The sequence below is a fragment of the Temnothorax longispinosus genome, chromosome 2 (assembly GCF_030848805.1).
Source record: "Temnothorax longispinosus isolate EJ_2023e chromosome 2, Tlon_JGU_v1, whole genome shotgun sequence".
NCBI lineage: Eukaryota > Metazoa > Arthropoda > Insecta > Hymenoptera > Formicidae > Temnothorax > Temnothorax longispinosus.
The window spans coordinates 5587409-5810274 of record NC_092359.1 but is presented as its reverse complement, the minus strand read 5'-3'; the positions used below and the strand labels follow the sequence as shown (position 1 = coordinate 5810274).

At 38.5% G+C, this 222866-nt stretch overlaps 10 protein-coding genes and 1 pseudogene across 21 annotated transcripts; 5 read left to right on the top strand and 6 right to left on the bottom strand.

Moving 5' to 3' along the window:
* Positions 1-11917: 11917 nt before the first annotated feature.
* Positions 11918-58016, bottom strand: Vg (transcription factor vestigial). Of its 5 annotated transcripts, none has more exons than XM_071770171.1 (6): positions 56880-58016; positions 55437-55831; positions 26329-26776; positions 22214-22337; positions 20788-21018; positions 11918-12954 (listed from the first exon to the last, which is right to left on the bottom strand). In XM_071770171.1, the coding sequence occupies exons 2-6, from the start codon at positions 55635-55637 to the stop codon at positions 12819-12821; spliced, it is 1140 nt and encodes a 379-aa protein (XP_071626272.1). In that variant the 5' UTR covers positions 55638-55831; positions 56880-58016; the 3' UTR covers positions 11918-12818. The 5 variants fall into 5 exon arrangements, with proteins under 5 accessions (XP_071626272.1, XP_071626273.1, XP_071626275.1 ...); XM_071770172.1 differs by having other exon boundaries at positions 26329-26484; positions 26566-26776; positions 55437-57614; XM_071770174.1 differs by having other exon boundaries at positions 20792-21018; positions 26329-26484; positions 26566-26776; positions 55437-57574.
* Positions 39339-40709, top strand: LOC139809011 (uncharacterized; annotated as a pseudogene).
* A 642-nt stretch (positions 58017-58658) lies between the features above and the next one.
* On the bottom strand, positions 58659-60034 carry LOC139808327 (uncharacterized). The gene is made up of 2 exons (XM_071770176.1): positions 59841-60034; positions 58659-59532 (listed from the first exon to the last, which is right to left on the bottom strand). Exons 1-2 carry the CDS (start codon positions 59937-59939, stop codon positions 58924-58926), a joined length of 708 nt encoding a protein of 235 aa, XP_071626277.1. The 5' UTR covers positions 59940-60034; the 3' UTR covers positions 58659-58923.
* Positions 60035-61234: 1200 nt separating this feature from the next.
* LOC139808381 (uncharacterized) lies at positions 61235-63584 on the top strand. The gene is made up of 2 exons (XM_071770285.1): positions 61235-61420; positions 61954-63584. The coding sequence occupies exons 1-2, from the start codon at positions 61307-61309 to the stop codon at positions 63577-63579; spliced, it is 1740 nt and encodes a 579-aa protein (XP_071626386.1). The 5' UTR covers positions 61235-61306; the 3' UTR covers positions 63580-63584.
* A 1869-nt stretch (positions 63585-65453) lies between these two features.
* Positions 65454-87888, bottom strand: Barc (RRM1_TatSF1_like and RRM2_TatSF1_like domain-containing protein barc). 3 transcript variants are annotated; one of them, XM_071771775.1, is made up of 6 exons: positions 87704-87888; positions 86665-87416; positions 69920-70086; positions 67979-68165; positions 66281-66417; positions 65454-65855 (listed from the first exon to the last, which is right to left on the bottom strand). In XM_071771775.1, the coding sequence occupies exons 2-6, from the start codon at positions 87379-87381 to the stop codon at positions 65720-65722; spliced, it is 1344 nt and encodes a 447-aa protein (XP_071627876.1). In that variant the 5' UTR covers positions 87382-87416; positions 87704-87888; the 3' UTR covers positions 65454-65719. The 3 variants fall into 3 exon arrangements, with proteins under 3 accessions (XP_071627876.1, XP_071627874.1, XP_071627875.1); XM_071771773.1 differs by having other exon boundaries at positions 87708-87888; XM_071771774.1 differs by lacking the exon at positions 87704-87888 and adding an exon at positions 87553-87691.
* LOC139809113 (uncharacterized) lies at positions 78497-86562 on the top strand. Its single transcript, XM_071771776.1, has 5 exons — positions 78497-78850; positions 84227-84499; positions 84579-84812; positions 84907-85111; positions 85253-86562. Exons 1-5 carry the CDS (start codon positions 78814-78816, stop codon positions 85479-85481), a joined length of 978 nt encoding a protein of 325 aa, XP_071627877.1. The 5' UTR covers positions 78497-78813; the 3' UTR covers positions 85482-86562.
* An 807-nt stretch (positions 87889-88695) lies between the features above and the next one.
* On the top strand, positions 88696-98079 carry LOC139809110 (uncharacterized). The gene is made up of 12 exons (XM_071771771.1): positions 88696-88975; positions 91893-92018; positions 93506-93598; positions 94188-94250; positions 94884-95207; positions 95564-95716; positions 95891-96055; positions 96138-96259; positions 96349-96432; positions 96543-97338; positions 97442-97530; positions 97632-98079. The coding sequence occupies exons 1-12, from the start codon at positions 88711-88713 to the stop codon at positions 97653-97655; spliced, it is 2304 nt and encodes a 767-aa protein (XP_071627872.1). The 5' UTR covers positions 88696-88710; the 3' UTR covers positions 97656-98079.
* On the bottom strand, positions 97566-134329 carry Dsb (debris buster). Its single transcript, XM_071771772.1, has 10 exons — positions 133332-134329; positions 122743-123650; positions 103722-103813; positions 102144-102304; positions 101742-101880; positions 101464-101667; positions 101185-101329; positions 100798-101055; positions 100597-100715; positions 97566-100405 (listed from the first exon to the last, which is right to left on the bottom strand). Exons 2-10 carry the CDS (start codon positions 122921-122923, stop codon positions 99971-99973), a joined length of 1734 nt encoding a protein of 577 aa, XP_071627873.1. The 5' UTR covers positions 122924-123650; positions 133332-134329; the 3' UTR covers positions 97566-99970.
* A 7004-nt stretch (positions 134330-141333) lies between these two features.
* Eloa (elongin A) lies at positions 141334-148547 on the top strand. Of its 3 annotated transcripts, XM_071797820.1 has the most exons (9): positions 141334-141635; positions 142230-142979; positions 143058-143376; positions 144211-144389; positions 144468-144637; positions 144731-144822; positions 144900-145099; positions 145220-145502; positions 145593-148547. In XM_071797820.1, exons 1-9 carry the CDS (start codon positions 141567-141569, stop codon positions 145670-145672), a joined length of 2142 nt encoding a protein of 713 aa, XP_071653921.1. In that variant the 5' UTR covers positions 141334-141566; the 3' UTR covers positions 145673-148547. The 3 variants fall into 3 exon arrangements, with proteins under 3 accessions (XP_071653921.1, XP_071653920.1, XP_071653922.1); XM_071797819.1 differs by having other exon boundaries at positions 141335-141635; positions 142230-143376; XM_071797821.1 differs by lacking the exon at positions 141334-141635 and adding an exon at positions 141683-141924 and having other exon boundaries at positions 142230-143376.
* Positions 147956-153765, bottom strand: LOC139825248 (transmembrane protein 19). Its single transcript, XM_071797827.1, has 6 exons — positions 153435-153765; positions 150004-150114; positions 149431-149718; positions 149235-149339; positions 148867-149082; positions 147956-148734 (listed from the first exon to the last, which is right to left on the bottom strand). Exons 1-6 carry the CDS (start codon positions 153592-153594, stop codon positions 148580-148582), a joined length of 1035 nt encoding a protein of 344 aa, XP_071653928.1. The 5' UTR covers positions 153595-153765; the 3' UTR covers positions 147956-148579.
* A 740-nt stretch (positions 153766-154505) lies between these two features.
* Spoon (A-kinase anchor protein spoonbill) lies at positions 154506-164307 on the bottom strand. 4 transcript variants are annotated; one of them, XM_071797823.1, is made up of 7 exons: positions 164093-164307; positions 158855-158969; positions 157828-158622; positions 157152-157667; positions 156859-157074; positions 156617-156750; positions 154506-156543 (listed from the first exon to the last, which is right to left on the bottom strand). In XM_071797823.1, the coding sequence occupies exons 3-7, from the start codon at positions 158576-158578 to the stop codon at positions 156445-156447; spliced, it is 1716 nt and encodes a 571-aa protein (XP_071653924.1). In that variant the 5' UTR covers positions 158579-158622; positions 158855-158969; positions 164093-164307; the 3' UTR covers positions 154506-156444. The 4 variants fall into 4 exon arrangements, with proteins under 4 accessions (XP_071653924.1, XP_071653923.1, XP_071653926.1 ...); XM_071797822.1 differs by lacking the exon at positions 158855-158969; XM_071797825.1 differs by lacking the exons at positions 158855-158969; positions 164093-164307 and adding an exon at positions 163861-164072.
* Positions 164308-222866: the final 58559 nt, after the last annotated feature.

The following is a 222866-nucleotide window of genomic DNA, read 5'->3' as shown; positions in this document are numbered from 1 at the left end:
CCTCCACCTTTTCTAGTTGCGATTAATCTTTGCTGATTTTTCTCGTTTTGTTAACAAAAGCGGAAACGTTTACCGCGTATACCAATATGATAACAGTTGCTTTCCATTTACACTCAAGTGATCTGAGTCACTCAGTTATGTGAGTATTTTATACTCAGATAAGATATGTCATTTTGTATTTACCTGCTCATTTTGGTGACAAAGCTATCACATAATAATACAGTATAGCCTCACTTTTAATGTGAGTTTATTAGGTTCATTAAAACACATGGTCTCGATTGTGGATAAAAACTCAGTTGAGTCTCACTTGCCAGCATGCAAAAAGAACGTGCATTTAACTAAGTTACAAGTGAGAATTATCTGAGTTTTGATGTAAATGGAAAGCAACTAATAATCATTCTATGTTGAAATTGGAAGAAAAACGGGCGGCATACTAAATGAAGAATATCAAAATAAAAAGTTAGAATAAGATCACAGAATCTACGAATCTAAACAATGTTGGCCTCAGAGTATTTAGATTCCTCTCGAGTTAGAATTCAATATAATAATATGGATTTGTGAATTAAATGATACGCAGGGAATACGTGGACATAAAAATATTCAGTCGTATCTACTCGTTAGCATGAACGGTCGGAAACAGTGTTGTGAAAATATCGCGCGTGTTCCTCGGGCGGGAGGAGAGGAGGAGCGATAACGACCGACAGCGTGAGCCACGCCGGAGCCACTGTTGACAACGTAAAGGCGAACCATGTGGTCAATGCGCGTTAAACGTCTGCCGCGTAAACGTTTAACGTTCCGCCGGAATATATGGACATTCCGCGGTTATTTCGAATACGTTCCGCCGGCCGTTTTTACGTCGGCGTAAATCACGCCCGCGTTCGACTTCGCGCGCTCTCGCAAGCGCGCGAACGCTCTTTCTCTTCTCTTGGGATCGATCTTGGGCTACAGTCCCAAGAATATCTTAGAATAACCAGTCACTTTTGGTTATTTCACTTATTAGAAAAAAGTTAGCTAACCGATAGCTATACGACAATTTAAAGACTCTTAACCCTCAGTTACCTCACCTGGGTCTGAGAGACCCTGCACATTGTTAAAACGTGCAGGGTCTTTAAAACGCTCATAAAACCCTTGTATCTTTTTTTAGTCAGTACTACGTCAACTTGAAAAAAAAGCAATCTTTTTCGCTTTTTCAGAAAAACACGTCTTCCTTTATTTTAAATAACATTTACATTTTTTAACTTGGAATAATCTATCTTGCACAGTCTTGTAGATCTTTAAAAGACGCATCGATTAAAAAAAAAGACTTCAAATTTATGCATTTGTCTTAAAGCATCAATACAAGCTAGAGAAAACGGCAGGGGTCTCTCAGACTCTGGTGAGGTAATATCGGGGTGTAAAAACGTAAGGTAACTGAGGGTTAATATTGTTCTCTATTAACGGAAAAATGGATTAGCTACTATAGCAAATCTAGTCGTAAAATAATGGATAACTTTTCTTGCAGCAAGAGCTATAACTTAGCAATAGTCTTATAATTGCAAAAATCTTTGGCAATTATTACTAATTGTAAGTAGCAAAACGTTCAGAAAAACTTTAACAAAAGATTTTGCTATTATTGCAAAATTATAGCTCTCACTGCAAAAAATGTTAGTTATCGATATTTTACGAGATTTACTATAGTAGCTAATTCCTTTTTTTCCTCGTGTTTTAATTGAAATAAATTTTTAAAAATCATTGGATCAGAAATCTTAATAGATGCTTAAAAAATAGATGGTCTTATAGTATTGTTCTTTATTTTAATTAAAATAAATTTTAACAAGATATTGAATCTGAAATCTTAATAGATGTCGGAATAAATTTACTTTCGAGGGTATTTAATTTAAATTTGACAATTATACGCGAAGATACGTACACGGTATTATATTACAACCTCGAATACCGAAGATAGAAGCCTCGACGCTTTTTGCCCGACGAGTAGAGCTCTGAAATGGCGTAGAGCTAAAAAGTTAATTTATGCATTCTGCGACGTGTCGCAGAAGGAAACAGACTGTCCACGTGTCATTCGTCGCGTGGAAACCACTGGAAACGATATTTAGCCGACTCCTTCGACGTCCGGTGATCACCTGCTCGATCGGAGCAGGGCGTCGCATGTTTGGTGACTGCGGAACTGGAACTGTCAGCAAGTGTAAAGTCGACCCGAAACGACGAGTGACGGTAATCTATGCGTACGAATGGCCACGTCGTCGTCACGAGACACCTGCGACATTCAGCTTGCGATGAGTACAAAGTGAACATTCAAGAAACTGATTATGCACACGTACACCATCGTATATATCTGATTACAATCGCACACTTTTTTTATTTTTTTTTTACATATCGAACTTGTATCAGCAGTACTAATCATTTCAATATTTGTCTTTCGTGAGCAATCAAACACGAAAATCGTTAACATAAAATGCCGTTGCATAAAATGATAAGTAGAGATAAAAGTAGAAAATGATTTTTCTTTATCTTATATATGTATTTTAGTAGCTGTTACACATCATTTATTTAGTACAAAGGAAACTCCTCTGTTCTTGGAAGTAAACGTTAAAACTTGACACCAAATTAACGAAATATCTAGTTTATCCAGAAAACATTCAGAAAGCTATTTATTACTTTGTAGAATAAAGATTCTTCTATTGGCTCTCTTATGACAAATAATCCAAAATGTTTAAAAGAAAAGAAACATATCTCCAGAGATATTCACCTGAAGATTCATCTCATTACTGTGAGGGAAAGGGAAGGAGAGGTGCGGGACGGAAACGTCTCTCGGAAGGGGATGAAAATTTTTATTTGGCGTTTACGAGCCGATTCAGAGCTGCGGGAAGGACCCTGCCCCAAGGAAGGACGCTTTAATATCCGCTTATGACGGCTATGTTTCACAGTCTGAGACACCCACTCGGCCCCATTCCGCCCCATCAACCCCCATAGTGCGTTTAATTTACGTGTTTTCGCGAGTTATTCGCCCTCCCATCCCTACGCGGCCCTCGTCGAAGAGGGTCGGTCGCCATGACGACGCCGGGCGTCCCGGCGCCCAATCGTAGGGCGCCTACGACCGCGTCGACGTCGGCCCTACGAGGACGAGAAGGACGATAATAATTGATGGGGAAGGAAGGGTGCCCCCGGGTGCGCGGGGGTGGCCAGCGGTTTCGAGGGATGTAGCGGGGATTAAATCGACAATCGAAAAGCGCCGTGCTTCACCCGTCGCCGCCGCCGCCGCCGTCGCCTCTCGGAAGTTCATTGCGGGATAAAAATAAGAGGAAGGATTCGCGCCGGGTGTACCCCCGTTTTCGGTAATACGAGGTTGCGAACTCGGGCACGCAAGAATGCAAACGCGTGAGAAGGTCGAAGCATTCGAATAAATTTCAAGAATCCGCAATTTTAAAAAGAAATATAAGAATTTAAAAATTGGTGTCTTAAAAAATTTAGAAGTATGAAAATTCAGAAATTTTGAAACACGTATACAAGCACGCGATGCTTCTCTCCAGTAGTTCTAGATTTAAAATGTTTATTGCATCTACATGGATTCTTCAACGACGTTGCCGGCGTGTCGATTTTCGAGTATGCGGATCTAAGAGTCCACGGGAAGTCCGAGGATTCACGGCCGTCAGAATTCAGCTCGGAAAGAGACTCGCGGCTCGTGCTGTGCCCCCGCTATGCGACGCTCAAATTCCGGTGACTTGTGGTGTCACTCGTTGAATTCCGCCGAGCCTAACGACGATTTCCTCAATTTCCTGTCCGCCGTGTGCCGGGGACGAAGAGTATTTCAGATACGTACGTATGTACCGGGCGTACGTATCAACACAACCGCCTCCTGGACCATCGTGCGGTTCGACATTCGCGAGAGATGAACGTTCGAACGAGGTTCGTCTTCTCCGCCTCGCTTCTTGGTGGTTAATCCCGTAAGGTTCGCCTCGCATAACAGGCATGGCTCCGTTCATGTTTCAGTTTACGGTCACCACGAAGTAATCCGTCTTACAATAGCAATAGCACCAGAAACGATATAAGAAAGATATAAGATTTATGGATTTTTTCAGCAACTCTCCGATACAATTCACTGACGTTGATGCATGACCGATTAACGCGGAGTAAAAAGATGTAATTAATCGCGATCCGTCGTGCAGCGTGAAGATGTAAACGCGATCATGTATTGAGATCGTGGTCCGGCGCGGAGACAGCACGGTACAAGCGAAGATTTTATCTCGGGCAGCTGATCACGACGCGGACGCCGAGGAAAGAGGCCTCCGAGAGGCCCTCCCCTCCCTTCTCCTTTTTTCTCTCTCCGAATTCTCGAGGTGCTACCGCGGATTTGCATAAGATCAGTTACCGATTAAGGCCGATAGGATCGCCGTTGACTTCGGCTCGAATCGGGATCGCTGGCTTCCTGGGGATCTCTTTTTTTCTCAATCACTTAACTTGCGAAAAAGTATGCTGCGAATTCGCCGATAGTTTTCAAAGTTCTTGTTTGTCTTCTTAATTTGTCCGTCGCTCGGTATTCTATTAGCCGCGTAAAAATAGAGAGGAGAAAGTACGTAAGAAAGTACGTAAACTTCGTGGATTACTTATCGCAAATTAGAGGAAAGATGGGCGTGAATTTCATTGATTGTGGATCGCAACTGCGAGTCTGTTTGCATAGTTGTTATCGTCGGTATAAAATATAAATACATCGAAATCCGTAGTAGCATCAGTGTAAGATTGTTAATCGTGGACTATAAGGCTATTTGAGAGAAAATCGCAGTGATCATGTTGATTGTAAATGGTCATCATTACTCTGAATAACTACAGTGTCCGTCTTATTGTGCGTCTAACAATTATCGGAAGAGAAAAAATTTTGTGTGCAAGTTATAAAGAAAAAGTTTTTAAATCATAAAGAACATAAAGTTTTAAAATCCAAAAATTCTAAAATTCAGAAAAATTAATTTAGATGATTTAAGGTAGACGTAACCATAAAGATTAAGAAATCTGATATTTTCTAATAAAAAGTTTCGGGATTTGTAAATTCTGGATCTTGAAATATAAAATATTTAAACATTTTAATGTATTGAGATCTTTACAATTATAATGACAGAAAGAATAAAGAGCTTGCATATTAAACATAGTAGAATAATAATTTAAAAGATTTGTTTTTCTGTTAATGTTACAGAAATCTTGGTTTCTTGTGATAATTATTGCTGCCATTGCTACTATAAATGGCACGAGCCAGATGGTCTCATGGAAATCAAATTAAGATATAAACACAAGGAAGCCACGAATGGAATCCCATCCAAGTTTAATTAAATGTTTATCTGCTTTTGTTACCTCAATAATGCTGCAAGAAAACAAAGTTACGAATTAGAAAAATATCTAAGTGATTTACAAAATGTATATAATATTTTCGAAACAAATACAATTTTCAACACAAGTATCACATAATTATGTTGTAAAGTAAACATTTTATTTTATTTTAAATGTTTCCGTGCAATTTATTTTTATATTAAGTTACATAAATATTTGTATCAATGTGTATTATAAATATTCCTAGTACGCTTTCGAAAAGTATCTTCTCAACCTTGGGTCGATATTGGTAGTTTAACATTTTTTGTAAAACTTGCGTGGTTGGTTATCGGCTATCAAAGGGCGCAAATCAACGTCAACGCGAACTTGTCCAGTACGCCGAAATTTCGCAAAGGGACGAACATACGGCGATCGTGACATTGTATGCATATTAGACAGCTGGGCAATGTACTGAAACTTGTATCCAAATGATTTATACAAACTTCCGATGCATTTGTTAGACGAATTCCTCGCTTGTCGACTTCCCCAGTATATTAATAAATACGATATACATATTAGATTATGTTTACACATTTCTTCTTGCATATCTTTGTTTTGTTCTGTTCTAATATGTTTAAAAAAAAAAATTATTTAAAAAAAATAATGATAATAAAAGTTTCTAAGCTGTAAGTAATAAACTACCACATTATCATATAAATATATAAAACAAATATATTTATATCTTGATTAGTTTGTAGATTTACGTGTATCATACTTACATTTGTACGTAAATCCTTTTCGCACGGCTGCAAGAGCGCATAGCGCGAATGAAGTCTCTCGAGGGATCCGGAAGTTGCTCAAAGGCCGCCGACGACGACCTCGAGCTACCGGTTTCCCGTGAGATCCCAAAATAAGGTGCAGGAAGGATAGGGAAGAGGGAGAAAGGGCGAGTAGGCGAACGGAACCAGTGAAATGCGTGAAAGGAAGGAGAAAGAGAGAGAGAGAGAGAGAGAAAAGAAAAAAAATCGATGATATCGATGAGAAGGAGGACGCCTTGTAGTCGCGCATTCGGGACATCGTACGTCAGAGGGGCCCGAGTCCGTGGGAACACGAGATGCCTATGTGCCCGACGACGGGGCCCTACCCGGAGCCCCCTCTGGGCCCGTGCTGCAGGTAGATAACGAGGAGCTGCCTAGACGAGTCGCGCGGGCAACGAAAAGAACACGGAGTTACGGAGGGAGACAAAACGAACGTACGAGAGCGCACACACGGAGACGTGTGAGGAAAGAGAGGGCAGGAAGGGTGGAAGAGAGGGAGCACATCGAGCCTTCTCTGAGGTGACACCGCCGAAAAATGCCCGTCGGCATTCCTAGAGATTTTTTCGGGGCTTTGTCGAGCGCGCGACTGTACGACGTCGCTTCATCGATCGGATCGAGGATTTTGATCTTGGATCATAACTCAATACCGAATGTATCTCGAACTCATAGAGCATATTTGACCTGGGAGCCACTTTTTGCCGTAGGAATTTATATAGAAATTATAATTATTAATTTTATATCAAACATTAGGCTCAATAATGCAGTTGATTTCGCGTGATTTTTCGCGAAACAACGTGCACCTGCTTTCTCGCGGGAGCGTTTTAGTGAACGACGAACCCCAACGTGATACGCTGAATGTGCCAAATGAGACGTGACTGGAAAACGAGTAGGGATCTTGGTGCTTGCCCATAGTAGGACTCTTAAATGAAACCCACGTGCACCCTGACGATGCACCCGCGTAACTATTGTTATGCCAATGCGCTTTGGACAATGCGTGAGAAGATAAATCACGTTGCTCAAAATTCTTTTTTTAGATCAATAAAAGCACTTGATGACATTTATCCTCGAACGATTTTCCATTCTCACTTCTGTCATGTAATAATACAGAATTGATGCATGAATAAATTCATTCTTCAGAAATTATTAGATGTCACTGTAAAATGTAGAATTTAATTTAATTAATATTGGATTAAATGTAATGTGAAATTAAATAAATGTAAAATTATCTAGAGCTGAAATTAGAATTTGACACTTGCAAAGAATAAAAATGCAAAAGAATGGAACTTAATCAAAGTAGATTTGACGAATTAAATTAAGATACTCCTAAAAATTTTAACATAAGAAAAACATTATGAAATCTACTACTTTTGTGTAGTAAATTAAGACAAGTGACTTTTTCTCGTATCTGTCATCAGAACGATGGAAAGTGAAATTGAAGAAACTACGCTGTGCGAATCTCGTTGATGTTGGATTCGTCCGGCGCTCACCTCGTTGCGTTTTTGCTCTGCATAAATGATGAGCCCGAGTATTTTAATGAAGACATTCCGCAGCTGCTTGCCGGCTCCTTGGCGCACGACGACGAGATGAGAAAGAGGAAGGACAGCCTCCTTGACTTAGATTTTATTCCTCATCGCTTCAATGTCGTATCTCAATGACGCAGTGAACAATAGGATCATGAGAGCCGTTTTCACGAACTGTCGATTAAGTTCGATGTTTTCATAACTAGAAAAAAAGAAATAAACTATTGTTAAAATTTAATAATATAGACAAAGTCATAAAATAAATTAAAAGTAAATCTCTTTTGACGACTATATAAGTTCTCTTATAAAATGAAATAATTGCAGATTTTATTAATAGAAAATATATTCTTTTTATTTACGTCTAATTTATTAATTGGCTCATAATCTGGATGTTTATATTTCGAGATACATACTCTTTCGCGTAAAATCCGTTGAAAGATAACTCTATCGATTTGGTGTGTAACAAGCTTAACGGTATACCAGTGGTTTCCGGACTTCCGTCTTTGGAAAAGATGTCCCGCCGATCGTAGTTGACCGGTTCCATTCCTGCGAAGGCCCGCCGAGGATCGCGACGCCGTGGAATGCTCGAATCATGCCCCCTAATTCCCCGATGATCCAGGCCGACTACACGAAGATCTAGCGCGATCGTCTCCGATCTATCCTGAAGGGGTCTCCCGCGGGGCAGGTAGCCTCTTGTGCGAGAGGGAGAGGAGGAGAAGCGGAGAGACTTCTGTCAGCGTGACCACGATTATATCTATGCGTTTATCTGCGCCTATGTCAGCCACGAGAGATAGCCGAATGTCTCTGTTCTATGTACGAGAGAACATACGGCTCGTTTATGTAATAGGGGATTCCTACCGTGGACACAGCGCGTTAGCGGTAGGAGGACGAGAGGGGACAGCTAAGGACGAGGAAAGATCCTACCTTCCTTGATTTTCCTGATCATAAATCTACCTCGTGGGAGAAGACACTGATATCACGTGGGGTCCAGAGTGAAGACGAAGGTATATCGCGGCCGATGGTAATTTTGGGTAAATCAGGAATTTCGATAAATCGAGAAGAGAAGCTTCCGATACTTTTATTTCTTCATTTTCGTTCTGGTCGCGTGTGAATTCTTATTTACATTCGATACACGTATATACCTAGCCAGAAACATTCATTAGAAAGATTCAAATAATGTGCAACGAGCTGTTAAAAGAAAGGAAATTAATTATAAGACAAAACTAGTTTAATAATTAATTAAATATATAGAATTAAAAATATTTTAATTCCATTTACCCTCAAGATTTACGATTTATGCAGCTGCAAGTCCGAAAATTTAGATATTGACGTGTCAAGATTGACAAATGGTCGAGAAATTCAAAAAGTAAAATTAATATTCATATTCACGGTCGGGCCATTTATTGCGCTGGTGCAATATCAACTCGACCCTCCCCCCATATCATCCCAGTAGGTTACAAAAGGGGAGCTCGTGTATCCGGTATTTAATTACCGCGAACTGAAGGGTGATCCGCGCAAGTGTTTCATTATTTATTGCGCAAATATCTAGTGCTTTCAATATTTCCATCACACAAAAATGCAATATAAATTATTTCTACACTATAGTGTTCTCTTTCAAATGTAGATTCTTTAACAAATATATACATACATATATACAGTATAGTCAAACGTTTACAAGTAAAGAAACTAATGGAGAAAGTCAGTATATTTTACCTTTCCCGTTTCAATATTCTGATTTCTAACGCTAATTGCGCTAATAAATTTGCAAATGCGATTTCATCGCGGGCATAATAGGAACAGTGAATAAACTATCGACCAAACAAAAGCCAGTTCGGTAATTACAACAGCATAATATATTCTAGAGAGTGGCAATAAATTTCGCTCCTCTCTCCCTCTCTTTCTCTATCTTTCTCTCTCCATATACACGGTGTTTCTATATTATCGTCTATATTTATACTAAACTTGTGGAAGAATATGGCATCGGTGCTCGTTCATATTATCAAATTTTGTGTCGTAAACAATTTATATATGCAATTTAATCTTTGTAATCAATTTTTGTTCAATTTTTGCTAACAGAAAATTAATTTTCATTTGGTAAAGTGAATGCGGTCACCCTGTATGTTAGTTTTCTTTTTATCTGAGAATCGAGAATCTAGGCCCTCGATTGCCATACGAGGATTTATTTTATTATATACTGAATTTACTGGCGGCTTCCGTTTATTGAAATCGGAACCCGATCGGAGATTACGAGGCAACAACGGGGTAACCGTCATTACCAAGGCACTTAATTACCGCTTATAAAGCAAGACAAGCCCGACAAGACCGACACGTTACAAAGGATACTTCTTCGACTGGCGCAAAGTTATCTCACGCGCGAAAGCCTCGACGAAACTTAAATGTATTCCGAAAATCACGTTTCGGTATTTAAACGCCACATAAATCCTGCACATGAGAAGATAATGGAACCATTATTAATCACAGTAAATTAAATTTTCTCTTAGATAGTATAGATTATTATCAATTTTTATTAATTTTGAATTTATTTTCACCGATGTAATGAATTAAATGAGAATTAAAAGTATAATATTGTTATCAACAGAAAATTAAATTATTTTGTACAAAGTTGATTTTGTACCTTTTATAGAATATAGGTAAAGATTATCTTACTTTTATTCAAATAGACTTTTGTTGTAATAAACTTTAATTTTAATGTTATTCCACCGTTATATGAGAAATGGAATTATTTCGACTGATATCTGAAAAAGATAACGAAAATCAGGAAGCTCGGCATTTCGCTCTTCACGTGGGACTCACGTGGTGGCTTCCTGCCGATAGTTTTTCCGCGTCTAGCTGAGGCATATGCACGATTGCGTAAGAAAACACGGGGATCATACGAAACGGTAGAAGAAACGGAACAGACTGATTTATGTATGCTGCCGGGGCGATGTCCCGGCCAAAGTCGACGATGTTAAATTGCCGGATAAAACGCGATCCCTTACAGAATATTTATAACGCATTAGTCAACATCACTCTGCCATATATACCAACAAAAAATCTCGAGTTATCGTCTATAAAATATTATAAACTGTATTTTGATGTTTAATACATCGCATAAAAGTTATGAGATTCTGGATTATTAATTTATTGCTTCTCTTGGAATATAGTCTTACTTGTAGTGTATAGATAGAGAGAAAAAAATCGAATTTTTCGTCTTAAAAGCTGAATCATTCCTCATATTTTTTTAAGTTGAAAGAAAAAGGATTGACATATTTTTTGGAAACGTTACGGTTGACTGGCTCTTTGTAGCAAAATTTGACGCTTGGCTTGACGCAATCTCACATTGCTAAGTCAAGTTATGCGTGATAAAAAGTCGCGAGAGTAATAATAACTTACTAAACGCCATTTATCTTGGAGCAAGCGCGGCGGACTACGGACAACATATGCTTTACACATGATAACGCGCGCGTCGATCATCTGCACGTTTCCTCCTCCGGCCGAAGTGACGAAGTTAATTGCTCGTTTTCTCATCTCGTTAGCGTTACTTCCGCCTGCGACGGGAAAACAAATGCGCAAGCCCACGTGTTACGAGCTTAAATTAATGCCCTCGAGTTATTACGCTACATGCAGAACATCAAGTTTTCTTGTACAACTTTTTGGCAGACAAAGTGTCTCTTTGCATTTTCTCTGTTAATCAAAAAATGTAACTTCTTCATAGGAGGTACAATGTAGGTAATAAAAAATTACAATATAGATCTAGTGCCAAAATTTTGGCAGTATGTTTCATGTTTATAACTTACAATACTTCGCTTACCTTCATTTTTTCAAAAGGAGAGATGGAAACTTGTGGTTAGACAGAAAGTAGTTTAAACTTCCTGTTCTAATTACGTGCTTGATTAGTTTCCCGTCTGAAGCACACCACTAAATTTAATAGTGTGCAATTAACCCGTGTAACGAACCGCAGAAATATAAAATTTTTTAAAAATTGCTTTTAGGAACTGATAGGTTCAAACTAATAAACATTATAAAGATAAAGTTAATAAAAATATATATATATATATAGATTAAAAAATATACATATATTGTCAATTAAAATAAATTATTGACCAGAAAAATGACAAATATCTCGCTTCCGTATATGCGACATAAATTCGTAGAAATAATAATTACGAAAATCAAGAAAATAAAAAACAAAAAATCTGAAAATTGTGAAAAATTCAAAACACTGGAACGTTGATTTTTAATCGAAGAAAAAATAATATTGACGGTAAATAGAAGAAGCAAATGATGTGATATGCGAATTATTTATTTAACAATTAGACAGGCGATAACATGAGATGGATACGATGTGCTTAATGTAGGTAATACGACGGTGATTATACCGGACAGTTACTAAACGATGGAGTAGCGGGTGGAAAAGATTTGAGAGATGAAGAGGTAAGATGTGCGAGAGGTGCAGCCAGGGAGGTGCAAAGAATAATAGAGTTGACTCGTCGGATAATAACTATTTTAATTCGCTAACTCGGGGAAGATTTTAGAATATTTGCGGCGCCTATTGTTTATGATACATTAATAATAATAATATATTTATATATATGGCAAGATCATTGGTCAATAAATACTTCACTTAAATCGGCAGCTAAATTTGTCAAATAATTATTTCCTAGTTCTAATCAGCGATCTCGACACTAAAAAATTAAAAAAAAATCTCGCTCTTTAAATTTAAAATTGCTTCTAGCAAATTTTCGAATGTGGATCGTTTTTATTTAACCATTGCATTCGAATGGATCGTTATTATTTAACCATTGCATTTTTAATAAAATATCAAATTTACGGACTCAATATTTTAGAAAAGAAAATCAAAGATATATATTAATTATTTGGGAAATTTAGATGCCTTGACGGTTTAAATCGCACTACGTTATTGTACCAGCTGAAGACGATTCTCGGTCGCATTCTTACGGCCAATCTCTCTCCACGACGCCAGACACTGCAGTCACTATAAAGGTAATAGTGCGCGCAAGTATTCGTCTAATACTATCTGTTTTATGCTAATAGTAGATCCTTAAAAGATGTAGGTAACACTATGTACATGACAACGACGAACGTCTCAGTCGTCATTTTCGCTTAACAAAGTCCTCGTTCCCGCTACATTCGCGCCTCTACGATCCATATCGTTTAGATCGCATTATTAAATTTTCTTATTAATCGAAACACAGTCCTTCAGTCGTCTTCTGAATTTAAGGAAATCGCATGCCTCCTGCCGATCAACGCTCGATCCTAGAACCAATAGAGGTCCTTGGAATCCTGAACTTGAGACTCGAGTCCTGTAACAAGCAAGAGAGAGATATTGTTGAATATACGATTCAATGAATCTAACAATATATTTGATTTTTTAAATACATATTTGAAGTGTAAATTCTGTTATATATACATACATATACTAAAGACTTTATTATTTTTAATTCTACATTTCTTAGATTTTGAAGCAGCTGGTTTCGTAGTTGCCTGAAAGCGCAATGTTACCAAGTAAAACATCAATCTTATAGAAAGGCTTCTGGCACTGCAGTGAGAGATCCATAAACGTTATACAAGTGATCAGCTGTTTTAAACTGCTTTCCGATCTGAAAGACGTTTCTTGTCGTTGCTCGAAATTATTTATCGGTAAGGAGAGACAACGTTATGACGGATGCGAGGGTGCAGAACTGGTGATGGCACCCGCTGAGCAACACGGACAAACCGACGGACAGACGGACGAGTGGACAGATGGGGGTCTGATGTCACGACGTCGCCGGCCAGTTAAGATCTCATGTCCCTTGTGGTCGAATTTATCTCTTATCTCGATATACACCGAAGAATGAATCGACAGATCATCGTCGCCGATATAGCATTCTTAAGTGATTTAGGGAGGCGCGAGGTTGCTGTATAATCATCGAATAATTTTAGTAATTTAGTACAAATGTTATTTCGTATATATAGGATACTCCGTAAAATATTATTCATCAAAAGCGATATCTTCGCTTAAAATTGAACAAAAACTCTCGTGTATTGTAAAATTTGATAATTATTTCGGCAGATTAAATAAAAGAGAGCGAATAATAAAAATGTTGTCGTTGAAACGCGTGATTCAATTAAACCATTACAACGATCAAAGGGTACCTAAAGCTATATAGATATATCTCTTTTCAATTTCTTCTTTAATATTTCTTGATCCGATCAAGCGAGCCGCGCGTTCGATTATCGTGCAACAGATCGACGTTTCGACATCGTGAATTGCCAGCACGTGATACGGGAGATTGAGTTTGTATCCATCGATACGCACGTGTCGGCACGTGGACGTATCTACCTGCTTCAAAGTCAGCAACGTGCGACATAATACATCGCCATATTGGCGCACGAATGCACTCACATACGTAAGCGCGGGGTGCGAACACAAAGAGCTCGGTCGTGTGAGTGAATAACGTCGGCGTCGCATGGAACGCAAAGTATTATTTGATCGAGAGAGTCACTGAGCCAGAAAATGATCAAGGAAGGGATCGGCTGGTAGAAAGGAAAACAGTCTTGGAAAATTATCGCGATGGATTGACTATTACGAAGAAATGATGAATTACTTGAAGTGGAATCTTGTCTTCTACGAGTTTGTATGTACCAATCTATTGTTAGAAATATTTATTTAAATTATTTCGACATTGTTGGAAGTTATTATAAATTAACTATTTGATTAATGTACTCGTGGCGAAAATGTCCATTTTTAATTCAATGTATATAACGAATGTTATATCTAGAAAGAATGTGATGACTAAAACGGTATTGGAAATACGTAATGTTATCAGCATAAAGGCATAAAACATAGTGAAGTAAACTTGTCTGTTTATTTAAAGTAAAACCAAGGACTATTCTATATACAATTATTATATTCTGTAATAATTTAGCTACTGAAAAGAATGTAGTTAAGAATAAGAATATAATGGTGTCGCGCGACTGATCATATGAATTAAAAACGCAGCTAACTTTATCTAAAAACATATGAAAAGCAAAAATATGTGCTTTTTTCCGTTTAAAATACTGATTATCGTGGCCTTGACTCCATTAATTTATTTAGAATGTTATTTTGCGCGATTGAAATTTTAGTAAGCGTCGAACGTATAGCGAAGAAATTCTTGGCAATTTCCGACAGAACGTTTCGTTTCCTTGGAGTTTGTACGCCTCACTTCTTTGTCGGTAGGACTAAAGGGAATTCCTTCGTGCGGGATCTCGCAGTGCTCTTTGATATCGCGATATTGAATGTTGGAACATTCATAACAGGTGCGTCCGTCCGTAACTTCGTATTCGCTGATCTGTGTGCGCCTGAGGTTTCAAACGGAAACATCTTGTTCTGCATTTCTTAAGAATACGATAAACGCGGCACGCGACTCCTTCACGAAATGCTTGTCTTTGTACCGAAATCTATACAAAGGTCGATTGAGCTAAATAGTATAAATTAACGTATTATTTTAGCATTTATTGTCTTATCGCGATTTTCAAATATATATAATTTACGTAAAGATTATTATTATGATTTATTAGTAAATATTGTTATGTATTAGTAAATTACATATATTTACTGGTAAATAAATAATAATAACAATTCATTAGTAAATCATTATTAATAAAATAATTTAATAGACCCAAGAATAATTATGTTAGTATCATGATGGTTGTGAATAAAATTTCTCTCTCAAAATTATAGTTCTCACAATTATTTTATTAATAACAGAAACTTATTGAGAAACGCGATAATCTAGCGTGGTCATCATGATAATCCTTGTGACGTCGTTAATCCTTCACATATAGAAATCCTAAACAGAACCGCCGGCGTATAATCTTCGTGGGAGGACATCCTAATTCAATACATCCTGCGACACCACGAATGCCGAGTAATGCGCCATAAGTGTCACCGGCTGGGACGATTTATGCGAGTGGTGTACATATGCGTTTTCGCCGTACATGCGAAACCGATATAGTCCAGGATGCCAGGAAAATGGCGAGGCAAAGGGCGGTGTTTGGTGAATGGTGTGTCGAATAACCCGAACAATATTGCCCGATGTTTGCCATATTATCACGGTGTCACCCTCGTGTTTGCGGCAAGACGCGGCACAAGGGATGTGGCACGCGTGTCTAATTCCCAGGGTAAAATTTCAACGACCGAATACGTCCGAAATATTAATTTGAGTCATTAAATATAATTAATTATCGAATCTCTGTCTCTTTCTTTTTTATCTCTCATGAAATATGTATAGCATCGTTTTTAAAATTTGATAATTAATTTGATAATTAATATTCTTATACGTGTGTTTATTCACGTGATAATATAATAATCTCTTTTGACTTTGTCAGAATAAGATATATGAAATTTTTATCGAGCTAAAGATCAGATCTTTTGTTTTTACTACACAAGCGTCCATATAGACTTCTATTCTCATCTAGGGCTGATCTAGGGAGAGAGGAGGCAGTGTGCAATATTACGCCCGACACACGTCGGTGATCCTGGAGATTTGGGAAGTTTAATTTGTAATTAATAGTCGCTCATCGGTGCATACGAGTTCGAGAGGGGCGCCAGTCGACCAGGCTTACAACGAGTTCAAGTATATTGGATTCCAGACGGCGAGGGGTCTGACCCTTCCCTCCATTGATAAGGGTCATCACAATGCTCGTCCCTTGCGCGCATCCCTCGCCGATGAAGGGATAGCAAGGGTCGAATCCTCACTTTTTGCAGAGCGAGGGTGTTCGATTTAATTTAATCTCGATGCCCTTGTTTCTGAACGCCGAGCGCGTTTTTCGAGCGGTCACAGGCGGAAAGGTGATCGTCTTCGTTTTACATTCGATGCAAGTCGAGAGACGCAAGAAGATCAAAGAACAAGAAAAGCGCGAGCGAGAAAACGATAATGCAGGATTATACCTATAGACTTGACGATTTATAAAGCATAAGAATTTTACATTTTTTTTTTATCTCAAAGCGCGAAATTTTAACATCTATTGCACGTATAAAATAATTGCTTCAATAATATCTAGAAATCTGTCGCTTATATCTTCAATATCTCTTCATACATTCTTCATATAAAAATATACAAAAAATATATACAATAAAAAAAAATATAATGCAAGAATATCGAGAATTTCAAGATTTTGAACCGGAAGATTAAAAAAAGAATAAAGAACGACTAAAAGGACGAAGAGGACACAATGAATCTCGCGTGTTCGCCAATGCGGCGACCTGTCTGGTTCGTAGAGAAGCAAGCAGAGTTCGAGAGATCGATATAACCAGCAACCGCTCGACCACTCCCTCCGTTCGCAAGCTGACCAATCGAGGATGACTGGCCATCCCCGGCTGGCCCGAGTCTCTCTTTCCCTTCTTCTCGTGCAACGGTGAATTACGTGACGTCATTGTACGACGCCATTTTCGAGGCGCGTGCCAGAAAGCGTACGGGAGTACCGATGGATTACGCCGCGCTAGAATGTTTTATGAAGAATGTCCTAGCTCCGAAAAGAAATTTATATATACATATATTGTACATAAATATAATCCTTTTATCCTAAGTTGGATTTTAAAAGTTTCCTGGATTTTAAATTAAATATATTTGGATTTCCTAGTGAGATCCTAGATTTCTTAATCTTCAATTCTAAGTCCCTTAAATCTTACGATAATTGGTGTTTATTTACTTTAAATCCTATGTCAAATTTCTTTTAGGCAGATACGCGATAATCCGAATTATATAGTCTCTGGTTTTGATAAATCCATGATATTGTATTTTTTTGAACTTTGCGTACCTTAGAATCTGGTATCTTAGTTGCTAAATGGTTTAAACCATAGCATCTTTAGATCCTGCCTCGGGTTCGCTGCATTCCGAACACAGTTCATTTATCAGAAGGGTAAGAACGTTGAGCTTGTTTATCTAAAACCAGACCACAGATTAAAATCGTATGCGTGTCTGTACCGCGAATAAATAATTCATCACTTTATCGCATGTTCTGAAGCTAATCGGTATCAACGCATGTTCAACACTTCTTATCCGAGGGACGATTAATCTTGAGAGAAATTGAGCTAATTTATTTAAAATAAACCTCTAAAGATCTCAGGTTGCGCATGTAGGAGAATAAATAATTGTCCACGACATAATTTGTCGATTTATTTTCTGAAAGTAAATTAATGTCTTCCTAAAAGTTCTCATAGTTAGCTTGATACGTTATTATTTCATACCTCAAGTGTGTTCTAAACTCTGTAAATGCAATGTAGTTTAAATCTTTTCCTTAGATATTCTAGTATATTTTCTTTCAATTTTATTTACAATCAATGCAATAGACGATATTTATTATAATCAATTATTTAATCTGTAACGATGGATATATTAAGTAATTATGAATAAAGTTGAGAAAATGAACAATGAAGTTTGAATCGGTTTAACTTTTTGTCTTTCTCTAGTTCTAAGAATTCGAAAAGGATAAGAAGTAAATTAAATCGAGATTAAAGTTAATCTGCATTGATAGAAATGGACATCCAACGATCCAAGTAGTTCGTTTCACGATATCGACAACGTCGAGCCGTTCTCTAATGATGAAAAGCTAACGTGATAGCTTCCCACGGGAAACGGCATGGCGGCAAGCCGCAAAATAAAGGCGGGACGATGCACGTGTGCGAAGACATCGCCATGTTAAGACGCGGACGCGTCATCCGGTAATTGCGATTTATTTCTCTTAATCACTGCGTAAACGGCAGCCAATTTATGCGGTTCGAGTTAATTTCGCGCAATTATATAATTACCGAGAGCGGCGGCCATCGCGCAGGCAGCGAACCTAATCGGTTTGCCGAGACGAGCGCCGTAATGGCGGCACTTAAATTTAAAGATACCTCGAAGACTCTGCGCACACCAATTCACCCCTGCTGTGAACAAACCGGCGCTCATTTCACCCTCTATTACTCTTTCCCAAAAGTCCCTTGATCAGAACAGGAGTTCCTGTTAAGTTCTTAATATTTTGTGTGTTTGCTTCAGCAAATTAATAATAATTACAGTTCACCCTTTTCAAAATAAAATTTTATATTTTATATAAATCTTATATATTCATAAATTAATTGTAAAAAACTAAAGTTGAAATTTAACTTGTAAATATCAATACGTGAATAATGATAGAGAGAGAGAACTTGGCAAAAAAATTTTATTCTCGTGATTTGCAAAGTATACAAGTTACTGTTCCTGCTCTAAATTTCTTTTGACTCTTACGTATGTAACAGAACGTTAGATTCATGGTGTTTGTTTTTATCTCAGAGGTTCCGCTGTTCGAATGAAAGGGAACTGTAAGAGGGATGGTATAGAGGGTTGGGATTCATTTTGCGGCACGATGCTTGGTCTCGGCGTGTAGCAAAGTGAGGGTACAAAATCGATACTAGACCTCCTCTCCCTTCTTGGGATGGATGTCACTGTTTCCGTGGCTTGGCAGCCATGTCTTTCGTCTGAGGGAAACGGAATTCAGGCAGCCTAAGATCTTAGCAGCCGTGGAAGTTAGATAGGATCCGGACGATCTAAGAATTAGTGCGCGAAAGTGCATAGATAGCGTGCACTTTCGGATTTCATTATAAGTTCGAGGAATGTAAAATTGGATCAAGAAGTTGGGAAGTTTGAAATTCGATTTAACCGTGAAATGCGAAAACTGGTAGAATGTAAATTCAATGGAGCAGCGAGAGTAGAAGGTGTATTTAGAGGCGATATACGTTCTAATTGGAAGCACAAAGCCGAAGAGAGTGGAGGTAGAAACGAAGTTGTAAAAATAAAAAATAACGAGAATTCCAACACGTCGTTCGCCGAATAGCGTATATCTCAGAAAATTCCGAAGACCATATGCGAAATTGTGCGACTGCATGAAAGTGAGGGGAAGGCGTGTAAGCTGCATCAGGGTGCAGACAGATGGGAGTGGTCTCTGTAATCACGATAGGCGTGGTTTTTCACGGCTTACTGCAGCTGTATCACATGGGGTGCACAACTGTGCGCGGTCGGATTCTGTCACTTTCCCCGGGAAATAAATTATTCGATTCAATTCGACAAAAATAAGAAATCGGAACAGAATACTTGCCTCCCCCTTTTTAGATATGTAGACAATAAAATATAAACGTTTGAATAACTACTTATTCAATTATATTTAATGCATTTTAAATAAATCACCTAAATTTTAATTATTGTAATTTAAATTTATTTTCAAATTATCTGTGCTTCAGTATTATCAATCCATTTTCAGAGAAAGTTGATAATTGCGAAAATAAATTATCTTAATACTGTACCTATATTAAATCTGTATTCTGCACGCGGAGGACAAATTCTTCAGCGACTTTTCCTCGCAAACAAAATAAAAAAAGCTAGATCGGAGATGGACAGAAATACCATTTTTCTATACCGCATAATTTAACGCTATTTTTCTGCCTCGCATAATTCACCGGCAGAATAAGCGGCGCGTTTAAGGAATACGAGGACACGAGCGACGAGATCCTGGCGGCGGTAAAGAGCGAGATATGTTTTGCGGATTCGTCCGCGGCTTTTTGTCCTGCGGACGATTTTGGTGGGTGAACGCCGAGCCGAAGGAGGACGCCGTATGGATCGCGGCTCCCATTAAGCCCTTATTAATTGCGAGCATCTGAGGGACCGACCGATCTTTCTTGCGCTACCTGCGCGCCATTCCGCTGGCCGAGCGAAGCTCCATCCTGTTGTCGCTCGACACAGTCAGGACACGGCAGGATCTTTGATACACCGTCGATATGCCGACGATTCGTATACGCGAGTATATCAGATGGAGCAATCGGGATCGCGGCGGCGTGATAAATCAGGAACAAATATCAGGAATCCGAGAATAAGTGCTTAATTCCAAAAGTCTTTCTCTTAAATAATTTTATTAAAAACCCGAAGGATTCTTATTCTCATGAAATTAAAAGAAAATGCGATAATCTCGCGATAATCGGCTTCGCCAACGACGAACACGACCGCTATTTATTAAACGGACAATTTCTTCCCTGGGCGAATCTCACAGAAGTGAATATCGCGAATATCTCGGATGTTCTACGCGCGTTCTCTTCGAACGGAGAGTTTATCCGCGATGTCCATTCGCCGTTGGTGAAACCAAACATGGAAAAGTCTACTTACTTACCGGAGAGGGGTGCGTAGTGGCCGTGAGGATAGGGCGGCGCCGAGGAAGCGTCGACGAGGGATTGCGACGGCGTCGCCGACGTCCACTCCTTGTAGGTCGCCGCGGCGTGCGCGTGATGCGCCGCGTGGTGAGACGTGTGGTGGCCGAGGCCGCGTGCACCACCCAGCAGAAGGCCACTATAACTCGCCGCCGCTGCCATATTGTGGTGGTGATACTCGTGCACGGCCCTGGAAAAAGAAAAAGGACACGGGAAAATTTACGACGTGAGAATTGTGAAGGAAATGGATATACGCGGAGTGAATAAAAAAAACCTGGCCACACAAAATGCAGTATAATTTTCGGAGCACATAAGATTAACTGACTGACATACGTAACTTTTTGACATACGGAAAGATCACGGAGCTGCATTGCGCCAAATCGACAAATAAAAATAGCACCACGGTTCTTATAGCGTGTCAACATAATCGCCTTGAGTGTGTCGTGATTAATGAGATATAAAATTAATACGTGCCATCAGTACCTGATGCCAATTTGAAAGGGGCAAAGTAAAAGGAGAAACCAAAGAGAGAAACGGAATAGGGGTAGCGAGCGGGTGATTTTAAAAGCGAAAACAAAGAGAAAAGGAACATGTGAAAAATATTGAAAACCGTCGGGAGCAGGTAACGCCGAGATCTTTAGCACTGATTCGGTCACTCCTATAAATTACAAGTCTGTCACCGCTGCCGTAGAAAAAGAATGGAAGGTATCGGCGATACTTCTTCTTTTTCTCTCTCGGTTTAATTTTCCTTCTTTCACTCCGTTCTCATATGCATTTAACTCTTTTGTTTTTTCTTTCACATCTGTCGCTTCAAAATCTTAGCAAAAAAATCTGTTCATCCGATAACATCGAATTTCATTCATACGGCGACCATACCGTCACAGTGATGACAATCAACATTATCACGCGTTAAGAATGTAGGACAGGAATACAAGTCAACGTGCAGTTATGAGAAAGAAAGAAAAAAGAAATAATGAAAGTTATCGAATAGTTAATTCAACATGACTGAAGATCGTGTTTAGAAAATTCTCGTCTCACTAATTAACGAGCTATGTTAGCATTTGATGGCGCGCTCACGGGAAAAATTCCCAGCATGTGGTCCCGGTTTTACGTCTCTACGGTGTGATGAGATGCTGGAGTTACACGCAATTACTCGATGCGCGCGATCAAGAATCAATGGGACACGGCGCCGATATTCCGTCGCACAACATTGTAAAGAATGTCTATTAAGGCACGGGGAGAGGAAAAGAAGCTATGCCATTTATGTAAAACGGAGAAAAGATAGATAGATAGAGAGATAGAGAGATAGAGAGATATATAGAGAAAGAGAGAGAGAGAGAGAGAGAGAAAAATAGAAAACGACAACAGCGATCGGTAGCACTGACCTGTGATGGTACTGCGGGTAATGCGGATGCCACGGATCCGTCGGGTACTCGTAGACATCACTGGGATGCTGACTATTCCAAAAGGAAGGGGGAAAGTTCCTCATGGACATAGGGGAGATATTTTCTGCAATAAAAAAGAAAACAGTTTTACAGCGGCGGCGCTTTTAATGGCTCGCGCGAGAAAACGTGCATTTATAAATTCTCAGAGAAAAAACGAGAGAAAGAGAGAGTGAAAAGTCGCGTTTTTTAATTTTCCAATGAGATTCTTATCTTGACTCTAGAAAATATCGGAGAGCGATCGGAAGGTTCCTACCGATGTTGTTTATGTAACCCTTTCCGAGCGCGCCCGTACGTCTCGGCGCCTCTCCGTCGGAATCTGATCGTAGAACATTTTATTCTTTGCTGCTAAATATCACGCCATTCTTATTTCTCCCGTTCAGAAGCGTGAGTCGTACGTTGTTGAAAAAGAAAAAGAAAAACGATTTTCAGGGCAGGCAGCGCCATAAATACTGGTACCAAGCCGATGATCCCTAAGTGATGAATACCACCGATAACTCGTTGTTTCTTTCTCCGCGGGGGGAAGATGTTCTCTCTCCCCCCCGGAAAACGAGTTCCAAGCGGTCGCGCTTCCACCAGAAACCACTCCTAACTATATAGAGGGAATAAATAACGCCGCTGGCCGGCTAAATCATCGTAGTTTGTAACGGCGGAGTAAATTAGCAGCCGGTATGCCTCTCCTAGCAGATAATCGAAGCGACTTAGCCGGAGATGAAATCGTGCGCTCGCGCGCGCGCGCGGGGAGGGAATTAGAGGGCATAAATCGTGGACCGGCGCGGTCGACCTCGCGCGTTGGTCCACAACCTTCGGGCGCGCGTTCCGATTGGCCGGAGGACGGATTAAAAAAAAAAAAGAGAAGGAAAAAGAAAAGAAGAGAGGAATCCAACGTGAGAGAGGACCGCGAGAGGATTGCGGGAGGATACACGACAAGCTTCTGGCTTCGGAGTGGCCGCTTGTAAAACAACCGAGCGGTACCCTTCTGCCTTCCGCCGATTTGATCCCGTGGGAGTCTGCCTGCCGGTTTAGCGAAGCCCTTCGAAATCCGTGGGAACGACACCGAAATATATTTTAATAAAGCTTCGTCAAAAGGAATCCAAATTATTATTGTCACATTTACGTTAATTAATCGCGTAAAGTGATGGTAATATGGAATTAATAATATGTCACGTAATATATCGTATATAATAATTATAATGGTAAAAATAGATATCGTAATAATATAATTTATAAGTTTTATAGTATATAATTAAGCGATATATATTATATTATTAACTTAATGTGCAATACAAATTTATATGTTATTTATCGTTAAATCACCGTTAGGAGAAAGCTGCTAATCGTGTATATTCGTGGAATAATTTTTCATTAAAGAAATTCTCCGACCCGATGTCGCGATACCTTGCATTTTTATGGGATTACGGTTGCCATATAGACAAACAGACGAACGGACATCTTTTATTATATAGATTTTGACACGAGAACGACGTTTTACGACGACGGTAGCCTAACCGGTAAATCGACGTCGAAATACCGGGTCTTACATAAACGGGCGAGTCATAACGCGTGGAGTTACGACCCTCGATAGTGTGGTAATAACACCGCGCAATTAATTAATCGCGCGAGTCCGAAGTATCTACAAATTAGCTATAAATTAAATTGATTCCTGCCTGTCGGTCGATGAATTTCCGTTAAGTATGTACAAATAGCGGCAATCAGGACTGTATCTCGATCAACAGGTATACTTTTTCTCCTTAATAATACGATATTCGTTAAAATCAAACATGAAAATTGGACGAAAAATGTCATGCTATCAAAAATTCTACCAAGCTTCTCTCAGAATTAATAAAAAAAAATTATTAGAACTTTGAGAAAACATTTTTAGTTGGAATCACAGAAATGCATCAACAAAATTAAATATAAAATCTTTAAAAATTACCCGTCATCAGTTTAACATATACACAAAATGTTACATATATGCATTTTTGAAAAGTATAAAGAGCTAATTGAAAAGTATTGTATTGTCATGTATTGTCAGTACATGATCCTTTAATCCTCGAGATAGACAAGGATACGGTTGAGGACTTCGTGGGACCGTTCGCGGCCCCTCTCTTCTTTCCCGTCTAGTATCTGCCTCGGTCCCGGTTCGCCGACTGTCCTTTATTTATTAACGCAATTAAAGAAACAGAGTGTCGACCGTCTGCAGCCGGCTTTATTCTTTGCCGATGCCGCGACCGAGGAGAGAAAGGGTATCGCTCTATGTGGAGGAGAACAGGGGGGAGAGAGGAACGAGTAGAAAGGGTTGTCGAAGCCTGGTTCGCCAATAAGTACCCGCGTGTTCCTCAGAACTTCAGAAAACGCCGACATTTTAATCGACGACTTGCGAATCTCGATACTGCTTTCGCAATCGCGTCCACCCTTCGTCCTTAAATAGCAAAATGGACAGCGAAATATTTTCAAGATAACAGGACATATATAATTGAGATAGTATTAGTTTCTTATTATCAATCTGTTAACTATAATCTAATAATTATATATATATATATATATATATATATATATATATAATTACACTATTTAATAAAATTTAATTTCTTTCTATAAAAATAATACATTTATAATTAAAAATTATTTTGAACCAAATAAGATGTTTCTTATAGATTTTTGAGTGCTGGAAACGATGTTGCGAGCCAAATTTCACCAGTATGTCAAGTTTCCGAGATAATTAAGGTTTAATGCGTTAAAAATGGTTTTTTCACGATATAAAATTTTTTTCTAAGAAAAGTTAAGGCATTCTTAAAATGATTAGAAGTCATGCATTTTTTTTCTTATCTTATTTTTTAACCACATTACATTTGTATATATCGAATTTATTTAATTACAAGATAAGTATAGTTAGGTATGTAAGTATACTTCTTTCATTTTGCACACAATTCCAAAAATAACTCTATCTTTCTACGCAACAAAACAATTTCTGTTTGCTTGAAAGCGGAACCCGGCGTATTTTTCCACGCCAATTACTCGAATTCCTTTTTAATTCCGAAAGTAACCCTTTTCTCTTTCTACCCTCTCCTTCTCCATTGAGCCATCCCTTTCTCCTCTTTCCCTCTTTGTTTTCGCAGCGTGCGCGTTTAGGCTCAAAGTCGTTCGGTCCTTGTACGTACGTTACCCGGCATTCCGCGGCTAAAACTGTCTCCCGCGATGTCGCCTCTCCACTCCTCGCCCTCCTTTCCCTCACAATGTCTTTCCTCAGCGCTCCTCCACCATCCCTCTTTTCCCGGAGCAGCGAAGCTCTTAATTTACCATTCGTACGAGCACGGTCGCGGGAAGTTAGCGCACAAGCAGAAGGAGGAGGGCACGACGAGAGTGAGCAAAGAGGGCGGGAGGGAAGGTGGTGAGGCGTAACAATTAGGTCGTGTTGTCTTGAATTCTAAGCAGGCTACTGAACTGATCCTCGGCGTACCGTAGCCGGGATAAATGCGGCCTTAAACGACACCGATATAGACGAGCTTGCCGATCGCTTGCCAAACCCGCTCGCGTGCTGACAATCTTCCCTCCTATCCCTTCGTCCCTGCGGCTCTTCTCTCTTTGCGGCCGGGACGCGTTCCCTCCGCTCTTTTCTCCCCACTGGCCCTGCCCTGCGCCCTGCCCTGCCCGCGTTTTAAGTTGGCGCGAGTGCACGAGCGAGCTACAATTGTCACGAGGCTTGTTAGCCTTGTCGCCGCCTAATGGCGTACTTTATTACCCGCCTCGGAAACGTTTCGACGTCGAAACCTTTCGACTTCATTGAGATCGGAAAGAGGGTGGACTCTCAAAAATTCGAACACCACGATCGAAACGATGAATAAAACGAATTTCAATCCAATTGGAGTTCACAAGATTACCATATTCATAATTTTTTAAAACAATTACATGTACTTTTTAAATTAATTGTTTTTTTCCTAAATATATACATATATATATATATATATATATATATATATATATATATATATATATATAGAGAGAGAGAGAGAGAGAGAGAGAAAGAGAGAGAGATAATTTTATTTATCAAGTCTTACCCTTTAACTTGTCGTGTGCGAGGGCTCTTTGAAAGTGTTCCTCCACTTCCGACGCCGCGTCGCCTCGATAATGCGTGAACACGACGCAATTCGCGTTAACATACTGCGCTCTGCTCTCACCGTCGTCGGAGTCCTCGGTGGTGCCGGCACCCACGCCTGCGAGCCGGTGTATTAATACGCAGGTGTTCACGTGACGAGACACACGTTGCTGCAAACCGAGACAATTAATCATCTCACCGTCTGTCGATCTGTCGTCGTCCAACGTTCGCGAGGGTTGCGAGGTGGTGGTTGCGAGGGGTGGTCGCGGTTGCGGCGTTGGCCTTGGGGACGCAGGACTCGGCGCGGACCCTACGGAACCCGCGCTGCTCGGCTGACCTTGAGGGACGCTTCCGCCGGCGCCGCAAAGCTCGATACCGGCTGCTTCCAGGGATCTTTGGTGAACATTCAGCTGCAATGGGAAGCAATTAGTCTCGCATGCAAGATCGTCGATTCTGAGAATCTTAACTTTGTAAAGAATCTTACTTCGAAAGTCGTGATCTATGATTTTTATGAGTCTAAGATTTCTCGATTATACATATACTTATTATACGAAAATTATTATATATCTAATAAAGATTTTGCTGACTTTAGGCGACGTGATTTTTAACAAATTACTTTAACTATTTTTATTTTAAAAAACAAGAGAACTTCAGATCGCGATGACTTTTAGTTATGACATTTTTTAATTTCTACAAGCTTACTTTTTAAATTTCAATCTTCTTATGGAGATCGATTGTTATAAAATTCTGTCTCTATATTTTTATAATCTTGAGTTTACACTATAAAATAGTAGCGACAGCTGTCTCTTTGAATGCAGCAGTGAAATGCAGCGGTTAAATAAAAGTGACAGGTTAAGGTGGATGAACCCAGTGGATGAACCCTCTGCGAGAGATTTTTCGTTAGGAAGAATCATAATTGCTTCTATGCGAACGTCACACGCGATCGCGCTGTTTATCGGTTAACAAGTTAACGATGCCGGTTAACCGGTTATTCGCTCAGCACTTGGTCAATCGTTAATAATTACCAGTTAACTGGTTTAATTGGTCGGTTGATGTACAGTTTGCATGGAGCATGATAAATTAACCATACAAACGATAATTAAAAAGCAAAAACGGAGAAAAGCGCTAGTAAAATAGAAAATCCCCACAAATTCTGAATCTTAAATTCCAAGAAATTAAATACTGCAGTAGAATAATCTTTTTTAATCATTTCAAACGCTTCTTTAATTCTAACTTTCGATTTCTCTTATAAACGCTTTTGGGATTTTGAATGTTTATGCCCACGAAAATATCGATCAAATTCCAACAAGTATATAGTTATACGATAAGTATTTTACATACGTAACGTACAATCGCTGTTCTAGATTTTCGTCGTACCTATATCGATTTCTCGACCATTTTCTATTCTTTGGCCCGTCCAGCATCCAATTGTCGTCGATCGACGAAATTCTCGAGCGGCAAATCGTGCGAGCCAAGGAGCGTGGCCGACGATCGCATTGCTCGCATGGCGCAGTGATCGTGTTGATGGGAGGACAAGAGAAATACGAGCGCGTAAATACCGGCGCGTTTTAACGGCGATAGCCGGGATTTTCCGCGTGACATCAGGGCCATGCGTTTTCTCGCGCGCTATAAAGAGAATGTCGACGACGGGAACGGTGGCGAACGGCCCATTGATTTCCACGTTGTCCGCGCGCCAGAATTCGACACCGTAGTGGCCCATTAATTCAACCCTTTCGGTCTCTTCGCGCTCTTCCGCAACGAACATCATCCGTGATATAGTTATTAGATAATGGCGTTAAAAAATTGTCCGATTTTTCAGACAACTTTCCTTAACAAAAATTTGATGAGAATTTTAATTGTAAAGATATTTATAAATATTTATGTATACTATTGGAAGAGCGAATTAAGTTCAAATGGTTAAATAGATCATCGAAACCTTGTCTATTACTTATAATTATTTAATCATTGGATAACTAAATAAAAATAAATTTATATACTTGTTTCGAGCTACCCAACAGTGATTTTATATTAAAATACGTTTCCTAGTTAGTTCCTTGATTCTGCGGGAGCAAAAATGCGTGTCGATGTCCAACAAATCACTGCGAATCGTGCTTCTCCTGCCTACCGGTCGGTGGAGAACGACCGAACGACGAGCCGAGCGTTTCGTTCGCTACCCCGCCTAACCAATTACGTGCATGCATCAGCGGTGCACGGAAATAAGCTGACGGTGATGTATGCGCCGGTCGGCGGAAGGGTGCGCGGGTACGAGAGCGGTGCTGGAGACGATGAAGAGGAGAAAAAAGACGAACGACTACGCCCGCGAGAGAGATGCTATCGTTATCTACGCCAATAAACTCGGGCCCCCGGCCCTGCCGGCCGTTTCATGGTGAAATGCAGTACATCACCGCCATGATGCACAAAGTGATGACGAGCGATGACCCGGGGGTAGGCGTCCGCGTCGTCGAATGAAGGTATATCCGCTTGTCATCGTGGCCTTTGCGACTGCTGATTGGTAGGCGGTTCGCGATGAAAGCTAGAGGAGAGCTTTAAGCTCTCGGCGCAACACATCTACATGCACAACCGTCTTGTGGCGATTTGCTTTGCGCGATTACGTCAGAAGTACCAGCTTGAGAACTATGCGCTTGTGTAATTATTGAAATAGCACACGCAAATAGCATCGCTCCGTTTGGATTGACAATGTGGATCGACTAAAAATCTATTAATTGAGATCTATCAATTAATGCAAAAATAGAATCAATTCCTAGGGTCAGTTTCTATATTTTCATATTCAGAACTTCGCTTGGTTTTGGGGAATATGGGAGGAAAAAGCAGAAGAAAAAATTGCCAAGAATATAAGAATATCAACGAGAAGAATACGTATAGAAAAATCGGCGGATTATTATCTCGTGATAAATTTATCGGAGTCTCTCTCTAACAACTTTTTATTTAACGTCGATGCCCGTTCGATTGCGCCGCGCGAAATTCGCCGCTCGCGAGGTCGAGAGCGCGTAGGAGATTAAATCAAGGAGCAGCGGGTCTTCCATAGATTACCACGGTGGAACATCCAGCGCCGGTTGGCCGCACGACAATGTGGTAATTAATTGAAGCAAGACCGTCCCCGACAGCCTCTCTTCCTCTTTTGCTTTTTCTCTCCTCGCTCTCTAGCCAAGAGAGCTGCTCCGCGGCCTTTCAAAGCATTCCAAAGCGCGAGTCCGCCCGTTCCTCTCCACGGCCACCGCTCGCTGCTTCTTCTTCTTCTTGCCCCCCCTCTCGCCCGTCCACCCTCCCCGACCGTCCGTCTCGCCCTTCCTGCCGGTGTCGAGTCATTTCACGAAAGACCCGAGGCCGCATCTTTATTTCTTTCCCTTTTGTCTTATAGATCTCTACAAGGACTACGATATATCGTATGGATCCTAGCTACCACAGATCGTAACTTCTGAGAGATCCTAGGCTTATTAGTTTCGAGAGTCTCTATATTTGAGGTTCGTTGAACTGAGTTTCGTAATGCGGTAGCAAAAGAGAGTCCCTAAGCTTATTAAGTAAAGAAAATTAATTAACAATTGTACTAAAATATGACACATAACAGTTTCTTCCCTCGGAAATCCATCAGATTGAAAGAAAGAAGAAAAGAAGAAGACAATATAAAATATTATAAAAGTATCCCAATTTAAATTAAGGAAAACTTTTTGTGTCTTGCTAAAATTTTTAGTTTTATAGAATCCTAAATTCTAACAGTTGTTTAAACCATTCTTTCTCGAGATTCTTCCAAATTTGATTCCTTTATATTTTAATTCTCTTAATTATCGGTTTGATAGTTTATAAGCTTGACAGGCGTTTGATTCCCACGGAATCTCTTCGCGTTCAGTTCTCAAGTCCGACGTCACATTGGCGCAAGCTGACACTATTTATCGCCTCGTGTACGAACAGCCAGCAGCCCGCCGAAGCCGGTAACGAGCGGGGTAATCTTTTAGTCAAACCTGGACCGCGCGTACGCGTTTGCATTTATATCGCGAGCCGGCGATATTATTCACGGTGTATCTTCGCGCGTTTACGGCGGAGCGCATTAAACGGATACCGACGCGCGATTCCTCCTTGCGGCGGAATACCCTTATCAGCGGGTGGTGCACCGTTTACTCATTTGTGGACGTCTGGTAGCACTTAGCTGTTATTATGAAGCAGAGTCCAGCGGGAGATAAAGCGGGTGGTACACGCTAAAGCAGACGATTAGCTGGAATTGCGAGGCAGGAATAGCATACTGACGAACGAGGAAAGGAAGGAAAGAAGAAGAAGAAAGGAAGATTCCCCCGTGGGATCTGGGAAATCAAAACCAAAGATATTGGAAATCTGAAACGACTGGCGTTCAATGAACATGACTCTAATTGTAAGTCGCCCAGCATCCAAGAAGCGTTCAAGAAACCTAAGAGTATAAAAAATGTAAAAGTCGAAAAATATAAAAAGGTCGTAAAAGCTTTTTAATATCCGAAGAAATTTATATATCGTGTGCAGAATATGCTGTACATCCCCAAGATAGTTACAAGTAGAATCATAAAGGAAAAATTGCTGGTAACGATAACGTAATAAACTTCTTCTCGTTACTTTCGCACAGCGTATCAATGCGTCTGTAGGATCCACCGCGGTGACGATCGATCAAATCAGGAATCTCAGGCATCTAGCGACATGGCGTTTATCGCGAGATGCATTTGCAACCGTGGAGACACGGAGGACACCTCGGTGACACCGAAAAGAAGGTCGCCCAAAGTATCGCAGCGAGGAGGCGTTACACGCGTTTCTGCGTTATCTCCGTGAATGATCGGCCGGCATTTTTCGCATTCGCGTAAAGTGCTAATTGAGACGAGCGATGGCTGAACCTCGAAGGGATCCCCCTCCCCCTCTCCCCGGTTGACGCGTGTGCATCTTCACCGACGCAACATTAGCTGATAATGACTGTCCGTGAGAGTCGGTATAAATTGTTCAATTAATTAGTACGAGGCGTAAGTATGATTGAAATGAAGCGTTAGGCCCCGCTTGGAATCCGGCTCTATTTATCGGCTTTACGATTATATGCCATCGAGTGAAATTCACATAGTGTGGGGTTTATTCGGAGGGTGTCGGAATTCCCGTACGATATTTTTCACGTGAATCCGAGACTCTGTCTCTTATCACAATGTTTTCTGCGATTCGATATAAGCTCTTTCCCATCAAATATACAGTTTAATTAGAATGGATAGTAAACATTTAAAAAATTAAAAAGACAAATGAAATCTATAGAATCTGAGATAAGTATTTAATCTAGACTAGAGAAACGAGATTTCTTGCTAGAAACTCAAATTTTAATTAAATGTCTAAAAAAATGTATTTTTTTTAAGGGATTTAACGGAAATTGCACAGTAGGATCGACATATAGTGATGTCTGGCACGATCTCATTGTAATTTGTCGGCAAGATCGCGGCGTCGTCCACCTGGAAAGATCGCTAATGAACTAAGCTTAAAAGCGAAGGCAGCCCGTTCGCTCGGCGGCGTGGCTTATCGATAGACGCGATCCCCGCAGTCGGACTCCTCTCATCGTCGCGAAGATAGGAGAATCGCCTCGATGAATGGCCGTGTCTGGCAAACAAATTGCAAGATACGCCACGGCCGCATGGCAGCTTGTTACCGGCTCCCTACTCCGCACCCCTCATTTCGTCCTTCATCCCCTTTCGCCTGGAATAATCTCTTTCAAACCTTTTGGATACCCTTTTTTCCGATCAATCGGCAATATAAAATATAAGAAATTAAAATTCTAAATCGCGTATGTATATACGAAAGAATAGAAATCTAAAAATTCAAAAGAATTTAACAATATAAAAGAATTAAAATGTAACATCGTAGAGATCATAGTAAACATTGAAAAAATTCAATACAAAAATTTAAGATCTTAGAAATGGACATTCGATTTTTGGCTTCGAGTTTGCAAACAATTTAGAGAGATGCTGGGTGGTTTTAGCGAAACGACGCTGAAGAGCACAGCAAGAGTTTCGCGGCAACAGCGGGTCGCAGCTGGACGTAAATATCGCGTTTTTATTGGACAACGTGCTCGACCGCGAACTTTCAATAAGCTGGCGAGGTACATAATAATAAGCTGGTAATGGTCCTGTTCGGCGAGAGTATAACCCAAGGACGCTGCGGTAGGTAGCCGTCGTTACTGAACACCGTATCGGATCAGGTCTGATAAGAGAGCGCTAAAAGCGCCTCGCGTTGCCGCCGCATCTCGGAGCCTTCTCACCGTTTCTGGTATCTTCTTTTTTCTTAACGGAGGTCGACCTTCGACTCGGTGTTACTCACGTTTTTATCTATCCCGGAATCGCGACGCAGCAGCTAAGAGCAGTTCTTAAACGAGAGCTTTTAAAGCGAGGTCGTACGAAACGGAAACAAATCCATTAATCTTCATTGTCCTAAAAAGTTTAGATAACGCTTAACTTCAATTCAATTACAACGAAGGATAATAAATCTTGACTCAACATGTGCCACGAAAGATGAGCGCGACGTGACTTCTTTCTCCGCATTGTTCGACAAACGATGTGTATTTTTTAAATTACTTAATCGACGATAGCTTTTGACCACTGGCGTTTTTGGAAGAGATGCAAGTAATTTTCGCTCAGACGCGTGGCCACGGTGTGGCAAGGTTCTGAAAAAATTACGCCGAGGAATTACGACTATCCGCGGATAATAAACTTGCGGGATACTAAGATGTAACCGTTCAGATTTCACGAATAATTCTCGTCGATCGTGTCGGCACTCGCGTTTTTCTGATTCATTATAGCGGCGAGCGAGCCGGCACCGGAGATCTCGAGGAACGCGATCCACGGCTGCGCGGCTCGATTAATATTGAACGCTCGACGGCGACGACGACGGCGCGAGGCTACTACCAATCGACCGATCCTATAACTTTTCTCGCATAACTCGGAAACTTCTTCACTGCAATGCTGCGGATCAATCATTTTTTTCCGTGCATCCCATTGCCCCCGATGCAAAGATATTGGGAACGCTCGTTCGACTCCGTCTTGATGTATCGAGGTCTCTTATTGCCGCGAAATGTAGAGAATTCTCTAATAGCTAGACTATACGTGTCTTTACAAATCTCGTCATTGTCGGAGCAGCGTTTTTCTCAAAGAGAAACATTTCAGAAGAATCTAATAGCATATAATGTGCACATTGAAATCTCTGGGAAACTGATCTTTTTTTTTCATTGTAATTCTACTTTCAATGATTTCTTTCAATGATACTACTTTCCCTGATATCGAAGGTAAACTATGGTTACCAAGAGTACCAGGACAAAGTTTATCATTAGTACTTTTAGATGTCCATGTCTCAATGCGGAATGCGTGTCGCTGAAAGCGGGCGCGTGCGCGCGGAATAGCGGACACGGGGCGTAGAAATGCGCGTGTCGCAAAGAATGGCGATCCTAGACTAAAAACAGAACAGCGCCAAGGAATGTAACGCATTGCGGCACACCTTGCCGCCGGCAGCTGACGGCGAAGTGCCCCGGCACGGCTCCTCGCACGGCGATGGACTTACGACTCGATCGTCATGTGACGCGCGCGTGAGATATGGCAAAGTCGCGCCGATAATTGTCGCATATCCCGACAATTCCGACGACTACCTTGTCGGCCGTTGTAACGTGTTACTTTCCACAAAATTCCTCACGGCGGACTTGCAGCGACGAGTTGAAGCGTTGAAGGATTCAAGTCATTAGATTCATCACTTAAGTTCGACCGACTAGCTTCGTAGACTGTCATGTTTATTTCCATGTTAAATTTGCAAAGTATATTGAAAAAATGCGTTTTTGCTTAAATATAATTAATTTTATAATTAAATAAATATTTAAAAATTTTGTTAATTTTACATACGTGTAATTTACCTACTAAAGTTTACCGTTACGTTCTGCACATATAGTAGGTACGCCAATGTGTGACAATGTAAAGGCAACTAGAGAGCTTGAGAAACCTGCGCCAAGTAATGGCGTCCAGTTGCCAATCATAAATAACAGCAGGTCGCGTGGCTTCCGCGATTCTACGAAGCGTCGCCGCCGATTTCGCTGCATAAAGGCGTGCGAGGAGCGGTGATTAATTTTCGCGGACACAAATCACGCTCACCAAGATCACGCACACACCGATCAGTCGAACGATCGATCGACTGATTACTGGTGAGGTAGAACGAAGGTAGCTGGCCATTGGTGCCGACAACCCGAAGCTGATGTTTGCGCAAATATAAGTGACGTATTTGATATTTTTAACTTTTAGTTTAATTTGTCATCGTTACGTTTTAATACTCAAAATGTTTAACAAAATTATTGTTGCAGTAGAAATTATATTTTGAGCTTTAATAATAAGTTATAATAAATTATTTATATAATTGTTACATACAAATGAAATATTATTATTATATATTTTCTATATTTATATGGCTTATAATTTCATTAAAGAAATACATCGTTTATTGCTAAATGTGCTGATATTAAATATCCATAGATGTTACAAACCGTGTCCATTTCGACGTCAAAAATTTTATCTAAAAAATTCCGTTATTCATCTCGCAAAAATTTTTATTCGTCGACGCCTATGCTTCAGAAGGGAAAGAAAAAAGGCAAAAGGCGTCTCAATGGCGACACGAGCCCGCTCCGTGGAAACTGGCTCTCGAGGAAAACCTCATTCAATTCAATTCTAATGCCGCTGCCACCGCGACAGAGCCGAGCACTCGATCTCGAGATCGCGGTCGGGAAGCTATTGCCCGGCATTTACGACCGTTCCGAATGATGAGAGTATTCTCACTACATGAAGATTGACGACGAATTGTGACTTTCCCAAAGAAATTAGATTCTGAGAAACCGGGAAACGTTTATAGATAAAATCCGCAGAACACGTACGAGGTATGTATAATATAATTTAAATGTAAAATCCAATTCAAGGAATCTTGAATTTTGGAAGAAATAATTCCCGGAGAAATAGTTTCTAATAAAACATTTATGAAGTTTGGTGCATCATTCCGGATAGCTCTCATCAAATTTGTCATTTTCAAAGTGAACCCCATCGAGTGTGTTCGTGTGTTGGCGGCGCGTCTCTCTCATGTCGTTTCTATTGAAATTAACGTACATTCATTACACCCACCGCGCCGCCGGCCAACAACATTGAGGCTCGTCGACGTATTAGCGGATTTTGCGGAATGCTTATGATTTTACGAGCCTCTTTAATATGCGTTTAGCTTCCGCCGGTAGCTCGGGCTCGCGATGCCTCCGGCTCCTTCTCTCTCATCTCGACTATCTTCACCGACCGCTGCCGCCTCCTCGGCATGCCTACGTACGACATTTTCTGCTTAACCTTTGAACTCTCGCAACCGTCTCGAGCCCGAAGCGGCAAGTGCATTCCAGCCAGAAGCGGCGATGGTTGAAAAATTCGATCCACGGGCCCGGAAACATCTATATCGATCCGGGACGGAAAAGAGAGACGCAATCGTAGCAGCAGCCATTGGAGGCGTAGATGCGGAAAGAGATATTAGAGAAGAATATATCTGAGATTTGTTTTTGAAATTTTTAGATTCGTAAATTCTCGAATCGTCTTAGATTATTATAATTATATAAAATTATATCACATGCAAGTTTTTAATTTTTTAAATATATTCATAATCTGATTCGTTTCTCTGAAATGACTTGTTTTCTTAAAATTCAAAGTATAGATAGTGTTTAAAGCTGAAAGCACATTAATTTCTCGTTTATAGTAATATGTAGGCGATCATGGTCCACCAAAAGGAATTGTGGACGAAATGCCGAGACTTTTCGCGGATCATTTTTCACTCTCATAATCGCTCGTCTCATCTCGGCACTCGTGACATTGCACTAGCTGACAGTGACGAATCGACAGTCCCCGAGTCAATCCTTGAGTCATCGGGCAGTGCCAGTGTCTCTCTGCCCGGCGCGTCTCGTGACTAATGAAAATGTCCCGCCGGATCGGAAATGAAATAAGAGAACCATTCGCGAATTATCTTTCGCGCGATTGCACATCGATTAACGATTAGCGATGCATCCAGATAAATTTACTGGATAACAACCGGTTTACAAAAAAAAAAAAAATTTGAATATAATGAATATTATGCTCGATTCTCAAACAGAAGAAATTCTTTCTTATAACGATAAGAGCATTTACTTAATTAACAACAAAATAACTTTTTCTTTGTGAACTTTTCGGTATCTAAAATTGTTTTACATATTGCATTTTACAAAGAAAAAATCAGTATTCGAAAATAATGTTAAAATAAAGCATATTAATGCTTATATATCTTTAAATTGTCTCTCAGAAGATTAAACTTTCGTTATTTTTTGGATAAACAAACAATTGCGGAAACTATTGTTTCAAGTCAAAAGAAATGGACATTTCCGAGTATGCTTCAGTTCGACAAGCGCATCCTACATTGTTACCAGAGAGATTTATGTTCCGTGCACAAATGATTCCGTCAAAAACGCGTGTAGACGTCCGGCGGCATCGCGGCGCGGCCGCCATGCTTCTTGAAGCGCGCAGACGCGACGCGGTAATTGCGAGGCATAATTGCACGGCCCCCTTTGTTTCTTCAATTGCTCGTCTAGACTGACGGTCGGCGTGTGTGGGTGAAGGGAACAAAATGTCTCGACGGGAAAGGAAAAAAAAACGTGATATACGGCCGGTAGAAATTTATGATAGAGGGATTTTTTAAATAAAATTAATTCTTTCTCTCTTCCCTTTTTCAACTGAACGATATTATTTTAAATCAGAAAATTGCCGGGAATGTTATCTATAATTTATCTATACGAAAAGTTTATGAATTTCAAACCCGTTCTCTTAATCTCATTCGAATACCGCAATTTAGCAACTTCACATTGTTATCGATTATCCATTTTGAAACATTAATAAAAGACTGTTTGAAATATCAGAGAGAAATTTCAATCGGCATTCAACGCGGTGTTCATTTTTATCCGGCGTACAATTTGCTGGAAACAATTTATTTAACCGATAACTATCGCCATTCGTTAATAACTTTTCAGGTTTCCGTGAAGCCCCAGCTCTTCTTGGATTCTTGGAATCCTAGCTCTTTAGAACCTTAGATCCACGACTTGTTGAGTCCTTGAATTCTCTCGGATCATCGTATCCTAACGTGCGCAGTAACTCAATGAGTTAATTTCCGATCAATTAACAGTGAATTCTGTGTTTGCGCAGGTACTTAGGTAAGAATTTCAATTAGTGGACGAGGGAGGCGGAAAGGAAGAGGCGGGAAGGGCACGATCGAAGACTAAGACAATTAACGGAGAGTTCGCCGAACAGGGTCGCGCTTCCGGGTTTTAACGAATCAACTACGGATTAATCGGGCTCGCGATTTTCTTTGCACGTGCGGTTTCTTTCTTTCGATCCGGGAGCGTCACACGAGCTCGTTCGCATTAACGATAATTGAACCATCGCTGGCCTCTCTAATTGCATTCGTTACGAGATATGTCGAGGTACTTTCATACAGTGCGAGAGATATGCACTTTTCGTCTTTTTGTATCCGCTCGATTTTTTATCCACGGACATAAATATTTCCTAAAACAGATGAAAATTCTCTTTTCTCATTTCTTGCTGCTTTAATTATCATTAGAGTGAAAGAAGATTATAAAAATTAACATATTTTTAAATACGAATAATTTTGATTTATCCGTTTATTTTCTTGCATTAGCGAGAGACGGCTAAAATTAACAGAGTCTGCAGCAGTGTATTTTCTTACACGCTTCTCGCCGAACAGTAAGCCACTTCTATACGCGCGGCAAGGGTAAAGAAGACGCGGAGGAAAGGGTGCTTTGTGGTAAGTTTTTCGGCTCTACGGCGAAAATGGGGAAATTGGCTGGTTGATGAAGCGCGAGCGGAGGAAAGTTTATGAGAACCCGGCAAGAAGAGAACGGGTGGCTAATTTTTAAACAAAGCCTAATTTCCGTAACTTCATAGCATAGTCTCGCGGTGGTTATTACTTGCCGGGATAATAAATGATTATTACGCCGTCGGGGGAGGAAAGGGCAAGATGGGGGGAGCCGTGGGGGATTTCTACGAAGGTGGGTGAATCGCTTTGATGTTTTCTCGCTCGAGTGGAAGCAAGCCAAGCGACAAACTCTTCGATATTCGGACGATGAAGAGCACTTTCCCCCATCCCGGGGAAAGTCGAGAGACGAGATACCGCGGCGAGAGAATGGTTGTTGGACTCCATCCCCATCCACCCTTTAACAGTTAGTTATCTCTTCCGTAATTTCTTCGCGGTGGAACTTTCGTAATACGCACCGGCATGGCACATCGCTGCTCGTCGTATATACACACACTCTCTCTCTCTCGCTGTTTTTATAATACCTACCGTTCTCCCGCTTACGGGATTTCGTTCCCAAAATACACGGATCCCTGCGTATCCCGGTCTTTCTCTTTTTCTCGCCCTCCTCCGCGCCGACAGGTCGTCAATGAAATAACTGCGAGCGGTGCCGCGAGACACGCGAAATTGATGAAAGTATGCGCGCCGCGCGCATTCCGCTCGCGTTTGCCGTCGAGCGGAGCGGAGCGGACTATACGCGCGCGAGCGCCTACGACGAACGACGATCCTCCTGCTCTCTTTCTATCTCTTCCTCTGTTCTTTATTAATGAGGGAACATTCCCGGCGAGATTCGCGTCCCCGGCTCGCGGCCGGACGGCGCGGGTTCGCGCGCGAACGAAGACGCGAGGAATCTCGCGCGCGGAAATCAACACGCTCGCGCCGAATGAATGAAAAACAGATGCGCGCGAGAACTCAAAATCCGTCCCTCGTCCTTTGATCCTGAATGGGGAGGAAGAGAAGGCAGGGGGCGAGACCGGCAGTAGGTCCCCCGGCGTATTTTAATGTCGACGGCTTTCGGATACATCTAATTACGAAGCGCGTTGCGGTTTCGCGAGCTATTCGCGTCAGCCAGAATCTGCATCGATCATGTCCGGCAAGCCGCTAATAAAGCCGAATGCCGGCCAAGTATTTTGTCAAGAGCTTGACATGCACGTCGCGCGCATTCGTGTTAATTCACACTCTCATTGCATAAAGACTTTCGAATCAAATCCTATGATTTTAACCGCGTTGGCACGCGAATCTCTTCTCGATCAAGAATATTTCAAGAATCAAGAATCAAGAGCACTCCCAGATTAATTCAATTAAAGAACATCGGGATTTTAGATAAGTTAGAGTCTACATAATTTATATCATTTAAAATTTCGCGTTCTAAAAAGTCCAAGCGAAAGTCGATGCCATTCGCTTCTCTCACTTAACTTCAGAAGTAAAGGGTCAAAGTTCCACGGCAAGAGACTCGACACTTCATCTTCCCGAAAGACAAACTGGAAGGTGGAAAGCGAGGACGTTGAAGAGCTACAGAGAGAAAGAGAGAGCAAGCGCAGTTTGGGCCTTCGAGCCCTGCTGCGCGAAGATGTAGGGATAAGGGGATATAAAGGGTCCTGGTCGCGGTCTGAGGGCAAATATAGACCGGCGTAGGACATCGGGAAAGGATTCCCGACGGGCCGAACGGGACCGAATAGCACCGGTATGGAAATGCGATCGGCCTTTAAACGTCGAACCGCGCACAGCTATGTTAATTCCCGCGCGTGTTAGCCGAGGTGTAACTTCTGTTTATCTTCGTATCGGCCCCCAGCCAGATTTAACGAATACGAACGGACCACCTGCGAGACACGAGAAAGCGAACAGCACTATTCCCGCTAAAATCGCGTAATTCTCCGTTCATCTACAGTTTGACCACGCGTTTTATTTGAGAAAGAATTAGGAAATCTATTAATGGCCCGCAAAGAAGACAGAAAATGATCCGTTAAAACAAAGATAAATAGATTTCAATAGATATCAATAAATATCAAGAGATTGACACTTAGTTCTCCAATGAAAAAAAAAAAAAGATTTTAAATCGACTTTCGCAAGGAAATGTATAAAATAAACGATAGAAATTCAAATATTTATTAATTGTTTTCTTAGATCTCCTTACTTTTGTTCGACATACCAAAATTATATCTAAAATATTTAATAAAATTATATTATGTCTCGAACACGTAAGTGAATATGTATCTGTGATATATGAAAAATGCGAGTTTATTTGATTCTTCGCACACGTGCTCATTCATGCTGCGTGCGTGATGGCAAATCTCGCCTACCGATCTGATCCGATGTGATGGATTCACTTCGCTTCGCGTGTGCAATGGAAAGGCGAGTGATGGCTACGAGCGTCAGCTAAGAACGGAAAACGAATACACGACTATCCTCTTTTTTCTCGCGCGCGCCTCCCCGGTACATGGCCCGGATGAAGTATAACTTATGGCGAAACGAGCGGGCTCTTCTTGTAAAGCAGATACAGCTAAGAGCCGACATTAATGATCCCATTTGTATGCCGCGTGGCGAGTGTACTTTGCGATAATACGAGGTCGCCGAAACGCGTGAGATCTCGCAGAGTCGAAATTTCGCGTGGAGCTTCTTGTAATTAACCAATGTAATTATTTATGCGTTGTCATTCAAAGCGAGACCGTCTTGTCTTTATCACTTAATTTCACTGTCTCAAGTTTTGAGGATTCGCGTCTGAGAACGTAAGTTTCACGAGCGTGGATTTCGAGGAGTATGGGACCCCTAATGGAGTCAAGAACACAAAAATGGAATTTTCGAAGGCGAGAATCTGAAAGATTCAATCGGAAGTGAAAAGAATCCCGGTACTTGAAATGCTGATAATCTAAAGAATCCAGCCTCTAAAGAATTCATATATTTCGCGGAGGCTTATATCTTTTACGGAAGTATTGACAAATTGCAAAGTTTCCCGTAAGACTTAATATTATAAAACGGCATTCCTCCGCATAAAATAGTCAAAAGTGATGCATGTTACAATGTACGCCGAGGCCCGTAACGGATTTATTAAGAGAACGTAAAAAATGAAAATGCCTCGCGGAGTAGGCAGCTGCTGCGACTATTTGAAAGGAATTTCGAGATTAGAGGAGATGCCGTCGTGGCCGATGAATCATTCCGGGCACGCGATTTCTGGCATTCAAAGGAGGCGTTAAGTGATTAAACGACCAGTTGTCATCGGTGACATTAACATATTACGTGCACCGTAGCTAGAGTTAATGTCTTGTATCCATCCAAACCGTTTGCGCGTCGCGCGGAAAAAAATTATATATGACAGAGGCGACGGTTCTTCAAGAAAGCGTTGAAATGACCGTCAGCGAAGAGAAAAGGAGGTCTTGGCGTGATAAAAAGCGTTGTTGAACCAGTAGACATGTTTAGGCGACTGGATACGTCTGGATAAATAACTTTCTAGCTAAATGAGAAGTACTTGACGCAATTGTTATACGGTAAATTGTTACAAAATTCTGACGACAAACAAGAATGTACAAGAAAACGTTCTTTTTTTTCATACAACAAAGTCAACAAGAACTATATGTAGCATATAAATGTAAAAAAATTATATAAATGTCAAAAAGACGTAATCTAAATTCACGAATATACATATGGTCGAGAAAAAAAAGTTTCAAATTAATACACAGTATGTTGGGATCAAGAGAGAGAGAGTAAGTTTGTAACAAGGTCCGGACTTAATTTGATGAGAAGCACGGTATGTGTAGCGTAAAGTGAGTTAATATAGAGGTTCTCCTTCTATGAGGTGCGAACGCTTCTCTAGTTTCTCAGGATAACACAGACGCCGCGATGCGTGCAATTAAGGGCATATGCGAGAGGATCTTGGGAACTTGTGATCACAGGACGCGCCTCACAAAGCTATCTACTGAAAGCTCACTCAAACTCATAGATACATTAAGAAAATTTTAGGTGAGAAAAAATTCAGAGACTCTATTGAGAATCTAATGAGAAATTGCTAATAAAGCTGCTGCGATATAAATTTTTTGTAATACGGTGAATGTCTCTGTACAAATGCCATTAAGAGGAAATGTTTGAAGCAATATTTTATGAAAAAAATTTCAAGTTGAAACAAATAATGTCTTATCAAATTCAGAATTAACAAGTGTATTACGAATGAAGCATACTTGAGTAAATTCATAAAATTAAGTTAATTTATTGGACACTTGGAACATTGCATTTATAGAAGAGATATCCAAATTAATTATTACATACTCGAGATAAAAATATCGAGATCCGTGCGTGGTCAAAGCCAAATAATGAACGAGCGATGGAGAAATACTGGCGACGTCAAATGCAAACACATTGAGTAACGCAAAATAGAAATTCGGTAAGATAATTATGATAATCGTAGTAACTCTTGAATTTTATATTTGACGAGATAGCACTCTTGATGTCCCGAGAGTCATTAACAAATGAACAAACACGCGAAAAGAGCCATCGGTTTCGCTTTCCATTAGATGATAGAATTAAATCAATCCATATTTTTACAATTGTCAAATTAAGACAATGCAAAGTAAAATAAAATCACAATTTCTTTGCAAGAAATAATAAATGATAAAAAAAGTTTTAAGTCCTTTGAACTACGGCTAAAAAGATTGTTTCGATAAGTCTGTTTGCATATTAACTCGGATGTCACTGTTAAAAAATTATTTTTATCAATAAATATTTATAAATATAATAAAATGATGTTTATAATTATGACATCCAAAAACGAAAACCTGAAGATACGGTTATAACTATTAATCACAAATTCGTACAATCTTTAGTTGAAAATTCAGCGTAAGCTTTGCCTCATCGATCTTACCCATTTATGAGTATAAAGGAAACGAGGTGACAGCCCATCTCCCAAAAGTGATTTATGTCGACATGACTACTTACCGGCTAACTTATGGTGTTTACCGATTCAATTAGGGAATACAACCGGCGGCCCCGTAAAACGAGATACATTTGCTTCAGCATTAATTTACGGAAACGGCCCGCTGTCATAACAAAACTATAATAGACCTTCGGTCGGGTGGCACGACGCCAGGTTTTAGTGGCCGTATAAAATGCGCCGGAATGTTTACCCACCACATTGTCCTCGACCACATCGTAAATTAAATTCTCGAATCATTTTAATCGTAATCTCGCGTGTCTTAATCGCGTATCGCGAAAGGTTGCATACGAAATCATCCCTTCTCGAAGTAAGTACACATTATTATGCGCAACTTGTAAATGCCCGATAACCATATCGATAAAATTATTATGTAACATGTCGTAATAACATCTGCATGCTGTCTTAATAAATCGGCGTCAAGTATTCCTGAATATTGATAAGCCACTAATAAAGTATTAATGGAAGCATGTAATATATCCTTTAATGTGAAAATTAACATTCGTAATTATTTCAACGATGTTCTGTAATATCGCCCTCAATCTATCATCACGACTACAGGTGCTCCATTGTTATCTGCAAACTTCGTAGCTCTCATTTGTAGCTTGAAACAAAATGTTGTTTGTTAGCTTAAGCTGACAGAGCTTTAGAGAACGTCGCGAAAAACGAACTAAATGTCGGCAAGCACGCGGCGTTTTTGTAGCTAAGACAATGTCTGGGTATTCTTCCTTCAGACGACGAGACCGAGACGTCGAACAACGCGTCGCCTCTATATTTACATGCCCCAAAGTCAGTGGCCCGCTCAAGTGATTCATCACGGAAACAGATGCTGAGAGAGATCCTAGATTCCAATGTTAAATTTTTTGATCGATCCTGGCTTGCGTGAGCTCGAAGAAAACTATAAGTTTTCTGAATCTTCCCTGAATCTCTCTTGCATCCTAAGCTTTTAGGGTGATATAGAATCAAATTTTAACTTGCTTGCACGTACCCTTTCATTAGATTATAGATGCTTTGCTAGTCTGGGAAATTTCTTGAACTGAAGTGATCGATAGTTCTCACTACACGATGAGGACGAAAAGTAAGCGGCAATCAGGCAAAAATATTTTTGCTGGGCTAAATGTTCATCGGATGAAAAGTCTGTGGCACACACGAGGACAGCAGCTGGTCGACGATGCGACAAATCATACCCTATTGGACAGCCTGCATGTCGACGTCCCGCGCAAAACCAAGCGAGCACGTGCAAGCCGAACCCTGCAATGTGACCGGTGATGAATCCCTAAACACACTCTCTCTCTTTCTTACTTTCTCCCAAATCCTTTGAACGAATCGCCCGCAAATTTATGAGGCGCCGTTCTAATCTTACGCTCATCTACTTAAACAGCCGGAATATCTCGGTATTACACATCGTCGAAAATTCTCTAAACATACAAAAAGTATGTATGGAGTGTTCTCCACACTACTTGGAAATTGTACAATGACAAAATTCGGCGAATTTGAAGACCGTTTAAATTAACGAATACTTGTCGAGCAGCTAAAATCGCGAGCCTCTAGTGAATAAACGGACACTGCATTTCGATCGTTGAATTCGAATCCTGCGCAGAGAATGAAGGGCGATTAATTAGAAATTGTTCGGTATCAGATATCTAAACGAGTGATCGAGTTGCCGACGAGCGACACAATCGTCGGTATCTCTTTGATATATCAGCTGGTTCCGACCGGACCAGTTCTGCTTGCCGTCCAGTCCAAATAATATCTGACCCAACGCGTGTCACATGATGGCCAGCAGTCGGGAAGAACCGGCAAAATGCCTGTCGATACACTGGACGATCGAGGAACCAGTTCGATCACTCTTTTTTACCGTTTCGCATATAAGATATTTTGACGAAGAATTAGATCTAGAATCCTTGTCATTATTCTTATTAAAGATACATGGCCAAAATATTTAAGAATGCAAAACTTTGTAATAAAAGTTACTGCTTTAAGAAGTATAAATCTACAAAACCAGTTATTCAGTGTTTCCATCCAGATTTTCAACTTAAACCTTGAGTGGTCGTGTTGTTAAATGGAACGTTAGCGCGCTCGTATATGGATGACATCTGTCACTCATTTTTCAAGACAAATTAAAATATAGACATATGTTGTGAATATATATTTAAAATTAACATTAAAATAAATTTAAAAATTGCAGGATTTGTGCACGTGGATGACTAACATCATCCGCGCGATTATTCTTGGGTTAACACAAAAATCAGTTCCAAGCTCTTGAAAAGAGAACCCTTCTATACAGATTCTCACCTTTCCCAGGGGACGCGCGGTATATTAGTTTTCCCAAATGCGGCAAGTTAATACAATCACATTAGCATCCTGTTAAATGAAATTGCCCACCTAGAAAGAGAAGAGGAGAAGTGCCGTGAAACAGAGTTTGCGTCGGCGAGCGAAAATAGACAACTCGCCGACACAGGCAGGCGGCATCGAGAGAAGTAAAAGGGAGAAATCCTCGAGAGGGGCGAGAGGGTTCCGCGGGGTTAAACAGCTGGTATTTCAGTAATGGAGCCTTATCGCCGGAGCTACTGCAGAAGTCCGAGTTCTCGTACGCCGACGACGGCGACAAAGTCGGCGGCTCGGATCGGCGACTCGGATATTCGAAGTCCGGTCTCCTGGGAGTCAAGTCGAGTCGGGTCGAGTCGCGTCGAGTCGACGGCGTTTATTAATTCGCCACTTACCGCGCATACCCGTGGCTCGTTTCTTCCGATAGAGATGAGGAATTGTTCGCGTTTATTCCCTTAACTTACGGTCGCGCAATCACCGACTGGGAGAATCAACAAAACCGCCGATATCGTAAATACACATCCCGGCCATACCGTCGCAACGCGATTAACTGGGGACCCGACATGCCGCTAACAACAATAATAACGATTTGAATTTTTATGCGTCATGTTTTACCTCTCGATGGCCGTCGGATGCGCTTAATGTTCGACTACTACTCGCGAGTCCTAAAGAAACGATAACATTTTTATACGATTGTGTTTTTTGCAGCGTAATAAATATTTTCCATGATTTCTGATCCTAATAGATACTATTGCACAATCGCAAAGATAGATCTCAGATCTCACGCGGGTCCTTAGATCTTCAGAGTTAACAGGAACCCAGACGATGATGTCATCCCAAACACGCGGGATGAAATCAAGAATCGCGCTTTAAGTTATAACAACGTACTCAGAGAGATACCCAGCGTCTGGATTCCACACTTCTGGCTTGCCTGGCAGTTAATCTCGCGGCGATGCGTGTTTCGGCGGGATTACCGGGCGGTCGCTTGTCGTAATTGCGTTTAAATATACTCGAGGGGTAGTCGCGAAAGTCGCGCGCGCGCGCGCGAGGTAGAGTTCGCGGGTACGAGGACATGCGGAGGTGCAGCGGCGTGATTTGTGGCTTCGGCTTCGTAACAAATAGACGCGCGGGCATTTTCTCGGACACCGGGTGCGCAAAGTGAACAAAGACAAATGGCCACGCCGCGCGACGCACGTGACTAACGACGAGCGGGCTGATAGCTGACGCGGGATTTTTTTCTGCAAAAGATTCGATCGCCACCGATCCTTCACCCTGATGAACTGATATCTCGCGGGATAAGGGTTTTAAGTTCTTCGCCGTTTCGCACAAATACGACTAGGTCGAACGAGCAGAATCCGGTCGCGATTCCAGGATCGCAATTTGAAAAGTCGAGACACGATGTGATCTTTCCGTTCCTCGGTATTTATTTATTCTTCATTTTTTTCCCTTCAAGGCATCTAGAGATTCTAGAATCCAAGGATGCGAACAACCGTGGAATCGAGGTTACGAGGATACGATACGAGATCGGCAAGATCGGAAGATTTCCAGGGTCTCTGGATGTTTTTTTTTTTGCTGTCGCAACCAGCGGCCGCGAGTTCGTCCACGGACGAATGTCCATCTGTCCGCGCGCGATCTGCAATTCAATGCAACCGCCTCGAGCAGAAACGCATCCGCGCTTTCTGACGAGGAAGGCACCACTCCGACGGCACAAAAGAAACGGCTGCCGCTTCCACGCGCGACACTTCCTTCTGCCTGCTCGTCTCTTCCGCCTCCCTGTTCGCTCTTAAATATTATTCCCGTTCGCTAACGAGAAGCAGAAGTTTTAATTGATAACTTTGGCTATCCTCGGACAAAAAAAAATCTTACATCCACTAATCGCTAATATCGCTACGATATATTGCACTATTAATGCCTATTATTGCATTCTATGTTTTTATAACGATAAAAAAAATTTTTTTTATGTTGGATACAAGTGTTGCGTGAACACAAAATTCTATGATACGATTTAAGAATCATTCTGTCCGAATATGTTACATATCAGAGTGAGGAATGTCTGTATCCCAGGAAACAGACAGTATTCGCGAGCGATTACGACAGAATCATCACCATTCCGGGTCTTTGGGCAGTCGTTTCAGGCCTTATACCAGGAGCGACCGATCGCTTTTTGCCCGATGATTGTCCACCGGCGTGTTGTCTTTACCTGGCACTCGTGGCACCCGATTCCCGATACCCGGGATGCCGTTTTATCTCAGCCACGCGGTCGCCGATCTCCGCTCTGCCGCTGCCGCCGCCGGGTCACGTATTAATTTTTTCGTTTAAACCGGTAAGGCGAGTTCACCTCGATTTCGCGACGATTCGGTGAAAGTTTTGCGCGTCCCTTTTTAGCAGTGGCTGTGCCACTGCGACACTGACCACCGTCGCCGCGAAGGATAATGTTCTACATCGTAAAACTAGAGTAATTCATTCAACACTTTCGCGCACATTCAACTACAGATATCGCCGCAGTTTATTCAGCGAAAATAGATACTAGGCGGAAAATAATATCTTTACAAAATTAAAAATTATTTTTTCTTCATACACAAGAGGGAATTAAAGATCGCCAGTAATTGATAAACTTGAAAGCTTGTTATCTCTGATAGATAAAAATATTTCTTCTTATGCATCACTATATGTTTCGTCCGTTAAGGACCAGCTATACGAGAAACTCGTTTATTCCTGCGACGTCAATAAGAAAGGGAATTCGCAGGAAAGCGAAATCCTCTGGAAATAGATAAGCGATAAAATAATATTTATTACGTAACGTGTGCGCACACGGGGTCAGACTCGTTCGCCGCGAGACTGGCAGAAACACCATTTTCCCGTTTAAGTGGTGATAAAAAAGTCAGCGACTCGGACTTCCAGATCCTGAATTTATCGAGACCTCGCAACACCCCTACTTACGGCTCTCTTTCTATCCGTACCGCACCGTTTGATCCTACCGCGGTCGAGGATGCCGTTGCTGTACCGGTCTGAAGTATCATCGTCGTCATGGCGAACGTCTCTCGATATTACCGTCGTGCGTCTTTTATTTCTAATTTTTCTTTCCTTTTACCTTTCATACATTGGCGCGCCACGAAGGAAAAGCCCGTGCACGGACTACCGTTCTACCAACTTGAGCTATACTAAGATTCATTTAAAGAAGAGTGCGTATAAAGAACGTATAGATATATCGAAATGTCCATCGTCGCCACAGATTATTAGTCGTTTAATGAACTTAGGATCTGTATACCTTAGAATATACACAAAATGGACATAAGATTTCTGGAATTAAAGATATCTAAAGTCACAGATGTTGAAGCGCATCATATATACTCTTATAATTCAAACAGTCCAAAACGTGATTAACATAAAATCGAAGTCATCGATCAAACGAAACATCACGCGTTTCACATTCAGAATCCTAAATATACAAGATGCAGAAGAACTTTGAAATCTAAAGTCGTGTTTAAGTTAGCGTCGTATATAAGTGCTTATAGGATCCACCCTACTTCATTAGCCAACAATCTAAACATCCAAAGACTCGGTAATGCAATTCATAATCCTTTGTTATCTCCAAATCGACCAATGACCAATGATGGCATTGGTTTTTGTGACTGATGCAGTGAGAAGAATCGCGAGGATAGAGAAGAGGCAGGAGGGAAGGTTTCATCGACGATGTCGATGTTCCCTGCTCGGCCGAGCACGACCGACGGAGACGGCGATCGTAGCTCATAGCCGGTGCAGTAACAGCTCCTCTTCGACTTCGACAGGGTCAGCCAAGCCGGCCGGCCGGCCGGGCTGGCTGGCCTCGCGCTGGCTTTTACGACGCGCGCTTCCATCGACACGCGGATTGATCGTAATTAATTCGTTTTTCCTTCTCCAACCACGCTGCAAGCACCGTGCACCGTAGCGTAGATATCGAAACGCCGCGTCGGCACTCGGCACCGGGTACTCGCGTGACCGCGCCGGCGAATGTCGGAAGCGATTCATACGAGGAGAACGAGGCGGCAGGGGGAGAAACTCCCTACGGTCGGCCGCGTCGGAAAAATGTTGTTCATCGCATGGTCAAGGGGTTAAGTAAAGACGTAAGGTCTTGCGTGCCTCTCTGGGAACTCCCGATATACCGTGAGCCACGCGGGGAGCGTTTAAATGTACCGCTCGCCTCGCTTCTTCTTTCTTTTACGGGCCGCACGATCGTTCCACGCCGCTTTATGAGCGAATTTTCTGCGTGGTTCGCACAGTGGCGTAGAGCCCCAAATCTCAGGATCCAGGAAATACTTGTGAAGGGAACCAATGGTAGGAAACCAAGAATAGTAGGATGGCGATCAAAATTTGAACTTTCCCTCGGAATAAAAGGGCTAAAAATACATGGGAAGAAGACATTAGGAATATTAACGGACTATTATAAAATTGTAATATTATAAAATTGTCTATGTTACATCAATATAACATAGACTTGCAATAATACGTACATTGTCCTAGACCTATCCAATATCTCGAGATCTCAATGCAATTCGATTTTTACATTCATCAATAATTCGATATACATCCTACAAAATCGGTTCATAAAAAATATAAATTCCAACCGGAATCTTCGAGCGATGCTAATGCATCAAATTGTATAATCACTCTACCACTTTCTTTCCTCATTAATACGCGCGATCTTTATTCATGGCTGATTTGAAATACACGATTGTAAATCCACTTCTTCGATTCATTACGATTTCATGGAATTTCATGGAGCCAACACCGGCTTCCCGTTTCGCGATCAACAGGTCGAGTTCCACTCGGCTGCCGGGCTTGTTGTTCCGCGATTTTAGAAATCGACGTCGCATTCTCGCAGCGATTTTCCGTGACAGGTTGTATAAGCGTTTGCGACAGTGATCTCATAGGTGGAATGCAAAGACGGCGGGCGAAAGGTCTCGCGCGCTTAAGAGCGCAGGGGGATGGCGCTGGCCGAGAAACTAGTCCCCGGTGGAAATTTATTCCGGCGAAGCGAGAACAACAAATTACCGGCCGGTAGTAGTCGATCTCTCCTAATACGATGCGACGGGAATGCCAGAGCTTGAAACGCGGCACGGTATCAACATTACGGAAGATTGACGACATACTGACAGTCCGCTGGAAAGTAGATCGATTGTTCCGATGGTGACCTCGTAATTAATTGATTTATGGAAGAAAAAGCGTCAAGTGAATCACATCAGCCGGAATGCAACGCATAAAAATGTGACATTTAGCCTGAGAAGATTTTAAGAAAAATCCTAGAGAGACTCGAAATGTCGAGATTGCTGAGGTATAAAGACTAAGCGTTCGATCCGCGTATACGATTGGCGAAATTGATCTTATTTAATTATACAGTGCACTTCTAATCGCTTTTATCGCTTATTCTAATCGTTTCTTCACACAAATGAAAAATGAGTAAAAATAGATGCTTCTTATCATTATTGTTACAATATTTCCTCTCTTGAATTTGATTCAGTACAATGAGTCAAATTGATGAACGCGCTGATTGCAGATCGCAAAGTAGTTGTGTCCTTCGTTCGTTAATCGCGAGGAGAGGCACAGTGCCAGCGCGGAGAAGAACACGCAAGAAAAGGAGGGGGGAAAGAGAGAGGGAGGAAAGAGAAATATAATAAAAGAAGTCATGGCAGAGGAGCCTGCTTTAGCCAGGACAGATCCCGCCGGGACGATAACACGAGGACACATCGCCACCTCGGCGCGACGATCGTAAAACTTGGTCAGGTAAAGGTGCGGTCCGTTTGAGACCTGCTGCTAGGAGGACGGACAGGAGCTGGTTATAGGCTAGGTATTATAGTCCTGGACTGCTGTCGGTCTATCTCGCGAGGGATGCGCGTCCCGTACGCGTATCCTTCGGGGTGGTCCTGGCGACGACATCGGTTCATTAATCGGCCAAGATACCCGAGAAAAATGCGCTTTTACGACTACTCTCCCTTCCTCACTCTATCTCGCCTTCGCTCTCCCTTTCTCTCTCGCCTTCTCTCTCTCTCTCTCTCTCTCTCTCTCTCTCTCTCTCTCTCTCTCTCTTTCTCTCTCTCTCTCGATCGCTGCCGGCTACGGGGTCTCTCTGCCAGTTTCGTGAGGGAGGCGCCCGGATGGGCTTATTAACGTTGCCGAGGAAGTCTCGAGAAAGGGAACTGGGTAATTATACGTAGGATTCGATTAACGCGACACTTCACAACGTTGTTTCGGGGTTTCGCTCCGGCCGACGGCCGGAAGTCTACGAATGCGACTATACGAATTACACGAGTTCGAGGTACTGTGTATCTAAATGCCCTAGATTCTAGACGCTTTGAATTCTAATCGCTCGTAATCTATGCCTTGAATTCTGGATAGCTTGAATCCTCGTCTCCTTGGGGCCCCCCCGAGTTCCTCGGATACCAAATTCCTCCGACTCTGAAGCCTTCGAGACCACATCTTTAAATCCCAAATTTTTTATATTGCGAATTTTGCAAAATAGCGCCGATGAGAATGTTACCTAAAAGCTTTTAAATAAACGTGCTATGCTGCGTTGGATTATCGCATTTGTTAGCCCTATTTTCGTTAATCGACTCCGATCGAGTACAAATTGCGTGACATAACTTGCAGCGATGGTGCAAGACTGCGCGTATACGACGGTATAGTCACCGCATATGTGCGTACGCTGCGCGCAGAAGAAACATCGGTCGGGTAACGAGAGTGCTAATGAAGGATAGCCAAGTTCTTACGAGCCTCTCCTGAGACCAGCACCTGTCCCTCCCTTGGCACACGTGTTTTTCCGATGAATCGCGCTCCAGTCCCTGGACTTCTTTCTGTCGCCTAATTTTTTACAAACCTCATATTATGCGAAATGACATCAGTCGACATCAATCAGCGGATTCCATAGTTATTTCTAATAAGAGATTTCGTTTTATTTCAGAGAATAAAACTGTCTGCCAAAAAAAAAGAGACCAAGTACTTACTAATCAGCGAACCTTTTTCACTCTCGATTAACGATAAATCTAAAGCTACTACTATCACGTTATTTAAGTCCCGGAAATTTTTCTCAGTCCGGCTTTTAATGCCTGCGGTTCGAAAGGAATCGTGCAGTTTTTGCGATGCCTCGTGTATCATTCTTCGCGAGCGCGGGGTCCATGCCACGAGACGCTCGTTCTCTTACTCGGCCAGGCGAGCGGGAACGATAAAGCACGGCGGTTTCGGAGCGTCTCGTGAGAAAACGACGCGCATTTTTAACGCGCGTCACGTCGGTACGCGCTTTCGTACGCGCGTGCACGCGCACGCATATACACGCGCGCGGGACGATGCGGCCGACACACTGCGAAAAACACTAGCGCGGCTATTAATTCAGAGACCGAGGGACAGAGAGCGGAGGCCGGCAAAGAAACAAAATGAGCAAGGCTCCTCCCGGTTTCTCGGGGGGCCCTAAATAAAAGGAAGGAGAGAGAGATTTAAATAAAAGTAAATTCATGTTGCCGCGGTCGCGTGAACTACCCGGGCTCCGAGGATATGAGCCAGGGAATCCGCGGGATCCTTTCGCTTCCCTCGGGGGAACCCCCTCGCGGAGAACCTGTCCGGCTGTCGGGATCGGCTTTCCTTCCTTTGCTCCTCTTTGCTCGTATCGCGCGCGCGCGCGCTTAACGCTTTTGCCGGATGTTATCTCGCGATCGCTACCACGGAGAACGGAAGAGAAAGACAAAAGAAAAGAGAACGTTGGAACGTTCACATTTCTACAATGTCTCCGGAAGATTGATAGATAAATGGACCAACGATACTTTACAACTATACGTCTTGCAAAGAGAGAGAGAGAGAGAGAGAGAGAGAGAGAGAGCCGGATTTGTTTAATCGCATAAATAATTCTTGTTAATTAAAAATTAACTTTTAAATAACCGGTTGAAATATATGTGCGTTTATATGAATATATAGAATGCCAGAATTAAGAAAACTTTTAATTAAAGGACGTTTTAAACTTGTAAGATCCAAAAATTGCATCAATTTAAAATTATTTCTAAATAGAATTTATTCTTACACTTATTATTCCGTGATACACAAAAATTTTCAACTTTGCGAGATCCTGGGAAACTTTTACTTTCTAGAAGACATTTCTTTCTTTTCTTTCCTCTTCTCGTATTCCAGTCGATAAATTTTAGTGGCCCTCATTTGCATATTGAGATTAAACGAGATACCAGAATGTAACTACCCAATTTATATATTATTCTTAAATTTACTTTTCGATCATATTTTTTTAAGTAATCAGTGTATAAATGACACAATGAAGTTGTAAAAATGTTGAATATTTAATCGCGATAGTTCTAAATCTTCAACCTCTCTTCGAAACCTCTCTTTCCTTCTCTACCCTTTTAACCCTTTTAACCCTTATGATTCAAGTTTCATGAATCGCAATAATTTGTAACCTGATGTAAAATGAATTTTCCCAAAAATGTATTCTTCTTATTCTTTAACAATACTTGAAAAATATATTGGCTCTCGGATAATATCTCAAAGATATTACCGTTTCAGAATTCTCTCACAGTATTCTCGTTCTCAGAACGTCTTCGTTTTCCGAGAATGTGCTCTCAAGAATATTCTCGGTGCGCGCACCACTAGTTACAAGCGGTTTAATATTACCTAGGCGAGGTTGGTGCTGGAAAAAAGGAACATTACTTTCCCACCGGCGCGGCCCGGGAAAGATAGCAAAACGGCGCTCGACACCCCACGGTGCACGGATGGGTGCTCGCCGAGGGCAGGAGCACGCCTGACCTCCCAGCAGACAAATTAAAATGATGCACAGACGAATCCACGCGTTACTCGCGAAAACTTCTTCCTTCTTGCTCGTCTCGAAACTATTTCAGGATACGCGAGGCTGAGCGAAATAGCGGTGTTTTTCGAGTTCTAGGAAAGGCTACTAGGCGACATCCGTGAAGGACCGACAAATCGAGAATCGAGTGATTCGAAGGGACTACTTGTTATTCGACAACTCGGAGGATTCGCTATACGAAGATCCGAGAATCTAGAGTCGGCAAGCTTAAACACGAAGCAAACTCAAGGACTAAGGAGCAGAGATCCAAAAATTTAATCTAACCATCTAAATTTAAAAAAAAATTTGTTAGTAAAGTTTAAACGTTTATATAAACTAAGTGTGAAATACCAAGTTGAAATAATGTTTCTCTTTTTTCATAATGTGTTTAACTTGCTCCAAAGTTCGATTATTGTAGTGTTCCTTTGATAGTAAGCTAAATAAATATATTTTGCTCAATAAAGTCATCTTCTTGACTTAATTTATATGGCAGTAAAGAGTAGGTATTCATTCGCAGTAAAAGCGAAGAGAGTCGATGTAAAATACAGGCAAAACTTGTTATAAATAGCTACATTTTTTTTTTACCAAACGTGCTTAACTTAATGACTAACGTGGGTCTGTTTTTAATTGCTTCGGACGATTTAAGTACCGGGGACAGGCGACCAGAGAATGGGGTTATAAAAATGTGTGAATGGACCACCTTCGAAATGTTGGGTGTCGTAACGCATTTTATTAGCATTTTCGCACAATCTGTTACTTTATCTATTATAGCGACAGATTCTATATCGCAGTATCATTAGGTCAATTAATTAATCAGCGAGTGTAGCCGAATATAATCAACTCGTTTTACTTATTTACCTTTTGACGTATTCAAGCAATTTTACCATCTTAAGAGATTATATATATATTACTGTTATATTATAAACTGACTGTGAATTAATTTCATAAATTTTCGTATCACTTATGATTATTATTCTTACTCTTATTGCTATTCATTAGAGATTTTATTGCTCATTAAATATATCTGTCGAGTTTAAATTTACTATCTTGCAATTCTAAAAATCAACAGACTTTCCTTTAACAGAATTAACTCCCATCATTTCAAGATAAAAAAAGAAGCTCGACTTACCCTGTCATACTGATGCGTCGCCGTCGCCGCCGGGAAGGGTTGAAAGGGCGCCGGTCTGGCTGGGCTGTGGTGGGCCGCGTGCGGATTAGCGTGGGGGTGGTTGTGCGGGGCCGCATGGGGGTGGCTCGGATGCGGCGGCGGTGGCCGATGGGTCTGGTAGATGTAAGGATAATATTGATACATCACATCGGAGCAGCTCATCACCCCGCCCGGGCCCGGCACCCCAGAGCTGGCCTGCAGACTTGCGTACCCGAACGTCGCACCACCCTTTCGAACCACACCACTCCTGAACTCGTTCTCCAACTCCGCCGTTGGCTCACGCCGCGGTCGGATCAAACGTCCGAGATCATCCAAGGTCACTAAAGTTAGATCATCACTAAGGATAACGGTTCATGCTGCAGCAGACAGCGATAACGAGATAATTCAATGATAATTATTGCCAAACAGCTTTCTTTTCGGATACCTTTACTCTAGCGTTTCTTCAATAGCTTATAATACGATCTCAATTTAAATATTCTAAAGATCTAAAGATATCACTTAGATATATTAGATTAACGATGTTTATAAAAAAAATTGGATAGTTTGTATTATTGGCACCAACAGTCTTATACTCTTTTAATTTTTACGTCGCTTGCAATCGTTCAAGATTCAGGATTCATCAAATAATACAGCATTAACCCACAAAGATGACGATGTCTCGATATTTATCATCATTTATGATTTCTCATTCATCCAAGTGCAGTTTATATTATATAAATATATTATCATTAAAAAATGTTTAATCTTTCATTGTTTAGATACTCTCGTTTAGATACAATAATGATCATTTTTATTAAAATGCACCGAAATATATCATAGTAAGCAATAAACAGTTTAGCAAAGAATGAATAGTTTTATTTGTTCTTTCACGTAAATCACTAAATCACAGCAAATCACGAAACTACGTTGATAATTCTTCGAGATAGCTGAGACAATGGAAAAGACTGTACAAATCGATCGTTCTTCTTTTTTCCTCGATTAGCGCGTCTATTGAAGGCAAAAAGATTCGGATAGTTATCGTCAGCTAGATTTGTCAAATTGTCGAACATATCTCCGATTCAAGATTCCACGAAAAATGGACAAGACACATGAAGGTATCTAATAGCAATCCTTTTGTGTGACACTTCCTCTTCTTTATTGTTATATATTATCTTACTTTCCAAGATAGTCTTCTTCAATCTTTCTCCCAATAATTAATCTTCGTACCATTTTCTTTTTTCCCAAAACTTTTCTCTCCGATATCCTTCCTTCTAAAAACTTTCTAATTTGGATCAATTGTCACTGATTTCAATATTGTGTCAACCACTTGCTATGACGCGCACAATTTGACTCCATCACTTAGTTTAACAAATTCCAATTGTTCACAATTTACAGTTGTGCTCACAATTTACGTATGAAGCTTACCGTCTCGATGAAACATGTATAATTTCTCTCCTTTATTAACACTTCATTGACATTTCACTTAACTAGTAACTACTGTCACCGTTCTCGTCACTTCATCTCATGCGTGTCAGACGCGAGATCAACTGAGGTTCAAAATGACACGCGCTACTTGTGTTACAATATGTTTCATCCGAATTATACTATTTTTTTTTCTAACAATTAGGTCTATTCTCGATGATGTCCTCTTCAATGGTAAAATCACGATTGTCCAATCGCGACACGTTCAGATTCAACGCAAACGACAGGCGATCCTCTTGAAGAACGAGAGAATGTGACCGGTTGGCGAACGAGGAGCGAGCCTTCACCCTCGCAACGTGAGCGGAGCGTGTCGCCGATAGTGGTGTGTCTCTCATGGGTGAACACAGACTGAAACCCCCCGTACGCGACACCGTGTGTCACCCTCTCTCCATAGAACCTCTCGCTGTCTTTTTCTAGAGCCGTCCCCGTCGTCGCGTCGTTTTCGAGCGCGGAACGGCTGACGCCTGGTATTCTCTTTCCCCTTTACCATCACCCCAACACGTTGAGACCGCGACGGTAGGATCCGCCTCCTGGCAGTGCCAACATCGGCCAATCGCCGTGCCCGATTGTCAGGGCCAATCGCACTTGGCCTGCCACTACCACGAGCTCTCCCCGTATTGATCCCACAATGAACCCGACTGCAGCTGTGGTATTAAGAAGTTCGTACTCGGGTTAAACCACCCCCGCCTAAACCTCCTCCGCTCTCTGCCCTCCCCCCTTCCTCGCTCCGGCTTCTTCGTGGTCTTCATCCTCCGCTACGGCCTTCCTTCTATCCCGGGCAACCATCCCCCGCAGCGCGCATAATGAGTCTTAATTAACAGTTTCGCGGTGTTTTGGGAAGCTTAATTTGCCGTGGTGAAAAGGGAAGAGAGAGAGAGAGAGAGAGAGAGAGAGAGAGAGAGAGAGAGAGGAAAAGAAAGAGAAGAAAGAGGGAGAAGAAGATGGCGTCTTCAAGACAGAATTCTTACGAAAATGTTACTGTCGTAGAAATTGCATCTTTACGCAGCACCGACCGCTCGACTTCAGTCTGATCTTACATTATGTTTGACACAATTTTCAAGGCGAATAAAACTTTAAACTTTATAGGATAATTGAGGAAAAAGAGAGAGATATATTTCATTTATTTTTAATGCTAAAAAAGTTAATCCGAGAACGGTCATTTTTATACCCCAGTGTCGAAAAAATAAAACTTACACGTAACAGTAATTTTAAAATATATGTGTTTCTTTCGTTTTTTAAATATTTTTTTGGTTTCTCTTTACTTTTTTCAGAAAATATTGAGTAAATCTATATACATACTGTCTTAAAATACTAATAAATTATAGAACAATGAAAAAATGTAACATGTAATTAATAACAATGATTTTTAATTGGTGTAAAAAACGCCAGATGGCCGTTCCGTTAAAAGTAATGCTAAAAAAGATGGAAGACAGAGTATGGTCGTCGCACAAAAATTAATACGTAAAATCGTTTCGAAAATGCACATAACAGGATGCTGGGTTTCGAATATTGTTTATTACTCATTATCATTATTTAATGATCATACATACACTTGCTAAAACAAATACTGTAATTAAAGATATTAAAAGTATATATACATTCTACTTATTCAGTCGCTTTGATCACATTTGCAATTATATTACGTAAATATGTATATGTTTACATTCATATGTAAATATTTCCCAGAAAATGCTATTACTCCACCTCCCCCTCCCCCCCCCCCCCCCACCCCCCACCCCCACACACACATGTACTTATTCACACATACCTCGCTCGCCTCTCCAGCTCTCGCGATCTCGGAAGCGATCGACGTTTTCGGTCGAAGCCAACAGTTTTCGTGTATCTATTATATGAAATAAAGCTCAGAAAATTAACTCAGTTTCGCGCTCTTACGTCATCTTAATTATTTCTTCCGATCTCGATAATTCCGAACATAATTCACCCGATAATTCACCAGTGACCAAATCGGTTTACCGCGTATTAACAGCTATTCGTTAAACAGTTTCTTTTTCGCAAGTTTTTCCAGTCTTGTATAATTTTTTTTGTTTACAAGTTTTTTAACTTTTTTTGAGAGCCACGACCTCTTTTCTCGCCTAACAGCCAAGGGGTTAATTTGATCGGCTTCCCGCCTGAAACGGATGCCAGCGGTCGCGCCTACCGCCGTGGGCTCTATTCCACGACCGTTTGCACGTCGCTGAAGATCCGCGAAATCAGTGAAGAAACTATTCCCCCTTTGTGTTTCAGCATCAAAACGGAGGCGCGGCTCCACGTGTCCGCCCGCTTCCCTTCTGCCGCCGGTTCCGTAGTTCCGGGGGAAACTACGGTACGTTCCCGGCTGGAAAGTGTAGGAGCTGAAGTAATCGTCTAAGTAATCGTTCTCGTCTATCAGGTGCAAATTGTTCAATAGGGTATTAGGTTGCGATTGAGGCCCGGGAATCTCCTTGCCATCTTCACCGAGATCGACGGTGGGGTCGTTGTCGAAAAGAACAAGTCGAAGATTTTCGTTGTCGTCGAAGGGCAATTGCGGAGTATTCTTTAAGTTTGCAACGATCGAGCCCTGAGGATCGGCCTCGCGACGAAACCGATATGGTGTCGTCTAAATAATATTTATAATAAAATGTTTATAAAAATATAATTATAAAACTATATTTATATAAAACTAAATGTGTGTTTCCTATGGTGCTTCTAAACTTGTCATAAAATATTTTTAAATATGTCAAACAATTATCTTTCTATAAATTTTGAACAATGACAGAATTTATATAGAATATAAATTAGGAAAAATATATAATTATAAATATTGTGAAATCCACATATAATACGATCAATTAGCAAGAAATTACAACCGAGAAAAAGACGGAGAGAAAATTATTAATTAAATTATGTAATTTAAAAAATATTTACGAATATTTTGGTATTGGTGGGCCAGTGTTGTCCTTTTTTTCTGGCGGTTGTGTACGCAACGACGCAAGATAAGACCAAAACGAGAGCGAGTAGCTTCATCTTGACTATCAATTGAAGAAGGAAGAAAAGAGATTATAAGCGAGAGCAACGTAGTCGCTCCCACTAAGCGCAGATGTGACTGTGTCGAAAGGAGGCTGAGCGCTTTAAATAAGGCTTCATATCTTTAAATCTACGTCACTGCCGCGGGATCTCCGCGTCTCTTCATTTTTACAATTTTTACCTCGCAGAAGCAACAACTGCTGCATTCAATGCCTTCGCGAGACAAAATGAGGGATTCCCGGTTCTCGGTAGTCGTGATACTTTTATGACCTCTCCGCTTCGATTATCGCTATATTACTTTTCTCATCGTTATCTCACTTACGATAATATGCGTACATAAGCGTGTATTTACATGGTTTTGCATTTATGATATTATTTGCCTTGTGTATGTCGAACTGTTCCAGGTATTTGAAAGCATGTATGCAATTTACATCTTTGTATCAAAAGTGATCCAAGACATAAAATGTGGAAAATAACTCTTGCTTTTAGATTTTAGCATTTTAGGGTAAGCGAATTCCTATTTCGAAACAGCACCTATTTCGGAACACTTTAATTTTTTCTCATGTTAACCGTTACGTAATGTCAAATTTTGATGTTGGTGACACAGACAATGCTCTTTGCCACCAACATCAAAATTTGACATTACGTAACAGCTAACATGAGAAAAACTAAAGTGTTCCGACATAGGTTCTGTTCCCTATTCTAAAGATTTTGATAGTAATGTTATAAAGAGTATAACTCACAATCAGTGAAAGTATAAACATCTCATCAAATAAAAAATGGGATAGATCGATATTTTAGAAATATTTTTCAGGATATAAGTGCGAAAGCATATAAATACATTTTGCTCATCTTAATAAATATTTTCAGTAATAATATCTAAATTATCTAAATTTGTTACTACTCTGTTATATTCATTATCTAAATAAAAAAATTAATTAAATAATTTGTATGACTACACGTTGCATTTAATCTGCTCGTATATGGTCGAAATAAATTAAACAAAAAGATCATTAGTCATATCATTAGAAACGCAAGTGCGATTTAAGTATGTATGACCACTGTAGTTCAAAACATTAAGGAAAATACGTCTAGATAGCGAAAGGCGTTATTTACTGCGCGAGGGTTCCCCGGAGCGAGAGAATGTCGCGTGAGCTCAACTCACAGGCGCGCTCACTAAATGTGCTACTGGGTATTACCCAGAACGATAAGTGATGCAACGGGACTATTGATGAAAAATTGAGTACATCCCCGGGATTCTGAAATTCGTATATAAGCAACCGATGCAAGGCGAACAGGCATCAGAAGTAGTTTCACGCTTCAAGCGAAAACATTTCTTTACTTTCACAAAGGAATAGTTAGTCATCATGAAGCTGCTAGTTTTTGTGTTGGCCTTGTCGTGCGCTATCCTCTACACGAGCGCTAGCTTGTCAAAGGAAACATTGCCACCGCGATCAACCGATCCAGTTCTTCCATCACATGTAAGTAGTTGTTATTATTTAAATAAGTAATTTACTATTCAAGTAAACCGAAAATAAGTTTACTTTAAACACGAGTTGATAGTTAAAGAAACTCTATTTTCTTAATTTATATTGAGCTACTTAAATATTTGAAGACAACATCATATTCAGAATAAGTTTTAAATAACTATATATATGAATAAATAGTCTTCCTCTAAGCATTAAATATTGGCTCGCCTGACACTTAGCGTGACAAATTGATGATACGTGACTGTGCATTCATTATAGCATGTGTTGCACCGTAATTACTTTACATTTCGCGTGACTCACAAAGACACTTGTCGCACTTGGAAATTGTCATTAAATCGAAATTTCTTGCTTTGAAAAGTATCTTTGTGAGACACTCTTGAATAATTTTCGTCACCTGTATATATACTTCTGTATAACTTATCCAGATAAATAAATCGGATTTTATATATGCACACACATATACACACATACCTATACATACAAAAGAATTATATTTTCAAGAATATTGATTTTTTTTCTTCTAGGAACTTCATCGTCGTCAAGCCAACTTCCAGCTTCAGGAGCCAAAAAGAGGTTCGATAACGTTTCAAGGGACGCAGCCTCTGAGTGGTCCGCAGCGTCAACCAAGTTGGGATCTCAACGCCAATGCCAATGTTTTTAACAACGGCCACACAACTGCAGACGTTTATGGAGGACTAGGTAAAGTGCCTGGACAACGAGTGCAGCCGCACTTCGGCATCCAGGCTGAGAGAAACTTTGGCAAAAACGGTTTCCTCAGAGGCCAGACCGAATTTCAACAAGGCCCGCGAGGTCGACTCTCTCCTTCAGTTGGCGTAACCGGTGGCTTCCGATTCAGAAGAGAGGCCGAACCTCAAGGAACATCTCTAAGCTTCCATGGAACGCAACCTCTGAGTGGTCCGCAGCGTCAACCTACCTGGGATCTCAACGCTAATCGTAACATCTTGAATAACGGCCACTCAACCGCGGACGTCTACGGGGGATTGGGTAAAGTACCTGGACAACGAGTGCAACCGCACGTCGGCATTCAGGCCGAGAGAAACTTTGGCAACGGTTTCGTCAGAGGTCATGGTCAACTTCAGCCGGGTCGAGGAGGCCACGGTGTTTCTCCTTCGATTGGTATTAATGGTGGCTTCCGATTCAGGAGAGAGGCCGAACCTCAAGGAACATCTCTAAGCTTCCAGGGAACGCAACCTCTGAGTGGTCCGCAGCGTCAACCTACCTGGGATCTCAACGCTAATCGTAACATCTTGAATAATGGCCACTCAACCGCGGATATCTACGGGGGATTGGGTAAAGTACCTGGACAACGAGTGCAACCGCACGTCGGCATTCAGGCCGAGAGAAACTTTGGCAACGGTTTCGTCAGAGGTCATGGTCAACTTCAGCCGGGTCGAGGAGGCCACGGTGTTTCTCCTTCGATTGGTATTAATGGTGGCTTCCGATTCAGGAGAGAGGCCGAACCTCAAGGAACATCTCTAAGCTTCCAGGGAACGCAATCTCTGAGCGGTCCAATGCGTCAGCCCAGCTGGGATCTCAACGTTAATCGTAACATCTTAGATAACGGCCGTACAAGCGCCGGTGTTTACGGAGGATTAAATAAAGTTCCTGGACAACGAGTGCAGCCGCACTTCGGCATCCAGGCTGAGAGAAACTTCAACAACGGTTTCATCAGGGGTCATACTCAATTTCAACCAGGCCCGGGAGGTAGACTTTCTCCCTCAGTCGGTGTAACTGGTGGCTTTCGATTCAGAAGAGAGGCCGAACCACAAGGAACTTCACTAAGCTTCCAGGGAACGCAACCTCTGAGCGGTCCGCAGCGTCAACCTACTTGGGATCTCAACGCTAATCGTAACATCTTGAATAATGGCCACTCAACCGCGGACGTCTACGGGGGATTGGGTAAAGTACCTGGACAACGAGTGCAACCGCACGTCGGTATCCAGGCTGAGAGGAACTTTGGCAACGGTTTCATCAGAGGTCACGGTCAGCTTCAGCCGGGTCGAGGAGGTCACGGTGTCTCCCCTTCGATTGGTATTAATGGTGGTTTTCGATTCAGGAGAGATACCGAAGATGTTGATGAAGTAGAGCCCGAAGATGCTGATGAAGTAGAGCCCATCGAAGAATATTAAAGAAATTTCAGGCTATCACTTAAATGGCCTGATATTTTATAGGAGATTTATAAAAAACTGCCGTTTTTAAGTTAATTTTCTTCAAACTGTAAAGTTTCATATACTATATACTACTTATTTATATACTACATATGTATTATTCCGCATATTATTTTGAGATTAGTATTTTTTGAGGCTATTTTATAAAATATACATATAAGTATTTGGTGTCGGTTATTTAAAAATAAATAAATAAATAAAATTTTATCAGAATGTTTTTCTACATTTATATATCTATTATGTACGCCTTTCGAAAATGTCAAAAGTAATTTCTTATTTGAAAAATAAGCAAGATTTAATTCCAAACGAAATAAAATTTCGTCATCTTTCTTAAATTCTGCTATTTCTCTTAATTCATACTATTTGCAAAGTAAATTAGTAATTATCGCGGTCGTAGGGTAGCACCCGGCAAACACTTGACCGTGTCAAATCGCGTCCAATGTCACCAAACGATATCGAATTTCGCGTGTTAGCAGGTCCGAACGACGGGTCAAAATCCAATAAGTCTCGACAAGCGTGACAAGAGCGTCGGGTTTTTTTGCAAGGGGGTCTCAAAACATGACGATTAAACATTTTCGCCTGAGCACCAGGAACGTGCAGTCATTCTGCACGTGGCCACTGCCACAATAGATAGATACGGGGCGAAAGCGGACGAGGTGCACCCCCTGCTATCTAATAGCTGGGCATTAAATTTGTCAGTGATATTGCCGGAGGGAGTCGCTCTTGCCCTTGCCCTTTCCGGATCATGAATGGAGCGGGACAACTGAAATATGCCGCCGCTCGTGCTTTCATCCCCTCGTGATATCGCGAGGGGTACGGTCTCGAATAAATGTCGCAAACAATAGAAAGCGAGATGTAAAGACACTGCGCGAATAAACCCCCCGCGCTTCGAGATGCTGTACTTTTTCACCACGTGCGCGTCGGCCGAAAAATTGATTATCTAACTACTTTACGACGATAGAAAAACGATTATAGAAAAATATAAGGATTTTCTGGCGACAGAAAAGCATACAAGAATTTAGGAATGTGGAGAGAACTTTGATTATCACATTTAAAAAATAAACATCTGAGAATTTCTAAAATCTAAACATTAAAGAATTTAGAATATTAAAATCTAAAGATGAAAAACTACAAGTCTTTTCTTGCAAAATTTGTTTCAGAATAATTTTGTAGTATCCTGTAAGGAATCTTCGAAGAAAAACTTGCAAGTTTTTTGAATCTCAACAGAAAACAACGAAGAAGAGCGATCATTAACTTAAGTCGACCCAGTTCAAAGTATTCCCGGTAAGTAGCGTTTATATTGTGGATCAGGCGATTACTTCGACGAGAGATTCGTCCAGGCGAATCGCCGAAGAAAAAACGCCGCGGTCCAGGGATGCTGCGAACCACGTTTTTTGATAGATGGACTGGATGGACAGCGACGGTCTCTCGCCCGTGGAGTCCCACGAAAGAGGATTGCCAGGAACGTCGAAATAGCAAATTAGGAAATTCCAAGGGAATCCATTTCTCTTTCTCTTTCTCGTTCCCACGGTTTATTCTTCATACTCTTACCTTTCCTTCATCATGATTTTTCCAAGACCGAATATTAAGAGATAATAAATAATAAAAGCTATATATTGAGTTCTTAGCACTATCATAATTTAAATTTAATTTTAATAAGTTCATAAAGTATTTTTAAATTATCTTTAACACATTATTTCCTTTTTGTCACGCATACGTAATCTCGTATATGATTGTCTTTGTTATACCGGTTCAGGTTTAAAGATTGATAAGACAATAAATATAGATCGATGTGGCGATGATATCAGGAAGTGGATGGAATGAGAGAAAACAAGTCGGAGAGACAGCTTTATTGTTGCAACAACTAATAATATATCACTAGTACAACAGTAGCGCTGATTCAACCATGAAAATTGCGAGCCACTTATAATCTCAACCACGGTGTGACAGAATCGATTAATCATCCAGGTTCTCATTAAAACGTCCAAAAGAAAAGGTTCGAGCTTAACATTCAAATGCAATATGACGGTGAGGGAGAAATGAAGAAAATAGAATCTTCACAAAATATAATTACAATTCTATCGATCGTAAGATCGCATTCTCATTGCGATGTTTTTTGTTCCTTGTTGCTGCTTTCCGTCTCTTGCTTCTTCTTTTCTTTCTCCTCGTCCTCCTGGTCCAAGAATTTATCCCATTTTTGTATTCGCGCTTCGATCTCCGCGTCAGTCTCTGTAATTCTGAAGGGCACATTTCGATATATTAACAGCTGGATCTTTCACTTTAAATAATGTGAATCAATTATACATTAACCGCAAGTAATATCTGCAATTATAGTGTAATGTTTATTGCTAATTGAATAAGTGCAGATTTTACCAGCAACGAATAAGTAGTTGGAATACCACAAGAGACACTCAATTTCATTTTAACAGTGAATAAACATTGTGAATAAAACAAGAACAGATACCGAGCAAAATATTTTTTGAGAATATCAATATATTATAGCATCGATAAGTTATATTTTTTAATAACAAGTGTTTCATATACGACATATATAAGGTGATAGGAACGTTCGGGTTCCTGATTCCGGATGCCTGCATCAGCAACTACCGGTAGTATTGACCCTGGAGCCGGTATAGTAGGGATCAGCAATGAAATAACTTACTTGTACTTGGTCTTGCCGTCCCAGATCTCCGCCGAGATCTTCCTCTGGCTGAACCAGCGGCCGTTCAGAAGCTGAACGCAAGCTTGCGCCTCTGCCGGCTCTCGGAATGTGACTTGCGCTACTCCTTCGGGATGTCTCTGAAAGAAGAAAAGAAATTCAGGATGATCCACAAAGAGTGATTTCGATTCTACTGAATCACGTTTCGACAACAAATCGTTTCAAGAATCGATATATTAACGTTGGACATAAAATAAAATGTAAAAAGTAATTTAATAAAAAATGTAATTAAAATTTATTGCTTCAATTAAAACTTACTGCTTCGATTCCATTTTGTTGAATAATTGGTAGATTTTTATAATCCAATTAATTCGTGGATTTTCTGAGTCTGTGTAAATTTCTTTCTTCTGTAACTACTCCTCACATTTAGGTGCGGTTGAATATTTCGTTTAATAAAGCAAAACTTATACATATATGATCAAATTAATTAAGTTAATTTTTAGTATTAAGAAAATTCAATGAAATTTCGAAAAATTTTAAAACAACATCCAAGTTATGTATTTTAAAATTCCATAAAACTATCAGCGAACATCCTTTGAGCTACCGCTCTAACAAACCATACTTTACGACAAGCATGACAGCAAAGGGTCATGATTCACCGAAAACACATTGGCGGTAACACGTGCTCTCTCCAAGGGTAAGAAAAAATGACAACGAGATACTTATGGTAAATTAGGTGGCAGAACATGAAATTCCAAGCGTGGCTTTTGGAGCCAATGTTATTTCTCACTTCACGCCCAAGAGGAGAAAGAGATGTATAGTTGGAATGAGATTACATTAAATTTCACAGATTTTTGCTTTACAAAAATTAATCAGGGAAAACTCAGTTACGGAAAACCGTAATGTATTTTTATATCATATACATTTATTTATTTTTATATCATATATATTTCTTTGGAATATTTTGCTTCGATTTTTCACATTACGATAAAAACCGAATATTTTATTTAATAAAACAAAATCTAATAAGTATCAAATTAATTATTTTGTTTTTGATGAATAATTCCATTTTGGAAACATTTCAACGCGATATCTAAGCTTATACTCTTTTTCTCTCATCTATGCGCGGAAGAATTTTACGGGTTAGGTTTAAAAATGAAAATTTCATTCTTGGAGTGATATGAGGTAAATATTGCTAAAGGAAATATTAAGAAATTAGGATATATAGCGTGACAATAACCATAAGCGCCTAAATAAAAAGAGACATAGAAATCAGCAAAAAGAGGGGGAAACACACGTCGTTCGGATGGAATGCGCTTGACATTGAATAGTTTCACGGCTGAGGCTCAAAGACTGGGAGTGTCTTGCCTCTCGCCAATTTATGGGGGTTAGGGGCATCCCCTTTCGAAGGCGTATCCGCACTCGCTTATTCCGTGAAATTTCAGTCACTAAAAATACGACTCTTGGAAAGGAGTCGATCGCTTTCAGTTCGAAAGAGAAACAGTGATTTCGACATGAAGATTTCAAATATGAGTCTATCTACAATGAAATTCGCAATATGTGGCTTTCCCCGTTTTTTAACATAAAATATCACAGTTGAGAAATATTGAATTATTATTGATAATCGCGACGTGTAAATCTAGTGGCATTTTATAAAATAGCGCGTGCAAAGACATAAAGAGGAGATAAGGAAGAACTCACGTCACAGATGACAACTTTCCTGACATCGCCGCACTTCAGGCACTCGGATCGAATATCCTGCTGGTATTCCAACAGCAGCTGGACTTCCCTGTCGAAATCCTCCGGTGCGAAAAGGTTCTTTATGATGACGACCCTTTCGCATTTCAGCGGTTCGCCCCGCATGCGCTCCGGTCGCCAATCGAACAATCTGAAAACAAACAAGTAACAACACAGGATTGATGAGGAGATACGACAACAAGAATAGCGTTTAGATCGTATAAATGCTTCCTCTGAGGATTCAAATCTGTACACATAAATTCTCAGTGATAACTATATATGACTCGAACTAAACTATTAACGATTTATCTTTAACTATCATTCTTATTGACAAAGATAGCACAGCGAACTGATAGAATTCTACATCTCCCGATTCTTCGCGCGATATCATGTCCGCACGCTGCTATCGTTATACTGGGTAATGACGTTTCTCAAAGATTAAAGATGCCGACAAACGTCGCTGATACAGCACAAATTGGTACCGGAGTCGCATGATCGAGAACAACTCGTCAAAGCTGTGACAGAACAGTCGCAATGATCGATAGATCGTGGCTCACGATTCTCCTTCTCGGAATTGCTCGGAAAAATGATGCCGATGGGGAACGTTGCCACAGTGGAATCGCGACGAGTGTCGAAAGAGCGTGTTGCAAAGACTACTTCCGGCAAACGTGGGCCCGTGTACGTTCACCAATAACTGGTTTTCGCAAAGTTCAGGGCGTTGACCCTACGCACGCGACCTACGCCGGATAACGAGAGGATACCGGCTAACGATGGAGAGGCGACAGAGATGCGTCGCGATTGAGCAATACAATGAAATATGACGACGCGAGAACGTTAAAATCGATGGTAAAGATGAATCACACGAGAAACGACGTATAAGTACCGTCGAAAGCATTTTATTTCGAGCTCCAACCTATCTCATTATAACTGCTCTTAAATTTAATTACAATCGTACCGTTAAATCTATGCAAAATCGTCGTGGATGCGTTTTGGATCAAACATTTAGATCGAGCAGTTTCTTCCTGAATCGTACAAGAAATGTTCGATTTCGTCGATTCATATACGAAACAGTTACTACATTGAAACACGCACGGGACAAAGTCAATGTCATTCACAGCGCAATCACACGCTTCGATTAACGGGTTAAGCCGCTGCAATCTGCCTGGAAGTGCGCCGTGCCCGTATAATTTTGGGTTGGTCTGTATATGCAAGAGAGACCGGTGGAGACTAAATGCGGGTAATCGACGTGCACAGCTGCCTTTGCCGGAACCGCCAACGCCAAGCAGTCTGGCGGCTGGCGAACCCGGAGCCGATGGCAGCGTAATTATAAGAGCCTTTTACACACACTGCAACACGTGTTATACACGAGGCATGCATCAAGAAGAGATATACACGAAGGGTTTTTCTAAATTATACGGTATCGCGGTATAAAATCCCGCGTACAACGCGCTTCGTGATTCGAAGGCATATCCTCTCTTCGTGCCGTCTTAAACGAGCTTGCGCTTGCGACACCGCGCGTGCATCTCGCGGCGCGTAGAAAACCTTAATAAGATGCACGCGCGTGGCGGCGGATGCACCGTGGATGAAACGTATCTTGATCCCCCGAGGATACGCCGTCTCGCATGGACGCGAGCGAAAAGAGAGATGAATGGACCGGGGAAACCGAGGAGAAACGTGATCATCTCGATTTTGCAACGCGAATCGTCTCGCGCGCGCGTGTTATACGGGGCGGCCCCGAGAGGAAGTGACATCACGCTTTAAAGTCAATGAGCCACGGGGGCTGGCAGATTTTCAGGAATAAATATTTGTCTCGGCACGATTATATATGTATCCAAGTGCTGATCAGCATTAACCGTTTTAACGCGCGTTTGAGATGGTTTATAAGTGAAATTTGTAGAAACTCACTTTTCATGAATCTTCTTCTGTCGTTCCTTGTCCTTCTTTTTCCGCTTCGGTTTCAGCGCGGGATCATACGCGCCCTTCATTTGGAACTTCGCTCTTTGCACCGACAGTGTTTTTCCCCGGATTTGTGAGCCGTCTAAAATCTTCAGCGCCAGATCCACTGACTCGACCTAGAACAGATATCAAATAATCGATGATAAGATTGATAAGTAGCAAGTTGGTTAAAGAGATCATCCGTGAATTAACGAAAAGGCAAATCTCCTGTTGTTCAGAAAATTTTTGCGCGTCTTGTACCGAAAGTAATTAACGCAGGACGTAAAAGAGGCGGCGTTAATAGGCTGCAGTTCCTAGTTATTGTGCCAAAGTAATGAAGTGCCATTGTTACCTGACAATGTGTTCGCGATAAAGTTGATGATAAGTCTGTGGCAAAAAGATTCGTGATCAATTTGAATACATTTTATTAACCGGCTACGCCCACGACACAATCGCTGTGTTCACGCCGAAATAAATCCCGACTTACATGCGAAAGGTTTGGCCGTGAATTTATGAAATGGGTGTATTCTCGATTCAGTAGCCATTTAATTAAGTCGATCAGTCCTTTTATTGCGTAACCCAATTTTCCGAATAAAACTTGCTAATTCAAATTTTCTCGATTATCGATTATCGCAGGTATAACAGTTATATTAAGTGGAAGGATATAGTTGTTAACGTTGTTTGCTTTCTATAATAATTTAATTTAATTGTTTTAAAGGCTCTTTTAAAAACTTTCTCTTAAGCTTTATTGCGCTTTATTCCACTAAAAAAAATTTTTAGTGAAATTTTAGCAGCTTGTACAAAGGAGATAATAAAAATTATGACTCTCCCAAAAGATCAGAAGACCTGAGATTGAAAGAAGGCTGAAATTAAACATGCGTTCCAAACTTAAGCCGGCAATTAGGGATTATATCGTCAAAACTACGTTATATTTCTGACCATTCTTAATGGCTTCAAAGAAATCCCAAGGAGCTCTTGTATATGGACAAGCCGTAAAAACCTAAATAACTTATCGTTTCGATACATACATATACGTGAACGCTATATCTATGTATATACAGACGGTCACAACCGTATTCGCAAACATTCTGGAAATTATTTTGAGCTGTTGCACCATCGTTCGCGCTCTGGGCATTAGATGTGTCAAAAAGCGTATAATATATGTATCAGAAATAGCGAAACCGTTCCAGCGGTAATGGTGTCACGCTTATTTACAAAACCCGTAAAACACGAGCGACTTAGCGCCATTTTAACCGTGACTTCATGCCATTCATAGATGGGATACTATAAATAGGACAGGAAATAAGTATTTGCCAACTGTCTCCCGTTTCCCTCGAACGAAGAAAGGAGGCACGACAAATAAGAATACCTTTTATAGCAACGGAAATTCTCGGGGAAGAGAGACGCTGTGACGATATATTCGACGAGATAAAATTCTGCCATTCTTGAATTCGGCGGTTGAATACCTCGCGACATTCTGCATAATGCAACGGCCGGTCCTTGTTTCATATGCATTTGGCGTGATAATACACGATGAAGCAAGCGTGACTAGAATGACGACTATCTAAATATGTACACGGAGCGATGTCGCGACAAAACGAGTGACGTAACGATCTCCCCGAGACAAGTCTCCCTTGTAACGATGACCTGAAAAATATATAGCTTCCCTACCGCGCTCGATATCTCGAGATCGAGAAACCGAGCGTAGAATATTCCGGGAAATATTCAAAGGCACTCGCAGTGATTTACCGTCGACCCACTTAAGCGAAATTCTTAGGTTTGAAATGATCCCCCCGCCCCTCTCCGCCGATCCTATTGTCAACCGAACCGCTGAAAGTAGAGAATATCATTTCAAGTTCGATTCGATTCGATCACTCGTCGAATTGTTACAGCACGAGAATTTGCTATTTCATAACAATACGATCTTCGTGGGGAGAGAGAGAGTTACGTATAGAGAGAAAATCGTAATCGGCTTTCGATGCTACGAATTTCGATACTTGTATTCATCACTCACGTAAGAGGTTCTAGAGACTCAAGGATATCCACACGAGAAACAAGAGTCGCGTAAACACACCTTAAGAACCTGCGGACATAAAGGGCCTCGCCGTTTCTTTCATGCATCATCCTGTAACACCCACGCGCCAGACAGCTTCAAGGCTCCACACTCTTTTTCTTTTAACACGTCTCGCTTTCGCTTAGCCCTTTAGCTGGTGGGACGCGAGCGGAAAGCGACGTGGACTGTTGACGTCATCATCTCCACACAGCGAGACTTGCAAAAGTGATTTAAATAGGAGATCCCCCTTTCTCAATTCCTGTGGCATGAGATCTGTCTCACGTCACGAAACCAGTATTATTTCCCGACCGCAGCCGTCCCGGCGGTTCTGACACATGTCAAAGCATTTACGTGATGTCAAGGAAATAATTACGCGATTCGTAATAATTGTTTTCCTCTGCTAAGGTAAACTTCTCGGAAACGCTTAACTTAAACAAGCATTCTGCTGAACGAGATTAAGGAGGAGAGAGCACATTACAGTTATACATCCGTATACATCGATTAGATAACGCGCGAAATGGTTAATCTTCACGGTCGACGCACAGACATATAGATCATCGTTGTTCGCGCGTAAACGCCCAGCCGTGATTAAAATGCTTAGTTTTATGGGTACGATCTCTTAAAGACTGGCCTTTCCAGACCCCGTGACTCGGTCGTAGCTACCAATGAGATTCGACTTATTGGTCAGGTCCCTCGACCACCCAGACGCAGCTCCCGGCGCGGTCATCTCGCAACACGGCCTATGTTAGATCACCGCAATTACGGTATACCCTCGCATCCAGTTCACGTTAAATTACACGCGTTCTCCTCCAGTCTCGGTGTACACGTAACACACGACGCGATACAATCGTCAGTGGCGCAGTCACGCGTCTTGGGAAAATATTCTCAGACATCCTGCGGCGGACAAGAGCATTCAAATTCCCTGTTGATCTTCCATTTGTTAACACATTTACAGACAGCGCACATAAATGTCGCGGTGTGATACGCTGGTTAACGATTTTCGCGTTTCACGACTGTCCATCTACGTGCTAATTAGCTCTCGAGTTTCCCCTCGGTGTAGTCGCACAGCTAACGTACTAAGAATACATAAATTAGACAATTACGTGACCGCTTGCGAATGTGCTTCCCGATAAGATAAAGCTTCTCCGAATGTAAACATCGTGATGCGATCTCTTGAATGACTAATGACCGTAACTGATGTAATTGCATTGTATGTAACATATCGATTTAAAAATTCATTAAATAAATTAATGAAGGAACATCTCAGGCTGCATTATCGTAGTACGAGATGCTCAATGGATGCAAAACGCTACGTGCGTATACAAGATAGCATCTGAAACATCCATTTATCTGCGTGTAACGTTGATTAATGACAGACGACAAGATTTCGAGGCGCCATGGATCATCATTATTGTGAGATGTCGTGTTTCTAACATGCTTCGGGATGAATACTGACGTTCCCCCTAAGCAACTATAGTTAGCCGGCGTCTATTATCATTACCGTGCTGCTGGCGCTCGGCCAAATTTCACGCCGAGATGCATTAAATGCCGCGGCTGCAAACGCGACGTGACAATTCATTAAAACGTTCAAGAGCAGATCTAGGGAAAAAATGTTTTCTTTCCAGAAACCCCTTTTATCTAATCAACTGTATGAATAAGAAAACGATCGTCTTCGATGCTTACAGCTTAGCACCGTCAACGACACTGTTTCATAGTTCTGCATATTTCGCATTCCAATAACCGCAAGTTCCATAAGTGATGAGACAGGTTGAAGTGCAAGGCTAAGGAACACACTAAAGAAGACTCGAGACTTGTACTCGAGAGAGAGAGGTTGTGGCGAGAGAAGTTAGTGACGACGGAAGATCATTTTAAATTCTGTTTTGACTAGAGGGTAAAAATCTCCCTTAATGCATACACAGCGATATCTCATTGCCTTCCTAACTCATTCTGTTATTTTTAGACGCGAGCAGGAACGAGGGCTAAATGATAAGGCGTGCTGACGCCGCGTTGATTTAAAGACGGTACAAGTGACGAGGTGTACATTGTGCATACATTGCGCGGAACGCTGACTCAACTGAAGCATCATACGGAATTATCATCAGAATGATTGGCGCTACGCCTACGCTATTGACATTTAAGATCATGGTTGTCCCACTAATTTGCATGGCATGGCACGAAATTCCAGGGATGAGTCAGCCAATTACACTCGACGATCGCGCATGTAAGTTACATTACATCGTGGCCAATTTACAGTTTACGGTTTTAACCGAACGTGTCCTCGCGGGAGATGCGCACGCCGAATTTTTATAGCCTAATTTGCCTCGCGAAATTACGGTGCCAGTCAAGAGATCCTTAACTTAAAAAGAGTTGTAACAAGAAGTTGTTATATAAAACACTGTAGTTTTTTTATAGAGAGAATTTAAATCGAAATACGATCCAAGAAATAGATGCAATTTAAAATCGATAAAGCGTTTTTCAATAGACACGCACAACGTTTCATTATAATTTTCTACTCTTGCTAGATAATAATATATCGCTGTATCTTGCAGCCCGATATCTTGAGTGGTACCAGCCAGCACCAGCTCACTTCCCTTGAGATGCGTATTTCGGGATACATTTCACTTTGCAGATAAACGCCGCGGGAAGCTGCTGAATATCTCTCGAATTAACTAAGAGTTATAGAATTTTGATCGACAAGTTGCGCTCAAATTAGAATAATTTGCTGTCCTAGCAACGCGGCGCGGCGCACGAGGAGCGTAATACAGTATAATATATATATATATATATATATATATATATATATATATATATATATATATATATATACGAAGGACATGTATTTAATTAAAAAATAGAAATCTGTCTATATCTCTTCCGTAGGTACTGAATTGACATCAATCTTGCAAAGAGTATAATTCGTATAAATCTTTTAACGCAATAAAGTATACGAATTGATCCTGATCTGACCTTACAGGTTCTAGCAAGTCATTCATTTAATATCTTCTGTTTCTTCTAACTGCTGCCTGCCGACGAGACAAGTATGCCTTCGCCATTTCATTTCATTGTTTCCAATCGAAACCACAGAAACTCCGGCGATAAAACCCTTCCCATATTAGGCGCAGCGTCTCTCTTTTCCTACGAGACGACACTACGCGCGTCGCGAGCGCATATATACGCGCAGCACATTTTGCAAAACCGGTTTCCGGAATTCCATACGATCTAAAGTGCGCACGAGCGCGTACGGGAGCGCTCGTAAAAATCGTCGTTTTGTCTTTACTGTCGTATGTGCGCCGCGGGCGAGCTCGCCCCGGCGGCACAATTAAGAACTGTTAACACTTCGGTATTTAAATAACGACAGACGTCGCGGAAATTACGGCTTTGCAAATTGCGAATTTATGCCGGTGAAATTTCCTCGCGACAAAAAAAAAACAAACGTCTCATGAATGGATATGAGCGTCGCCGACAGCGAGACGTCTCGATCTTTCCTTTTGACGACTAAGCGATTGCGAGGATGCTGAATGAAATGTTACTCAACTCTTTCAACAACCAATAAAAACTGACTTCTTCGAATATCCCCTACGGCACATTGCATACCCACCCTTACAGCATGCAGTTTTAATGATGTATAACGTAGCTGACCTTCCCGCTCCTGCGAAAGCGTCGATCGCTTCCTTTCGCGGTAAATGTATGTACTACGTGAAAGAAGAACGCACCCGCTTGTGTAAATCTAGTCGAGACAGCTTCAGATCGGAGCTCCCGACGGTTCAATTACATTGGCAAATGGCAATGATTTGTTATTCGCACACGTATGATTAACTTTTGGGGAGCACTGCCCCAAGCTTTCTTAAATATCGTACATTTTATTTGCAATTTCATAACTTATATATCTACAATTTTATAACTTACTCCTCTGACCTTGAGAGAGAAATTTAGAAATGCTTGTAACGTACAATCGGAGCACACGTGATCTTGCCCGATACGGAAACTTGGTCAAGAATTACTGTTATCTTCTCATTTATGCTACTGAGATCTGTGTGTAGTATATAAACGTGAAATATTGCAAATAAGACCTATATAACTTGTTGAAGAATAAAGAATAAAGAATACATTTGTCTTAAATATTTGTTTTAGATATTGATAGAAAAACTCGCTGTAAGAAGGATTAATTCGCGTAAGCTTCAGAGCGTGAAAATTCAGGAAATTTACTGATAAGATCATTTAAGTGCGAAAAAAATGAGCTAACGCTTTTAAGTGGCTATAACTCAACATAACATTATACTGACGTAACCGTATGGCGACGGCGATTCTCAAGCCATAAACATGACCGCCGCATCTACATCTCCATAATGCCTGACGCAATATCTAGAATTACTTGAATCTGTCAATCGTACCGTTGTGATTTCAGGCACGCAGTCGTCTCAGCCCACCCCAAATTGCAATTCCGCGAATTGCAGCATTCCCGGTGTGCCTTTCAAAGGCATCAGGAATGCGCAAATGAATCGCCGTCATAGTAGTTTGAATGTAACATCGCCCCCGTCATCACCCGCGAAAACACGATCTGCATTTACATGTGTAAAAAAGCAGAAGAAAAACTCGCGCTTTGATGTCGCAATCCAACATTGAACGCGCAGTATTTAAGTAGATTGTTTAAACACGATTAAATATTCAATATTCAAAAGTTGGAATATATTATTTAACGATTTCGTCACCGTCATCTATTATAAGAAAGCTGTCACTATTTATAGTTACTGCGATGATATGAAAGCGTATGCAAAAATAGCTGTCTCTCGTACGAGAGAAGGAGAAACGAGTGGATTTATCTAAATTATGCAACCGCGATAGTGACTAAGGGCGTCGTATGAAGTGCATAATAGCTATATCACGAATATGCAGTCGGTGCATTTTTCAGAGATAAAATTAGAACAGACGCGGCGTTTCTGACACACGCAACGCGATAGTAGGATTTTTAGAATCCATTATATATTTTTCGAGCGCACCGTGTATTCAACATACTTCCTGCACTGCGCTAAATCTTCCCGAGCGCGATAAACCGGTAGGAATAATTAAAGCTCAAGATTCGCAAAATCTGATTCGACGGTGGCAAATTGCGTTCTTAGAGCCTCGCAATATCTCAGACTTATTTGCTGACATTTCCTGCTATTCCTGGCTTACTATCGTTACTACATTCTAATCAACTCCATTTGGACGTTAACTCTCCAAAAGATACTATCGGACAGATAGACGTTAATGCACCCAATTGGCAGTCTGCCATTAAACGGAAACGCTCGTCTGGTAGATCTCGTCTCAATGATATTTTAGAAGTGGGTATACGCCCAATTTGAGATCGTCACGCTTTCATCCCTAGTCTTACGTATATCGTTAATTAATTATATAGAGTTGTATTATATGTAAGAATTTATCAATGACGGAACAATCTCGTGTTCTTTCATTACTCAATTAATTACAAGTTATGATTATTGCAAGTAACAACCTGCCATCCAAATATAATTCAATAATTAATCAATAGACAAAAGTGTCGAAAGTATTATTGGTAAATAATTTTTCTATACAACTTGATTAATTTTACATTAATTATAAGTTATGAGCGTGATAAATAACAAATGACCGCTTTTGAGTGTAATTACTTTATGCTTTATATTCCTTTTTGCATAACTCTGCGTTATTTAATGGAACCAGGAAAGTATAATAATAATTCGTTAGTTCCGGTTCTGTATTCACCAAATCCTCGTTGCTGATAAAATACTCTCGGCATTGAGTGGTGCTGAAACCTTCTCTGTTGCAAAGTTACTAATGCTTATATATTCTACGCTTCGTTTTACGATATTGAGCGTAGTGTGTTGAGGCACTCCAGCTTTGTTGAAGCGCAGTTTCTCAAACATTTTGCGAGTTGTCGACGCAGCTACGTTGAGTTTGTTCAACAATTCCTATATCGTTGACGCGCAATTATCGCACGCTCTACGCTTACTAAGTTCATGCATCCTTGAGTCTTAAGGCGTTTGGTAGTATTCAAAACGTGAACGGAAATTATATTAAATTGCGTTCGTACGCCATGTACAGTGACAGATTCCGCTATTTCGAAATCACCTTAATCAAGGCAAATGGCAGATGTTAAAGGAATGCAAACTTAAAAGTGCTCTAATGAACATTTTGTTAATGAAACGTAAAATCTCTAACATATGAAGTAACTATTATACATGCAAATCGCTAAATATATTTTACGAGAAATTTTTGTCACGAAAAACGTCCCAGATGATTATGAAAATAAGCGGAATATGCGAAAGCGTAAATGCAGTTATCTCCTTAACTGCGCAAAGCGCACTCGCGTTGAACGAAATCAGGGTAAGCCAGACAGATCTGTAGCTCCTTGGGATCGGGAAAAGGATCACGGTAGCGTCTGGGCGATAGGGGAGGCGCGCGAGAGAATTCCGCTCGTAAGCTCGGAGCGCGCGAAGGTACGCGCCGAGCGGAATGGAAGCGGCGGCTTCAGTCGGCCGCGAACCTCCGCCGAAGAACGGTCCCCCATCGTCCGGATCGACGACAGTCTGGTTAGACCCTAACGACACGATATCTTAATTGATCTTAAAAAGAAAAAGAGACGAAGGGTGTGAAATCGGACCAGCCGATTTTTTTTCTCCCGCGCGACTTCGCGGATCTGACGAAACCGGCGACTACCAATGTGTGATATCGGAAGAGAGGCGAGGTTCAAGGAACGAGAATGAGGACGATCCTGCATGCATATTGCAAATTCTGTATCGAGCACCTCGGCGAATAAACGACGTGCGGAGTAGACATGTGGAAGTGTTGGGCCCTGTTTCTGTGCGTCGCAGGTAATTAATTTAAAGTGTGCAAAGTGGATTAAGCAGATTGCGGACGATCCCGATGAGAGGGACGATCCGGCGTACGGGTGAGTGGGTAAACACGGAGAGATTTCAGCGCGCGATTAATCCGAAGAGATAGGTAATAAGAAAGATGGCTATATATACCTTTTTCAGATGTGAATAATTCTAATTAAAAATTTGCGGAATAAAGTATTGTATTTAAAAAAAAAATGTAAACGTAGAGTATAACAATTTATAATGGATATACCATCAGCATGTTCGGAGATCAATTGTATTGAAACAACGAAATTACAGTAATGAAGGATCATTTAAAGGGAGAGAATCAGTGCTTCCCTCCTACAATTACGATTCCCATCGTAATAACACAATTCGGGTATTATTATATAATTAACCCGTATTTAACCTTGCGGTTAATCTATCTGGTGCCCTGTGCAATTTTGCTTGTTGCCGAAATGTGGGCAATATCAATTAAACAATCATAGTACCTGAATTAATGTCTATTATAATTTTATAAAACATTTTCCGGCAAATTTGATCATTATTAGTTAATATAAATTAACAGAAAACCGAAATACTGTTTTGTAAACTGAAAAAAATATTAAATATAAATTAACATCTTGATTATGTATAGAATAATTCACCAAGCATAGACGTAATCGTGAACAAATATCTCTCAATGCTGAGACACTATTGAGTTGTTTGTACCTATTAGCAGTTACGCGCTTTGCTAATTGGCAGCCTAATGACAGTTCCAATATAGATCGGTAGTTACGAAGATACAACGTATAATTGTTATTTGCATGAATTTGAAAATTGTGTGATAATATCGCTAATAAATATGATCAATTTTCATCGTTAAACAAAAAATTCTAAATGTGGCACAGATATAAAATAAACAAAAGTAACTGCAGTCTGTTATAATAGAATTAAGTCAACACACTATGTTCTTACGAAAAGATTTCCTATTCTGAGAAAAGTGCTTTGATTATTAATCCTGTTTAACCTGACGTTGTTTTATTCACTGCATTTTTCTCGAGAAAGCTGTATTTAACTGCCGCCGTGCGCTAAAGTTCAATAAAAGCTCGAATGTGAAATTTCTGCATGTAAGATTAAACGGCTTGCAGGTGAAACGTTGCGCAGACAGTTTCGGGACGCGCATATTTTACCGTGCATTTTCTGATGGAAACCGCGAATAAATTAACGATCGGAACACGTGTCCTAGTCTAACAAACATATATAGTTTCTGAACAGACGTAGCGATCTATTTTCGCGAGATCGAATCTAGGCAGGAACGATACCAACAGAACGATACCATCAAATCAGATTTGTGAGCAAGAATACAAATTTAGAAACTCAAAATTAGTCAATGATATAATTCTTATATTAAGAAATTGTATATCATTGATATATATGATTCGACGAAACTTTATTTCATATAGAAATTTATGAATTTTATTTGAATAAAAATGATTTAATTATTCAACAATTAATTACAGTCGAACGACTGCAGCCTTTACGATTTATGACGAATAAAAGTTTATATAATTCACCTGAATCGATCAACTCTCTTTGACAACGTGACGAATAAAAATCAAAGGTTAATTGACCAATTACCGATAATACCAGTTCGTTCGCGAAAGCAGCGATATAAATTCTGGAAATATGAGAAGAATGTCCACCCAAGCCACCCGAAGGTTTAGCCTTGTGCCATAAACGTATGTATGAATGAAAGCGCAAGTTGTGGGTAGACATACAGTACATACACCATAAATATAAATTTCCTGTCGTCGACTATCGATATCAGCCGATTAGACGAGCTTGAAAATATATCGGATAACTCGCGAGACCTTTCTTCGAAGGTTATAACACGATCGTGCAACGCTATCGATAATGGGTGCTGCAAACGAGAATTATCAACTTCAACTACAATTTTAACTTTAAGTAATTCGAGCTAGCTCTTGAGCGCACGTTAGATGTTTATGCGAGTTTATCGACTGTGACCCGTGATATTTGCAATTCCTATAAACTACGTGACAATTTATACGTTCGTACAAAATCGCTAACAAAATATAAGTTACTTCATATATTTTTTTTCGTATGTTCTACATTTTCTTCTTGAATGAAAATATTAATTATTCAAGAATTTAATGTCAGTTCTAAAAAACAATTATCTATTATTGCACATTTACGCGTCCATAAATAGAAAAAATAGTATTACGTGACTTCCTATATGGTTGAATATTTATGTATGAATAAGCTGCCGCTACTTGCACAGTATTTTTTGTCACTAACGCAACAGTTATTTCGGTATCAGACACCAGTTTGCGCACCTGTGATAAGAGGACGCATATGTTATACTAAGGATGTGCGAATTTGACAAGAGAAAAATGAATTATTTCCGACTGATAAATGCGATGTTTCTAAGAAAAAAAATTCCGGCCAAACAACTTTTTACAAAATTTAATTTTTAAAAAAACATTGAAACAGAAAATCTAATTCTAACATTTGTACCAAATCATATTTTGTAAAAACTAGGAAATCAGGATAAATTTTCACATTAGAGATTTAAATACGGTCTCTCGGAACCTGAATTTTCCGCCGAAATGAAATATGCAACATACGCGCTGACCATCTCGTTTGTTATGTCTCGCATTTTAAAACAAGTCGTATATCGCAGCGTCCAAAGCCGGAGCAAATTTTAGCATAGTTTGCAAATTCACATGCAGTTGGACGCATAGAAAATTCCGGCAAAGGATATTTCGTGAATTTTATAACCATTTTACAACATTTCAAGGATATTTTTAATTCTTAAAAATTTTAATTATATTTAACCAGCTTTCTCTCTCTCTCCATAGAGCTCATTCAAATCGGTACATGCGCAACGCTAGTTTCAGTCGGTGACTAACTAAAATCGATCATACAGTAATTATGAGAGGCGTAAAATTGTAGACAGTGCTACTGGTTTTTATTGTTCGTAGAAACCAGTTCTAGCAGAATTCTGACGTGTGTAAATGTGCGTTTGAACGCTTCGAACGGGCTTTCAGTGCAATCGCTATGCTTTAACATGCGCTCCGGGCATTAGCTAGCCGATTAACTGTTTGATACTGACCCATTTAAATCTACGGTCTATACTATATCATACTTGTACATATGTATCATCGCTTAAAATCAAGACTCTACCATCAGCAATTAAATGACCATTTAAAAGATTACATAAGAGGAACCTAAATTTAGAATAAAATTTATTTAGAATAATTTAGCTATATTTAGAACAAAACAGCGGGTGTTATTTGCGCTACCTACTTAACAATTTGAATGATAATCTTGTCCAAGAGAAGTATGTACGTAAAATGGCAATTTAACGAAACGAAAAAAAAACCTTACTGAACGCCATGCGTTCAATCTCGACTGAAAAGTACTTTTAACACGTTATTTTTCTATTTCGTAATCTGACTTTTCTTGCTCATTACGAAGATAATAAAAAGGAAAAAAAAGAACGGCTAAAGTTGCTTTCCAATTCATTAACCTCGCGTCATTTATTATCGAGGTCAAAACTGATACCGTGATATATTAATACGTTATTCCGATTTAAATAGATTTACCGAGGCCTAATACGCTTTTTCCACTTACTTCAATTTGTTTACCTCATCGATTTGCCCGCGCTACGAATTGCTGGATTGCGTGGATACGAGCTTCGATAAAAGCGCTCGGTCCTTTCATACGCGTAATTGTCGTGCGAACGAGAATGTGTTTTCCATATCGGAGCCCTGCGGGCGGAAAGGTTAAATCCCTGGTATTTATTAATAGGCATACGATACTGGTTGTGTATCATAAATGGAATTTATAGTGACATGCGCGCCATGAGGTTCATCTACGCGACGATGACTCACGGAGATGGATCTCTGAATAATTAATTGGATATGTACGACAAATAATCATTGCTAACATATCGCTGCTGCGCTGCTTATATATATGTTACTTTCGTAATAGCTATATCTGCAATAAACGTTGGCACACACCCGACAAATCCTCTTCCGCTAGTCTTTCATAGAATCATTATAAGTCGCGAATTGCATGTCTTTCTCGAAATTGTTAAACCTTCTCAGGAACATAGATTACACGAGATCCTTAAAATCTCTTGAATCGTTTGCAATTTGAGATCTTAATTAACCGGCACTTTAACTTGACATCAAATGTCGATTATAGATAACGGTATACCTATTGTATGCGCGCATCAGATATCGCGTATCGTTATCATAGAAAGCTGTTCTATTTAATACGGTCTGTTTCATTCAAAGGACCTGTCACGCCCTAAAAATTGCAATCGATCGAAACAATCGAATGTCCCGCAGGTACTTAGATCACGGTAAGATTATAACGAACAGAAATTCGTTTTTTTTTTCCTTCAATAACGAGGCATCGATGTAACACCGTGCTTCTTTCCATTGTTTCTTGTCAGATAAGCAAAGTCTACAAAATCGCGTAAACATATAACATACACCCGAGATGAATACACATGAATACAAAGATAAAAGATATGATTTATAAGTTTACCCCGGTAGATTACAGAAGTCGCACGACGAAATGCGGGCGTGTCCTCGAAATAGAACATTTACATTTAAATGATAACCTGAGAGCGTTGCAAATCTGTTGTCATACGAGAGGCGGAGGATAGATTAAATAATCTATTTTACGAGACAATGCTCAATAATTTATAATGCTCGATATTATATCTCGACTATGCAATGGTGGCGCCTAGTCACGCATAAACCGCAGACGGCATTACATAATGCTTAAAATTCCGCTCAAGGCCACGGAACAAAAATGTATTCACTCGGAACGCGATAAATTTTCAATTATGCGCATAAATTATACAAGTAAGAGATAAAAATGTGCATTTTTAAAATACCGAGATTTATCAGAACATGAAACACACGTCAAAATAGAACTGTTGAAAGTTGCTGATCTCAGAAGAGTGTAACGCACCTTTGTGAAGTCAGCATCCCATTTTTAGCATTTCTGCAATATATTATGAAGTTACAAAGTTCTGACTCTCTCTTCCTCAAAGAGTCCTCGAGTATCTAGTACGTTTAAAAAGATTCTTTTTTCGCCGAATATTGTAAAAATAAAAATCGTAAATATGGTGGACGCCAACTTGACATTTTATAATAGGAAAATTAGTCATAATTTTTTTCAATTAGAAATGGCGTCACATTGAGTAAAAAATCTCAAAATTGTTGAGGTTTTTCTATTCTCTAGATTCCTAAGATATGTTTCCAAATATCTAAAAATATGAAACTTTCACAATTTAGCGAGATATAATGAGATTATCATATCTGATTTCTTTCTTTCTTTTTTTTATAGGTTTATCCTCGGCCGTTCTGAAGCCGTCGAACTCTGATATTAGTCCTTTGACTAATCAATCCATAACACTGCGACAGTATGAACCCGTGAGACGATTCGCCTGTCCCGTGGGATTCTTTCGACTGAAGCGATTTTGTTATTATCTGAGCGCCGGCACGGCACCATGGAGAGACGCGTACTTTCACTGCAAGGACAGAAATGCTACTCTGGCGATATTGGACAGAAATGGAAAGGACAAGATGCTGAGGAAGTACCTGATGGGGGATCAGTTCAGTAAGTATTTAGGCTATTATCGTTTCGTCTGATTGTTATATCCCGTTCAATTTTTAACTGCATCTATAAATATCGACAGCGAAACTGGAGCGGTGGATCGGTGGAATTTTCAACTGGCAACAGATGGCCTGGGAGTGGGGTGTAACAGGTGAAAAGATGGTTTTCCAGAGTTTCGGGAAAATGGAGCCCGGGAGATCTAAGAAGTACGCGTGGCATTGTATAATAATGGATCCCGCGTTGAAATATAAGTGGAGTGCAAGGAGTTGTGTGGAACGGAAGCATTATATATGCGAAGTGCCCGCCGGTCGTTTAGGTGAGAAATGCATTCGCAACATTCAGCAGAAAAAGCTTTTATAACGTAACTTTACTGATATAAATGTAACTGAATTTGTCCGCGACATTTTTAGCCAGAAGACGCAAGAAGTCGGACCCCTTCGCGCCGCAAAACCAAAGATTAAAGCCCAGAAAGAAGGGCAAGAAGTATTTAGACGAACAGAGGAAACAGGGTGAAAGGAAGAAGAATCGCGGTAATTCGAGAAGAAATTGGTTAGATCAGGGAGAGAATCAACAATGGGCCCATGGTGTTAAACTGGGATCGCGACCACCTTCTAAGTACTAATACCATCATATTAAACTAAGTTTAATATATAAAATATATGTTTAAAAATTTTTTTCAAAATTTTCAAGCATACAAATACTTAGCAATTAAAGTGTTCTACAATTAATAATCTTTTCAAAATAATTGTTTGACAGCGTGAAGATGATGCAGCCTAAAGAGCGCACGCGGCATCGCTCGAATAGAACCCGTGTGCAATCAGCTGCGCCAAGGGTTGCCCAAGTATTGCCCCAAGGTCGAGAATACGGCGCTTTTCTAGCCAACGGGCATCAATCCCAGAATTTAGCGGATATGAACAACGTTCTCACGCAGTTTCATAATAAAATAAACGACTTCGCGCGGGAAGAGGTTTTGTTGAAGCCGTGAAAGAAAAACTTGAATCATTATATCGATATAATTAGTTATAATTGCAGCCTCGACTTATTACTGCTCTGTTATATAATATACACCAGCTAAGAGAAAAAACACCATTTAAAGGATAAACTTTTACTACAACGACACTGTTAAACTGCCAACGTTATTTTACTATAATACATATTATTTATGACTGTTGTTGTAAAAATTAATTTTGCAAGATCGTAAGAAAATTATTTTACTAAAATTAATCTCAAAATAAATTCTTCAAGAGATTCATCTGTCTGCACTGGCGCTGTTAGCTATAAATTTTTGGGGAAGACTTTGGAAACAAAAAAAAAAACAAAAAATAAAAAATAAAAAAATACAGTTTAAAATTTAACTTGTTAGGATTTTAAGGTTACACATGTAAGCATAAATTATTATCATGTACTTGCGGATATATTTAGGGGAACGCATCCTCCTCCCTTCCTCCCCGACTAACGGCGCCCGTGGTCTGAATATTCAAAGTTTCTGAATAGATCTATTGATGTTAATGATGAGATCTAATTAATGATCCGAATATTATAGCCACCGCATTTACTGACGTCTAAATAGTCTCCGTGTACTTATCTATATCGCGTAATATCATTAAGGAAAATTAATCATCTCTCTAGAACTATCTTCTTCTAGTTCAATAATTATTTTGCTAAGCAATATCTTGCACGATTAATTAACTGTAACGCGTGAAGAGTTCATGTATCGATAAAAATATTTCACGTTGTTGACACTTGTCACAATTTCGCGCGGGTGATCACGACACGCGAATTAAATAAGCAATAAATTATAATCATACAATAATTAATCAAAATGTATCAGCGATATTAGTTTATATCGCTAATCATATAGTGCATAGTTTTTATAAATGAATTGCAGTCAGATCGCAGTTAGTTAGTCAAAAAGCAGGACGAAACTCTTTGTGTGGTATCTTTATTTTTTTATCCATTCGTGTGTTCGTTAATTTTTCATCTCTCGCTTCGTCTGTACATATATCAACATAAGATCGATATACTCTCTGTATTTAACGATGTATAATAAAATACTGATATATCAATTTTTGCAGTGCGATATTGTCGGCAATATTAAAAACAAATTGAGGATAGATTATATATTATAGCAATATATATAAATTAAATTATAAGACATACATTCCTACCTTGATGTAGGTGCAGAGAGCGTCCCCCTTTGGTTCTCCATTGCCATCTCTGTACAGCTTGATCTTGTCCTTTCCCCTTTCGTCCCTTGCTATGAGGCCACATTTGGCGAAGAGTTGCGTGAGCTCGTCTATAGCGATGTCCAAAGGTAGGCCAGATACGTAAATAGCGGTGTTGTGCGCCTCGTCAACCTCGAACCAGGTCGGCGGTTCCTGAGCTTTTCGTTTGGCCTCCATTTTCCTCTGCTCCTTGTCTTCCTTGGCTTTCTGTGAGAGCGGAGGCTCTTTCGGCTCCGGCGGTTTTGCCTGCGGTGTACTCGTATCCGTAAAACCGTAGCTCATCTGATACTTGGCCATGAAGTCCTCGTCAACTTTCGGAAACCAGGCGTTCTTTTCCTTGTCCCAGAAGTATACGCTGCCATCGTTCGGATCTGTATAAGTGTGCGTGTCGTTCTCAAAGCCAAAAGTATCGGCCGCGCCAGCTTCGAGGCTCGAGTCTTCCTTCTTTTCCGTCCCGTCGGAGCTGTTCTTACTATCGGAGCTTTTATTGTCTTCCTTCACAATCCATTTATTATTCTCTTGGTCAAACTTATAGCTAATGTTCGTTGCCTTGTCGGTATAGATGTACGTTTCCCCGTCGAATTCATAATTCTTCGTAGGATCATCTGGTTTCCCTGATTCTTCTGCGTCTTTAGTGACTGACGGCGTGTCAGCCATCATCAATGGCTCATTAGATCAGCTTGCCAACGACGGACCTTGAATGCAAAAAGAACAAAAGCTTATTGATAATGTTATAACGCCAAGTCATACATAAACACAAACATACAACGCAGAAAATATAAATTTAGAGGTTATACAAGTGTACGGTTTTTACGAGAGAATATCTCGCACTTTTGTTCGCATTCACGTAGCTCATCAGATTTTGTTAATCATACGCTCGGCGAATCAACTACGGATTCGAAATACGGAGCAGCGGAGCAGAAACTTGGAGGAATGAGGTTAGAAAGGTGACAGGAATTGATAGCGAAGAATCCTCTCGTACCTACCGATATTCCTCGCACCAGCGAATTCCGCACGGCGATCGTTGCACTAATTGACGAGTGATCCGCGAGCTTACGGCAATCAACACTGACAATAATTACAATCTTATCAAGAAAATGATAGGAAACCAGCCTACGTGACCAACGCGCGATATACATCGGAGTCACCGGACTGATCGGACGCGACTGCGGCAGGTGTCACGCGACACTAGCGCTACCTATCCGACAGACGCGGCATTAACTTGTAAAAATTTAACGAAGCTTTATGACTGCAGGTTTTTAATTGCAGTTACCAGCCTAAGATCACGCATTTGACGCATTTCAGAAATATATTATTGAAATACGTCACTAAAGTGACTAAAGTATTATCAATAAAACTCTAGAACAGTCAGTCTACTTACATCATGAGAATAATTATCAATTTTTGTACATATAATTTGTTGCTTATAAATAACATATATTATAGAAAATGTAATTATAAGCTTGCCAGGCCCATCAAATGTACAAAACAGTATCTATTATTTTTTAACTTCATTGGTTTAGTTAAATTAACATTGTTTCATTTATTAACAATATTGAGAAGCAGTAACGCTCGACCTAGAGGAATGGTTAACAATTACTTAAATTGAGTATAATTTGATACTATATAAATTTGATACTATAAACAACAGTGCGCAAGCTTATAATTCTGTTTAGAGATAAATCCCAGCTAGCAGAAGCTTTTGAAATACATCTGAAAAACGTTTAAAAAATTATGTCGTCTTTTATAAATGTCTTTGTGATGTATTTAAGACTTTTTTTAGAACTTTCTGCTAGCTACGATATTTTTAGAGTATAATTACGTGGGAACTAATAATGCTACACGCTAAATCTGATAAACGCATTAATAGAGCATAAACTGTCTGAATTTCTGAAATATAGTTATGTATCGCGCGCTGTCTTCTATTTTGGCGATAGTGAAGAAACGTAAAAAGAAGCGAAACTTAAAAAGACTTTAACTTTAAGGCATATGGCGATACCGGCCAGTGTCGACGAGAACCGTCGAAGAACCGTGGTCGAGAACGCTCCCGTTCCTCGGCTTTCGAGTTTCGAGGAAAGGCAGCGGCGCGTGTTGCCATTAGAAATTGATTTCCAGTTGCTAGGATACGTGGCCGGCTTGAAAGCGCCCAGCACCGGCGAGGCGAGCATGCCTGCTTACCTGGCGGTCAGTCGGCTGCAAGTTTGCGCGGCGCAAGGTGCAAGCATGGGCCTGCCGGACATAGAGACCATACCCGGTAAAACGATTTAAAAGAAAAAAAAAGACAAAAAAGATAGCACTCACACACATGAGAAAGAGAAAGGGAAAGAGGAATTTTTTTCCACACGCACGCACGCACAAATTCGTCACGCACTTGCAAATTTTATGTCATATATTCTGGATCACCGTAACGCGCCGGCCGCGCGGCGATCGATCCCTCGAACGACGGGCACAGAGCACCCCCGGCATTATTAAAACCCCCGCCGACGTGTGCCCCTTTGTTTCGCCGTGCCGTGTCCGCGTGAACGGCGTGAACAAACTAAAATCGATACGTCTCGTTGCTATCGAGCGATCGCGAGTGTGTATAGTCGCGCGGGATTCACCGTCAGTCACTCGATGACAAATGATAATTGGGTGGGTCGCGAAAATTGCAATTACGCGATTTAAGTTAAGTTTAAGTTTCACGAGCACTGTATATACACAGCTTGTAGAACGAAGAGACGTCTGTAATAATCGAGTTTTTTCCCTTGCGAACATAGTCAACGGCACGCAATTTATTCGTCAAATAAGCTCGCAAAGCCTCTATAATTGTTTAGTCGGCGCTTTAATCCGCGTGGCGTTGAATGTCCTCAATAGCGGACAGTAGCTAGTCGCTTAGAAGCGTGCCGCTACCAGCACAATCCGGTCGTTAATCGGCTAATGCCACCATCGTGCTTCATGCGAGTCATACGCGTGCATTCGTACTCATGCATTAACTTACTGGCCGGCGTTATCGCGCGCTATTATTGCAAGTTCGATAAATTAGCTGGGACAAAAAACTCCCGTTCGCGAGGATGCCACTTAACTCGTCTGATAAACTCGTACGTTTTGTAATAACGGCGCGTCTCAAGTTGCTCGTTCGATACGTAGTAAAGCGGCATGAGAATGAATTAAACATGAAGCGAGACTTGTTACTTCTTCCCTAATATATCCCGTAATAAAATATTTCTTATATAATGTAACGCACGTTGTTATCTACAGATATTCACATTTTCTTGTAGAAAGAATAAAATTCTATCTTTTAAATTGTTTGTATTTTTGGATAGAATATAGTTTCTTAACGCACACATATGGTATCCACCGGTGCTTTCGATATGACCTAGTTTGCTTGCATTTTGAATGTGTTACATATGAATGAATTGCTATTCGCGTATGATCGCTATCGACTACCGTAGATTATATGTATGTATACATACATTGCTTTGCCGAGCAATTTGGCGGCTATTAACCGACCTGTGCATGGGTCAATAACCTAGGAAAATATGCGAACCTCTCGAGGACTATTAATCTTTCATGAAAGTAGAATACGTTTGCTTTTGTCTTTCCATAATTTTATGATTCTTCTTTTACAAGTCAAAAAATTATGACAATTAGTATAAATAATGTAGTTTAATGTCCATTTCTATCATATACAGATTAACTTTAATTTCGATTTAACTTGTCTTTTATCTTTTTCTAATTTTTAGAACTAGAAAAAGATAAAATTCAACCGCGATTAAAATTAATTTACATCGATAGAAAAGGACATAAAAGATGCGAAAGGATCTAAATACGATATAAGATAAAAAAAATTACAAAATTTAAAGGTAATATATTTAAAAAACTATGCAAGCTAAAATTTGGATGAGATTTGAGAATTAAATAATCTGCAACGTTGAGAAAATATGAAAGTTTTCAAGTTTAAAGATTTAAGAGAAGATTTCTAAAGGTCTCTGAAGAAATACTTTCAAGGTAAGATTTGAGTACTATAATTGAGTATTACAACTTACAACTCCTCATTATAATTTTGCAATATATTGAAAGAGTCTTTAGCAGGATGATGAGATGGTTCGTGTTGTTCAATGAAGGACAGATGCGTAATGAATTATGCAAAAGGCCGCCGTTTGAACTTTTGATAAGCAAGACGTAAGCGTAAATCTCGAAGGATTTATCGCCGGTTTTACGTTATTGACCTTTGTAAAGGGAGACCGAAATACCCTACCGTTAATCTCGTGTTGAGACGGCATTCGGTGTCTTAACGCCTTTCCGGTCCTTTTTACTCCACGTTGGCTTTTAAACCTAATTTATGCCAAGGTTATGCAGCGATAAAACTTAACACTCAACCGTAGCTCGTTACCGTACTCAACATATTCATAACACTCCACTGACTCCGCCCATTGTACGCAGAAATAGAAAAATCTATAGACGATTCCGGCAATTAGCTCGTCGAGAGATTATTTCTGTACTGTATTAATGCCGTTACCGTGAACATATATTAACATACATAAATAAACGTAACGATTCGACAATGTCCTTTCCTGAAAACAATGGTAAAGTGTAGATCGATTTTCTAAAGGAAACTTTAAAGATTACGTTTCCTATATATATATATATATATATATATATATATATATATATATATATATATATATTATATGTTAGCATATACTTGATGAATCTGGAAACATTAAATATACTTCTGTTCAAGTCGGAGATTAAAGATTGCTACAATGCTATAGCTTCACATGCAAATACATCAAATACAGATATACTTATAATGCATTTATAAACTTCGCGAAAGACTAATCTGCAACGATTGCAATCGAGCATGTTGCAAACGTTGCAATAAATTTTCAAAGATGATAATAATAATAACAATAATGATGATAGCGACGATAATATAATAATAATAATAATAATAAAATAAAGATGTGGCCTCAAGTACAGATTTATATTAATAATAGAGAACTTTAAGCATAAATTTTTACTCAAAACAGAGTTCTAAAAAGAGGTTCGCGTAATTATTATTTCAGAGCAAAATTTAAGGGCAAGATCAATCAAATATCAATCCAAAAAATCACGAGTTTCAAAGATAGAAAGATTGATCCATTCCTGCCTTCAATATTTAACGATGTATCGATCTTTGCACGTTGTAGAGACTGGGGCGGTGTTCACGATCGGCCGTAGCAGATTCGCGGACAACATTGCGTCGCATTTCTTCATACGCAAGGATCCGGTTGTCGTCATTGAATGTGGAGATGAGCACTCTGCCGTTGTTTGTCGTAAGTATTTAAATCTGTTCCTTTACAGAGCAATTTATAATCGATCAGCCTGAAAAGCAGTCAACGGTCTAATTGCAAGTTTAATCCGGTAATCAAATATAATCTAGCAGTAGGTTCAGATACCATATTGGCTCCAAATAATTCAAACTCAACTTGAAATCGATCTAACTTGGATTATCGGAAAGAAATAATAACTCTAATAAAAAAGAGAGTGACAATACAGTTGGTTATACCTTCTATCGAATATCGTTAATCAATGTTGCGAGGTGTAACGTTGACTGTAAACCATGTATTCATAATGAGCAATGTTGGCAGACAAAGTTAGATACTTACTAATAAACAAAGACAAAAATGCTATCTTTTTTCTTGTTTTTTTTTCTAAATTTAGTCGCAAAATATTATCTTGTTCTTATATTTTGCATTATACAGCCCGATTTTTATCGACAATAAGACGCGTTAAAAATCTCGAATTTTAATAATATAACATTCTGAAATTTATGGGCTTTATAATGCAAGACCGTATGATGATTCTGCGTGATTTACAGCTTCTGTAACATGCTATGTAAAGAGTATATACAGTTCAGCTATGCTTACATAGAAATATCCACTGCCCGGTAAATCGATATTGAACACGCAGTGGTCGGCGTATCCGACATTGTTGGTGTTATTAGCTTAACGCGTTCCGATGAAATATGTTGTATTTTTGTTTGCCTTGCACATAAAAAAAGTCTTGCTAGTAAAAATAAAAGAAAGGCTATAATTAATAGTAAGAATGATGTAATATTGTCATAAAATATTTCATAAATCCCTCAATTATTCACTAAATATATCGGTTAATATTTTATTTATCTTATTTGCGATGCAAATTTTATTTTGCTCGTTTTTTTTATTGCAACCCAAGCGACAAAGAACGTATTTATGTATTTCTTGCCATTTCTCCACATAATTTCTCTGATTCTTTTTTGGATCTTGAAATTTACTTGCATGCATTGAGAAAAAAATGTTGTAAATTTGACTAAACTCGTTTAGTTGTAGTGATTTGTTTAATGCAAATATTAATATATTTAAATCAAATATACGTGAGTAATATCAAGAAATTCTGAATCTATTTAAATATAATATTTTTTGAATTAACAAATGTTAGTTTGACAGCCCGTGACCGCTGCATTTAGTTGAATCAAATAATATTTCTTTGAATCTACGATTTTTTTTTCTCAGTGTGCGAGCAATTGCAACATGCTGTCTGTTTAGTACCGTAATTAAAATTATGTAACTATATGTGTTTACTGCTCGTGGATTTATACCTCTAGGTACTTTTAGATCCTATAGATTCCTCGAATACTTATGTTACGTAAATGCAATTTATCTTAATGTTATCTTAATCTAAAGATTATCCTAATGTTAAGGATAGTCTCTGTGAGATTATAATCTAACTAAATGTATTCTTCAATTTTGCTTGGACTGCCTTGGCTTTTTTCTTATTTCAGAAACCGGCAGACTCTTTGTTTTTGGCAGTAACGATTGGGGTCAACTGGGTCTGGGTCACAAAAACCATATTAGCAAACCATCGTGTGTAAAAAGTTTGTAGCCACCTTATCGTAGCAGCAAAAAATTTAACACATTGGCTATCGAAATGTATTATTTATTCCGCGTATCAACAATATGCCAGTATATTAAACAATATAGCATAGTTTTTCGTAAACTTTTATTTTTATGATCAAATATTATACTACTGGGTTATATATATAATATTATACTACTACGCCTCTTACGTTGGTAAAAAAAAAACAGGCATTCCTGATGAGCCATGTAACTGTCAAAATAACTTACAGTATTTTTCCGATGGAAAGATTATAATATAAAATAAGACGTAGTGACACGCGCGCGCGCCGGGTGTTTACACGGCATCTTATTGCAAATGGGGTGTGACACGATATAGCTAACGTGTTAAATATTAATAAGATGACGTTCTCTACGTTTAAATGCTGCCATCTTTTTCTTGTTAATATATCTTGTTAAAAATAGTTTTTATGAGTTTTTTAAAGCCACTTCGTATGTGTCGAAAATCAATTTATAATCATTTATAAATGTCGAGGTTAATTTTTTTAAAAATATTCCGTTTCAACGAATTGCTACTCGTGATTTTAACGAGAGTCCAATGTGTTTTAGTTCTGAAACCGGAAAAAGTCACGCATGTGGCATGTGGGAGAGCGCACACCTTGATATGTACAGGTGAGAAACGAGTGATGCGTAGCCGAATAGATATACGAAATATATTTTAATCGCACTTTCTCTCGATAATAAACAAATCTATATCTGTCAATTTTTCTCAATGCAACAGATATAAGGATTTAAATCGTGAGAAATAAAAAGTCAGTCTTCGATTAAATAATTGGCTCTCTATTTGCCAAAGCAATAGATCGTAAAAACACGATCGATGTCTGGAACAGAATACCCCTCATACGTATGTACATATAGCTGTCATTAGCAGATGCGAGGTATTAAGTGAGCATGCCGTTTCTATATATGTGGCTTTGCGTGTCACGAACTTCGGCGAATATTTGCCGAGTCATTCAACCTCAATCTTGTTCTCGTTTGAAGGGATCAACTGGATAAGCACTCTCTTAAATGGCACGCCACTTCGCTGGCTTTCTAAGTAGGAATTCGAAATGTTAATTTATCAATCGATTAAAGTTGCTTCAGGCAAATAGCGAACATATTCCTACAGCCAATTTTATCAGTCTATCTTAATTAACTCTTTGTGAACGAAGGCTATAAATTATTTCTCACGGTTTGCTGCAAAATGTGCAAACGGTTTTTTAGTTAATGAACAAATTAAACAGTTGTGTCGAAATAATTTTTTAGGAGCTCAGAAAATTTTCGCGTGCGGCAGCAATCAAGAAAGTCAACTGGGTCGGGAAAATTCCGCGATAGGTGACAGCTCCAGTTCTCCAATCTTGGTCTACGATTGTGGTCTCGCTGGGCCCCGGATCGTCCAACTTGCAGCAGGATCGCATCATTCGATGGTTCTGACGAGCGACGGCGGAGTTGTCGCCTGGGGAAGCAATCTGGAAGGACAGTTAGGATTGCCAGGGATTTCAGGTCTGGTTAACAAGCCTACGAAGGTCCCCATTTCCGAACCGGTAAAGGAAATCAGCGCGGGATATTATCATTCAGTTTTCTTGACTGGTAATGCGATGCTCGATGACAATACTTAGTTCTGATATAACAGATTATATAATAGTTTGAAGTACATATGTAATACACACACAAATGAACAGAAACATATTTATATTTTTCTTCTACGTAATATCTTTTTTCATACTCGCTTAGAAGAAAAAAGATAAAATAATTATAAGATGTTGAGCCGGGAAAAATAAAATAGAGTTCCAAGAATCCGTCCAGGTATTCTGAGACGTCACAGCACACTTTCCGCAAGATAAAATCGCTTCCGTTACAGCCACGCTTATAACGACTCGCACGAGCACGAGAGGTTGTAAAATACATTAGCGTGTATATAATTCGGCGACATGACTCGTTTCCAGAAAGCGGACTCATTTATGTCTGCGGCGAGTCGGAAAGTGGTAAACTCGGAATCAACATCAACTTTTCTACGCAAGTCGCACCGAAGCAGATGCAATTACCGGCGACGGCACTTCACGTCGCATGCGGGGGTCATCACACACTCATACTAGCAGGTTGAGATCGATAGAGTTTGAAATCGATATACTTTGAACGCTACTTGTGTTTGAACGGCGTGTATATTTGCGGATCTCTCAGCGGCTAGAAATTTCAATTTCATATTTTAATTTTTTTTTAATAAAACACAGCCAAGTGCGAGATTTATAAAAATTGACTGTATACATTTTTAGAAAATGGCAATATTTACTGCTCCGGCAGTAACGCCAGCGGGCAACTCGGTATGGGCACAAATGTTAACGAGACACACACGCCAAAACTTCTTTCACGCGGGGCTCTTCAAGACGAGAAGATCGTCAAGATTGCTTGCGGTGAAAGTCACAGCGCTATACTTACTGGTAATTAAAATTCTGCTGCAATCATCGTGTTCTTGAAATCCTTAAACCCCTCGTCGGTAATTACATTATTTATTAATAACAGAGTCCGGCAAGCTCTTCACCTGTGGCGACGGCCGACACGGAAAGTTGGGTCTCGAAGAGAACGAAAATAACGTTCACGAAGTAACATTCGCTGCCAAATATCAGGAGCTCTTCGTTTCGGATGTAACTCTACTTATCAATTTGTATAAATATGTATGTCACACTTTTTATCGCGTTCTAATTGTGTGCTTATTTTATTTCTTAACTAATAGGTTGCCTGCGGGGGATGTCATACGATATTAATTGGTCGAAGACATGAGATAGATTATCAATCACGACGGCAATCGGACTCGATGGTAAACGCAACTTAAGTTATGCACATATTCGCGCGTGGAAAATAAATTATTAGTTTTTTTTAATTATTTAAATTAATGAGACATGTTTATGAGTCTCTTATCGATTTCAGGAGCAGAAAAATAGTTCTCTACCTCCTTTAAAGCTTCCTATAAATATGCAAAATGAACATCGAGTGGGCAACACGGAGAAATCGACAGATGAAAAGGATGATTTACACCATCCAGATCAAAATAGTGAAACATCTGATATTAATGATACTCAAATAAATGCTTCGAAAGATTTATCAAAAGAAAATATTGTAAATAACGAAGAAATGTTATCTTCAGCGAATGACGAAAAAGTCGCGAATGTATCTTCAGAAATTACTCCAGAAAGCTCGCAAGAAAAAGATCATCTTGATGATGAAGGCCATGAGAATAAAAATATTGAAAGCAACGAAAGTAAAGATATTAGTGAAAATGATGAAAAACAAGAAAATAATAAAAATATGGAAATGGCAGCGACAGTAACGCAAGACGTAGAGGAATTATGTACAAAAACAGAAATCTCGAGAATACAGGAGGAAGAGGGACAGAAAACGACGACGAACCCTACACCACCGCCGAAACCACCGAGATTAAAATCTGGAAGTGTTGAAGATACGAACGGAAAAGAATCTTCAAAGGAGAACGAAGAAGATGAAAAAGAAAAAGATGACAAAGAGATGAAGACCAGCAACGAACAAAATTCAAGTGCAAAATCAGCTAGAAAATCGACATCAGCAATTTCGAGGGAAACCATAGAAGCTATCGAGAATTCCATAGAAAAAGTCGAAGAAGATGAACACGCTGACGAACCGGAGAAAGCGGAAACAGACGGCATGCAGGACGATGCTGACGTAGTGCAATCTCCGCCGCCGCGAACAGGTAAAACAAGCGTCTTTTATTTTTCAAGAATTAAATAAAAATTTACTATGAAATAGAATTAAATTCAGAAATAAAAATTGCGCAATGGATTATTGTTTTCTAGCTAAGATGGCAAAGCTGTTTAAAGGAAAACGGCAAGAAGTGCAGAATGGAACTAAGAATACAAGCAGCGCAGCGAATCCGAAAGCTAAGGTACAGCTGAAATGAAACATATTTTACAAAGGATATATTAATTAATATAAATTTTTTATTTTACAATAAGATTATTATTAAATAACTTTTTTGCTTTCCAGTCGAAAACGTGCACAATCCTGTGATCGAAGAAACTTCGAAGAGACATTACAATTCATGATATTTTTATAAAAAAAAACTTACGATAGGTTCGTCGCTGGGACCAAAACATAATGGAACCGGAAATTTCCGATAATCTATATCAAGACGCAAACAAGTCTTTATCGACCGATGGATTTACATAGAATTAGCATAGATCGTATAGGTATTGCGTCAATTTCTTTTATTTATGTCGACGAAAAACTTGAATAAAAAACACCGATTACATTAATAACGTTCTTGGGCAATGTAAATATATAATTCACGCATAAGAATTAATTGATTCCATTATAATAAGAAAGACGCATAAATTTACATGCAGTATAATAGCATATAAAGTAACGTAGATAACTGATGCTGTACATTGATATCTGGATAAACATATTTTATTAAAGTCCAATTACAAAATTCCGTTCTGGCAATAACAAGTTTACCTTACACTGTTTTTATCTTCGGAATAGATTACAAGTACTAAAAATGTGATACGCAGTCGCATTACGTCCACGATGTATCACTCATTTGATTCGAAACATGTTTAACTTATAACGCACCGACGTCGATTAACATTAACCGCAATTATCTAAATTTGCCTTTTCAACATTTTTTTTTAAAGCTAGAGCTGCGCTCCTCTCCGATCGTTTAACCGAAATTAGCTTTACGCAGATACATGTAGCGCTATAAAGTTGTCGGTGCAACTGACCTTACTTCTAATCGACGTTGTTTCATCATACGTTGGCGGCGAATGGTATACTTAACATACGATTACTAATATTGCACTAGATTTTATGGCCGAGTACGAGTGAGACACGTTGAGAGGAAGCATCGTCTTACGCCGCAATCATGCCGCGATCGCTACTATAGTGAAAGTTTCATCCATTCACATAATTGCCTGTTGAAGCTTCTCCCCTCGTTGCTCTCTATATTCAAGTGCATATTGCATATTATATATAAATAAGGACGGAATCACAGACACAATAACATATTTAACATGATCTTGGGATCTTTCGCGATACTGAAAATTATATCATCAGGTAATTCCTGATTATAGTGTATCCATAAGCGCCCGTCAAACCCCAAAAGTTTTGTCTTTTCTTCCATAATTAATAATGGATAATGCTACTGTATTACACTTCATTATTGCTATAAAGTATTATAATGGTTGTATGTTACTTTCACATATTGTGAAAGATCATGGATACACGTACATATATATATTATATATATATTATATATGTATATATTATATATATTATATATATATTCTTTGGCGAATTTGAATTCCATTAAACAACGAAACTTTCCGCGGGTTTCAACTGAATAAATCCGTGTAAAATGAACAAGACTTTTTACATATACGAAATACAAACCAATTTCGGCTGCGCGTATTTCGCAATTGGTTAATTAGTCCATCTAAACCGTCGAAAGCGAAACTTTGGTGTACGCAGTCAAACAAAACGCATTTTATATTTCATCATGCCATACCAATTAATGACGCCTAGCTTAAATTTTTAATGCCTATTTTTAAACAAGATAAATCAGCCATCTCATATTAAATGACAATTTTATCATACGTACGTTAATTCTTGTAATTTTTTAATTCCAAAATATTAAGAATTTAAATACTCGGAATGCTTAAATCCAATTTGAATGATATGTGGCTCCGAACATTTTAAATAACTAACGCCAAAGTTTTCTGAATCTTAACTACAGTCTAGACATACACCACGTATAGTTTCTGCTTCTGTTTGGTGAAATTGTAAAACCGCGCGAATACACCCTAAATAAAAGGCTCGTAATCTTTCAGTAAGTTGCGTAAAGAAAAGTTGTATAAGAGTTCTTAAGATATACTTTATTAATGATTAAAGTCTTGATAAAAAGTTCTTGTATTCTTCGCGCAAGTCCTGTATATCCCGCTAAATACCTTAAATTACATATTAATTAAAATCCAAGTTAATTACATTCTACATTACTTAGATTCTAGATGTCCCGGATTTTAAGTGCCTTGAGTGTCATGCGTTTTAAATCCTAAACATCTCAGATCTTAATTGCCTTAGTTCCTGAGATTCTTGAATTCTGTTTAACCCTGCAATCCTAAGTTCCTTCGATAATCATCAGATTCCGATCCTCGAGAGAGCAATAAAAAAAAAAAAATTTGTTTTGTCCCTCCAACGAATTTTTATTAATATCGAGATTAATTTACTTCACGAGAAATCGAGACTAGGCGTCATTAATTATGCGCTCGCTCTATAATTAGCATGAGCGTTTCTATAATATACTAGAATTCACGCACAAACAATGTCCATCACATCTCTATAATGTCCTGCTTCTCGTCGATATCGTTGTTGCTTAGCAAAATGTAGGAGTCCCGACCCGCCAACAGTCGATGCTGGCCATTTATCAAGAAGGACGAGCCTCTCCTGATGGTCCTCTTGCCGAGCTCGATCGCCTCGTGCGCCAATACCGGACTATTGTACGCCTTCACGAACACCGTAATGATAATTATTAGTCCGACTAGAATCATGCCGTACGTCAAGCAGGGCACAGCGATGTCGGCGAACGTGGTCGCCAGGTAAATCCACCGCCTGATGGACGGCGTGAGCTCCTCCATGCCTTCCTCGACCCACATGATCGGGAAGACTATGTCGGGAAAATTCGCGACCACCGCGATATTAGGCTGTCGTTCTACTTTCAGATTCAACTGGACGCGAACCTTCGCTTCGATCGGTACTCCTAGTTTCTATAAGGAAATAAAAAAAAGAATCATGATTATCTTAGATCTTAGACATGGTATTTTTACTATTTATATATTCATATTTTAATTTATTAATGTCAATCTTAATAGACAATTAAATTGATTGTGTTAATAAAATAATAAAGAAAGCTTGACATATCTAGGATTTGTAGGATTTTTTTCTATGCTTTACTTACTGGCTGGATTTTGAAATATGATCTGTGCAGTTTTTCGACCGGCTTGAGTCCATCAATAGCATCTAACAATTTAGGATCCGTTTTGTAAAAATGTGGAAACGAGAGATACACTGGTGCACCTGAAATAAAAAGCATGGATGTTAATAAAATTCGAAGAATGTTCAAGAATTCTATTAATTTTGTAAAACCTGGAACACTTACTGTATTGACACGGACTAATATCCTGCAAGCCTTGCGGAGGGCAATTGGCAATGCCGTCCGAGCAGAAGCATTCATCTTCGGTAGGCGCTGTTTCGTTCGGTCGACCGAAAAGTACATCCGGCGGAGTGTACAAATCCGCTTTGATGCCCGCCTTCTCTACCGGGCCGCGATATTGTAACGGCAATGTCCTACAGAGATCCTTGTCCCAGACGTGAATGATGTCCGCACCAGTCCGGTCCCGCGGCGGAAAAAAAGATCCTGCAAAAAGAACATTCCAAACTCGACAGTTCAATTATATTTTACTGCGATAAAAATTTAAAGCGATTGAATATTTCATTAAAATTTTTTAGCACGTCGTTCTGTCTTATAAAATAAAGAACGGCTTACCTTCCGAAGCCGTAATGGAATTGCACGGTGCGTTTGGCCAGTACGGCAAATGATCGAGCCCGTTCAATCGATTTATCAAACCGAACTCTTTCATATCCGTGTGTCCAGTAAATATCGTAGATATCTCGCTCAAGGTACCGTTTCTCTACAATCAGGGTTTCGGTTATAAATTGCTAGACAAGTATGTTGACGCATACCAAATATTTCACAACGACCCAATTATTTGCATAAAAAGAATATAGAAAGCAAATATGTGAATGATTACTGCGTAACACTTACTCCGAGAAAAAGGCCCATTCTGCTCATGGGCCGTCTTGTTTTGGGAAGAAATTTGTGACCAAGGCTAACTAATGGGTCGTCGTACCCGAAGACTAATTCCTGCGCAGTTACAGGAACGAAGGGTTTCATGTGCATTCCGCTCAAGAAAATCGACAATCCCATTGTGATGAAACGAGGGAGACTCTTGCTTTGCGTCGAAAGTGTCTACAAAGAAAAGAAGTGTTTACGTATACCTTTAAATTCTTGATAAGTGCTCTTAATTATAATTGTAAACTCACCAGCAAAGGTATATTCGGCACCATCAATTTGATATCTCCATCTAAAGACATTTCAGGCACAAAATTTAAAATTTTCTTATGCTGATAACTAACCGTTCCGTTATTATGGAACACGATGTTAACTTTTTCCATATCCTCTCTGCAAAAAGTATTCAGTTTTCTCATTGATTAGTGTTGTCTAACAAAGCTGCGCCTATAAATACACAATCCGGATTGTGCAGACAGTTTGCAGACTTACATGAGAATGTTAATGGAAGATGTTAAAAAAATTGAGAACCAAAGTGAAGTTAAAAATTAAACTGAAACTAAAGGTGCGTAACCATTCAAAGAAAAAATATATTTGAATGCGATTTTTAGGGACCCTTTGATTGTCTCAGCACTAAATATTGTAAATAGACTTACCGATATACGAACGGGCCAACTTCCTGGAGTTTCGGCTTCTCGTTATACTGCAGGAAACCCTCCGTGTTGGTTACGTTAAATATATAGACTTTGGTCAATCGAATTACGCCTGGCTTCTGCCAATATTGAAAGGAGAGCGAGCCGTTCCATAGACGTAGTTGCTGGAAAAGCAGCAGGTGAATTGCCGATATTATTACCAGCATATATACACGGCTTCTCTCACATTAAAACTGCAATTTGTACACGTGCACGTTTGCGTTACCTTTAGAGTAATTTGTCGTGATATTTTTATGCAAAATAGTCGTTAGTCGACTCGAAGAGAAATGTGATCAGAGTTTTTATAATATTGAGAAAATTGGATTATTAGCGAGCAACGTTATTTCGCACCGATCATTCCGTGAAGCACCTGGTATTCTTACATGGATAAGTTTTTGCATTCATATAATTTCCGGAGAAATTAAAAATAGAAGAATAAATACAAATTTAATAAGAGCTCCACTGTTTTCTTAAGATGTGGGAAGTCACTTTCATTCTTTTTATAAATACAGATTGCTGTTTTTCTCAATCAACAAGGAAATGTACGGAAAGGGAAAGTTTAAGAACGGAAATAAATTTCCATTTATGTTGCAAAACTTGTAGCAATTAAACAACAAAACACGGATTAATCCAATCGCTTTTCCGGAGATTGATCTAATCTCGCGGATAGTTGAAACGTTAGAACTTGTGAAATAACGTTAGAAGAAATCGTGTAGAGAGTCTGCGTATTAATTTTTGCTAACAGTTCGAACAATAAGTCATACATTTGACTCCAATAATTCGTTAATTGTGATAATTTATAATAATACTAATAATATAATAAGTTAGTTTTAATATATTAAAAGAGAGTTATTTATCACAATCTCTGAATTAAAGTTGTGCAAATAGCACTATTCAAACAAAAATTGTAAGAATATATTTGATTCATAATTGCTGTACTGACAGTCATTTGCATATGCAGGCATAAATTATCTGCAGACGACATATATGGATGCGTAATATGGCTTTGGACAATGAAAGACATTCGCGAAGGTATTTACTGCGAATGCTAATGCACTTCGCACATGCATGCTGTAAAAAATATTAAGTATTCATTGCGCGAGACTTACTTTGTCTAAATATACTAGTTTTATCTCAATATAATCTCACATCATTAAATTTAAAAGTAAAAACAGAAAGCAAACTAGAATACAAAAACAGTTTTACGATTAAACACGATTAAATTAATAGATAATCGCCAGCAAAATTGCAAATTTCAAAAATTCAATATAAGTTAATCTGTATCTCTTTTAGCTCTTCTCTTTCTTATTCTTTTCAAAGATGATAAATATATGCTCGTTGCACTTTGTAAAATATCCTGACAATACAAATAAAAGATTTTATTACATGCTCATGTAATATACATGATTTTTTAAATCTTCTTAATACCGATAAATAAGTAAGTACACAGTTTTTTAAAACGTCGAGCGATGACTGTATTACATATTTATAAGCTATCGAATCATTTTACGATTGTATGTACTCAAAGTTTCATATACTTACTTTCAAGATGAGGTAATCGACCCACGGTATGCTACTGAGCACTATACCGATCACAAGTGCAAGAAGACCTAGGCAGATCGCTGCTATCCTGCCTGCAAAAAAAAGTGATAGTAGCGTTAACGGTGCAGGTGTCAAAACGCACCGATGTTAAATGTACGCATATGCTCAATGCATGTTTGCGCAAACGATTTTTTTTTAATGGATGTCGACACTATAGGTACCCAGTATTTCTCATAGAACAAGCATTGACCTACATTGAAAATTAGTGCCGAGTATCAAGTATTGCCGACATTGTGTGTGAATAAAATCTATACATATGTTCATTGATATAATTTGTTTTTCAGAGAAACTTATATGTCATTTTGAATTTCGAAGAATTATTAAAATAAGAAACGATGTGTAACTCTTATTTGGCATACTATTACTAATTATTCTTTTGTGCTGTAAATAAAATCTATACATATGGTCTTTCATTGATAATGCTTTTCAGAGAAATTTATATATATTATTTTGAATTTTCGAAGAATTATTAAAATAAGAAACGACGTGTAACTCTTATTTAGTATATTACTTATTCTTTTGTGCTGTAAATGAAATCCATACATATGTTCTTTCATTGATAATGCTTTTCAGAGATACTTATATATATCATTTTGAATTTCGAAGAATTATTAAAATAAGAAACGATGTGTAATTCTTATTTGGTATGTTATTACTTATTCTTTTGTGCTGTAAATATGACAATTTTTCATTAACAAAAATTGCCATTCAACTATTAAAAACTTGCTTATTTGAGATGATTGTATAAGATAAACCAAAATTACTTTTTGCCAAGTTTTTAACAATCCAATTTCGTCCATATATGCATGAGGAAATTATATTAACAAAAACCAAACGAAGCACGTAGATAACTTGGAGAATATATTATGAAACACGTTTCTCGTGGCAACAGTTTAAGATTAGTATCAAAAGATCTTAACATCAAGGTTTGGTTAATCTATATTATCTTTGACACTACTGCATAAAGATAGATTTATGTATATATAATTAGATGTCAAATATATCTATATATTAATCGGAAAGTTGATGGTATCTTTATTATAATTAGTTTTCAATTATATTTATATTGTATTATAATTTATAATGTATATATATAAAAATACTATATATATAAATCTATATATAAGAATGTATAATGTCCAGAGACCTTTGTTATTCTTATGCTAGGACGCTTCGCAGAAATTTCTATAATAATAATTAGATGATTATTAATATAGTCTTTTTAATGTTGAAATGATATCGTGAAGTGCGTATTGTTAGTAGATGACGTCAACATTTCTTGCGACAAATTATGTCTTCTTAATGTATAATAAAAACCTTTATCTTATTGTTCTCAAGTCAGCGCGTGCAGCGTTTCGACACTTGCTGCATCGATAATTAATATTATTATTAACTTTAGATTCATTAGAGCAGACAAACAAGATGTCAAATATATTGAAATGTTAAAAGAATTGGTAATTGCTGACACGTGGAATAGCTGGATATTAAATATAAATAAGATGCTATATAAATAGGTTATTCCGAAACTCAATCGGACAACCTTTCTGCCGGAGAGCGTATACATATATAAGAACATATTAGTATGTATGTAAAACTAGTATGTAAAACTAGTTAATTGACATTGACCGACTTACATTTGCATATTTTATTCATTAGCAAACAGACCATTAATATCGATATGATATTTTCAAATTTTCAAATTGATTCCTTTGTCGGAAACCAAATGTATTGTATCAGCTATGCGTTAACTCGAGCGGTTCATTATATAATTCTTACGAGGTTCAGCATCATTGGGAATTCTTCATTGCGTATAAATCGGTCAGCATGCTTTCACTCCCGAATTAAATGTAGGACGCTAATGATGCAATTTTGAAATTGCCATCTAAAGCATCGGACGCAACACATACTGCACATTAAAGTGCAATATCGTGGAAAATATTCTAATGTTAAACGTAAATATCATGCATTTACGGCTGAAAAAAAAATGATAGAAATACTTATACATTGTTCGGTTCTTTCCCAATCGACCGGTGCTGGTAAATAATTTTATATTACATTTCTTTCTCTTTCATTCTGTCTCTTTCTCTTTTTCTCTCTTGTTACAAATAAAAAGTACAAAAAAAAAAGAATTTTAACAATCTTGCCTCTTACTCTCAACTTTGTTAATGAATACGAGCCTTCAAGAATTTTGTTGGTCAAGAATTTGATGCCGGTGGCATTCAATGACGATCCTCAATGACCTTGAATTACTCAATATTCGAACAGAAGACCTGTTTACACGTGTCGATTGCGAATTATTTATTCTGAAGAATTATATTAGAGGAAACATTGTAATAAATAGACAGGCTAAATCAAAACCGCTTTTTAATGCTTCTTTTAATCTTCATTTAACGGTTTATTATACTTTTAAAACATTTTATGTTGTCAATCGTCCCGTTATAATGTTAAATCGTCCTTATTCCTTCTTTGAACATCAGTTTGTCTTCATCTTCAGTTTATTCGGAATCTCTTATTTGACGCAAATATTTCCTTTGCTCTCACTTGCACACAGCTTTCGATCCATTTATTCATGGACGCGTGTGTTATAACTCTGTTGATTCAATGCTCCGGCCCCCATCAATTTGCAGATCTATTTTCTCTTAATTTACGATCAAGTACTAAAAGTGCAATTAAATAAACAGCAACCTATCTCTCCATTTCCATCCCTGTTATTTCCTACAGCGGAAAACATACACTGTTCAAATACCCGTAATATCCGCATTCTCTCTTTCACGATTTCTCACCAATTAGTTCAACATGGTATTGATGAATATTGCTCGACAACGATCATAATTTCTCCACGATTACAGTTTCTACTTCGCATAGCTTTTGCAACCGTTTCTCTCTGCAAGCAATGAACGGAGTTACGGAGGCCCATAACTTAACACAAATTAAGATTTATTTACGCTTTTGCAACCTTTGTTAAGAAAGCAAAAAGCCCATAACGCGTAATAACAACAAATATTTAATTTACGTCATACAGATAATCGTATCAAACGTGAACGTTCTTTAAATCATTTAACTTTTAGCTACCTTGAAACAATTTTGTAAAATCATACGGCTCAATTATCAATTCAACCATTAGTATCGATTATAGGAGCGGATTGTACGCGCGTGTATTATTGTGAGATATCATCTTTGGATCGCGTATTGTAAATAAATCTTAGCACGAAGGCAATGAGCACCGCGATTGGAAGGGTCAACATCGCAAACGCAACGTTTGTTCGGCAATTTATAGTTCGCATACCAAGGAGAGAGTGCAAAATAACTCGCGCTGCTCACACAAAGCTACGGTACGTGGTATTTGTTAACCATGAGTGGTATAAATTACCTCGGAATGTTACGCAACACCTGCGATCTCTCCTTTCTCAGATGCCGGCTACTGACCAGACGTGCTGGCCTGAAGTTCGATTTCTTAATCTGACCTCGAGAAGATGCGTGCTTTAAAAGCGCGCGGATTGATCTCGCTTCGATCGAGAGATACCCACGTTTTCGATATTCTGTAAACGACCGATTCTGGTATTCCACTTGCCAACTAATATCATATTCGATCATTTCAATTCTACTTATTGGCATGTTTATATAAAAATAGTTATCAAAATTATTAAGAACCAAGAAAAACTATGACCATTATTAATAATATTTTTATACACAAATTCGAAGTAATTTTCTGTTTTAATAAAAAATGAATAATTTTTTCCCCGAAAGACTAACGATTGCTTTAAAAAATTTGCTATTGAGTTGCCAAAAGTTATTTTAATTTTATTGTATACAGTATAAAAAAAAATAGATTATCAGTCATCGTCTGTGATCGTGAAGCTGATGCGGACAATATTTGAATAACTTGTTACGTGAAATTAATTTGCAGTTTCTTAAGAACCATAAAATCATGCAGTGCGAACATTATACTTGACCACCTTTAATTATGGTAGTACGATGAAAGCCATTGAATATCACTTATCACGCTCTAACTACCGGTAATTGTACGAGCAATGCTTAACAGCTTATTGTTTCCCTCTTTACTGAGTAAGGAGCCGTTTAGTTATACGCTTGTTACATAACTCGCGGTTAACTTACATCGTAATCCTCATGGACTCTTGGCTCTACCGCAAGCTATTACTTTGTATGGCAGTTCCGTGCGCCGGAAATAAATATTGTTGATAAACGCGGCTTTTTACTATACGTTTTTATACGGTAAATTTTTAGAGGAATTGTAAAGAAAACTTGGGAATCTTTTAAGGATTGAGAACCTGATGATTTAAAAATCAGAAAATAAATCTGCGTAACATCTGAAAATCAGATTTTTCGAAATACGAATATCTGATAGTCTACAGAAATCTGAGAAAGTTGAGAGTCGTTCAACTTTGTTACGCCTTTATATCTCCTTATTTTCTCGATAGAGTAAATATATTTCTTCAATAATCCGAAGCGTCCGGCACAAACAATAAAAAGATTTTCCCTCGTTGAATTTCATTCCACAGTTTTGTTTTGTCAGCGATATATATCATAAGAGTACAAAATAAACTAATATTCCGATTCCTTGTAACAAATTTAAAAATCTTCGAGAAGTAGATACAGCTAGAATGTATCATTTGCGCGAATCATCTGTTCACCGCTGTGGTACCGACCATTCATCTCGCGGGCATAACCATCTTAATGAAAATTACATGATCGCTTCCTTTGGTACGGAAACTGAAGATAACCCGTGGTTATCTAAAACTCGAGATCTCTCGAGCAATTCCCCTACATCGTGTTCTGCGAATTATCTGCCGAGATGAAGGATAAAAGCGCGCACGATGTAAGAAAAAAATGATTTGTTAAAACTCCACATCGATTAAAACTAACTTTTCAACTGTTATTTAATTGGTATCTTTTAACTATATTATTTCCTATTGACCCGCTGTACATACATTCGAAAAATTCGCGTAACTTAAAGCAGTCACGTTCCCACGTGACATTTACGAGATAGGGATAAAGAACAGATATCCGAAACGCGCCTGGAAGGTACATAATGGATAGCGTGTGTCTAACGATGCACCAGACATCGGTGTATTTTAATCAGCTGCAGATCGACGTCCGCGTTCTTATGCGTTACGAGCAAGCAGCCGGCACGTGTTACGTCGCGGATGCGGTAACGTCGCCATCGTGATTTCGGAGCCGCAGCATCCGCGCGGTGCAGCAGCGCGTACACACATATGCGTGAGTACGTGCGTACGCACGCCGCGCCGTGAAGTTTCTCTGAATGTTGCCGGCGTCCACCGTCCACCAGCCTTGCGAGTCTTCCCCCCCCCTTCCTCTCCCCCCGGTAAGAGCGCAAGAAAATTCACCTCCCGACGAAATGCAATCGCGATTTTGCAATGACTCGCGCGCGAGTGCGAGCACCGTACAGATGCAGCTGCATTGCTTGCGCGAGAAACTGTCCGTCGCCGCTAGAAAGTTCGCAGTTTGCGGAAAAAGCGGATACCGCGCCGCCCGATGCGCGAAAGCTTACTACAATGTGCGAGATATCTCTAATAAGTATCTCCTTAACCCACTGCATGTGGTGATTCCACGTTGAAATTTCTATTGACTGTCCATGCGTGGCGCAAAGGTATTATGAAAATGCTCGTGCATCATTACGGATCTTATTTGAAATACTTTTTTTTTCCTACATGTTACTTGAAATTTCTGATTTACAGGCAAGGATTACCGAATAAGGATTCCTTGGCGGCATACAGCAGATTGCATATACCTACTATTAGATACTATTAGAGCATAACGTGTGATTCTCGTAAACATAAAACCAGTAGCCGCAACGTAGCCTACTTATCTATCATTTATACCTACACCATGGCCTTTCTTTAAGTAGTATTGTATATAATACAGATTCTCTCTTAAAATGGATAACGTTAATTATTGCAACAGAATTTGAATCGAATAATCGTCGCGTAAGGATTCTATCAAGAGATACTTATAAGCATATAAAGCAATTTACATACGTTACTTTCCAATTGCGCGTTGCTAAATGCCGGGAATACTTAAACTGAAACGGAACATTACGTTACATTTTGTTCAGATTTCAGTCGATAAATTGTCGTCAACATTAAAATTCATTCGGCGAAATGAGATTAAATTATAGAAATTATATAACTAATAAATAATAGTAATTATAGTAAGCAGCAATAATAGTTGTTCAAAACAAGACTAATATAAGTTGCATAAATAAAAATAAAATTTTGCTCCGAAAATCACAATCAATGTCTCGAAAATAACACTTAATTCGTATAATTGTCTACTTGCACTTTCCTTCCTAGCAATATTCGCTTTGCTTTATTTGCTTATTAAAGTTTATTTTCATTAGATATGAAACGATACGGATTTACACGTCCAATAAGACCGCGCAAGGCTTTCCGGCATATTTTTGCAATTATACCGTAATAAAAAAAAAAGAAATGGAGTCATTGCATGCTACATGCATTTCACATGCACACTTGACATCGAACTCTCCCCGTAATTCTTAAGTGCGCTCGGAAATAATTCCTTTTGCTTGCCTATCATGCATGACGCGATAGAATATCATATCATTCGTGTCCCAACATTTTGCGTATAAAAGAGAGAGAGTATAGAATTGTAAAAACAGCACTACGAAGGATTGTTTTCTTCGACGCACCTTTTATGATTCACATGTTATTGATGAAAATGCGGTTTGGCTCCTTTTCTTCTTAGCTAATTTCTTAAAATAAAGGTATCTCTTAAAATAAATTTTTATTTGCAAGAAAAATGTTTATACTATTTTTTTTGTATTTTTAATATACTATAAGCTACATAAAATTTTAGTGCTAATTGAGAATTAGCTGTAATATTAAATATATATATATATATATATATATATATATATTTAATATTAGATTCTAATAAATATTAGAAATGTGTGAAAAAAGAAATATCTCACAATAATTTGACAGTACATGCAATATTTTTAATTCATGAAAAATATATATATTTTACTGGAATATATTAATAAATAACTCCTTTATAAATAATATATTGTTTTCCCTATTCTCATGATTTTTTTCTAAGTCTGAACAGGTAATTTAAAATATGTAATACATCTTGAACTATCACAACACACACAAAAGGATCTCCGCAGTCGATATGCAAAAAATCTGAAAAATGTTCGCTATGCATTATTGTATACATCCATAGACACTTGACATGTATAAATGGAATTTATGACATATATAAATGAAAGTTGCATATAAATTTATACTTCATTAATTTAATCAAGCAGTAATTGTTTCGATCGATAAAACTCTCATAATCTAGTACGTATTAACATGGCAGGAGTTTATCAATAGTTAATTACGGTGCTATTGAGTGGAAATATTGTTTTCGACCGAATCTTTTTTGACCGATTACAGTCTGATGACTTTGGATTCTTCGCTGGTTTATGAGTTTAGCCAGCTCAAAGAATGAATAAAAATTAATGGATGTTATTCTCAGTGTATATAAGATAGACTAAAATATGAGGATACACCCACCCAAAGATCACATAATCCACAAATTTATGGATTCACTGATACCGGATACATGTTCAGTTAATTAAATGAATGCTTCGATTGTGAAAGGCGGATCCGTCAGATTTTATAATGAACACGCCACTTAGTATGATAGCGTTTGAAATGTATTAATTAATAAAGTTTGAAATGTAAATAAACTCGATTTTGTGTCCTATCGTACATATATAACGTAAAAAATCTATTTATTTATTGGCAAGTAAAGAAATTTGGACAAACAGAATGGAAATTGACAATTAAATATTTATGATATAACTAGCTTGATACTCATGCTTCGCTATGATATGTAACTACTTTAAATAAAAAATCAAGTCGATATCTCATCAAAGATGTTGAGAAATGTTAAGAGATATTAAAGAATTCGTGAAACATATTTTACCTCTTTTCACCCCCTTGGGGTCGAACTTCTAAAAATCCCTTCTTATCGTTAGTGAGTGCTTACGTCATGGAAGAAATGTACTTCCCGAATTTCATGTTTTTAAGTTTAGGGGTTTGGACTGAGCATTGATGAGTCAGTCAGTCAGTCAGTCACGACATTTGTTTTTATACAATATAGATTTATCAATATTGCATGTATAATAATACACATGATCTAAAACCAAAACGCTCTTCCGAATCTTTCAATCATAGATGGTGTATATCAAGATGAATTGATACATATGATTTAAAAAATCCAGATTACAAATCATCTGACATCAAAAAATAAGATATAAATTATTCAATATTCAGAACCTTGACATGGCAATTACGCAGTGTATAAGATCATCTAGGATATATCAAACATACTCACGTAGGAATGGCTACAGAAAAATAAAGCCGCAATAAAAAATAAAGCAGTATAATACCAGAGATATAAAAGCAATTTTTCACATTATCACGGTTTTAACTGCTTGACCTTTACGATTCTCTTTAGAAGTCAATATTTTAACCGTAAGATGACCGATTCGTCCCAATATGAAGAGAAGAAAAGGGGGAAACAGACACAAATATTTCGTTTCGCTCAATTGGGTGATAAAACAGAGTCGCGTATTCTGCGCGAAACGCAATCTCATTCGTACAATCGTACCTTTCACATTTTTCTCTAATGATACCCCAATCCGGATTATCTCGACCTTCGGCTTTGATCCCGTTCAAGAATATCACGGAATGATCGTGTGTACTTCTTTTTTTAAATCTCCCCAATCATTAGAATGGCCAATATATCGGACATTATGCTCTTTACGACATCCGGTCCAGCTGTATCTGTTATGTGCCGACTACGCGGTCACGCAAGTGATATATCTAGATGCATTTGCAAGGTCTTTTTAAGGTCCGTGTAGGGGATGCACAATTTTCAAATTTATTTAAGTGAACAAATAGATAAGACGCTTAGCAAAAAATGTATTTCGTTCTGAATTAATTTGCTCTCGGTATTGAGAAGATGGAATATATAAAATACATGTGTACATTATGACGTTTTTGTTAAAATGTTTTTATGATATTCTCGCGTTCAGTTAAACGATTATACACATTGTCGACGATGATTGCCGGAAGAGAGTCCTTCCAGCGATATCATTTTCTACGTGCGTCGTTGTCTCGAGAAGACACTTAATCGTCAACAATAACAAAAGAAATAAAATAAAAAAAAACAACTTGACAAGCATCATGAGACAGCAATCAGAGTTTTAATTACTTGATTACTTGCGTCTTATCACAAACTATCGCTCTCTTCTCAGAAACGCTCCTGTTTTTATCCGTTGTTATTCGCCAGTGACTTTATGCTAACGAACTTTTTGCCGATATGAGGAAGCAACCGTGGCAGTAGTTCTAGGATCAAGTATGCGATTTGTGGTTTTTGTCGCGTGCAGGCCAAGGAAACTAATCCCATTTAAATTGATTTACTATAAATTATAATCGCCTTCCTCATTAACATTCGTCGCATGACGTCTCGATTCGCTGTAATCGTAGTATTACAGTCACACATGCCTCAGGATATTTTTTCTCTTCATTCTTTTTTTTTTACAAATATTAGAATAATTAGTCAATTAATTTTAGATGCTCAGCAAGAATTACAAAGGCAAAAGTTTTTCATTTCTGTAACGCTCCTGGAAATTTCATGTTTCGAATTACACACTATGTAAAAATAATTACAAGCTTGTAGTATGTGCATGTCGGCACAATATCGTGTTTATTCAATGTTTACGTAAAATGCACAAAACTTTTTTAAATTTCTTACGGAATGAGAGAAAAAAAAGGTTTATAGAATCTAAATAAGCAGCAAATCCAAATAAATGAGTTTTCTTTAAAATATAACGCAAATAAAATTAGATTAAATATATAGTTATTGAAATATTATTTACTGCACACATAAAAACTTTGAGGACATATGGAGCTCAGAAGAAATCCAACAGCGGCTTATTACGCAAGAGGTATAACTGGAACTTTTGTAAGGCAAAGTCAATAGAAGACATTTTGTGTATACACAAATTATAATTTTATTAATCTAAATAAAAAATTTTCAAAGAAATTAAATATTTGTATATTTGTTTATTCCATTTCTTTTATCTCTGCAGTAAAATATTAAAAGAATTATTTTTTGCGAATAAATATTAATATTATGTAAAGACCAGAAATTACTACCTTTTTACGTAACAATTATTTGGTTTTTAACTCTCTAAGATAATAAATTTCTTTATCTCGTAATTATATTATCATTCGTAATTACATCATTCTTTGTAATACATCATTCAAACAGCCATATATCTTAATTTCAAGATTTTAGACTTCAAGTTTTTTAGAGAATCTTAGATTTGACATCTCTATAAATCTCTATAGCCAGATTTAAAGGTCTAAATTCTGTATTGCTCAAATATGAGAATATCGATTGCGGGGATTTCCGTTACGTGCCGGCGTCGTCCTTACGATGTCACTGTTGTTAATGATTGCGCACCAAAAAAGTATGACGTAATGGCCGCTTATTTTCAGAGTAGCTCTTCACTTTATTATCTCATGATTCTGATTGCCTCACGATTACGTTGTACATAACACGTCATAAGGATGACGCGAGGACAGTCATGGTGTCGATTTGAGAAGTATGCGTTTACGTGTCGAGAGAGTGGGCCAGTATCTACTGGTAATGGACCACGAGCAGGGTCGGTTTCATTATATTTATATCCTTGGACTTTAAACCTAATCATCAATCATTATATGTACATATTGTAGGTAATATTATTTTAGAGTGTATCCGAATTTCTCTCCAGTCTTTTATGTAAGGTATGCCTTACATGAGTGCTCAATCATATTATTAGTGTAGAATCGAGCAATTTTCTTACAACATAAAAATCTCAGAAAGGACGAGATTATAAGGTATGTTTTAAGAATAAATATTGCGTCGATCGTGTCTGTGTTATATTATTCTATTATATGCAATTTCTTTTTTCTTTTCTTACACATTGACGTTCTCATTCTTCAGTTTCCTACACACATTCCGGCAATCTGATAGTCTTAACTGGTTTCTGCTGTTTCAACGAAAACAAGGTGTCATGCACGAACAAAAAGCAAACGTGTTGGTCTACCACTCACGGGCCCGATCAAGATTAAAATCGAACAATTTATAATCATTTTATTCCGTCTGGCGAGGAAATCGCCTTTTTCGATCGGCAGAGTCTGAAGCCGGCCCTGGCCGTGGGTGAAAGTGATCTCAAAATCGTCGAAGTGACCAGAGCCGGACCAGCCCCTTCGCGTCGTGTCCGGCAATGTGTGTTCGCACCGGTTATGCCTCCATGAATAATATTTGCCCCATCGTTTTGCAATGGCCGCGTACGAGACACACGATGATACGGTGTATGTACGTACACCGGGCGACTGCGGTTTTGTAACCCTGACTGCATTCCGAGGAAAGGAATTGTCTCAATCAAATTGAACGTAAAGCCACACAAATTGCAAACCTTTTCGCAATGGAAATACACACGTAACTGAAAATATACACGCGTTCCTTTCTCACCGCGTGAACGCACAATCTCGTAAATCTGCTATTAATTCAGTAGTAGAAACCATGAGCCGGAAGATCCAAAGCTTTTAAGGTCAAAGTAATCTACAATCTATAGGTGCTAAAAAGTAAACTACGAAGATGCTAAGTAAGTATGATATCCTCGTTGGCGTAATGTGTTAATCCGTTATTTTGACTGCCATATATGAACTCGGCGGGACACGGGATATTGTTCTGCAGAATTTTTGAATACAAAAACGACAGCTTGTGCAATCGCACGATATTGCGCAAAACGATTGGCTCTGTTTGCAGTTTCCGGCTGGTTTCTTATAGCATGTGGATTTCTTAATCCTAAACAACATTTTTCACAAGATATAAGTCATTCAACGTCACGGTCAACTATCACCCATCCAGCGCCATATAAACGCCTACTTCGTTTGCGTAAAAACCTTGCCGATCAAATCGTCCTTGCCTTGTTTGACTACAATTGACACCAATTTCTTCATGTTCGGCAAAAATTGAAATGTTACTATTTTCTGTAAATATTTGTTATTTTTAAATAATAATCGATTTAATAACATTTTAATTTGTACGTAATGTTTAATAAATATTTTATATAACTTAAGATATGTCGAACTTCTTTCAAGTTGCATGATTATTCACTATATTTAGCATCAACAGACGACAATGACTTGCTATCTTCTAACAAGATTGCATCGAGAGATTGTCTCGCTATGGCAATGATTCGAGAAGTTTTCGACGCACTCTTCCTTTTAGATCGTTCAACCTTGAAATGAAAAACCAACGCTAAACAAACATGCATCACGGAGCTCACTTCGATCGTCGGGGTGTTGTCGACGTTGTCGTCACAACTTCGTCAAACTTCGTCAAGCAAAAGTGACGGAACGCGCCTATTTGCTCGCGCGGGAATTTCCCTCATATCGTTATGCGAAATCACAGTAAGGACGTGAGATTATTTCCTAGTCGTTCATGATAAACAGATCTTGCGAATTAGCATGAAATTGAGTATTAATAGAAAAAAAATTCCCAGTTATCTCAGATTCTATAGAGTTTGAATTATATGTTTATAACTTAATTTATTTAGCCTCGAAAGATTTGTATCTCGGTGTATATAATCTCGCAATTAGTTATATTCTTTAAATCGTACATACGTCGATTGTTAATTTCATTTTTTTAAACATTATATTTGAAAATTTATTAATACAATCCGAGCCGAAACTCATTTGCATTATACAAGGTACAAGAATCGATGAGTCGGACTTGGCTTAGGACACTAGTAGACAAATAAAAAAACCAACCGATCTTGACCGTGTGAGTAAAGGCACGTCTCTTATTCTGCGACCTTCGATCTTTCGTCGTTGGATTCAGTCCGAGCCTTCGTGACTTTTCGAGTGAGTACAATGCCCTGACAAAATTGCCGACCTTGAGACTGCCGTATAATCAACGGAGCAGAAATATCGTATTTCATATGGAAAGCCTATCAATATGAGAAAGCATAATTATGTGAAAGGAATTAGAAAGCTAAAATGGGATTTTTGTTCAGTAACAAAATTTTATAATTATTGGACCGCGTTTCGCTAAGGAAGAGAAGACTGTACAGGAATGTACAAAAAAATTGGCACGTATTGAAAGACATTCTCTTAATGTTTTTAGGTCAACGTTGATGCGCGCTCACTACATTAATGACTGCAAAGCTACAAAATTAATCTAACTCTGTAGTTCTATGGCAGTGGTAGATGGCTGGATGTTTTGCTGAATGTAGTTAAATGACTCGGTTACCTCATTTCATAGGAAACGTCTATAGTAGTGATCGTACGATATCATCGTGGTCATACGGGAAGGAAATACTGGTAAAGCATGCTCCTTTAAGTGGTTCACTTGTAGAAAACAGTGTAGAAAGCATCCGATATCACAATCTCAGAGACTTGCTACTCGCTTTCTTGTGTTAAATTTAAAAAAGCTTATTCAGTACAATGCAATACAGCATAATACAATACTATTATATATTGCATGTTTTAATTAAATTTGAATATCTATTAAACCTATTAAATTTTAAAGTTTCAACAAACAAATATTTAGAGGAACATAAATTTCAAGTATTTTCATAAAACGCAAAATAGAGAGAGAGAGAATATAAAATGACTGCAAAATAAATATGTTAATTTACAATTGCCTTCTGTTTCAAATCTTATAATAACGCATTTCCGACGCATAAGGAATAAACCAGTTACTATATAATTAAAAGTTTATATCCTTGATCTTATTTCTATCTGAATGGCCGTCACACAAATAATTCTATTATTAACATAGAATAGATTGTTGTTCACACATTCTGTATTATTCTCATTTTATATAATCTTACATATGCAATGGCTTAATTCGACTTGCGACCTTCTTGCTTATACCAACTTTCGTTACGAAGATTGATGTAATTTAGCTGATGTAAGTGTGTTAATAACTTCCGCCATACGAGAAAATAGCGTGATTTTCTATAATAATAGAGCCATGACCCATCATAATCTAAGTTTGAACTTGATATTCACATTATTTTTTCACTTTCTCATACCAAGTATAGATATACTGGGGCAAATCGCTAATGCACACAAACGTTTTTCTGAAATAATCAGAAAATAATCTTAATGTTTTTTTCTTTTTTTAAGGAATGAACTCGCCGTCGATTATTTCTTATCTACGAGGTACTATTTCATACCGCGATTAATTGCTAGCGTTGAGTGACTAGTTCACCGATTTACTCGTCTAGAATTTACTTCACGAAATCAATTTTCCCTCGCTCATAATGCATTCTTTTTTAATCAGCTTTAATGATTAAAAACAAAATATCTCGGAGATCTTGTGCGCGGAATGCTGTTTATCATACGAAACGGCACCGGTTATTCCGACTTTCGTCGAAGCGGAAGCAGATAGAATGAATTGAACGGAATATGATGTCAAGTGCTACATATTCGTGTGACCTATAAAAAGAAATGAAGAGACGGATGACACCACGCGGTTTCTTCACGCGACGCAACGCGGGCAAGCACGCGATGCGGTAATGGGATATGCGCTGCCTTGCCTGCAATCACCAATCTGTATATCATAGCTCCATTTAATGACATGGCCCCGGCGCGCATTGCAGGACGAGAGTATTAGAAAGTTGATAGCCGCAACGGCCACGCGGATCTATGAATGTGGCATAGTAATGTCAATGCGCCCCGTTACGGTGCATGACGATAATAGATAAATGATTTGCGAAGTGCTCACGACGGTGCATTGAACGATTTATCATAGTTCTTCAATCAGAAACTTATTCACCTTTCGTCTTCGTATAGTACAGTACGCTCGAAAGGCCCGTGCAATCCCGGCACTTTACCCCGCGCGGCGTTTCGGCGATGAGTATTATATTTATGCCTCTTTGATCACACGGTATAATGAGCAAATGGATAGCTGTACAAAGATTTCGCAGCCGATATTGCCCATTTGATCTATTAAAAAACCATTAATGGCACGCAACCGGTTATTCTTCTCTTTCTATTTCTTTTTTTACTTATTTTTTCCTCGATTAATCTAACTATCGCTTGAGCGAAATGATTGCATAATTTACAATATCCGAATAGAGACCTGGGTAGGTTAATTCAGACTGGCTTTATTCAGGTTTAGTAGATATCACGCGACCTCATTATTAACTCCGACCAAATAAGATTTTAAACGAGAATAAATAATCTATCCTGGTGGCAGAGAAAATCGCCTATTTAAAAAAAAAATCAAAATAAGATTTTGGAAATAGTAATAAATTTTGAGTTACGTAAGAGCGTGCATATCTCGTGATGCAAAGCGCGAGTGAAAATTATGCTACACATGTTCGTTCATGCTACGCACAGCGAAAATAAGACGAGCAAGAAACTCGTCTCTCTTGCGGAACCTAACGGGATCGCGGAATGAAGGATGTACCAGACACAGGATGAGAACGTTCGGAAGAGGCGTTATAAAAGGAACAGCATGGAAAGAGCATAGAACGCAATTTTCTTCCTCTCCTTTCACTTCAAGATTTTTAAAAAATGTTTTAACAACTTTAAAATTATATTTACAAAGTTCAAAATACATTCAAAATATGTCCAAAGATAAGCAATTAAAATTGTACACAAAAATGTACAGAGATCTTGATTGTAAGAAAGCCTTTTCTACTTGTTAGCTTTAGAAATTTCAACGCCGGATAGAATATTGCTGGAGAGTTTAATGCTGGATAACGCTGCGTTTTATGCTTATCCTTTATTTTTCTCCCATATTTTAAATAAAATTGAAAGAGGACTTTTAGTAACAGATATTCCTGCATGTTAATAATGTAATATGTATATGTGTGCTTTATATGTGCTATTATATATATATATATATATATATATATATATATATATATATATATATATATGTGTGTGTGTGTGTGTGTATAAATTATTATTATATAGTGTTATATACACTTTCTTAAGAAATTTCCTAAATTACAATATACATAGAAAATTCCGTTTCTATGATTTCTTAAAATAACAAGTTTTTACAAAAGCATGTTAAGATAAACTAATGGGCGACAGTAAAGCTAATCGAAGTGATGCGTATATAACTGTGCTGTGCAACCTGTCCTCTATCACTCGTTCCTCGTTCCACTGACCCACTGCACTTCGGCCTCTGTTATGTTGTACATGGTATTTAACTTAGTGCACAAGTATATACAGGATATTTCACTGCTATCAGCTTTCTTATAGAATTATTTGACGATAATGTACATTGATTTTTTTCGTAAAAGAAAGAATTAATAAGAATTTTACCAAAGATTTTATATGACAAAAGATTGTCAATATCTTGGTCATTACAACTTTCGTCATCAGTTAAAGGCAATTTTTAATAGATCTTAATTGATTTGTTATTAATTATACTGTATTATTAATCTTTTGACTCACATAAATTCAGTATGGATATTATCGTTACAGAACTCATGTTTGTTAAAGGGCAAATATTGATGTTGATTTGTTGCCTTAAAATACCCGTGTACCCATTACCCAGGGCATCATTTTCTGGTGTTTAAAGCATTAAAATATTTAAAGTTATTTTTAAAAGTTTAACATTTATATTCATAAGATACACGCAGGATGTATGCGGAATAACGAACATGTATTCTGATGTCCAACGTTTAGTCGATCTAATAACGGTGTTTTATTAATTTATAATCGTGTAATTACTATTCTTGACGAAATACTGAAATTTAATTAGCAATACTATGGACACGCCTTGACAAACTACGAAGTTAAAATTGTAAATTGCAATGATTAGAATCATGCTTCTAGGAGTTCAATCTTGCTGTTATTTGATATTATTTGGCATTAAGATTTCTGAAAAAATGTGAAAGGTATTCATTATCTATAGTAATAGAGATATATATCATCACACTTCATGTTTTACGAAAATAAAAGTAATATAGTTAAATTAAAATGTGTTAAATATATTCAAAGTTCCAAGAAATGTTGTCACATATATTATCTACACATCTCTTTTTATCAATCTACAAGAGGAGAAATTGTCTAATTAAATTTTTATGAAGAAAAAGTAAAAGTGAATTACAGGATCTAAATATTTTCATTGAAATAAGCAGCAATAATTGAAAGACATTGCGTACCCTTTCAGTACTATTTTGAAATTTCCAGTGATTGCATATAGCCTACAATGTTGAGCAATCGTAAGTCAGAATAAGATCTAATATGATAAGAGATGTTTCAAACTTTCTCCGAACTATCAATTTTTTAGAAAATTTAAGGCGCATTTGTTAAAAAAAATATATATAATTTACAAAATCTTTTATATTGCGTTACTCATTTTATAATTAAAGACATGTTAACAAAGACATTCTAACAACTTTTTTGAGTTGAAAGAAAAAACATAGACTCTGAAATAAACATCGTTATAAGATTCATCGTAAACGTTCGAACGTCAGAAACAGATTAATCAATATCTAGAATATGACGTGATAATAATAAAAAGTTTAATGAGATTACGTGCAAAAAAACGAGGCACTTAATCAGACACTTTTTATTGGCGCGGCTTCACAAGGATTGAACGTGGAACATGGCAAGAGCTATCGCGACCCTAATCGCCTGCGCGCTATACAGCACGAATCACCGCGAATCTAACGATCAGCAAACTAACTCTCTCTCTGGTTTAGTTTGTCAAGATAACAAGAATATTTCGACTATGTAACGAGAATTGGCTGGTCGACCTTGTACGCAACTTTAATTATGCATGCTCTTTAAATGGTGAGAGTTGCGGTTTGATACGCGGCGACTCTCACTTTGATACCTGTTATTCGTGAACGATAAATCGTTGATATAAGGTGATCGCATTGCTTTTCATCAGAAGGAAGAAAACATATTGTTTCAACATGGAAGCGCGCATTAATAACTTGACATTAAAACTTATTGTCTTTCGTGCTAAAATATTCAATATCAAAAAATTAAATAAAAACAAGAAATTATATAAATTAATGTTTTTTTTAACTTTTTAAAAATTCTATTATTAGAAAGTTTATAGTTAAATGCAATTAACATATAATTTTTATAACAATTTGTGTTCTCATTTTATATACATGTATAATATTAAAAGTAACTTAGATTTAACTTATATTCAAAATATCAGTGGACAAGAAAATAGCTGCACAATCGATTTTCAACAAAAATTTGTGAATAAATTATTTGTTGTTATAGTAAATCAACTGTTAGCGGTATATAATTTTAATATATTGTACTTTATGAAAATGAGAAGTAACAAATGAATTTAAATAAATTCAAATATCTTCAAAGCACCCGGTATATACTTCAATGATTCTCACCGTGAAGAAACTGTTTGTCACATATCTACACCGTATTCCTCTGACGATCAACGTGACTTGCGCATTCAAGCGATAACATTATTAGCAGAATACCTCATAAAGATCAATTAACGCTAAATCGACTACCTTTTCAGATAATAACTAATTAAGGAAAGTGTCGAGTGAACAATGGCAATTTACTACTCATGCTGTAATATTGTTCCGGTCTGGTTGCCAGCACGAGTCCGCAAGCATCTAATAACGTATTATCATTAGACGCGGTAGAAAATTGCAGCCAAGAATCGCGGTTTAGAACGGATTAATCGGATTACGCAAGAATAAACCTTGTCGTTGCTCAACATTTACGTTTCAAGATTAAGTTCAAATAATTAATACTTCAGATGCATTAAATGAGCATTATATAAAGATAGAAATAGAAAAGATGTAGAAATTCTCGAGCGCAACAAGGTTCCGCTTTAAATGTAAAACTTATTACAGCAGTTTTTTTTTTGTTGAATAAAAGTTACTCACCATGCCTAAGCTTTCCCTTCCTGGAGATTAGCAGGGACAGCGGCTTCGGCACCTTTTCGGTACAAATATTGTCACTGTCGTCATTTCTCACACCGAAAAGGGCGTTTCTGCCGACTTTCATGTACTGCCTGCCGATCGCCTTCGGGGACCTCGTCCCGAACAGAGATGCAATGAACTTCATCTTCGTTGTACGATTTGACTCACGTTGTAAAGGAAAATAATCTCCTTTCGTTGGTCGATAAAACAATCGATTTCACTCAATTGTAACGCTAATAAGACACCAACTGATCCGAATCAATCACATTACTTTAGCCGTGAACTATACGTTTCTTATAAATAATGTTTGTCGAGCAAGTTCTTTGTTTCGATCGCACTTTTATTCGCACTGGAGTGCTCGATAGTCTTCGAACGGTCAATTACCGACGAACTGATGGACGAGACCGTCCGATCATCAGCCGAATGAAAGTTGAATAAAAGAAGATTATTAGATAATCCGCTAGACACCGACTAACCAACTATATGTTTTAATTGGCGGCTGTAAGCACGTTGACCCAGAATGAGTGTTGCGTATGCAGGAGATCATCATCAGCATCGTTATCATCATCATCATCATAATCATTATCATCTACCGTCACTGCACTGGGCATTGTTCTCGCGGTGAGCGCGCATCTGCGTCATCATTATCGTCGTCGTTATCATCAGGCTACTGCCTCGTCCTCCTGTCCTCCGCCGCCGTCGTCGTCGTCGTGTCGATAGCGGTTTCGACAGGTACCACCACACCACGTGTTCCTTACGTTCGTATTACGCACTGCACTTTCACACCTGGTCCAGGTAAGAGACGCACGTTCCCCCAGCTTCACTTTCACTCCTCGCAGTCCCGCCGTTGGACACTCATTCTTGGGTTTTGCCTGAAATGCAAAACGAAATCGAAATTAAAAAGGGAAAGGAAAAGGCGAAAAAGAAGACTGGTCGGACCGATCGCGAAGGAAAAGTACGACGAGGAGCAAGTCAGCGTTGCGTCTTTCGATGACTCGTCGGACACGCATTACGCAAATGTGAAATATGCATATTTATGCAAAAATTATTTTCGGCGCAACGCATGCGTGTCAATATTATAGTTACTCGGTCAAAGCTACAGGAAAATTAATATTTTTGCTCAAACAATATTATTATTATAACTTTTAACTATATATAGCCTTTTTTGCGAATAGTGACGTAAAGATCAATACTCCATATAGTTATGCGACAAGATTGGAATTATTTCTTTGAACTATGTGTAAAACCATTATTTATATATTTTAAACTTTGTCCTAAATGTGTGTTGTGTTTTATATTCTATCCAGCATACTATTTTATATTTTATATTTATTATATTATATCTTATATTTTATGTTTTAAAAATATTATTTTTTAACATATATTTTCCGATAAATTTTATAAATTTGATCAATGTCAACGTGCAAACTATAATTTCAAGCATTCATTACACGACAATGAGATACAATGGTGTCAATATGAGGTAAATATTGTGTAAATGAATATTAATTGACAAAAAAAAGAATTTATTCTGCTTGCATTCTATATGTATATTGCAAAAAAGTCGACCGACAATAACAAAGATTGTAGAATGAGACAAACACCGCGGAAATACATACAAATAAATGGAATCCTACAGAAGAGAAAGGAGCAGAATGATTATTTTCATAACAATTTAAAACGTATATTTAATGTACAGACGGCGTTATTAATGCCTTCATAACTGAAAATAGTCGCGTCCGAATCAAATAATAGGTGGGCACATCGCGTCTAACTATTTGTGCATATCATTGTTGGTTCTTGAAGAAATTGTTATCTTTCGGTTTCTCGGGAGCAGTCAGTTTGGCAACTAAGGAGTATGCGGAAGGAAGGTTAAACTATGAAGGATCGTTCTAAGATATAAGGAGAGAAAAGAAATACAAGGACATATTAATTATTTCAATTTAAATAATTATTACGCGATAAATCCATAAATATATAATTACATATGAGAAGGCATTAATAACGCCGTCTGTACATTTGATATACCTACAATCAATCTGAACGCAACTGTTTAACTATTCGCATTTGAACTACATTAACTATCCTAAAAAATTATCCTTTCCGCTCCAAGCTAATATTAATAATCTACATACATGATAATTCTCTGACGATATTACGATACAGTTGTAAATGTTGTACTTAGGAAATACTATTTAAATTGGAAATATATGAAACAATCGTACATAATTATTGTATCATAATACATCTACATTTGCCAAATCATTAAATTTTATTAAAGCTTTCTACAAAAGAGCCATTATTTAATCCATTTATGTAAGATCTTTCATATATTCTCTAATATATCTCTTAATATGTCCTATAAGAAAAGAAATAAATAACGAATTTTTTGCGAGAGATTAATTTTGGATAGATATATAGAATTTGAAATTTAATTAAAAAGTTACATAAAATCTATATAATAAAATTTAACAAAAGTAGTTCTTAAATTCACCGCATAGGCTGCGTGAATATTATTGATAAATTTATTGAAACACTATGAGACACTATAGATAGAAAACAATTTATTTCTTAAAACGACAATATCGGACAGTAAACGATATACTTCAGTTTAAGATTATAACGGTTAATTATTCTGCGACACATAAATGCCACGTTACATCGAATCATATCTGCTGAAACCGTCAATTAAACAATTATATTGCTGACGCACGCAATTGTCGTAAATGCCATCGTTTTATTCATTATGATTGTTTTATTTAGAAAACACACATCCATAATCGACCGATTGCCGCAGTAATAGTAATCAGAACAGATTAAAAGAACTACGTCAATATTGCAAAAAAATTTTTGCAATAACAAGTTAATCGTAATATTTAAATACATATTTTTGCAAATACGTAATATCTCGGGAATATCTAGAAATATGCATTATATACGTCGTATAGAATAACTTCTTTTCGTTATTTTGCTCATTAATATGTTGCATAACTTAACTTTTTTAAAAGATTCAAGTCAATAATTAAATTATTAATCGCTCCAAGGATTCGTCTGATGTTTCGTCAAAACCAGATTTGTTGCACGGTTGCATCGAAAAAAATATCTTTTTGCAAATTGATGTGACCTAGGATCATTAATATGTAATTTAAATAGGCGAATCGTTAATGAGAACATAAATGTAAAATATTCCACCGTGTTCGTTTTTGTACGATTTCAGACAAACCAGCGAGAATAGATATAAAAAAAAAACGCTGGAAAGAAACGTTGAATATAAATTTATCTTTTAACAGCATATGTTGCAAATACAAAAAGTTTGTCTTAATCTAAATTCTTAAACAAAAAGTTTAAGAATTTTTCGTAAGAATAAACGGAAACGAAAGTACATTCAGTACATCACGATGCTCATCGATAATTTAATATCTAAAAATATTTATATTACACTTTTAGATTTCAATATTTTATACTTTTTTTATTGGTTTTCGCTTGTTTTATCATTTATGTTTGCTATATTTTTTTTTTCAAGCAGGGAAACGAGCTAGTATAACGATTATTTTAAAAGAGAAAGCTAGAATAATATCTGAAAATCCGGCTATATCGCCTATTCATTCTTTTTTTCTCTCTATTGGACGAAAAAAAGACAGATAATTTTTTAATTCATTTATTTTATAATTTCGATATTTTAAATAAAATTAATATTAACGTTTTTTCTATCAACTTTGCAAGTTAGAATGTTGAAAAAAATCACAGGCGTGACTATATTGTGAAATAAAGTTATGTTCCTTGGGGGTATAATTAAAACGTCATTAGCTTTAAAAATCGACAACCTGATTTCGCGCACTACTTTCTCTGTACAGATTCTTAAGCTAATATTAAATTTGTTTTTTTTTCTCAGGAAAAAAAACGAATTTAATATTTGCTTAAGAAAAATTTGATTGAATGTTCTTCCTTATACTACAGGCTTCTAATTTTTATTTATATAGATTATTTTGACTACGAAAATGTAAAAGTAAGACGTGAAGAGAGAATTCTCAGAGAAACAAAGGCATTCGTTTAAAACTGTCGAAACGACAGACGTATACGTAAAAATTCATTAGCGCATACGTCTTAAATTTCTTCGACAAGTGATTCTTACAGTAAATATGATGACGCAGGTGTAACCGTCATCGTAAATAAGAAGAACTAAAGAAGCTTCCAAGAATGGGCAGTGATTTCTCAAAATGCACCGCGCGAGACAGCAGATGTTGACATTAGCAAATATTTCTTTATTAACATGACATTGAAACAGTTTATTTCTTTCTCGCAGTTATCTTTCACAAAATGAGCCATATGTTATAATGATGTTATCAGATGACATTTTTGATATAAAACGAGCGAACGTTACAAAGACGCCTAAATTACAACGTCGTTTGCTAAACTCGATAAATTAAGGGAGAGTTGCGTTAAAGTGCTTCAAGGCCTCCAAAGGTGGTTAATGGTCACGTCTGCTGTAGACGCGAATTGCGCTGGAGCGTTTCGGCGGCGGCGTTCGCATAAATCTGCCGTTCTTTCTCTCTTTCTCTTTAGGATCGTATATACGCGCGCGCACCTTACGCGCGGAAAATGATATACGCGCGAGCGCAACTTAACCGCGGGGACTTTCTGTCTCGGTGTCTACAAGGGCGATCGAGAACGGGATTTTCGCGCCACTGTCTCTTATTGCTTAATGCGCTCTTACAAAAACCTGCGCATTATTCAGCTGGTATTGCCGCTTTCGCAGTTCAGCGAAAACATTGCCAGTAATGGTCCGGTAAGTTTCGATTGTATCTATGTTGCTTTACCTCCTATATTATACCGTAATTTTTATTTCTACTACAATCGGCATTGTGTCGCGAGTAAAGATGAACATGGAAAATATAGGACAATGTAACTTTCATTTGAAGAACTCGCTGTTATAAATAAATATACTGAGCAGAAAGAGACGCGCTCCAACAATTTTACACGAATCATACAAGAAAGAGGCGGGATTCGTTCCGTTAAATTCAAACACGATGCGCTTCTTTTTTTCATTACTGCTTAACATACCGTCACGTCTGTCACGTGTAACCGACACAATTGCACGGCAAAACAGCGATACTCTGCGGCGACAGGCGTTTTGCGGTTTGTAAGTAGCTGATTAAGCCTTACGTTTCCGCCTAGGACGTAATTACGTGCCGGCGTATGTGCTAGTGTTAATTGTCGATCTCGTTATCAATCCTACCTGATATTCAACATTGAACTCTACCATCGATGTGACTTTCGATCAAGGAGCAAGGAACAAGATAGTATCTCATTAAGTGTTACACAGGAGAATGTTTAGCATCTATTTCTAGAAAGTGAAACGAGCGGAATTTCTAGTGTTAGCAAAAGGTTCATTGAACGTTTGGGGAACGCCCATGGCGTGCGAACTCCCAATCTTCCGTAAGCTTTCCACCGGGTTAAGGTTCCAACCTTCGTATAGATTAGATTTATCGAACGTGTAATAGCGGTATGTGAACGGTTCTCGCTCGGGGACGTGTTATTACGAAAGGTTCGTTTTCACGCAGATTTTCTATACGTATCGAACGTGCACTCAATATATCTGCGACTAAGCGACTATTATAATTTTCTTACTTCCGTTACACACCGCTTCTGCCACATTGATCTTTCGCAACCGGGATAAAAATTTCTTCTTCCTTTTGTGCCTACCGGTAGTGCAGTGTGTCGTTCTCCTTTCCCACCTTTCTTTTCCTTTCTCTTTGTCGGACTTATTTCCAATCTTTTCATTATCAGTAAATAATGGTAATGACCTCAAACACGACGACAATGATCGTTCCGACTGTGTGATAGCGAGAAGGAAGTCTGATAGCTGCCTTTCCACTCGCGAATGCAGGCAGGGATATTATAGAAACATGCATGACACACGCTTCCGTCTGTTATTGCGCGCGGACGTTAAAACTAGATCAAGCTTTCACGATCTCCTGGAGGCATTACCGAAAGAAGTGAAACCACCCGTGGGGTGATGCGTATAGATGCCACGATCACCGCTCTGTTACGCCAAACTTGCTCGACCGAGCATGTAACGAAACAATCGATGGCAGTTCGACATATCGTAAGACTTTCGCCAGAAGATCGAGGAAACGCAATCTGACATCCGTAAATTATTATTGTTGCGCTTTACAGCAAACGTCCTTGCCCGGTTTAAAACAGTTACGTAACAACGCTTGTCGTTACGCGCTGCCTTCGTATATATCTTCGACCTCTTGGCATTTCAAGAACTCTCATCCTTATTGTACAAAATTTCACTCTTATAATACTTTATCTTTTATAAATAGTTTTATCTATATATTTAATATTTTTCTTTGATTTATTCTCGATTTTCCAGCTTAATCCATAAATTTATGTAAAATTTATTTGCGGCATGCAGTTAACAGCGATAATTCATCTTTATCATTAATTACTTACCTCAGAAGAGCAATAGATTAATTAACGATACATCCTCGTGACATTAAATATTTTCCACACATTATTACATATGTTATTTTTTTACGAATATTATTGGACGAGACTACGCGGACTAAATTATAGCATAAATAAGCAATTAAAATATATTTTTACATATTTTGTATCGTTTTTACATATGTTTTTACATATCTTGTATCGCTCTGCGTTTTTTGTGTTCTTCTTTCATAAGAAAAAATGTCATTTGCATCATAAATTGCTCATTTGTATATATTTATAGAAACATTAATATAAGTTTATAAATATTAATAATGCAAAGATTATGCTTCGATATCACACGGTTAGCCTGCGAGATCTTGCCCCTTTTAATATCTTTACATTTTGTATCCATAAAACTATGAGATAAAATATATCAGAAAAATCTTAGTTTTATACTAGGCAAAAAATTGTAATTAAAAAAAACTTTGCAAAGAAATAGCTTTACAATATATAAAATCAAAATGCGTTAAAATTAAATTCGTGATATTTTAATTCACGTTATCTATTGCTTCGATTTTTCAGACAATATAATATAAACCTTTGTCTTTTAGTAATTTAATCGTAATTGAAGTATTTCCTGGTTATATATAATTAAGGTTCGATTTAATTAGATCATTATTTTATGAATAATATTACCGAGCATTAATTGCGGTCGATAATGCCGCTTTAGAAGAACGAACAAATGTTCTTTGTCTTATCAATTATCAACGTATCAGTTAGGAGCTTAATGAGAATTACTATTCAAATTGCTATTCAGCATAATGCATAATGCCTTTTTAGAAGTTTAATAAACAGAGATTCCATAAATTGGTGTTTTTATTAAATTTTTAATGTGCTAATGTTTGTTTGAAATATATAACTGTTTTAAATATACTTATTTGCTTTAGAGATATATATTAATATATTTCGTCAACAACAATCTTTTTGTTGCGTATTATCCGAAATTTTTAACGAACATGTAAAAGTTCTATCAAAGCCATATCTTTGTCCAATGCTGATAAGATTTACTTATGTCACTTACTCTTTTCGGCATATTTAACGCTAATCACACGGTAAAAACACCAGCATGAGTATATATCTATTGACGTTACGTACTTTGTAAAGACGTCACTTCGAAGAAGTTAAAAGAACATAGCGTCTCGTTTTCTCAGAAAATATATTTCTTTGTTCGTAAAAATTTTTAAACATTAAAACACTTCATGTATTAACGTATCCATTTTACGCATCTTTTACCGCATATTCTTATTAAGGTATTGATAATCGCCCGACACGTTTTTTTAATTTACGCCGTATATTACGCGTAATGAAAATTGGCGTAGGCGGGAATGGATTTGTTGCGAAAAATTGAGTAAAAATTACACAGTAATCCGACACGTGTGCGCGTAAGCTTTGCCTTGCCGACGTTGAATTACTTTCTCGAGGTTTCTTCGAATTTCGAAATGATCCATACCGACTGTATTATCTTAAGCAATATTCTTGAAAAGAGTGACGGCCACTGCGAAGAGGGACTTTCCAATTCTTGTATTACGGCGTGAAAAACACCTGCGATAATTAAATGTCAGTAATCCCTGCTCGCGCCGCGTCGGCCGAAACGTCGCGTGTCGAATTGCGAATGCAGCAAGTCACTGAAACTGCAGATACCCTTTTATCGGATGGACTTTTGCTATTTTAAACGTGTTAATCAATGAATTGCTCGACTATATGATAACAATTATATCAACAAACAAGATTCGCGGCCGAATAACTTGCCGGGAGATTCACCGGATTCCTAAGTTACGCTCGTTCGCCGCGCAGATAATGACATAGCGAAACGACACGTATGAGCAATGCAAGGTAAAGAGGAAAATAACGATTACTCGTTCCGCATTGCCGAACAGTCCGACGAAGAAGAGTACTTTAACCGTTTTTGCGTTACCGCAAAATATAGCGATATCGGATTCAACGGACTCGAATGTTTCAAAATGTCTAACAAATTCAAATTCAAAAATAATACGCGCGTCCGAATTACTCGCGCGCGATCGTGATATGAATTGGAAATACCGTGCTAGATTAAAAAAAAAGTTTTCTCTGATCAGCGGAGGACGTTTAGGAATTTACAGTCAATTTTTGGTGAATAATTATAATTCTCGAAACTTTTGATACTAAATTTTCACAACTCAATCAATATACCATGTTTCTTAACATTTCTGAGGGAGAGAGACTCAACAGCAACAATACATGATAAAAATTTTATCTATACTCATAATTTTGGCAGTATCTCCTCGATAATATGTTTTCTTATGATAGTATGATATCATTAAACTGCAAATAAATGCAAATTCTAACAAGAAAATGAAATGAGAATATCTTTAATATATTAAGGCGCGCATGCAGGCGACAGAAATATCATTAAAAAGATAGTTTAGTGAAAAACTGTCTTGCATAAATATTGATATATCGTTAAAAGAATCATTACACAACAACTTTAATTAATAAATGGTAAAGGTAAAAAATTCCATTCTCCACGTTAAAATATGCACCATCAATGATTCGGGTGCGTAGATTAGATTGTACTTAAAAAGAGATACAATTTATTCTCGCAAAAAATCTTGCATATATTCGGAATTCCTCAGTTAATATCAAGTTTTTAACTAATAAAAAGTAACGACTTGCAAATTTACAAATTATATCCATGAACGAGCATAATATATTCTCTAGAAGAGCTCGATGCTGTAGGTAAGAAATAAATCGAAAGATCATATATTTTAGAATTTAGATTTTAAAGAAAATTCCTAAAAGATCTTCTTCTGTCTAAATGACGTGATATATATTGATGTAGATGAAACACTGATAACCCGATAACCTGAAAACTATCAATAACCTGAAAACTGTCGACGAAGTTTCTATTCTCCAAGGACTTGTTTCCGCGACGCTTCTATAAGTGGTACACGAGAAATCGGTCAGTGTCTAAGCCGCAGGAGCTGTTAACGTTTAAGTAATACGCTTAATTTAAATATCATGTTAATAATTAATCTTCTTAACGGACGATAAATCATACATCGCGAGGAAGATTTCTCGATACATTATGCGTAATTGTTATGGCTAATTTGTCCGCTGCGGGCGTAAGTATGTCGAGTTATATGTATCCAGGTCACATCATTGAGATTTTATTGCGTTACATAAAATTACACATATTTTACGTATCTCCAATTATAATCCGAGGATTAGATAACCTTGTTTAAAGAAGGCAATAAATGCATAATGACTTTGTGCGTATATAAAACTTTATTTTCTTATGTGTTTTTTAAATAAATTCTTTATCATCTTACTTTCTCTACAGAGAAAGAGAGAGAGAGATTTTACTTTCAAAACTTTTTTACGGATGCTAGATTTTTATCTTAAATTTTTTTTATTGATACACACGTTTCTTAATATCTATTGAATTAAATTAATTCCTCTTTAAGACTGATAAAATTGATAAATTTTGCAATTTCAATAAATGCTCAAAAAAAAGCCTCATTAATTGTGAGGTTTTGTGAAATTCGTTAAAACGCAAGATACAAATCAATATAAGTTAACCGATATTGCAATATATAATTGTATATAAATGTAGATATATAATTACTCAGATTGGCACAGACGGATAACACTCATCGGAAAGGAGATAACCCCGCGAAAGAAGATACTCTCAGCAAATAAACTCATTACGCGATAATTACTGCTTTATCGCAATCTTTAGAGTTTTTAAGATATTATTTAACAAAATTAGTTAAAAAATGAAGATTTATTAATTTCTAACTTCTGTTTCCCTCTTTTATTTTTTTCCCAGTAATTTGAAAAAATTATTAGCAGTTTTATTTTCCAATCCTTTCAGTAGCACATCCAAAAGATCGATTTCAACTTCTCCTTTGTTGCAAACGCAATATATTAACCTTTTATTTCCTTTGTTGCACTTATTTCCTAGGTCACTTCGATCTCGCTGTGGATTTTCCAATGCGTGCAATACGGCATTACCCGACCGTGTTCTTGGGCCACATTCTTCGTCGCTTTCAGATGACAAATTATTCATATTTACTTACATAATACCAGCCCGATCGTCGTTCTCGCTGTTTTCGTCCTCGATGTCGTCGTCGTTGTTGGATGTTCCTCGAGTGCACGCACAACCGGGTTCATTAACTGACCAGTAAAATCCTTCTTTATGTAACTCACGGGGCTCTCCGAGAAGGGGAGTAGGAAGAACGGCGAAAGAAATAGCCAGACAGATTTCTCTATTTTGCTATCAGATTTGACTTATTCGTCTTGACCTCCATGCAAAATTCCGTTATATGTTCTGTCGATCTTTCCAAAAGCCTGACGTTCAACTAAGGATAACTGAAATCCGCCGAATATCGAAATCGACGTAGGATTTCGTAACTCCCTCCGTCTTTCTCGACACGGCGACTTTGCCAGATCGGAGGATGTCAAAAAGTCCAAGATCGATTGATCAGAGCATTTGGCGATTTATCCGAAGGTGATAAACAGTCGAAAATTCGCGGTAATCATAATGATTCGTTAAGTTCACTTTCCGTAGACAGTCACAAGATTCGTGGCAGTTATTTTTTCTTTCTCATTGATGAAAATGAGGCGTATCTGCGGTGGCCAGCATCAATCACAGTATAGATCGCAATTGCACTCGGCGCGCGAAGATCACTCGTTGGGTCTTCGCGAATAAATCCTGGCGGGCGGTCGCAAGTCCCCTTTTTAATTCGCTACTCGTCAATATAGACAAGAGAGAGAGAAGAGGAAGAAGAAGAAGAGGAGACAGAGAAAGAGAGAATAGCGGATTATCTGACCGAGGGAGAGAATGGGGAGGATAGAAAGAAAGAGAGAGAGAGAGAGAGAGAGAGAGAGAGAGAACGAAGAAAAAGATGAGAAATAGATGAAGAGAGGAGAGGAAGGCGAGAAATCGAGAATAAAGACAAAACCCGACGTGACGTTTGGTTGTACGCGCGCGGTCCACGATCTGTCGAATAGCGAGCGAGGAGATAGTGCGATGTAGTGCCGCCGCTAGGAGAGACCACCAGGTGCCCACCAGGTACCCACCGAGTGCCCATCGAGAGTCGGTGGTAGGGAAACGCGTCGGAACTCGAATAGCAAACGTGTGTGCGAATAGCCGCCGCCGCCGGTTCCGCCGATTTCGCGAAGAAACGTCGATGCATTTAAAAAAAAATAACGCGTTTCGAGATTTTTTTGTGCTGAGATACCTAGCTCAAAACAATTCGTAATAACACCGTGATATTGGATTACGACAATTTTCCGCATATTGCTCCGATAACATTGAAGCTTAAATTGAATTTCTGAATTATTATAATCAATGTAATGGTTCACTGGTTCGTGAAATTAAGATTAATTTTAATTGAAAGATAATTGTCTCGTTGTGATATAAACGTGTCATTCCTATAATCATCTTCACTTGATTATATTGGCGAACAAACATGGCTGGGAGATAACATTGAAAAGTGCACATCGAAGCACATTTTTAAAATTATTCGAAGCATGGTCCACTAGTTTATACAGGTTTCTATCATTCAGGATTAATTTAAACTAGAAAATAACCGTCTTATTAATTAGGGCAATATTATTCCTATATAATCATTTTTATGAGACTAGATTGGTGAACGCTTTTTCACAACATAATTAATTTATATGCCACTTGTTATTAATGTAAAATAAAATAAAAATTGATCAACATCTTTTTTTAATTTGACATATTTTTATTTGATAAATATTTGTGTCTGTAAATATTTCACGTGAAATGATTTCCGATTGCCGTGCTCAGAGCTGAGCCTACAATGCTAAAAGCGCGCCGATTTCCTCTGCACCGTGCGTGCTGCTATGCATATACCCCACTCATCGCTGCTTCTCTTACTATTTCGTCTCTTAGCGATAGATCCCGCGCTATTTCCTACTTACGTGAGTATCACGCTGCATGCGATACTTCCACAGTGAATCGCAGGTATCATCTCTATTTCAACTCCTCGCCTCTTGCTGCTCCATCAGCCCTACACGAAATCGGTCATTAAAATCAATTCCTTGTCGCAATGTGATCGTACAGATATGATCGTGATGCTGCAAGCGCCCGCAAGAAAAGCGGAAATAATACACGCTTCGTATGTACCGCGAGTCTTGCGATTATAGTTTTCAAGGGGACTGAAACGACCGCCGCGTGATTCTAGGATTAAGGGCCGCCGAGTGAAAACCGCAAGAATGCAAATGAAGGCAGACAAGCTGTTCCAGAAAAAAAAAACCCGTGATGTAATCTCGTAATCTTGCATTAAACGTTACGTTAAGATATTAAAAATTATCTACGCGTCGCGCTCAATGTCAAAACGAGCTGAGAATACAGAGACAAGTATCCCGTCCGAGTTAAATGTGGAGTTGGAACGTCTGAAAGAAGTCATCCCAAGTATATACCATGAGAAAAGGTCAGAGGTGCACTTCCGCAAACACATGATGTATATATCGTGTTGCGCGCAACGAGAAGCGATGACGAAATAATAGTTTTGTAAAACATGTTGTTCGTTTCTAGGAAACGCATACTAAGAATAAAATCTACCTTAGAGCACATGGATCGATGATAGCTTCCCAAAAACGCTTTCGACAAGACAATTTTTATTTAAAAAAATTTTCTTGTTAATTAAAAACATCTTAAAACGATTGAAAGTTATTTGAATGTTTATGTTAAACATCACTGAATGTTTAACAAAATGTTATATAAATATTTAGTTTATATATATTAGGGTATTTAATAAAATAAAAGCGATTAGCAAAAAAATTCGTCATCAGCTACGATCGTTGAGGATTAAAAGCAAATTTTTTAAATCATTTGCAAACGACGAGTAAATTATTTGATTATTGAGAGAGACAATACGGTCGGTCGTAACAATGAATTATTCTCTGTCATATCGCTCTAATGATAAATTAGCAATTCAAAATCTTGACGATATTATATTTGAACGACTCCAAGGATCATAGCATCATTTTCCTTGACGTAGATCAACAAGAAGTTGATATCCGCTTGAAATTTAAATTATAATGACGATGGCGTCGCGCATCAAATAGTTCATAAATCTATCTTACATGCATCAAATACGAAACGCATAAAGTATTTTATTATGTACGGAGTGATCTCGCATAAACGAGATAAATTGATCTGTGTAATTGGAGAGGTCGCAAATAAAATTTTTTGTTAACAATATTTTACATAAACAGATTAAAATTATTATTATGTTAATAATTTCTAAACAATTAAATCAGACTTTGTAGCGTGTAAGATTTTATTTAAAAAAGTTGTGTCTTAGATATGTTAATAAATTCTAAATTAATTAATGCATAAAACCAGTTTTTAACATTTGCAATAATAAAATTAAGTCTGTTTTGATTGTAATTCCGTTGGTGTAATCAAATTTCGATTAAATCGATGCTATGTACTTTCAATATTAAAAATTAGATTATATTTAAGGAAGTTGTGTACACAGAAAAAAAAGAATATTCTTGATTTGAAAATATCTTTAGTTTCAAGATATAGATTGTTTCGTATATAAGCAAGATCACTGTAATCTCTTCTAAGAATTTCAACTTTTTTATTTCAACATATTTTTCTTGGTTGAACTATATAATAAACTTTATTCAAACAAGTTTTCTTCGTTTAACGCAATATAGTCTCATTTCAAGATTTCCATGTTGAAACTAGAGATATATTTTCAAATTAAGAATATTCTTTTTTTCTGTGTATACGAGTAAGAAATAGTTAATGGAAAAAATTACCTAATGCAATTATTAAAATAGTAGTAATATTTTATACATCACTTTAATTTTTTTTTTATTTACACATATCATATACGATATATGTATACATTACAATTATCTAATTTAAAAAGGAAAAGCTATATAAAGTAAGTTTGAAATTATTAATTCATTTATTCATTTATTTACCGCAATGTTTATTTACAATGGATTCGCATGCATGCTTTTTGTATATTATTAATTGTTAATTAAGATAGGAATAGCCGTCTAGCGTATTTCCGCAAGAATTTCACTTATCTGACATTAATAAATATTAAAAAATATTAAATATTAAAATATTACAAAAAATCTACAGCTTAATTTCTCTGATTGTGAGAAAGATATTATATTAAATACTTATAGATTTATAGATACTATATTAAATTTTTAGATTTATAGATAGATTTATAGATACTATATTAAATATATAAGTATTATATAGATAATTGAAGAAAGCTAATATAACCGATTGTTGATAACGTCACAGTAACTCGAAGAGCATAAAATTGCGATATTACCGATATCTGATTAAAGGCTAGATAAATTTTCGTGATCATCAATGGGACTCCGCAGACCCAGAAATAGTAAAAAAATGTTGCTATTATCAAATATTGATGCTCTTGTCAATGACAATATAGTTGCCTAAGGACAAAACTCTCGTCAGCTTCTGAGAGAGGCCATCCCGGCTTTTTTCGTGAAACCGTCGAAAGTCGAAGGCCCCTGTATACTACCGCCAGTACATCCATTTTCGAAATTGGTAGCCACTATATAATAACGTATATAGCCACGTTCATTTTCCAACACTGCCGATAAACCATGCATTTGCAGATGTAGCACGGACGCGCACCAAAATGATGTTTTATCGGCAGTGTCGGAAAGAGAAAAAGTGAGAGAGGGAGAGAGAGAGGGCTATTAGATATTTAACATATAATATAAATATATAAAATAAATTAATTGTTATCGATACATATAAGATTTATAAATATTAAACTGATCCTCAACCAATTACAATCGAGAATATTAATTATATCTTACTACATGTATCGATAAATATTAACTTATTTTAAATATTTATACATATTATTATATGTTAAATATCTAATAGCCCTCTCTCCCTCTTTCACTTTTTCTCTTCTTTCACTTTTACACTTCCCAGACAGCACAATGTAAAAAATGGGGACATAAGACGTCTTTTAGACCGGGTCCAGACATAAGTACATGTATCGTATCATGATATTTTCTTATTAAAATACGGATGTTGGTTATAATTATATGATAACTCACCCTTACAGAAATTTAATACTGTAAGTGATTATTTGGCTAGTGATTAATTACTTATTTAAGTATTAAAAGTACTGTTTTTAATGATTTTAATACTCAAAATAAGTAATTAATTACTAGCCAAATAATCACTTACAGTATTAAATTTCTATAAGGGCAAGGCCTTATATTCGTATCACGTAATTTATAGATTGAAAACAATGAAAACAAGGCCTTGGGTTATCATTATAACCAACATATTCGTATTTTAATAAGAAAATATTATGATACGATACATATATGTCTGGACCCGGCCTAAAAGACGTTTTATGTTCCGATTTTGGACATTTGCTGTCGGAGTTATTTCAAATAAAAGATATATGTATCTCCTATCAATTTAAAAATCCAAATACGAGACAATAGGCCTTTATGGAAAATTTTGTAAGCAAAACGAATATAATATTTGGGGAACAAGCAACAGAGAATGTTTTATAATTTTTAAGTATCTTGACGACGACGCGACGGTTTATCGTCTTTTATGGTATGCGCGCGATCACCGCGCTGTAAAAACGATCGCGAAGAAATTTTTACAAACAGTACAATTTAAATGTTAATTTTCAACAAAGTAGAGATTAGGAGGAACAAAAAAGCACATACAAATAAATTTGAAACATTTGTAAACGTAACGAATTACGTGTCTGTTTTTGTATGAAAAACGGAATTGTATTCGCAAACGCACTTTTGAGCTCATTAATTCGCACTCATCTCGACGTTCATATACGCATTTTGGAGCAATTAGCTCGCTCCCTCTCGTTCACGATCGCGACAAGCAAAGTGAGAACGCCACACGCGCGATTATTCTCTTTAATTACTCAACAGATTATTAATTCCCGTGCTTAATGAGAGGTTCGAGCTATTCACCGAAGCGTCTTTCCACGCGATTCACTCATTCGAAATAGAAATCGAAACGGAGGCAAGAGACGCGAATTCCGCGAGATTATCGCGTCTCGCTGCGACACGCGCGGGACAACGGTTCTGCTAAGATTCGGATGTATCGCACTTCGAATCATTTATTTCTCATGCACAATGATAACTCACCGATCACGCTACATTGCAAGGAGACCCGTCAAATCACAACCGAGAAAGGCGGAATACGTATCGGCGTCCAGGACGGCATTCGTTCATTTCGGCCATCCCACTCAGTGCAATCGACACGAGAAGAAACAGAATAATTCGGCGTACATTCAACTTGCAACACACACATTCTGTAACCGGAGGATTTCTTTTCGTTCGCGAGAAAGAAATTACTTACACGAGCGACAACGTTTTGCCGCGCCGCGACTCGTACCGACGTTCAACGAGTAACGTATTATGGCGTTTTCGATTTACTACTCGACCCGACTCGGGTCGCATCAATGGACGTGGAATAGGGTCGCATCAATGGACATAGATATGTATGTATTCCACGTCAATGATTCTAGAATCCTGTATACATGATGCGACCCGAATCGGTTTGAGTCGCAAATCGAAAACGCTATTACTTGCGCCGCGCGGCGAGTCGAGCCGGGAGCCCCCGAATCCGGCCGATCGGAATCGGCGGGGGCGGCGGAGGGCCTCTATAGGTCGACCCGTTTCTACCGAACAAACTTTTAGTTAAAACCTAAGATAAGAGCTAATATTTAATTTATAATTAACTAAGAAAATGCAAAGTCCATAAAATGCATTTTTAATTGCAATAACATTCGGTACAAAGCAGGACGGCCTTTAAAAATATTGCTGCTCATACCTTTTCTTTGATATACTATAGTACCAGATTACCGTTAAATAAAATTAAATTATGCATTATCAGATGAGACCGCGCAATTTGCAGATGTAGCACGGACGCGCACCAAAATAATGTTTTATCGGCAGTGTCGGAAAATGAACGTGGCTACGTAGTACCTAACAGAGAGAAAGATGAGAGTGGTCATGCCTGCGTTTTTGCTGTTACTGAATCCTGTAAGTAGTGTGCACGATTTTGTGGTTCTCTTCCGTTAAGTTTACGATTTATTTTTTCCAAAGAGAATCAAAAAATCGTGAACGTAGCCCAGGAAGAGAACCACAAAATCGTACACATTTATCTACAGGATTCGGTAACAGAGTTAAAACTTAAAACGCGGGCATATATATAACCACTCTCATCCTTACATTATATTAATTCCTTCTCTCTGGTCCCATGAAAAAGACCAGCCTCTCTTAGGCTTCTCTCTGCTCTCGTTTAACCGAATATGCTGTATCATAATTTTAAACATTTTTAAAAATATTTATTTTAACAAAAAATCTTTATTTCCAAGTTAAATCTTTTCACATAATAACGTATTTTTCAGAAATAATTAAAATTCTAAAACCAAAAGAATTAATTTATTATATTGAGATGTTTAATCTATTAAAAATTTCTTGTATAATATATGCACAATGCTACATGCTGGACCAATCACAGAACGCATAATGATCAACTCATCTTTTTCAATTTTTTTTAGAAATAAGAAAAATGTAACGGAAGACGATTGGCTACTGTTTCTTATGTCTTGTATACAAACGTCGCGGCGTCGTTAGGATTTCATGTTCAAGTGTGCACTCAGCTATAGCAAAAGCGTCTAAAAGACGTCTTAAAAATTAAAAACGTCTAAAAAGACGTCTAAAGGACTTCGGACGTCTTTTACACGTCTTTACGACATCTTTTAGACGCTTTTACTAGTTGGATAGTACAAAGCTCTTCGGTGATTGGTGACTGGGTTAAATTCACCTTCCGCTGATAGGCTATCCGGAGAAGAAGTTTCGGGATTCAAAGGATTCGCCATCTGAGGAACTTTGTCCAAAAAAAGGATATTGTACAACGACACGTAAATATCAGGCAGAATTTGAAGGTATGTATTTATATTCAGCTGCATAGCGTAAATATCATTTTTCTATCGATAGAGAAATGATCCAATCACGCGTACGAGGAATGCGGTGTTATGGCGCCCTTTGCATTAGATGATCGATCGATTTTTCTGTGAATAGCATTATGCAAATCCGTCTTTACGTGTGGTGTGCAGTAACCAAATCATCACACGTCCGCTTAGCGTGTCTTTCGTCCTCGGAAAGTCTGTATTTGCGCTCACGTTAAGTCACGTTTGCTTGTCGGGCTATTTCGCGAGCGATATTAAGCAGTGAGCAGCTGGTAGTCGTCAACCCTCGTCACTCGCAGTATGTCCATTGTCGATAAAATTTCTTACTACCAACGCAACTTAGAGAACTGCGGTGACAACGAGGATCGGGTATGTAATAACGTTCCTCGTATGTAAACGAGTCACTCCGAGTTCAATAATCCATGTAAATACTAACCAGCTGTACGCATAACCCTTTGTGATCGTGCATCAACTATATTATGTTAATGCCACTTTTGCAAAAGTCACTTTCTCGGTCTCATAATTTTGTTGTGTCATTTTTAGAGACTTTCTGTAAACAGTATCTTTTCTTAACTTTTTTAACCTCTACTAATGATAATGTGACAATAAAATACAAATTAAGTAATGCAGTAACGCTACAAATAAATATCAATATGATGTATGTCTTTTAGATAGATTATATCATATTCTTTTGGTGTTGAGGATAATTATAATTGCATAAATAATTACAAACCCCTCTCAATTATAGAAAATACCTTCAAGTAAAGATTGATCAAAATTCTATTATATATGTATATATGCATAATGAAGTGTCTTTTGATTATTTTATATCTTTGTATAATATTACTATTATTATAGACATTTTCTTAAATTTCTGTTGAAAGAAAATTAAATTCCATACTTTATAATCCATATCGAGAGAACATAAATTTGTTATAATTTGGTATAATTGTGTTCCCACAGATATTACATTACATTTCAAAGCTATATAAGCTACCAGTGACAGTGCAACATCTTCAGCAGACAGGAGTAGGAAGGACTGTGAATGGCTTGAGAAAATACGACGGTACTGTGGGTGATGCCGCTAAGTCTTTGGTTTACAAGTGGAAGAATATGGTGGCAGATGATAAAGATGATTCCAGTGATAGAGAAGATGACGATGAAGCTTGTGTAATGGACGATCATGAAAATACTGATAACCAGGATTCTCCATTGTCTCCAAAACCAGAAGATATAGAAGAAAGTGATTCTTCGTCCGATCAATTGTCAGAATCAAAATATACGCATAGACATAAGGAAAACATGAGCAAACTATCTACGGAACATAGTGTAGTGCATGTGTCCACGTCTAAGTCAGAGGAAAAGCAAGAAATGCATGAAAAAAGTAGACATTCATCGAAATATCATTCACATAGCGAAAAAAAGTCATACGAATCAAAAAGCAGTAAAAGTAGCCTGACTAAAGAAGCTCACAGCTCGACAAAGCACAGTCATAGCAAGAGTGACAATTCGAAGAAGGCTAGTGATAAAACTACCCAGATTAATGAGGACAATAATAAGAAGAGAAAAGCGAACGACTCCAGTTCCCTAATGAAGGAAAATAATAAGAAGAGGAAGGAAACAGATAGTAAAAAAGATGATGAGAAATCTCAGCTGACATCTGTTTCGGAACATAATCGTTCCCATTTGAAATCTTCTGGAATTCAGATAGAGGTGAAGATTAAAGTAGAAGATGAACATTTTTTAACAACTGATAACAAACAAGATGTTAAACAGGAGAAGTATTTGCAGGGGAAATCCAGGAGCAGTTCCAGTAAGCTTAAGTCCCAAGAATCAGGTAGTAAAACAAAGGACAGCAGTGAAAAACAAAAGCATAAGAAAGAAGAGCATACTAGTCATAAAAAACATGAGACGAAAAAAGATTCCAGTCATCGTTCTAGCAAGGAGACTTCCAAATTGAAAGTCAGTTCCTCTAGTAGTAAAGATTATATTAAGAACAAAGACAAGAATACGGGAAAGGAACTCAAGGAGGACAAGAGTAAACATGAGAAGAAAAAAGCGACAAAAATAAAGTTAATAAATGGTGATGAAGGAATAGATTGCAATTCTGGTGTGTTGGAGAAAATTATTTATATCATGTTACATATTCATTTAGGAAGGCCAAAAGCCCATCCTGGGCTGTAGCGCCGAGGAAAGAAAGAAAGAATATATTTATTTAAGCCCTGTTTCACAAACGTCAATTAACTTTTAATCTTAGGTTAACTCATTCTTCGTCTCTTTCTAAGAAGAACGTTAGAAAGTGACAAAGAGTGAGTTAACCTAAGGTTAAAAGTTAACCGACGTCTATGAAATTCAGCCGTAATGATTTTATTATGTAAAAAAATTTAACTTGTGGATTTTTTTCTCATTGATGATTTTAGTAGTTTATTTTACAAAAATATAATCTTCAAATACATTTAAAAAATAAATTTTTAAGACAATAATATATTAAATAAAATGAAACCATTTGAGACTTTTATTTCTCTTAGATTATTTCTTTATATTTATTTTGTTCTTTATTTATCATTACAAAATAAATTATATATGTAAATTAAGCTATTTTTTTTTAAGGACTGGATATTATAGAGAATATATCTGAAAATTAAAGATTATTAGAATGGAATCCCAAACAGCATCATGTTCAAAATCGGGATATATGACGTCTTTGAGACGTCTTAAATATATCTTTAAGACGTCTCAAAGATATATTTCTTATGTCCCGATTTTGGACATCATGCTGCCTGGGATAGATTTGGTCTTATGTAATATTTAATACTATGCTAAATATTTTGAGAAATTATAGAACAATTAAAATTTTTAATAATTTTATTTTAAAAAATTCATTTATTTTGAAATCAAATAGATGTGAAGCACAATTGTGGCATCATATTTTCATTCTTTCTAGGTGCAAGCTTTGCAGAGGCACTTGGTATGTGCTCCATACCTAAGTCGAAAAAGCGTCAGAGTAATTCGTCCAACACACATTCTAGTAAACCAATTAAAACAGAACCGATGTCGCCACCCGTTAATAATAGAAAAATACCAACTGTAAAACCTGAGCCAGAATGTAGCGACAATTCAAATGTAATTTTTATATTCTATTATTTAATATCTTTAATGTCAGAAAAGACTAACTTTAACGATTAAAAACTTAATTTGCAGCCACTATCCCTTTTAGCACCAAACGTAAAATTGGAACCGTTGAATGTAGATTTGGCATCTACGTTACCTGAAATTAGTCCCAATTATAAGCCACTGCCATATATTAATCCTATGCAACGTAGAGAGGAAGTAAAGCCTGTTGATGATATCATTTATGTCAAGAATCAAAGGTAGTCATGCATTCTTTGCAATATAAATAGTGAAATATATTTTCTTAATATTATTGTACTGTTTACTCTATGTATTATTTATTCTTGTTCCAGGACAAAAGTGTATTCTGGTAACAAGGTTGGTTACACAAGTGTGCCGACATTGTATGAAATGTGTATCAGAGTGCTGATAGAAAATATCGATGGTGAGCATTTTTCTTTATTGCAGTCAGATTACGCATTAATGTTCTAATAGTCTAACGATGAACGTTTTTATTACTAGCACTCGAGTTTACTGGCGGCGTACCATATGATATATTAAAACCGATCCTAGAACGTGCCACGCCTGATCAATTATTTATGTTAGAGCATCACAACCCATATCTCATAGAAGACACAGATATATTATGGCAATATCATTGTAATCGAGAGTTCAGGAATAATGAGAGACAGGAAATGGAGTCATGGCGAGAGATGTACATGGTAGGTATTAACAATTATAGAGCTAAAACAGTAAAAATGTGCAAAAATGTGTTTAAAGTTTTATGTATGATAGACTCATATAACTTGCCTTATTTATATTAACATTATGACGTCACATAGCGTTGCTTGGATGAAAGAGAAGCGAAATTGAAAACGCTCACCGCCAATATCAAGCAATCTATAGACAAATCCGTCCCAGTGAGATCCACTAAACTTGCTTATGTGGATAATGTAGTGAAACCACCGCGCAATGTATTGAAGAAACAGGCGAAGTATGGCACAGCAAATGCCACTCCTGCTACTGTCTCCAGCGTAAAGAAAAAGCTAGTTGGCGGTGGTACAACCAACAATGCGACGAATATTGCTGTACCACCACCGCCGATGTCCCGATTTAAAGCATCAAGTATGTATTTATTTTTATTTATTTTTATTATAATTATCATGGGAATTTGATGTGTTATATCTATTTTAACCAATAATTATTTTTTATTAGCATCAAGTACCATGAAGAAGACAAAAGCACCACTTATGGCAAAGGCGTTGCAGTTAATAAAAGGTCGTTACAAACGGTAGTGGTAGTAGTAATTTCACGAATATTACAAATCGTTAATCATTCAGTTCCAATAAATTATACATTTGTTATCATCTCTTATACTTTCTATCTTTATCTAATTATCTGATTGCAATCTTAACACCTTTCCTGCTGAGAAGGTATGCGTCGCATGCTAAACTTTCCATTTAGGCCATTTGATATTTTTGTTACCACATGTAACATTAGAAAATATTTTATAAAATCATGTATTAAATACTGTGTATAATACAGTTATCAACTTGTAGAGAACATTGTTATCTTTTTTTTATAATAATAATGAACTGTAGTCTTTGTTATAAATATTATACGATATATTATAAGTAAAACTATTAATCTTACCAATATGCATTGGTAACTCACACGGTCTAAATGGAAAGTTATTGATTGCTTTTTGATCCGGCAGGGAACGTGTTAATATGACAATGGATTTTAAGCATAATAACGGGCATAATATTTTTGCATAATATTTTTTTCTTTCAATATTAATATTCAATAGATCATAAAGCGATTATTCGTTATCTTATATTCACAGATAATTGTGATAGATAATTCACAGATAGATAACATAGTAAAAATAATTACATGTAATTATGCCGTTGTACAGATAAACTTTTCATTTCATTCATTCCAATTAAATGTAATAAAACATAAATAAGCCATGATAGAACTTATATATAAGAAATTTTTTTAATAGCTCAGCTATAGAAGCTGACAATAAATTTTTCCTTTTGGAGGAAAATGCATTCTTAAATCTAGCTATAAATAAATAAAATTTTAGATTATTTCTATTTTTAGATCAAATTTGAGCTTGTATATTTTTAATGTTTAGATTTTTGAATTGTAAGAGAATTTACAGTTTCCTTCCTAATCGTGAACTATTTTTGGAAAAGTAATTTTGCTTTAATTTGCTTTAGCAATTCATTATGAATCCAATTTCGATGTGAGAGACACACGATGACGTGTTTCATGTTTTAAATGTTGCTGTGATTTTTTCGATTTTATTAGGTAAATTTTTATTGCAAATATCCTGTAAGTATTACATTATGGAAAGGTATAAGTAACAGTTGGTTGATTAAATCTACACGATCTACTGTCACTTAAATCGTACAGTTGTAATATAAAAAATTCTTATTTCGCTCTGATGCTATGATATTATAAATTTAATAAAAGTACAAACGTACAGAATATCTCATTGATTTTACATGAGGTTTTATTTTTCATTAAGTACAAAATATGTTAAAAATGATTCTCTCATAGTAATATTAATACGCGCGTATGCGCAACGTCATCTTTTTCGCAAGTTATAACATTTTTTTAATTAATATTGAAGCAAAAAAATGTTTTATCTAATTCTAAGTCATTAAATATGAGATATCCTGTAGTTTTATTATGACGTATGTATATAGATTATTTTAAAGTTTGACTTATATATTTTTAACCGTGTTCCGAAATTCTGTAATATATATGCATTATATATATATATATATATATATATATATATATATATATATATATATACATATATATATAATATATATGCATATCTGTATGCTCATCGCATCAAATAATATTTAATAATACTTATACAAAAGACGAAAATTCAACTCACATTTAATTGCAAATATGCGATAAGAATACACATTTGGTATAGTATTTACAGCTTTTAAAAATTGTCACGAATTGGTATATTTTATTGGAATGTAAGATTAAATGATAATTAATTAAATTACTTCTTATAATTCTTAATAATTTTTTATTTTTAATAAAATAAATTATTGAATTGAAAAAAAAAATATCGAGTTTATATATACATAGATATGTATTGTATCTTTTTTTGATAATGTAACTCATTTATTTCATTTGCTTCAATATTATGTAAACATAAAAGATGTTACAACATATTATAATAGAGAATATCGCATTTTCTTCCAAATATAACTAAATATAAAAAATATTTTGACTATTAATTTTCAATAATATAAATAAATTAGAATATCTAACTTTAAGTTTTCTAATTTATTTAACTTTTAGGCTTATTTTATTTAAAGATAAATTATATTAAAGCGTTAATACTTTATATAATTTTCTTTGTGAATGCAAACTTTTTTCTTTTAGTTCAAAATTAAACTTGATTTCATTTAAAATTAAAATATGGAAGAGATTGTCCAATAAGTTTTTTTTTGCAATTTTGTCAAAAGTTTTTAATTAAAGGAGTGCGATAATTCTATATATCTTAAAATATTGTATGTATATTCTATATTTAAAAATGCATATTATGCAAGATTATTCAAACTTTTATTAGAATAACATCAAAGTAATAAAATGCTTATATTATAAATGTAGGAAACAGCAGAAACATTAATCTAGATTTATAGAAACTTGCTCCAATATTTTCAATGTAAGAAATACTTTTAGCCTTAACGAGTAATAATGTGAACTGCATATAAATTATAAAAAATATGATTTTATATTTTTATACAATCCATATTTTAATTATATTAAATGATAGCGCACAGTAGTAGAATAGCATAAAGAGACGTGTTGATAACATAATCAATATTGTTAAACAAATAATTCTTAATTAAAAATTGAACATTATAGATAACTTGTGAAAAAGTACGTTACTAGAAATTATCAATATTTAAATTACTGCTATTTTAGAATATTTATTATATTAAAAATTAGTATGATAATTTATAATAAATTACACATACCAAAATAATTTTAAACAAGATCCTTTGTTTGAATCCTAATGTACTATTTTTATTCCTAGGTAAATAGCGCAGAGAAATATACAAGATGTACAATTCAATTTGTTTGAATCTAGATAAGAATAATAAATGCAATATTAGAACATTCTGTTTTTAAATAGATTTGAGAGAGACTTTTTATGGCCAGAAAATATTTGCTATTCTTGGAAGAATGAGCGTGATACCGATAGTAGAAAGAAGATTTACACTGTGATTATCTAGGATCTGTTTACCACAAATGTGTCTTACACCTTTCCCTGGCCGCTCCACTATGGTACCCTTTTCGTCCACTCCTAAAAATACGCATTATTATATATAATAAGAAGATTTATCTGTTTAATTTGATGCTAAAAACCATCGAAAAACTCTTCTGGATCTAAAATGATAAAAAGAACATACGAAATCGGAAGGTACAATTGTATTACCTGAATACTGTAAAGTTGCGCCAAGAATAGAATCTAAGATGCTGCCAAAAAGACCTCCGAATGCCGCGACGACTATGATCGGCCATTGTGGTGCTGCTAATTGCAGTACGGCTGTATCAACGGTATTTAAAATCACAATATAATAGAAAAGTCCAACCACTAAACCGCCAACGATAGAAGATATCAGACCCATCCACGATACACCACCATTTGTTCCTTGAACAACGAAGTGCAAAGAATTCAACCGTTTTATTTACTAACATCTTATTGTATAATCAGTCAATCTTTCTGGCAATTCGCAAATCAGATATATATGGCTTGTTTTAGTGAGATAAAAAAAGTTTATCCCAAAAGGCTATCGTTCTTACCTCTCGGGACGCTTCTCCTCGTCGTGATGAGGAATGGGTCACCCATGCCGACCACCGTACCAATCTCAGAAGCCCACGTGTCACCATTACAACACGCAACTGCTCCTGTAAAATGCAAAATTATAAATTGTTAAAAATTCAGCTCGCAATAACATTTTTATTTTTATGAAGAAAATATTTAGATATTGATCGTTACCTATTATCCCAATAGATAACCACGAGCTTCGGTATTCCTTGTCGAAATCGATTGGCCGTTCTCCGCTTCCGACGTCTAATAGATATAATAAAGCTAACTGCGTAGCCATGCCACCATTACACAGAACCTGGATCCAATTCCGTTGGCCACCCTCCTTGAAATCTGCTTCGATCTTCTTCTTTTGTACAGACCGAAATTTTGTTACCTTTGATCCAGTGACGAAGAACGTTACGAGAGCCATCAAATGAGCAAAACTCGAGAGTGTCAGGATAAAGCCCATAAAGAAGCCTACAAAAATTAATTAATTATTAATACGGCGATATTACAAGATCTTATCGGAAGTCTACAATTTCACGAAATGTAATTCGATGAGAAGAAAGATATTTTTGTTGACAAAAGTTTATTTCAACTAATTATTATGAATGCGAGTGTGGCTTTAATTTTTTTCTGATTTAACATATATGAAGACATGCACGACTAAATATTTTAATTTTGTATATCATTTAGTGTCTTAATATATTCCATATTTTTTTATATCAATAAATTATACAAATTATATGAAGGTTTCACTACCGAGAATTGCACCGCTGATGTCTAAACTTTTCTTGCGTAAACCCCAAGACGTAAACATAAGTGGAATTATAACTGCGGCCAGCCATCTCCATGGTGAGATCACCGAGTGCTCTAAAATGAAAATAAAATTGATTCAATATTGAGATGTTACTGTATTTTTAGATTCAATTGCAGTTACACGGAGAAAATGTGTAACGTAATTTCAATAAAATTATAATTTTACAGAATAAACAAGGTTTTACATTTCACACAATAAATATTTTCGTCGATAAAGACTTTTCTTCTTGACTTTCAACGCGTCAATCGTTTGAAGAAATTTAAAGTAAGTGAACCATAGACCTAGGTCTATGAAGTGAACGAATTATCAAAATCATTCATAGTATAATAAAAAAGATTTCAACCATCGTTTAGTCTGCAGATTGACTTTGTGATTAGCGTGATCTATATTATAAATAGATTGAGTATAACAGATAACAATTATGCAATAGCTTTTTCGTAAAAAAAAAAGACATGTTACATTATTGATTAGATGACACAACAATATATATAACAGCCTATTCATTTGCTTTATTTGTGCTCTGCTTATTAATTTTTTTTTTCGTTGTTGCGCATTTAACTCTTGTCTGCAATAGCGCCGCAAATAGAAGATAAGTAGAAGGCTTTATAAAAAGTAACCAAGATATACGAGCGAAAATTAAAAATTTAAATCTTATTTTAATTTTAATCTGCGCGCGACAAACTAAAAAAGGAGGAACAAAGGCCGATTGAGCAATAAATGTTATCGAGCGGTTTTAATATAGTTCGTGCGCATATTCTCTCAAAGTTTAAATCCACAAAAAATATAATATCTATGTGTTGCGTGTAACATTCTTTAACCCTCCATCTGTATACGTTTTTTTACACCGTTAGAGTGTATACGTGGGTCTGTCATTTAACGCTATTCTTCCTTGCTTTAAAGTATTTAGAAAAATCTGAAAAAAATTCACAAAACATCTGTCTACATCGTAGTTGATGATTTTATGGTCAATTTGATAATCATCATTTATTTAATATTTTTTGACAGGCTTGCAAACTTTTTAAGGCCCTTGCCCAACGCCAGGCAACAGCAATAGGAACAGGAAGTAACCGAAAATTCGTTAATTACAACCTAAAAAATTCGAATGCTATTGTTGGTTGGCAACAGGCATAGAATTTTCAACGTGACAGAAACTCTGTGTCTATTGCCTGTGCCACTGTTATTCTGCGTTTATAATACATGATTTCTGATTTCTATTCTCTGTTCTTATTGCCTGTTGCCTGACGGCATTGTGCAAGGGCCTTTACAATTACGAGCAGACATCATTTTGGCTCGAACGCCGTAGATCCACGTATACAGATAGAGAGTTAAAAAGACAAAGTTAAACTAATATTAGTATTTCAATGTTGCGTATTTTTCACGATGTCGGTTATCTCAAGTTTCGCAAGTCTTTCGTGTCGCGTTATCGTCACGCGAGATCGTCTGTTTTAATAGGTAGACAGTTAAAAACATCGATAACTTAGTATACGAGTAATTTAGAATATTTATTAAGAATAAATATTCCATGTTGATTGACTTTTGATGACATAAAAAAAAATACACGCCATTTGTATTCACTTCTGTATATGCATATATATTCCGTTCATGCTTGCGTTTCTTATCTATAACGGCGTCCACAAGAAGACGATGTTGAAATCGTCTTTTTACAAAAACAATCAAGACGCACAAACAGGAACTGAAAATTTAAATTATTTCAATTTATGACATTTTGTAATTTACATAGTATCTGTGCAAGTTAAGAAGACAAAAATCAATCAAATAGTAAATGTTAATTTCAGCTAAACTGTGAAATAACAGCGGAATTTGTTCAAATAATTAATAAACAAATAACAAATAATAAATTGATCAATGATAAATAAATGATATTCACAGATGACGAACAATAAAAATATTACTTGAAAAAACCAACATCCTCGACGCGCGAGCATTCAGACAGGAAACACGTGACATGTGCTTCGAATACGCTCCGATACACGTGCCAGATCCACGCACTTACGATACCGTGCGTATAAATTCTTGCGAAATATACTAAATGACAAAGTCGTCGTCATCAAGCACGCTGGTCGAATAGCTCGACTAGGAGCCTTGTTTTATCCGCTTTATCGCATCAACACTTTCACCAATTCTGTCTCATGCGTATCGAAAGCTCCGTTTGTGCAAAAGAGAAAGTTTTCGCGCATACGCTGTAATTGATACATATCCCTGGTGAAATTTCTCAGAATAGCTTTACATAATCTTTCAGAATTTTTATATAAATTTTCAAACTTTTTAGAAAAATCTTCAGATTTTTTTTATAGACGAATTGGAACACTTTTCAGAAATGTTAAGAAAGGCCACATCTTCTTTACAATTGGCAGTATGGACTTTGATCGACCCTATGGTTTGTTATTATAATCGTCATGACAATTCGGTACCATTGATTTTGGTCAGCTTAATCGTCAAGGACGTCAAGACCACAAGATGACCATGGTCAAGACGTTTTGACCATGGGTTTTTGTCCTTCTGAATTAATGTAATTTTGCTTACGTAAAAGCATCCTATATTTAAATAATTTAATTTATGCGAAAAATATTACCTCAGCCAGGGTGAGGTAATATCTTTCGCAATAAATTAAATTATGTAAATATATAGGATGCTTACACATAAGCATCAAAATTTCATTACATCAGTTCCCAATTAAGTAACACATCGTGTTACGACAGAACGTTTAGAAGGACCAAAATCCATGGTTAAAGCGTCTTGACGATTCTAATAATAGCCAGTAGAGTCGATTGAAGTCTTTCTACTCCTAATTAGGTTAATTATTAACTGGCAAAGTAAAAAGTTACTTATTCGGTTCTCTACAATTCTTTATATATATGAATTCTGAAATATTCTAAATATTCTAAGATATCTTTCATTCTATGATTTCCGAGGAAATATATAATTATAAAAAAAATCCTGAAGAAAAATTTAATATATATTTTTTTAATCTTCATAAATTTAAAATAGGAAAAATTCTTAAAAATATGAGATGTTATAAGAATTTTTTTTTTTTTCAGAATTTAATTCAGGAATTAACGCAATTTGTCTCGTTGCACCTGTCATCACATCCCTCGCGCGACCTGTCATCGTATCCCTCCATGACAGTTCTTTTTTTTTCTAACCTAAAACCCGTGTTTGTCAATCGTTCTCAATCGTATTAAAATACACCGCGACGACTACGTCGCGTGCTAATGGAATCACTCACGCGGTGTCACGTGTCCCAATGCGTATATACATATATATTTACTTATATATATACGTATATTCGCCGACCTAACCCCTAACCGCGATGACTCGCGAGCGCAATTAAAATCGTTCGGGTATACGAGACCTTCCGTCGAGTTGGCGGTGTCTGGCCACAGTATCGAGTAAGCCACGTTCACTATCCAGAAGAGCATCGAGATCGGGATAGCGCAGGCACTCAGGAGTACCGGCATCAGCACGCGGGAGTGCCCGGAGTGCCGGGTCTCCTTGCGACTTCCGAGGGACATCGTGTCAGCGCGTACGCGTCGAACGCATTCGAACTATTCGGAGTGGACCGCGACGGGTCGGTTCAGCCACTACGAGGCCGCGTTTTCCACCGTACGGCCGAAAGTCGTCTCGAAACTCGAAACCCGCGATACATCAACACAATTGCGGGGGGGGGGGGGGGGGGGGGAAACGCGCGAGTATGAGTATCTCTCCTTTTACGGACGGCCGAGCCGGCTGTTGACCCCGCGGCCCGCGGCAGTTGCGGCACGTCTCCATCGTCTCGTCCGCAACACGTGCCGCGAGACGGAACAAGATGGAGGAACGATATCTTTTTCCGTCCGTCAAAGGCGTCAAAATAACCGAGAGCCACGAGGAGCCGGAATTTCGAAAGACGCGAACAGCGCGCAATTTACGCCATGCGCGAGCTCCGTTCTTTTCAGCTGCGCCGCACGCCGCTTGCCGTATAATTACAATTCGGATTTCGGTCTTTCCTCTTCTTCTGTCTGACGCTTAATTGTATATCTGTTTCATTCCGAATACAAAAAGTGTGTACAAATGACACTTCTGTTATGTTCAAGATCTGTACATATAGAAATAAATAAAGGAGATTATACATAGAACGCATTTTATACATGTTAATTTCTTTCCAGATTTCTGTACGTAAGCATCACTGTCTCTCGTTACTGGATCAAACGCATCGTGCGTTTTGGGCCGAAATTTATTTAGAAAAAAATTGATTACGTTGTATTAAATTGAAAAAAATATAGCTCTTTAAATTTCTTAATCAACAGTAATGATACACACGGATATCCAAATACAGTACCCTCGCAAATTTCTTAACGAGATCCGGAAGATTTACATACAATATCGAAAAACACCCGTTTCATAAATTAGCAATTAAAATGTGGATGAGAAAATTTTTATGCGATAATTAGGCTATTTACAAACATCTTTATTCCTGTATTACAATACAAAACAATGGTTTAAATCTTAGCACAACACTGTTCTTTTTGCTGTACTGAATATGCTACATTTTACAGAAGGCGTATAAAAGATGTAAGAGGACTTGCGGTAAAAATTGATGCAAGTCTTAATAACTTCAAGGATTAAACTGATGAATATACAAAAGCTACTAAATGTACTCAAAGCTACTTAATGATTAATACAATGCTAAATGAAGTGTTGTACAAAATTTGAATAGAGTCAAAGATTGCGGTCAGCTACGTATTATATACACGAAAAAGTATTACGAATGATCATTACGTAACGATGTTCATTGCGCCATATCGTCGCTATATTTTCGCTTTGTTAAAAAATTATAATAAATTATAATAAATCGAGTTGATCGCAGCGCGCGACAAAATTATGTACGTGAGCACTGTGAGCGATTTAATGATATTGTAACCTTACTTGTATACATTTCCTAGAAAAATATTTCTATATTATGTTTAACCAACAATATTAAATATTAACATTTCATAACTGTCAAACGTTTTCAGTTGAGCGCAATTGCACGAGTTACAAATCATTTATAGACTCTTTTTTTTCTCAGTTAACTAGTTTCTACTGCATTGAAATCTTGCATAGAAAAAAATGTGTTAGCATATCGCGCAAGAATCATCGATATCTAAGTAAACAATTAATCAAATTTATATACAGTATACATGCGTACGTCTGGATTAATCCGAAAGCTTAGTCTCCATCTTTTGAAATGGCAAAAATCTCGGAAATCATTTCAAGAAAATGATTAGCAAGCATAAAATAATTTTATGCCACGACAGTGAAGTTGTGCGAAATACAAGTTACTGAAAAATAATGTTCAAAAGACGAATCTTTAAATGAATTAGCAACCTTTAAATCATTTGAAAAGATAACGCGGGACGTTAAATGAAATGCGACATTTAACAATAACTTCTACGGTAACAAGTTTAATCTACGGTGACTTAAATTTAAACGTGAAATGAAATTAAATTATTTCTATGAGTTCTCGAATCGTCCCCAATCAGAAATAGATATGAGTCACGTAGAAACGAATTTCCTAATTCGTCTGAGTTATTCGATATACAATGTTCTAGTTTAAATGTGACACTACTTTGTAAAATTTTAAGTTATTGTTTTCTCTACTCTACGATCAATATAGCAATCTTTATAAATTTCTCTTTTTCTAAATATAAATATTCTACGCAAGCGGTAAACTATTTTACAATATATACAAAATTATAATAAAGATGTAGAGAAGGATTAAACGCGGTTGCATTTTCTTTACGACAGTCTCAAGGCGCTTAGACGATGAAAGCGATTTTCTGAATGTATTATATGAAATTATCTGAAAGACTTGTCTCGCACATTATCGGTAAGAATTCAGTTTCTCAGATAAAAGAGAAAATATCACGGCCGATAGAATTCGGAGAATAATGTTGTAAAAAGTTCTTACGTTCGGACTAAATCAAATCTTTTGTACTTGTCAGAACTCGTTTGAGACGAGTTTTGTGCTCACAGAAGTGCGTTCTTTCTGAGCAATGTTTAAGGGAGTACTTTAAATGCTACTTAAACGCGATCAAAATATCATGTCTTCTGTACAGCTAAATATAGTCTTATTGATCATTGTTAGAATGATATATATACTGCGTTATTTACTATATCTCTATGTAAATAATCAACCATTAGGAAATATGTGTGTCAGAGTATTCACAGCAATTTCAATAAAGTATTACGAAGAAGTACATGAGTAAAGAACGAAGTCAAAAAGCGAAATAATCAATTTTGACACGATTAAAGGGGATTTTATCAATGGCGATTGTACTAAACTCTAGTCCATACTGACTAAGAATCGCGGATTATGCGTGAAAATTGTAGTTTCTTGACAACTCTTATGTACAGATAGATTCAAGTGTTTCTGGTTTCATCTGGTCCCATGCTACTTGTTCAGCATGTCCGTTCATTACTAGTTCTTCAGTAAGGGAAATTAACTAAAAAAAAAATCAATTAATTTCAATTAATTTGCGCAAAGAGATTTTCGAAGAGTGGATAATAACTACTTACCCCGTAATTTTGTATCATGAAATAAATATTTGCATAAATATTGGTTTGTATGCGTCCTTCAATCTGAGCTTGAGCAGCAACTCCCTTTGAGGAACAATTTTGCACCACATTGTAAGCTTCTGTCGACCATTTACCTGCAAAGGAGTAACATCAAAGTATAATTACATATCCAAAGATAAATAATTTTGAGTAGAGATGTATAATCTGGAAGAATAGTATACATAACGTCGATATATAGTTACCGTTCTTTGGCTGAATATTTGCTAAAAAGATTTCGATGGCTTGGAAGGGTAGGCTCAAATAATTATATATCAATGGCCTACATTGCGAATTACTAAACTGCCAGTAACCACCGTGATCGAGTAATCGTACTACGCTTCTCTCTCCCGATGGATCTGGACGTTCAATGCATCCTCTAACCCATTTGTCGCTCCAATATACAGCCACGTAATCACCCCCTACAAAGTAAAAATGTATTGTGTAATCCGAATATCTTGATTTCTTTTTTATTCAACGTGTTAAGATCATCACTTACTGTTCAATACATCTGGAACTGGCAACAATTCATTGTTATACCAATACATCATGCTGTCTTCCAAATTTTGCAAAAGGAGAAATGATGGATGAGTCGGAAGCTGAACGAAGAGCCAATTTGGCTTGACAATGTGAGAGATATTAATGTCATTATTAACACCTTCAACCAGGGACAGAGGCCGTTGAATCGGGACATTATACACAACTTCTTCGATCACCTCGGCTATTGTCGCAATCTCCGCTAATGTTACTTGCGGAAACCTTTTCTCCGGAAACTTCTGCCTTACCATTTTAAGCGCGATATTAATTCCCTCAACACTGCCTCGTATCGAGCAAATCTTATGATCGCCATCGCAAGGATGATCGTTGACGTATATACCGACATTTGCCTTCGTTCGAATACTGTGTAAGAAGCTGCCGTGACGGCCAATCAATCTGCCCACTAGATGTTGAGGTATAGCAAAGTTATACGTGGTTGGTGCGGTACTATCCTTCCGGCATCCGTTAATACTTCCACCTGTATGAGGAAATAAAAATTTAGAGAGTTTGTAACTCTCTAAATCTGGACGAAACAATAGTTCGTTTAACTGTGTTCTCTTAGAACCAATACTTTACGACTCTACTAATAAATAGATTGATGAAATACTTCATCAGCAGCACAAATTATCGATATTCACCTTTTCCGCTATCCGTGTTGCTTCCTTCGCTCTCGGCTCCGTCTGTGACGCTGCCGTCCAGAACTACGGAAACCGGGCTGTGATTGGCAGAGTCTCTTTCATCGGCCTCTTGTCCCTGAGCGTTGATGTGTCCCTCGGATTGCTGCCCATCCTCCTTGTAATTATATTCGTCCGTGGCATAATTTTTCTCCGTCTCACAACGCAGAGACTTCTCTTCCTCGCCGGTGACGTTTTGAAATATTCTCGTTACGTTATCTACGTTCTTCTTAGACGTGCAGGAATTTGGGCTTTTGGAACTTGCGCTCGTGGCGATCATTTCGAAGTAGCTCGCATTTGGATTATTGTCCAACTCTACATCTGAACTGCGTATCGTCTCGGTGTCCGGGTGCCTAATCTGGCTGCTACTACAGATGGCGGATTGCGATGTTGAATTCTTATACGGAATATCCATGCTCTCGCTGACCTTCCTTGGGACGCGAGTCGGCTCTTCTTGTCGCGTGTAACAGCAGCTATCTGAGGATCCCTGGTTCGTCTCCTTCTGAACGCCGGACTCATTGAGGCTGGTGTCAACCTCCTTCTTATCATTTGAAATCGCCTTTTCTATGCAATTTAATTTCGCAGTCCCACCCGAGTCATTCCATTGTAGTTCACCTCTTTCTACCCGACGGCGTTTGTACCAATAGAGAGCGACGCCGACAAGAGTCACCACCGGCACTGCCCACTTGGTTAGCTGTACACGAGCCGAATTCATAGTGCGAGTCCACGGTAGCTGCCGTTACTGGAAATTCGCTGATACTGAAATCGAGTTAGACACAAAACAGCTTTAAAATCCTTATTATTTCAACGAATACTTAAGCAACTATTATTTCAAGCAGTTAGCTATTTTTAATATTTATATATGATATGCTAAACATCATATATGTATATAATACTTTTTAAAATCTTCTGTATAAAAACTAATAAAGAGATATAATTCCATGTTTAATTATCAAGATTATTCTGCTACGAACGATGAAGGAATTAAAACCTATTTTGTTTAATGCTAAGTAAACATCTGCTGATCAGCGATTAGCACGCAAAACAACCCATGTAAAACGAGACGGCATGCCGACGTCGAATTCCATCAACTTTCCTTCGCGTACCTACGGCAATTAAATTCTCTATTCACACATCACATGACATGAAAATTTTAACACTAATAAAATATAAATCTTATTTTAATGAGATATAATAATTCCATTAGAATTAGAGAATATAAGTTCTGAATTTAATAAAATTAAATCACGTAACCGGCGAAGAATTAATCACATTAAAATAAGATTTATATAAGGTCATATAAATTCCATACAATCTTCTAATCTTTTTCTACAGTATTCTATTCTGTACGAACATCTCTGTTAAACTCTGAATCAATATATAAACGATTAGTTCTTAAGCGTCGTCTACAATGGCAGAAGGAGTAGTGGATTAAGATTATAAAACTTCAGAATAAGTTGGTTTTCCGATATAATATAGGGCGTAGAGTAAGGCCGTAAGCGAAATGGTTGAATTCCATTTCCTACGGTCTCAACCAACTCTCTTTAAACACTCGCAAAAAAAAAACGAAGTAACACTCATGCTTAGAGAGACCTTCAGTAGGCACGATGATGTATACAACAAGCGCCACATCTGTTAAGAAAATATTATTTGAAGTATTAAATGTGTGGATAACGTTTTTAATTTATCGATATCGTACACACATTTAAAAAAGATATATAAACAAAGAGTTAAATGTATACTCTCGGGTTATTACATATTTAACAATAAAAAAAAAACGATCAAATACTTCGTGATGTCAAATTTTTGATAGCGAAGTAATCAATGAAGCCTCGGATTATATCATCAAAGCAATGAAGCACAGCATTCTTATGTCATCGTTAGGATATGATCTCACAGATGTATACAAAAATATATAGATATAAGAATTTAGAAATTCGAAGATCTGAACTGTGATATTTAAAAATCTGATATCGAAGCACACACACACACACGCGCCCACACATTTCAGTGCTGTTTACTTTATATTAACTTACATAAACATATGATCGACCGACAAGCAAACGTCTCCAGCTGGTCGCGATAATAACCGAGTTGCCTCTCGTGTATTCGAGATATTTCGTCATAATCGCCAAGGGATATCTAGACGGTAAGACTGCGCAACATCTTAAAGTAAGCCCGAAGCAACACGCACCGAAATTAATCGGAAGATTGATTACGTGGACACATCGATGCCAGCACGGCTGGAGTCTCTACGTCCTACTACTGCTCGCGGATTTTCAACACGTGGTTCACGCCAAGGACCAGTTTGGACTGGAACTGTTCGCCGGTACGCAGGCGTGATCATGTAAGATGGCATTCACACCGCGATCAAGATCTTCCTACTTGTGTGGTATAGGGCCACACAAAAGTAATGAGCGAGTATAATACTTAGAAATAATCTAAAATTTCTTTCATCTCTCGGTCAAGATAAAATAGACCCCCCCCTCTAGAGTATGAAGTCATTTTTTTGTATATGTTAGGTCTGATTTGCCGTTAATGATTTTACTGTTATCTCAACAGCGATATGCAGTTAGCGATATGATTTCTGGGTCAACAGAAACACAAATGAACAAAAAATTATCAAACCGGCGCGACACGATATATTTTCATACACATGTTCAACGGAATGTGTACATAAGCGCATAAGACGTGAAAATATTTGGTCAAATTTTATCGACGTATTCTACTAATGGATGAAATTGATGAAAAAATATATCAACAAGAAAAGTCTGCAAACACAGAAACATTCTGTAGAACTGCGACTTATAATACCATCGCAATATCCGAAATAAAATGATTAAATTGAACCTGATAAGAAATTACTAATCATTTTTCTTTTTCTTTCTTTTTTTTTGTCAAAAGTATCATATGCTAATCAATGCGTGATATAAGTTAAAAATTCATCTAAATTTCAATATAATTCGATTACAAAATATAAGCCACGATCAAATTGGCGGATGGAAGTAGGCTTTCGAGATTTGGAGCAATTTTACATAAATATGTAAACATGGATGATTTGGAAATTGAGTGAAAAATTTCTTGAGTGCTAAATAGAAAGCAAATATATTGCACAACAGTGACAACATGTTTGAAATGCTTGGAACTGATTTAAATTCCAAAGAGGATTCAAGTTTTAATTATTTATTAAAGTAAAAAATATTAACAAAGACGAAATAGCGCTGCTACAGCATATTCTAGCGCAGAAAAGAAAGACATTGTAAAAGGAAGAGAATAAAAAATAAAAGTTATACATGCGGAATCGTTCAGTATAAAGTACATTGAGACTATTGCGTAGGAAAACTACATTACATGATCAAATAGAATAGAATATATTCTTTTCATGTATTCAGTATGTTCTTTTTAACTTTATCGCTACGAAAAGCCAGTCATCGAAAATTTTTGCTATGCATATAAAGAGAGTAACAATTTTGTTAGCAAAGTCATTAAAGAAACATTACGAATAGTTTCATTGAGCAAATATTAATAATTTTTTAGCTGACAGTTTGCACAAATACGTTACCGCTGAAAAAGAATCTTTTGTCGTGTTCGTCGATAATATATTATTTAAGATTTACTCATCATTTCTTTAGGCACTGATGATCTATGCAAATTTCGAATAAAAATAATTGGGCAACATCTCAAGAGAAAAACATGCTATAGCGTTATAGGTCAAAGCATACTGGTTCAACGTGCTCTCGGAATGTTGAATCTGCATCGCGTGAGACTAATGAGGTAACCGGTGCGAGTAAAGCTTAATAAAAGCATCAAGAGGAAAGGCGGAAATCGCGGTGACTTGGTAAGTTAAAGCAAATCTCGTCGATTCAACCTGTAACCTTCAACTACCCATTTAGATAAAGTTTTATTAAAGTTCTCGATGTCTTGACGAGACCGCAATCATATCATATTCATCAAAAACTAAAAAATGAAAACTAAAAAATCGTGTAATATTTTGCACTACAATTCAAAATAAATTAGTTTTGTAAATTTAAATAAAAGATCAACAAACAAAGTAGGTAGTCACAAAGAATTATCCGGAATCAATCTTTTCCTTTTTTTTTTATTTTTTAATAAGGATATAATTAGCTGTTGCATTTTCTACCTCAATTATAGTCAGTCAGTGTTCGTGGAGTAAGACTGTGCAATATATTGACTAAAATTTTGATTTGTGTAAATGGAAGATATCAAAATGTTAACTTATGCACAGTATGTCGCAGAATCGTACATGGAACGCACAGTAAAACGTAACGCGCGTAAAAAAAAGGCAACTTTTTTTTCTCTGGCAAAATCGAGAGTCCAAACAGTTTTTAAATGACAACAACTCAACTAACGAATAAGAGTTTTAAATTATGCATGAATTAGGAACGGTGTGTGCGCTGGTATATACATGTAATTTTTAATTCTCTATGCCGTGTCAATAAATTTAAAGTGAAAAAGGATGTCACAGTTTTCATGCACAAGTATATTATGTTCAAGTAGGTCTCAGCATAGTTTCAAGGAAAGTAATACGATGTAAACAAACATAGATTAGGTCAAAGTACACAATAGCTTATATTAGTTTCATATTAATAAAGAGACGAAAAATAAAGTCTGAAATAATTTTGATAAATAAAATGTCAATTTCAATTAGTGATTATGAAATTAAAGGAAACAATCATTAAAAACAAATGTAAGAAAAATAAATAAATTTTATTCTACAGTTGTAATATGCTGTGGTGAATAAATTCAATAACACAAATTGAAAATTTTAAACGTCATTTTTTACACAAAAATTGTATAAATTATTCACAATAATTAAAATTGCATTACGTGCGTGCAATTTTAATGCTTCAAAACTCGCGCATTTAATTGATTACAACATTAAAATTATATCTGAAACAATTCGTACTGTTAAAAAAGTAGAATCTAATAACCGTGTAAGTAGGAAAATACATAGTAATAGATAATTTAAATCATAAAACGCCAGAAAATAAGATTTTAAAGAACTATTTATTTCCCACTGATTGTGAGATTATCTCTACTAACATAAGTCACGAAAATGTACATGGTTAGCAATGGAAATTATGTATCCCTAAAATCATTAGATATACACCCAATTGAACATTTACAAAAATAAAATTATAAAATAAAAAACTTTTACGAAATTAAACATATAAGATACAAAAGAAAAATAAATAATATTAATTCAACGAAATATTAAATTAAATTTATTAGAAAATAATAGAAATTCTATTCTTTTTTCAAACGCGTAAATATTTCTTTCTTGTAATAATTTTTATTACTTTTCTATGTATGTTTAATTAACTTGTTAATTAATTATAATGTTTTTGTCAACAGAATAACAATAATGAATGATATCTATATTTAGAATCAGAAAATAATCAACAGAAAGTTTATTAAAAATTGAAATAATTTAATTAAAAATATTACAATTGCTAGCGTAAACTGTATAGAAGTTTCTTTTATTAAATATATGTAAAAAGGCATTGAATAAATCTATACGTAGAAATAAAATATTGTTACTTGCACATAGTTCAACATGTAGCCTATCTTTGTCTATATATAGAATATCTGAACTGCCACATATTGAACGTTATCTTATCTAAATAAACAATTTTTTGTATACCTCTATCAAAATTATATATAAAATAAATGAACACATTAAGACTACACAAAATGTTTCATTAGCTATTCTACATACAAAAAGAACATGGATAAAAATTTTGGCTTTGAGACAAAATGGAATATAAAAACAAGATAATAAATATATAATAGCACACACAGTACCATGTACAACAATCCACAACCATAAGATACAACCAGGAAACGGTAATTCAAGAACAGACACGTGAATAGCTTCGTGTTGCACGTATCGCTAGATAGAGGAGAAGAAGAGGAAAAGGGAGAGGAAGAATTCGCTAGTATATACAACTGGTTACAAATAAAGTTGAAACATACGGGTAGATCTGTTCTCAGAATTCACGCCGCTCATCGATCCCTGTTCACCGCCGGCCGTACGGCTATACCTGCCTCCGTTGCTCGTAGCTCATTTATGCGGCGATGCGGCCTCTCGGCCGCCCGTACCCGTACGAGCAACCGGAAGGGAGATAACGAAAGACGGCCAAGCAGCCGCATAAAGGCGAGCCGTAGGGGAGGCACGCACGAGGTCCGCCGGGATTAACTTACTTACCGTTGTTATTAACGTTTCGCGAGGCTGCGACGGACTTGCGATCGGTCGTGCACCTCGTTCGAAGCCCCCTGAAAATACTTTCGGCGCGCCGTACGACCAACTTGCGGCGATATTTCCGCGAGCGCACGACGCCACGTGCTAGCAGTGTTTCTCTGAGTAACGGAATACGGACATGGCGACGAGCGACGAGCGACGACTCCGCTAGCTTCGGTGGCCCACTGCTGGTGATTTTCCACGCTCTCTCGCCGCGTCGCGCGCACCCTACCGGCCGCTGCCGCGAGACGCGCGCGAAATGGGACGACCAATTGCCTGTCGTATTTTCGAAGAGGCGAGAAGCTGATTGGCGCGGCTGTGTGGAACGCGCGTCACTTCCCTAGCGTTCACCCGCGTCGCCCGCGTCCTAGGGCTGTGTTCGGAAATTTCATTCGGGACATTCGGGTGCACACCATGCGTCGTTCTGTTCTTGTTCAATTTGTAGTAAATAACGAGGATAGAACGACGCGGTGTGCACCCGAGTAAAGTTTCCCGAACGCAGCCCTACGTGTAAACGGAATGGAAAAAAAAACCGGAAGTGAATAAATGAGCCAACATCCAAGTGGGAAACCAGGTAAACTAGTTGATTCGAACTAATCAACATTTAATTAGCATTAAATCTACTCATCATCAACCAATTATACTACGTGAGCATTAAAAGATAGATGAAAGATAAAACACACACGTATAAATTGAAAAAATAGGTAATTAGTGGGAACTGGGAGCTTTCCAGCAAGCGACACAAGTCGACACAAGTGTCGTTTTGTTTTTGTTATTCATTGCCAAAGAAGAAAGATAGAACGACGTTTGCGTCGCTTGCTGGAAAGCTCCCTGTATATATGATAGTAAAAAAAAATTAAGCGATATAAGATATTGGTTGGGGATTTTTAAACTAATAGTCACGAAATACGAAATACGCACACTACATTTCATATTCGTCCTAATGAGATTATAGATATCTAGAGATTGTCATCTGATAACTTTTCGTTAGTGCGACTATAAAACTTTTATCTCGTTTCAAGATAATACATAACCGATCCCCTGATATACCTACTGCGAAATTGAAATCTTTCAGTTGGTAAATATGTATCACTTTGTTTCTGTATCTGACGCGAGATGGCGCGCTAAGAATTTCATTTGAATTTCTATTCGAGTCCCATGTCCCATGTACATACGCGCGCGTGGCGTTTGTCGATTTGCTCCCGCTCGTATAGTGCGCAGATTATCAAACCTTTCGTGCTTGAATAGAAGATACAAATTAGAACAAGTAAGGAGAGAGGTATACAAGAACGATATAATCATATTGAGAAAAACAATCATTAGATTGGTATTAAAGTTTTGAAACTTGGATCTTAAGAATTTAAGAATTCCATTTATGCAATGCATTTGTGCTCTCTCTCTCTCTCTCTCTCTCTCTCTCTCTCTCTCTCTCTCTCTCTCTCTCTCTCTCTCTCTCTCTCTCTCTCTCTCTCTCTCTCTTCCTCTCTCTCTCTCTCTCTCTCTCTCTCTCCCCCTCTCTCCCTCTCCCTCTCCCTCTCCCTCCCCCTCCGCTCGTTCTCTCTCTCAAATCATAATTATTTCATAAAAAATACAGAAATACCTCAGTTCGATAGATTTGATAAAAAGAAATGTGTGATTCGTTATTATATATGTATATAAAATATAATAAAGAGAACAATTATACACATTTACGATTATTATAACAATTACAGCGTATAAAAGGAACATTTTGTGCGTCCGTTTACGAAAAGGGACTGAACTTAGCTCAGATTTTACGGGCGTGATATTGGACTAGGGAAGCGGAATGTACGGAAATATCTATTGGTCTAGGACTCGAAGACCTTCGAGTGGTGCATGCGGGGTCGTTTGATCTGGATGCGGGGCGTCGGGACGCAAGGTTACAGCGGTCGTCGGGTCAGCAACACCACGGCCGTCCCTCCCGCTTTTCCCTTTCCACCCTGACCGCCATCCCTCGTCCTCCCACCGCCATCGCCACGCTCGATGTACGTCTGCCCTTCCTTTCTAACCCTCCTCCTCACCGAGAATGAGAGAAACATAGAAAGAGAGAGAGAGAGAGAGAGAGAGAGAGAGAGAAAGAGCTGCCGCCCTTTCCACCCGTCTCCCTCCCTCGTTGTCCTCTATTTGTCCTCACTCACTAGTACCAGGGCGTGCCATCTTTGCGAATCTACCGAGATTCTTATTAATAGTTATTGCGACAAGGGATCACCCTTATTTTTCCATGTACAGTATTTCTTCCCGATATTTAACAAAAAAAAAGCGTTACGACGGACGGCTTAGAGGCATAAGCATTTGCAGTTTGATAAATAAACGCTCCAGTATTACAATAAATCGTCTTCGTCTCTAAGCTATATATCTATATCTATATATATCTATATATCTTTTCAAAGCTATCCTTGATAATTCGTCAAAAGAATTTACTCTGCAAGAAAATACCAACTTTCCACTAATGAATGTTAAAATTAATGATTAGTGATAAAATATTTTTTATTGTACTTTTCATTTATTTTTAGATATTAATTGTACTTGAGAGCGAGAGAGAGAGAGAGAGAGAAAGAGAGAGAGAAACGAAGGAGAAAAAAGAGAGACAGACTTCTAACTGAGAAATTATACTAATAACTAATTGTAGAAATTATGAAACGATTGTTACTATCGACGTCATGATAAAACGCAACAGTCAGCGTCATCCCTTCGATGTCGCATTATTTTTTTATAACGCTGCCCTTCCATCGCGATATTTTACCACCGCTTGCACAGACCAATGCGGTAGTCGAGTCGCTTGCAAACAGCCTGGTGGAGGGGGTGTCTGGGTCACCCCCTTTCATGTTAGTCTGTCTGTCTGGCTGGCTACTTTCCTGGGGTTCGCAACCCCTGCTTGCCAAACGTTATACGAACCATGACACTGAAATGCACCGATTGTTTATGCGCACAAAGTCTCATCCATAATAAATGTTTTGCATTCCCCGTTAAATAATTCGCTCTTGCAAACCAATTAAATTCTCCGGCGCTCTCTTAATTAAAAAAAGAAAAACATTATTTTGATCCTGCCACGATCATTGTTGAATAACAAATGCTTCTTTCTAGTAATTTTCAGGGTGTTGACGTGATTCTTCTACGTATTATGATAAATATATATCTGCTTTGTTAACAACCATTAATTTCAATGAGAATGAAAGGGAAATCCGATGTAGAACTGATCGAACTGACTTTCCGATGCAGAACTAACTTTCATGCTAATGCGGGCGATCACCTTGCGCTCTCTCTAACAACCTATTAATTCTAATTTGTTCTATAATTACGAGAAAGTGTAAAGAGTAATTTTAAAATGTTATGCTGCAGATTATCGCGATGACTTTGTTCTGATTACTTTTAATATTTCGCGTAACATTATGATATCGATATCGTTAATATGTAAATATTGATATAACTTATAATTATATCGATGGAAAAGTAGTATCTGTTTTCTCAGTGAAGTAAACAATATAATAAAAATTTTTGAATCTTTTATTAAATAGATTCATCTTTTTTTGCAGAGTGTCTCTAATGAGTCCGGATGATTCTTGATGACTTCCACCTGGTTGATGACATGACCACCTACAACTGTGACCGCCGGAATATCGAGTACGCTGATCTTAACGTGAGTCACTGCTTCATTTTTTCTAATATTATTGCGTTCGCATCAAGCAGTCAGCTGTGTGGGGTCAGCTCAGCTGATTTGAAAAATCAATAGTAGGTTTTTGACATTTAAAAATCGATCTCCGTGACGGCGAGGCGTTAAGTTTAAAAAGCTCTGATCGAAGTCGGCGAGCCACGATGATATGCGATGCGTTTTGACCATCCAATAGATAGTCTCTGCGATTTTTTGATTATGATATTGTGTTTTGTTATGTTAACATTGAAGTGTTGTTTCTCCCTTCTGTAATAATCACAATGTATTTATATGTGTGCCACGGTAACAAATGATTCTCGGGTGTGAAAATATTTGTAATTGTATATAATAAAATGTAGTACATATATACCAGTTTAATTCAAACAAGAATAAAGAAATAAATTCGACGATAGTAAAATTTAAGGCATTGATGGCCGATATTTAAATCAACCATAGATAAAAATCTTAAAATCAGAATAGCTGACATACATGAAATAAATAATAAACAATTGTATGTTAACTTTAAAATAGAAAAAAATCTAAAGATATTTTACAGTAAAAATCGAATTTTTTAAATTATAATTTTAATTTCGTAATTTAATTGCTAATCACATGAAATATGAAAATAAGTGGGACTTTATATGCGGGGGGCAATACGTGAATGCACAGTGAAATTTTTTTACGAATGGATAAACGATATATCGCGTTTATCGTGCTTGGGTGGTGCAACGGTTTATCAAGCAGACGGGGTTTTGCACCCTCGTTTCATCGACTATATAGTATAGGGTTCTAGAAGCAGCTACAGCTACCCGGTGGAGGGAGAATCGTCTACTGGAGGGGGTGTCTGGGTCAATCCCCTCCCGTCTGGGGGTTCGCAAAACCAAACGCATTTCCCGGGGTTCGCAAATCCGTGCGCGCGCGGCATTACGAATGGAAGTCCCATGACACATTTTCGATCGCCGGCAATGTTCCATCGAAAATGTGGGCTTGACGCCAGTAAAAGATACTTTTAGATTAAACTGCGTATCATTGCATCTCTGCATAACGCACTTGCTTGCAGGATCTAGCAGGTTCTAGGTTCTCTTAATAAAAATTTTTTCTCCATCAAAATATGATTACACGGTGTTCTTAGATAAGGGAATAACATATATCTGATCTCATAGAATAGATTATATGAGTGTAAAATTATTAGAAAACTATATCAGAAATACATAACACCTATAGAGAAATCGATAACGAGAAAACTATGTCGAACCTTCGAGGTCCCGTGAATTAACTGTAATTAACGTTAATCAGCACAACATATTTCAACGTCGATCATGCCTTTTTCGGGTTGTTTCGTACGGGTTATCTTTCGCCGCACACTTCTCGTCGCGGTTATCGCGCGTTTTTTTTTTTCAGGAAAATGCATAACACGCGGCGGACACCCCGCTAAGTAGTGGGCCGGGCATCTACATACGCGCATAATGCACGTGCTCGGGGAAGAAGGCACACGCATTGCAAGTAATAAAACTCGACGAAAATGAGTCGACGAGCATAAAAGTGGCACAATTGGTTCAGTGGGGCGGTGCCCCTGCGGCCTTGGCTCGGGACAGTGAACCCCGTGGCCATGCGAAACGCGTGCAGCCACGCGCGCGCGAGTGTTGCACACGGTGTCCCATGCACTCCACCTCCCTCCGCCCCCGATACCACGCCGTGTGTGTTGTGTGCCCTCCTCTACCCCTCCCTCTTTTCTCTCTCTCGCGTGAGTGCCGCGGACTTTTTCCCTTCCTTCGTCCCCCGCGCTGCACCCATTTTGCACATATGCAACGTCCACTCTCGGACGTTTCACTCGTCGTAATGCTTTCAGGGCCGGGTAAAATAACACAGTTCGGCTAAATATTGGCCCGTATTCGCGGTAAACGTTAGCCCGTCCGATCAACTTTTAGCCCATCACTTTGTCATTCTTAGTTAATTTTTACCACTTTAATCCTCTTGAAGTAGCTCTAGATCCCACACGTGCTACTCACATGTCTTTTAATATTATTAGTTTTGTGGATGGATTCATCTTTTCTTCTCGTTAGGCAACTATCTTTATTTCATGCAGGATGAGAATATCCTGTTGAATATATAAACGCAAATACTCCCAGACTCTTAATCTTGACGTGATATAATTCCATCTTCTTATTCCTAAATAGGAATCGGAAAATGCGATTAGCATAAATAATAAATTTCATTAAACAATAATCCTTGAAATTCTCGGATTTTATGCCCTGTTAAAATAGAATAAAGAATCCCCTCGCGCGAAAAATCAGCTCGAGTGGATTGCTGAAGATGGGAAAGTAGTAGCAGATACGTCTCGATCAGAGGAACATTAGCCATCCCTGGAAGCTGGCAGGCACGTACGCACGACGCGCCTGGATGCGTGTATGCGCGAACGTTGCCACGCTCTACAAAGCCGACGAGCGAGCTAGCGCGCGGAGAACGTTCACCCTGACTGGTGCATCGGCCCTTCGCAGCGTCTCTCAAATGTAAGCAAAACCGTCAATTGGCGTCCGAGGTCTCTAGGTAAGGTCGCCGCTGACTGTGCACCTAGCGATACATCGGCTACCACTTGACGCGATCGAGTATCCAAAGTTCTCAGAAGTGTCTGGGATATGTGTATAGGATGAGAAATGGGACTATTATTATAAAAAGATCGTATTTAAAGGTAGTCGTTGATTCTTCATACCGTTCTTCATAGTTCTTTATTTCTTAAAATCTAGCGTAACATCGAAATAACTGAAGACTTATAGAACAGAGAACTCGATGGACCTCAGCTAGTCGCGTAGAAGTAAAATTCATGAAAGCTAAGATTTGTGGGAATCGGGGATCTGTGGCGTCCAAGATCTAAAAGATACTCATTTAAGAATACCCAAGCGAACGATATAGGGCGATGCAAATAGAGATTTCCTGAATATATCTGATGGGACGTATTAGCACCCATTTGGCGGGCGCTGCTCCAGTCGCCGTCGATGAGCGGCATCCCTTGGAGAGATAATCGGCGACCGTCTCTCGCTTCTCTTGGCCCCATGCATTTCTTCTCTCCGCCCGTTCTCCTCGCTTTTTCGCCCGTCCCAGCCCAGCCTCGCGTCTCCGATCTTTCTCCGCGGCTTTCTCCGTCTCTCGCCCTTGCGCAGCTGTTCGCGCGCGCGGCGCGCGTCTTCGCGCGTTGCATTGGGCATTGCACTCGGCGGCGCTTCTCGAGGGCGGTCTCGCGGGTTGATGCACGCGGAATGCAGCCGAAGGCGACCGACGTGCACCGGGGACGGCCGAGGTGGGCTACCAGCGTCGCGCTTGCAGCTGCAACGGTCATCTCGGGTTCGATGCACTCGCACGCCCAGGCTCTCTCTCTCTGTGCATGCACGATTCTGCACGAATGACTCAGCCGGCCCGGCGCACGAGGAATACGACCTTGACCCGGCTGCACGTAGGTGCATCGCACCTTCGCGCTGATACCGTGAACAAAATATGTCGCCGCTCGCGAATCTCATGCGTTGGGAATTTTGCAAATTCTGCTCTTACTGTCTTCTAATACCGTTCGTTACTCTATCTCTCGAACGTTTAGAACTTTCACTGTTTAAATTGCACATCGCGCGACACAATTGGATATTTAACTCACAATATAGTGATCGGTACAATCGCGAGAATATCCTTCGTTGCGCGCTAGATTTATTTAGTCGTCGCGTAAATAGAGATATAAATGCCTTATTCTCCGCGTTATCACGAGAGAAGTTAATGCAGCTCGCGTGACCTTCGCAGAAGGTGGATTGGCGAAGAACAACGACATACACAGTAAACATTGCAAAAGAGTAGTACATCGCGAAACAGTCAATGTGCGATATATGACACATAAATACGAGTGGGTCAACGGTTAAAGTATCGTAAATAGCGTAATTTTTGCTGTTTTTTCATATTGGAAAGAGATCTTGCATGCTGGCGATACCGTATCCTTCCGCGGCTAAAGGACTCGCATTAATGCAGTTAATTTACGTTTGTGCATAGTTGAAAGTGTGTTGTCCCCAACGGTCGAGTTCAACGACTGCTGGACGAGAGTGAGACAAAGACTGAAAGGCCCTTATATATATATATATATATATATATACAATATATATATATACACCTTCTCAGGGTATCTTTATAGAACACAGTGTCATCGACATGCCACAGGGTGTATCCATTGTAAAGGTCAACGCATCTATTGTGGATAACCTCATTGACCATCGCGCCCGTCGATCACGGAATGTTTAATTCGTTTTCACAGGCACGCAACACGTTCATGCATTTCAATTGAGCTTATATATCGCTCGGCGCACAGCATAATGCTCGTATTTTGATTATTCTACCGCAGGCAGTTAAAATATCTTTTAAAAATTTCGCAGGTACTACATCACTCAGAAATGTTATTTGATGTGTAACGTTTAGTATTCAAATTCAATCTAAATAGATATCAAATTTCATGAATTTCGAGCGAGCTTCCTAAGTCTCTGCTTTTATAAATTTTTACATCGTTAACACGTTTTGAGAACGTGATACAATTTATTTACGAGGTTCCTAAGTCTTTTGAGGATACGTCTGAACACATTTCTAAATTGTCGCATAGACGTTACGAGGAAAATTTAACTCGCGATGATATATAGGCATCGCGTGCAAGGTCTTCTCTTCGAGCTTCTGTTTCGAGCTTCTATTTCGTTTCCTGTATATGTCGCCATCACCACGTTGTCGCATCTGAAAGAAGGTTATCAGCACACATCGTCTTTTCTTTTGGTTTTTTTCTCCGTAAGTGTATTTATATATATATCAGCGAGGGGGGATGTATTTTGGTCCATGGAAGTTGTAGCCACCACGCGATGGCGACGCGCTTTTAACCTTGAACTGATGAACGAAAACAGCCACGATTGGACTGCGATGTCCTGAGTTATTTCTGGAACGTCACCCTGGAGGACGATGCATCTCGCGTCGTTGATGCGTTTCGTGTGTTTTCGTCTAGCTATTAAGTCGTACGTTTTCTTTTATCGAGCACGATGCCTCATTTAGTTTTCGAAACATGCGAAGAATTCAATAATTATTGATAAACAATACAAATAATAAAGATTTATCGATTCTCTTGTGGAAAAAAATGGAATTTTTATTTTGTATACATAACAGAAAGTAAATAAAGACTGGATAAATAAAGATGAATAATATTTCGTCGATTTATATTATCGGCTTATATACGATTATATATTGTATAACTATCATAGTTTTATTTATTTATTCCGTATTAAATCGACTTTTTTCATTATGATCATTTAATTACAATTTCATAAAATTGTATCCTTGATTTGCTGATTGATGATAAAAAGTCATGAGAGAGAAAACGTTTTTTTACGTTTGGTTATACAATTATATATGTAGAATGTTATATCGAGGAGTCGGCCGTCTTATCGTTCAAACATTTTTGTGGTCGCGCATTCTACTGTCCGAGTATCTACGCCGGAGACGCAAACAGCGAGATTCCTCCAAGGGTGCACGACCTGGCTGGCTAGATACCGCAGTTTAACTTTGCTCACGCTGTCTTTGTTCATGAGGACGACACCCTTTGCGTGTTTGCCTTCTTAGTCAATCTCCCTTTCTTTGCGCCTGATTTTTTTTTTACAAAGACAAATTATAGTATAATCTATAAAATCGACCGAGAAATTGACCACTCGAAACATGCAAACTTTAATAAATTCGCGAAATCTTGAACAATTACTGTAAAATTTGTGGGCCATAAAACATTTTGTAAAAATGCGCTGATCAATCCAATATCATGTTTATTCTCAATATGCAAGAAACTTTTCTATTACGGTTTCCAAGTTTAATCCTAATCTCGACTATACTGAGATAAAAAAACTTTGAGTTGCAGAAATTTACAGTTTCAAGGCACAGCGAATTTATAAATATTCAACAGTAAGCTTAAGAACGCGAGATTCAAAAGTTCGATCTTGCTATTGCAACATACGTATAGTTTCTCGCCGTATTCGTGTGTTATTAATGAGTTTTGGTTTATATGGCGCCAATGCGGAAAAACATTCGTCGACAACGTTTACGATGGGGCTGATTTCATTTTGGAACAAGGGCATTGGTGCCATCGCGGCTGCCGCAGCGTAGTGCCGCAGCATCCACTGTCGCAAGAAGAGCCGTCGCGGTTCTTGGCACGGGTACAGGAGAGTTGAACGCACCGTCTAATTTTACGTTCATCCGTGCGACAGTGTTTTTCTCTAGGTCTAGAGCAAATACCGCGTCTCTCCATCACCAGATGTTCTCGATCAGGCACATAAAAATCGTCATTTACGTCGACTATCTATCGACATCAACGGAAATTATTCACAATTAAATGCGAATTTCTAAAAATAAAAGCATGCACTTTTCTGATAGGCAAGTGCCTATCCAATTGTTGAAAATCAAAGGAAATGCGGGATTAAATGTGGTGCTTGTGCGCAATTGCAATGGCATACCTACGTAGTATCATCGCATCTTTTGGCTTCAGCTACACGTCTCCCCACTGGAGAAACGAAGGCGGGGTTTGTCGAGTATGAAGACGAATACGAAAGCAAGCTTTTGAATATCATTATCTTTGTTTTAGTCCCGCGCGTCATTGCATTCTAGAGAATAATTTCCATTTGTACAGCTTGTGCATCGTACGTTCTCCATCTCTGTTTCTTCCGCATAAAGAAATCGCTCTAAATTATAATGCAGTAATTAATGAATCACGATTACATTTATTCGTAAGATAGATAAATAATTGCATAGTTTAAGAGAATGAAAGAATTCTGTTCAATATTTGCATGGTCGCAAATTGTGTAATAAGCATTTCTCTCGTTTAAATTTAAAAAGTCTAATCGTTTGGAAGGGCTAACAGAAGATTTAGTAATGCACTCGATATTTGTCATCGCGCCGGCCGTGGTCTCGTCGCGTCGTCTCGCTCGGTCTCGCTTGTACAATCGGGACCGACAGAGGCCTCGCCAGAGGTGGAAGTCGCCTCCCCACGCGGCCGAGAGCCCTCGTCTGGCTTCTGGAAGGAGGTTGTGGGGTAGGGAAGGTAGGAGGTTGAGGTCGTCGGCGCTCACGGGAACGAGGCATTGACCTCGAGTGAGTTAGGATGTCTGCCGGTATTGATTCGTCGGCGATGCAGCGCGGACTCGGGGGCGGCGAAACGGGAATACGAGAATACCGGGACGCCGCGCCGGGTAGGACGGGGCGGGAGGTAGGGCGAGAGGAAGCTGACGCCTCGGAGGGACGACATTCGGTGGCGGAAGGGAACCTGGGGATTTAGAGGACTAAGGGGATGGCGTCGTCGAGGGGTGGCAAGGCTCCCCGGACCAAGAGGGCTCGCGGTGAAGAGACGGAGAGAGAGAAGGAAGGTGCAACGTACTGGGGCAAACTTTCCTCTCGCTCTTCCGTAGCCATAACTCCCTCGTTGCCCGACTAGCATGAGCAAAAAGGGCCGCCGGCTCGCAGACAGGGCGGTTGCCAACCTGGAAGACCCATTAACCCTTTGAGCTAAGCTCCCTTCATCAACATTCTTTTTTAAAGGATCTTTAGACTAAACGTTTAAAAGCTTGTGCCGTGATAAAGTAGCTCTATCGTGACATTTTTCTGAAGATCTTGAATTATCTGCTTATGGAAAGAAATAGTATGCACTATAGATAGTGCTTGTTATCGTCAATTAACCAGACGAATATGTTTATATAGGATATTATGTTTTTCTTAAAATTTTATCCACTCTAATCTACAGTAATAAATAGTATCAAATATTTGGTTTTTCAAAGTACACGTTGGCATTGGATAGCATGCACAAATGCAACGCGACGCTTATTCGGTGTACGCGACGAGGTAGAGGCAGCTTGCGAGGAAGTTGTGCAACGGGAGGGAATATCGGTGGGGTATCCGGGCACGGAGGACGAAATTCTGTAGACAGGATGGCGGCACTAGGGCGAACTTTCGCTCTCTCGTACTGCAGTGCCACTATGCCATTGCCACGTCCTACGTTAGACTATTTTGACTGTTTAATATAATTAAGGACTAGTAAAATTACATATTTCACAAAAAATTAAAATTTTGTAAAAACTTTAACTCACATTGTCATAATATTAAGAGAGATTTCTCATTATTTAAAAGTCATGAAACGTGAAAAAATATAGTATTACTTCCAAGTCTGTATGCGAAGTTAGTTCTTTGCTTATATTCATTAAACACACACTAAATATTCATTGAAATAGAAATGTAATTAATAATAAAATAAATAATAATTAAAGTAATTAATAAAAAAATAAAATACGCCACATACAAGTACTAAGTAAATGTAATATTGACATTTTATGAGAATATTAGATCTCTTTGCGCAATTTTATGATTTTAAATGAGTATCTTTTGAAAATAAAAAATATTATTTAAATTGTAATATTATTGACACATTTTCTAAGACTATTGAATCGTAATCTATAATATAGTTGATTTTCTCTATTATTTTAAAGTTTAAAAGTTTAATCGAGATTCGCGGATCAGATACCTATCTCGACGATAACGTTATGCGTGCAATGTTCGTTTGGCGTGCACGCGATGTTCAGGCTTTGGCCAGCTGCTGGTGTACACAGTCACGAGGTCATTAAGCTTCAGGGGCATTGGCCAGCAGTAACCATTTCGAATGCATCCTATTAACTGTTTAACGAAAAATTTTTATCGCAGAGCGAAATAAATGTATTATTTATTCCAAAAAATTCAATTGAATTAATAATTTGCTACAAGAAAAGTTTCGGTAAGATAATCATTTCTTTTCATTCGCAGATTCTTCTTTTACAAATTTCCTTTTAATTCCTCTTGCGGTAAGTACAAAAGGCTGCTTCAAATTTTACAGAGTTCTCGTTTACTTTCGCACACGGGAAGTAATTCATTTTCGGAAAGAATATAAAGATTAAAATAATGCAAACAATATGTTGGAGAATTTTATAGAACTTGGCGGACAATGATTAAGGGCTATATGTAATGTATTCTTTCGAAGCCTGAAGACAATGGTATATCTCCCACGCGTTGCTCACATAATCCTACGCTTCTTCCTACCACGGTAACAAGGCGTCGATTCGCGGTCATGGCTTATTCCAGACAATCCGTCTAGACAGACACCCTCCAAAAACCTACCATCTTTTCCCTTTGGCCTCGGGCTTCGTCAGCTACATCTTCATGAATGCATTCGCATACGTATTCATCGACCCTTCGTCGTCGGATGTAACTCCCTGTCCTATTGTCGCTACATTATTATTCGATTTGCGGAAAATTCTCGATCGAGATAAAATCGAAAACATACAAATGTTTTTTGCTGTCGAATGTTTCTCTATCTATGAGAGAGCTGCCAAAGAGGTCTAAGATATTTTATTACAGAAATAGTAACTTTTGATAGAATTTTGTAATGAACGTCGTAACAATATAAAATATAAGCTACTAACATTGATACTGTATAATCAAATATATTTTTGAATATTTCTTCTTTATACATTATTTCAAAAAGTAAATAAGAGATAAAATAGTTTTACTACTAACACTGAAAAACAGCTACATTACTGTAGATTAGATATCATCAAGTTAAATATTATTAATGTGCAATAGCTGGAAAAGAGATAAGGGTAATTGTACGGCTTTATGGAATCCAATCTTGTTTCCCTTTGAACCTCTTATTCCTCTTACAGTCTACATTTTTCCAATATAAAACGTCTAAAAGAGAAACAAAACTTTTTCTTTTCGCCTAATTATTTATTCTCATTTTATTTCTTTAATAATAGAGATTATCCTGATAGTTCAAATAATATATGTATAATTTTAAAGCTGTGAAAATTTACACTAAGCCCTTTAATTCCCTGAGTAATGCGAAATCAACCGGAGGGAAAAAAGATAGAAACATCGAAGATATGGCGCAGAAGAGAGAGAAAGAGAGTATAGGGTCGAATACTCGAATGGTACTATTCGTGCAAAAGCCTCGGTTGCGCTTCCATGTGAGGGTGCAGACAGGAAGGGGTGAGCAACCCCTCGGCGTCTGGCGCATAGGCGTAGTGCACCGCGTATACAATCGGGTAGTGACCGGGTCAATGATACCCAACGAGACTAAACTTTTTTCTACACCTGTCGATTCGTACTAGGGACGCAGGTGCACTAGCACTACCCTGAAGAAAAGTCTGAATAATCTAACTATCGCAAAACATTTTTTTTTATTTTCCAAGAGAGATTAAATACGAACGATTTATTTTTAATAATCTGCATGCGAAATATTGATAATTCTGAATTAAGTATTTGGAAATAGCAACGTTTGCTATGTATATACAATTTTAAAAATAAAACAGATTAATTTTTTTTATAAACTTCGGTCTTTTAGACTGAACCTATTAACCATAATACATAAAACTTTATGTATTTTACATCAGAACTTTTTACAATATGTGTGTGTGTTAAGGCCAATTTACAAAATTTAATTTTCTAAAATTCTTATAAATCTTTCTATTAAATATAACCCGTTTAGTTTTAATTATAAATATGTGTTACATGCAATGCTTGATCAATTTGATGGATTGATCTATCGTGCCTCTCTCTTTCTCTTTCTTTTTTTCCTCTCTCCTTCTCTCTCTTTCTCTCTCTCTTCCTCTAAATATAACGTGCTCTAGCTCGATTGATTAAAAGCATCGGTATTCAATCAAAATTTGAACATGCCTACAAGCGGATCATCTCGACCCTGTTCTCGAGCGAAGTCCGCACCAAAGGGTGTCTCCGGGAATAGAGGGGGTGGTTCACGTCTAGATGAGGTCCGCCGTTGCGCGCGCATCCGCGATGCAGCGGAGGTCATCCACCTGAAAGGTCGGGGTCACACTCTTGGTCGTCGCCGCTCGCGAGAGAGGGAGTCGACAGGAGGGCAGACCGGGGAAGTTATATCCGCGCGGGGGTGGCTGTTGCGCGCGATCGGCGGGCATGTGTATGTGTGGGCCTGGTTATCGCCATAGCAACCCCCGCGTGCAGTCAAGGCTATATTGCGAGCTCTTTTTGCGGGGGTGTGTGGCACATTGTGCGCCGTCGTCTCGTGAGTTCGATGGGAGGCGAGGGGGAGGTAGAGGCGACAATAGCGATTCGTAAAACGTCGGATCACCCTTGGCAAGACTTCCACCCGCGACAAGAATCCGGTCACGTCATCGTCAAGGCGTACTTACACGCTAAACTCATGGATGCATTTGCTTTCTGGCAAAATTCCCCGTCGCAAACGTCAAAACGTCCTCGATCAATTACATTTTGACACTTATTACCGCTTACATTCGTATCTTACGATAATCATCGAGAACCATAATTATATTGCCTTTCTCAAGGCAACTATCCTCTATGACGTATAGATAATTAATCAAATGAATGATCGCAATCTTGATACCAGATTTCAAGCCATCATTATCAACCGGCCATTACCACGATGGAGTCAACGATATGACAATTTACGTGTATAATTTCCGACGAATTAGTTACTGCACTATCAACCGTGATATCTGCAAAAGACATCGGAACCGACAGCGTGAGGGTAAAATTACATCGACTTTCTGTCACAAAGGGTCGATTTATCGTCGTGGTAATGCATTCGCCGGGGTGGACTTGCTATCCGTATGCAAGATGTTCTCCGGGAAATAACGAAAAGAACGCGATAGTCTAAAATGCAATAATAATAATAATAACATCATCTTTAGAAAATGTATATATACACATACAATTTCTATACAAAAGCAAATTCTTTTCTTTATAAAAATTTTTATCGTATCGTTATCGAAATTTTATCATCTCTTTTTCGTAAAAATAAAAATTAATATAAAAAACTTCAGTCATACTTTTAAATAATTTCAAAACTTTAACATCTACATTTCCGTTAGCAGATTATTATTTTCCGATTTCAAAGAAAATTCTCGTTATTTTCGCAGACTATTCCAAGCAGCTTGGCGATAAGAAGTTCAATGCCAAAGTTGGAATACGATATCATGGTATCATACGATGATTTGGAAAAGTAAATTTCTGTTAACATTGTATCACGTCACTTTGTGGTAGGTCAGGACTTTATACAAGCCCCGCCTTCGCAGTCCTCGTAACACTCTGACAAGACTATGTAGAAATGTACAGTTAAAACTTCCATCAACGAAAATCGCATTTAGACATTAATTAAGACGTACAATTTAATGTCTTAGCATTCAATATATTTACGTGTCTCTTAGCTCATGATAATACTTTTTAACATTCTTCATTAAACAAATAAAAGTTAATTCAATGTTAACATTTAATATACAGAAGTGTAGAACGATACTGAAGTATAAAATTCATTTCAAGTTTTGAGATCAGATACATATAGAAAAAAAATTAATGGGACACCGGTTTATCCGATAGAGATAAATTCCTACGCGCTCATGCAACTTCCTCGTAGCGCATGGGTCTATCGCTACGGTAAAAATAAACTCACACGAATTTATCGGTTCGGCTAAAATTATGTGGAAAGACTGTACTCTCTGTGTACCGTGAATATCTTTTAAGCTTGAACCGTGTAGCAAATAAGTCGCACTTGCATCGTACTTGTCACCATCCGCGAGAGATACTTGCTGCTTAAAACAGATGAAGGCCACGAGGTTAAGGAAATAAAAACATTGATACCAAATGCATCCATGTCTGTAGATACGATATCAGTCGAACCGTCCTCTAACCGTCCGCATGCTCCGTCTCAATGTTAACGCAAATTATCGCAGGTGATACGACACAGCTTACGCCGACGTCTACACGGCGCGGCGCGGCGGTTTCGTAATCCCGCCGCGCTGCTATTTTATTTTTTTTCCCGTTAACGTCTCTTCACCGTCTCGTGTTTCGGAGTCGATTAATCCTTAGATTATCTTAATCGTCGTTCAATCCGTTATGAATTCGCATTTCGATCGATAACGCGCAAGTGCTGCGAGAAGTCATTATCTGCGCAGAAATGTGAAAAGATGGGAATCCGATTAAAATAATTCCTAAAATCACTTTAAAAACAAAAGTATTCTTTGCACTTCGTAAATAGTTGTATTTGATATTTAATATGTAAGTAAAAAATACGTATTGATGTTACTAAACTTCATTAAAACCGGGCAAGACAGATTGCGTCAGGTCATGGTTTGCTACCTGTCAGTCAAAGCCTTATCAATCTTTCAACGACACACTTTCCTTATATTAATCATATTTTATCATTGCACGAATTAAATTCGACATGTCTTATCTTTATTGAAAATATATCTTATCTAATTAATTTATATAATCACTTACAATTAATTCGATTTAATACTGGGTCAAATAAAATTTTTAACTAAATATTAAAATTTATTCTAGAAAAGCTTGATTACGCAAATAAACATATCTATCAATTTAAGAAAAAAATTGCTTTTGATAACAAATTTATTTCTTGTACGTAAACCGATTTATCAATACCGTTTAATCGTCAAAACAAACATGCTTTTATAATATAATTGCTTTATGTGCTAATCTCGATTTAAAGATAAATCTTTCGTGCTTTCTCGAATTATGATATTCGTGTGGATAAAGATACTTTCTATTGCAATTTACTCTGATACCGAGAATAGATCAGATATGTATCATAAACAGGTAATCATAGCGAAAGCAGTGGTTACTTTTTTTCTTATAAAGCTATCTGCAATAATGCATATACCGGGATATTTATTGCAATCGAGAGACTACTTGAATTTGTATCGCGATCGACATCATATTTGAAAAAAATCGGATGAGTTTTGAACACGTTATTAATGATATAAATCGCCAAAAATACTGAAATCCTAGATAACCTTCCAGACACCAACCCTGACTTTATTGACGTTTTATCGCAAAAGAATTTATCTCGCTCGCTTTTTTATCACTTTTAAAATTTTATTTTGAAAGTAAAAAAACTGCTTTTGGTAAAATTCGTAAAACTGCCGCATAAATATGTGCTGTCAAATAATTTCCATCTTTACCGTCGATTCCAAAGAAGATTCAAACGTCATGGATCTGACTTTCAAATCGAACTGAGGAACGACCGATCAGTCGAAGGGATAAAGGATAATCTTATCCAAATTGGCCACATGTAAATGATTCGTTGTCTATAGAAAGAGCCGGCCTAGGCAGTAGGGCCCACGGCGAGCTAGGTCGCTAACTCTAAGGGCCCTGAACAAAGACCGGTTCTCATATGAAGGTCACTAGTTCAATGGCGTCCATATGCACGCGGCGAGCTCCTTCCCGAAGGCCGTTTCGCTTTCGTCGAAGGCGACCAAAAACCGTTTCAGTGGGCAGGAACTGTACACATGTCTCTCTCTCTCAATCTCTCCTACCTTCTTCCTCTGCCCGACGTCTTGCCACGGTTTGCCACGATGCCGATCCACTTGCACTTTCGACCAGGTTCAAGGCTGTGTGCGTGTATGTGTGCGTGTGTATGTGTGTGTGTGTGTGCGTGTGTGTGTGTGGGTGTGTGTGTGTGTGTGTGAGAGAGAGAGAGAGAGAAAGAGAGAGAGAAAGACGGATAATTCACTCGTTTTGAACCGAACCGAACTGACCCGTGCAAAGGAGAAAGCGCAGTGTGCGTGTGCGTAGAAGTAGGTCATAGTATCACATACGTCAACGCGTTCGCAGCTGCGAGCTACGTGTCATCTTTTCAAGACTAAATAAGCTATTTGGCTAGGTGGAATCAAGTCAAACTAAAAATTAAAGTTTACTAATCAGAGTAATTAACAAGTTATGTTTCTAGTACAATTGTTTTTCTTTATCTTTCCCAAATGATTGGACTTTTAAATTGTTAAACTCTGGTATCAAACATAAGCTGGATTCTTGGATTTTGTCATTGACCGAGTCTTAGAATCGTCTTTACGCATGCTTCTTGCATCTGTTTGGATTTAAGACGCAATGAATGGCACAGATCGAAGATCTTGTTTAGTACAGAACGTGCTGGTTTCTCCTCCGGTTTGGTCTTGGCGAGTGATAGCGATGAAAGTCAAAGCTGGTTTGTCATGATTCGCGCAAGGAGAAACAAAGTTTCACTTTCTTGAACGGCTCTCACATTCGCTCTCGACGTTCGCTGGCCTCGTGACGACTTTTCATGGACCCCCGTCGATCGCGATCCGGTTTCTAAAACTCTCGCCGATGCGATTCGCTTTCGTTGGGTGATCGCCATCGGCGTTTTTTAACGGAGAACGAAAGTGGAGAACGACCTGGACGAGTGTTTTGGTCGAAGTGCAGATTCTTTGGTACCAAAGCAATGAAAACCCAAGTTTGAACATCTCACCTAATGGTTTAACACCATTTATACGTTTTTAAACTTGAATTTTATTAAGATCTGAATCAAAATGCTCGATAATTTTAAAAATAAAATATTTATTGAAATAAGAAAAAATGGCTTACACTCTTGAATTTGTCTTCGGAAATCAAAATAATGGTATATTATTGTAAACTGGATTTTAATTGCTTGATAAATACTGCTACCGTTTACTGAATATCGTGAATACTGTCCAGAATGTAGTTATAAGGACAGAGCGAAAGACTGGTTCAAGTTCATATAGCTGCGGGGCTTCAACAGAGGTTCAAGGCTACCGGAGAAAGCCTTCCTTGTTCATAGCATCAATATACGTCCATGATAGTAGATCCATTTGTTGCATTCTATGTAAAATATTTGAACATAAGATAAGAAAGGGTAGAGGTTGATATTACATATCAATAAAGATTGTAACTAAGTTATCTTATTTTTGTGGTCTATAATCTCTGTATAATGTGACTGTTCAACATCCAACAAGAAGAAAAACTATTTTTATAGTCCACAAAACTGCTTACGTTAGTTTATAAGCTCGTAGCGCAGGATTATGAGAGAGAGAGAGAGAGAGAGAGAGAACACGCAGGGAAATTTCAAAAATAGTTCGAAAACGTGATTCTAAACCTAATCCTCCTCTTTCTCTGTTATTCCACATTCCCCATATATCTCTCTTTCCCCTCTCCTTTCCTTCCTCACTTCTTTTATATTTTACTATTTCTCTCTTCTTTGTTCAATCTCTGGTTCATTATCGTCTCTTTTCATCTGTCACAATCTATGTATCTATCTGTCTACCCACGTGCATATACATATACATATCATACACATACATACATACACACATATATTTTTATGTATACATATATGTGTATGTGTATGTACAGTCCATAGGTGTGGGACACACATATACGTACAGAGTTATCCACCTACGACTATCTTTCTCTGACGTACAGTAACCATATCCCTTTTCCTCATTGAACCCCTCGACTCTCCAGCCGTCGTTCTTTCTCTATTTTAACTCATGCGTGCTATAATGCGCGTCTTGTCCCTAACCTAATACAACAGAATCGCGCTGAGCCACACCACGACGGCGACCGCGCGTTTCAGACCGGTTTGATGATTCAGGTTCATCTAGATCTAAACAACAACGAGCCCGGTCACGTAATACGCTACCCGCGATTCTCTCTCCTCACATACCTACGACAATGACATGGTACTTATGTACTTCCTCGTGAGAATAGTTTTGAAATGTCGCACGAGGAGAGTCACGGCTGGCGGATTTGGGCTCGCCTTGAACTTGATATTTGCATCAAAAAGAACTCCCCTTTTGTTGACCGGAATTTACAGCTAGCTATATACAACGACGATTGATTTAAAGGCAAGTGTTTGGCCAATCGTCTGGGACGATTTTTAATTGTCCATTGTTTTAATTCTATATTTTATTTATACATTTTACTTAATTTATATCTCAATTATATCTAATCTCAGATTAGAATCTGAGTTATCATATTAAATCGGCCTGGGACGTTCTTAGACTTATTAATCGTGTATAATCGTATAGATAAACATCCGTCATGTTCTATCGATAAAATTAAAGAGTTCTTTTCTTCCTCAGAGCATGCACATTCATATTATCGTATTCATATCCGTTCGGGATTCATATCCTTGCGGGAATCCGAGTTGGCTGATTCACTGGACGTGTCACTGGACGAGACGCAAAGGATATAGTAAAACTTTCGCAAGATCTTCTCTGCTCAGGAAGGCCTTAACCTTCGTTGGGCCAATCTAGAACGCTCGGTGAATTTACCATCTAAAGAGATTCTCGGCCGAAAAGAAGGGTTTAATGCTCACACCATTCTACTTATTATGTCCCATTCTTCTGCGGCGCGACTCGAGGGGGGGACCCGTCTTAGAAATTACGGCTCGTCCTAAGAATACAGAGACACGACGGATGTCGCTACACGATGCATGTCCGGTTTAGCTCACAGTGACGAAAAGTGGAATCGGACATTACGTTTAACCCTTTAGTGGCTCCTTCGAAGCATGCTCAGTTTCAGCGTGAATCCTTTATGCTGAGTTATACGCGGTGGTTAAAAAGCGGATCTCGTTTTAACCCTAAAATATACGATACGCGACCGCGTACACGAGTGCATGCAAATCTCATCATTTCAACTTACATTTGACTTGTTGTTTCTATTTAAGTATTCTGTATTGTTGCCAGGATTCTCTATTCATTATTCTTTTCATCATTTTTTTAGCATCAACCCTCCCTGTTAAGTCTTCGAGTCCAAGTTTTACTTACACGCAAATTATACCTATATACATGTAATTATAAAAATATTTTCATAAACTAAGAATTATATATTTTTTAATAATGGAATGCGTAACATAAGTACAAACATATGGATCCTCGAAATTCATAGATATAAGATAAAAAAAAACACACAGTCGGGAATAATCTTGGGAACGTTCTTCGCTAGATACGCCATTGCACCGAGATAGATGGATGGTTATAGCGAGTGCGTCGAAGCGGGATGCGGGGGCTGATCGATAAAAGCGGCGTCGGGTTCACAAGCCTCATTCAAGGACAAGGCCATGTGATAGCAGACGCGCAACCGCGGCGCGCACTGAACCACCCCTGCCTATCGCTGACCCAGGGGCGGATTAACGCGCAGCACGGCCCTCCGCGTTGATGCCACAAAGAATTTACTCTCGTCAATGAAAATAATATCCACCTGACGATCGACATTTAAAGACCTTTCTAAGCATATTTCCGAAAAAGGGTTAACAAGAAGGGAAACAAGTCATCCATTTCTTACTTTATACATATTAACATAATTATCTAATCAGGATATCTATCTCCGTTCGGAAAAAAAGCCACCTGATACTAATTTCATAATTTAATTTCGTTAATAACTGTACGTTAACTGCATCACGTACGAGCGATCGTTTCGCGGACGAGGAAAGCGGGCCGGTAATGCGGCAAAGGGTTGTATCCGGGGGTCGCGTCTTTCGCGCGTACGGAAGGAAGAGAGGCTCGAGTGGCGCGGATAGCGCGAGAAGCGGCGGCGAGCGAGAAGAAGGAGGCGGACGAAGGGCGAAGTCTCTCTCTCCCGGAGGGAGAGACCCGTGCTCTGCGTGGTCTGGACGGTCTGGTGTGTGGGGTCGTATCGCGGGCAAGCCAGCCGCTTTTATATACACGCGCGCACCGGATAGCACGCCGGCACATCGGACGCTATAGGTCGAGGAGCGTGCACGCTTTTGCTTGCCGGCGGCTATAGGCTGCCCCGTAGGAACGGGAAAGAGAGGGCGAGGAAGAACCGAGAGAGAGGAGACCGGATCGGAGGAGAGGGAGAAGCGGCGAGCGTGCGAGGGAAAGAGATGACGGCGCCCGCCGCGCTTATGCACCACTGAATCCGCCGCGACCGGCACACTCTCACTTTCGCCGGCACCGATGACGGTTCTCGGCATCGTCCGGCCTAGTCGCTGTCAGAGCGTCGTGCACCAGCGATCGCGCATACGTAATCCCACCCGTGCGTACACGTATGTACACGCGCACGCCAGCCGCGCGCGCTCGCACGCGCAGCGTATCACGCGGATTCACCGCGTTTCCGTCTGTACCGTCTGACCGGCCGACTGGACTGAGCTGTCGCGCGACCACGTGATAACATCATCATCATCATCGCGACATCATCGTCCGTTGTCACTGTCGTCGTCCGGGAGACGACGTGCCGCGTCGATTTGCAGACGTTAGGCGCTTTGTTTTGACAGCGTGATAACCGTGACTCGGTGAGACCGGGGTTCGGGAGGGGGGGGAAGGAGTTGACGCTCGCCTTTGTACCGGCGATAGAGCATTAGACGGCGGAGGCGCCGACGTCTCTCTCGCTCTAGCGCGCACAAGGGTGAGCGACACGGGGAAAGACTGTGAGTGGGGTAGAGTGACGCGCCGGGAGGGAAGCGAGAAAGTGGTGGGTGCGTGGGTGGTAGTAGAGAGGGGAAGGTTGTGCCGCTGACTCTCGCGAGAGGCGACGCGCGTGCCGAGGACTGTTGTTTTCGGCGTACCGCTAAGAAACGTTCATTCATACGATCGACAGCTCCGAAACGCGCGTTTTCGCTCCGCTCCGCGCCGAACCCGACAGCTCGCACGCTTCCTTCGCGCGAGTTGCGAAAGCGCGAACGAGAGTTTCCGCGGACACCTGCCACGCGCCACTATGAGACATTGACCGTGACACTCGGCGGGAGTGCGCGTGAGAGAGAGAGAGAGAGAGAGAGAGACAGAGCGAGTACGTGACTCTATCGGTTCAGGTGAAGTTCTAATCAGCGACGAGAGAAGACGATGACAAGCTGCGTTTGTGAGAGAAAGTGTCTGGCTTGCAGTGTTCCATAAATCTAATTTATAGTCGGTGGATCTAGAGATACATAGAGTGAAGTTGACATACTGAAAAGTATGATTAACGGTGTTCCCGAAATTGGAGTATCACTCGACAAAACTAACAAGGAAGATTCGTTCGAAAAGTGATTGGTACAGAGTGTTTCCCAAATTAAGATCGACTAGTGGATGTAAGAGACATAAAGTGCGTCGCTGGTGGCAACAAGTCCGAAGTATTTTTTGTCGGTAAAAAAAAAAACGTCGGTGGAGAATCGGTCCGAACAATCGGTAGACAGAGATTAGAGAGGAATGCCTTTGTAAGACTGGGTGACTAATCCAAGTCCACGTAACGTGACTTCGGTGCATCGTGTCAACGTGTTACGTGAGTGAAGTGGACCGATACGACCTCAGTCCTTCGAGAGCTGTGCTGTCTTTCACGTGATCCTCGTGCAACCCGCGACAGCGCGGGTTTCCCGTAACGAAGGTGGCTCACACGGCTAGAGACAGGGCCGCCGAACTGCAGGCGGAAGTGCGCAGCGCCATAAGGGTGCTGTCACATGGCTGGTGCCCCCGGCCACCGCAGGGGCACGCGCGGGGCGAAACGGTGCTGATGTCACCGCAGTCTCAGATACGTGGTAATCACGGAAGAAACAGTGGTCCGCCTCCGCAGCCGCCCGCGACCGTCGTAGTCAGCTCGACCTCCAGCATGAGACCGCCGCCGCCACCGCCGCCTCCCAGAGCGAGAACCTCCAACGAGAGCAAAGGCCATCACGAGGAGCCCACCAGTTCTATTCCCGATCTCGGTGAGGAACCTGTTCAGTTTTATTTTTCTTACTCTGACAATGAGATGCGTATCTAGATGTAGGTGCCTAGAATTTCCGTAAGATCTAAAAATCGTTTGTCAATCATCTCTTTATCCGAATTTCTCTTCGAAAATAATTCTTGGTGAATTATTTAACTTTGCATTAAATATATGTGCATTCGTTATCAACTTGTTTCTTACGACTTGGAAATCTTTGGATTTTTGGAATTTTTGGAATTTGTTAAATACTTATAATTACCGTTTTAAATCTGACGCGCGAGAAAATACGAATACCGTTCTACATCTGACGCGAGATAATTACGAAATATCTTTTCACGTCTTATCATTTTAATACATTGACGAGAAAAACATCGCGCCTTCCCATATTGTGTGCATAATCTTTTTACTGATCGTCGAGACATTATATTGATACATACTTCGTGAGTACATCCACACTTGATTTACGAGTAACGGCTTACGCAAGCGGGACTTATGCACTGTTTCGTGGTACAAAACGAGATCATCGGCCCATAAAAAATGGTTTAAAAAAAAGATAAACTTCTGGGAAATCCGAATGAAATTTGCATACTGCGATGCAACGATGGCTATAAATTTCGAGGCGTCGACTGGTCGGATGTAGACGAGAAATTCTTTGGCTGGATCGCCGTTCTCTTTCTCTCGTCAGACTTCGCAGAACTGCTTTATATTCCAGATGATACGACTGTATTTACGTTGGTAAGGTTCATTAACGATAAGTCTCGCTAAGCACTGTTGTCCGTTTGTCGCAGTCGGATGTAGTAATGAGTGAAGGAATTGAAAAGAACGAAAGAAATTGAACAGTAAGATTACATCGAGTCGATCGGTCCAAAAATATTTATAGGTTGAATAATAATTAAGCCGCAGGGAAGCAAACAGATACTTTTCCTCTATGGTAATTTAATCCCGGAACATGTTGATCTGTCCTCGTAAGCGAGGTGGTAAATGATCAAGGCTGTCTGCAGCGAAAGGATTATGACGCGAGCGATATTTCTTTTATATTCCGCGTCTCCGTTGGCTATAAGTGACTTTATTCGCGAAAGAAATCGAAATCCGCATCTACATAGAACCAAAATTCGGCAAAGTTCGAGGACGCCGACGTCTACGATCTATGTTAATACGATGGCGAAAGAAAAGGAGCCGGGCTCTTTAAACCATTCTTCTAAATATAAGTTCGACGGTGACGCAGAGAGCGGCCTTGACCGTGAGAAATATTGAAAAGTATTCCGAAAGATCCGCCGCAACGCATTGTGCAACATATCAACATTCTTATCTATACATGAAGATGCGTAATCAAACCAACCGCGCGAAAATTATCCAAGCGTGCTAGAGCGATCGAGAAGTTGAATATTCTGATGCAAGGATGAGGTGATTTATTTTAAAGAAATATATATTATTTGTTATTAAAACTAAAAACCGCGCGACTCACAAAGAAAGTTCAGGTGAAATTAAAATAGTTCGTTAAAATTAGTAAAATTGAAAAATTCACTTCCTTAATCGCTCACGTTTATCAGGTGCTGACGTAATGGCACAATCCGTGCATAAATACATGAGTTAGTTTTACAAACTTGTTGTCGATATACACAATATACTGCAGCCTTTATTATGGCTTACCATCGATAACTCGATGGATGACAGATAAACAGCACCGATGTCGCACAATTTGTAAAAATACATCGGGCGATCTTGAACGGGGCCACACGTTATCGCGATGATAACGTGCGTGATAGCAAGAAATGATTTCGTGATGTACAATCGTGTGAACGAAGAGATGCTTTGAAAGGTGTCATCTTACGTCGTTCAAACTTCGTAACCATAATTCATAGCATATTCCATATGTTTGTACATACATATATTTGATCCATGAAAAGTTAGGCCAACAAGTCCGTATAGTTTATCAATTGTATGAGCTCGAAATAAAAAGTCAGACTTTTACTATTTAAATATCTAAATATTTAAATAATTAAATATTTTGTAAAGGAAAAGAGACAATATCGCTGACTCGAGCGGTTATTCGGGCAAGGAATTTCAGGTAGAGGGATGCAGTTGCCGTTGTTGATCCCGAGTGGGTCAAATCATTATGCTTTAAAATAGTCTGCTTCTTATCAAGCTCCATATTATCTCCTAACTTGAGGCCAAGGCTCAATGACGTGACGATTCGATGTGTCATCATATATATTTCAACAGAGCTATTGATGAGGGCAAGGGAATTTTTCCATTGAACAGGAAATATTTTTCTTTTGGACAAAACAAAAAGTTTCCTTTTCGAGTTTATCTGTTTTATTTAAGTTTTAACGTCTTTTAATTATTCTCTGCTCTCTCTCTATCTTCTTCTTTCTCACTCTTATTTATTATTCGTGAAGGTTAAGAAAATGATCATTTCTTATTCCGTAATAAGATTGTTTTCGAGGCTAAATCCTAGTCGGCCGCAACTCGCCATTACTTGAATCGCCTTTAACAATTTCTTATTTTGTCTTAATAAAATTTTGGCCCAATAATTTATGATAGAAAAATGTTACATAAAAACTAAGATCTAGATCTCTTGGTTAAAAAAAAAAACTAAGAAAGAACTACTCGAGCTCTTAGACATTAATACGAAAGGGTGTGCACCTCGCTGCATCTCGCAACGTGTACCATGGACGCAGACACCCTTCAGCTAAGACTTGTCTGTGTGTCATGTGTAGATGTGACCCGAGCACGCGCGCGCATTGCAGGCATGTGCGCGTCAAGTGTCCGCTATGGTATGCGCTATGATAAGAAGGGCAAATACAGTTGGGACCTAAAGTCTCTATCTTTCGGTCCTCGTAGGATGAAAACGCGCGTGTAGGTACTTCCTCGGAAACAAGTTGATATATATGCTGATAAACTTTCTCCCAACCGGACGTGTCACAATGAACTTGAAAAAAAAAAACATAATCTAGTACGATGCATTTACACGAATTATTTTACACAAATTTTGTTTCGTATGATTTGTTTATATGATATAAATTTGACGTAGTCATCAGTTTCATAAAATATGTGTTCTTCGATAGATATCGAAACATTAAAAAGCACAGAAATTTTTGTTGAATTAAGTTTACATTTTGCAAAGTGTTTATTAAAAAAATGCCATCGTCCAAAAAACCTTTTCCATCCCCACGATTCTTGAATTATTTTGCTGGCTGTTTTCAGATGTCTTTTTTCGAGTCAGTTTTCCTGTTGACGATAAAAACTCGAGAGTTTAAACAGATTTAAGCGATTACATTTTTCGGTTGATTACGATTATGTGCTATATAGCGTTTTTACCTTTTATCGTATCTTATCATCCTATAATGATGAAACCAGACAGGATAAGGCAATTGTTCCAGTTTCTTTAGTTTATAGTTCGTAGTTATTTTTGAATAAGAATGTTAATATCTGCATGTGTAACATGCATTTGACTATAATTTTTATCTAGGAATATAATAAAATATTTTAACATAAAATGTTAATATTATGCAACGTTTCATTCATTTTGATCCGTGCAGTAATTTGACATTTGCGGTATTCAACTTTTACGTGCATGCGTGCGCGCGTAAGTGTGTGTACATATACATATACATATTTCAGCAACGATAATGGATAGAAAAATTTCTAAATTTATCTATGAAAATCTCGTTATCAATCAAGATTAATTGATAATAAAGTTTGTGTTTATTTAGTTTTTATATACTTAATAAATTATATCTCAAAAATTCGAGCACATATTCTATCGTTTCAGATTTCAAGGTTTCAGAGTTTATCTTTTGAAATTACATTTGGACACATAAGATAAAATTCACGCAGCGCATTCAAAAAGTCAACGAACATCTGCGATAGTTATTCAATCCCGTTTAATCGAATAAGATAAAAATAGGAATACGATATACATTTCTAAAAGAACAGATGTTATTCCTGTACCGATCCAATGTGTCACGCGAATTACTCTTCAATTGTTCCTTTCCGATGGCTATTACCACTGCGCTATCATCCTGATGCTCCCGTCGTTAAAGTGGATCGAAAGTGGTAGAACAAGAGTGGCCATTCGAAAGGTTCGCCGTCTCGCAATGACCCTCGTTCGCTAGGTAATGTAAAACAGGGTGGAATGACCCAGTCAGTCTGTATTCCCCCTATCCCTACGATCGCTATTGCATGCAATGTCGCACCAACGGTCCTCATCCCTCCCTCCATTCGTCTTTGCGCGGGGGCGCGTTTCTACGAAAAGTAGAACTGCAGTCGAGGGGAGAGTTCGCGTGAGCTGCAACTCTCAGGTAATCGAGACTTTCTGGCGCGGTGGCGAACTTCCGGTGGAACTCCGCCAGGGGTGAATGCATACGTGCGTCACTTTAGTAATTGCCGCCCCACGATAATTGCCTTCACCGTTTTCTTGCCTACCGCAAAGAAGATACCGAAGGGCGCGAAATTTTGTTTAATCTATTTCGAGTTTGAATCCTTTGTCGTACGATTATTACTTCAAGATACGAACGCCAGCAAACAAAGTGCAGCACTAACTCTTTGTATTTCAAGTTTATTATAGATGTCTTAAAGAATATTTGGAATTGAAGATTTTCCCTTACAATTATTTTGAAGAATCTGTTTAATAATTTGAAGCTCAATTTCTCTCCTTTCCTCTCTTAAAAATATTCAGTTGTATATTTAGTAAATGGAAAATTTTTCAAGGAATCTAGATCTAATAGATTAGAATCTTCAATCGTCTATTTGAAAATGAGACGATTTTATCTGAATTTTTTTTATTTTTTCGCGAGATAAACGGAAATCTGTCGCGATCGCGGTCACTGCGAAGGTTGAGTTCGATGATCGACCTCTCCCCCAAGTTTAAGGTCCCCGGTCTCCAGCGATCCTGCGCGAGGGTTTATCAACATCAGCGACGGCGTAGAAAGGAGGGAGGGAGGGAGGAGTATAGAGCGGGGGTGGAAGTACCACCTCTGCGCGTTTTGCAGTGGCGATGGGACCGCGCGATAGCGTTTTTACCCCTTCCTCGCTGCGTCGCCGCATTCGAGACGGCGATCGCATAGCGCCGATGAGGCACCCCTCTACGACGACCCACCCCCGCGATTTTCTAGGAAAGGTGCCATTTGCCGATGCCATTGCTTTGCACTGGGTGAGGGTCATTACTCCGAGCAAGGCGAGCCGGTGACCTCGGCGCCAACGCCCGCGATCGATCCAACCCCCGTCGGACGGACGTGGGGGTGCAATGCACCCGACGAGCGCTGCCGCGTTTTGCGTTAACTCGTCTTGTAAGTACGCTCACGAGGTAACTAGGAGCCCCTAGCGTTCACCTTGGGCAACTACAAGAAAAGTGGCTCTAGGGGTTAACGTTCGATATTTTTTAATCATAATTTAGTAATAATAAATAATAAAAATAGTTAATTATCACGCATCACTTAATCTCTCTCGGTATCGAAAGTAATGCAAATATACAATTTCGCTTATACACAGATATCAAGATTTATTGCTCATTGTTTTTTATTCGCGTATTTAAAATTTTTTTGGCTTCGATCTTTTTCGCAAAAATTAGAAAAAATGTTAAAAATTGGAAAGAAACGGATGAGAAAATATTACTTCTTCGTAAATATAGTGCAACGTACAATACAATTACGTTATGAAACGTTTTGTAATAAGTCTCGGTCTCCTTCCGGTGCTTTCAAACGAAAGTGAAAGATCCTCACGTGGCCACATCGTTACATCTGTTACGTAAAATCGCTCGTGTAAAAAGTTTCGCGTTACGCTGCGTGTGTCGCGTTCTCGTCTTACCGACCCCGGCAGATGCATCCTGACAGAGTTCCGTAAACGCGTCTACACACGGTTGGGCCGGTGCATGAGTTGCATAAATCTGTTTGTGAGCCGTGCCAACAGAAAGCGCCGGCAGGGTTATAGAAATTTCGTTGAATACCCACATTCTTGTGAAACACTAAATTCCTGTGAAAAGATTGTGCCTGTAGGGAGCGTCAAAAAATGAAAAATCAACCGCACGGATCGAACCCATTGTTAAAAAATGAATTAACTCTTAACTTTATTATTTTGACTTAAAGTTGATAAACTTTAGGGATAAAAATCGTGTATATTTCTCTGTACCACTACGTGTATATAAAAATACAGATCGCACAGGTCTCACGGTTTCTGGAATTTCAGGATAATGTCAAATTCTTGTGGAAATAAACAAGCAGCGTGGGAACGAGGAGTTATTTGTTTCGTAGCAACATACCTAAAAAGCTCAGATAGGGAGAAAAAGGGTTAATCCGTAACTCTCTCGTTTTTATGACTTCGCCCTTGATACCTACAAAGTATAATTAAGATTTTTAAGTTGAAAGCTATGAGAATTAAACTAATTACATTTTTTGTGTTATTCATATATATTAACTGAACAATAATACTTTTTTGCGCATTCGGGATACATTCGATTTATAGATATATTGTTCACAGATCCAGAAGTTACAATAGTTTTTATGTAATAGCAAAAAAAAGGGAAAGGGACACGTACTTAACAATAAGCTGTTCTTCGGAGCTCACACGAAGAAATGTTACTGCATTTCATCGTGTCCACCTCCGGAAGAGATACCGTAGAAAGATGATAAAAAAACACAGGAGAATAGCTTCTGTACGTGAAAAAAGAAACGAATTTTCTGTTCGTTTGCTATGCTCTTTTTGTCACTTCATTTATTGCCACGCGTACATCCTTTCGTGCCACCCAACACGCACATGTGCGCATGATTCTCTTATCGATATCCGGTGTAATCAATCTCGTCGACGATGCTCGCCGTGATTTTGTGACCGGCATATCTCAACTGTTACAGGAAAAGATATGGTAAATAACGTATTTATCAAGACTTACTAACAAGTGTTCCGTCATCGCATTAAAAGTTTAGCATCGAAAGTCGTCCATTCTCGATTTACGATCGTCACGTTAATCATACATTACTAACTCGTAAACTTTATACGACTGAATTTAAAGTTGGACAATCACATTTTGGTACATGTGAGACGTAACTTTATCCTCGCTTTTGGGGCAGCTGATCTTTAGGCATCGGACCTTATTTGCGAAACGTTTGGCAGTTTGAAGTTTGTCAATCTTACCCTGATTCACAAAATCCAGGAAAAGGGTTCGAACAGATGCAAATGTCTCAATAGAGATTCAATCCTATGCATACTTGTATCGGATCTCAAGTCCAGCTGCCAAGCTCATGCATGAAGGTTCCGTCATCCTGACGAGAATTTACGTAAATATCCATTGCATGGGACTGCGGAATACCGGGAATTAGTCATCGATTTTGAAAAGGGTTAACCTGGCCTGACAGAATGCAGCTGCCCTGATGTAACTTCCTAGTTCCTACCGCGCATACATAATACATATTGTATATTTCCAAAAATGGGATTGTAGTACCGGAAGTGGCAGAATTATACTTTGGCAGAAACATCTGTCTTATAGATTTTCAGTTGTTCTGTAAACATACGAATTGTAGGTACTAGAGCTATCAGTTAACTGCACTAATTAGAGAGAGAGAGAGAGAGAGAGAGAAAAAAAAAGGGAGAAAAGAAAACATTCTCCCAATGGCACGATGAAATATGAAGGAAGTCGGTCTCAAGCAGCGGTTTCAGTAATTAATTGGACATGAAATCATACGAGAAGCTCGTACTACACCAGTTAAGGGTTAATAATGCAATTTTTAGAGCCTCGGCAGATCTCAAAGAGCATTGGCCGTAGTAAGGGGCCATGGCGGTGCATCGGCCTGCATATCAGCAGCCGACGGCGGTGTGCTAGTGCGGTTATGCGTTGTCGGTGTGGCTGACAGAGCGGTGCTGTGCACGATGCAATCTGCGTCTCTCCTCTCAGGCCTGCCTGTCTCTCCCTCTCTGCGCCCGTCCTCCAGGCCCGTCTCGTCCTCCTCTCGCCCTCGTCGTCGTCGTCGTCGTCGTCGTCGTCGTCGTCGTCGTCGTCGTCATCGTCGTCGTCGCCGCCGTCGCCGCCGCCGCCTGTGCAAGGGCTGCGAACGACACGCGAGGAGGGCGGCGGGATCGTCGCTGGGTGAGAGTTAGACGGGGGGTGGGAGGGGAGGGTGGGCGAAGGGTGGAGGGACTCTCAAGGTCCGCGTCGTGCATTGATCCTGCTCGGTCACGGACCCGACTTCTCTCTCTTCTCCCTGTCTCTCGACGACTATTTCCTCCTCTCTCCGTTCACTTCCCCGTCTGTATCCTCTTTTTCCCTCTTTCGCCCTCATCTCCTTCTTCCCTCTTGTGCTTCTTCGCTCATTCTTTCTCTCTCTTTCTCTTTCTCTCTCTCACACATTCTCACACTCTTCCTTCCTTACACCACGATCATCGTCGAACCCTTTCGAAGGGAATACGGCCTGTCTTCCGACTGGAGGGCTTCGCTTTCGAGCCCGAAGAGATCTTTGTTTTTGGCTCTTGTATCCGAACTTTCCACCTATTTGAATAAAGTTCTCAGATTTCACCAAAATGTTCCACGAGCTGAATTATGTTTGAAAAACTTTGCTTCCTGAGTGATATGGCTTCAGTCAAATTAATGAACACGCTCTTTTCCTTCGCACTTTTCAACAATATGCTAATTTTCGTAAAAATAAATTTGGAATGTTACAGATGTTTCACGAAAATACATTATATTGCATACTGACGTAATCAATATTTTACATTTTGATCTTGCTTTTGTAATTTTATTTTTTTATTTGGTTTTCTGGCGCACAACACAAGATAAGCGAAAAAGTCGTAAATTGAGTTAAAATTACTTGATGCATTATAATGGCTACCGATCGCTTGCTTGCTGTCAAGCTGAACATTACATGTCGAGGTGTGCAAAAAGAATTGCACGAGACAAGAACGCGATTATGTCCGAAAGAGTCCTGTTGCGATAACTACGCGGGTAAACGAACCCGGTTCTTCTTACGTTCTCATTTCGCTTTATCTGTGTATAGGGTGATCGAGAAGTCACGCTATCAAGTAATGTCTAACGTTAAGATGTGCGTGGCGGTATTATTGAAACAACCTATTAACTGACATGACATATTTAAAATAACATAAAATTATATATAAATATGTATGTAATCAAAAATATATTTAGGTGCTTTACTTAATTTTCTCTTGTATAAAATACAATAATTTATGAAAATTCAGGATAAAGGAAGGTAGTTTACATATCTGAAGACGTCAATTTCTTTCTTCCATTATATTATATTTAAATTGTGAAAATAGTAAGATATATTTTATCAATATAATTTCGAGAACTGATATCTAATAATGGGATACAAAAAGAGAAAAAGAGATAAAAAAGTATTTATATAGGATCTGCGAGACAGATATTATAAACCATGAATCAGTCGTAAGATATATATTCAAGGTAATAAGTTCTTCTTGTGAAATTATACTTTTAATTCTATTCTATTTCAACATTACACATTTTTCACATTTTAATCCTAAAGTCTTATTGAGATTTGATCGTAACTCGTAACAGTGTCAATGTTCAATTTGGGACTTCCTTGTTGAGTGACTCCAGGAAAGATTCGAGATTCCGCGAGATGTTCAAGGTTATACGATCTCGAGGGATAGTTACCAAGGAAACGGTTGTGTTTATCGGTCCCGACCTTGGCCACGCTCGCGCAACCACCCCCGTCGGCCAAAGAAGGAGGATCATCCCTTGTCGGTTATTCTCCCTTCTTTGGTTGGGCAGCTAGAACGTCTTCCTTCGCAAAAAATTGCCTCTTCTCGATAGAGGGCCGATCTCGTCGTGCGATAATGCGATTAGGACCAAATTAATAATTCGTGGACAGCGAATACGATGGTAAAGAAAAAAGAAGGCAATCTAATTTATTCTTCCATTTGACACGGACGAAAAAAGTGAAAAACTTAGTCAACAATTTTTATAAATCTTATAGAAAATAAGTTTGTTTTATCTTGTACAATATTTTGTTCTTTTCCCTTCCGATCTACCCTTGAATTAGATAATGTTCCTTTATTTAGCTATTCTTTAACACTTCCTTTTTCGAAACTGACTGAATGATTTATTTATCTCAAGTTTGAAATATTGACACCCTTTCAAATTACCGTAAAATACCGTAAATAACGCACTAAGTTTTGTAAACTACATTTCAGAGAAAAAAATTTCAAAAAGGAAGAATAAATTGCTACAGCTTTAAAGCTGTCGAGGTGTCCGCTATAATGCGATTATGACACGAAAAAGGTTCGGACCTAATTAGTTGAGAATTTTTTGTTGCATAAGACTGGAAAAAATTCAAGGATACTTGATTTGTGAGCAGATAGAATTGAAAACGATGTAGTAAGGATGTACTTTATGTCAGTTAATCCGTAACATTGTTTCTCAACTCTTGACACAAAGTTAAATCCTTTTGTAGTTTAACCCATTTGTCGTGTCGAATTTGAAAGAAAAACATTTTTCGTAATAAAATTTTATGGTGCATAAACCTTTTTCATCTTTGATGGCCGAAGAAATAGTTTTCGACAATGCGATAAAAAATATTGCGCATTTTTTTTTTATTAAACGCAACTCTATTCTATTTACTTATTAAACGTAAATCTGGAGTAGACCTCTTATTCATCGTACGCAACCCTACAATTCAATGAGCAATACGAAGCACAAAATGCATTTGTGCGCGATCACGATGATCAACGTGAAAAGGGTTCCGAATTTACGAAATAAATACGTTTGAAAGGGTATAAAAGTTTACCTGAATCTTCGGCAGCTGGATCTTACATCGAAGTACTCGCACATCCTCCTCGGATAAAACCAATAAAAACCTTCACAGAGAGATCTTTCCGTTCTTTTTTCTTTTCCGGAAAAGAGGAAATACGAAAGGGGTTATAGGTCTATTTTAAGGTACAATACAGACTAACCGTCATCGAGACGTCCTGAGCTCATATCTCTATTCCCACCTTCATTGATCGCGTGAAACTCGATATGTTCAACGCTCGCAAGGATTTTTTGCCGATCTTATTTCTTCAAACTAATAACTAGATCAACCTGCCACTTTATGATAGTTTATAAAGCTCGATATTTTCAATCGTTGGAAGTAAAAAATGTAGCTGATACAATTTATATTAAAGTACTATAAAAGCAGATATAAATTTATGTTATAAAAATAGAGATCCCAATTTTTTTTACAGAAATCCGTTTTTTTTTGGGGGGGAGACTTATATAAAACTCATTGCAATGTCATCGAAAGCAACAAGGCCGAATTCTTTCACGGCGGGCTCGTAAATTAGAGTCAACATTTCATAGTAAATCGAGGTCAGTACCATCCTCTATAACGAATTAAATAGCCGTAAAACCAATAATGCTATTTCGTCTCGAATCATCGGACCCTTCTTAGGACTGATTTACGAGCAGCTCAATTTACGGTAGCACGCCACGGTAGCTGTGTGAAAGTATAACGGGTATTTAGGTAATTATCTATTCTAATTATCTGTTACTTTCAACAGAGGGGCCTGTATAGGGGTCTTTGATTGAGTCTTTAATCTAATAATACTTTTAGCGTAAAATCGATATTACACAAATTACTAAAAGGTATCAAAAGATTATGTATATCAACATTGTCAGTACTGTTAACATTGTCAACATTGCTAATATTAAACTTTTGGTTAGTACGTAACAGTCTTTGATACATGAGAGAAAGAGGGAGAAAGAAAGAAAAAAAGATACACAGAAAAAGATGGAGAGAAAGGACGAAATGCCGAGAGCGGAGAGGCAAGACGAGCGGGGGAGGTAAGACAAGCTACAAAAGTGCAACGCTCGAGCAAGGTTCGCGCGATGCCACTGACCCATTAATACATATAGAGCCCGACTGCACGTCGCAATTTGCATTACCATTTGACTTGCCAAGACTCTTTGTGGCGATATAATACGACGACGGTTTTGGTAACGCATGATCGGCAATATACATCGCCATGCTTGTATTGGATTTCTCTCGTCACCTCTACACCCCATCCATTTTATATCTTCGGTTTATTGATTCAAACGGCGAGAAAGGATTTCGGTGTTGATCAGGTTTTATACGAATATCTGATGCATTCGTATCCAAGTATTTTCGGTATCTAATTTAGATTAGGCTTGTCCCCCATTCGTAGAAAAACTGTTAAAAATCGATGCAATGAGTCGGAACTTTCGCGATTATCAAATTGTGATCGAGAAAACGAACTTAGATACGTCTTCGATCGCTCGCGTCGGCGTCTAGTCCGGTAACAGTCGATCGGGCAGGCAGTTGCAAAAAGTATAAGCGAGAAAGGGGGAGAGGTAACAGAGAAAGGGGAAGGAGGAGGCGAACGATAGAAGGCTGCATGAGTCGTTGAAGGTCCTCGACCTACGCTGTTAAGGACAGAGACCCCATCTAGGAACGCGAGACGCCCTTTTGCTTGCTTTCTAATTTCGCATGCACAGTTTCGCGAAATTCCACCAATTTACAGTAAATTAATTTTTTTAAACAAAAGCTTTCCTACGAGACGGTTCCTATTGTAATATAATAATTTACATTGGCAATTATACAAAACTAATTTCATATATGTATACATATGTATACATATGTCATTTTTTTTCTATATAGTAAATTATATATTAAACTGTATTAATTGTGTGCATTTTGTATAATCTTGAATCTGCATTCAAAGACTGCATAGAAGACAAAAATTTTTTGTATACTGTCTATTAATTTTTTTTATGCCTAATCGATGCATTGTTGTGTTAAAAGATCGTAATACTGTGCAGTAGCGACACTTACTATCAGGAAACTCAAAAGGGTTAAAACGAATCGATCATGCACTCGACGTACGAAGGTACCGTAGGGTCTTCGACCTCTTGTCGTGCGGTGAAGGTCCGCGGATAACCTACTCCTTGGTTACTGCACCCGATGTCGGTGACCGGGACGTTGATTTCTCAGAGGAGGCAAAAGACCTCCATGAACTACTCGGGACCGCGAAATAGAGGACTACGGCATCCGCACGGTGTAATATAAAAAAAAAGAGAACACGTGGCTGCCTACGGCACTTTCGCAAATTGATGATTTGCGTTTAAATTCGCGGGAAGTGTAGGGTTTAATAAAAGCATTCCTAGATTCGGACGAAAGTAACGTGAATCTTTTTGTACCTGGTCGGATTCGATATAAAAATAATATATTGCTTGTCTTAAAATAATTTTTAATCCAAAGGGCATAAATTTAATATCTTTCTCTTCCTCGTAAAAAGAGTATATTAGAGATATTTTATGAATCTATAGATTCATGTTTATAAGGAGTAAAAAATATATATTCTCCGCTTCCAATATTTCTATGATAATAAATGACGAATTTAAAGGAAAAAAAAATGCTCGCGAATTCGCTGTACCTTCGTCTGGTGATATGCCCTTCGATTCTCATTCAAGGTCCACAACGGGGGTGCAGTGAACATCGGCTCTTCGGGGTTTCCATAGCGACCGCCACTAAACTACCCTTGCAACGCCCACCCGAGGGCTGCGTTTCTACTTTCTACCCTCTGTCTCGGCCGATCGAGAGCTATCGCGCTTGCAATCGTCCTGAAAGAAAGCGATATAGATCCCGTAGCGAGACTGTCGCGCTTATCTAGAATTGAAGAATAATTGCTATTAATATTAGAATTTTTAATCCTGTTAAAAAAACCGTAAATTTATTTTCTACTTTTATTCACTAAAGAAAGTCTATTGCATTATAAAAAAATTATTCATATATTTACACAAGTTTATACGGACATACTTATGTACATATACAAATTTATAAAATAAGATACATTTCTACATATTTCTAGATTTATTTTTAGATCAAGGAGTCAATATATCCTCCTACTAATAGATAATATATTATATTCGCCACGTGATTTTTTCGAATATACTTTATGATTTTGATTTTATAAGATATTGAAAATTATAGGATGAAGCGGAGACGGAAATATATGTCAGTCAATCGAATATTCTCATATACGCCAGCCTGAATGTTGCACTTTATCGATTGGACGGCATAGACGTGCGTTGCTATGACTACGCGAATACACCGTAAAACTACCTTCGGCCCTTGCAACATTCGCCCTTGTGTGATACGCGGCTTTTATAGGGCGGTTTACGATGCACCCCCGTATACTTGCGTCGCGCGTCTGCACGATGAACAAAGACGTGGGTGCAGACGTACATTGCCTTCAGCCGGAAGAACATTGTCAAACCTCGTAGTCAACCCCTTCTGTTTTAATGTCACTTGAAGTAATGTATTCCACATGTATATGTGTGCTTGTATGTGCGTGTGTGTGTGTGCGTATAATTTTTCAAATTTATATATGCATATGTATAAATTTGGGAAAAATATAGATATGTATGTATATCTCGTTCGTGTAACATTGATTTATATAACTGTGACATTGCAGACACTATACGTGACTTTCATTTTTACAAAGATAAAGTCCGAAAGATAAGAGAGGAATTCGATAAAAGTGACGTCAGCGTACTTTTTCATAAGGAATAATTTTTAACTGAATGTAATCAACCGCATACTATCAGTTAATTAGAATGAATAGTTTGACACGAAAGGTCTCAATGAGTTCATGGTTAAATTTGAAAAATTATTTGTCCCAATTTCCGAAGTTCTCCACTTCTCAGACGGGGTGACGCAATCCCTTTCTCCCTCAAATCAGGCTCGCGGTCCCTCGCGACGTCCTGCGAAGCAAAAGGGTCGGTTGACTCTCGTCGCCATCCCTAAAGCATCTCGGAACAAAGACAATTCCTAATTCGATCGTGATGCTTTGTTCGTTCCACTTGGAGACACGTGCGAGATTATATTCGTTTTTAATTTTCCAACCTCTCGTCGCCTACCGTATCATTCATGCATTGTACCTTATTCAACGTTACATAACGTCAATAAACATTTTATTTCCAATTGCAATTTTTTCAAGTAAAATTTAAAAAAATTGGTAATATTATTTATTACAAATTTTATAACGTGCTTCTTCTAAGTCTCTATTAGTAGCTTTCGATAAAAAGTCATGCGATATTTAAAAATATACATTTTATAATATACACCGGAAGTTCTCTACAAAAAAAGCCATTCGAGAATCATTATTCCTGAAAAATGAGTAAAGCGAATGAAATAAACGACGAATTAGCGAGGTCGATATATTGAGCGATACCACTATTAGCATGGAAACGAGTTTCTTCCGGCGTTGTGACGGCGTTCGGAAAGCATTATCGCCATATGGCGAGTTTTCGTCGATTGGCAAAGATACCGGAAGAGAGGGTATCGGGATTCCGGGGCTGATTGCGCGGGACAAGGTCGTCGTTACCCTGACAACGGTATGGTCGGCGGCACGTGCTGCCTTGGTTCCTCCTCGTCTGCTGACCCCAAAATGTGCGCGCGACGATCACTTCGGACGTACTCGTGGGATTTGGGTTACTCTGTCACGGGTTAGATAGGAAGTGGCGGAGATAAAATATCAAGAATATTGAATTGATTCTCGTCCTTCGGATTTATTGTTATTGTCATGCGACGCGGGAGCGATTCCGGCGTAATATCGCGCCGGAGGCATACGGGAAAAAAATCCAGCTCCGTTCCTGTAATCATAAGATATTAATTCATATACACTCAACCAGATGAAAATTGGAGAGATAGATTTAAGAAAGAGATTCGTTCGCTGAAGGTCGATGATAATGGAACGACAGCCTGTGTAATCGATCAAATAGTTATGAAGAGAAATATAGCTGTGTAAAACGCCCCCTTATATTATTTACTTGATGTATTCAAATAAAATAAAAATATCTTTCCTTGTAATGTAACGCAGTCTATAAAAACAGTTAGCGTGTTATATTGAGAGGAAAATAATATACGCAATGAAACCTTGGGAAGAAAATCCGATGGAAATACGTGTCGAGAGTCAGAAAAAAGAAAACAAAGACTGTCCTCGCCGAAAGAGAGCGAAATCAGCGTTGTCGAGCGGAATGCGAAGTGAGAACACCCTCCCCGGGATAGCTTGTGGGGTTGTAGTCGATCTTTTTTCTTTGTCTTTGTTGGCTCCACGTGTCGCGCAATATTTCGGTCGTGGGGGCAGCGACGTTTCGCGGACAAAGAGGTCCTCGTTGATGTATAGCCGTTCGAAAGCCCCGAATCCGGCGGAGCTCGGTGAAGGCTAAATGGGGTGAAGGTCTCCGGGGTTGGGAATCGTGCCGGGACTTTAGGGGCGGTTAGTGGAGAGGAAGATCGAACTTGGCCGAGAAGGGTCGGGGGGTGGTGACGGCGCGTCCTCGAACTCTATAAGCTTCAAGCTCGCAGCTCGTTTCCGGATCCTACATCTATTTACGAAAACGTAGTCCCCGGTTTCCGACTTTGCTATCTCTCACCACCGTATCATACCCGCATGACGCTCGACCCATATCGGGAGATACGATTTACAGCATATAAAAGAATCGTAATATATTTAAAATAGATATTTGTGTGATAGTATAAATGTTAAAATAAATTTGAAATATATAGCTCTCGAATAACAAACGGTAATGTCTTTCCATAAAAAAAAAAGCGACAGCTCGTTTGATCCTATTTTCAGCATCAAAGTATTAAATTGCTTGAAAGAATGACTGCTGATTGCGAATCTAATTCCATAGTGCGAGTCAGGCTTGATAAAGATATCCCTAACCTACAGCAAGCGGTATCATAGTGTCAATTGCATGTAGATATACGTTCCCCCTTTTGTAGCGTCAAACGCTTGTCACAAGATGGTAACGTTGCATGGCTTTAGCAATGTATTTGTAGGAAACTATACGCTTCCCTCTCTCTGTCGTAGTAGTTATCCGCCCTCCTGTCATTCCCACTTTTGCCCTCTCGTGCTTTACACGCGGACACACGCCTGCGACTGCAAGCATATATAAACTCAAGGGATGCTTGGGTCAATAACCCTTACGGCAATAGGAATATTACATCCCTTGCGATATTAGCCATAATTTATAACTATAAACTATTTCGATTTAAAATAACAAAATAAAGCATTTCTATACGATCGATCAAGCAATAATTTTCTCATATGACTTTTTTTTTGTTTCAGGTAAGTTCGTGATAACTGTTTGGTGCCTAACGATTCTATATCAAACTATGATAGTAAGTTCTTATATAATAATTATTTATAATAAATATATTAATCCCATTGATAAAATAGTGTTATGTTCTTGTATAATATTTTGCTATGATATTTGATAATCCACTGTGCCCGATCGGTACAGATCGGATAAAGATAAACGACGTTGAAAAAATAAACCGACATCCAAAAAATCGATTTTAAAAAATTACATTTTTTTTATAATCAATATCTACAAAACATCGATAATTATCGCGTTATCGGACATCAGCTTGACACGCTCGTATCGTGTTTGATTTAATCTCCCAGACAGTACGCATGTCTAAAAGACGTCGTAATGACGTTTTTAAGACATTTTTTAGACATACGTGTCTAAAAGACATCTTGAAGACATTATTACGACGTCTTTTGGACATGCGTACTCTCTGGACTGTTAAAAAAGTCATTGTTACAATATAAAATTATCTCGCGTTAATATCGCGCTTATGCCGAAAACGAGTGTCAGAAAACCACGTGGCCGCTTACGTGCGCGCGTACACGTGAAACCTGTTGCTGCATGAAATGAACAGTGTTTGAACAGTAGTATACATGCTGAAAAGCAGATGTCGCTCAGCGATACGACGCTAGCAGACTCTATCGGACGTATTGTAAAGCAGAATGTGATCTGGCAAGCCTCTCACGCGTTTTCTCCTCTCTTTGCGGTCTGAACTGTACTGCCACCTACTAGTTTGACCGACCCGTTGAGGGAGAGTGATCTGCCCGATACAGAAGTTACCTACTTGACTGACTTCGGTCAGTCTGATTACACGCGTCTTTGATGTTCTTACCAGTCGCGCGAACAATTCTCACACGCAAAGTGAGAACTGTTTAAACGAATATGTCACTGTTTTGTTTACGGATGTAAAGCCAGCGAGTAAAAATGAAAAATATGGCTACTTCTTTGATGTATTTGAATCCTCGCATTATAAGATTATATATCAAAATTTATGTATTTTTAATTATAAACAGGGAATTCGCTGTATCATGTAATTCTTTTGGCAAATAGTTGAAGATTAGTATTTACTACATTTTATTTATTTTATGTATTAATTTTCTTTATCAGAATTTTCTTTAGGTCGAATTACCTCACGTAGAAAAGATTGAAGATACCATTATTTCGAAAATGGAGTCCATCCATCAAAGCTTCTCCAAAAAGTTCAATTTAGTTTTATCAGCATCGTGTCTATAGGTTCTATATAATTACGCTCTGCAGTTCTCTCCAGGAGCATTACAAATAAGCTACGATAATTTCTTTCACGCCAGGTCAACGCACCCTCACGCCGCACTCTTTCTGTATTGTTGACGAAGTGAGAGGATAGACAGTCAGATTAAGTATCCTTACCGCAAAAGCATGTTACGCAATTGCATTGCTGCAAATTGCGTGGTAACGGCATAGTATGTTCCGCGCGTGTGCGAGTCTCATTTTAGCTAGCGTACGGCCCTTAATAGACCTGCATGCTATCCACAATCACGAGGCAAGTTGTAACGCGTAGAAATGCGCGGCCAATTATTCAAATCACATCAAATGATTTTATGACAGGCATAATATAACTTTAACGATAATTAAAGAGCGAGATATTGTGAGTCTTGACTTTAACATTTATAAAACTGAAGTATACTAGACAGTTTTAATAATTAAAACCTTGCTTGTGTATGTTTATACGTGTATGCGCGGGTATACTTATACATATATAAAGAGAGGATGGATTTTAAAATTTTTAAATAATGCAGTCTTAAAGAAATTAATTTAATTATTACGTATAAAAACCGTAATTATCTGAATTATAAACATTTGCATGTAATAATAAAAAATTAATAGGTATAGGAATTAAATAAGTAAATTATAGATAAGTAAATTAAATTACATGTAATTATTATACATGTGATTAAATTTAATTTAATATACTTATCTAATTCCTACTTATTAATTTTTTGTCTCACGTTTGGAACACTAATTTGTGTTAAAAATAGATAATCCCAATTAGACCGAATGAATGACATACAAGTCTTAGTGTGAAGTTTCCCTTTCTTTCCAATCATTGATACTCACATTCTTATAGGCACTACTAATGCAACTTCTCCAAACGGCACCTACCAGTTAATAACGTGAAAGTTGATGCGAAGCGCGATAGAATTTTCACTTTGCACAATTTCTTTTGCTCCTCTCTCTCTCTCTCTCTCTCTCTCTCTCTCTCTCTCTCTCTCTCTCTCTCCTTTTTACTTTTCAAGTGCAAGTGACACTTTTTTTGAGTTTTATTGGATCTATTTTTAAATCTTTTCCCGTCTTCCGCTTTGAATCTTTTGGAAAGGCCAAAAAGCTTTGGCCTAAATAACAATAAAATGCATCATTTAACTTAAAAAAATTAATAAATTAATTTTTATAAATATTGCTTATTCGAACATTATTAGAAGGGCATACTAGTTCCTAAAAGTATTATAAAAAGTGATCCTCATTTAAATAAGCTATTCTGATGTTTATTATTATTAAACAGCTTTATTTTTGGAACATTAAGTAAAATTTTTAAATAATGTATACATGGCCAAAGGAATATTTAAATATTAAATATAAAAATCGTAACTATCTGAATTATAAACATTTACATGTAACAATTCTTTAACATCCTTATCTAATTCCTATCTATTAATTTATTTGTCTCACATTTACAAAGAACCAGTTACATTTAGCTTTACATTACATTATTAAGACTTTGTCGTATCGTTAATATGTTATTATGTGTGCTTGGCGCTCATCTCGTATTGACATCAACTTAATCTCCGCGACAAATAAATCTCAGACGGTCTAAAGCTAGACCTGGCAGACTCGATTTGCAGGATGCATCTGCGAATCTCTTCTTACGCGTAATGCAATACGTGCAATTACTCACGACACGTGGCGACTCGAGTGGTTCGTTGATCAACTGTATATAGATTCTGATGCACTGGTGTGCATATACGATGTCAGTGCGCCGGCTGGTTTGTTCAGGCTTGCGATGGTATTTGCTAAACGTGCCTGCGTACGTATGCGTGCAAGTAACCGATTCTCGCACACGAGCGAAGTCAAAGTTCAGTCACTCCGTAACCTCCTTTCGATCGAAACTATTACACACTAGCCAGCGACTCTCAACCGGCCTGCAGATAATTTTTTTTTTTTACTTTCATTCTCGTTAAAGCTTCGCAATATCGTATCAGCAATCATCAAACGCTTATACCGTCGCAACATTTTATTAATCTGATGCGACTCGAGTGAGGCGTATATTCCCGAAATATCTTTCACACATACGCGGTGTTTATTACATATGAGAGAGATTTTTATCACGCTCCCGTTCCCGATGGTTGAAACGGCGCGCGTAAACAAAGCTAACAAAGTGTCGCGCAAGTGCCGTTATACTTCTTCCAGTCGCGGATTTATTACGTCACCGGGCGGCCGAAATTTTACTCCGAGTTGCAATCGAGTCGCGCAATTTCTCGAAGATGCCACTCCCTCATTAGGTTAATGTACACTTCACGAAACGCTTTCACTCTCTTTCGCTTTCGCGGTGAAAACAGTAGAACGTAAGCGACCGTGCGGCCCGATTTAAGCCGCAAGACATAACGGATGAATGTATGTTGCAGAACACACGGCGTGTATCACGTAGCGCGGAACAATTAGTTGCAACATTCTGAGCGGTTAAGATGCTCTAATGATCATTAGCCTCTGCATCTGCATATAATCGAATATCCGAGGATTAGACAATCTAACTATAGATTCGGTTAAAGTTCTATCACGCGTCACGAGAAACATTCTCATTAATCTAACTCGTTATGTAAATCGAAATGATTTTAATGGCCGAGATCGATGTTATGGGGAAAACAAATTACCGTCGTGCCTAATTGCACATGCGATCGAACGTAAATGCGATCGCATATGCAACGCGTTACTTCAGTGCGAGGAAATAAGCGCGGAAACACTTGGAAAATAAACACGAATCGGTGGCACACGGCCGATGGCGAAACGTACCGCGAGCTACCGAACTACCGAGACATGTAATAGATATGTATTCAAATCGCGCTCCGCGTAAATCTATAACGTGGCCTAATCTTACGGGATTCTATCCCGGAAATTGTGCAACTACTGCAATCACAGTCGACTACTCTCTCGCGTTGTTCGTTGTCTTGTTAGGTAATAAAACTTTACTTCCCAATTTCGTCACTTGCAATTGCATAAGGAACGATATGTAGAGTGACATAACTGGGCAAGTTGACCGGCATTCGATGATTTATTATTTTTTTATTCGTAGTTTATAGGGATTTTAAATTGATATAAGCGGTGGTACTAAGAAAACTGAAGAAAACAAGTTTCATTGATATCTATTTCTTCCTAAGAACCTTTATCCTAAGTAACAGGGAGACAAGTATAGAAATCTCCGATGATTCACGTTTTTAGTAAAACAGCAAGGATACTTTGATACCGTTCATCCTTCTAAAGTTATGTACGTACGAGAGAAACTTCAAATGCAGAAGCCGCCTAAATATAACTTAAGCAATGTTCAGGTCTACGAACGTTTTAACTTTTAACGCTGCCCTCGTCGCCGTCACGTTCGAGTAAAATCACGTCTGTTCGCACTCATTATCGGAAGAACTTAAAATTCATCATGCTTCTCCACCTTTTATCGATCTGATCGAGGATCGATAGCTCCCTACAGCCCCGTTACGACGGTCGGAACGCGGTGCCGGCGCGCGAAAGTAAAAGTAGGCGGGCAGAGAGAGAGAGAGAGAGAGCACGCGTTGAACTGCTTGAAACGCGTCCTCGAACGGTCGCTGCACCACGAGGAGTTACCCCGGCCTCCGTGTTGAGCAATCAGTCCGGTAACTGTAGTTCAGTTTCGCTCTCAGAAATTTCTCGAATGCTTCGAGATATATATCCCAAAAAACTTCATTCCACGACGACACTTCGTTACGTTACATCTCACACACTAAGACTAGTGCAGGCTTGGATCGAAAGTTTAATTCTTTCTCATAACTATTCATTGAAACGCTTTCAATATATTAAATTAAATTTTCATCAAGAAACGAGAGTTTAGCTACTTACCAAGAAGTTCCGCATTAATTTACACTAAAATTGAGCAAAGTGATATAAATTGTAACAATTAACCAATTACGTTTATAAAATTCCATTTAAATTGAATTTCTGGTTCTCCCTCTCTCCCAATCCCCTCTCTTTCTTACACACTTTCGCACACTCTCTCTGAAATCTCCCACAAGCCTTGAAACATTTACTTTCTGACGATACCATGAGTGATCGCCTCGTTCACAGCGAGGAGGTCCTGTTGGACACCGTTTCACGAACAGTGGCTGCGCTCGGTGGGAGCTTATTCGGTCGTTGGGTTGCGTTGAGCAAGCCGAGAGCGAGCAGCAGTCACCTCGATAGCGAGTGTTGAACCCGGGAGAATCTAGGCCGGCGCACTGACACACCGCGTATACGAAAGGCGAGCGTATTAACACATGCGAGTCGATCCGTATATGTATCAGCCCGGTGCCGTGTGTATGTGCATGCAAGCACGAACAAATGGATGTATTGAGAATCGTCAGGGATTTTCAAACGGGTAAACTTTGATTTAGTTGCAAAAATTTTAGACAGATATCTGCTACCGTTCTCGAATCTACCGCTGTTTTCTCTCAAATTATCCGAGATACTCGAACGAAAAGCCCCCTTCACCCCCTCCCCCCCCCCGGATGTTCGGTCACTTGCAACCTGTATTAAATCAAGGCCGAGTCATTTAATTGTTATGGCTCGGTAATTGAGATTAATCGTCAGTTGCATCGTGAGCTAGTCGGTTCGGCACAGGCCGAACGAAAGTACGAGAAGCAGCGTACGTACGTATGCGCGATGCGTGCCAGTAACGCCGAAAGTGTCCCACTAACGCGAGAGAACAACGACCTGGCAAGTCTCTCTCTCCCTCTCTCTTTCTCTCTCTCGCTGTCCCTGCTCTCCTCTCCTCACACCCTGCCTATCCTCTCCGTCCTCCGCACTTTGCGTCATCAAATGCCTCTAATAACGCACTGTCGTTGTCGCTCGGCTCGATACAAGCCCGACCCGTTTCGCTCGCGAGAATTAGCGGAGAATTTTGCTCCGCGCTCGGTTTTGCGAGCACTTTCATTGCAATGGTAGGTCACACAAACGGAACTCGTTGAAATCTGTATGCAAATACATGAGCAAACATGATTATCGAAGAACGAAAAAGGCGGAGCTCTGAAAATCAATTTAGGGATCTAGGGACCAACAAATTTAAACAAAATTATTCTTCTTTAATTAAAAAAAAAGACGTACAATAAAATCGAGATACAACGGTTTGCTTCTATACTGATTGGCACTGCTCTTTTTTCGGATCAATATCCTATTAATCTCTGAAAAGGCTCCGAAAGCTTCTATTTCCTTTACTAAAGCACTTATCGAACGAGTCGCTATTCTTATCGTCAAGGCAAGCGGAAGTCGTTCGTCAAAAAAAAAAGTTTGATTGTCGTTGCGATCGTAGGCCGCGGTTCGAGCTTAGAAATGCTCATACCGGCTTTCTCAGTTGGCGGAGGATAGATTCGTGGTGTTCGATCGACTATTATGAAACGGCGAATTCATGCCGGAGCGTAGCGCGGACATCGAACTCGAGCCCGTTCACGGCGTTACGAAATCAGGAACTTTCGAGTCCGCGTGTGCGTTTGTTACACCACACTGAATTTCTAAGAATGTAATCTCAAAGTGACGAGATAGAATTATTAATTTTGCAGCGCCGCTGCAATTATCGCGACATCAGCGTCATCGCTATCAGCGTAATATAGATCACCTCGTTCTTTGGTCGGATTTCCAGATCTCGCATCTTTGAGGTTCTTCTTTAATTTTCCGAGTCCCCCGAGCCTCCAATCCTCCGATTTCTCAGACGTCAAATGAGAAAATGAATACTCTGGAAACATTTATCGCTTCTGAAGCGTTCTATGTGAACGGATTCTGTTCAGTGCATCGTTTGAGCTCCATCTGCGCTAGAAAGCACCAAGGATAAATCCGCCCACGGACAGGCGAAGCGGTTCGTAGTCGCGAAACGGCAGTGTTGTGAAATTCATTAGCAGCTGAATGCAGGCACGCAGACCTGATCGCGCGCGAGAGTCCAATCTTATTGCTAAAACTGTTACTTAGATAGCGCACGAAAGAAATGAATATCACATGGGACAACTCATTAAATGTTATTCGCTTATACGCATTCACGCAGTCACGCATAAATCCGGAGATATAGAAGCAAACATTTATACAATACTGACTCGATGAGAAAACCACGTTCGTTTTGCGATATCTTTGCTCTGTGTAGAGCAAACGAGATGTCTAAATATTTTGAATTTATTGAGTATAACTCATTAAGCTGTTGAATCACCTTCTCTGTTGTAAGAAATGCCATATATTTTCGCTCGAAAAATCGAGGATTGAGAAATTTCACTATTAAATTTCACTCTGGGTCTTGAATGCCAGTTTTCTCGAGTTACAATACTACAGATATCGTTTATTGTTCTCGTTATCGGTCGTTGCTTCCACTTTACGGCACAATGCAAATATCTTATAATAACAGATTATTACGCCGAATGCTCTGGAGTTATTCAAGTACTAGAATGGCACAAGTATATTTTATTGATTTCAATATTTTTATCACTATAATTGAGCTTTCAAACTCCGACACATGAAAGTATCTGTACCTAATAAATCATTCGTTAACTGGCTAACATATAATTCTTTATCTGACATCGTAATAACACGCACATACATATATGTTACAAATAGTCTTCGTGACGCGCTTTCGTGCTTTGTATAAAGTAAACTTTTATATATTTCCTAGATAGGCATACGTTATACAACAGATCATTTTCTTTCGAAGTTTAAGATTATTTTTCTTTTAACAATAAAATACTAGTAATTTAAGAATATGATTAAAACGGATGCTTTAAGATGCTTCAAGATTTCAAATTCTGAACAAAAATCTCAGCATCAGCAAGTTTCGAAAATTTATGAATTCAAGGATATCTCGTACTTTTGCAAAATAACAAAGAAATAGTTTTGAGTAGCGCGAGTTTTGAGAGGAAAAACACATTCGCCGTCTATCGGTGTAGTGAGACTGTGAAAGCACCCTAAGGCGCAAAAGCGAGCTGCGCGGCCAAGCCGCTCACCCCGTCCTCGACGGCGGTGGTTCGACGTCCGCACACGGCCTTCGGAAATGGGGACGTTCGCTAGCAGTCTCGTGAATCCGAAAGAGGAACGGCGACAGCGACACTGCGAGTCGGACAGAACGAGCGGGAGATAGCAAGAGTGAAAGAGAAAGATAGGCAAGGAGATGTGAGATAAAGACGAGAGAGGAAAAAAAGGGAAGGTTCCGCTGGGAGAGAATATCTTCGCACAAGGGCACAATTTTCACTTGGCGCTTCGTTCGACCATTCGCGAAAAACCACCCGAAAGAAAGAAAGAAAGAAAGGAGGCGGGGAAGACAGGATGGAATCAATTTAACACATGTATATGTATATATATACACATATCCGTTTCTCCTTCTACGGAGCAGAGCTCTGCCCGCCTTGCCATCGGGGCGCAATGCACTCTCGGCAAGACCTTGTCCTGGCCAGTGGCTTTCAACGGATTACGCTGCGCTGTTCTGAAGCCGGAGTGTCGGCGACATTATGAGTTACGCATCGCGTGCAATCTAACTTGCCGTTTTATACAATCCGCGGGGAGAGCGAAATACGACACGAGCGAAGCCATGTTGAACGGATTCTGAAACCAGCAATTAAATCATCTAAAAGGAGATGTAAATGCTGAGCATTAATTGCGCGACGAGCACGCAGGTCAAATGATATTTGTCCTTCTCGCCCTTCCTCCTTCCATCCCTTCTTTGCACTCCACTCCTCCTCTTCCACAATAACTCGGGGCGCTACGAATAGTTCTCATAAATACACAACGTCGCTGGATGGCGTAAATATATTACGCGACAAATATGTCGTGACAGAGTAACGACTCGACAGGGACGCGGGTGTCCGAATAAATCAATGGCGACACCGAGGCCGAGAACTGAAAAAGTAGGGCTGAAAAGCTGTGCGGAAAGAAAGAAGTTTGCATTTTTTTCCCGCGAGTCACGGTTGCGGCAACGCGAGCCGCCACGACGCGAAAGTTGTCTTTCGCCTTCGCGTTATCATTGTCGATGACGTCCGTCCGTGTGTGTGTCTGTGTGTCCGATGTCCTTTCAAACCCCTTAATCGCAAATGGAATATGCGCCCCCGATTTCGAAGGCCGATCGGGCAACGCACTGAGTGTCGGTCAACGGAATGATCTGTTCTAACCGTCGTTCTTAAGGCTCTCTCACACCAAATCGCTTTCTTCTTATTGGCCTTCTCTACGTATCTGAGTTGATAGTTATCCTTATTTTTATAATTATATTAATGATTATAAAAATAAGGATAATATATTTTATAATTATATAGCTTGATTAAAGCTTTTATTTATCTTTTATCTACAAAAAAAGTACAAGCTTCATTTATCTGCTTGACGTGAAATAAATATTTTGCATTCATTAAATAAGTTTCAGTGAATTCTTCCTTATCGCTTTTTTATTAAAAAATATTAAATATATGTATATTATATCTGTAGATATATAAAAGCACTTGTTTATTTCCGAGTATTTAATGGATATTTTATTTAATATAAAATGTAAATGATTCGAGTTAGAAGGTAACTGTCAGGCGACGTCATTTTTTTCCCATTGTCCTTTTCCTCATCTAGAATCAGTCGATTTGCTGTACACAGCTATATGGTGATACTCGAGAAAGCATGCATCGTGCAGCTGAATGCACAGGTTGACTCGGCTGGTTGAGTGAGTGAGCGAAGATGACGTCAGAGCACGGTTGCAGCGCCCTAGATTGAGGGAGGTCACCGTGTGCCAGGCCGATGGCCCGCCGAGGTCGTACCCTCGGTCTCTCCGCGCCGAGTACGCTTTTCGTCTAGCCGTTTCTAGGCTAGGTTGGGTTACGTCTCCAGAACGTGGGAGGCCGCCGAGTGCAGCCTCGGAAATCCGATATATCATCTTATGTATAATGCTCTAGGTCATCCAGGTACTGCGAGAAGCGGCCATCTTGATCACAAAGAGATCAAGAAGTGATCGTTCTGCTCTCTCTTGTAGAAGACAGCAATAATTATCCTTGAATTTGAAATTTTCTAAATATACAAAGATTCTACGGAGCTCTAAGAAACCCGCGAACCTCTGAGATATTCTACGATTTACTAGGAGACGACTTTGTGGGAGGAATTCGAAAGAGCAAGTAAATCTCGCGGATCCGAGAACTCGAGCCATTAAAGATTTGGAGATTTTAATTAAAGATTCGTACAAAAAAAATTTAGTTTTCGAAAGATTAAACGTCACCTAATTTCTCATTTATCGCGGTCGAGCAGTCCTTGTCATAGATTGCGTATGTACACGTCCGTATATTTAATAAAAAGAATCGCCCTCGCGGAGACGATCGTCGCGCACGATCGTTTGATCGTGGAACCGCGGTGAAGGGTGAAGAGGACCTTCTGCCAGTGGAACAATGTACCGCCGTGAACTCTCGGCGTCTCTGTGCCACCGCGGAATCGCGTGTCATGTACGTCAAGTGCAAAGATGCATTCACTGCAGATGCTCGCACGCGGGCATGCTCGTCCCGAGAGAATCTTCAACATAGATTGCCGCGATCTGCCCAAACGCGTTTGCGTTTACGGATTGGCGAACAATCGTTTCGCTTGTTCACATATTTAAAATAGAGGAATTAAATAGAAAAATCTGTCTGTTGATTTAGTAAAGAGATTAAATGACTTAAATCAATTCTATCTATACTTCTTGCTCTTTATTTATAAATTGTACTGGGTGAAGAAATAGAACAAATAAATTATATCTTATGTTATGATGGCTGGAAGTTCATTAATAGCACAGCACAATTACGTTACCGTGAAATCCTGTAAATTGAAATTCGTAAGGCTCTAATTTTCATAATAAGCGCGTAACCGATGATAGAATTCTACTTATCTAGTTTGACATATAATTATCGGAACGTGCAACGCGCGGGAGAGGAAGGAGATCGTGACGAAACGTAATGAGATATCCTTTTTTCTCTACTGAAGTTACACTAGAATTTACGCGTCACTTATGCTTGACGTATAATTTTCCCGGAGAGCGGGCGCCGCGGAGTATTTGCTTGTGTATCTCCGCGCGCGCGCGTTTGTCTCAAGCTTATATTATACATCGGTCGCATTAGCGTCAGTATAATCCCTTGAGCGGGTGTGGCGGCGTACAAAGTGCAACCATTTGTCATTTGGAAACTCTTAGAATCACGAGGCGATTGTTGCGAGCGATCGTATCCTTTCTCCGATTTTGCTCTCGAGCCGGAGTTCAACACACACGATCCCCTCTAAACTTGATTAAAATTTCCACGATGGGTGATATCTTGAACATGAACGAATCAATTTCATCAAGAGTATAATGCTCTTTTAAACAGATATGATTTTAAGCGCGCGCGCGCGCGTTGGACGAGTAAAGCGCGATTTTTGCGAGCTAAATTCCTGCGGTTGGCAATCACAATTCTCGCACGTGGCATTTGATTTATGAACGCTTTGGCAATTTTCAATATAGAAACCAGCCGTCCCTTTTTCCTACTATGCTCTACATACGTTGCGGATAAACGCTCGGATTAACTCCGTCCAAGCGAAACCCGGCTTGCTTAATCTCATTCTCTTCATATTCATTCTCGTTAAATGCATTTGTTCGAAGTGCAAAATATTTTGTCTTCATAATTTTACCGTTATGAAACATTTAATCTCCACGCATTGTGCACAGACTAAAAAAATCATTTATATGTTTAGAGTTGTATAATTGAAAAATTGATTTGTTTGATGCAAGATGCAAAGTCGAATATATATATATATAAATATACATAAAAGTCACGCAACAATTTGTAAATTAATAAATGAGCCGCCATAAATCTACCGATATCTCGATAGTAAAATATTATACTAACTGGCAATCTAGTATATGATCTATGGAGAAATATCGCCTATGGTGAAATCGATGAGTTAGGCGGCGGCTTGCGCGCCGTATCACCGTCAAGCGAATGGGTTGCGCTTATAGTATATTGGTCCTCGGCATACCTTAATCCGCTCCAACAATCCCTGGCAGACCGTCGCGACGTGTCGCAACTACTGATGTATTATCAGAACGAGCTTTTTTCCGTACGCTCATGCTTTAAATTTTCCGCCACTTTCGGTGATGAATTTAAAAACGGTTGAATAGCATTACTTTTAGTCGGAAAAAGAATCGAGAAAAGATAAATAAACTTATATTTCTCTCGCAAAAATTGTGTTTGCTATAAATTTCAGCGAATTTTGTTTCAGATATCGCGTTAACTGTCAATGTACCGATGAATATAATCGTGCTTCATTATATTCAATCATCACATAATATCCATCAATATTTGCTCTGTATGAACGGGGGTATAAACGGAATCAAACGGTGCATATTAACGAAGTCTGCGCGCGCAAAAATAGCGAAGGGTCACCGGCCCAACGTGTGAATCTCGCCGAGAAGAGGTGGCGGGCGATCAATTGCTCGGGCAGATCATGTTTACCTGCGCACAACTGCGTTCCGTGACGAATGAACCGCGTATGCAATTTCGATGCAGCTTGTCCTAGTGGGCGGACATTCACCCCCGCGAGTCGAAGATCGCCGATCAGAGGCGAGGCTTCGCGAGGCTTCTGAGGAATTGGCCGGATACTTGATTGCATATTGCGAAATATTTTTTATCTAGATTTAGAGTTTTTCTCGTGCACTCCTCTCGACGGCAGCGTAGAAATTGTCGCGTTCAACTATATATGGGCTGCACAATTGTCGCGAGAATCGCGTCTAACGAAACTAACGTCAGCCTTTCTCCCCGCGTTAAACGTTACTTGTAAGACTTTTTATACTGATCGGATAGACTATTGTATATAAGCAAAAAAAAAATGCACTTGACTCACTTCTCGTTCCAAGGCCTTCGCACAATTATACTTAAATTTATTACAATTATTTTGTTGCGGCAACATAATCCTTGTGCCTTATATTTAAATTTTATTGTATTTCGCACCGAGTAAAGATATGCTGTGACCCGCCTCTGAATATTCCAACGCCGCGCTCTCGGCTGGCGCGATCGACCTCGACGACGGAGAACGGAGGACGTTGCACTTTGACCGTATCTAATATAAGACACTGCACGCGAGTATAAATACGGCGACTAATAGGGTTGACGAAATCATTAGCGTATCGCTGCATTTTCGTCGACGCTCTCGTACTTACCTGAAAAAGATCCTTAAAGACTCAGTAGCTAGATTTAATGTTTTATACAAACATTTTTTTAGCTTTTCTATTAAAATAATACCATCGGGATAATTCGGAATTAGACTTTACTTTTATTGCCTATCTAATAAAGTTTTAAATGAAATATAAATAAATTTAGCTTTTTAAAGACACTATGATATATTTTCTGCTGCCTTTTCAAAAGAATCTGGGATATTTTTGCGAAAAGTACATTATGTATCGTTTGCATGAATAATTCTAGGATAGGTTTAAATAGCTATTATATTATTCTTGCGCAGGCGTGCGCGCGTGACGATTGCAACCGCGTGAAGACCGTTATGTGTGCAGTGAAAGGACTTCATGCGTTTGAAATTAAGTGTAACGTTATAAGTATTACGAGGTAATAATGTCGCGTTACTATTCGCTTCTTAATGACAACTCTACACTACTGATAGTATAGCCAGGATTAAATAACCGAAGCAAACCCGAGGATAAAACAAAAACGGGATAACGAACAACGAAATAACAAGAATAAAATAACAAAATGCAATTAAAAAAGTAGGGTAGAAATTTCATATTTGTGTACGACGATGAAAATAATAATGGTGCGTATCAAATGGAATTGTTATATGAAACTTTTATTAGAGACAAAATTGGGGCAAAATTGAGAGACGAACTACAGTTGTTTTGATCCTGAGAAATTATTCTCGTAATAGTATTTTCGTATAATGACAATCTCGTAAATAATATTCTTAAAGGAACGTTGAACTTTTATTAATCATTGTATCAGTTCGTAGTCGAACAGTTCGATCGGACTTTCGCAAAATGTATCTTATCTTCGTCTGTATCACAATTAACAGCGTTACTACATCATCCGGGCCACCTAAGGCGGCCGCTTTTTATCAGCGGAACAGATTGGCATGGCAGGCATAATGATAGTGCTACTACCGTCGTGCAACCGAAACTGGCTGGTACAGCATTTCGACAGTCGCATAAATCCGTGGTTCGATCGATCGATAAATGGCACGGTCGGCACGTTACGAGGCGGTGAAAACGCACTTACGACAGCGCGGCAGCGCGCCGTTGACAGCCAGGGTGAAGGAACTTTATCTAACTGGCGACTATCCGGTAGCGTAACGTCTGGTATAACGTAACGCCTGCTAACGCATTACGTAGAGAAGTTACGACGTCTGGCTTTCTGCACTTTCGGCCTAGTTTAGGCAGCGACATATCCTATCTCTCTGAGAATTTCTTTGTTTCTTCTGTTTTTCCCTGGCAGAGCCAGTTCTCTGAATTCTGTCGCCGCCTTTTCGCGTCCGGCAACAAGAGTAGTTTGACCATGCAACAAGCTTATGCCACGCTCGATCTATTTGAGGCTCAGGAACGCGCGCTATTTAAAGCCGAATAGAATTTCAATGGAAATCCAATGAAACGCAATATAGAATGTAAAAGGCGACGTTATGATTATATACGGATTTACTTTGTAAATTATTGGGACGTTATCTCTCTGCGAAATGTATTTTTCATTTATTTAATGGCTGCTTCAAATAACATTTATTTGTATTTTATTTATAACATTAGATTGATTTTGTACAATTTGACGAACATTTTTATCGGCGAAAGCGATTCTTCTTCTATCAATTAAGTAGAACAGATCGAAAGTACATCGCGTAGGATAGATTGAACTTGTGAATCTGCAGTTTCCAGAATGTTATTTAACACTCTGTACGTGTATGTAATAGACTAACAAACCAATGATGGAATGTGCATTGGTCAGCTCTTCCCCAACGTCTGCAGATTCACATGCCGAGAGCTTCGCTTACTTGGTCAAACTGTTGTTTGCGCTACGGCATCCGGAGCGGCTATGTGTTTGTGTATGCTCATACGTTTGTATATGTCGCATTGTTGATCGAGAATAGCGCTGATTGTGCAATGGAAAATTGTAGGCCGAACAATGTTGATCGTGAAGAACGCGAAAAAAAGAGGGAAGGTGATAGAAATATTCTTTGAGAAACATAAAAGTTATGAAATAGTCTACAGATAGCTACGGATGTTATATATTTATAGAAACAGTAAATGTATTTTGGTACAGAAAGAGTATCTGCATTCACATAAGTATGTATAAAGAATTGATTTTTGAATCGGTTGAATTATATTGCGTGCGACTGAAGTTTATCTTATTATTGCTAAAAAAAAAGTCATTTGCTTATCGCACGAAATTCACGCAAAATTGCTCGTCAATGTGCATTTCCATCTCGCCTCGTTTTCAAGTTTGGATGTAGGATAGACTTTTCCCCCCGACCTAATCGTTCCAGTCAACCTACCTCGGTAGCCTACACTCTTATAGTTACATTGCGAAAGAAGTACGAGTCCCAGTTACCCACATTCTGTGCCACATATCGGCTGCTAATTAAACAATAGACGATTCAGCGTTCCTATTTCGAGATTTCCGAGGCATTATAACGCGAATGACACACAAGAAAGATTCTACAGAAAAATTTGGATTATAATAGTGCTAAAAAGAATGAGTTCTTTTTAAATAGCTCTATCAATTCGCACATTTTTTTTTACGTGAAAAGAATATTTGTATTCATATGTTTATTGAATTTGCTCGTGTAGAAATCTAAATATACGCTTAAATTCACAAATCATGTGTTTATCTATTATCTATTTCTCGTTCTTTCTCGGGAACAGTACAAGCCATACTCGCGGTACATATGTGTCTGCAACACACATTGCATATGCAAAGCGTGGGACAATTTGTGGGTGATAGAGATGATAAAAATGCCCGCCATGGTACTCCGGTTTGCCCGTTCGGAGCTTCGGTGAAAAATGAATAGAATGGAAGCTAGTTTAGAATCGGTAATCGGCGCGAGATATTCAAACATCTATGCACTTTCTCAATAAGCATCGCATGTGGGAGTGAACTGCGAGTTTCGTAATTACAGGTTTACTTCTAGGACATTATCTCGCGTGCGAATCAAGCGGTGCAAACTGCACCTGAAAAATTCTTGCGGACAGTGGGCAGTTATTGCAACGCGGAAAGTGTCCCACGCGAACTCCGCGCTAGGCAGCTGACATTGCATAGACATCTATTCTGACCGGCTGCATATCTCAGCCTGTCCATTGTCTTGCACATGCAAGTAGGCCTGCATAGTAGAATGCAATAAAATCGTCTCCTGTCACCGATATGACGCTTACAAGATGAATTTACTCATTTCAGCTAAACAAACTGCAGTTTCGCGAAGAATTGTTTTTATACTTTATTATTTACTAATGCTCGAAGCTTTATATTCGCATGGCTTAATTAAGCGCATAGAAAGTCTTTCTTTTAAGAAACTGTAATACTAGATAATGACAATAGTCTCTTTTGAGCAGTTAATCGCATAGAATATTGAATATTAACTCCCTTTTTTTTATGAATCACATGTATTTGTTAATTACATTAAACCATAGCTTTAAATTGTAGATGAAAAATTGCTAAACATGTTTAGTTTAGTTTCGTGATGTTTAATTCATAAATTCTTGGGCGTTGTATCAAATAGCTCTTTCAAGAAATCGGGAAACAGGAAGAATCAATTTTGCATAATACAATCTTAAGATTATGCGACGAATCTCCAGTTAAATGCATGGAGTGATTTATTCAATAGCCTTAAGAAGTATGTAAAATCTGCGTTCTAGACATAAGGAATTCTATTTCTCGATTTGTCGATGAAATGTTTATACGGTTTACTTGAAAAGCGCGAGTTCTCTTGATGATGTAATGAAGAATATTCCTATTATATATATTCCGAAGCACGACGTAATTATATTTACAGGCCATAGTTGGGGTAGGTTAGGCCACGATTGCGTTTAGATTACGCTGGCATCCGTACACCGTTGTTCGCTTCGGTCCCACCACTCACCTGATCCAACTTGTATTTTCCGTAGATGTAACCCACGTGTTCACGCTGCGCGCACACACACGTATCCGTTAGTGCAAGGGTTTAAACGGCTTTCACTCTCTGAGTGTTGGTGAGTCAACGACAACTTGGCAGGGGAA

What these genes read in the sequence shown, in the direction of transcription:
- Vg (XM_071770170.1), bottom strand. Translation starts at nt 55,637, where the DNA reads ATGAGCTGCTCCGATGTGATGTATCAATATTATCCTTACATCTACCAG. An exon ending in CGACGCATCAGTATGACAGG is followed by an intron (nt 26,777 to 55,436) that starts GTAAGTCGAGCT and finishes TTCCCATTGCAG; the next exon opens with CTGAATGTTCACCAAAGATC. An exon ending in CGCACACGACAAGTTAAAGG is followed by an intron (nt 22,338 to 26,328) that starts GTAAGACTTGAT and finishes TTTTTATTGCAG; the next exon opens with AAAATATCTCCCCTATGTCC.
- LOC139808327 (XM_071770176.1), bottom strand. Translation starts at nt 59,939, where the DNA reads ATGAAGCTACTCGCTCTCGTTTTGGTCTTATCTTGCGTCGTTGCGTAC. An exon ending in CCACCAATACCAAAATATTC is followed by an intron (nt 59,533 to 59,840) that starts GTAAATATTTTT and finishes AATATTATTTAG; the next exon opens with ACGACACCATATCGGTTTCG.
- LOC139808381 (XM_071770285.1), top strand. Translation starts at nt 61,307, where the DNA reads ATGAAGCTGCTAGTTTTTGTGTTGGCCTTGTCGTGCGCTATCCTCTAC. An exon ending in ATCCAGTTCTTCCATCACAT is followed by an intron (nt 61,421 to 61,953) that starts GTAAGTAGTTGT and finishes TTTTTCTTCTAG; the next exon opens with GAACTTCATCGTCGTCAAGC.
- LOC139809113 (XM_071771776.1), top strand. Translation starts at nt 78,814, where the DNA reads ATGTGGAAGTGTTGGGCCCTGTTTCTGTGCGTCGCAG. An exon ending in CCTGATGGGGGATCAGTTCA is followed by an intron (nt 84,500 to 84,578) that starts GTAAGTATTTAG and finishes AAATATCGACAG; the next exon opens with CGAAACTGGAGCGGTGGATC. An exon ending in GGATCGCGACCACCTTCTAA is followed by an intron (nt 85,112 to 85,252) that starts GTACTAATACCA and finishes ATTGTTTGACAG; the next exon opens with CGTGAAGATGATGCAGCCTA.
- Barc (XM_071771775.1), bottom strand. Translation starts at nt 87,381, where the DNA reads ATGATGGCTGACACGCCGTCAGTCACTAAAGACGCAGAAGAATCAGGG. An exon ending in CTCTCTGCACCTACATCAAG is followed by an intron (nt 70,087 to 86,664) that starts GTAGGAATGTAT and finishes TATCTGTTCTAG; the next exon opens with GTCGAGTCAGTGGATCTGGC. An exon ending in GACGGCAAGACCAAGTACAA is followed by an intron (nt 65,856 to 66,280) that starts GTAAGTTATTTC and finishes TGTGCCCTTCAG; the next exon opens with AATTACAGAGACTGACGCGG.
- LOC139809110 (XM_071771771.1), top strand. Translation starts at nt 88,711, where the DNA reads ATGGCGATACCGGCCAGTGTCGACGAGAACCGTCGAAGAACCGTGGTC. An exon ending in AGGAGCTCTTCGTTTCGGAT is followed by an intron (nt 96,260 to 96,348) that starts GTAACTCTACTT and finishes CTTAACTAATAG; the next exon opens with GTTGCCTGCGGGGGATGTCA. An exon ending in CAGCGAATCCGAAAGCTAAG is followed by an intron (nt 97,531 to 97,631) that starts GTACAGCTGAAA and finishes TTTGCTTTCCAG; the next exon opens with TCGAAAACGTGCACAATCCT.
- Dsb (XM_071771772.1), bottom strand. Translation starts at nt 122,923, where the DNA reads ATGAAGTTCATTGCATCTCTGTTCGGGACGAGGTCCCCGAAGGCGATC. An exon ending in TGCCGAATATACCTTTGCTG is followed by an intron (nt 101,668 to 101,741) that starts GTGAGTTTACAA and finishes TTTTCTTTGTAG; the next exon opens with ACACTTTCGACGCAAAGCAA. An exon ending in TTCCATTACGGCTTCGGAAG is followed by an intron (nt 101,056 to 101,184) that starts GTAAGCCGTTCT and finishes TTCTTTTTGCAG; the next exon opens with GATCTTTTTTTCCGCCGCGG.
- Eloa (XM_071797819.1), top strand. Translation starts at nt 141,567, where the DNA reads ATGTCCATTGTCGATAAAATTTCTTACTACCAACGCAACTTAGAGAAC. An exon ending in GCGGTGACAACGAGGATCGG is followed by an intron (nt 141,636 to 142,229) that starts GTATGTAATAAC and finishes GTGTTCCCACAG; the next exon opens with ATATTACATTACATTTCAAA. An exon ending in ATTTATGTCAAGAATCAAAG is followed by an intron (nt 144,638 to 144,730) that starts GTAGTCATGCAT and finishes TTCTTGTTCCAG; the next exon opens with GACAAAAGTGTATTCTGGTA.
- LOC139825248 (XM_071797827.1), bottom strand. Translation starts at nt 153,594, where the DNA reads ATGTCCCTCGGAAGTCGCAAGGAGACCCGGCACTCCGGGCACTCCCGC. An exon ending in CACCGCCAACTCGACGGAAG is followed by an intron (nt 150,115 to 153,434) that starts GTCTCGTATACC and finishes TTTTCATTTTAG; the next exon opens with AGCACTCGGTGATCTCACCA. An exon ending in CATCAGCGGTGCAATTCTCG is followed by an intron (nt 149,719 to 150,003) that starts GTAGTGAAACCT and finishes TAATTTTTGTAG; the next exon opens with GCTTCTTTATGGGCTTTATC.
- Spoon (XM_071797823.1), bottom strand. Translation starts at nt 158,578, where the DNA reads ATGAATTCGGCTCGTGTACAGCTAACCAAGTGGGCAGTGCCGGTGGTG. An exon ending in AAATATTCAGCCAAAGAACG is followed by an intron (nt 156,751 to 156,858) that starts GTAACTATATAT and finishes ACTCCTTTGCAG; the next exon opens with GTAAATGGTCGACAGAAGCT. An exon ending in TCATGATACAAAATTACGGG is followed by an intron (nt 156,544 to 156,616) that starts GTAAGTAGTTAT and finishes TTTTTTTTTTAG; the next exon opens with TTAATTTCCCTTACTGAAGA.